The 211,166-nt window shown below is 32.4% G+C and overlaps 5 protein-coding genes and 1 long non-coding RNA gene across 10 annotated transcripts; 2 read left to right on the forward strand and 4 right to left on the reverse strand.

Annotated features, from left to right (window-relative positions):
• Positions 1-1,500: 1,500 nt before the first annotated feature.
• Positions 1,501-46,627, reverse strand: LOC127710442 (heat shock 70 kDa protein 12B-like). 4 transcript variants are annotated; one of them, XM_052216281.1, is made up of 6 exons: positions 46,416-46,627; positions 11,032-11,138; positions 5,956-6,361; positions 5,229-5,447; positions 4,553-4,709; positions 1,501-2,685 (listed from the first exon to the last, which is right to left on the reverse strand). In XM_052216281.1, exons 2-6 carry the CDS (start codon positions 11,133-11,135, stop codon positions 1,583-1,585), a joined length of 1,989 nt encoding a protein of 662 aa, XP_052072241.1. In that variant the 5' UTR covers positions 11,136-11,138; positions 46,416-46,627; the 3' UTR covers positions 1,501-1,582. The 4 variants fall into 4 exon arrangements, with proteins under 4 accessions (XP_052072241.1, XP_052072240.1, XP_052072242.1 ...); XM_052216280.1 differs by lacking the exon at positions 11,032-11,138 and adding an exon at positions 40,152-40,258; XM_052216282.1 differs by lacking the exon at positions 46,416-46,627 and adding an exon at positions 17,577-17,716.
• A 10,620-nt stretch (positions 46,628-57,247) lies between these two features.
• Positions 57,248-72,962, reverse strand: LOC127712710 (2-(3-amino-3-carboxypropyl)histidine synthase subunit 1-like). Its single transcript, XM_052219312.1, has 12 exons — positions 72,668-72,962; positions 69,711-69,790; positions 68,446-68,515; positions 67,323-67,386; positions 66,816-66,937; positions 63,261-63,415; positions 62,471-62,592; positions 61,834-61,902; positions 61,064-61,220; positions 60,085-60,185; positions 59,439-59,517; positions 57,248-57,537 (listed from the first exon to the last, which is right to left on the reverse strand). The coding sequence occupies exons 1-12, from the start codon at positions 72,732-72,734 to the stop codon at positions 57,256-57,258; spliced, it is 1,368 nt and encodes a 455-aa protein (XP_052075272.1). The 5' UTR covers positions 72,735-72,962; the 3' UTR covers positions 57,248-57,255.
• On the forward strand, positions 72,902-108,822 carry LOC127712711 (protein rogdi-like). Of its 2 annotated transcripts, XM_052219313.1 has the most exons (12): positions 72,902-73,020; positions 78,331-78,402; positions 83,359-83,395; positions 95,445-95,496; positions 96,820-96,897; positions 100,516-100,573; positions 101,189-101,275; positions 103,202-103,297; positions 104,455-104,553; positions 105,133-105,264; positions 106,413-106,496; positions 108,023-108,822. In XM_052219313.1, exons 1-12 carry the CDS (start codon positions 72,997-72,999, stop codon positions 108,056-108,058), a joined length of 855 nt encoding a protein of 284 aa, XP_052075273.1. In that variant the 5' UTR covers positions 72,902-72,996; the 3' UTR covers positions 108,059-108,822. The 2 variants fall into 2 exon arrangements, with proteins under 2 accessions (XP_052075273.1, XP_052075274.1); XM_052219314.1 differs by lacking the exon at positions 96,820-96,897.
• Positions 108,823-116,566: 7,744 nt separating this feature from the next.
• LOC127710782 (mitochondrial import inner membrane translocase subunit Tim22-like) lies at positions 116,567-128,572 on the reverse strand. The gene is made up of 4 exons (XM_052216744.1): positions 128,335-128,572; positions 123,779-123,963; positions 121,196-121,268; positions 116,567-116,959 (listed from the first exon to the last, which is right to left on the reverse strand). Exons 1-4 carry the CDS (start codon positions 128,567-128,569, stop codon positions 116,877-116,879), a joined length of 576 nt encoding a protein of 191 aa, XP_052072704.1. The 5' UTR covers positions 128,570-128,572; the 3' UTR covers positions 116,567-116,876.
• On the forward strand, positions 121,388-122,061 carry LOC127710786 (uncharacterized). Its single transcript, XR_007986329.1, has 3 exons — positions 121,388-121,537; positions 121,594-121,621; positions 121,734-122,061. It is a non-coding gene; the product is annotated as an uncharacterized LOC127710786 (long non-coding RNA).
• Positions 128,573-154,460: 25,888 nt separating the features above from the next.
• Positions 154,461-157,691, reverse strand: LOC127710777 (uncharacterized). Its single transcript, XM_052216738.1, has 2 exons — positions 157,610-157,691; positions 154,461-156,846 (listed from the first exon to the last, which is right to left on the reverse strand). The coding sequence occupies exons 1-2, from the start codon at positions 157,689-157,691 to the stop codon at positions 155,297-155,299; spliced, it is 1,632 nt and encodes a 543-aa protein (XP_052072698.1). The 3' UTR covers positions 154,461-155,296.
• Positions 157,692-211,166: the final 53,475 nt, after the last annotated feature.

The following is a 211,166-nucleotide window of genomic DNA, read 5'->3' on the forward strand; positions in this document are numbered from 1 at the left end:
CTAAATACACATGGAATAGATTTATAAAAATCGGTGTCTTAAATGCTCTTTTTGTTAACGTTAATTCACCAACTAATGTTTTTTTTTCAAATGGTATTATTTTGTCTCAAAGCAAATTTTAAGCAATATTATATATTATATATTATATTGCTGTTTTCAATAAAATATATTGAAAAAATTCCACCATGAAAAATGTTTTACGCCAAATATATTATTAATAAATATTAATAAAATCAGATGTGGATTGTGTGCCAATGAGACAACAACCCAAAATACAAAATTCCTAAAGACATTTATAATCCAGGTCTATAAAATATGTCAGGCTCGAAAATGCCTTGCGTTCTTCTTAACAGCTAAATGAATGTATACAAAAAAATCAGCGATTTGGCATTTATACCATACTTTTTAATTCACAAACTGTTCTTTAACAATGTTTCTGTTGTATGTAAAATAAAACATTAGGTTTTCACACTGCTAGTTGATTAAAATCGATCAAAGATTTTAGTTGTATTTCATTCTATTCGTTTCCGTATTGCATTTATATCTCTTTCTAAAAATGTTCTTCCGCTTATGTATAATGACGGAGGGTATGATGAAAGGGGGATTTGTAAATAACTTTCAGGTTATTACATTTAAACATAGAGTTGGTTTTACTTATGCCGGTTGAAAGAGCACAAATAGTCATATCTAAATTAACGGTTTACAAAAATTTGAGTTTTTCGAAATGATAAGTATGTTCTTCCCCAGAATTATATATATTACCTTAGCTGTATTTGACAAAACCTTTCAGAATTTGGATCCTCCGTGCTCTTCAATTTCGTTCTTTGTTTAGCCTTTTTAACTTTTGTTTTATTTGAGCTTCACTGATGAGTCTTTTTTAGACGAAACACGCGTCTGTCGTAAAACTTCTAAGTCTGGTATCTATGATGAATTTATTGAACAAAACATTCCTTTCTGTCTTCCTTCGACCAATGTTGTTTTTTACTCATTGGTATGTTCTTTTTTTTAATATAAAACCCATGTAGAATGATAGCGATTTCGTGTTCACAATCTTGTCACATGATGTTTAGCAACATTTCCTGAAACGGAGCTCAGCTGTAAATAAAGTTTTCCGATATTAAATGCTTGCATTTAAATTTAAACTTAAGCATATATAAAACGTCCTTGTATATCAAATTGTTGGATTTTAGTGTTCTCGATGAAGGTAAATTCAGAAAGTTGATGCAAGCGCAAACATTTATAAATATCATGAATTTAGCCATAGAACAAACTAACATTCAGAATACAAAAATGCCCTTCCCATAAACGATCGGGGTTTAAGAAATGATTTAAATCGCTGGTTTTACCTTTAAATGCAATTAAAAACTGAGCTCATTGAATCAAAACTGAATTGTTGTAAAGCGTTTGCTTTGTGAAAATCTAAAAAACATAAAATTTCATTATTATTATTTTTATTATTATTATTATTATTATTATTATTATTATTATGCTTGGTAAATAGCTAACAACTGTGTGTAAATCTAAATAGCAAAATAACAGTTTTTAATGTCTATTTTTCATATTGTAACAAATTTTATTTATTTCATGTCTTTGTAGAATTAACTTTGTGTTCATCTTCCCCTAGCAGGTCCAACAGCTTTTCGCTAGTTTCCATAGACCCATCTTGTCGACACAAAACCTTAACTTCGGTTTCACCAAATTTTAGACTAAAATAAAGTTTTCGCCGAACACTTTGCTTGTCTCCTTTTAACCGAGTTACAAAATATCCAATTTTTCTACAGCCTTCATCCGTTATATATCTCGGATTCTCATCTATAGTTGACACATACATTGCAATTTCGGCTCTTTCAAGGTGGGGTTGGTCCACAAGGAGATATCGCTCTTTCGATGCGAAGCTTCGTCCTATTGATTGACCCATTTTAGCAATTATACCGAAGACATTACGACACTTTACAATACCTAATTGATTAGTGTACATCTTCGATTTATCGTGAACTCCTTCAATGAAATCATTGGAACACTCGATACCATAAGAACATTTTAATACTCGACTTGAGACAATTCTGCTGTCATGACCAAATATAACAGCCCCTTTAAGCACACTGAGTGAGGCATCATCTGGAATTATAATACGTTTTGATTTAAAATGCGTTTTGATTCTATTCTGTAAAAAAACAGAATCTGCAAAACCACCAATCAATAGTATAGAGTCTATGTTTTCATTTACTTTTAAAAGACCATCAACGTGACGAACTATTTTATCAACGGTTGGAATAAAGAATTTAAAGAATAGGTCTCCTTTTAAAATCATTTTATCCTTTTTTATTTCCACTTGATTTTCATATTTTTCTAATGACTGAATACGCGAAGAGACATCGCTATATTTGTCCTTATTGTGCATCTTAAAGATATCGGTAAGGCCTATAGGAACTCTAATAACTGCATTAGAATCGTCCATTTTCATGGTCTGCTTTTTGGTTTCGAATTCTCTCATAATATCAATGCAGTCATCAACACATTTGCGCTGGAACTCCTCAAAAGTCTTCGCACCAAATAGTTCCTTGAGGAAATCGATAAGTGCTTTGTTGATGTTATTTCCACCCCATGGTCCGCCATTCGCAGCATATATTTCTCGAATATTTTGTTCATCAACTACTTCATGAATTGTTATATCGACTGTTCCCCCTGAAATGCACAAGAAATTTACCAAATAAAATATTTCTACATATTAAACGTCAAAATGGTCGTAAAGATATATTAGTTGCATTATTAAATACACCTTAACAGACCGATCGTCTTTTTTCAATAACATTTTAATATAGTCAAGCATTTTGAAAAGATCATCATGAAAATTGAGAGCTAAATCCTGATATCAATAATTAAATATAGATTCTACCACTGCATCGAGCGTGATAAGATATTTCTCCACTCGAGACAGTTAGATTTTAAATGTTTGAAATTTAACTGTCAAGAGTGGCAAATATCGTATTGCACGATATTTGGTGGTGTAATCTGTTTCTCTAATGATTTTTTGACTATATGCAGACAAATTTAATCCTTCAATTCCAATGATCTGTAAAAAGATGTTATTTTTCTGTGTGAATTCATTGAGCATGGTCTCCTTTTTTTTAGAAAACACAATAGGAAATTCAGAGGAAAGCAAGAACATTTGACGTCATAATTGAATGATGACCAATGAAAAACTGAGATCAAATGAACAACACGTTGATTAAATAAAAATAACCAACAGCTCAGGAAAAGGATAAATCGGCTAAGAATAAGAGAAAAACGTACTACTGGTTCGGGACTATTAGCCAAAGAAGGGTACCATCCTACCTTTAGCCAGCGCTTCGGTATTTGTATTTTTCTAATGATGCATTTCGTTTGTAAATTTTCACTTTATAAAAATGTAATTGCGCTAAACTTTAGGTTTCAACACCCTCAGACATATAGACCTTTTCGCTGTATCATTTCGGCCTTTTTCGTTTTCATGCGTTTACCCTTCTGATATTCCCATAGTTTTGGTTACGACAACCCCTGGCGACAGTTCTTCAAGTAAAAAACAGGTAATGCGCACAAAAATCATATCATTTCTATTTTAAGAATACATTATACTATATTTCACAATTTTCTACATTTTTCTTCTTAACTAACACAAAATGAATTTGCCAAATCGACCATCTGGTATAAAAAATAGGCCTTTGGTTTAATCTTTTGAATTGTTTTACATTTTGTCATGCTATGGCCTTTTATAACTTACTATACGGAATGAGTTTTGTTCATTGTTGAAGACCGTAGGGTGACCTATAGTTTGTATAAGTTGTTTTGTCCTGTGGATAGTTGTCTCATTAGATATCATACCACATCCCCTTATTTTTAAAAAGTTTGTCTGAGCTCAAAGTTACTAGCGCATAAATTATGTGTACTTTGTCTCTCCATTGACCACATTTAACTTGATAATCTACATTAATATACAAATAAGGAGATGTGGTATGATTACCAATGAGACAAAAGTTCAAAAGAAGGGAACTGTTTTATGTACAATCTACATTCAAACAGTTTTTATGTACCAATATACTGTCATTTAGAATGATTTAAAACTTAACAATATATATGTATAAAAACTTATTTCTATTTGTCAGATCTATACAATTCGAAAAACACTACTGTTAATACTTGTGCTCATTTCAAAAATACCTTCATCAAAAAAATTTACAAATACCTCAGATGTGTCAATTGGGATATGTACTCTTGTCACCTCCCTGATAGTATGAAATGTAATGAATTGCTCAATGTCCAACTGTATGTGTTTTGACAAATTGTTGAAACTACTGCCTTTTTGTATTTGTATTCAGCCAAGATTACACTATTGTTGGTGTTCATAGAGGGGTGAAACCTAATTTAGTGTCTGTACCAGTTTATTCTGCTTAATATCATGTTGTTGTCTTTTGTTAAATTTTGGGAAATGAATTGTTCCCATCGACCAAGTGGTTCTTAAAACTCAAGTTAACTTGTATCTTTTTTATAAATTTCTGAAAATAAATATTTCTACCTCCAGCATCTATGACCATGTACCGACAACCTGTTCGAAAACCTTCCACTACATCCTTGTCATCGAATCTTCTGACTTCTACAGGTATGTGTTTACAAAAAATAGCACCAGCTTCAGGTTCCAAAGCAAGAAGAAGTTGTGACCTATGAATGCCTGCCTATAAGTATTCAAAGATGAATAAATAATTATTTAGAAACAATGTATTCAGATTGTCAAAACAAATTTCTGTGATAAACATATTTGGCACCAAGAATAAAATTATACAATGAACCCGTCTTCTATCAAGACAATTTTACTTTTAAACCCACAACAATCCTTATGTCATAGACGTTAAGAAGCAGCTTATTCAGTTATTGAATTGTGGCTGTAGTGTATGCAAGTATAATCACTCAGGAAATCTTTTACTTCTAATGTAATTAAGCACCTTACCACTATACAAAGCAAAGAGTCTTATTGTTTTCGTCTAATTTCTTAATTTCATTATCATTATTTTCTGTCTGAACTCCTGAACTTGTTCATCCATTTTTGGGAGCAATTAAGGATAGACACCTCTAATTTGAAATGATGCTGTGCAAGTTTCTCTAGGTATGCATTGAATATTTTTTATTTAAATCAGGGGTACAAATGGAATTATGTATTGATCCCCACAAATATAACTCAAGTAGACATGTTTTACCATTTCTGCAGCCCTTCTCATGAACAATTTAGCCTTGTCGTTCCATATAGCAGGTACAGTCAACGTCCACAAAATATCTTCATCTTTTAGACCAAAGGTCATGTTCAAACATCTATTCATTAGATGATTCTTAAGGTATTTTATAGACTCGGAAAATACGGTGATAGCTGGTAGTGGTTTGCAATTTGTATCTTTTATTTCGGTATGGAATGTTAAATCCTACAAATACAGGTCCATCATCATTGATTAGAAAGCAGAATTGATTAGGTGATGATGCACATGAGGCACAAATTTCGTAAAACAATGATATAACAAACAGTTGTTTACTTGTCGTCCTTCTATACACTACAACTATTTTTTTTAATCGTATTTAAAAGAAGATATTTTTTTTTAATTATATCACAGTAAATCTGCTATTTAATTTTACTTTAAATAGAAAGTATTGAAATGTGAAATAAAATAATGATGGACATCAGTAAAACACACTGCGACAAATTTTATTGGGTGCATAAAGAATAGAATATAAAATATATGTTTTTTTTAGAAAATCACGTAAAACTACGTATGATTTTTAAGCAATTGCGGATGTGTTCGTGCGTATGTGTGTATGTGTTCCAATGAACTTTCAACGTCCTTTAACCTTTGTACAATATAATCAAACATCTCTAATGTTTCACCTAAACTTGATGAATTTAAGAAATAAGATTTTGAGAAAGAGTTTTAGTACCTTGCATTCATAAAGCGACATCTTAAAGTTCTCAAAATAATACCAATCCTCAACATTTTCCTCGTCTGTAATCAAAGATGAGAACTTGTTCTGAGCTTCATATCCAAAAGCTTCAAAGCGGCCTTCTGGGTTGAATAGTATACATGTTGGAGTCTTTGCCGATCTTAGAACTGTAGTTGCAGCAGTCCATATGTGAGTTGATATTTGTAATGGATTGGCTTTAAAATCGTTTCGGAAAGAGAATGCATATCCAGATGCAGCTGTTCCCAAGTCTATTGCTGCAACAAGTAAATAATTTGATCCCATGGAGGATTCAAGGGGTTCATTTTCTTCGGGTTTTACAGACTCTGCATTTTGGCTGAATTCTACATAGTCATATCGACTTTCGTCTTCTACTTCGTACAAGCTTAAATTTATAAACACATTTAATTAATGTAAGACTCAAAATAGAAAGCAGGCATATTCATTCCCATTTTTCTGAGAGAAAAAAATTAAGACTTTCAAGTAAAAAAATATTTTTTCCTGAAGTCTAATGGCAATGTAATAATATTGTTTAAAAAAGAATGTGATATGGGTTTTTTGGTTTTGTTAATCATCTATTTTTTTTTTTTGGTATTTGTTAAGAATCAATAATTTCTCTGAAAGGCCAAACAATCTCATCAAAGATATCCGGCTACTAGTTATGTACGTCAGACCCGTGTATCGTCTACAAAAGAATCATTAATGACGATTAAAACAAAAAGTTAAAAGGCTAAATAAAGTACGAAGTTGAAGTGTATTGTGGACCCCAAAAACGGAAGGTTTGGCCAATTACAGCTAAGGTAATATTTGCGTGGGTGAAGAAAATCTTTAGCGTTTCGAACAATTTTATTAACAGTAAATTTATACAAATAACAGTATCAAAGATAATTCATGTCAACTAGGATAGTTTTAGAAATAGCTGTTATGATTCAAAATGCTTGCTCTTTAGAAAAGGGAGAATATCTGGCTTTTATACATGGTGTTTAGAATAGTTTTGCATTTAGTTTTCAGATTTGAGATATGTGTTTATATTTTTATTTAAGAAATGATTCCTGGTTATCAGGAGGTATCAATATGATTCAAGGATGGCCATTTAATAAAAGAACGCCATTTTAGGATCAAGATATTCCAAAATAAAAAGTAACAAAAACATTCAAGACTATTATATCTTTCCAGTGATGTAGTGGACTGTTTGTAGCGAAACTTTATTAACACAAAAATAACCAAACACTCAAAATATGGATTAAAATGATCAGACAGCTGTTGCAGCCTAAAACTAATTGTATATAATGATAATCAAATATATTGCAATATTTAATAAAGAAAATGTTCGGGGAAGTGTCAATTAATGAATGTAAGACTCAAAATAGAAAGCAGGCATATTAAAAAATGCAAACATTAAAAAAATCTTTCAACACATCAACAATGCAAAAATGAAGACGGTTCTTCAGAGTCATATTAAGATGAAAGTTAGGTTAGAATAGTTTGTTACGTTGATTTGTCTCTTCCTAATCAATTAATGAGATTTGAACATCGGTTAACTGTTGTCGCCTTAATTTAGTTATGAAAAATATAATATCAATAAAGTGCAACATATTTTCATTACCTGCATCTCTTTTTCGGCCAAAACAAAAGCCTTTAGCAATGGTTGTCGGAATTTTGGTTCCTCAATACACTTCATCTTTGTACTTTATTTGGCCTTTTAAATTTTCATCGTAAGATAGAATATCACAAGGAAACTTTCGTGTTTAAGTGTATGAAGTGTAATATTGTTTTGGTACAGTATACAAAAGCACGCTTAAATGTACCCTAAATAGTTATTAAGAAAAAATAAATATTCTAAATTTATTCAACAGATTATTGGAGCGTTAAAAAGTTGACCGAACCACATTTTGCACGAAGCGCGAAAGGCTTCATATAACAATTTTGCAAACGATCAACGCTTTTACAACCCATTAAAATTACAAAAAGAAGCATTAGATTCGTATGATTACAATAATATATTACAACCGGAATATTATATGAAGTTATATCAAGATTTTAGTTTGTTTTCATATGCATTGTTATGTTTATGTCATTGGAGTCACGTGCAGTCATGAATGTAGCATTTGAGAAATAAAATATAACTTTGGAATGCCTCGAGATTACTGTAAGGTAATCAGAAGCATGGATTCTTTTGAAAAATATATATATGTAATATAATTATTATGAAGTATTTTAAAGGAACTATTGTCTCAGTTAGTGATTTTCATTTTCTTTATAAACAAACATTACGGTTAAATCGTTTATAATTAAACATACAAAGGAAAATATAACAGAAGAATATATAATCAGGTGTAGCCATATAACTAATATAAATTGTCTATTACGTTTGTAGACATTTACAAGCTTATATGCTCGGAAATAAATAATATGCATAAAATTGAGAATGGAAATGGGGAATGTGTCAAAGAGACAACAACCCGACCATAGAACAGACAACAGCAGAAGGTCACCAACAGGTCTTCAATGCAGCGAGAAATTCCCGCACCCGGAGGCGTCCTTCAGCTGGCCCCTAAACAAATATATATACTAGTTCAGTGATAATGAACGCCATACTAAACTCCAAATTGTACACAAGAAACTAAAATTAAAAATAATACAAGACTGACAAAGGCTAGAGGCTCCTGACTTGGGACAGGCGCAAAATTGCGGCGGGGTTAAACATGTTTATGAGATCTCAACCCTCCCCCTACACCTCTAGCCAATGTAGAAAAGTAAACGCACAACATTACGCACATTAAAACTCAGTTCAAGAGAAGTCCGAGTCTGATGTCAGAAGATGTGATGTAACCAAAGAAAATAAACAAAATGACAATACTACATAAATAACAACAGACTACTAGCAGTTAACTGACATGCCAGCTCCAGACTTCAATTAAACTGATTGAAAGATTATGTCTTCATCATATGAATATCAGGCACAATCCTTCCCGTTAGGGGTTTAGTATCATACCATCATAACATATATGAGAAGAACATAACCCGTGTCATGCCAACAACTGGTTTTTAAATACATGTGTTTAGTGCCGATGCAAAGACCCTATTAGTGAATCAATATTAACGCCAAAATATGCAATCTTTAATGAACTGACAACAGTATCGTAACTATATCCCTTCTTAATAAGTCTATTTAAAGGTTTTGTTAGCTTCAGAGGTGAATACTGACATTTTTGTGCTTTATAAAGAATATTTCCATAAAAAATTGGATGTGAAATACCTGAACGTATAAGAAGTCTGCATGTTGAGCTATATTTACGAATGATGTCCTTATACCGATGATAAAATTTAGTAAATGTTTTGACTAGTTTGTGATATCGAAAACCCTGGTGTAATAATTTTTCAGTAATACATAAATTTCTCTCGTTAAAATCTAAAACATTGTTACATACACGAGCGAATCGTACAAGTTGAGATATATAAACACCGTAAGATGGTGACAAGGGAACGTCACCATCTAAAAATGCATAATTAACGATAGGAAATGAAAAATCATCTCTTTTATCATATATTTTAGTATTAAGCTTTATGACAATATCTATCATATAAAATTCTTCATAATGCAAATTTGAAACATCCAGACTTCTGAAAGTAAAGTATTCTTTAACTTTTTTTAGAATTAAATTTTATTTACATTTCTAGAAGGAATTTCAATCTAACTGTTTCTTGCGTTTATTATACAGTTAAGATGCTGGTTGCATTAATATTTTGAACGGATGTAATAACATAAAAAAGTAAAATACCAAAAATACCAAACTCCAAGAAAAATCAAAATATAAAGTCCCTTATCAAACACATCAAACGAATTGAAAACAACTGTCATATTCTTGACTTGGTACAGGCATTTCCATATGTAGAAAATGGTGGATCAAACCTGGTTTTATAGATAGCTAAATTGTTCTAATGTTACTGTAAATTTAGTATGGACTTAAAAATATCACCATCAGATTTGTTATAAGTTGTTATAAAATTCAAAATAAAATATTTCCCTATGAAGGAAGTTACGTCAAATGTACCTACGATCATATCTTAAATATTGATTGCTTTACAAACTAATTGATTTGCCGAAAAACGGTGCTAATTATGTGTTATTTCTAAGAAGCAATATTTATTGATAATGATTTACAAATATTTACTTTTATCCACCTTTTGTAAAATTAATGGGTCGAATAAGCTTTGAACGCTACATGGCTTAGATGTACCGAAATTGTGCTTGAATTAAAAAGAAAAACTATTTATTTATTAAATCGTCCTAACGTGAAAGATCCATTAATCAAAATAAGTCAAACCAATGTCGTTTTTATTTGAAAGTCGAGAAATACAACGTTAATGATTGTTTTAAAGGGACATTTATCGAAAAAAGGTCATTAAAGGTACTGAAAAGGTCTCAGTGTATGAAACAACAAGTACTGATAAGAGATCATATTTAAAGGAAAATTTAGTCAACACTGTTCAAATCTCATAATCGGAACAAGATACACATCAACGTAACAAATAAAAAATGAGGTAATCGAAGTACAATTTTTATGTGGCTTTTGTGCAGGTTTTTTCCCAAAACTACGAAATCCAATATTCACGTTAATGCAGGTTTTCCTCAATTCACGAAAATCGGTAATCACGAAAATAATTGAATTTACAGTATATGGACAAAGTGTGATGACTGCGTTCGTTGCAGGTCATATAAATGTGCAGCAATTGTCATTTGAATTGTTGATTTAATAGTATGCTAATTTTCTTATTGATGAAATTTGACTCTTCAGTATATAAATAAATAAATTGATTAATAATAGACAACAACAATTGTAACACACGACCTGTACTGCAGATGCAAAGGTAACACAGAACTAAATCTGCTGAACACCATTGAAAAATTCATAGTTTTGAATGTCAAGCAGCAAAACAGATCATAGTGTATATGGCATAGTCACTGACAGTCGGTAAAAGAGTATGTAAAAACGAATAGGTAAATTATACTTGTTTTCAAAGAGACAATCTGTACACATAAGTAGAACATACTGTAATTGTTCGTAGTCGTCTGATAAATCATTAGCAACTGGTGTGTCTTCAGTTTTCTTCTTTGATTTTTTCTTTCTGAGAACCTTTCGAATATATTTTGCCATTATCTAAAATTATATTTGAAACAGAAGGTTTAGTTTCTTCTAAAATACACTTAATTCAAAGTTATATTTGATGACATCAACAGTAACAGTATTACTGCACCATATGCCCATTTCGACAGTTAATGTCTCCCGGTTGATATTCATAGCCATAGTATTGGAAAAACAAAAACAAATAAAACGTCGAAGAGCTGCTGAAAAGGACCAAACGTATTGCCAAACACAATCAAAGAATCAGAGCTGTGCATGAGGGATATACACTCCTTAATTTCAAATTTCACATTTTCAATGAACAGAATTTTTCTTTAAAATCCTTTACATAATTTTCTTCCATTAAACACAGGTACATCTTATTGTCTATTTTAAAAAATGCTGAAATAAGAATGATAATAACAACACAAAACAAAACAAGGAAAAACCAGAAAAAGGCCAAATTCACCCATTATATCAGCTTTTTGTAGTTTTTATTGAAAATTAAAAAAAAAAGCTTTTAACAGCATAATAGCTAAGGGTCTATGAATACCCAATAAAACCCATGCTACATCAATTTTTAAAGAAACAAGTGTTGCAAAACACCTGTCTAACCTCCATAACAAATATGTTGTTATCCCTGCAGATAAAGCCCCAGACAATATTGTTTTTGTGTGAAAATCACATTATATACACTACTTGATAAATGAATTATGTATTGACAATTCACTTAGAAACTCAACATATACCCCTACCACCCTTCCCAAGGGGGAAATCTTGAATAATCATAGGTCTGTTCTATGTTCCTTTGGAATTTCAACCAAAGATGAAGAACTGGATCTTCCTTCACTGTATTGGATGCCTAAAGTACATAAGTGCCCTTACAAACAACGTTATATTGCTGGATCTTTCAAGTGACCCACAAAACCTCTTTCTAAATTATTAACATCAGTTTTATTAGCAATCAAAGCCGGGCTTCAAAGTTATTGTGAAACTACACATTCAAGAGGTGTCGTTAATCATATGTGGATACTAAAAAATTCCAAAGATCTTTTAGATCTGTACCGTCAGGAATATGACAGTTGTTTTCCATTCGTTTGATGTGTTTGAGCTTTTGATTTTACCATTTGCTAAAGGAATTTCCGTTTTGAATTTTCCTAGGAGTTCGGTATTTTTGTTATTTTACTTTTTAGAGTACATACAATCTAAGACTCTTTCATCTTGCAATAGTATTAAAACATTTGACTATTCTACACTTTACACAAGTACTCCCCATTCCAAGCTTAAATACAAGTTGAAAGAGTTGGTCCTGCTTTGTTTCATAAAACAGAATGGCCAACGTAGATACAAGTATCTTGTCTTAGGTAGGGATAAATCGTACTTTGTAAAAAATCACTCTGATTCATACAAACAATTCTCTGAAACTGACATTATCAAGATGCTTGATTTCTTGATTGACAAAATATTTGTTACGTTTGGAAGACGTTTTTTTTTCAACAAACAATCGGCATTCCAAAGGAAACCAACTGTGCTCCTCTTCTTGCCGAATTATTACTTTATTCACACGAGGCTGACTTCATACAGGAGCTTCTTAGGAAGAAAGAAAATAAGTTATCAGTATCCTTTAACTTCCCTTTCCACTATATAGATGATGTTCTTTCACTAGATAATTCAAAATTTGGTGACTATGTTGAACGCATCTGTCCTATCGAACTTGAGATAAAGGGTACAAGAGATACAGTCAAGTCTGCCTTGACTTACATCTAGAAATTGACAATGAGGGTCGGTTAAAAACTTTACGACAAAAGAGATGGTTTCAGCTTCCCAATTTTGAATTTTCCTTTTCTATGTAGCAACATTCCAGCAGCGCCTGCATATGGAGTATATATCTCCCAGTTGATACGATATTCCAGGTCTTGTTTTTCCTATCATGACTTCCTTGATAGATGGTTGCTGCTCACAAGGAAGCTATTAAACCAGGAGTTCCAAGGGTGAAGTTGAAATCACCCCTTGTAAATTTTACGGACTCTTCACGAGGTGATTGACCGTTATGGAATATCTGTTTCACAGATGATGAAATATGTTCCAATTGTCGTAACTACAATCCCATCCCCTTTTCCCCGAATGTGACCTACCGAATTAGACTTATCACCGGGTTTGCACTTACATGAGCAACACCAGTTTTGGTGGGGTTCATGTTGCTCAGTCTTTATTTTTCTATGTTGTGTTTGTGTACTGTGGTTTGTCTGTTTGTCTTTTTTAGCCATGACATTGTCAGTTTATTTTCGACTTTTGACATTGAATGCCCCTTTGGTATCTTTCACCTCTCTTTTAACTCTTTTGTGATGTTACTGCATGTTTCCTGAAGATGAAATCTGTATTGTTTATGTATTTACATTAATCAAAAGCTTTGGTGATTAGGGTATTATTATTAAAAAAAAGGACTAGAAAACTGAACGTCAGGACAATCAGTATTTGTAGAATTGATTGATTGGTGTTTAACGCCACTTTCAGCGCTATAGTTCTATAATATGGCGGGCAGTTTTTATTGGATATAGTAAGCCAGAGTGTCCGGAAAGAACCACCATCCTTCGGTAGGAAAACTGGCAATCCTAGTCAATTAAGATTTGAGTCAAGGGCACCTGCTACGTGCGGGATTCGAACTCACAACCGCATTGTTGACAGGCTAGTGATATAGTAGTTGGACTACTTAGATCACTCGGCAACCGAGGCCCCCGTATTTCTAGGAAGATTACATGGTAATAACATAATGTTTATTACAAAATGAGACAACAATACTACTTTTTACTGTTTGAAATGTAGTAAAAGCAGTAAAAACACAGTGGGGAAGGTATGATCAAACCAGTTTGAACTCCTGAATTCGAAAATCGAAATGTGTTATAAATCTATATGATAACTTCCTTCAGTTTTCCATATGACATCTTATTCATTATGACTTGAAACTCTATGTTTGGTTGGATAACGTCACTCTGTTTTTTTTGTTGCCGGCAAAACTGCATTTGCGACCGTCAAATTCCAAATTGACGGTGGAAATGTTTCGAATACATTATTGCTATTCTATAATAAGTACGTCAATATAAATAATTTTACCTATATTTTATAGTGCCTTACCAAGAAATATATTTTGCTGCATGTTGTTTCATATAGAGATGTTTATTCAAGTAAAAAATAGTTTCACGGAAAAGCTATCTATAATTGCCAAACACAATGAGTAAGATGGTAATTTTAGGTTAATTGATTTAACTTCCATGCGTTTAATGTTAATGTATCACATCATATTGGTTTTGTCATATATACACTAAAGGTTTTCTTTCTCCAGGTATAGATTACCTAAGACTTATTTGGTAAAACTTTTTGAAATTATTGGTTTGTAATGCTATTCAACTTCGTATTTGATTTGGTCATGCAACTGTTTTGAATCGAGCGTCACTGGTGAGTCTTGTGTCGACAAAAACACATGTCTGGCGTAAGAAAATGTCTGTGTAGTTTATACCGACGACAGTCTATCCTTTCTCCTGAAAACGTTTCAATTTCAAACTTTCACACTCAGTTTCAGGGTTAGAAAATTTACATGACCGATGCGTTACGAACTTGATACGGATTCAGGGTTAGACAAGAGTCGATAATCAATCCGCTATTGTGTGTTGCCTTATCACTTTAGTTCACTTATCAACGTATTTCATAGGAGTAACATGACAGCTGTCAAATTTGGAGCAGAATCTTCTAACCATTCCGAAGCAGCTGAGATCATCCCGGATTTAGTGGGGTTCGCATTAGAAAATTATAAAGCACAAAGAACAACACTTAAGGTTGCAATTCTGTAAATACAGACAATGCAATTTCCCATAGGAACTCCCTTTGCGGCTAAAACTGTGACACTTTTACTATGAAGTTTCGTGAAAAATAATATCCCAGAACGGAAAGTTTATATGCACTACTATTTTATTCAAAGGTCAAAATATAGGGCTGTGCGGCATATTTTCAACATTTATATGCCCTGAACTTCTAAGAGTTTAAACTTATACTAAAATTCTATACTACCCTTACCTCCATTTTTGGACCTCCTAAGAATTAAAATTTAGCCGCTACCATGTTTATCTATACTGGTTACATTCCCAAGTGATGTCTCTATGAGATGAAACACAGAGATCATCAATGGGAACCAGTACGTTAACAAATTAACATACCTATGAATATTAAATATCTCCCCAAAAGAGGCGTGGTTTGAGAAATAGCTGTATTTACAAAGTGCAACCTATACAAACATTTATTCAAATAGAAAACTCTCTAAAAACACTTTTTCTCACAACAATACTTACTTATCAGAATTATAGCCTTAAAGAAATCACTGCATATACTCTAAGTCTCCTTTTACAGTACATTTTATACCCCTACCCCTGTTTCAATTTTTTAAAGATTTTGAAAACAAGACTCTAATTATTGCCAGCTTACCCTATGTGCATGTTTTCTGACATGAACTGTCTAAAACCTGTTTGAAACTATTCTGATAACAAATTGAAAGCATTTTAGAATACTATAAATGTTTTGTTTAGTAGTTAAGCATTCCAACATTCAAGATTATACAAAGTATCCAATCCTGCCTGTGTCTCCAGTCCACATCTTACTGTATGCCTATTTGTCAATGAAAGTTCACAATTTCTGCCTCAAATGGTCAGTTTAGAATTCTTGTCACAACAGTATCATCCCTAACCATATATCTAACATAAGTTATTTAATATATGTCCTAGAAGTGTTTAAACAAAGGCATATTTGCAAAAGTTGTATTTATGAAGATATCAGTCTGGTGCATAAATTCACTAAAAGTTTGATTGAAATGACTGCTTACATCTGATTTTTGCATAACTTCCTAGCACAGTTATTGTTTACTTTATAAAAGACCTTTAAAATAAAAAAATCATTGCATTTACAAGTTAAATTATCTGTTTTATGACTCAGGGGTAGGCATTTTCCTCTGTTTTTTGCCCCTGGGGCCTCACATTTCCTAATTTTTTTCCCTGTTTCTAGCAATGTGAAATATTTACTACATATTTAGGATAGAACACACTATTGTAAGTTTTACTGAGGTCTTTTTGTAATTCTAGCTTGTACTTTTTTATGCCGCAGTCACAAAAAAGCACATTTAGGCGTTACGGCTTACTTTTGGGTTATCGACAGGACAAAAACACCCCACCAGAAATATTTAGGAAGGATCAATGAGTTGCAATTACTGTGAAGAGTAAATATAAGCACTTCTAAACAATTTAAATTACAAATAGGCATATATTATGAATTTATTTTGAATTCAGGGCTTTAAGTAAACCATGCATACTGTAAACTGTGAATTTATGCTGAGTCATCATAGTTAAGGCCCAGGATTTTCTCAATCTTCATGAAATATTTATAAAACTTCATATTTGAGTTAAATTCTTTAAAATCTCTGAGATAAACCAGATTTTGTGAAATTCTGTATGTTCTATTTTTTAACCCTATATAGGTTGCAATTCTGTAAATACAGACAATGCAATTTCCCATAGGAACTCCCTTTGCGGCTAAAACTGTGACACTTTTACTATGAAGTTTCGTGAAAAATAATATCCCAGAACGGAAAGTTTATATGCACTACTATTTTATTCAAAGGTCAAAATATAGGGCTGTGCGGCATATTTTCAACATTTATATGCCCTGAACTTCTAAGAGTTTAAACTTATACTAAAATTCTATACTACCCTTACCTCCATTTTTGGACCTCCTAAGAATTAAAATTTAGCCGCTACCATGTTTATCTATACTGGTTACATTCCCAAGTGATGTCTCTATGAGATGAAACACAGAGATCATCAATGGGAACCAGTACGTTAACAAATTAACATACCTATGAATATTAAATATCTCCCCAAAAGAGGCGTGGTTTGAGAAACAGCTGTATTTATAAAGTGCAACCTATAAGCTATTCAAGAGAAATATTCCATAACGGTCAACCAACTCGTGATGGCGTCCGTAAAATTTTCGAAGTGATGATTTTGATTTCACCACTTGGAATTTGGCTTGATAGCTTCCTTGAAAGCAGCAATTAAACCTCTATTAAGGAAATTATTGGGAAATATATACTCCGTATGCATGCGCTGCTGGAATGTTGCTACATAAAAATAGAAAAATCACATTAGGGAAACTGAAGTAATCTCTTTTGTCGTAATGTTTTGTTCTCAGCTGAACCTTATTGTCAATTTCTAGATGCAAGTCAAGATATGAGGCTGACTTAAATGTATCTTTTGTATCCTTTATTTCAAGTTCGATGAGATAAATGCATTCAACAAAAGTTGTTCCCTAATTGATGATTGAATCCGAATTAAATTAAAATCTGGTGCATAAAACAAACATTTAATCAATGCGCCACAATATCTATTTTTTTGAAGTATTTGGTTTTTTTATATGAACATGTTACAATTTACTTACTTACTGGTATACTTCCTGAAGTTTAATTTTGTATTCTTCAAACTAATATTCAAGGTCCATGTGTTAGGTAATCTAGAACAAATACCTTCCTTCTAAACGTGATAAAGTATATCGATCAACAGTTACGGGTCAATAATTTAATATTTAGAAATGGTTGTGTTATCTATTATACAAACCAGGAAGAATATTTCACGTTTTGTTACTTATAATACTAAATCCAATTTAACTAAATAGTCATGTAGTATGCCAAAAAAGTCCAGACCTTCATTTGATTTATCTTAACCTTTGGTTAGAAGATATTTAAGTTGAAGGCTATTAAAGAAACATGTAAATGCACACTAAAAAAATTATAAAACGTTTATTGACTGTTTTCAGTACTAATTTTTACTGCACTAGTCTGAAAACCCTGAATGGTACTATATTTTAGTGTAACATTGTTCCAGGTGTTTTGTTTTACATCACATCATTCATCAGATCAACATTCGATTCACGTCTCAGTCATTACAGCTGAACGGACGTGCTGGATCAGCTACTGATTATCTGTTAGCTACAACGGCAGGTGCGGAATGAATGGCTCAGCGACTAACTAATATGTTAACAGTAAACAACTCAACGCCGTACAATTAGCATAACAGTACGCGTCAGCATACACTCCAAAACCCATTGTGGATCGGGGAGTGCTATGCCGTCTGACGTCCGAGGGACCTGTACCCGTGGTGTTGGGTAATGGACTGTCATTTCACCGTCTCACGACAGTGGTCTTGATAAAGCTTGCTGAAACAATCAATTGCAATATTATGTTGACGACTCATCGACCAGTACTACTCAACGTGGTCAGCGTGCTGCCCAGTCAGTTGATCAACCTGGCCCTGGAAACAGCCGTTGTGAAGACAGTATACTTCTTTACGTCAAACCAAACTAAAATAGTCAATAAACCAAATCGATACACGTAAAACAAAATGATCGCCTTTTTCCGACTTGACGACAACAACAAAAACATTGCTCACCAAACGCCTCAGCGAACCAAGCCGACCGTACGAGGGTTTAACAGCTAGTAAAGGTCGTTAGTTTAAACATATTTTATTGTACAAAACAAATGGATTAGACACAAGTTTTTCAACTTAGTTCCGTCTTCTCCATAATATACATGAATATACATTATATTTATATTGCACATTACATAAATTTGTAATTTTCTAATTAGCATGAAGGCATGAAAAATAATTAAATAAATAACATTAATTGTTATTACAATATTTATAAACAAGAAAATAATAGAAACGGCTCAATGGATATCAAACGTTTTAATTTTGAATAATCAAACACACCCAAGGTGTATACAAAACGATCGGTCCAAAGGGAAAACACCTACTGATATGCGTATGCAGGATATAATTAGTAGTATTTGATACATACGGAGGAACCAATGGTTGTAAATAATCCGGTGTTTGGTTATTTACAATTTTATAAAACATGGTCAATTTTTTAACTTCCCTTCTTCCACTTAATTTCTCCCATCCCGTCTCTCTATAAATAGAGTTAATATTAGCATAACATGGTAAACCGGTAACTATACGTGCTGTTTCAATCTGAATCTTTTCTAACCGTTCGGAATTAATTTGCCCACAGTTGTCCCAAACTTCAGATGAATATTCCAAAGGTCGTTGTAAACCACCAAGTAGTAGTGTTTTTTTTTTTTATTCCAGAAACATGTGTCGTTTGTAATGGAAAAGTGAGATGAAAGATACCAAAGGAGTATTCAAACTCATAAGTCGAAAACAAACTGACAACGACATGGCAAAAAAACGAAAAGAGACGAAAAGACGAACAGAAAACACAACAAAGTAAACTGAAAATTGTGCAAAACGAACCCTAACTAAACCCGGTGGTAATCGTATGTGCTCTGGATGGGTAATCAGATCTTGTTCCACATGTGTTGCTAATGTGAGTACAAACCCAAATACCACTTGTCTTAACCACAATCCGTACTCTTTTCCGCGAATGTGACATACCAAATTAGACTTATCACCGGTTTTGAACTTATGTGGGCAATACGACGGGTGCCACATGTGAAGTAAGATATTCTAACCCTTCCAGAACACCTGAGATCACCCCCGGTTTTTATTGGGGTTCACGTTGCTCCGTCTTTGGTTTGCTAGATCTATGTTGTGTTTTTTATACTGTCAGTTACTTTTCGACTTATGAGGTTGATTATCCCTATGGTATCCTTTGATATGCATACGATTATATTGATATCGTGACTATATCGTGTCTTGGACATTATTGGTTGGAAAAGGTACAGAAAATACCAAGGGGTCAATATAAAAACACAAGTCGACGAAAAACAGACATTATGAAAAATACCAAAAAAGATATACGACGAAAAGAAAAAAAAACAACATTATACAAATCACTACACAGACACTAAAGACTGTGCAATACGACTACCCCTCTCTCCAAAAAATCAAAAACGGGTGTGAACTCAGTTCTACAGGAAGCTTATTAAGCAGATCCTGTTCCACTAGTATCCCCCGTCATGTGGCTCAAATCGTATGTACAAATAATGTGATACGTCGCATTCGGTGATTTCATAATAAAACAAAGTGAACAAGATTGTGGCTACGACAGTTGGAACATATACATAGTCATCTGTGACATCGATATTTGATAACGTTTATGGCGTCCATAAAATATGTGAAGGAAAAACATTATCGATAGGAATACTGGGTTCAACATCTTCATTGTGAGCAGCAGCCCTCAAGATAATCGTTTATAGAAAACATATCCGTTCGCAACTGGAATGTTGCTACATAGAAGTGAAAAATTCAAATATGTTTTGTCGTAAAGTTTTGTTTTGAACATACCCTCATTGTCAAATTCTGGAGTCAATAAAGATATGAAACATACTTAACTGTATTTATGGTATCCTTTATTTTAGTTCATTGTGATAGAAGCAGCAAAGAAGTCACCAGCTTCGAATTATTTGATTAAAGGAAATCATCAATATAGCTACACATTGTACCCGAAGAACTATCAGATCACTTGAAGGAGTATTGAATTTCCATATCAAACAGACAATCCTGTCAAATTAGTTTGAAATTAGAAAAATATTGAGATTTATTATTATCAAAAACAAATTTGTAACGACAACAACGGGTAAACTTAAATTTGGTTATATCCAGATTAATCGATAAATCATTTCAACATGCAGGAAAATGTATTTATGCTACGATGATGAAGTAATGTCATTTCCTGCTCCACATGTAGAGTATCTTTATGCTTCATGGCTAGATAAATTCATTTACCTAGGTCAATTTGTATAACGTTAACGTTTAGCACAATAAAGTTTCGTACATTTCTATTGAATCTGGTAGGAATTTTTCTGAATCAATATTTCAGAATTACTGATGACTTCGTGAAATTATTTCTAATTTACTGTATATGTAGTCTACAGTTTTATGTGATGATACATTTTTTGTATGATTGACATTAAATACGATAAAATATAACAATTTGTCCGATGATTGGAGAGAGAAACAGGTACATTTTTACGTCTATTTTTATTGATATTTCTATGAAACAAAAAGTAGTAATATTGCTGTGTAAACACTGTAGTAAAATATTTTCATTCTTAAGATAACATATCAGGTGTTCATCTGTCATATCGTTAAAAATTACAAAATTTATCACAAGGTATTTGTCATTTTGGATTCTCTTTTATCATTTTTCGACATCATGTTTAAGCAGTCTTGAAAAATTATGTGTATGTACTCTGATACAAATGTTGCTAGTTTAAATAAAACAGTTATTATCTTATAAACCTAGACAATATATCAGACAATTGTAGTTTAACAATGCTGAACTCGTAAATCAATTGTGAATATATAACCAAATGAAAAAAAAAAATCAAAGCGCGAATGCGCTGTAAAGACAGTTACCTACAGATCTTGTGATTTTACAGTCCAGATTGATTATAATCATGTTTAAACATGTACATCTTACAGTTATTCCATACATCAAATATAGTTGACCTATTGCTGACGGTAATCGAGAAAAAAAGAACAAAACACAAAAAATTGACATTGACAAATGAACCATTGGCAAAATCAAAAGCTCAAAGACATCAAACGAAAAAAACTTCAATGTTCAAGCCAAATTACAGACATGTAATTTTGGTGGATTAAATAAAATTACACAATTTCATTTAAATTTTTACTTATTCATTCTTATTGTAATCATTCAATTTGTTACATGATAAATGAAATAAAGTGAATTTTACTTACAACATGTACAAATTAGAATTATAGTAAATTATTTTAACATGGTCATTATTGATTTGTCTTTACCTTTGTACGAATCGCAACATGTCGACTTGTGAAAATAACTTCAAGAAATATCTAAAGGAATTTTTAAACAAGAAGTCAATTGCTTAACTCACAGAAACTTTGGTCATTGAAAACCGTTTTCTTTTTTAAAAATTCACTTCGGTGTTTTTATTGAATCAAAATTCCTTAAACATTTCAAATTGTTTTATTTTATTTAATGTGTATCTTACACTAACAGAAAAATCGTATGAAAAAGAGCACAATATTTGAAGAAAATAAGTTGAGATTAAACGAAATTTTGTTTCTGAAATAATAATTTGAACACTAAGAAAATCAAAGAATCGTTGATGTTGTGATCCAGCCATATTTATAGCTAGTCTGATATTCTTTCTGACCATACTTTTTTCAATATTTTTTTCTCTTTTCATTTCCAATCTTACTGTAAAATGTCTATGTTATTGTCCAAAGGTAGAGAATTTCCCAATATTAATGCAAATATTGATATGTATAAATATATATATATATATAGATATTTCAATTTTAGACTCTGTCAGATTTTTTTTTTAACAAGAATGGAAAGGGAATTCTTCAAATAAGTAATATTTTTTTTTATATGCCATTAATAATAACTGGCTTAATAATTTCCAGAAAGAGGCCTTAGAAATGCACTTTCTCAACAACAAAAATTAAAAAAAAATAATAATTACTTTTTTATCTAAATTGGTGTTCATTCTTCATTAAGAAAAAATGCATTTCCTGTATTCAAATTTAAATGTACAAATACCAAATGATGAGATATTCCTAATTACTGTTAAATAGCAATATAATCGGATATAAATGTAGAACATTTTTAACAAATAAATTTTGTTGCAGAAAATGCTCAGGTAAGAGTTATGCAATTTTGTATATTATTTCAATTAAATTTCTGATAGTTGTAACTAATTAATTAGAACTTGATTATTGACTTATGTCAGATGATAATTACACTGATTTTATAAGTGAAATAAAATTTGCTTGCATTTTTTATACATATTTTTTAATTTTTTTTGTCTTTTCTTTGAAAAAAAAACCCACATCTGATTAATCATTCAGCTAGCTAGCAAAATTAACAGAATATTTTAGTGTAGTGTAGATTAAAATAAATAATACATTTGTAGGTTTACTATTGAGGTCAAGATTTTGTGTATATGGTTAGGTGTGTAATAAATTGTTTCTATTTAATTATGTAACCGGTTTTGAGATATTAACTGTGGTGAATTAAGCCTGGGGTCGTTTCCATTTAATACTTACACCTTTGATTGTAATTATTTGAAAATCATGACAGTTGATAATCATACTGACTCTTACTTGCCTAGGGAAAGAAATGGAGTAATATCATTTCAAACAAGTGTGGGAATCAACTTAGATATGTTAATACACATAATGTCATGTTGACTTACATTTCATTGAACAACAACTTACACAAGCATTAGATACTAATATAATACTTTCAAAATTCTTATCAACTGATTCAATTGATGTACAAATACTTTTTCAAATTAATTCATATATAGCAAATCATTATAAATTTTAATTTACAAAGGAACTAAACATGTACAAATTGATAGATGAAATGAAACCAAACTTAATCTTTGTTATTTTGATTATACAAAAATAAGCTCATCAAAAAGCGCAAAACAACTAACAAAAGCACTAAAAACCCAAATTGAGTACTGACCTTAGACTTCTCACTGTTAAAGATAGTTCAAATTAAAACAAAATAACTAATATATATCATGTATCCAAAACAAAATATAAGTAAACATCCAATGAATTCAGTGTAAAGACGTGATAAACTGTTTAGGGAAACATAACCGTGTTAGTTTGTTTAAGAAGGTTGAAAATAAAACCAATCCATGTCCTCATTTTGGAACAGTATTACATGTCACCATTAAAAGCTTATGTGGACTGAGTTGTTTGTTTCTTGCGTATGTATGCATTATTTGTCAGGTCGAAAGTGTCAGTCTATTTCACGAATATTTACGTCATCCCTGGTATGAACTTGTTTAAGAAGGTACTCATGAGCGTTGTTTTCGATTGGTCTATTAGCTTATTAACTCAGACTGGTGAATTGGAAAGTGTAAAACTGTAAAATAAGCAGCACGGATTGATTTATAGGTAACGTCACAGTACCCAAATTGCATCTATTCAACAAAAATAGCTGCGAAAATTTTCTTTGAGACTTAATAATTTGTATTTTTATGATTTGAAATTATAGACGTCTTTTAACATAGGTAACTATATTCAAATATACAAAAAACGTTCTCAGTATATATTTCAACAGATGAAGCACACTGGAGACAGTAAAATCTACTGAACGTCGCCATGCGACGTTCACAAAAAGTCATCTTTTAAAAATAAGCAAAAAAAATATGTTACAAGCATCTATTTCTTTAAAAATGAATACTAAGCATGGACTAATGTCAAATTGTTCTAAATATTTGAAGAAATAAAACAAAACAACTGTTATTCGATTTTTAAGGATGTGAATTAAAGCATGGTTGCAATCTGGGTACTCTTCATTACAGAATCATGGATCGTTTGGAGGTCGGTTCAAACCAATTTTTCTATGATTCACTATCGATTCAAAATTAAACTGGTGTAACAATACAGTAAAAAATGATACATGTACAAAATAAACACAGAAAGGTAACTTTTGTCTGGATCGTTAAAAAATGTAGGAGAAAAAACTGTCAAAATAGGTGCAATATTGGTACCCTCACGTTAGATACATTGAGGTTTTTTTTTTATTCGTCCTGAAATTTCTGTACGATACAATCTTTTAATATAAAAATAAGAAGATGTGGTATGATTGCCAATTAGACAACTCTCCACAAGAGACCAAATGACACATACATTAACAACTATAGGTCATCGTATGGCCTTCAACAATGAGTAAAACCCGTGCCGCATAGTCAGCTATAAAAGGCCCCGAAATGACAATTGTCAAACAATTCAAACTAGTAAAATAGCGGCCTGATTTATGTACAAAATAATAAACGTAAAACAAATATGATATACAGCAACAAAAATCCATTTAAAATGTATTGCCATCGTAAGCAATACATTAATACCATGTTCTAACTTTTTTGTATTCTATCATTCTTTACTTAGCAATGTATTAATTACCAACATAATTCTATATGTTAAGGTTTCTTATATAGACATAAAATTTAAAACAATTTATTCCAATGATTAGAATGAACGCAATGAATTATAATTACTTTTAATTGGTCAAAATGCTATTTTCAGAACAACAAAGATAATAATACAATGTAATAGAAGGAAACCATTCTATTTCAATTGTAAACAAATTAATGTAATCTTTATTAAGTATTGTGATAATGTTTCAGATTTTAAAGATCAGTAGTAGATAAAGTTAGGAACACTCAAATTAACACCTGAAAGGTCCAAGATGTATAATTTAATGGGAAAGGGGGGAGGGGTGTTCAAGAAAGTCTTAGATAGAATTTGACTAAGGAAATGGAAAATCATTTTTGTCCTTAAATACAGACTTTTTGAACTGAAAAGTGATCACAGACGATCTACTGGGTGGCTTGATAAACTAATTGATGCATGTGTAACATCCAGTGGCAAATATCAAGGACGAGTGAAAGCAAATTGACTACAGTCCACTAGAGTGCATTACTGGTTCTTCGCAGGTTAACATATTCGATTTCACCTAATGTTCTTTTCTTGGAAACCATCACCATTGATTTTAAAGTCTAATTCTTTCTTCCTTTCACCGAAAGATATCACGCTAGCAGACCAAAATCACAACATAGAAATTCAATTTTTGTATTCTTGTCTTTCATCTTTGCCTTGTGCTTTGTCTATAGAGTGTCTATATGCCATTTTGTATTTCTTTGTTGACATAGTTGTTTGTTTTTATTGTGATTAAGATTATAACACAATGTTGACTGCTGTACCCCAATTTTTGACATTTTTGTTTTGTTCACACATTGTTGTCTATTTAATGGAATTCTATGCAACTGTCATACAAATGAGAGTTTTTGTGAGCTATAAAACCAGGTTTAATCCACATTTTTCTACAAAAGGAAATGCCTGTACCAATTCAGGAATATGACAGTTGTTTTCCATTCGTTTGTGTGTTTGAGCTTTTCATTTTGCCATTTGTGAAGAGACTTTCCGTTTTGAATTTTGCTTGCAGTTCGGTATTTTTGTTATTTTATTCTTTCCTTGTGATGAACTATACTACTTTTCATGTTTCACTGTTATTTATTTCATTAACCATTATCCAGAATTTAGTTTTATACAGTAAAGTCATTAAATATATTTTTTTTTTATCGTTCAACTCTTTATTTATCTGTTGACATCCTTCAAATTATCGGTAACTGAAAGTCAACCATATCGTATATTTTGCTTTGGGGCTACTTCTATGGATGTATCGTTTTCAAAACCCCAAATCAAAGGATGGTAGATTTTTAAATGTATTATACGGACACATTTGCTTAAGATTGTAAATATAAATAAGAAGATGTGGTATGAGTGCCAATGAGACAACTATCCATCCAAGTCACAATGTGTAAAAAGTAAACAATTATATATCAAAGTACGGCCTTCAATACGGAGCCTTGGCTCACATCAAACAGCAAGCTATAAAGGGCCCCCAAAAGACTAGGTAAAACAATTCAAACAGGAAAACCAACGGTCTAATCTACATAAAAAAACGAGAAACGAGAAACACTTATGAACAACACCAACAAACGACAACCACTGAAAAACAGGCTCCTGACTTAGGACAGGTGCATAAAAATGCAGCGGGTTTAAACGTTTTAACAGGCGCCAACCTGCACCCTAACCTGCAACAGTGGTATAACATTACAACATAAAAAGACACACAATAAAATATCAATTGAAATAGCTTAACTTGATTAAAAAGACAATACACAAAAACAAGTAAATATACACTGAACGAATAAGTTTGATTTATGACACAATATAAATAAAAAAGATGTTTCAATGTCAAAAAGACATCTTCAACCTAGGTCAAAATGGCGTTAAATAAGTAACGTACACAGGTAAACTTTAATATAAGCCTGTAAACAATACAACAATATCGCGTTATAAGCTAAAGCATTTTATTTCTTATTAAATACAGTTAATTTTTTGTTAAAAAAAACACACAATTTCAGCAAACCGTTTACCAGCAACAGCTTCGACAACATAAATATACAAGGTCTAGTACAGTATGAATATGTATACAAAGCTATAGTTTAATAGATAATGTTCAAATATTTAATAAAAACAACAATGGTCCTAAAATAAAACTATATGTACCACCAATACAACTCTGCATAATCTATACTACTATAATAACGAGGTCCAATTAGTTTGCTGGCATGACGTAAAAACGACGAATAAAAGAATTCAACTTTAAATATAACTATTATAGGACAATGATGTTGTTCAAAAAATACACCATTCCAGGCCCTTTAGTTTTCCACACAATTAATATTACCAATAAATAACAAGTTCCGGGTCGAATCTGATACCGATACCAATAGTATATGAGACATGTAGTTTCCTGTTACCTCCTGTAAATTACTCCTCTATTAGGGGAACCTGGAATTCTTCCAGTAGTTATTTTATATCTATGTTACACTATAATACAGTATTTAAGTCTGTTTTCTTCCACCTCAATACCACTATTAGTTTGGTTGATTAGTTAAAAAAATAATTTTGTTTATAGAATTGACAATGGAATGGAAACGGGGAATGTGTCAAAGAGACAACAACCCGACCAAAGTGTGTAGTAAGTTTATTGTAGTAAGAAAACAAGGACGTGTTCAAACAGAAAGATTTTGAAAGCAGGGAAAACTGTGCAACTTCCAATCAGCATGACTTTATCAGATGACAATACGAATACAAAAAATCCAGGCTAACAATAAGGCATAGGTACTTTAACTCAGTCACGGACCCGCGGGTGTGTTCTAGTATTTATGAAATTTACTAAGGGAAACTAGGTAAAATGAATTGACAGCTAAACCACGGAACTATACTTGATTTTAATATGATGCTCTTCTTTGGCTTGGTAAACAAAGCCATGATGTTTTGATTCCAATTAAACATGTATGACTTCTCAATTAAAGATGCAACGTCAGTTGTTATTTGAACTACGCTGAGATTCAAAAAGAACATTTCTTTTAGTTTTGGTGAAAAAAGAAATGAAGTGAAATCATTCATAAAATAAGTCTTTGTATGTCTGTACACTTCTAGATCTGTTGTTTTTCGTGCTAACGCTTGGTTTTATGTCAATAACGAATATAAAACCTAACCATGTCAAAATGAGCAAAAGTATGCTAAAAAATTTATTTCTTGAAAAAAACTCCGATAGAAAGGGAGATTTGGTGAATAAAGAATGTGGTGGGCTTAGATATATTTAGGATCGTTCAACCCTCCCCTAATCTGGGACGGTGGTGTAACAGCACATCATAAGAACAAACTATCAAAATCAATTGGAAAGGTATAACTCAGTACGGTTACGAAGTACACAAAAACAACTAGCATAATAAAGCACCAACCTAAGATAACTTGCAATTACAGAATGTTAGTATAAAGTATATAAAAACTAATAAGTATATCATGTGTTCTAAGGTTAATATATCATCTAACGGATTTTTGTCAAGATTTCGTAAATATTGTGAAAAGCATGACCTTGAGCAATGTCAAAATATGCTTCATTAAAGTATCACGTTCATAATATTTTATTTGTCACTCACATAAGTTTAAATCCATGATATGTTGTTTGTCATTGACATGAGTTCATTTCCATCATATTTCATTTGTCATTGACATGAGTTCAAGTCCATAATATGTTATTTGTCATGACATGATTTCGAATTCATCATATTTCATTTGTCATTGACATGAGTTCAAATCCTTAATATTCAATTTTCATTGGCATAAGTTCAAATTCATCATATTTTATTTGTCATTAACATGAGATCAGATCTTTAATATTCTATTTGTCATTGACACGAGTTCAAATCCATAATATTTTATTTGTAATTGACATGAGTTCAAGTCCTTCATATTTTATTTGTCATTGACATGAGTTCAAATCCATAATATTTTATTGGTCATTGACATGAGTTCAAATCCATAATATTTTATTTGTCATTGTTCTGAGTTCCAAAAACTACTTAACCCTATTTTTCATTGACCTGAGTTCTTATTTGTTTATACATTGATAATTATAAAAGAACAAATATTTGATGTTTAAGATATACATTCCGGTATGTGAATCCATATCAATTACGAGGTATTCAGGTGGCTAAAACTCATTCTTATTATCAACTAATGTACAAATTATCTTAAATGTGTTTCACAGATACATTATTTGTTATTCGTTTACAGTTACAAAAAACTAAAATAATTGATTTCTCTTACATTGATGATATTGTCATTTAACATTTAAATCCTATCTTAATGTGTATGTGTTGACATGAATTATCATTGAAATATTCTTTTTTTTTTACAATCAATGTTAATAAAATATTGATTTATTTGAAGTACTTAAGTTTTTTTCTTCCCCTTAACCATAGATTGGCCAAGCCGTTATTTGTACAAACATTTTGGAAGTGCTTTTCAATTTCGTAATTGATTGCAGCGCCACTGATGAGTCTAGCTTACGTAAACGAAATGCGCGTTCCGCCTCTGGCGTACAAAATGTCAAGCCTGGTATGTTTAATGAGTAATTGAAATTCCCCGTTTCATATATACATCTTGAAAATACTTCGAATGAATTGAAATTGCTAAAGATTTAAACGAATAGTTTCATTTAAAGAAATAAACTTTGGAACGATTCACGAACAGGTTTTGTCCATCTGCTGCATCAGTTTTAGAAATTGTGATTTTTCTTCACTTAAAACGTTGTACTAAATACACTTGGAATAGATTTATAAAAACCGGTGTCTTAAATGCTCTTTTTGTTAACGCTAATTCACCAACTAATGTTTTTTTTCAAATGGTATTATTTTGTCTCAATGCAAATTTTAAGCAATATTATATATTATATATTATATTGCTGCTTTCAATAAAATAAATTGAAAAATTTCCTCCATGAAAAATGTTTTACGCCAAATATATTATTAATAAATATTAATAAAATCAGATGTGGATTGTGTGCCAATGAGAAAACAACCCAAAATACAAAATACCTAAAGACATTTATAATCAAGGTCTATAAAATATGTCAGGCTCGAAAATGTCCCGCGTTCTACTTAACAGCTAAATGCGTGTATACAAACAAATCAGCGATCTGGCATTAATACCATACTTTTTAATTCACAAACTGTTCTTAAACAATGTTTCTGTTGTATGTAAAATAAAACATTAGGTTTTCACACTGTTAGTTGATTAAAATCGATCATAGATTTTAGTTGTATTTCATTTTATTCGTTACCGTATTGCATTTATATCTCTTTCTAAAAATGTGGTTCCACTTATGTAAAATGACGGAGGGTATGATGAAAAGGGGATTTGTAAATACGTTTCAGGTTATTACATTTAAACATAGAGTTGGTTTTCTTATGTAGATTGAAAGAGCACAAATCGTCATATATAAATTAACGGTTAACAAAACTTTGAACTTTTCGAAATGATAAGGATGTTCTTCCCCAGAAATATATATATTACCTTAGCTGTATTTGACAAAACCTTTCGGAATTTGGATCCCCAGTGCTCTTCAACTTCGTTCTTTGTTTGGCCTTTTTAACTTTTGTTTTATTTGAGCTTCCCTGATGAGTCTTTTGTAGACGAAACACGCGTCTGTCGTAAAACTTCTAAGTCTGGTATCTATGATGAGTTTATTGAACAAAACATTCCTTTCTGTCTTCCTTTTTTTAATATAAAACCCATTTAGAATGAAAGCGATTTCGTGTTCACAATCTTGTCACATGATGTTTAGCAACTTTTCCTGAAACAGAGCTCAGCTGTAAATAAAGTTTTCCGATATTAAATGCTTGCATTAAAATCTAAACCTAATAGATATAAGAAGATGTGGTTTGAGTGCCAATGAGACAACTCTCCATCCAAGTCAAAATTTATAAAAGTAAACCATTATAGGTCAAAGTACGGTCTTCAACACGGAACCTTGGCTCAAACCGAACAGCAAGCTATAAAAGGACCCCAAAAATTACTAGTGTAAAACCATTCAAACGGGAAAATCAACGGTCTAATCTATATAAAAAACGAGAAACACTTATGAACCACATCAATAAACGACAACTACTGAACATCAGATTCCTGAATTAGGACAGGTGCAAACAATTGCAGCGTGTTTAGACGTTTTAATGGTACCAAACCTTCACCCTTATCTGAAACAATAGTGTACCATCACAACATAGAATGACACACTATAAAATATCAATTGAAATGGCTTAACTCAATCAAAAGACATATTAACACTAGTGAATATACACTGAACAAATAAATTTGATCTATGATACAATGTAGATATAAAATGAATAAACTAAGAGAAGAATAATTAAAGTAACATGTTATACCGCTGTGAAATGTTAAACAATTTAAGAAAAACAATATGCTTGAACAAAAACAGCAGCCATTTGCAATTACTTTAAACACAGGTAAATGAAATTAATTTTGTTGTTAGGTATACGTATACAGTTCAAATGGAGAAAGGGAATATTTTTACAAAATAAATAATTTTGATGTTCATAGTACAAAGAAGTGAAAATTTATAGTAATACCACACACTTATCAAAGCTGGTATATAAAACGTCCTTGGATATCAAACTGTTGGCTTTTAGTGTTCTAGATGAAGGTAAATTCAAAAAGTTGACGCGGGCGCAAAAAATTATAAAGTTATTTTCATTTACAAATATCATGAATTTAGCCATAGAACAAACTAACATTAGGAATACAAAAGTGTCCTTTCCATAAATGATTGGGATAAAGAACATCCTCAAACATAATATGAAAAGGTGAATCAAAGAAAATTTCATTAGTATTATCATTATTATTATTAAACTGTGAGTTAATCTTCCCCTAGCAGGTCCAACAGCTTTTCGCTAGTTTCCATAGAACCATCTTGTCGACACAAAACTTTAACTTCGGTTTCTCCAAATTTTAGACTAAAGTAAAGTTTTCGCCGAAGACTATCCTTGTCCCCTTTTAACCGAGTAACAAAATATCCAATTTTCCTACACCCTTCATCCGTTATATATCTCGGATTCTCATCTATAGTTGACTCATATATTGCAATTTCGGCTCTTTCGATGTGTGGTTCGTCCACAAGGAGATATCGCTCTTTAGATGCACAGCTTCGTCCTATTGATTGGCCCATTTTAGCTATGATACCGAAGACATTGCGACACTTTACAATACCTAATTGATTAGTGTAAATCTTCGATTTATCGTGAACTCCTTCAATGAAATCATTGGAACACTCGATACCATAAGAACATTTTAATACTCGACTTGAGACAATTCTGCTGTCATGTCCAAATATAACAGCCCCTTTAAGCACACTTAGTGAGGCATCATCTGGAATTATAATACGTTTTGATTTAAAATGGGTTTTGATTCTATTCTGTAAATAAACAGAATCTGCAAAACCACCAATCAATAGTATAGAGTCTATGTTTTCATTTACTTTTAAAAGACCATCAACGTGACGAACTATTTTATCAACGGTTGGAATAAAGAATTTAAAGAATAGATCTCCTTTTAAAATCATTTTATCTTTTTTTATTTCCACTTGATTTTCATATTTTGCTAATGACTGAATACGCGAAGAGACATTGCTATATTTGTCCTTATTGTGCATCTTAAAGATCTCGGTAAGACCAATAGGAACTCTAACAACTGCAGTAGAATCGTCCATTTTCATGGTCTGCTTTTTTGTTTCGAATTCTCTAATAATATCAATGCAGTCATCAGCACATTTGCGCTGGAACTCCTCAAAAGTCGTCGCACCAAATAGTTCTTTTAGGAAATCGATAAATGCTTTGTTGATGTTATTTCCACCCCATGGTCCGCCATTCGCAGCATATATTTCTTGAATATTTTGTTCATCGACTACTTCATGAATTGTTATGTCGACTGTGCCCCCTAAAATGCACAGAAAAATTGATCAAAGCAGTTATTTCTACATATTAAATGTCAAAATGGTTGCAATGATATAGTAGTTTCATCTTAAAGTACGCCTTGAGAGTCCGGTCGTCTTTTTTCAATAACATTTTAATATAGTCAAGCATTTTGAAAAGATCATCTCGAAAATTGAGATCTAAATCCTGAGATCAATAATTAAAGATAGATTCTACCACTGCATCGAGCGTGATACGATACTTCTCCTCTAGAAACAATTAGGTTTTAAATGTTTGAAATTTAACTGTCAAGAGTGGAAAAATATCGTATTGCATGATATTTGGTGGTGTAATCTGTTTCTCTAAGGATTTTTATACGATATGCAGACAAACTTAATCCTTAATTCCCTATGATCATCAAAACGACATGTTTTTTTCTAGTGACGTCAACGGGCATGGTCTTCTTTTTTTCGGAAGTCACAATAAAAAATTCAGAGTAAAGCAAGAACATTTGATGTCATAATTGAATTTTGACCAATAAAGAACTGAGATCAAACGAACCACACGTTGATTAAATAAAAACAACCAACAACTCAGGAAAAGGATACATCGGCTACGAATAAGAGAAAACGTTGTACCTGCCACTTGGTAGGTACTACTGGTTAGGGACTATCAGTCAAAGAAGGGTATCATCCTTCCTTTAGCCAGCGCTTTGGTATTTGTATTATTTCAATGATGCATTTCGTTTGTAAATGCTCACTCTATAAAAATGTAATTGTGCTAAACTTAAGGTTTCAACACCCTCAGACATATGTATCTTTTCGCTATTTAATTTCGGCATTTTTGGTTTTCATTCGTTTGCCCTTTTGATATCCCCAAATTTTGGTTACGACAATCCCTGACGAAGGCCATATTGTGACCTACAGTTTGTATCAAACTGTTTTTTTGTCCTGTGGATAGTTGTCTCATTGGCTATCATACCACATCCCCTTATTTTCAAAAAGTTTGCCTCAGCTCAAAGTGACTAGCGAATAAATTATGTGTAGTTTGTCTCGCCATTGACCACATTTAACTTGATAATCTACATTAAAACTGTTTTATGTACAATCTATACGAAACCAGTTTTAGATCTATATGATTCGAATAACAGAACTGTTAATAGTCGTGCTCATTTAAAAAAAATAAAAATACCTTAGATGTGTCAATTCTAATCTGTACTCTTGTTATCTCCCTTAGATAAAATTTATGTGTTTTGAGCAGTTGTTGAAACTACTGCCTTTTCGTATCTGTATTCAGCCAGGATTACACTGTTGTTGGTGTTCATAAAAGTGTTTAACCTAATTTAGTGTATGTACCAGTTTATTCTGTTTAAAATCATGTTGTTGTCTTTTGTTTAATTTAGGGCAATGATTTGTTTTAATTTTCCCATCGACCAAAAAGTATACTAACAAAAATACCGAACTCTGAAGAAAATTCAAAATGGAAAGTCCCTAATCAAATGGCAAAATCAAAAGCTCAAACACATCATACAAATGGATAACAACTCTCATATTCCTGACTTGGTACAGGCATTTTCTTATGTACAAAATGGTGGATTAAACCTGGTTTTATAGCTAGCTAAACCTCTCACTTGTATGACAGTCGCATAAAATTCCGTTATATTGACAACGATGTGCGAACAAAACAAACAGGCATAATAGGTAAAAATGTCAAAAAAAGGGGTACAGCGGTCAACATTGTGTTATAATCCTAATCACTATAAAAACAAACAAATATGTCAACAAATAAACACAAAAAGGCATATAGACAAAGCACATATGCAAAAATAAAAGAAAACATTACAAAAATTTACCATAGCACAATAACTCAATGACGGGATGTATAAGTACCGAGCCACGTCAAATGGATATTACCAAAAATAAGACTAAACAGTAAAAGTAACATTCACAAAGACAAATAAAAGAATACTGTAACACGTAATTAAGATGACAAACAACGTCAGTACCTAGAGTCTATACTTCAAGACCATCGTGTATTATTTGTGAAGTTGATACGGAATATTTATCAACAAGGTCTTGGTATCTCCCGATGAACTTTTTTAGAAAAAGGACGAGACGTTCTTTGACATGTCCCTGGTTCATCAATTTTCTGCTCAGACACTGGTGACGTTTTAGAAAGTCTGCGTAGCAGCTGCAAGCTCTTGAATACCGAATAAGTCGGGAAATGTATATTCCATATGCAGGGGAAGTTGGTATATTGCTACTAAGGTCGGGTAAATTGATAATTTCAAAATTCAAAACGTCTCGTTTGTCATAGATTCTGGTACTGAGATGACCGCTTATGTCAAATTCGATGTATAAGTCTAAAAATAAGGCAGAGGAATCCGTGTCTGTTGTTTCTTTAATTTCTAGTTCTGGAGGATATATTAATGGAACCTAATCAGAAAAGTTCGGATTGTTAATGGAAAGAACATCATCAATATATCTTAATGTGAAATTAAATGATCTGGCTTCTTTGATCTTCTTGTTTTTGACAAGTGTCTGAAGGAACTCCAAGATGTTCTTAAAACTCATGTTAACTTGTATCTTTTTTTTTTTGGTAAATTTCTGAAAATAAATATTCCCCTACCTCCAGCATCTATGACCATGTATCGAGAACCTGTTCGAAAACCTTCCACTACATCCTTGTCATCGAATCTTCTAACTTCTACAGGTATGTGTTTACAAAAAATAGCACCAGCTTCAGGTTCCAAAGCTAGAAGAAGTTGTGATCTAGGAATGCCTGCCTGTAAGTATTTAAGGATGAATAAATAATTATTTAGATACAATTTATTTAGATTGTCGAAAACACTTTTCTGAGATAAACATATTTGGCACCAAGAAGAAAATTATAAAATGAACCCGTCTTCTATCAAGACCATTTTACTTTTAAACCCACAACAATCCTTATGTCATAGACGTTAAGAAGCAGCTTATTTAGTTATTGTATTGTGGCTGTAGTGTATGCAAGTTTAACTAATCAGGAAATCTTTAACTTCTAATGTAATTAAACACCTTACCACTATACAAAACAAATAGTCTTATTGTGTTTGTCTAATTTCTTATTTCCATTATCATTATTTTCTGTCTGAACTCCTGAACTTGTTCAACCATTTTTGGGAGCAATTAAGGATGGACACTTCTTATTTGATTTAATGTTGTGCCAGTTTCTCTTTTTTTACATTCACTATTTTGTCTTAAAATCATGGGTCCAAATGGAAGTATGTATTGATCCCCACAAATACAACTCAAGTAGACATGTTTTACCATTTCTGCAGCCCTTCTCATGAATAATTTAGCCTTGTCGTTCCATATAGCAGGTACAGTCAACGTCCACAAAATATCTTCATCTTTTAGACCAAAGGTCATGTTCAAACATCTATTCATTAGATGATTCTTAAGGTATTTTATAGACTCGGAAAATACGGTGATAGCTGGTAGTGGTTTGCAATTTGTGGCTTTTATTTCGGTACGTAATGTTAAATCCTACAAATACAGTTCCATCATCATTGATTAGAAAGTAGAATTGATTCGGTGTGAATGTACATGAGACACAAATTTCGTGAAATAATGATATCACAAACAGTTATTTACTTGTCGTCCTTCTATACATTACAATTAATTATCTTTGTAAATCATATTTAAAACAAGACCAATTTTTGAAATTATTTCACAGTAAATCTGCTACTTAATATTACTTTAAATAGAAAGTTTTGAAATGTCAATAAAATAATAATGAACATAAGTGAAACACACTGCGACAAATTGTATTGGGTGCATAAAAAATATATTATAAAATATATGTTTTTTTTCTCAGAAAAACAATTAAATCTACGTAGGTTTTGCAAGCAATTGTTGATGTGTTTGTGCGTATGTGTGTCTGTGTTTCAATGAACTTTCCACGTCCTTTAACTGTTGTACAATATAATCAAACATATCTTATTTTTTTCCTAAAGTTGATGAATTTAAGAAATAAGATTTTGAGAAAGAGTTTCAGTACCTTGCATTCATAAAGCGACATCTTAAAGTTCTCAAAATAATACCAATCCTCAACATTTTCCTCGTCTGTAATCAAAGAAGAGAACTTGTTCTGAGCTTCATATCCAAAAGCTTCAAAGCGGCCTTCTGGGTTAAATAGTATACATGTTGGAGTCTTTGCCGATCTTAGAACTGTAGTTGCAGCAGTCCATATGTGAGTTGATATTTGTAATGGGTTGGCTTTAAAATCGTTTCGAAAAGAGAATGCATATCCAGATGCAGCTGTTCCCAAGTCTATTGCTGCAACAAGCAAAAAATTTGATCCAACGGAGGATTCAAGTGGTTGATCCTCTTCGGGTTTTACAGACTCTCCATTTTGGCTAAACTCTACATGTTCATATAGACTTTCTTCTTCTGCTTCGTACAAGCTTAAATTTATAAACACATTTACTGAATGAAAAATCAAAATAGAAAGCAGGCATATTCATTCCCATTTTCTGAGAGAATGAATTAAGACTTTCAAGTAAACAAATATGTTTTCTAACGTCTAATATTCAGCAATATGTCAATTTAATAATATTTTTCAAAAACGAATGTGCTATAGGTTTGTGGTTTTGTTAATCATCTGGTTTTTTTTGTCACCTGTTCCGTTGATTGATAGCGTTTGATTTTGTCTTTATCTAAATCAAAAGGTACACAGTAGAAAAAAACTTTATCTTTTTATTCACACTATACATATTTGTTCAACTAAAAGAGGTTTATGTACACTCATTGGAGAATGTTGAACAAAGTATAATATTGTTCATGCTTGTTAGGGCAACTTATATAAACTCCTACCATATCAATTTTTATGGACTTCTCCTTTTTTAATTTGCCTTGGAGTTCGGTACTTTTGTTTGTTTGTTTGTTTTTTTAATGAATTTGCTTGATTGTAACAAATAGACTATCATAACATGTATGAACAAAGGTATACAGAATAGCATATTCACAGCAAGGAAGTTTTAAATAAAAAACAACAATTGGATATATAATGTTATAACATTAGTTTACACATCAATAATTATCTAATAACGAGTGAAACATTATTTCCTTCTTGATACATATTTGCAGTGTTTAAAATCAAATAAACGGTACTTTATTATACTTTTTTAAAACATCCAGATTTCTGAATTTCATTAGTATTCCATCCTCCGCCATTTCACTTTGATACCCATTTGGATTGGTTGATTGAATGATTGATTGATTGATTGATTGATCGATTGATTGAAGTTTAATTTCACTTTTAAAGCTTTATTGCTTTATTTCCTGGCGGTCAGTTTGGTTTTTGTTTGGTGGAGGAAGCTGGAATGCCTGGAGAGAACTACCGACCTTTGGTAGGAAAACTGAGTGATACAACAGATGGACTCCTTAGAGCACTTGGCCATCAAGGCCCCCCATTTAGATTGGAAAAACGTACAAATTTATAAGTTGGTATATGCTTTTTGTTTTAGAAATAAATTTGATTTACATTTTAAGAAAGAATTTAATCTAACTGTTTCTTTTGTTTGTTATACACTTAAAATGTTTGTTGTATTAACTTTTTGAACTGACGTGATAACATAAACAGTTCCAATGTTAATGTAAATTTAGTATGGGCTAATAATTTTACTTTCAGAGTTGTTATAAGTTGAAATAAATATATAAAATTCAAATTAACATGTTTCCTAATTTAGAAAGTTACGTCAAATGTTATTTACTTACGACCATATATTATATATTGATTACTTAGTCCACTAAAGTGAATTGCCGAAAAACGGTGCTAATTGTGTGTTATTTCTAAGAAACAATATTTATTGTTAACGATTAACAAATATTTACTTTTATCCACGTTTTGTAAAATTAATGGATTGAATAAGCTTTGAATGCTAAATGGCTTAGATGTACCGAAATTGTGCTTGAATCAAAAAGGGAAACTGTTTATTTATCAAAGCGTATAAACGTGAAAGATCCATTAATCAAAATATGTCAAACCAATGTCGTTTTTATTTGAAAGTTGAGAAATACAACTTTAATGATTGTTTTAAGGGACATTGTTTGAAAAAAATCATTAAAGATACTGAAAACCTCTCGGTTTGTGAAATCACAAGTACTGATAAAAGTTTGTATCTAATAGAAAATTTTGGCAACACTTTACGATGTTCAAATCTCATAATCTGAAGAAGATACACATCAACGTTACTAAGAAAAACTTAGTGAATCACACTTTCTGTGGATTTCGTGGGAATAAGTTAACCACGAAATTAAACGTTCTGTGGCTTGTATGCAGGCTTTTGCAAAACTATGAAATACGATATTCAGGTCAATACAGGTTTTCCTCAATCCACGAAAATCGGTACTAACGACAATAGATGAATTTACAGAATATGGATCAAGTTTCATGACTGCATTTCTTTCAGACCATAGAAAGGTGCAATAATTGTCGTTTGAATTGCTGATCTAATAGGATGCTAATTTTCTTAACGATGTAATTTGAGGCTTCAGAATACGAATGAAAATATTAATTAACAATAAACTACAACAATTCTAGCACGAGCTCTGTATTGCAGATGCAATAGACTTAAATCTGATGTATATCATTGAAAAAAAGTCATTGTTTTGAATGGCAAGCAGGAACACAGATCCTATTGGATTTGCCCTAATGACAGCCGATATTAGGGAATAGGTAAATTATACTTTTTTTAAAGAGACTATAGATTCGAACACTGCAACAAGTGTGTTACGATATTTTTCCACTCGAGACAGTTAAATTCTATTATTTTTTATATAATTAATATTTAATTGTTTAAAATGGAAAAATATCATAATACACGAGTTATAGTGGTGGAATCCTTCCTTTTCATAGATTTGCAGAAAGTTGTGTCCTTTATATGTGACGTCATCAGGCATGGTCGCCTTTTTTCATGACGTCACATTATGAAATTCAGAAGAAACCAAGAAAATTTGATGTCATAATTAAATTTCGACCAATCATTATCCGAGAATAGTTATTTCACTAGTGAGGAGAACAATTTTTTCCCAATCGGATGGGAAATGTTTAAAAAGTGAAAAAATTAGAGAAAATATTTATACATAGGTAGAACATACTGTAATTGTTCGTAGTCGTCTGATATATCTACAGCGACTGGTGTGTCTTCAGTTTTCTTCTTTGATTTTTTCTTTCTGAATACCTTCCGAATATATTTTGCCATTATCTGAAATTATATTTGAAACACAAGGTTTAGTTTCTTCTAAAATAAACTTAATTTGAAGTTACATTTAATGACAACAACTGTAATAGTATTACTGCACCATGCCCATTTTGACAGTGAATGTCTCGCGGTTGATACTCATGGCCAAAGAATTTGAAAAACAAACAAAAAAATAAAACGTTAAAGAGCTGCTATAATCGAAAAGGATCTAAAGTATTGCCAAACCCAATTGAGGAATCAGCGCTGTGCATAATTATTCCTTAATTTAAAATTTCCAATGAAACAAAAAAAAATGGGTCTTTGAAAAATCTTCTACATTGTTTTCTTCCTTTTTACGCAGATACAGCTTATTGTTTACCTTTAAAAAAATGATGAATGAAGAATGATAATAAGAGCACAAACCAAACCAAGGAAAACCAGAAAAGGTTCAAATTCTACCATAAGAACAGCTATTTGTATTTGTCATTGAAAATCAACAAAGCTCTTATCAGTATATTAACACCTTTGTGATATTATTGCATGTTTCTCTAAGATGAAATCAGTATTGTTGAAGTATTTCAATTTATCAAAAGCTTTGGTGATTAAGGTGTTATTAAAAAAAAATAGGACTAAAAAACGAAACGTCAAGAAAATCAGTATTTTGAGGAAGTTAACAAGGTAATAACATAAATTTTATAATAAAATGAGAAAACAATACAGTAACTACTTTTAACGGTTTGGGATGTAGTGAAAGCAGTAAAAACACAAAAGGGAAGGTATGGCAAAAACTTTTTTTGTGCTCTTGAATTCAAAATCAAAACGTAATATAAATTTATGTTATAACTTCCTTCAGTTGTCCATATGATATCTTATGCTATATGACTAAAAACTCCACATTTGACTAAATGGTCGACGTCATTTTGCTCTTCTTCGCCAGTAAAAAACCTGCATTTGTGATCGTCAAATTCCAAATTGACGGTGGCATTTTTTGATAACATGATTGTTATTCCTAAATAAGATGTCAGTATCAATATTTTGTATAATTATACCTATAATTTATATTGCCTTATACGGAAACAGTATATCGCTGACTGTTTCATATAGAGAAGTTAATTGAAGCAAAAATATTTTATGGCAAGCCTTGGTTCATATCTATCATTGCCAGACATTATGAGTAAGATGGCCATTTCAGGTCAAATGATTTAGTTTCCACATGATTAATGTATGACATCATATTTGTTTGAATATATACACCAAGTGTTTTTTACCTCTAGGTATATATTTCCTTAGCCTTATTTGGGATAACTTATTGGAATTTTTGAATTTAAATGCTTTTCTACTTCGTATTTGATTTGGCCATCCACCTTTTTTGATTCAAGCGTCAGTCACTAATGAGTTTTAGGTAGTGAAAAGTGCGTCTTGCGTACAAAATTCTAAATCTTGTACCTCTGATGAGTTTTTTTGTGTAGACATTGAAAGGAACATTTCTACAAAAATGTCCATGTTACATTATTAAATATGTTTCGTATCTTATCTTCACCTATGAAATTGTTATAGGTGCATATAAAAATTAATCCTATTGTCGTATTTGTCATATTAATGTATTAGTTTTCAGCATATGCCAAAGTGGAATTAAAGAATTTAGAAATTATAGACACGCTTAAATTCGGTCTAGCCCCTTTTTGGAGTTCGTGCGATTTCCTCCATTTTTGTGTGTTACATTAATTTGTATCATCTTAATATTGCAAGTCACAGACTTGTCAAATCAAATCGAATTGGAAAAGATAAAAAAGAGAAAAGATCCTTTCTTAAACTTTCCTTTGCCAACAAAGGTCTTGATGCCATCAACTTAAGCAATATTCTTCGTCATAAATTAGTTCACTCGAAAATACCTCCCTATTTTAAAGATCAGTCTGTATCTATCATTTCTTACACCTATACCAAACCAATTGCAACTAAAATTTTCAATTACAAACACGTGTTGCAGGATCTCAATATTGACGACTTCAAGTCTAAACCTCCTGATTCCACCTGTGCTAGTTTCCTATTCATATATAATCCGGCTGGTCACGTTATTCCTGGTGACCTAAACATTATCAATAACACTTCTCTGCGAAATGTGTTAATCAATGGCCCGAAATATCGTGAGCCTAAATCCATCAATTGGAAACACAACTTCAAAATACTGATGGATTCAGTCGGGGATTATGCCATGCAATGGGTTAAACGCAAGAAAGAAGACGTAGATATTCTTTCCGAATGGCTCTGAGGTCGTTGATACAAATCAGAATTAAGAAACTGAATGGGTCTATTAATACCCATGCTACATCAATCTTTAAAGACCCAAATGTTGCTAAACACTTGTCCTACCTCCATGACAAATATGTTGTTGTCCCCGCAGATAAAGCCCGAAACAACATCGTTTTTGTGTGTAAATCACATTACATAAACTGCTTGATAAATGAATTAGGTACTGACAATTCACTTGTAAACTTAACATATAACCCCACGACACTTACTAAAGAGGAAATCCTGAATAATCATAGGTCTATTCTATGTTCCTTTGGAATTTCAACCAACGATGAAGAACTGGATCTTCCATCACTGTATTGGATACCTAAACTACATAAGTGTCCTTACAAACAATGGTATATTGCTGGGTCTTCCAAGTGCTCCACGGAACCTCTTTCTAAACTATTAACATCAATTTCATCAGCAATCAAAGCCGGGATTCAAAGTTATTGTGAAACTACCTATTCTAGAGGTGGCGTGAATCAGATGTGGATACTAAAAAATTCCAAAGATCTTTTAGAGTACATACAATCTAAGACTCTTTCATCTTGCAATAGTATTAAAACATATGACTTTTCTACAGTTTACACAAGTATTCCCCATTCCAAACTAAAAGACAAATTAAAAGAGTTGGTGCCGCTTTGTTTCATAAAAAAGAATGGCCAACGTGGATACAAGTATCTGGTCTTAGAAAGGGATAAATTCTTCTTAATTTGTAAAAAATCACTCTGATTCTGACAAAAAATTCTCTGAAACTGACATTATCAAGATGCCTGATTTTCTTGATCAACAACATATTTGTTACGTTTGGAGGACGTGTTTTTCGACAAACAATCGGCATTCCCATGGGAACCAACTGTGCTACTCTTCTTGCCGACTTGTTCTTTTATTTATATGAGGCTGAGTTCATACAGGAACTTCTCAGAAAGAAAGAAAGAAAAGAAGTTTGCAGTATCCTTTAACTTCACTTTCGGCTACATAAATGATGCTCTCTCACTAAATAATTCAAAATTTGGTGACTATGTTGAACGCATCTATCCCATCGAACTGGAGATAAAGGATACAACAGATACAGTTAAGTCTGTCTCATATCTTGACTTACATCTAGAAATTGACAATGAGGGTCGGTTGAAAACACAAAATTTTATAACAAAAGAGATGATTTCAGCTTCCCAATTGTGAACTTTCCATTTTTATGTAGCAACATTCCAGCAGCGCCTGCATACGGAGTATATATCTCCCAGTTGATACGATACTCCAGGGCTTGTATTTCCTATCATGATTTCCTTGATAGAGGGTTGCTGCTCACAATGAAGCTATCAAACTAAGAGTTTCAAGTGGTGAAGTTGAAATAATCCCTTCGTAAATTTTACGGACGCCATCACGAGTTGATTGACCGTTACGGAATATCCGTTTCACAAATGATAGCGGATATGTTCTTAATGTCGTAACTACAATCCCGTCCCCTTTTCCCGAATGTGACCTACCGAATTAGACTTATTACCGGGTTTGTACTAACATGAGCAACACGACGGGTGCCACATGTGGAGCAGGATTTGCTTACCCTTCCGGATCACCCCCAGTTTTTTTATGGGGCTCCTGTTGCTCAGTCTTCAGTTTTCTATGTTGTGTTTTGTGTACTATTGTTTGTCTGTTGGTCTTTTTCCTTTTTAGCCATTGCGTTGTCAGTTTATTTTCGACTTATGGGTTTGAATGTCCTTTTGGTATCTCTCGCCCCTCTTTTAATAGATTTACGAGATTTGAAAATAGGTTAAAAAGTATTATAAGAAAACAACCAAACTCCAAGGTATATTAAAAAAGGGGGAAGTCCACATAATCCGACAGAATAAAAACGCTCGACTATATCACAACTAAACTACTGTTGCATAAATTTACCTTTTACAATTACTAGTTCTAATGCAATTTTATTCATTGGTCAAAATTTACCTTCAAATCAACAATTGACATGTCAAAACTAAGGAGTGAACCGACATATTGAATTGCTTGGCTCAATAATTATTCGATTACTACAATATACAAGAAAACTGAACAACTCCGACCTCAAAAACGCCGATTTGATGTGATTTTATCCAAATTTGAATCGTAGAAGTAACGCAATAACCTTCAGTTTAGTATTTTCAATCTGTATGATGTCATGTCTTGCCATGACATTTAAGCGCCAAAATCGTTTCTGAAGTTTCGCGGAATTTTATTTTATTTCAACTTTATGATTTTTTTCAAGGTCTTCAGTATTTGTTTTCTTTTTGTAATGCAATAGTATCGGAATAACAGTACTGTAGTTGAATATATATTTAAGGAATAACTGTACTGAGTTGAAGAATTGCCGCCGTCAATTTGGATTTGATGGTCATAAATATCCGTTATACCGACACCGCTACGCATCGCCAGTACAACTGCATTTGTGACAATCAAATCGCCAATTGAAGGTGGCAATTCTTCAACTCAGTAAAATTATTCCTTAAATATATATTCATTGTCTATAAAAAAAAAAATGTAAATTTTTGTTGAGAACTTGCTTTGCATTTTTACCTGCATAATCTATAAAATGACTCATTCGAGAATTCAAATAGAGAAAAATATCGATTGAGTGACCATTCAATACATTATTTCACGAATGTCCGTAGCGTATGAGTTACTCTTAAGTGTTGATCGGTCACGAGTTGAATATTTTGATTTCTTAGTTCTGTTTTCTATATTCAAGTAAATTTTTGAGAAAACTGTCCATGTACTATGTTAAATTACTTTATAATGCAACGGACATCTTGACAAATGAAATCACATCTAGTAAAAAGTAAAACAGCAAAAATACCGCACTCCAATAAAACACACATACAATTTTTTCACAGTAATATTTTTACTAAGTAATAACAAATTCCTTAGTTTTTGATAGGTAGATAAAAGAATTACACAGAATAACTTATAATGCTAATAATTTACTTGAAACAGTGACACAGTTATAACGTGAAATTAAAATATATTTATAATTCAATTTGGTTAGAGTAGTTTACCTGTTGATCGTTTGTTTACACCTACACCCGAACATAAAGACAATAACGGCTCGCTCCTTTTGGGATTCATTCGATTCCCTCAGTACTTGTTACCTTGATTTGTATCTTTTAAATTGATTTATGAGATTACAACCTCGGTACACTACTGCTGTCTCTTATAAAGCATATCAAAATAACCTACATGATTGACCATTTGTTTTCTACTGCCCAGTACAGCGGAGCTGTTTAGTCTTACAAGCAAAATGCTAAACAGGCTCCGATGAAAACTCCGATGAAAAACAAAACTTATTACATATAAAAATAAGGGGATGTGGCATGATTGCCAATGCGACAACTCTCCACCAAAGACCAAATGGCATAGAAGCAACAACTATAGGTCATCGTTCGCCTTCAAAAATGAGCAAAACCCATATCGCACAGTAAGCTATAGAAGGTTATAGTTTATAAATAGCATATAGCGATATGTTTTGATGCTCTTACTGCGGATTTCGACAAAAAATGTCCTTTAAGTGGTGCTCCAATCCGAATTATGTGAGTAACTGATAACCTGCATGAATGATAAAACAATTTCTACTGTGCAATAGAGCTAAACTGTTTAGTCTTAAAACTAAAAATAATCATCAGGTTCTAATGAAAACCTTAACTGGTTTTCGTTTATGAATAACATAAAGCGATATATTGTTTGATGGACTTAATGTCAAAAAATGATCCTTAAGTGAAGTATGAATCATATTTAAGTTAAAATCGTATGTATAAAACTAACCTAGTAAATGTGTAAACTGGTGTAATCAATGTGGCATAATGTTTATATTCTTTACAAACAAGAAAATTCATATTTTTATCTCTTATAATTTACTTACTTGCTGGTATACTAGATGCTGCTTGATTTTGTATTCATTAAACTATTATTCAAGCGTTTTATTTTTAAACGTAATCTTGAACAATTACCTTCCTTCTAAACCATGTAAACGTGATAAAGTATATCGATCAACAGTTAAGGGTCAATACGTTGATATTCAGAAATGGTGTTGTTATCTATTATACAAACCAGGAAGAGTATTTTGCATTTTTCTTACTTACAATACTAAATTTAACTTAAATAGTCATGTATTGTGAAAAAAAAAGAGTTCCGAAATTTATTTGATTTGTAGTTACCTTTAAATTGTTAAAAGTAATTCAAGGTGAAGGTTATAAAAGAAACGTGTCAATATAAAAATAAGAAGATGTGGTATGATTGCCAATGTGAAACCTTTTCACCAGAGACCAAATGACATTGAAGTTTACAACTATATATCACCTTACGGCCTTCAAAAAATGAGTAAAACCCGAACCGCGTAGTCAGTTATAAAAGGCCCTGAAATGACAAATGTAAAACAATTTAAACGAGATAACTAACGGTTTATGTACCAAAACAATGAACGAAAAAAAATTATATACAGCAACACATGACACCCACTGAATTGTAGGCTCCTGACTTCGGACAGACACATACATAATGTGGCGGGGTTAAACATGTTTGAATGCGCCAACCCTCATGCACACTGAAAAAAATTTAAAACGTTTATTGACTGTTCTTCAGTACTAGTTTTACTGTGCTAGTCTGAAAACCCAGAATGGTACTAATATTGTAACATAATCATGATGTTGGTTAATCAGAAACATGTGTCGTTTGTAATGGAAAAAAGAGGCGGAAGATACCAAAGGGATACTCCAACTCATAATTCGAATACAAACTGACAATGCTATGGCAAAAAACGAAAAACGACGAAAAGACAAACAACAGTTCACAAAACACAACATAGTAAACTGAAGACTGTGCAACACAAACCCCAATTAAAACCGTGAGTGAATTATGGTGCTCCAGAAGGGTAAGCAGATCCTGCTCCACATGTGGCACTCGTCGTGTTACTCATGCAAGTACAAACCCGTGACAAATCTAATTCGGTAGGTAACATTCGAGGAAAAGAGAACGGGATTGTGGCTACGACAATGAGAACATATCCGCTATCATCTGTGAAACAGATATTCCATAACAGTCAAACAAATTTTAGAAGGGATGATTTCAACTTCACCACTTCCAGCAGCGCCTGCATATGGAATTTACATCTCCGAGTTGATGCGATATTCCACAGCTTGCATTTCATATCATGATTTCCTTGATAAAGGTTTGATTTCAAACCAAGAGTATTAAGTGCTGAAGTGGAAAGATGACGACGGAAATATACCAATAATCTTATCCGCAATCATTCTTTTTTTCAGGAAATGTGACTTACCAAATTAGACTATCACCAGTTTTGAACTTCCATGAACAACACGAAGGGTGTCACATGTGGAACAGAATCTGCTTACATCTGAGATCACCCCCTGGCTTTTGGTGGGGTTAGTGTTGCTCTTGTATTAGTTTTCTATGTTGTATTTTGTATACAGTTGTTTGATTATCCCTTTGGTAAACTTCGCTTATCTATTCATATCGATACAAAGATATCGATTATGTTGATATCGTGACTACATCGTTCCTTGGACATTATTGTTCGAAAAAGGGACAGAAAATCCCAAGGGGTCAATAAAATAATCATAAGTCGACGAAAACAGACTACATTATAAAAAATGCAAAAAGAAAGACGAAAACACTACACAGAAAACTAAAGACTGAGCAACACGACTATCCCACCCCTCCCCAAGAAAACAAAAACGGGTGTGAAATCAGTTCCTCCGGAAGCTTAAGCAGATCATAATTCATTAGTATCACCCGTCGTTTTGCTCATGGCATGTACAAATTAGTTGATACGTCGCATTTGGTGATTTCATAATCGAAATAACGGGAACAGGATTGTGGCTACGACTGTTGGAAAATAATTCATCAATAAAGCTAATAATGCTGGATCCTTTTCTTTCTCCCAGACAAGGTCCTGTAAAATGTCTGTCTCAAATGAATAAGGAACATGTCGTCAAGATGAGAAGCATAGTTGGTTTCCATTGGAATACCTACTGTCTGTAGAAAAAAACGTTTCCCAATAGTAGCAAATATTTTGTCAATAAACAAATCAAGTATCGGTCTAAGAGAACTTTTTGTTTGAATCAAGTTTTTTTTTCAAAGTATGATGTGTGTCTTCCTTAAACGAGATAACTGTATTTACATTGGTCATTTTTTTTTTTTATAAAAAAAATTATTATTTCAATCTATCTAAGTTTAGAATGATGATACTAGTGTAAAGGCAAGAGAACAATTGCACGAGGCAAGGAACTTTGATTTTCATCTAGTATAAATCTGCAGTTATTGTTGGAAATACCTTTCAAGTTGTGTTTTTTCTGCATCTAAGTGTGGTTAGGTAGATAAAAGAAGATGTGGTTTGAGTGTCAATGAGACAACTCTCAATCCAAGTCACAATTTGTAAAAGTAAACCATAATAGAACTAAACTAAATGTATATCAATAGACTAACATATCAACGATCAGTAGGCCACATCTAGTACCGGAAGAACTATCAAATCACTTGAAGGAGTACAGAGTTTCAATATCAAACAGACTACCATGTCAAATTTGTTTGAAATTAGAAAGAAATGGAGTATAATTAAAAACTAATTTGTAACGACAACCGGTAAACTAAAATTTGGTTATATCCAGATTTAACGATTAATCATTTCATTAGACATGAAAATTAATAAGTGATACGATGATGTGGCAATGTCAGATCCTGCTCCACATGTACAGCTATTTAACAAGGTCAATTTGTATAAAGTTAATGTTTAACACAATAAACATTCAGTTTCGTACATTCTAATTGAATCCGATTGGATTTTATCTGAATCAAGATTTTAGAATTACTGATGACTTCATGAAAATCTTTCCAGTTGACTGCATATATGTAGTCTACATTTTTATGTGATGATACATCTTTTTATGATTGTAATTAAATACGATAAGATATAACAAATTTTCCGACGATTGGAGAGACAAACAGGTGGGCGCAGGTACATTTTTGAGTCAATTTTTATTTATATTTTTATGACACAAACAGCATCAATATTGCTGTGTAAACATTGTAGTATAGTATTTTCATTCTTAAGATAACATATCAGGTGTTCGTCCGTCATATCGTTAAATATTAAGGTATTTGTCATTTGGATTTTCCTTCATCCTTTTTCGACATTATGTTTTAGTATTCTTAAAAATATATATTTGTGTACTTTAATACAAAGGCTGCTACCGGCACTTGTCTCTGAAAAAAATATTTCAAAGACAAGTGCCTGTGAAAGTCTGCTAGTTTTATTAAAACAGTTATTCTCAATTTTATTCTGTTATAAACCTAGACAATATATCAATATCTCATAGTATTAATAACTAAAAAGGCAATAGAAGTTTAGCAATACTGAACTCGTAAATCAATTGTGAATATATAACCAAACGAAAAAGAAAAACAGAGGGAGGCGCGTTGACTCAGAAAAGAGCTGAAACTGGTACGGCGTCAACATAGTAAGCGGCTCTTGATATGTATGCAAACCAAACAAAGCGAATATATACTCAGTACAAAAACCATATGAAAGTCTGAAAAATTCAAACACTATCAATCAACGGAACAAGTGAAAAACAACTGCCATATTCCTGACTTGGTACAGGTATTTTCCGAAGAAAATGATATAGAACATGGGACATGATTGGTAAATTCACAGGTTAAACTGTTAAACAACTTGTATTGTTGTCTTATGATTTAAGCCTGCCATAGTCACTTAATTCGTTTCGATCATCTATGGATCAACTAACTCGTGATGGTAACCGTAAGATTTTTCGACTTAATTCTTCTTATCATCCCGATGGGAGACTTTTGTTTACATTAGGAATCTACCCCTATGAATGCAAAATGTACAAATTGAACATGCACGTGTATAACGTATCAGTTGAAATGGACTTTGGTAAACCTCAATACGGCGGGGCAGATGGTATGTAAATTTCCGGAACAAAAAACAACGCAACCATTTTAGTTTCGGAATTATCCTCAGTTTTAGTTCACTAATTATATAAAGTTAAAATTCGCTAAACATCACAAATGTTATGAATCATATTTAGTGGGAAATAAGAATGGGAGGTATTCTACTATTTTTATTGTTATTTAATATGGATATGAGAAGGGGCACTTTAGATTAGTGAAATAATCTGAAATATTGGAGAATATTTACTAAGAAAATTTAAACACCCCCAAAAATAATCCTACATGCGCCTGTAAATTTAGAATGTATTTGAATTGTTTGAAATTAATCCAACCTCAATTTGTGAAAAATCCTCTGTCTCAAAAGTTTACCAACCTTACATGCATTTTTAAAAGATAGGAGAAAGAGGTAGCTTTTCAAATAGACTTTTTATCCTACAGCCCTCCGGAATTCTTTCAAATAGATTTCGGTTTAAACTGATATACAACCAGAAACAACAATAGCAGATCTTAAACAAGACAGAAGAACAGAGGTTGTTTAAGATTTTAATTAACTATATCCCACATACATAGCAATCATTTAAGTTCGTGCATGCTTAAAAGTCGATTGTTAACTTTTCCTGTTTATTCTCTTACGTGCTTTTTGTTTAAATGGGTTATTCTTGTTTTCTCCTAATCTTTATCTTTCTACTTTGAGAATTGAATTTGTTAACTTGTTTTTCTATTTGTAAAGGAAATTGGTGGGATTCAATAAGTAATCATTCTATCTAATCTGCTATCCAAGATTAAGGAAAAATCAAAAGAATAACAATTGCTCGAATCAAAGTTTAGAAGTAAACGTACTAGATAAACTTCACTTGGATGAAATCATTCTTAAACAGTTTCAGATTATCTACTTTTAATATTCTCATTTGAAATAAAGTCCTAAACAAATGTAGGAGGTTTATCCAGGGTACCTTCAGTTATAAGTTAATTAAATCTATTTAAGCTAAATTGAAATTTCAGAATGCAGGAGATTCATTAAACGTGCATATAACATTGAGTAATCCCGAGAATAACTTTCTCGTTCAATTCAAACACTTTAATATCTAACTCATGCAGAACATTGACACAATGACTGCTTATTGGATTGTAATCTCTTTTGGGACTGATAGTCATCAAGCAGAGATAGTGATCATTAATAGAAAAATGGGACGTCTGTAGTATTTTCTTCGATCCCGCAATAGGTTCTACACATTAATCAGATTCAAATTTAATTCAACAATAATACATATAACAAGAGGCTGTCGAGTGACAGTAAACCGGATTTTCCTGCAGAGGTCGAACCCTGAACAGTTGAGCAAGTATGGACACAACATTTAAGCTTAAAACAGCTCTGAATTTGGATTGTGAATGAATATTTAAAATAGATTATTATCTAATTAATAATGAAAATGATATTTGCAAATATGAACCCCCAAACAAGATCATGTAAAAATTAAACATTAAGACACACAACAAAAATAAAATACAACATAACAACTGTGACATCTACCTTCAAAACACACATGACTTAAAAAAAATATTTCTAAAGGAATTTTGACAACTAATGAACTTATGTTATCATTACTGGTTCATGGAATAAGTTTGAGTTATTTCCCTTTTAACAGAAATGGTTTAACTAATAAAGCAAACATAGTTCTCTAAAATTAGATATGATTAAACCACTAAAATTAGATATATCTATTTTCAAATTATAATCAAATATAATTAATAGTTCAAAATATTTTTTCTTTCATCTGTCACAAACTAATATAGATCTGCAACTTATCTATCAATGTCAACAACTTTGTCTATACAATGTAATGTAATGAAATATATCCTTTAATAAAAAGATTAATATCTAATTAAAGGAGTTCACTTCAACAAAAAAAATATGTATAGCATTCAGAAAATTAGTTTATACAGAATAACAAACAAACCTACCATAAAATTCTTCTAACAATTTACCAAAGAAAAGAAAAAAAAATCAAAAATGTCATTTATCATTCATACAATGTCTTTTAAAAACCTTTTAAAAAATGAGTTATTTCCCTTTGAACAGAAATGGAGTAATTAATAAGTATTACATCAAAAATTGAATTCTTGGGAAAGGACTATAAATCAACAACGAGAAAAGCTAAAATCGTGAATATTGAACTTGACCTTCATTTAGTCACAGGAAACAACATATCTAAATTTGAAAAAACTTCGTCAAAGCGCTTTCATGTTAATGAACGGACACTGTTTAGCAGCCGCCCGTCCGCCCGCCCGCCGTACATCCCCGAATAAATAACCGATTTTTCCTTCGAAAAATCGGTCAAAATATAAAAGATATAACAGGAATTACTAAAACTATGGGACAACTCAACAGACCCACCGTCATCTCCCCTACACAAACTCCTCCAAAATCAACCATTACGTACAATTTCAATAGAGAGTACCTAACCATACAGTTTAACAGATAAATAAGTGGTTTTACTGTGACTTGACTAAAAGTGTTTCTCTCCATCTATTGCAGTTCATTTAAACGTCTGGCCCAATTGCAATCAGACCTGCCAACTATCCCTATTTATGGGGGATATACCCCATGAGAGGTGTTAACCTGAATTTTGAAATTCTTTGTTATATAAACTGAAGACCTCAAAACAGGCATTCAAATGAGTTAAAAGGGTATTTAAGCACATATATACTCATTCAAACAAGATAGTAGTAGAATAAGAACATTTATGACAATAAAAGGGGAATTGTTGTAGAAAACAACATATCAAAGTGCAAAGTGATAAAATAAACCACACTTACAAGCATAAAATTTTGAAGAATAAATTTATTGTTATGTGTCATCTAAAAAGATAAGGTAGCAATTTTGGAATTGCTAAAACATGTCTGTGTTATTTATTTTTTAATGTTGTTACCAAGACATTTCTACTTAAGTTGTCATAAATTTAAAATCTAAAATACTCCATGAAATATACTTTTAGCTAAACTATGTTTTCATGAAGTTTAAAGGGAGATAAGACAGTGAGTTTTATCAATTTGAGGAATATAGAGTATTCCCCCTGGAAACTTATCAGTAACAACATATTGTAACTTTACATATATTTTACTGAATATTTCATTTAAAACTGGTGCCTAATTCTTATAAATATAGAAGACTTATTAAAAGAAAGATAGTATGAAAATTTGTTTGGACATTTTTATAGCAATTCAAAAATTACTACCTCTAACCTTTCAAATGGCTCTTTACAATAGCAATATATATAAAACAAATAAGCCATACCTTCATAAGGGGACGACCATTTGATATTCTGGGGGGGGGGGGGGGGGGGGGGGGGGGGGGGTTGGAGGGGGCAGGAGGATTTTGAAAATAAATAACTCAGCCTTGATAATAACAAAAATAAATAGTTTGTTCTGTGGTAGTTTGAAAATAAATAACCTGACTTACGATGTATTGAAAATAAATAACTCGGCAGGATTTTTAAGCCATTTTATAATACATGCTATTCTTAAGTATGAGATGGCACCAGATTCTTCCAAAACTCGTCTTTTTTCATATTTTTTCGGGAAAGACTTCCAAAATCTTTCAATAATACAATGTATAATTATTAATGTACTTGACATGTCTGAAAATGGGTTTCATTTAACTTGAGGTATATTGTCTCAGGAACATTTACCTCCCTTTTATTACAGGGCTGAAACTACATTAAGGCAAACACCTCATGTAGGAAATTTCAAAAACAAAAACTTGTCTTCATATCAAATTTTTTTAGCGGCGAGTGTCTTGCCAGAAGCAAGTTCTGTTCACCCTCTGACGTAGCCCCAGTTTTTCGGGATCCATGTTTCTCATTTATTTTTAGTTTTCAGTGTTATTTGTCTATTGTTTGTTGTTTTGTGTTTTATCTGTTCCTGGGTTTGTCTTTTGTTCATTGATTGCCCTTCTTTATTCTCTTAGTGTTGCATTCCATTTGTAATTTAGTAATTTAGTTTTAAACTTGAGTTTTATTTTATTTAAGGACTTTATATCTAATTTTACAAACTTCTTTAAATTGTATCCATCAGCCCCCTCTTAACTTAATTTGAAAAAGAAACAAATAATTGACAGGTATGAAAGATTTTCTGCAAGCCAAAACACCACTAAAAAAAAAAAAAAAACAGCAGCCACATACTTAGATATGTGAATTACATTTTTTGCTTTATCCTACATATTGGTCTTTTGATGTTGTCCCTAAAAACTATAAGTCTTACACTGAATCTATATATTTTGCTTTGAGACCAAAATATTGTTGAAAAAATAATTAAAACAGAACTTGTGTTTCAGATTAAGAAAGGGTCTGGGAAACACGCAGATTGCATGATTTTGCATCATTTTTCTATAGCTTCTTGGGGCCTTCAGCTGCATGACCCAAACCCTTCGCCGAAATTTTTTTCGCCTCACTCCGCTTGGCCATTTTCTTTGCCATTACTTTTAAAAGAGGCTAGTTACAGCCCACCTTTAATACCTTGTACGTATGCAATATATGCAGTTGGGAATTCAGAAGATTCACTTCCAGCATGTCCAGAGGAGAAGGATTAATTCTGATTTAATGGTACATAATGACTTGACTATACATGTATTATTTATTTAGGAATAAAAAAATGAATTTAAAAATTGTGTTTTCAAATATTATAAATATAATTGTGAAAATAAATAATCAGTCCCTTGTTTTAATGAAAATGAAAAATCATGCTTCAACAGTGCAGAAAATGACTGCATTTCTTTATAGAAGTTTGTTAAAATTTATGACCAGTTGAACACTTTGATTAGATAAAACAAGAAATTGCAATTCTGTCAGATTTTTGAATATTTTGCAATAGCTGGAGAGAAACACTTAATATCAAATTACAGTAAGAGATGTGTATCCATAGAAACAAAGTTAAATGTTATGCATATGATATGATACTGAAAACTCAGAAATTATTGTGAGGTTTTAATTAATTCAAGTAATGCGACTGGATGAGAATCACAATAATAAGAACTCGCATTCTGATATCTGATACATATATCTGTATGCAGATTTTCCAGAAATCGTAAAAATTAATCTCGCAATTTTCTCCATTCTTTAAAAATCACATTAATAAATGCATGCAATAATTTCTGAATTTACAGAAACACTTTCAGACATTATCGGATTTGTGTCTTTTATTCTTGATGCTCACAAATTCTTATGTATTTGGTGTTTCAAACTTTAACATAATCAAATGGTACCATTTTACCGCCACAAAATGCACATTTTGACAATATATGTATCTTCAGTTATGCTCGAGGCCACATATTTGAAAGTGGAAAAGCTAATGCAAATAAAGACAAGCTGATAAAACCAAAAATGGACAGCAAGAAAAGCCAAACCTAAAACAAGGAATCCTAGCTTTTCATGAGGTAGATTATTCTTATAATTCACAATGATTTTCTAAATTTTTTAGCAGCAAAATAGATCAATGATCTATGTATTTTAATTCTGGTACTGAATTACTGGCTACTGGGCTGGTGATATCCTAGGAGACTAAAAGTTTAGGGCAAACATAATGATGGTTTTTTTTTAGACCCACTCAGCTGAATGTTCCCTGCCAAACAATTTCATTTGGGATCAAATATACCTACTGTGTTACATTGGCAGATGTATCTTATTAGCCTACTTGGCTGTATATTTTTTTGTTTTAAAATATGTCATTAGCAAGTACTTTGGATATCTTATGGAGGCATATATTTAATTCAAAAACGTTCCATCAGAGAAAAATATCCTTCTTCTGAATAGTGATGTTTTTATGTTGTGCTGTAACATCACTGTCCCAGGTTAGGGGGAAGGTTGATCACTCACAAACATGTTTACTCCCGCCACATTCTTTATGTGTCTGTCCCAAGTCAGGAGCCTGTAGTTCCGTCATATTTGTTTTTCGTAAATTGCTTTGTTATAAATTAGGCTGTTAGTTTTCTCAATTGAATTGTTTCATATTTTTCATGTCAGGGCCTTTTATAGTTGACTATACTGTATGGGTTTTTCTCATTGTTGAAGGTCGTACAGTTGTCTATAATTGCTTACATCCACTTCATTTGTACTTTGGTGAATAGTTGTCTCTTTGGCAATCATACGACATCTCCTTATTTTTATATTGAAAGACTTAACACCGATTTCATACTTACTGAGAGAAACACAATGGATGACACTAGTGGAGCAGGATATGTGTACCCTTCTAGAATAACTGTTATCAACCGCAGGTTTTGTTTTATATGTAGGATTTTGTGTGTTGTCTTAGCATTGTAATAATATGATATAAAGGTTTCAAGCTTGAAAACTGTAGGAAGAGTCAGCTTGACAAACCACCTATCCTATGTGGGACAGAAAAACATACGACAGAAGGATTGACAGGCTGAAGGAGGGACAGACAGGGGTATATCAATATGCTCCGTAATTCCAGTTCCAATTCTTTCAATACTAGTTATTTGGCCTAAATATGACATCTGTCTATTGTTAAAGACTGTATGTTGCCTCCTTGATGTCTTTTGATTATTTTTGTTGTTGGACTACAGACTCATTGAAATATACCTAACATCTCTTTTTATATATTTTTTGCCATACATTGCTGAAAGTTTTCCAAATAACTTTTTATGTAGGATTGAAGTGAATAAAAATTAATATTAGGACATTTATGAAACAGTATGACTCAATATGTAATAAAACTTTTTCGGTAAATTCCTTCATATATTTCCATACAAATATTTGTTAGCTTTTATTTTCAGAAACATTTTTATCACAATTTGAAGTTGTAGAGCTATCTAACTTTCCTTTGTTGTTACTATGGCAACATTCAGAATTCTGTGAGCAACAAGATGTTTGTCCTTCAGTTTTTTCTTTCAGCTCCTTTTTGATAATAGTTCTTGGTTTTCTTTGTCTCTGTGGTCTATGGACCTCATTATTAACAGTCCAAGGCCCTAAACTATCATTTGCATAAAAGTCCATAGGGTATCTTGATTGCCACTGAACATGTTCCAATGCCACTGAAAGCTGAAACAAACAGAAACATTACTTATATAGAGATTAAAAAATGGCCTTTTTCATATCGACCCGGGTATCATCCCTGTCCCCCTTACCAGCCTGAGACGTTAGTCCTGGGCTGATATTTGTCAAGGGATGATACCCGGGCCAAACTGGAAAGACTATCTATTAATCTTGAGCAGAGTACAAATAAAATTTATATTTCGAGCCAATGTATGTTTATTCTTTATATACTGCAACTCTTACAACTGTTCAAAATGAAATATTTGGGGTAAAAACGTAAAACCCATCATTTTTTAATTTGAAGCCGACAATGTAAATATTCCAGGAACCTGTATTCTGTATTGATGTTATAAATAAAACTCTACTGAAACGCATTGTCAATGTCACAAACTATAAGTTATATGGTTCGCTACTGACCCCCTACGGATCCATAGAGGGTTAGTAAAATCCATAGGGGGTGAGGCAGAAGGCCGAATCTCCTATGAATTTTATTCACCCTCTATGGTTCGTAGGGGGTCAGTAGTGAACCGTATAACGAATTTATCACACGTGAGACTTTTTCGGCTGCGTTTTGTAGAAAAATAAACCAAATGAAACACAACAACATTAATAGATGACGTCGCCATTAACAGTAGACGTGACGTCATGAACCCCTATGAAATTTACTAACCCCCTACGGATCCATAGAGGGTCACCACGTGACGGCGTTAATCCAATCACAACGTGATAATTTACCCACGGTGCGATAAAAGGCGATATACAGTCAGTGACTGTTAATCACATATAAATATAGGGTCAATGCAATTTGACTGCTCAAATAGCGCAATTGCAAAATTAATAAACCAATCACCCATTGTCACGTCTTTTTGTGTCAGATATTATTTGTAAACAGACGACACCAGAAATACCAGAGGTATTTCGCGAAAGATGTACTGTAAAAGGTTATTTGCACAAAAGGCCCCTGATGTGGGTTATCAGCCTGGGTGCGAGTTTATAATGGCTAGTTTACTTCCACTAGTAACACATATGCAAAAACTATCATATTAACGCTAAGTACATGATAAATATATATATATAAACTATTTCTAAATTTCCTATTTTTACATGACCTTTTTTGAAGTTTTGGTAACTTTTTAAGGTAATATTGCTAATTTGAAGAATGCATGTTAACCTTGGACATTTCCTGGTACTATTGTGATGCTAGTTTGGGGTCTCATTTACTATATACCCAACCATCTTTTATTCACATCTTTATATGCAGTGTATCTTTTATCTTACTCAATGCAAAGTAATTTTCCTAGACAATATAATTAACAATAAAGAGCTGCGCCATGAGCGCATGATACGACTGTCGCTTTTTCAACGAATAAAGTTTCATAACTCCTCAATGTCATATCAGAAATTTATAAAAAAACGAAAGGGAGATATTTTAATAGATATAAACCAGTCACCAAAGTTTCATAAAAACTGCTCAAAGCATTTTTGAGTTATTTGCCTGAAAACTGGATAATCTCACTTTTTTAATGAATAAAACCCCACAACTTGGAAATGTAAAATCTAAAATTTATAAAAATTGAAAGGGAGCTTACTTCAATAGATACATGTATAAACAATTTACCAAAGTTTCATGCAAATTGGTTAAAGCGTTTTTTATTGTCCAACATGTTGACGACAGACAGACAGACTGATGGACAGACAGACGGAAGGACAACAGTATACCATTATACGTCCTGTAAACAGGCGTATAAGGACGGACAATGGTATACCATAATAAGTACTGTAAAGGGGCAAATTAAAATCCAGAGAAAGCCTGGAATTTTTTTTTTCAATTGTCTCAACTGTAGTTATCTTATATATCATATGTATGTATATTTAATGCAAGGCAATATAAACTTTGGCATATTTACCTCATAGGGACTTAACAGTGGCTTCTCAAAAGCCATTCCCCAGTCAATGGAGAGTCTGGGACAAGCTACCTGAACCCACCTGAAATCATGGTTAAAACAGTCATCTATTATACAAAATTTACAGTGTGCCACATTATAAAATATAACTATGAGTTCCTTAATTGGATTGACTTTAACCAGTTTTTATGACAAAATACTTAAATATTTAATGGATAAAACAAGCTTCAAATCAACACAAAAAAAAATCCCTAATACAGCCAATTCAAACAAAACCCTGCAAAAAGTTTTAAGCATTAAGTTAATTAACAACAAAGAATTGAGAGATATAGCTATTGGATACCTTACCAATACCTCCTGTATGCCAAAACAAAAACAATTTATAGTATACCAGAATTCTCTTATTGATTCAATTTTAAATTTTGTATCTGAATAAAAAAAGTCCATTTTGCCTGGATAGTAAAAATCGATTTTATAATAAAATACAGAAATAACTTGATTTTAAAATTTCACTTGGAATGCTGATTTATTAATGAATAGAGTATATATCGTTCTTAAATTACTAAGAGAGCCATCTGGACTTTTGTTGAAATATGAGCATGCAGGATTTAGTTTTTAATAAGTTCAAATAATCTACAAATATACATACGCATCTACATCAGTAAAAAGTTTCAATTTGTCTGGGAAAATTTCAGATAACATCACTAAAACATATTCTCTTCCAGAATCTGTTATTTTCTGTTGTAAATGCTGTAATTAAAAAAAAAAACACACATATATATATATATGCTATATATATATATATATCTAGTCAAATTTGTTTGAAGTCAAAACAAAATAAAAAACTTTTGATATATAATTTTCATAACAATCCTACTAGAAATGTAGGTATGAGAGTGCATACAATGCAATTTTCTATATAATTCAAATTTTCAAGGGGCATAACTCTTTTAAAAATATTTGATGGGTACTTATTTTCAAACTTTCTGATACAAACCTTTTTGCAAGAATTGTACATTTGAAAGCATTTACATCGCAATTTTCTATAGAATTTTCATAACAATCCTACAAGAAATGTTGGTGTGAGAGAGCTTACAATGAAATTTTTCATATAATTTATATTTCCAAGGAGCATGATCAACTCCTTTATACATAGTCGTTTATGATTTTTTAACTTGTCTAAGACATTGATGATATAAACTTTTGATGTAATTTTTATAAGAAATCTTGCAAGAATTGTACATGTGAGAGCCCATACAAGACCGAAAAAACAGATTGTGCAGGGGACAAAAAAAAATAATAATTAATTAAATTAGGATATAGTTCATACTTAACCATTTTGGTGGTCTCCTGAGTGTGGTATATTTATCATGGGTTTGATCCCTACTTGGGTGGGAAAAAAACTTGAAAACTTGTATTTGCTGATTCTCCTATAAGCATTGACTTTTAAGCTTGAGAGCATAGACTGCTAGCCTCCATCAGAATAATATGTCTAGGAAGTTGACATGTCTTTCTGGGGACTGTTACCATGTGAACTAATACTAATATGTTAATTCATATTCTCGTCCTCATAAGCATGTAATATTTGCCACTGTATGTTAAAACACCAATCCATGCCTCATACTTACTTCAAACACTTTAGGAGATCCTTGTCTACCAAGTGTCCCCAAAATGATACCAAACTTTTTAGCTTTAGAAGCTGTCTGTATTGCCTGCTGTCTTATTTGGTGCATTTTGTCAATCTCATAGTACTCATGTGAGAAAACTTTACTGTAAGGATCATATCTGTAATACATTAAATAATTACACTCCTCACATTTCCTAAAGAAAATCATATAACTTTTAATTATACCAGGCTTGTACTTTGGTATGGCAGACGTGTGTTTCCTCTACGTAAATATTATTAAAGGTGTATGAAAGAAAACAGTTGGAAGGTCAAATCATTAACAAAATTGAAGAGCCATAAAAACCAAATATTTCAAAATGTTTTTCATATTCTAGCTTATGCAATCTATCCCTTATTTTAGTAAGACCTTTTTTTCTAACAATTTAAACATTTTATGAGCAGTAGGAAATGAATGCAACAATAATATTTTAAGTCAGCACAGGAGAGTGGACTACAAGGCTTATGTTACCTTTAAAGACAAAATGTCCACCTGGCTGGTATTGACCAAGTCGTTTGTTTTTACATGATCATTCCAAGTTCAAATGGTTAATAATTCAAGATGAACAAATAAGGTAATCTCAATAAAAATTTTAAAACTTCTTCCATTACTATTCACTGCTGTAATCTAGCTAATGATTCAAAAGTGATTGCAGTCATTTACCATTAAAATAAGGTCAGAAACAATCTGAGCTGTTGATATAAGATAAACTGTTTATGTATTTGTAACTGTACCTGTATGCTGGAATTTCCGGATTACCAATCATTATAGATTCTAAGTGGAATCTTCCATCGCCAAGGTAACTACAAATACAACATCCTTATAACAATATATAACTACAATTAAAGTCTTTTGAATATAGTCTGTCACTAGGTTAAACAATTTAACAGAATGATTCATAACAGCAAAATATACTTTATAAAAGTAACATAAATATAACTCGGTGAGTAGTATAAACTGAAGTGCTTAACTGTTTGGAACCCATGGTGCAAAACTTCCTTGTTAACAGCAAGCCTCTTTCTAGGAAATCAGGATAGGAAGCACAAGCCCTGGATTATTGTACCAATTGGACAATCTACATGTATTCTCCATATTCAAGTGATCCTGGGATGTTGATACACAGAAATAGAAAATTCACAATTGGAAAACTGAAATCAACTTTTTTGGTTCTCAACCATGTCAACTGGGAAATATTTGAAGTAATTAATTTTCTCTTTTCTTGTGCATAAACTTAATCCAAACACTTTGTTTACATTAACAAAATGTGCAATTTGTGTTCTTTAATGGTATATATCAGTTTTGGTTTTAGTATCTGATGAAAGATAAAGAGATGTACTAAATAGTTTTCTTTTATAGCTATATCTTACTTACATGATGGCTGTGGTATCTGGTGAAAGTTTAGGGGATGTACAACCTAGAATTTCTCCTGGTGACAAAGGTTTGGACTGAGGTATAGTAATGGTAAAATCTTCTCTCAAAACACCAGCTGAAGACTACAGAAAATAAGTATTTCAAAAAATAACTAAAGTCAGAAGCATGTAATGCAGTGGTTGTCATTGGTTGCTGTCTATCATATTTGTTTTTGTTTTGTTTTGTGCACATAAAAGGCCATTGTTTTTCTCATTTAAATTGTTTAACATTTTATCATCGTGGTTTTTTTTATAGCTTACTATTAGGTATGGGATTGGTCATTGTTGAAGGCCGTATGGTTACATATATAGTTGCTTACATCTACATTATTTGATCTCTAGTGGATAGTTGTACAAGTCTTATTGGCAATCATACCACATATTCTTATTTTCATATAAAACTCAAATCAGTAAGTATCTCTCACTTATTACTTGTGTCATTGAATTGCTGTCTCATTGACATAATCCCACTTCTTTTTCATGTCTTTTATCCACATAGATTTTAAAAGTATATCTAAAATGTATGTGCAAGATATCAATTTATTCACATACTGCTTATTATCAATACTCCAAAAAATTAATGATGCTTTTTGTATTATAAAATACATGCTCCACCAATAAAAAACCTAACTTCTTTTACAAGGTAAAGAAAAGTAATATTACTTTCTTGAAAGATAAATATATGATTTAACCATACCATGCATACAAATGATATTCCTTACAATGCCAAACCTTATCTGATAGAACAGTACCTGTAGGGCAGCAACAAACTGGATAGTGCTGACAAGTGCTAGATGGTCCCCTGGTTTAAAATTATGTTTCAGTGTGTCCATAAAATGCATCATGTCGATAGCAATATCAACAAATACATATAGCATCTGTATACCTTCTGTTCTGTCTATAGGAACTACAAATATAAGTAAAGAACAAATACATATAGCATCTGTATACATTTTGTTCTGTCTATAGGGACTACAGATATAAGTTAAGAACAAATACATATAACATCTGTATACCTTCTGTTCTGTCTATAGGAACTACAAATATAAGTTAAGAACAAATACATATAACATCTGTATACCTTCTGTTCTGTCTATAGGAACTACAAATATAAGTTAAGAACAAATACATATAACATCTGTATACCTTCTGTTCTGTCTATAGGAACTACAAATATAAGTTAAGAACAAATACATATAACATCTGTATACCTTCTGTTCTGTCTATAGGAACTACAAATATAAGTTAAGAACAAATACATATAACATCTGTATACCTTCTGTTCTGTCTATAGGAACTACAAATATAAGTTAAGAACAAATACATATAACATCTGTATACCTTCTGTTCTGTCTATAGGAACTACAAATATAAGTTAAGAACAAATACATATAACATCTGTATACCTTCTGTTCTGTCTATAGGAACTACAAATATAAGTTAAGAACAAATACATATAACATCTGTATACCTTCTGTTCTGTCTATAGGAACTACAAATATAAGTTAAGAACAAATACATATAACATCTGTATACCTTCTGTTCTGTCTATAGGAACTACAAATATAAGTTAAGAACAAATACATATAACATCTGTATACCTTCTGTTCTGTCTATAGGAACTACAAATATAAGTTAAGAACAAATACATATAACATCTGTATACCTTCTGTTCTGTCTATAGGAACTACAAATATAAGTTAAGAACAAATACATATAACATCTGTATACCTTCTGTTCTGTCTATAGGAACTACAAATATAAGTTAAGAACAAATACATATAACATCTGTATACCTTCTGTTCTGTCTATAGGAACTACAAATATAAGTTAAGAACAAATACATATAACATCTGTATACCTTCTGTTCTGTCTATAGGAACTACAGATATAAGTTAAGAACAAATACATATAACATCTGTATACCTTCTGTTCTGTCTATAGGGACTACAGATATAAGTTAAGAACAAATACATATAACATCTGTATACCTTCTGTTCTGTCTATAGGAACTACAAATATAAGTTAAGAACAAATACATATAACATCTGTATACCTTCTGTTCTGTCTATAGGGACTACAGATATAAGTTAAGAACAAATACATATAACATCTGTATACCTTCTGTTCTGTCTATAGGAACTACAAATATAAGTTAAGAACAAATACATATAACATCTGTATACCTTCTGTTCTGTCTATAGGAACTACAAATATAAGTTAAGAACAAATACATATAACATCTGTATACCTTCTGTTCTGTCTATAGGAACTACAAATATAAGTTAAGAACAAATACATATAACATCTGTATACCTTCTGTTCTGTCTATAGGGACTACAGATATAAGTTAAGAACAAATACATATAACATCTGTATACCTTCTGTTCTGTCTATAGGAACTACAAATATAAGTTAAGAACAAATACATATAACATCTGTATACCTTCTGTTCTGTCTATAGGAACTACAAATATAAGTTAAGAACAAATACATATAACAACTGTATACCTTCTGTTCTGTCTATAGGGACTACAGATATAAGTTAAGAACAAATACATATAACATCTGTATACCTTCTGTTCTGTCTATAGGAACTACAAATATAAGTTAAGAACAAATACATATAACATCTGTATACCTTCTGTTCTGTCTATAGGAACTACAAATATAAGTTAAGAACAAATACATATAACATCTGTATACCTTCTGTTCTGTCTATAGGAACTACAAATATAAGTTAAGAACAAATACATATAACATCTGTATACCTTCTGTTCCTTCTATAGGGACTACAGATATAAGTTAAGAACAAATACATATAACATCTGTATACCTTCTGTTCTGTCTATAGGAACTACAAATATAAGTTAAGAACAAATACATATAACATCTGTATACCTTCTGTTCTGTCTATAGGAACTACAAATATAAGTTAAGAACAAATACATATAACAACTGTATACCTTCTGTTCTGTCTATAGGGACTACAGATATAAGTTAAGAACAAATACATATAACATCTGTATACCTTCTGTTCTGTCTATAGGAACTACAAATATAAGTTAAGAACAAATACATATAACATCTGTATACCTTCTGTTCTGTCTATAGGAACTACAAATATAAGTTAAGAACAAATACATATAACATCTGTATACCTTCTGTTCTGTCTATAGGAACTACAAATATAAGTTAAGAACAAATACATATAACATCTGTATACCTTCTGTTCCTTCTATAGGGACTACAGATATAAGTTAAGAACAAATACATATAACATCTGTATACCTTCTGTTCTGTCTATAGGAACTACAAATGTAAGTTAAAAACAAATACATATAACATCTGTATACATTCTGTTCTGTCTATAGGGACTACAGATATAAGTAAAAGTTTTCTTTTTATTTGTTGATTCCAAGTTTCCTGGTTTGTAAGAATTTTCACTTATTTCAGACTTTACACATATCAAACAATCAATAGAATATATGCATTTTAGAAAAGGTGTACATATGGAACATCTTGCAAAGAGTTAAATTTAGAACAATCTATGGGGTCTTCTTGAACTTCTGTAAGGTGCCAATTTTTACTTGCATGTTGAAGGTCTCAATGTCATTTTAAGATGAAAAACGCCAATAGAATCTAAGATTAATGCATGAAGCAATTTTGTGTCATGAATATATACACACTACACTCTCTATTCAAAGATTTTGTTTGAGTATTACAATTAGTCATATTTACTTAAAATGAATTGTTTGATTGAGAAAAGTTCAGTAGTGCTAACCATGAAGCCCAAGATAATAAATATCCCATTAATAAAAGTACATTCATGGTACAATACGTTAAATTACTAAATACAAGTAATAAAATGATACATCATGCTGAGGTTAACAGTTTGTGTTGCTCAATCTTTTGTTTCTGAATAATCATTTGTGGACTGTTTGTTTATGCTTTGTACTTACCTTTCCAGAACACCTGAGATCACCCTCAGTTTTTGGTGGGGTTCATGTTGCTCAGTCTTTAGTTTTCTATATAGTGTTTTGTGTACTGTTGTTTGTCTGTTTGTCTTTTTCATTTTTAGCCATGGCGTTGTCAGTTTTCTTTCAAATTATGTGTTTGAATGACCCTTTGGTATCCTTTGCCTCTCTTGTACTTTTTATTGTTTTGGTTGTGATGTTTCCACTGACTTATAGTTATTATCCTGAGAAGGATCTCTTCCTCCATTCTGTGGAAATCTAACCACGATAACACATCAATCTAAGCATTACCATTTTTTCATTTTTTAGTTATGCTTTTAGACAACTTACTTAAACAACTGTGACCGTAATGTACCATCAGATCACAACCAAGAGCTTTGGCAGTGTAGTCATCAACACAGCATGCTCCATAGGTAACATCACCCATGATCAATGTATCTGCATCTGTAAATCTGAAGATAGCCAAATTATTACGTGAACTATAACTACACTGTTTTATCCCACAGGTACTGGGGACATTTAATACATTAAAAACACCTAATCATAAATTGTTTACTATTTGCCGTAGTTCTACAAATATCTACATTAAAAACTTATTGGTAATAATCAAATATTCCAATGACAAATCCTCTTTATTTAAAAAAAGATTATTAAGTAAAAAAAATTTGCATTTCAGTATTTATCATTTAACACTTGTAAATAGACTTGCTACATGTCCCTTCCTAATTTTCAGACACATATAAATATACCTACAGCTAAATATGTGAAATAATTACACCCTTAAAGGAGTACATTTACAGTAATAAACATATAACTGACTGAAACAAATAAACTTACTCTTCTATGATATCTGCTATAACACAAGCAAATACTAGCAAACCTTCTGGAAACTGTAAGGCAACTGGAAAAAGAATAATATATATAACAGCTTACTATACAGTATAGGGTTTTCTCATTGTTGAAGGCTGTATTTTGACCTGTAATTATTCACATCTTTGTCTTTTGGACTTTATGGATAATTGTCTCACTGGCAATACTGCCTCATCTCCTTATCTTTATAATGTATGCAGTAAACAGGAAGTAGCTGAATGACTGATCAGAAAATGTGTCTTACAGTAAAGCTTACTAATATGAAGCTTGGTACGAATGATGAAAAAAAGGTCTGATTTGTAATTGTTGAGAATAAAGTGACAGAAAAGTGTTTGGGATAGAGCAATGGAAGGATAGGGTCAGTGGTAAACCAGTATCCACCTGCTGTAGTTCAGGGCTATTAAAATGAAAGACGAGTACTATCATTTAGGAGTCAACTCTCCAGATATCTGGATATATTATTTTTATTCTAATCTCCTTCAATGTATTTTTATATTATAATCTGGAACACTGTATCAGAAACATTTGAATCAGGTTCAATTATCTCCCTTAGAACACTGTAGCTTCGACCTTAATATCTTCAAACAAACTATGAAAATGTACTTAAGTGGGTCTCATTGGGGTCTAAGTGTGACCTGGGATTGCCGATTTTTTGTAAGCGTGACACGTGAAAGTCAAATTATTGTGGCGTGAAAACGGGAAATGAAGTCTAGCGGGACACGGGAAATTACAAAAAAATGAGAATTGCTTATGTACATAGTGTAATCGGGATAAGGGAATCTGACAAAACAGTAAGTGGGATCCGGGATCAGAACCCCCCAATGAGACCCCCATATAACATTTGGCAATTGTGTTATACCTTATTGAAAGGATTTATCAAGATTTTCCAAACCATTCTGAACAATAACCTTACGTTTTAACGGTAGAATGTTCTGAAATAAAGTACCAGAAAATAATTAGAATTAATGCTTTTTCTTAAATTTCACTATAGATTACAATAGTGTCTTAATACCCTATGTGATGTAAAAGCTGTTGCTACAAACATTGGCAAAAATGTGAAGAATGTTCCCATTCCATTCAGTATCTTTACCTCTTTTTGCTTCTATCATCCTGATTTTCCATATTGTCTTGTAGATTTCAAAGTTATAATTATCTGGAAGCTGCAATGTTAAAAATTAGTAAAAAAAATATTTATTTATAGCTGTACTTGATACTGGAAAAGCCAAAGAACGTATTGTCTTATTGACCTTGCAAGTTAATAATTAAAATATTCTGAAATGTATAAGACGATGTAATATTAGCCACTGGACATTCAGTAAACAAAAAATAATTATGTATAAGAATGTTGTTAAATAATATATTTAAGAAATGAATAGAGATAACCAAAATGTTGGGCATCACATTTGATTAAACCACAAATCAGAAACCAGCTCATTTACATGTAAGTAATCAATTGGTATCACAGTTGATTGAACCACAAATCATAAACCAACTCTAATAGTAATCAATTGGTATTTCTTAAATTTCTTGTACAAGTCTATAACTTGTAGATATTGCTTTCAATATGTGTTGAAGGCAGGCCTCACTGTAACTCTGAGAAGAACAGCAATAAATGTGTTGATGGTGTTTAATCAGTTCTCTTAGTACTTAAAACTCTACTTAATCTATTCAAACTGCATGTGGTCATTAAAGCACTATGCATGCTTTGATGCTATCAGCCAATTTAACTTGTTGACAAAAACCATAAAACAAGTATATAACAGCATTTCAACATCTGTTTACAAATGTTTTACTTAAAACAGTTTTTGGAAGCTCTCATTTCAAGTATTGAAAGGGAAATACTTGTGATTTGATTTAGAAAATCTTATCCTAGCAGAATATTGTTACTTAACTTAAGCATAATCAAATGTAAAGTAAATTTTGGATAACTGAGATTGAATTGTCTCCCTTTGTAAGCACAGTAAAGTTATTTTTTGAAAAAAAGTGTCGGAAAACAAGCATCATACCACATCTCCCTATTTTATATTTAATATCAAAACACATCTTGTGGTGTTTGAACTGAATTGTATTTAATTACTTCAACAAGCATGAGATACTGTCAAAATACTATTAACATTTTTTCAACTATCAGGTACAGGTAAAAAATATATTTTTCATTTCTGAGAAAATTGCATGTGGATAGCTAATTAACATGTTGTTTTAGACTGTCTGCTAGCCATTTGCACATCTATGATTTGATTTATATATATCTTTTCCAAGTCAAATTCTGGGGTAATGACAGAGAGTCAGATTGGCCGTCACAAAATTAAAACAGTAGAGGTAAAAGTACAGTTTAATCCTAAAGAATAAGTATACCTTTCCTACAGCTTGCTTTAGTTTGGGATCATTTAATATTTCATCTGGAATCTGATTCAGAACTCTCTTTGGTCCTCCGCCTGAAAATAAATCTTGTCATTATATGGTTACATTTCCATACATAAAGTTCAAATATAAACAATGATTAATATGCAGCAATGTAACGATACTGACAAATTTTCAACTATTAAACAAATGTCTTCCATGATTTAAGTGTAAAGTTAATTGGTTTTGAACACTTTTGCATTTGTAGTTTCAATGTAAAACATTGTGAATTGTATATATAGTATGAATAGCCATCCAGATCTTGTTATAATGGTGATATAACAGATGCCTTTGGAGGGATAACACCACTTTCTTTAAACCTTAAAGAACCATAAATGCAACAACTCTTTGAGTGGGATATACAGTTCAGGTGGCCAAATTTCTGCCTTCCCTTATCCAGCATACATGTACCCCAATTTTTCATAAGTTGTTGAAATTCCAGCCCTTCATTCTGATCAGCTCTCTTTGCAATACCTACCTTTCAGATTCTATGGTTAATTTGCTTGCGATTTTATCATGATTTGGATAGGGATTAGTCTTTAGTCCACTACATAACCATATAGAGTTATTACAGCAATTTGTTGACAATTGTTATTGAAGACAAAATTCCTGAGTTATCTCCTCTTACTATCTTAATTTGATTTCAGCTGCAATAACTTTTTATCAGTTAGAGCAAAAAATTGTCACTTGTAATGCTCTTTATTATTCTAGTAACTTGTTTATGAAAATTACTAATTTCTGTCAAATCTAGAATTTTTTTGTTTCAAGAATTAGCTTATCACGTTGTTCAGTGAGTGCACTTCATTTTCACTAAGACAAATCCTTGTCTGGTTGTTTTTAATACAACTTTAATGTGTATTTAGTAGTTAAAATAAATTTTATGGATTTTTCAACTATAAATTTTGAAATGTACCAACTATTTCAGAAAGGATCTGTCTTTGCTGGAAAGATTCCTTGGATATTAAGAAATGTACTTGTCAAAACATTTTTGAGCAAAAGCTTAAATTTTCAAAGCATGGCTTTTGAAATGCTGTGGGGTCAAATAATGAAAAAAACAATCTATAGTTAAAACTTATTACACTGAAAAAATTATCTGTAATATCACAGTTGTGTTATATTAACAGAATATTCATTCTAAACTTGCAAAGATTTGTCACTTGATCCTACATCCTTTCATAACATTTTAAAACAAACTTTCCTTATAAGTTTTTGATTAAAGATGATACTTTATGAGGAAGCAAGTTAACTCGTACCATTGTAAACTCGTACCAGGTAAACTCGTACCAAAAAAGTTAACTCGTACCAACGTAAACTCGTACCACTGGGAAGTCGTACCAATCAGAACTCGTACCACTGCAAACTCGTACAATTAAAAATATATTCAAAAATACGAATGATTATGTTTTATGATTTTTTTTGGTAAACTTAATAAAATAATTGAATTACTTGAAATTTATACTAGATTTCAATGAAAACTTAGACAAAAATACGAATGTTTTATGATTTTTTTTTTAAGCTTTATACAAAAAATTAAAATATCTTCTTTGTTATTTACGCCTACTGGTCATTCACAATACCATTAGTCACATCATTAAAAAAAGAGGGGCGAAAGATACCAGAGGGACAGTCAAACTCATAAAAAAGACAAACAGACAAATAATAGTATACAAAACACAACATAGAAAAGGAAAGACTAAGCAACACGAACCCACTTAAAACCGAGGGTGATCTCAGGTGCCATTTCATTTTCAAGAACGAGCATGCATATCTTTCACTACAGGTGATACATATAAATGAGAAGAATTATCACGCCAGATAATGACCTATCATGTATAGGCATGGTCTTATTCTGCTACAATGTGCTGAATATTGTATAAAAATAAATTTCATACTTTCTAACTGTTGGTCATAAACAATTTTAAACCTTTAAAACACAATAAATAAATTCTTTCATTAAATAAAATTCCTTTTAGAAACAATAGAAAAATACCCAAATCTATTCAATGTTACTGATTTGGAATGATTGAAAATTAAATCAAATAGTTGTCAGTAAAAGTTTAAAAAAAAGTCTATTCAAGGGAGACAACAAAACCAATCTGCCACGGTTTTCTCTATCCAATTAGACAAGGAAAATTAGCTACACATTGGTCATTTTAATTTCAAATTATATACATTTCACAAACTTAAGAGGTATTGAGTGAAATTAAAGTATATATTCATCATTAAACACCATTTGAATGCATTTAAATAAGTTGGTACGAGTTTACAATGGTATTAATTTACAGTGGTACGAGTTAGCAGTGGTACGAGTTTTCATTGGTACGAGTTTTTTTTAAGTGGTACGAATTTACAATGGTACGAGATAACTATAATTCCTTTATGAAGGTTACATAAATGACATCTGTTATTGTAGGTTGACAAAACCTAGATCGCTATAGAAACTTGAAGAAGAAAAAAAAACAACTTCTATTATCTATACAACTGTCAGATAAAATTATTTTGTAAACTTTATAGGGTTGTGCACTTGACTGGTCACAATTTGTACAAATGAACCATGATTTTGCACTCCTGATTTGTTAGCTGACATTTTGCATGTGAAATGTTATCAGTTTCAAATTATTTATAAATCATGATGTTAATTTGGTACCCTAGTCCAAATAATAATGTCGTCTTGAAAGGCTATTTTATTTTTTTGCTTTAAGGCGTCAAAGCAAAAATAAAATAATTATTTGGACTATTTGGCACCCATGGTTTTTGACTGTAATTATGCAGGAACATTATATAAATATATTGACATTAGATATACTGTTCCCAGAATTATGGTAATTATATAGGATGAACTGCGTTGCTATTGATCAGATGGGTTGCATCTTAGCAGAGGACAAACATAAATTATCTAAAATTATTTTTACCAGAGAAAACTTTCCTCTCTTGCTTTGCAACAACTATATTGGCTGTTGTCTGGGTTTTAGTTTCCATCAAGGGGAGACAATTTCCAAACTCTAAGAGCGAAAGAACGGGAACAGAAACCGTTTCTGATAATACGATATTTTGTGTACAGCTTGTAACTGAAAATCATCAGTTATTCAACGAAAAAGTAAAAGCACAAGTAGAATTCCTTTAAACCAGAAACCTATTGTGTAATTATCGATGTAAACTCTGAAAAGTCGGAAAACAGGTTCGTGTTGCAACAGAGAGAGGTAAATCAAGGGAAGTAACAAGTTAATCACACCTATCAAGAATGGAGGAAGAAGCAGAAGTGCTGGTGAGATCTTTATTATTTATTAGATTGTTGATGTTGTGAATAATGTCACAAAATATAGATTTTCACACAAACACAAAATATCACTAAAACGCATTGAAGAATATTTAAAAAAAATCTGCACTCATGTTTGAAGTTGAACAACTGATCAGCTGATGAACTTTTAAAAAATTCAACAGGACATGCATCATCGGACACATATCATCGGTATAAGGACATCATTCGTAAATATAGCTCAACATGCAGACTTCTTATACGTTCAGGTATATCACATCCAATTTTTTATGGAAATATTCTTTATAAAGCACAAAAATGTCAGTATTCACCTCTGAAACTAACAAAACCTTTAAATAGACTTATCAAGAAGGGATATAGTTACGATACTGTTGTCAGGTCATTAAAGATTGCATATTTTGGCGTTAATATTGATTCACTTATAGGGTCTTTGCATCGGCACTAAACACATTTATTTAAAAACCAGTTGTTGGCATGACACGGGTTATGTTCTTCTCATATATGTTATGATGGTATGATACTAAACCCCTAACGGGAAGGATTGTGCCTGATATTCATATGATGAAGACATAATCTTTCAATCAGTTTAATTGAAGTCTGGAGCTGGCATGTCAGTTAACTGCTAGTAGTCTGTTGTTATTTATGTATTATTGTCATTTTGTTTATTTTCTTTGGTTACATCTTCTGACATCAGACTCGGACTTCTCTTGAACTGAATTTTAATGTGCGTATTGTTATGCGTTTACTTTTCTACATTGGCTAGAGGTATAGGGGGAGGGTTGAGATCTCATAAACATGTTTAACCCCGCCGCATTTTTGCGCCTGTCCCAAGTCAGGAGCCTCTAGCCTTTGTTAGTCTTGTATTATTTTTAATTTTAGTTTCTTGTGTACAATTTGGAGTTTAGTATGGCGTTCATTATCACTGAACTAGTATATATATTTGTTTAGGGGCCAGCTGAAGGACGCCTCCGGGTGCGGGAATTTCTCGCTGCATTGAAGACCTGTTGGTGACCTTCTGCTGTTGTCTGTTCTATGGTCGGGTTGTTGTCTCTTTGACACATTCCCCATTTCCATTCTCAATTTTAGGTATGGGAACACACTCAGATTAGGGATACCCCTCAATTGAGTGAGCATCCCTCGTTTGAGAGGTAAATTCCAAGCATTGAAAATATATATACTACAAAATTACATTTATTATGAGTTTTAACTATTTAAACTGCATTTTTTATTTATTTTTTGCAGTATGTACTTAAGCTTAAGAAATAAATAAAATGTTGCTGGGTTGTAATTTCATTTGTCCTGTATGTCTGTTCAGTTAACATCATGTAAAAAAAATTATCAGACCTAACGGACGAAAGAAATTTCCGGAATATTAATAGTACATATATGTAATATATGCAAAATTTGTTATCTGGCACTTGTTTCTATCAATGGGAATGTAGACTAACCATATATAACAGAAGCTTCTATATGGATAGTCAACCTTCCCATTGATAGAAACAAGTGCCTGTGTTAACTAGAGACATATAATACAATTACCCAGTATACAATTTACACATAACTTACTCTTATTTCATGATTTCGTATTAATTGTCAGATGAGATACATATTATATTTCATGATAAAGATGTATGTCATATCAAAAACATCCTTTGTTATATAAACAAATAATTGAACACTTGAAATTATACTTCTAGTGAAAGGGATTAATGGATATCCAGGTTTATGCACACGATGCTGACTAGAACTTTTTTTATTTTTTTTTTGATTTACACTTATGATGTTCGGCATGTGGATGTATCACTTTAACTGGATGTGTATTGATAATATTCATGATGATATTTCATGTACATGTATTTTTAATACTTTGCCTTTTATTTGGTACAATTTGATGCAACTCATTTCTTTACCGAAAAGTACTTATATATACATTTTTTATAATTGGAAAAAATCTTTGCTTAACCCATTCTCATGAAATCTAAATTTTATAAAACACATAGATATTTTTGACCTTTTAACATGTTTAATGGTAATTTTCATGGTTTTCCGTATACATGTTATTAAATGTTGTAGTTTTGAAGATTTCATGATACTTACTTGATCATTGATGTGATTTTTTTTTAACATCACATCAGAGAATATCATATGGCTTTCTCAATATATCACATTCATATCAACCCGAGACACCAATGTTATCCTAAGAGCTCAGCTTGAGGGATTATATTGATGAAGGGTTGATGTGCTGTGTGATATTGAAAAAGCCATATATCATATACACTTTATTATATACTTCAAGTACACATGTTGATGTTTTTTCACGTATCATAATGTTAGGGGTTTGCTTAAAGCCTTTGCAACCATGACTGATATTGATGACATAAAAAACTGCAAATACAGTTTTGATTATTAGTATAAGAAATGAAAATTTTTATGAAAATTGGATAAGAAATGAGCTTAAAATATTTGTTTTTAAATTTATTGATTTATTGGGAATGAGAGAAATCCATTGCGCCAAAAATTAGTCCTTTGGGCCACAACTCAGTCATGTCAGTTGAGCCAATGCTATGTTTGCACTACTAGTTTTCAGAATACAAAGTATCATTTGCACCAAAAAAAAAGTAAATTTATGATTGACACAATTTGTGTAATGCATTTCTGTTATTACAATGTATTAATGTTTACTTATTTTGTGTTATATCTCATCTTACTATTTTTAATATGTACCACCTTTGATAAGTATTTAGTATGACAAAAAAAAATTTCACTTCTGTACTCATACAGTCCAGTCAGGGATATAACTCTATAGGGTTATTACAGAAAAATAACATACATTTGTTATTGTGGACTAAAACAATCAAAGAACTGTGATAACATATGTATGTTACATGTTTTAAAGGGACAATATACATCATTAGTTTAGTTAAAATGTATACAAGTTCTATTGATATTACTATTGTCTTTATGTATACTTAACTATAGAAAGATATTTATAACAGTTCATAGTTTGCCAATCTTGCATAGTACACCTATGTTATTACAGAAAAAATTCGCCTGGAATAACTAAAGTGTGTTATCACAGCTTCTCTATATCACTCCAAAGCATTTGCTCAGACATAAATCATGCTTAATTACAATGTATTTTAATTTATTGTAAGAAATAATGACCAGAGCATGTAATGAGGTTCTGCGCAAGCTTCCCAGTAATTCCCAAGTGTCTCATATAATAAGTTACATTCCTTTAATAACTAAGCCTTGTGATTACAGCTTAGTTTATCCCTTAAAAGCCTCGTCTCATTGATTTACCATGGTTAATCAAAAATGTATTAATTTAATTAAAAAATTAGTTATCAAGGCTATGCATTTAGTTTCTGCGCAAAGTCTCTAGAGTTCCCTATATAGAGCCCACTATAAATTAAAATATTTTTGATTTATTTTACAAATAACAAACATATGTTATTACAGATTTAGAAAATTTAAGGAATAAAGAGTAGACAACTCATGAAAGTATCTATAATAACACACGCAAGTTATTTTCTGTAATAACCCTATGTCATACTACATGTACTATGAATGACAAATTTATTTTGTAAATGTTTCTGTACTAACAACAAAATGATTATATTTAACAAATTTACCTGTGTACGTTACTTATTTAACGCCATATTGTCCCTAGGTTACAGTTGTCTTTTTGACATTGAAACATCTTTTTTATTTATATTATGTCATAGATCAAACTTATTCGTTCAGTGTATATTTACTTGTTTTTGTGTATTGTCTTTTTGATCGAGTTAAGCCATTTCAATTATAATAATAATAATAATAATAAATTCTTTATTTAAAGAGGGTAAACTCAGTTAGTTACAATAAACTAATCTTCCCTGAGGCCCTCACATACAAATTACAATACAATCAAAAAACAGATATTTACGCATAGTTAATTTACAGTCAATTAGTAAATTAGCAATTGATATTTTATTGTGTGTCTTTTTATGTTGTAATGTTATACCATGTTTCAGGTTAGGGTGAAGGTTGGTCCTTGTTAAAATGTTTAAACCCTCTGCATTTTTATGCACCTGTCCTAAGTCAGGAGCCTGTTGTTCAGTGGTTGTCGTTTGTTGGTGTGGTTCATAAGTGTTTCTCGTTTCTTGTTTTTTATAAAGATTAGACCGTTGGTTTTCCTGTTTGAATTGTTTTTCACCAGTTTATTTGGGGCCCTTTATAGCTTGCTGTTCGGTGTGAGCCAAGGCTCCGTGTTGAAGGCCGTACTTTGACCTATCATTGTTTACTTTTTACACATTGTGACTTGGATGGATAGTTGTCTCATTGGCTCTCATACCACATCTTCTTATTTATATTTAGAATAAAAAATTACTTCCCTCCTCTTTTATCTGGGCTAGCTTGGACCTTTAGTTTACCGTGGAAGTAGTTTCAACCCATACAGATGGTACAAACAGCAAAGACTTTTCTCAGATAATATTTTTATTTATCTTCAGTGAACACTTTTTATGTCATGATATTAAGTGTTCATCGTTTAGTCTATGTGCATACTTTTAGTTAGTGTAAATCGATAAATTATTTATTCATCATGTTCATGTTCAATATATATTTTCGCAATACATATCATGCATCACTTAACGCTTAATAGACTTGTAGTTATATCAGTTCAGGAAAATATCTAATGTGAATTTTTGTATGTATACATGTAGCTTTGTGAAAATAAATAGAGTCAAAGGTTGATGACAAAGTGCCACACTCAAAGGGGAGTGCACTTTGTCTTTAACTGAGGCTACTGCTATTTGGATTGTCAATGATAAACACAACATTATTCTTATTATCATATATACTGACTGTCAATTTTTGATGAAACCAGTAAAAACTAATCTCAAAATATCCATTACTTCATTATTTGAAAGATTTCATGAAACCAAGGAGGTTTTTTTTTACATTTAAAAGGCTTAGTTCATGTCTGTCATATTTCTTTTTTGTAAAAATTTTTGTTATAAGTTAGACCCTTAGTTTTCTCAATGTAATTGTTTCACATTTTTCATGTCTGGGTTTTCATGGGGTTTTATAGCTGATTATGTGGTATGGGTTTTCTAATTGTTGAAGGCCGTACAGTTGCCTATAATTGCGTACATCCACTTCATTTGAACTTTGGTGGATAGTTGTCTCATTGGCAATCATACTACATCTCCTGCCATTATTTTCATATTTATATGAAATATTCACTCCAAGCAAAAAACAAGAGTTATTCTTTACTTTAAATTGTACTACATTTGTGTATTTATTTATTTATAGAGGAAAGAGCTGAAATGGATACTAGAAGATCAGGTTCATAAAGTTTTGCAAGAGGTTCAACATACTTTACAGGTTTGTAAATTATGTAACAGAAAATCTAAATACTCATATACAGTCATGTGACAGTGGTGAGTTGTTATCTTTATCACCTAGAGGAGGAGTAAAATCTCAGTTAGGACTAAACAAGATGGAACAGTATACTGTGGATGATTAGTTTCTAAATTAAGACTGATTGATTGATTGTTGGTGTTTAATTCCACTTTCAGCACTGTCAGCTATTTTGTGGAGGTCAATTTTTATTGGTGGAGGAAGCCAGATTGCCTGGACAGAACCATTGACCTTGACAGGAAAACTGACAATCCTAGTCAATTCAGATTGGAGTTGAATGCACCTGCCATGTGAGGGGTTCAAACTCACAACCTCAGTGTCAGTCTAGATTAGGAGGTGGTACAAGTACATTATAAGTGTAATATTATGCTTCTGAAAAAGAAATAGATTTGGTTACTATCTGACAAATTTTGATGTAAAAAGATGTTATCTTTCAATCCAACTATTGCATTGTATTGTTCAAATAACAGTTAAGACAAATTAATATTTGCTTTATTTGTATACTATGTTTGGACACCCCTCCACATTTCTGAAAACACACAAAATTCCTATTAATATTTAAAAGTTGAGATTCAAATTAAAGTTTGACTATGTAAGTCAGAACTACATGATCTCAAATAACCCCCCTCAGCGAGATCCTGTCTAGGGGCCTAGTTGACAACTGTCATGACTGTTGAGAATTTAAAAAATTAGCTTGTACAATTAATCAATAATAAAATAATATTTTTTTCCTATTAACATTTGAATTGACATATATATATTAAATGTAACAAAAATTTTAAGCTCTTGTTAGGGATTAAACTGTTGTAATTCAAAACTGGACATTTTTCACTTAGTAATGTTATGACTCTGTTGATAATAAGCACATTAAAAGAAAGAAGAGCAATAATCAATAGATGAAATATATCATTTGTTTGTATGATAATCTTATTATACCATGTTATATTTTTTTTCTTTTGTGTTGGAACATCTTGCTGAAACTTCTGAAGTCAAACAATAAAAATGTAGCTATTCTTTGTATATTGATTCAGCCTTCTGATGGGTTTACTACTGACACCACATTGGTACAGCAAATTATTTGATCTTTAAATTCTTTCTTTACTGTATAACATGCAATGAGTTAAACATGTATGAGGAATAGCTATATACATCAACCATGATCAGCTATTGTTATAATGTTAATGTCAAATTTCTGTAAATTTAACATAAAATTGAAGAATAAAAATTGGAAAAAATACTAATAATGAGACTGTAATCCAACAACTCAAGAAGACAAAACTAAACAAGTTGATTAATACAGAAAATCTAATCAAGACATTCTAACATGTTTATTCAAAATAAAAATGAATAGGTCATTTTTATGCCCCACCTATGATAGAAGAGGGGCATTATGTTTTTCGGTCTGTGCGTCTGTTCCTTCGTTCGTTCGTCCGTCTGTCCCGCTTCAGGTTAAAGTTTTTGGTCAAGGTAGTTTTTGATGAAGTTGAAGTCCAATCAACTTGAAACTTAGTACACATGTTCCCTATGATATGATCTTTCTAATTTTAATGCCAAATTAGAGTTTTGACCCCAATTTCACGGTCCACTGAACACAGAAAATGCTAGTGCGAGTGGTGCATCCGTGTACCATGGACACATTCTTGTTTATACATCAGATATTTATAGATTATAACACAGCAATTTTCAATATTGTCCCCTATATCATCCTGAGACTTCCTTATTTGACCATGAGCTTCAGCAATTAGCCAATGTTCAATATTGGTCAAGGGATGATACATATGAGGGCTGTTAGGCAAAATGCTTTGTTATGATCTTTCATCATATATATATTATTTGATCATGAATTGGTAAAGAAAAATAAAATAATACAACTAAAGATATTTGATTTATTCACTATTTGTTCTTATAAAAATAACATGAATAAAGAGATGTGGTATGATTGCCAATGAGACAACCATCCACCAAAGCTCAAATGAAGTGGATGTTAGCAATTATAGGCAACTGTTTACAATAGTAAATACTTATAGATTACTTTTGGGGTTTATTTGTATTGTTTGTTCGTTGATGTATACCCCAAATCTTTAGTTGTCTCATTGGCAATCATACCGCATCGTCTGAAGAATCATTTGTTAGAAATTGTATCTCAGGTTATTTTACCTTTAAATTCTCTGAATTATTATGAACAGTAGGAGGCTTGTCGTAAATTTGTTGATTTGATACACAGTTATCTGCATATTTATACATTGCATACATGACAAATCTGTTATTTTTTTACACCATCTTATTTTCTAAGAATGAGGTTCATTTACTTTTACATTTCTTTGGGTTGCTGCAGGCTGAATGATGTATACTCGAACATCTTTTTATTCATAAATTAGATACTGTTCGTACATTTTGTATTAATTTGTATATAAAAAAAAAGTTGATTTGTTTTTTGTCATGTGAGAACAGTAAAATCAGGAACGTTTTGTTCATAAATCTTTGAAATTATTACAATGGCCTAAATGTGAGATTAAATTTTGCAAAACCTATCTAGTTGCAATTTTCTCAGTAATAAAAATATTGCAAAAATTTCTGAAATTACAGTTTTAATTTCCTAGGCCAAAATGTTCCCAATACAGTCTGTAAAAATAAGATGGCTGTGAATGAATATGATGTTTACCCCCCAAAAAAAACAGATTACATGACACTTTAAAAAACAGGTTTTAAGTCTTTTAGCCATTTTTAGGTGTGCCACACATTGACAGAATAAAGTCCAATGTTCTCTGTTTAGGACAGTAAGGATACTTCTTTACTTGACCATATGTCCAGTAACTTGGTTCACTACAAAATAAAAACTTCAAAAGACAATCAATCCAATAACTGTGACTTAGCTATAAGAGCTTCACTCTTCCTATTGTAAAAGCTATAACGTTCCAGTTTTATATGTGTTATAGCAGATCAAAAATAACTTCCTGAATTTATTACTATAAGTAAATAAAATTTAGCAATGATAGTGATGTTGGCAATGGATACAAAATCTGATAGGATTGTTAGAATGGCTTTTTCTTGCATTTGTACTATTAGCACTAGGTCGATACCATTACTGGTGGATCTGTTAGTCCCGAGAGTATCATCAGCTCAGTAATCAATGCTTTCCTACTGACATTATTTATACATGTAACATAAAATTTGCTGTTGATAAATTCAGAAATTATTAAGAAGCTAAGGTTCCAACTCCCTCAGGTAAAGTTGACTGTATCTGAATTTGGCTATTCTTTTTAGGTCATTTTAGGCATATAGCTCTTCAGGTGTCTACACATTTACACATCTTTGGCTTTCAAATGTTTAGTTTTGAGCGTTCCTGATGATGGTAATTCAGAAAAGCTTTTTGGATGCACAAAATTTTTTAAGTGTCATTTTCCTTGTGAAACGTATATGTTTTGACTGTTGGCAGTTGTTTGTTTCTGACTATTTGACAATACATGTTAATGAAAAAACTGCAATGGAGTCAAGATATTTTACTGGACTTTAATAACAAGAGATAAATGATATTGTCAAGTCACAGAAAAAATGTTTGATATTTTTATAAGTACATTATGAAGGAATTGTAAAAATGATAAAACCTGCAAAACCAATTGGTTCTAAGAAATGGTGGTAACTAAAGATAATTAAAGAATCATATTTCTGTTCATACAAAAATGTGAAATATAAATATTAAAAGATTTTTTATGGTTGATATTGTATTGAAATTCGATTTTAATTATTGAAAATAAGGACTAAATATTCAGTTTGGTGAGTAAATAAATGTGTTGACAAATTGAAGAGTCTTTAAACATGGTGTGTATACAGAAGTTTCTTCCTTTCACTTCATAATGGGTATTGATAAATTGATTAATTTGTTTAAATTATATCAGTGGTTAATTATAATTCTTTAAACACATTTAATTAGATTTAGTTGGAATAAAAGTACACAGGGAATGATTAGCTGAGAAATTGAGAGTCTATTAGTGTTATGTTAAGTAACCATTAGATAAAGACTTGTATTATTCAATTACTAGTTTTGTAAGGTCATTTAATTATGGAATCTTTCTGGAAATCAGTAGTTTAAGCAAAATTTTGCCTAGAAAAGTGAATTTGGAAAATTCTAAACTAAAATTTATAGATATGAACAATGCTGCTGATAGAATGTGTTAGAAATATTGAATTTTAAGTGTTCTCAAGGATTTTTTATTTCTAAGGCACAAAAGTGCTGTGTGAGCTGTTGCCACTTCTTGGCATCAGTCATCCTGTTAGTAATTTTTTTTAAAAAATCTCTTCCAAAAGTGCCCTTTAGAATATGAACATGCTAAATTGATCAAGTTTCAAAATGTTCTCAAAGATCTACCAATAACATGAACTAGACAGTAAACGTAAATGATAGAACATGGGGTGAACCATGTAATTTGAATGGTTTCAGGGGTTTCTCTGTAATTGTTCATGTGATATGTAGGCTTTAGTTGTGTAATGAGTACATGAAGTTGTTGCAGTTTCATTGTAAAACAATGTACTTTCCAGAGTCCAGTAATTAAAGATAAGTAAACTGAATGTATATTTAAGTACTGCATGGAAGAAGCTATACAAAAATGCCACAGGTTTGTTAAGGAAAAAACAACTAATATACTGTAAATTAAAGAATTTTTGAAGTGTTTTTTTTTATTGCAAAAATATATTAGATTTTGCAAAAATAGAGCTCACACTTTAGATTTTATGCTGCATTTCAGACAGAGTTTTATGAATTAACAGTACAATACATGTACATGTATACTATAATTAGTATTGTAAGAATATGTGGTATGAAATAGTATACAAACTCTGACTCACGAATTCAAAATATACACAAGACAAAGTCTCAGGAGAGAATATACTGTGATATACCAGTATTTGTTTTATATTTTTCAGGAATGTAGTCGAAGGTTCCCAATACGATGTGGTTTAGGTAAGGTTATGAATTATTTATAAATAAACTATCTCTTTCTATTGATTCTAGGTTTTGATGTAACACCTTTTAAGATTGAATGTCAATCACGAATGAGCTCTCAGATTTCTGGTGAATCTCATTAGCACAATTTATCATGTAATAGATTTTTTATAGCTGCTATATTCTGTCAAATTGATAACATTGCTTATTATATGATTTGACACCCAGTCAACCTTGCTACAAGTCATCTTTTATACTTAGATAAATGGGAAGATATTGTGATCACAGCTATTGGAAAATAATGATGGATGATAAATTACCTCATTAATATTTGCTGATAGACTATTTACCTGTCACTGGAGGGGGCATTAAGTGTTACCCATGTCTGTCCGTACCTACATCCCGAAATTGGTTTCCATTCTCTAACTTTAGTTTGTCTCAACCAAATGTTCTGAAACTTACGCTTAATGCTTATTACCACAAAACACAGATCAAGTTCGAATTTGGGTGGCATCACTTTTACCGTTCTCGAGTTATGCCCCTTTGTAACGTTATATGCAAGCGGGGCATCATCTGTGTCCCATGGCCACATTTCCATTTGTTTAATATAAACAGTACCTCGAATGCTATTATAGATTGTACTTTTGTGACAGTGTAAATATGTTTTATTTTCACATTTCAACAAATCTGTGGATTCTTGAACATTTAATTCATGATGTATTATATATCATTCATTTTATATAACGATTCTGCGACAGGCAAGCATGTATAAATGCCATATTTCATAATTACAAATTGAATTGAATTAATTCATAGCATGCATATTGATGGATTAGTGGCTGTTATTTATAATTCCATCTGGGATACTCCCTGTTTAAGATACCAATACATTCTGGATTTTATTTTCAAAATTAAGTCAATACCACAACAATGTGATTTGTTAATAGCATCTAAGATTACCCATAATCCTTCAGATTCTGAAAACAGCTAATTCTGACAGACTATTCAAGTTATATTGAAATTCTTAGATAATGTTCTATTTGTCATGAATAAATATTTATCATAAGTCATGAAATTTAATTAGAGCAAAACAAAATTATTGAGATAAGATAGAAATTAGAAAAAAAAGCTAATTAAGCCGTAGGGTTTAGCATTATAGAGCTATTGTAATACTGAGAAACTCAGATTTAAGCCACAAGTTTTGATTTATGATTGTTTTAAAGGTAATCAAATTGAAGTACATATATATCATGTACATATAAAGCGAAACATAAGATGAAGAAAATCTTTGGCCTGCTCATTGACATTCAAAACATGCTGATTATATATAAAATGTAGATGAGATAGTGACCAGTTCTTTTCTCTTCCAATGGTAGAACTAGTTTTCCAAAACACATGTTTTATTTCAATTCTCTCAAGAAGTTCAAAGCTTATTGGTTATATGGCCGTTACTTTGACATACTGGAGTACTCATTAAACTTTTGAAAATATGTTACAAAATCTAATTTATACTTGTGAAAAAGTTTTATACCAGGGTTTGTTGATGAATTGACTGGCAACTTCAACAGAGTAGTAAAATATTTACCCTATATTAAGATGCAGTAACAGTTTGTCTTCTATTGGTGAATTAATTTCTTAGGCAATTGACTAATATATACGTTTTTTTCCTACCAAGGGAGGTAATTCAATAGATAATTTTTCTTTAGATGACAGAGATGAAGAAGAAACTCCATGCTATCGTGTATGGGGTCGTTGCTATGGTATTTTGTGGTTATGGTTATATGCATGACATTACTGTAGTATTTACAGAGCCTGTAGCATAGCCACTAATACTTATACCTAAATTATTTATCCTTTTGTGATAAAGTAAGCATTTTATTTGTCCAATGTAATTTTTCCCATTTTTCACCGGAACTACAAACCAGTCTCCTGAAATTTGGTATCAAGCTTTATGTAACTAAAGCATTATAAACATTGTTATATGCTTCCACATTCATTGCCCATTACTCATCAACTTCCTATTTACCTCTTAGACATAATGTCCATGTATAAAATTTCATCGCATTTTTCTCAGAAACTAGGAATCAAAACTTCCTGAAATTTGTTATAAAGTTTCATATGAGTGTATACTGTATGAAGGGTTTTCACATCCATAGCTCATCATCAACCTGTTAATTGAATACTTATAGTGAGGAATCATTAGTAGTCAGTAGCTCATTGTCCAACTTTTTACTTTTGCTTAACATTTTAAAATCAAAGCATCTACTTGTACAAACCAAACAAATAGTTTGTTAAGTTGAGCCTCATAAAAAGTAAAGTTACAATTTTTGTTTTGCCAGTCGCAGTATGCGAGACATAGGTATTACAATCAGGCGGCAGCAGTGTAAACTATTTGTATAAAGCTTTATATTTCAGGATGTGAAGACCTGGATGCTTTGTATGCAGATACCTTATGATATGAAGTTTCCATCTGTCATATGTCTATTGTCTATTGTCTTTTTTGTCATGTGAATTTTTCACTTATTATAAGTAATAGCATAACTATATTTGGTACATGGGTTCCTTGCAACATGTTTGTCAGACATAGTTCAACTGACCTGAACCTCATTTTATGGACGAGTGATCAAGGTTAATGATGCCCTATTTGGTCCGTTTCTCAGATACAATAAGCAGTACTGAGTAGGTCAACTCTATGTGGTTATGGAATGATTATATGGTACATGTTAGTCTGGCAGGTTTCATCTGGTCTTGACCTCATTTTCATGGTTCACTGGTCAATGTTAAGTTTTGTGTTTTGGTCTTTTTTCATGTACTATAAGCAATAGGTCAACAATGCAATAGGTCAACTGAATTTGGTGTATGGAATGATTGTAAGGTGTACATGTCTATCTGGCAGGTATCATATGACCATGACCTCATTTTCATGGTTCATTGGTCAATTTTAAGATGTTTGTTTTTTGGTGTGTTTCAAATACTATAAGCATTAGGTCAACTATATTTGGTGTATGGAATGATTGTAAGGTGTACATGTCTGCTTGGCAGGTATAATCTTACCTTGACCTCATTTTCATGGTTCATTGGTTAATGTTAAGTTTTTGTGTTTTGTTCTTTTTCAGTTACCATAAGCAATAGGTCAACTATATTTGGTGTATGGAATAATTTTAAGGTGAGCATGTCTGTTTGACAGGATTTATCTGACCTTAACCTCATTGTCGTGGATATTTAAAAATGTTAAGTTTATGTGATACTTGTAAGACTAAGAAAACCCTTAAGACTTTCAACATAAAATAAAAATGGTCAGTAAAGCAGGCGAGACATTTCAGTGTGTGCACTCTTATTTTTTACATGCATGTCTTTTATTCAAGGCAGTAGTAAACCAAAAATGAATAATATATGAACAGTACTCACATCTTGTAAAATAAAAAAGTGCATGGAAGAATTAAATCTCTACACTTTTATGTTACCCATAAGTGACTCAGGAGTTTAATAGATAAGGTCCAGTTCTATTAGGAACTTCAAAACTTAAAATATTTTTTTCAATAAGGTATAGATTTAAGCAACCAAAAGTCAAAGTAATTGACAATATATTGTAAATGGACACATTGTGAATTATTAAGTAAGATAGAAAAACTTGAATGATGATATTCCATAAAAAGATGATAGGATCCTTACCCAATAAGATCCAATAAAGGATATATTTTTTGGTGGATCTTTGAGATTAAAAATCCAAATCACTGCAAAATTAGTAGTAGATATTCCACGCCTTGCCATTTTTGTCGAGCCTGCGACTTTTGTCGCAGAAATCTCGACATAGGGATAGTGATCCGGCGGCGGCGTTAGCTAACTTCTTAAAAGCTTTATATTTTAGAAGCTAGAAGACCTGGATGCTTCATACTTTGTATATAGATGCCTTATGTTACGAAGTTTCCGTCTGTCATATGTCCATTGTCCTTGACCTCATTTTCATGGTTCAGTGACTACTTGAAAAAAAAGTCAACATTTTTTGTAATGTTAATTTCTTTCTTATTATGGGTAATAGGATAACTATATTTAGTATGTGCGTACCTTGCAAGGTCCTCATGCCCGTCAGACAATTTTCATTTGACCTCGACCTCATTTCATGGATCAGTGAACAAGGTTAAGTTTTCGTGGTCAAGTCCATATATCAGATACTATAAGCAGTAGGTCTACTATATTTGGTATATGGAATGATTGTAAGGTGTACATGTCCAACTGGTAGATGTCATCTGACCTTGACCTCATTTTCATGGTTCAGTGGTCAAAGTTAAGTTTTTGAGTTTTGGTCTTTTTTTATAATATTGTATGCAATAGGTCTACTATAAATGGTGTATGGAAATATTTTATGATGTACATGTCAGTCTCACAGGTTTTATTTGACCTTGACCTCATTTTCACGGTTCATTTCTCAGTGTTAAGTTTTTCTTCAACTATAAGCAATAGATCAACTATATTTGATGTATGGAAGGATTGTAAGGTGTATATGTCTGTCTGGCAGGTATCATCTGACCTTGACCTCATTTTCATGGTTCATTGGTCAATGTTAAGTTTTCATGGTTAAGTTTGTTTCTTAGATACTATAAGCAATAGGTCAACTATATTTAATGCCTAAATTGATTGTAAGGTGGCCATGTCTGTCTGGCATGGTTCATCTGACCTTGACCTCATTTTCATGGTTCATTGGTCAATGTTATGTTTTCTTGTTTAAGACTGTTTCTTAGAAACAATAAGCAATAGGTCAACTATGTTTGGTTTATTGAATGATTGTAAGGTGTACATGTATTTCTCATTTAGTTTATCTGATCTTGACCTCATTTTCTTGGATCATGTTAAGTTTATGTGTTACTTGTAGTAAAGCTTTGTATTTAGAACTCTCAACATAAAATCAATGGTTAGTAAAGAAGGCGAGACATTTCAGCGTGTGCACTCTTGTTTTGCTAAAAGCAAAGAAAGGAAGTTCTACTAATCCCTTGTTTAAAAGGCAGAATTGTGTGTAATTTTGCTCTCACCAAACTGTCTATCACATTTCAGTTTTTCTACATTTATTTTCAATATTTTTATCTTGTCACGAAGTCAGAAAAGCGAGACTTACGCTTTCTGTGTCCGGCTGCAGCAGTGTCGACAATATATTAGTTTGTGATTAGGTCAATTTATGGTAACAACTAGTGGTAGGTCAGTGATATTTGGTATGCAGTTGTATAGTCATGGCACATCTCATTTCCTTGGAGATTATTTGGCCCCACCCCCTCAGTCATGGCCTAATGACTTTGAATGATTTGCAGAGTTTACATAATAAAGTTTGTGATTAGATCAGTTTAAGATGAACCACTAATATGAAGTCAATGATATTTGGTGTGCAGATGTATTTGCATTTGCAAATCTCATTTCCATGGAGATTATATGGCCCCACCCCTCATCATTGTTCATTGTCTTTGAAATTTTATATTGTGTACAAGTTTAAAGTTAGCGTTTAGGTTAGTTTAAAGGGAACCACTTATGATAAGTGAATGGTATTTGGTATGCAGTTTAATAAGCATTAGCATTTTTCATTTTCATGAAGGTTATTTAGCTCTGCTCCTTCAGTCGTCGTCGTTAACTTTTTACATTTTGAACTTCTTCTAGAGAACCACTGAATGGAATGGAACCAAACATGGCATGAATGTTCCTTATGAGGTGCTGACCAAGTGTTGTTACTTTGAAGCCGATCCATCATCCAGGATGGCCGCCAGCGGGGGACTTAGTTTAACATAGGACCTATGGGAAATACATACAAATGTCTTCTTTTAAAGAACCACTGAATGGAATGAAATCAAACATAGCATGAATGTTTCTTACGAGGTGCTGACTAAGTGTTGTTACTTTGAAGCAGATCCATCATCCAAGATGGCCGCCAGCAGGGGACTTAGTTTAACATAGGACCCTAAGGGAAATACATACAAATGTCTTCTTTTAGAGAACCACTGATTGGAATGGAACCAAACATGGCATGAATGTTCCTTATGAGGTGCTGACCAAGTGTTGTTACTTTGACGCCAATCCATCATCCAAGATGGCTGTCAGCGGGGGACTTCGTTTAACATAGCACCCAATTGACAATACATTTAAATGTCTTCTTTTAGAGAACCACTGAATGGAATGGAACCAAACATGGCATGAATGTTCCTTATGAGGTGCTGACCAAGTGTTGTTACTTTGAAGCCGATCCATCATCCAAGATGGCCGCCAGCGGGGGACTTAGTTTAACATAGGACCTATGGGAAATACATACAAATGTCTTCTTTTAAAGAACCACTGAATGGAATGAAATCAAACATAGCATGAATGTTCCTTACGAGGTGCTGATGAAGTGTTGCTACTTTTTTTGCCGATTTGCTGTTCAAAATGGCAACCAGGATTTTTTATTAAACTATGGGGCCAATATTAAACCAAATATGGCCTCAATCATTATTTGGGTATCTGTTATGATTTTTATCTGTTTTTACCTGAGTAGAGTCAGGTGAGAGACACAGACTCTTGAGAGCCTCTAGTTTAGTTTTTTTTTTTTAATTTTCAAGATTGAATGCTAATCTTCAAATATTGTAGCGATAGGCATATATGATAGGGACAAGTATTGTAATAGCAATACTCTCAGAATGACTTTTCAGCCTCTATGATCTGAACTTTTGTATAATCCTAGACATTTGATTGAAAGTTCCATTTCCATATGATCTTCATTCCTATCAAACTTTCATGTAATCCTAACAAAATAAATCAAATTTGTATTCCAGAATTATATAGTAATTAAGAAATACCATTTGAATCCAGTTTCCATTTTCTTGACAGAAATTCACATTTTATGGGACGTTTTAACAGAAAGAAAAACCAGATAACAAAAAGTTATCACTGTCATGACTGTATCTGATTGTGATTGATTATTAATCCGGCATGTTTTACTAGTTGGGTTAATTAACGGCATTAGAAAATGATTGTCTGTGACTACTGATGTGTATAGATGTTGATAACAGTATTTAGATTTAATTAGTGTACTGGTTTATTGGGGCTTTTCATGTTTAATTTCAGATCACGATCTTTGTCATTGTTATTTCCAGCTGAAAACAATAAAAATAGTTAACATCATGAAACACATGCACTTAGTCAGGAATTCTTAGTCACAATTGCCATGATTGCATGGAGCTATTTCCGATAAATTCTTTTTGTTTGAAAAACAAATTTGTTTAATATATATATATATTACATATATAAATCTATAAGAATGTGCTGTCCCTTCATTAATTATTGTTGGTACCATTTTGTGGTTTTAGGTAATTAGTTTCCTTTCTGGGAATTTTTTTATCACAGCAACTGAAAACTATTTTCAATGTAATACATTAATTCTTGTTTTGCCTTTACCATGAACACTTTTAGAAATCAACCATTATACTTCATACCCATAAAAGTGAATAATTTGGAATAAAATTGGAAATTTAATGTCTTTTGCTATCTGGAAAACTTAGATAAGTAAAAACTATGGACAGTTTAAATCAAACTTTTGTCACTTAATGTTACATGATACAGCAGCAAGTGTTACTCATAAAATTATGGATTATTAAATAAGTTATTTATTGATACAAAGATATTAACATTAGCTGTTTAGCTAGACAGTATATTTGTTAAAAGCCTCATGTAAAAAAGTCTGAATTTTGCAATAAATGTTGTAAGCAAATTTTAGTCTCTGTCTGTACTTTACTTCGACATATAGATTTGCACTATTTTTATACCAAATTCTTGTAGAATATGGCATCAGCCCTGTTTGTGTCCTTTTTGGAAATATTATAGCATGTCGGTTTGATTTCATCACACAGTTTTGTATTGTATCTGAAGTATGGACTCTAGATTCCTAAAGGAAGATCAAGACATAATATTCTTCTGTTAATTATCTATACAGCCATTAGAAATTTATAGAACTAAGTGCTTCATCTCTGCTCTGGGATTTTCCTGTGTTTAAATTTTATGAACAATAACTTAATAAAAATGTCTAAATCCATTCGAGTCTGATCTGTTAAGTAATGCTTAGCTTTTATTGACAACATTGGTTCTGACAAGATTATGGTATCTCATGTCATATATGGTTTGCTTCTGATGTTAAGCCTAGTGATAGGACATGACTGTTCTTATTGAATATTATAGAAAGTAATTATTGCATTTTGGGTCGATTTTTTTATTATGAGTTTTCCCATTTCTGATGCAATTTGTGGATGAAAGAAAATAGAAAGTTGAGAAATTTTTTGTCTAGGTGACAAGACTCAACTCTAGTATGGAAGGACACTTGAAATAAACAACTGCAAAACATGAATTTAAATATTAAGAAAAGTCAGAGTAAATGGTAGACATTTCTGAAGTATGCTAAAAAAGGAAGAGATATTTTATTTGTTTGATAGAACATTGGTGTTTTATGCCCCGGGAGCAAATAAAAGCTATATCAGGCACCGAAAGTAAAATGGAGGATACAAGATATTAAAAAAAAAGGCAGTTACGATAGAACACAATAGGCAAAAGCTTTTGGAATGCTACAAGAAGTTTATGGATAGTTACAGAATTTATACAAACCTAAATTCTTTTGGTTATAAAGAATGTACTAGATTGATATCCTTCCCTCTTTTATGCCTTTCAGAGTTACCTCTAACTATAAAACCGGTACATGGAAATTATAACTCCTAAAATATTGATATTGTTTTAAACTTTTTCTCCATGAAATTATTGTTTTCCATCAAAACCAAATACTTGTAAACCCTGAGCTAATCTAAATGTGTAAATATTGTAGGTTGGTACTACATGTACTATTTTAATGTAGAAGAAACCTGTTATAAAAGTGTATGCTTTTTATACGACCGCAAAAATTAAAAATTTTTTGTTATACGACCGCAAAAATTAAAAATTTTTTGGTCGTATATTGGTATGACGTTGGCGTCGTCGTCGTCGTCGTCCGGCGTCGTCCGAAGACACATAGGTTTTCGCACTCTAACTTTAGTTTAAGTGAATGGATCTCCATGAAATTTCACCATAAGGTTCAATACCACAAAAGGAAGGTTGGGATTGATTTTGGGGGTTATGGTACCAACAGTTAAGGAATTAGGGGCCAAAAAGGGGCCAAAAATAAGCATTTTTGTAACTTTCAGACAATAACTTGTGTGTAAGTGTATGGATCTCTCTGACATTGTACCACAAGGTTCCATATCACAAAGGGAAGGCTGTAATTGATTTTGGGGGTAATTGCCTCAAAATTTTAGGAATTAGGGGCCAAAAAAGGGGCAAAAAACAAGCATTTTTCTAGTTTCATGACAATAACTTGTGTGTAAGTGTTTGGATATTTCTGAAATTGTACAACAAGGTTCCATATCACAAAGGGAAAGCTGGAATTGAGTTTGGGGGTAATTGCCCGAAACGTTTAGGAATTGGGGGCCAAAAAGGGGCCAAAAATAAGCATTTTTCTAGTTTCCAGACAATAACTTGTGTTCAAGTGTATGGATCTCTCTGAAATTGTACTGCAAGGTACCATACCACAAAGGGAAGGCTGGGATTGAGTTTGGGGGTGATGAATCATAAGGGGGTTCAAAAAATTGGGGGAGGGGATTTTTTTTTTTTTTTTTTTCTTTTTTTCCTTTTTTTTTTCTTTTAAAATTTTCCATTTTAAGTTGGTTATTTCTGATTTATATTTAAAAGCAAATAATAATGATATGGTAGGAGATACACACCAAACAGGATGTGTAAATTATTATATAATAAGTATTGTGCAATAGCAAGAAATTTTCAATTGCACAGTATTGCACAATAGCAAGAAATCTTCAATTGCACAGTATTGCGCAATAGCAAGAAATCTTCAATTTAACAGTATTGCGCAATAGCAAGAAATATCCAATAGCACAATATTGCGCAATAGCAAGAAATTGTCAATTGTACAGTATTGCGCAATAGCAAGAAATATTCAATTGCACAGTATTGTGCAAAAGAAGATACTTCGTATAAATTGCTTATTTCTTGATCATTTTCAATGGGGTTTTATTCTTGAATTCTTGGGGTTCTTTAATATGCTGAATCTAACCGTGTATTAAGTTTTTGGATTTTGGGCCCCGTTTTTAAATTGGTCCACATTGAGGTCCAAAGGGTCCAAAATTAAACTTTGTTTGATTTCATCAAAAATTGAATTATTGGGGTTCTTTGATATGCCGAATCTAACCGTGTATTTAGATTTTTAATTTTGGGTCCCGTTTTTTAAATTTGTCTACATTAAGGTCCAAAGGGTCCAAAATTAAACTTAGTTTGATTTTAACAAAAATTGAATTCTTAGGGTTCTTTGATATGCTGAATCTAAACATGAGTTTAGATTTTTGATTATGGGCCCAGTTTTCAAGTTGGTCCAAGTTGGGGTCCAAAATTAAACTTTGTTTGATTTCGACAAAAATTGAATATATGGGGTTCTTTGATATGCTGAATCTAAACATGTATTTAGATTTTAGATTTTTGGCCCAGTTTTCAAGTTGGTCCAAATTGGGGTCCAAAATTAAACTTTGTTTGATTTCAACAAAAATTGAATATATGGGGTTCTTTGATATGCTGAATCTTACCATGTATTTAGATTTTTTATTTGTGGGCCCGCTATCAAATTGGTTCATATTGAGGTCAAAAGGGTCCAAAATTAAACTTTGTTTGATTTCATCAAAAATTGAATTATTGGGGTTCTTTGATATGCCAAATCTAACCGTGTATTTAGATTTTTAATTTTGGGTCCTGTTTTTTAAATTGGTCTACATTAAGGTCCAAAGGGTCCAAAATTAAACTTAGTTTGATTTTAACAAAAATTGAATTTTTGGGGTTCTTTGATATGCTGAATCTAAACATGTGTTTAGATTTTTGATTATGGGACCAGTTTTCAAGTTGGTCCAAGTTGGGGTCCAAAATTAAACTTTGTTTGATTTCAACAAAAATTGAATATATGGGGTTCTTTGATATGCTGAATCTAAACATGTATTTAGATTTTAGATTTTTGGCCCAGTTTTCAAGATGGTCCAAATTGGGGTCCAAAATTAAACTTTGTTACATTTCAACAAAAATTGAATATATGGGGTTCTTTGATATGCTGAATCTTACCATGTATTTAGATTTTTTATTTGTGGGCCTGCTATCAAATTGGTTCATATTGAGGTCAAAAGGGTCCAAAATTAAACTTTGTTTGATTTCATCAAAAATTGAATTATTGGGGTTCTTTGATATGCCAAATCTAACTGTGTTTTTAGATTTTTAATTTAGGGTCCCGTTTTTTAAATTTGTCTACATTAAGGTCCAAAGGGTCCAAAATTAAACTTAGTTTGATTTTAACAAAAATTGAATTCTTCGGGTACTTTGATATGCTGAATCTAAACATGTGTTTAGATTTTTGATTATGGGCCAAGTTTTCAGGTTTGTCCAAGTTGGGGTCCAAAATTAAACTTTGTTTGATTTTAACAAAAATTGAATATATGGGGTTCTTTGATATGCTGATTCTAACCATGTATTTTGATTTTGGACATTGGACCATAATAGGTAAATTAAAAAAATTGAAGTTCTTAGACCACATTCTTTCTGTGTCAGAAACCTATGCTGTGTCAAATATTTAATAACAATCCAAATTCAGAGCTGTATCAAGCTTGAATGTTGTGTCCATACTTGCCCCAACTGTTCAGGGTTCGACCTCTGCGGTCGTATCAAGCTGCGCCCAGCGAAGCATTTTATTAACCTTAGTTTTGCTTTATGAAGCTGGTTCTGAATGAAATACATGTATATATGTAAATGTATTTGTAAATTTAGAAATTATTGCGATGTTTTAATAATTGTGAAAAATGAGACGACATGACTTTATCACATTAATGAAAACTCATTTTTGGGTTGTCATTGATAATGGTATTTATGAACATGATTTTAAATTAGAATTAGAAATGCTCGCAGTAGTTTCAAAATTTGCCGTATGATATAATTTTATACCAGTTTTTATTAGGTACCGTGAACTACTATTGATTGATTGTATCCTATATTTCAGATGAAAATAAAAGTTTAGTTGTGCCTCACAGAATTCTTCTTTCTAGTCCCAAGTGAGTATATCATACAAATACTGAGGATTTATTGGTTTTCATGGATTGAGTAAAAATTGTATTTTTGTGGATATTTGATTTCATTTACAAGACTATAGACAATTTATAATTCATAACATTTAAATTTGTGGTTTCCCTATACCCACGAAATCAAAGAAAGCTTGTAACCCATGAATGACAATGAATCCACAGTATGACCTTATGACCTTATGACATTGTAAGAGAAAAATATTCTGTTTCTCAGGCTACCATTAATCTCTTTAAGGGTTTCAACATCAACTGTTATTTAAATATTAATATTTTTATGCTCCTCAAGGAAAATTTCCCAAACATATAGTTATGTCTTTGTCCGTCAGTCTGTTTTTTCCTTCTGTTCATGGTTCAAAAACAATTGCTATCCAGATTTTGACTTGAAAATCCTTTGATGGATTGGAATGAAACTTAAACAGATGGAGGAAGCTAAGGGGAAGAGGAAGAAGCCTTCTGATTTTGAAATCGGTCGGTCAAAGGTCAAGGTTGCTGTTACTAAAAATTAAACAAAAGTGGGAAAACTAGTAACTGGATGATAACTTTGATTTTCCTTTGTTGAATTTACACGAGGTTATGTAGAATGATGATATAGGAATATGGAAGATTTTCAGGTCTATAAGGTAAAAAAAATTAAAGTCACAGAGGCTAAATATAGACTCAGTGCAAATATATAACTATGAGATGCAATTTGTTGTTTCTGGTTGATTTCTTGAGGTACACTTTTTGGATATTTAGCTAACTCATACAGTAGTCATGGTAGTAGATAATACAAAAGGGGAAAAGCCTATTGATTTTGAGGTCAATTACCAAAGGTCAATATAACAGTTACAAAAATAGACAGATAAATAAATGGGATGAAATTTGTGCCAATCTTGTTTCTGGATAAATTATGATCATTTCTATGGCTTCATATTTTTCAGAATTTTCATATACTGTGCATGTACCTACAAGACAGGGTCAGGGGAACCCCTGGCCAATACTGGGGGCCTGAAAGGGGGTTTCCAAATATCAAGGCTCTTGAGCAAGCATTTGTAACACATAACAGCCATGTACGAATTCTAGTGTAACCTGAATCTTTGTTTCTAGATGAAATCATTTGAAATAGTTTTTTTTTCAGCAATATTATTTGGAATATGGCGTTCCGAACCTGGCTGGTTAGCCAGGGTAGAGGGAAATTCCTGTCCAAATTTTGAAAAGGTACCCAATAAAGTTTCCATGTATATAAGGGCTCTGGAGAAACTTTAGTAAAGTTTTGGTTTTTAGATTACTATGACTTTTGTTTTTATTTTTCAGCAATATTATAGGGTATGTTAGGGACCATCCAGTGTGCAGTTTTTGGAGCATTGGTTGGCCCTGCCAACACTTCCACTTGTTAGTTTTTTTTTTAAATCTTGCTGCATGAAATGGAAAAGAAAATTAAAAAAATGACAATACACAATCAAACACTTAAAAATGTTCTACACAAGTTGACAACAATAAAATAAACTACTGTCAATTTATGTTACAACTTTTTATACGACTGCGGTTGTATATTGGTATCACGTCGTCATTTTCGTCGTCCGAAGACACTAGGTTTACGGACAATAACTTTAGTATTAGTTAATAGAAATCTATGAAATTTAAACACAAGGTTTATAACTGCAAATGGAAGGTTGGGTTTGATTTTGGGGGTTATGGTCCTAACAGTTTAGGAATAAGGGGCCAAAAAAGGGGCCCAAATAAGCATTTTTCTAGTTTTCAGACAATAACTTGTGGAACAGTGTATGGATCTCTCTGAAATTGTACGTTTCCATACAACAAAGGGATGGTTAGAATTGTCTTTGGGGGGTAATGGCTCAAACTGTTTAGGAATTAGGGGCAAAAAAGGGGGGAAAAAACAAGGGTTTCCTTGTTAATGGACAATCACTTATAAGTACAATGTTAAATTTGGACTACCTCCCTTACACTGCTTTAAAATTATGTACATGTATAAAGAAATTTTGTATTGTTTTGAGGTGATTAGCTGTCAATTTATTTTTAGAAGTTACTAATAAAAATGCTGGTAAAAGATATATTATTTTTAGACATGATTATATATGTCATTTGCTATTTTAAGACTTTTATGATGTATTTAAATGGCTAATTATGATTGCAAACTCCATTGGAAAATTGAAATGAGATAATGACCCTATCTTGAGGGAAAGATTTTTTTTTTGGAAAAAGGGGAAAAGGGGGGGAGTTGAAAAATTGGGGAGGGGTTATAAAGAAATTGGGGGGAACAATTTTTTTTCTCATTACAGATTTCAGAAATTCAAAAGAAAATTTCTTCAAAAAATTCTTTTTTTTTGTAAAAAACAAAAGTTGGGGGGTGGGATTTTTTTTTTTTGGGGGGGGGGGGGGGGGGGGAGTCAATTCACAACAGCATAGTGTATTGCACAAAAGCAAAAAAAAAAGGGGGGATTTTTTTTTTTGGGGGGGGGGGGGGGGGGGCAATTCGCAACAGCATAGTGTATTGCACAATAGCAAAAAATTGAATATAAATTCAAAACATTTAACCAATTCTAAGTTCTTTGACTACAGTTATTCTGTGTCAGAAACCTATTATGTGTCAAACATTTAATTTCAATCCAAATTCAGACCTGTATCAAGCACGAATATTGTGTCCATTTTTGCCCCAACTGACAGGGTTGGACCTCTGCGGTCGTATCAGGCTGCGGTTGTATCCAGCTGCACTCAGCGAAGCAATTTATTTTTACATTATTTAGGTGCTTCTGATTTTAATAGCATGTGTGGGTTTTGAGTAAAGTCTTCTTTTTTTAAATCAATATTCTTGATTTTTGAATGATGAATTTAATATGGCTTAAACTTCATGGTTTTGGTTATAAATTTGTAAACTACATGTTAAAGTTGGTATTGACCTCTTGTCACAACATATACATGCAGTGAATATACAATTCTTCTTGAATTTCAATTTTCAAATGTCACCAGTAAAAGGTAAAGGACACAGACGCAATTGACTGAAATTAGGGCAACATTTTGGTTTCCAGTTTAAGTCTCTAGAACCATGTATTGAACCATAACCCAGCTTAGTTTAAAAATGCCCCATAAGGCTTGATTGCTTTAGTTTCTCTAATTTTCATGCTTTTTTCACAATTCTCGATCGGTGGGTGAAAAATATTTCTCATCTCTAGAGAAAACTTTTGTTCTCAGCAAATGATTGGTTGAAAATTAATTATGACGTCAAATTTTCTTGGTTTCTTCTGAATTTCCTATTGTGACGTCATGAAAAAAGGCGACCATGTCTGATGACGTCACATATAAAGAACACAACTTTCTGCAAATCTTTGAAAAAGAAGAGTAAACTTTGTTCTAAAAATCATTAGAGAAACAGCTTCCACCACTATATCTCGTGTATTACAATATTTCTCCACTCTCAACAGTTAAATTTTAGTTATTTAGAAAGCTTGGCAAGCCTTGAGCTTTAAATATTAAAATTTTACTGTCTCGAGTGGAGAAATATTGTAACACACTTGATGCAGTGGTGTAATCTATATTTCCAGACCTCATCTCTACCTTTGAGAACACAAAAATCATAGAGCAGTGAGGTGAACATTCTTTAGGTCCTTTCCATGTTCATGTCAAGTAATTTATAACTGATAAATATTAAGATTTTAAGATACAGTGTATATAATCATACTTTACAAGAAAACTCTTTTTTTGAAAATTACATTAGTTGTAAATGGTGTATGAATCTAACCCAAAGGGTGACTGGGGAATAGAAATATGGTCACTATTGGTCTCCTTCCGACTGGCAGTAAAAACCTTGCCAAAGTGGGGTGTTTGTTTAGTTAGTTATGTAAATATATATATATATGCAGCCACATCCCGTCAGAATGCAGGAAATTTGGAATGCCACTGAAAAATGAGTGTATATTGGATAGGGGCAAAAATTTAGCTTTGCAACAGGCCACTTATGGACCTTTCAAAGAGATGTTGCAAGGGTTCTTAACATGCAGAGTGTGTGGCACTCTCTCTACGTGAGGCATTAGATTTAACATTCCCTCTCATCCTGACTGACCCTGTATTACAAGACCTACCTATCATATTTAATGAAAATTTGTTTTTGTCCTGAACTGTTTGCCACTTGACATTAAGCATCCAACAATCAATCCCGTATTAAACTCTCTGTTATAAAAATAGGTTCAACTACAATTATGGTCAGAAAACATAACTCAAATTCAAAATATTGCCAAAGTCTTCCATTGCTCAATACAATGCAACATTTGATTTTAATTCACAATACTAAATGAAAGCAATCTTTACCTTTTAGTTCTTACAAGCACTTTGATTTAGTTATTTGGTCAAAGACGAAGGTGACAACCCTATGAATAGTTTAAAAAAAAACTATGGGAAAAGTTTTGTTTTCAGACAATATTTTTTTATCCAAAAATCAGATCTTTACTAATCTTTGGTTGATAATAGGCTTTTTTTATGGTAAGAACCCTACAAGGCCACTGGGTTGAAGGTCAGGGTTGCAGCAGCACTTTATAGACTGAAATTAGGGATATTTTTAGGCTTTTTAATATCTTATGAACCCAATACCAAATTAAGTTTAATGATGCTCCTTTAAAAGAAAACATTTTTGGTAAAAGTTTTGTTTTCAGACATTATCCTTTGAACATGAAATCAAATCAGGAGAGAAGAAGATAGCCATTGAATTTAAGGTCAATAAGTCTTAGGTCAAGTTTACAACATCTATAAATATACAAACATTTGGCTTAAATTTGGGTTTCTGGGAAAATAAGAAAATGTTTGTTCCTTGATATCGCATGTCCCTAAACTTCAATGGCAGCACTTACCATCAATTGACGTAATTTGTCACCAAAACATACAGTCAGAAGTTTTCAACACCAAAACGAACAAAAAATAGTATCTCACACAATTTTTTGATTTAATACTAATCTATAACAATCTGAACTGGCTTATTATGAATCCATTTTATATTTTCAGTGGTGGGAGTACTATAAAGTGTGTTGTCACCTTACTTGGAGATAGTATCTGTGATGCAGTAAGTCAAATTACTTGGTAGCTAAATTCAATAAATTTGAAAATACAAAAGGAAAAGTTCCTTAGCAAATGATACTCATTGCTGGTTTTATATCTCACCAATTACCTGTCAATTATAATGTATATTCCAAACTCAGAAATTTTTGCAATGTGTTTATTATTGCAAAAATTTTGGCATGATAGGTATGGCAAACAAAAAAATTTGTATTATGAATTTTTATATCACTTTTCTCAATTTACAGTAATTATATACAGTAAATCGTTCTCTCTCACAATTAACTATGTTTTACATATATGCCCATGTCTCAGAAAATATGATAATGAGGGATACATTTGTGCATTTACATTTAAAAGATAATCTCATATGATACAAAAAAAAACTAAAGAAGATAAGAGAGAAACGGATAAGCAAAACAAGTTCGACAAAAATGAGATTTTAGTCATGAATGCAACTAGACCAAGGTGAGAGACACAGGCTCCCTTTAGTTTAAAGATTGCTCATCCTTATCTACAGACTGTAAGTTATTCAATTCAGAGAAATGAAGTAATCTTTAGCCAAAGTACAATCAATAACTTTGTAACATGCATGATGCTATAAGTACCTTATCATTTACAGGACATCAACTTCAAGCACAAACAAGCCAAAGACCATCACAACTTTAAAACTACTATCAATCCTGAAGTCAGCTGGAAATTACAACAGGTATTTGTTTGTTTAATATTTTGATTTTTTTAATCTGGAAATTACAACAGGTATTTGTTTGTTAAACCTTTTGACAAAAAATCAGGAAGTATATTAAGAAATGGAAGGTTTTTATAATAAACAAATGCACACAGTTAATGACATGATAAGTTATTGTCCCCTGTGTGAACTGTTGTTGGGTACATAGAAATACCTGATGTCCATCTGTCAGGTCTTGCAAGTACTTGTACAGTTCTTGCCAGTTTTTTATGAAATTCATATCAAAGGTATATGGATCAGACCAGTTTAAAGAGGGTGGTAAAGGGTTATTTTCGTGCAACCTGTTTTGCCTTTTTTATTTCACGTGCAGCTGTGAAAAAGGTTTGTTATTCACCATGTTTCGTGAAATCGGTAAAAAGATCAACGTGCAAGAAATTTTTTATTGTTCGTTCATCGTGAAATGGCAATTTTATTTCATGTTTTTCCGTGCAGATACCCCCCCTTTACACCCTCTTCAAAAATCAGTGCATATCAAATATTTTTAAGAGTTATGTTCCTTATAAATATTAATTACATGGAAAATTGCATTGTTAGCACCCTCAAGCCTATATTTCTTGGTTTTTGTCTAGCCTGCGACTTTTGTCCCAGAAAGCTCGACATAGGGATAGTGATCCAGTGGCGGCTACAGCGGCGGCGGCATTAGCTAACTTTTTAAAAGCTTTAGATTTTAGAAGGTGGAAGACCTGGATGCTTCATACTTTGTATATAGATGCCTCATGTTACGAAGTTACCGTCAGTCACATGTCCAATATCCTTGACCTCATTTTCATGGTTCAGTGACTACTTGAAAAAAAAGTTAAGATTTTTTGTAATGTTAAATTCTCTCTTATTATAAGTAATAGGATAACTATATTTGGTATGTGCATACCTTACAAGGTCCTCATGCCCGTCAGATAGTTTTCACTTGACCTCGATCTCATTTCATGGATCAGTGAACAAGGTTAAGTTTTGGTGGTCAAGTCCATATCTCAGATACTATAAGCAATAGGTCTAGTATATTTAGTGTATGGAAGGACTTTAAGGTGTACATGTCCAACTGGCAGGTGTCATCTGACCTTGACCTCATTTTCATGGTTCAGTGATTATAGTTAAGTTTTTGTGTTTTGGTCTGTTTTTCTTATACTTTATGCAATAGATCTGCTATATTTGGTGTATGGAATGATTGTAAGGTGTACATGTCTAGCTGGCAGGTTTCATCTGACCTTGACCTCATTTTCATGGTTCAGTGGTCAAAGTTAAGTTTTTTAGTTTTGGTCTTTTTTTCTAATACTATATGCAATAAGTCAACTATATTTGGTATATGGAAATATTTTATGATCTATATGTCGGTCGCATAGGTTTTATTTGACCTTGACCTCATTTTCACGGTTCATTGCTCAGTGTTAAGTTTTTGTGTTATGGTCTGTTTTTCTTAAACTATAAGCAATAGGTCAACTATATTTGTTGTATGGAAGAATTGTTAGCTGTACATGTCTGCCTGGCATGGTTCATCTGACCTTGACCTCATTTTCATGGTTCATTGGTCAATGTTTAGTTTTTTGGTTAATGTTAAGTTTATGTGACAGTTGTAAAAAAGCTTTATATTTAGGACTATCAACATAATATCAATGATTAATAAAGAAGGCGAGACATTTCAGCATGTGCACTCTTGTTTAACAATGTTTTAGACGAGTTCGAAAATCAGCACTGATCAATAATTTTTACAGGAGTTATGTCCCTTAGAAATGGAAATTCTTTTAGAGAAAATTGCATTGTAAGTGCTCTGAAGTGTGTACAATTCTTGCCCAGATATTTCATGTATTTATGAAATTTATATCTTAGGTTTATATCAGCTATGTCTTATTTGATATATAAAGTTGTAATATTTCGTAACTGATGATCTTTCAGATCCAGGATGCTGGAAACTATTTAGTAAAAGCCATGTTTTCACTCAATCAAATAGACAAAGATCATGTGTTCCATTCTGCAAAAGAAGTTTTTCTGGTGAGTTGAATAGAACCATAACATTATAGTTTTTTTTCAAAATGTTTCCAGCTTGTTTTCTGTTTTATTTGGAAAGTTGCACCAAATTACACATAAATGAAGCATTTGTAATATCTTGATTGTTATGATTATCATGTTTTCCCTAAATGTAAAGTACTGACGATTCATTTATTTTCATGGGTACCAATTTTTTGTGGATTGTGGAAAAAAGTATTTTTGAGGATTTTTGATTTTGTGGATTGGGCAAAGTCTACATACAAACCTAGTCCAAGTAATTATGACGTCTTGAAAGGCTATTTTAATTTTTTTTTTCTGTGACGCCTTTCTTCATAATTATTTGGACAACATACAAGCCCCGATAAAAATTAACTTTGTTTAATATTTAAATTCATGGTTAACCTAGCTATACCCATTAAATCCATGAAATTAGTACCCCAGAGAGTATAGCAATAGTACTATCATATTTGACACGTGATATCTGATACCAGGAGTTGTAATTCATTAATCAATCAATTGAAGCAATAATAACCTGTATAACAATTAGGAGATGTGGTATGATTGCCATTGAGACAACTATCCACCCTAGACCCCATGACCATGACTTAGATGTACCGGTAAGCAACTTTAAGTCAATGAACAGACTTCAACAATAAGCAAAACCCATTTGTATGGTAAGTTATATAAAAGTCCTAGAAATGACAAAATGTAAAATAATTCCAACATGAAAACCAGTGATATGATCAATGTACAAAACAGTAAACAAAAAAATAGATAAGATATACAGTGACCAATAACTGAATGACAGACTCCTGACTTGGGACAGGCACATAAAGTATGAAGGGTTAAACATGTTTGTGAGCACTCATCCCTCCCCTAACCTGGGACAGTCTTGTAGCAACACAACATAAGAGCAAACTGTAAAAATCAGTTGAAAATGGCTTATCTCAATAGATTGGGAGAAAGCACAAAACAACAAACATAATAGAAAAAGACACCAGATCTAATAGTACTAGCATTTACTGGGGAAAAAATCATCATAGCTAGTTCAATGGCAATTACAACTAATAGATAAATCATGATCTCCCACAATAAAGCTTGAACTAAAAGACTAAATGCAATGTTATGTTTTATTTAATGTGTAATGATTATGTTGACAGCTTTTAGATGAGCTGATTAGCAGTTTAAATCAGGGTAGATCATGTCTGGCTTATCCTAAAAGAAAATCCATTGAAGATATTATATACAGTAGAAATATGGTTAGTACATTTACAGTCAAATATTTTAATGTTGTTTGATATCAGAGATTTACCTCGTCTGTAAGCTGTTGGTCTCCTGATGTCTGTTTTACAAATGTGGATTTCTTATTTTCATGCTTATTCGTTTTGGTGAATTAATGGGGAAAAAATGTATTTTCCTGTTTTTGTCATTTGGTTGTATTTACAAATTCTGCATAATAGCCTATAGGCCTAAAGTATTTGTATTTTGATGAAGATTAAAAATTGTAGTTCACCTATATTCATGAAATGCACAAAAATTAGGACCAAACAATTAATTATAAACACATAGTATTTTGCATTAACCTTTACCTTAAATCTGCACTGAAGTCGTTGACCAAATTGAAACAGAATTTTTCTTGTGAAACTGCCTTTGGAGCGACGAAATATTATCAGATTATTAAATTGTTGACGTATAGATTTCAATATGATGCACTCACTCTCCAAAAAGGTTCGTATTGTGGCTTGTGGTTTATATTTTGTGATATTAATGTGCAAAAAAACTTATAATCTATATTTATAACTTGGTACTGATATATGAGAATATTGTTTTCATTTCAGCAAATTTTAGTCCCACCGGTGCCAAATGATACAGCGTTAAGTTTTTACATCCATTCTTCCAAACTTATTATGTCTTTGTATAGTATCAACATGTCATCACAAGGGAGGACAGAAATTACTTCAAGGCAGCAGGTATTGTTTATAAAGTTATAATGACAGGTATTTATATCACTTGTCACCAGAGCTGATTACAAAATTGGTTTGGGCTTGTACTTCACGTGATAGAGACAGAAAAAAGATCTTCCTGAAGTTAAGACTGGATATTAAGATACAATCATTTGGGGCTAGCTGGTAAACATCATTAAAATAATCATTTTAAGGTTAGCTGTTGAATGTTGTTAATGAAATTCTTTTCTGTTGGATAAGTATATAATGATGAAGACATAATCTTTCAATCAGTTTAATTGAGGTCAGGAGCTGGCATGTCAGTAACTGCTAGTAGTCTGTTGTTATTTATGTATTAGTGTCATTTTGGTTTTTTTCTTTTGTTTCCTATTCTGACATCAGACTTGGACTTCTCTTATACTGAGTTTTACTGTGAGTACTGTTGTGCGTTTGTTTTTTCTACATTGGCTAGAGGTATAGGGGGAGGGTTGAGATCTCAAAAAACATGTTTAACCCCGCCACATTTTTGCACCTGTCCCAGGTCAGGAGCCTCTGGCCTTTGTTAGTCTTGTATCATTTTTAATTTTAGTTTCCTGTGTATAATTTGGAGTTTAGTATGACGTCCATTATCACTGAACTAGTATACTTATTTGTTTAGGGGCCAGCTGAAGGACGCCTCAGAGTGCGGGAGTTTCTCGCTGCATTGAAGACCCATTGGTGGCCTTCGGCTGTTGTCTGCTCTATGGTGGGGTTGTTGTCTCTTTAACACATTCCCCATTTCCATTCTCAATTTTAATGTCTTATATGGATATTTAATCATGTCAGACTATGAAGCTTTGAATAAACATGTTTCTATCTTAACTGTATATTTCTATTTACAAAGTGAACAGGATTTTTGGTACATAGAAGAAAAAGAAATCTGAATAAGTCTCAGGTTGATAACAGCGTTCTTTTATTACATTACAGAAATTTCTGATGAATCATCATAACATAATATCATATATAATTTATTTGACAAATATACACGGACGTGTAATGCATTTCTAATTATCTACCATGATTTTCAAAACAGAGTTATTTTCCTTTTACCAGAAAACTCCTAATAATAGTATATAATATGCATTAAGTAGTAAATTAAGAATTGACGTATTGTGTATTTTGTTTTTTATTTACAGATAGAGTGTACAGTTCAATGGTTAAATGAAGCAGTGATGTTATTTACACTTGCCTTACAACAATGTCAGCAGCTCAAAGATAAGGTAGGTCGGGAGTCATTCACTCACCTGGAAAGTACCTTACAATTTGGTATCAAATTAGTAATGCCAGACACAGTTTTGGTATAACTGTCTTCTTTTCTGCAGTTTAGCGTCATTGTGAGATCTTTTTATTAATATTAGGCATGAGATGAGCCACAGCATTTCCCAAATATATTTGGCTAAAAGATTAAAGATGTAAACGTGAATAACATACTAGTTTCTTTTTATACCCCCGCTTTAAAAAAGTGGGGGTATACTGTTTTACCTCTGTCTGTCCATCCGTCAGTCCATCCATCCATCAGTCCGTCAGTCCGTCAATCCGTCCCATGAATATTTTTCGTCACATTTTTCTCAGGAACTACAATACAAGGATTTCTGAAATTTGTTTTCAGGGTTTATATAAGTCTGCTATACGGGATGATGCGATTTCAGATTCATCACTCAACAACTTCCTGTTTACCTTATACTTTTAGCGGGTGGGGGTATCATTAGTGAGCAGTAGCTCACAGATTCACTTGTTGAGTCAGGCTGTTGCTTGTATCTAACTTTTTCCTTGAAAAATATGTAAAATGGCCATTTAAGGTCAAATATGATATGTTAAGATATAATAGTGACATCACAACTGACATATCTGGACTCAAGTCAACAGATGATATCATCCTATTCATTTGACAATAAAATTAGATCAGCAGTAGCTAGGATTTTCACTGAATAAGTTGAAAAAAATTAAATATGTTTTTTGTTTCAAACAATGACAAGAACAGAATAAATTATTACAGTTTGGTATAAGCTGTCAGGTTTCGATCAGTTTTGTCAAAATAAGTCCAAAAAAGACAGGCATACTGTTTCATCAATGTAATAGTTTGTGAAAATGTCAAGGGGAACCACTAGTGGTAGGTCAATGATATCTGGTATGCAGTTTTAGAAGTATTAGTACATCTCATTTCCATTGAAAGTATTTGGCCCTGCCCCATAGTCATGATCTATTGAATTTGAAATTTTGCTTAGTTTACATGTTATAGTGTGTGAAGTCAATGATTTTTGGTATGCTGGTGTATTAGTATCAGCAAGGAGATGATTTGGTCCCTCCCCCTCATCCATGGGCTATTGACCTTTAAACTTTTACTTCGTTTTCATGTTAAAGTTTGTGATTAGGTCAATATATGATGAACCACCAATGGTATATGCACGCCTCATTACCACAGAGATTATAAGGCCTTGTCCCTCAGTCAATGTCATTGACGGAGACTTTTTGGCCCTGACTTGGAATATTATACATTGTTAACATGTTTTAAAGCCATTTTAATTTCAAGATTTGCATTAAACTATCAAAATTACATACATGCAAGACATATCTCTGTGTCAAAAGTTTATTTATCAATTTTATGAAATCAAACAGAATGAGGAAAATCATGATGATGATATTTGTATTTATCTGTTGATATTTATCTATTAATATATCAACGAAACATGCCACTCAGCAATCAACAGAGGTCATCTATCTAATTGACATATTATATTTTTTACAGATCTCAATTTTAAAGCAGTATGAAGAAGTATCATGATAATATTCCAAGGGAGATAATTCTGCCATTATCTGTGATTTCTAAGCCTGTGATGACCTGATGTGTTTGCCTTATTTCATCAGTGTGCAGTTGTTATTACGTATACGTGTTGAGAATGGAAGTTTGTTCATCGTGTAGTCAACCCAGAACATACAGAATACTTATTTAATCAGACATTATAACCACAAAGTCCCATATCCAATACTTTGTCACATAGTACCATGGTTGTGTATAGATTTATGCTAAATTATTAACATTAGAAAGTATTTCCAGATGTGCTCCATTTAATGTAAAAGTACAAAAATTTTCAAGAATTGAGATCTGGTTCTGTAGTACCCTCATTACACCCTGTCTTCATAGAAAATTCTGTCTTATTAACAATATTTCACACACACAGAAATTTCATTACTTTCTTTACATTGTATAATGTCAGCAAAGACACTGATTTTACATTGATTATTCATACCAATTACTTTGATTATTCATACTGTGATTATTCATACCAATTACTTTGATTATTCATACTGTGATTATTCATACCAATTACTTTGATTATTCATACTGATTTAATAAGAACACTTCAATACTTTATAGAATAATCAAGAGTTATAATTCCAAACTTGTAGCTGGGAATAGTTAATATACATAGATCCTGGAGGGATTAAAAAAGGGTGTGTTCAGTTGTTGTAGATATCAAATTTGTTTTCTATGTTTGATTAAAAAATTATGTTATTTATGCAAATAATAAAAAAATATTCACAATATTTTTTCTTGTTTACTAGCCAATAACATACACAAAGGAGAAAGTATGATAAGGCCACTATTTTTATTTTTAAATAAAATATTGAATATACATCTATGAAAATCATTATTTATTTTGACAAGAGATGTGTCAATAAAATTTCAGTACATAAATATGTTTGATGAAGGTATATCCAGAAAAGCGTTTCGGAAGAATCAAATTTATATAGTGTTATTTTTATTTTTTGGTCATTTATGACATCACAGTGTCACCGCAAATGACATTTTGTAATGACTATTTCCTATGCATTTGTTATCAGTAAACATAAATTTGCAAGGGTTGAAGAATTTTATTTGGTGTATCAAAATTGGGGGCTAGATAATCACTCTTGCGATACTCCCTCCTTTTCCATGACATGAGCTTAACGCCATAGAATTTTTTTCCATTTGGCCTAATTAATGGCATGAAACTAAAAATGAATAATCTTTGACATTTTAAAAATCCTTCTTTTAATACACACAAGAAAAACCTATTTATATATTAATTCCTGCAATGGAAACTTAAAGGAAGGATGAATTGATCGCAGGGTGTTTTTGATTGAAGGGTGTTTATTTCAAATGGCAAATACATTTACTTACTCTGGAATGAAGATATGTGCATCACTTCTACTTCTCGTCTGCTAAAGGAAATGGGATATAAATAAAGATTGTAGTGTCATTAGTTTATTTCTCTGTCTTCTTTGTGTATTTACAGAGTAAAAAAAAAACACACAAAATTGATTGATTGTTGGTGTTTAACGCCACTTTCAGCACAATTGACTATATCATGGCAGCTAGGTTTTATTGTTCTAGGATGCCAGATTTCCTTGACAGGAAAACTGGAAAACCAACTCACCACACAATTGATACTTCCATAATAGCTACATGTCATTATTATGATGTATGGACTGCTCAACGGACAGCTATATAGACAGAAACATTGATAAAACTTAAGCCGCAGGAAAAGACATTACCAATATGGAAGTAAATATTACTGTACAAAGGACAATCTTTTTATCATGACAATGCACTCTTCAAAAAAACAATGTAACTAAGATGTTTCATTCATTGAAGAAACCAATAATAAAAATAAAAATATCCACCAGCATCAATAATCTAAGGGATCATAGATTTATTCTTACGAGGAAGCTCCGAGCATGCTCGGAGGATGCTCAGAGCTTTTTAAGTAGGCTCGTCTCAGCAGTTAATGTGACAATAATTATCATGATCCATTAAGATGTCAATCAAATCTACACCACTTCTATGATAAGGAAAGTAGAGCATTATAGAGGAAGCTCCATTAACACCTGTGTAAACATCTGGTCTATTCAAATACATTTTGCATGAAATTTTTTAAAACTATAAAATAGATTAGAAATTCTTCAACAGTGCTGTGTAATGCTTGGAAAGAAAGCTCAAGTCTCCACAAAAAGTAAAAGTCATTTAAATATTTTCTTATTATATTTAATAATCATTCCTTTTTTTATAATAAAAAAATTCTCAAATTTTATAATTAGATGATATGATTAAAAAAATATTTTAAATTATATAACATGCTACATAAAAATTATCAAGACACAAACAACAGTCAGGTGGTGATACTAAACAAGTAATTTTTTTTAGTCACTTTTATAAGTATTTTTTGTTTTTAAAAATTATTTAATAAAATTAACTCAATAGTTATTTTAAATGTCAAATAAAGCATGGACTAAATGTAGTTTTCAAGAATTTTTATATCATTTCATTAAATAAAATTAAGTATTTCTCCAATTTGAGATGAGTATAGAGAGGTTACTTTAAAAAATAATGACAAAAATATTACTTTAATAAATTATTTTATACAACTTCAAAAAACTTAGTACTTACAATTATTTAAGGAATATATGTAATTACTTTTGATTAAGATTCAAATTATAAATAACTTCAAGTCTTAATTAAAGGTTCCATATCTAGTTATAAGTGTCCATCTCTAAGATTTTAAGGGGAAATGATATTTTAATAGCCCCAAGAGGCCAATCTTTGACCAAGAAGTGTGGCATCAGAAAAGCAATTAGTGCTTGTTGAGGATTTAAATAGTTTTACCAGTATATTTCATACGGAAAATAACCAGATGTCTGTGAAAATTTGTTAAAGCTAGTAAAACCTGTATGAATGGACACCTATAAAAATAATATTAACATAAGTTACTTATTCATGATATAGAAGTAATATTTGAAACAACCTCGTTTTCAACATAACTTGTATAGGTAATTTTGAATATTACTTGTTTAAATAATGCCCCTAACTAAACAATGGTAATATGTTTTTTTTAAATAGCAAACTAAGTTCTTTTATAGAAAATTATGGCTACTTAAGAAAAGTTGTAATTTATTAGTGGAAGCCTAGTTTGAGGGGGTAATACCACCATTGTTTTCCCTCTTGTACGTCTCTCTTTACTTGGCACTTTTTTTTTAATTGTGGAGATTTAGCTTTGTTTTAAATAAAGAAATACTTGGCATGAGTATAATTATTTTCCCCCTATAAGTCTTTGTTTAATTGTCATGATTGTTATATTTCAAAAAAAATGTGCAGAATTTATCTATGTTTTAAATAAAGAAATACTTGACATAAATAAAGTTTTATCCTGTCCTGTACTACAGTGAAAATATAGCATAACTTTTTAATGCATATAAGAAAGTAAACATCACCAGAAGTTAACCAATCAAATTCTCTCCTCCTTTTTTCCTTGTAGAATATAGTATATTTTTATTGCTTTGAAACACCCAAGTTACATGTTTACGACTCAAAAAAACTTTTCTGCAATGAAATGGAGGGTTAATTTCAAACAACTGTCAAATTAAATGGAATATAAAAAAAGATCAACCCTTTTTCACATGAAACTGAATGTACTATGTTTTGGTAGTATGGTTATAAATCAATAACCATAGTTTGTGTCTTTGATGACTTTTATATTTCATTTTATATAGTATAAATTTAAAATATATTTATATTTTAAATATAAAATTTGAGTGTTTTTTTGTATCATGTGTATTGAAAAAGAATGATAATTATTAAGAAAATGTTTTAAAATCATTTTTTTCTGTGAAAACTTGATACCAAGCATTGTACAGTAATATTGAAGAATTTCTCATCTATTTTATAGTTTTGTCAAATTAATGCAAGATTTGTTTGAATAGATGTTTACACAGGTGTTAATGGAGCTTCCTCTATAATGCTCTACTTTCCTTATTATAAAAGTGCTATAGATTTGATTGACATCTTAATGGATCGTGATAATTATTGTCACATAAACTGCTGAGAAGACCCTACTTAAAAAGCTCCGAGCATCCTCCGAGCATGCTCGGAGCTTCCTCGTAAGAATAAATCTATGATCCCTAATAAATTCAACTTTTTCATTGGTGTAAATATGGTCATGTGTGTCTTTAAACAGTAGCAATTATAGTGCTTATTATGATTTATGAGTTACGTCCTTATTCAAAATCCAAAGATATTTCAGCAGTGCTTAATATAAACACCCCTGCGTGTTTGACTCCATGATGCAGAGAAGGTTGAACTAGAAAACTGATTATTATTTAAATGAAACAAGAGTGCACACTCTGAAATGTTTTGTCTGCTTTATTGATCATGATTGAATTTATGAATAAAGGTTTTACTACAAGTATCACATAAACTTAACATTATTGGTGATCCATTTAAATTAGGTCAAGGCCAAATAAACCCTGACATGTAGACTTTACAATCCTTCTAAAACTAAACCTTGACCAATGAACCATGAAAGTGAGGTCAAGGTCAGATCAACCCTGTCAGACAGACAGATACACCTAACAATCATTCCATATGCCAATTAAAGCTGACATATTGTTTATAGTATTTGAGGTTTGGATCTAACCTAGAAAACTAAATATTAAGCAATGAATCATGAAAATGAGCTCAAGGTCAGAGGAACCTTTTTAGACAGACATGTTCACCTGACAATATTTTCATTCAGCAATAATAGCTGACCAAAAAAAATTATATTGACCAATGAACCATGAAAACAAGGTCAAGGTCAGATGGAAATTTACCCCTTACGATCATTCCATACACCAAATATAGCTGACCTTTTGCGTATATTATCTGATAAACTGACCTAACCATATGGAAACTAAAAATCGAACATTGGACCATGAAATGAGGTCAAGGCCAGCTTGACATGTTCACCGCACGATTATTCCATACACTAAATACAATCAACCTTTACTTATAGTATCAGAGATATGGACTTCATGATGACCAATGAACCTAGAACACGAGATTAAATGAATCCTGCCAGACAAACATGTGTATCTTACATTCCTTCTGTGCACCAAATATAGTTCACCTATTTGCTTATAGTATCTGAGATATGGACTTAACCCCAAATATTTAACCTTGATTATTGATGCATAAGATGAGGTCAAGGTCAGGTGAACCCTGTAACAGTCATGTAGTGCTATTTTTAGTTAAGCCTTTTCCATGAGATTTTTATAGTTTGTTACTTACACAAGTTTTCAACATTAAGGCAGGGTTGAGTGCTCACAAACATGTTTAATCCCACCACACTCTGAATGTGCTTATCCCAAATCATGACCCTGTAGTTCTGTGGTAGTCTAGATTGTATTGGCCCTTATTTGTTTTATGATTTTAGCTAAATCAGGTCGTTGATTTTGTCTTTTGTATTGTTTTACATTTTGTCATGCCTGTGCCTTTTATAGCTTACTATTCAGTATGGTTTTTGCTCATTGATGAAGGTTGTACAATGTCCTATAGTTTATTGTCGAGCCTGCGACTTTTGTCGCAGAAAGCTCGACATAGGGATAGTGATCCGGCGGCGGCGGCGTTAGCTAAATTCTTTAAAGCTTTATATTTTAGAAGGTGGAAGATCTGGATGCTTCATACTTTGTATATGGATGCCTCATGTTACGAAGTTACTGTCAGTCACATGTCCAATGTCCTTGACCTCATTTTCATGGTTCAGTGACTACTTGAAAAAAAAGTTAAGATTTTTTGTAATGTTAAATTCTCTCTTATTATAAGTAATAGGATAACTATATTTGGTATGTGCGTACCTTGCAAGGTCCTCATGCCCGTCAGACAGTTTTCACTTGACCTCGACCTCATTTTATGGATCAGTGAACAAGGTTAAGTTTTGGTGGTCAAGTCCATAACTCAGATACTATAAGCAATAGGTCTAGTATATTCAGTGTATGGAAGGACTGTAAGGTGTACATGTCCAAATGGCAGGTGTCATCTGACCTTGACCTCATTTTCATGGTTCAGTGGTTATAGTTAAGTTTTTGTGTTTTGGTCTGTTTTTCTTATACTGTATGCAATAGGTCTACTATATTTGGTGTATGGAATGATTGTAAGGTGTACATGTCTAGCTGGCAGGTGTCATCTGACCTTGACCTCATTTTCATGGTTCACTGGTTATAGTTAAGTTTTTATGTTTTGGTCTGTTTTTCTTATACTGTATGCAATAGGTCTACTATATTTGATGTATGGAATGGTTGTAAGGTGTACATGTCTAGCTGGCAGGTGTCATCTGACCTTGACCTCATTTTCATGGTTCAGTGGTCAAAGTTAAGTTTTTGAGTTTTGATCTTTTTTTATAATATTGTATGCAATAGGTCTACTATATTTGGTGTATGGAATGATTGTAAGGTGTACATGTCTAGCTGGCAGGTGTCATCTGACCTTGACCTCATTTTCATGGTTCAGTGGTCAAAGTTAAGTTTTTGAGTTTTGGTCTTTTTTTCTAATACTATATGCAATAGTTCAACTATATTTGGTGTATGGAAATATTTTATGATCTATATGTCAGTCACGCAGGTTTTATTTGACCTTGACCTCATTTTCAAGGTTCATTGCTCAGTGTTAAGTTTTTGTGTTTTGGTTTTTTTTTCTTAAACTATAAGCAATAGGTCAACTATATTTGTTGTATGGAAGAATTGTTAGCTGTACATGCCTGCCTAGCATGGTTCATCTGACCTTGACCTCATTTTCATCGTTCATTGGTCAATGTTTAGTTTACTTGGTTAATGTTAAGTTTATGTGACAGTTGTAATAAAGCTTTATATTTAGGACTATCAACATAATATCAATGATTAGTAAAGAAGGCGAGACATTTCAGCATGTGCACTCTTGTTAACATACTAATCCTTTAATGGATAGTTATCTTATTGGCAATCATACCACATCTCCATATTTTATGTGTTGACCTTGCAAGAACCTATATACTAATTATAGTTATCCTATTACTCATAATAAGTGAGAAATTAACATGATTAAAACCTTAAAAGTTTTTTTAAGTCAGTCCTCACAAAAAACTTTTTAACTTACAAGCCCTAAAATCAGTCTGTCATCATATTTATAAATCTGTAGGGCTTGTAGTTAATTGTGAATCATGGAAATGCAGTCAACAATGGTCATATGACAGATGAAAACTTCAGGACATTTGGAATCTATATACAAGATATGAAATTTTCAGGTCTTCTACATTTAAATTATAGCTTTAGAGACTAAGACAAATATGTTATGCCATCACTGCTGTATGGTCAGTATCCCAATCATGTATGTCTTGTATTCTGCAACTTTCTTTGAGACAATAATACTACTTACAATGTTCCTGACTTAGCATAGACACATTTATAATGAGGGGAATTTAAGTGGTTAAAATTGACAATTCATAACCCATTCCTGCATTTTCAGAGCCTCCTTTTATTAATTCCAGAAACTGATCACAGAGGCTACTCTCCTGGAATTTCAGAACATACTGACCTTCACTTTCTAAAATATTAAAAAAAACAAGATGCACCTGTTATGGTGCTAAGAATCCGCACACATGTAATAGACCACTTTCGAGTTTGTCCTTCACTGGAAAAAACTCGTCAATTATGCGCGCCTTTATGACGTCATTTACCAGATAGAGGGGATCGCCTGTATCCCTGCACTATTAACGTTCATCAAGCGTCTTAGTGATCGTCATTGAGCAGGATAAACTAGAAATAATGTCTGTTCTGTAGGTACTTAATGACAATTCCCTAATGACAGCAGTGCTGATTGTCAATTATGAGAATTCAATTTACCGAATAATACGTGCAATACAGCATCATAGTTTTCCAACCACTCACTCAACATGGGAACGAAAGTGACGATGCTCCTAAACGCACGAATGATGTTCACTTAAACCAAAGTTTTTGACGGAAATGCATCGAACTCGAAAGTTGTCTATTCAAAGTATAAACAAGTGAAAACAGGAAGTAGATGTCTGGCAGAACTGAAAAATGCTTGCATGTTACAACTCACCACTGTTTAGCTGCTGACTAGATGCATGTATTTAGGAATTCTGTTCAGTAGTACTTGAGTGTGATGAAAAAATTAAGTTCAATCCAGGGCTTCCATAATAAAAATTTGAGCAAGCCAGACATTTTTCACCTTCCTATTTTTATCTGTTTTGCTTTACAGTAACCAAAGGCATTTAGGTTAGTCAAGCTAACTTCATTCAACATATTGAAAAATTCAAAGTTTCTGTAAACAAAACAGGAATTTGGTACCTGACAGATCCATATACCTGTATATATATCAGTCATAAAAAAGTTGCAATGATGCTCTCTTTGGATGCATTTTGATCATTTTTGGATCATTTTGGTTAGAATCCTACACAATTTACTTTTATTGCAGAGATATTACATAATAACAAAACTCAACTCTTCAAAAACATTTATTCATTTACAAATCAAAAACTTCACAAATATAATACACAATATCATCCTACAAGTCAAAAAGCTAATAGAGTAATACTCTTAACGTTAGGTAAAAATCTATAACTCTTTTTTAATCCCAGATTCTTAACACCAGCCAATAAACTTATACTACTATAAACTCTTCTGTGAAGCAGTTCCAAAAAGTACAATTTACAAAAGTAATGTGTTAACAGTCTGTCATCTGTATGTTAGTTGGGTTTAGTCTGTGTTTAATAAGAGCCCACCATGTGAATATTTGGTGGGTTTAGCCTGTGTTAATGGTGTCTCATGTAATAATCTATAGCTGTAGAAAACACTGCAAATCCTGCTGCACCAAGCATGCCAGCCTTTAGTCCAGCTGAAAATATAAAGAAAACTTAATGATAATTTCCTCTTTAACATAAACTGCTAGAACAAAAATATGTAGTACATTATTAAATTTTAACTGCATTCATATGAGCCATGAAATTAAAATGAATTTGTAGATCTATTAAGAATTCCATTTAGCTAGAAAACTGACATGTCAGCAAGGGCCCAGCTTCCACGTTTGTTGGGTGAAGCACAGAGTCTGATGCATACAAAGCAGTTAATGTCAATGAGGTGTCAATTTTCATATATTTAAAACCAGCAATAAAGTCAAGATGTGTTCTCATTAAATATAAATTTGGTTAAAATTCTAGCTAAATGTCTTTTGGTGGGCAAACAATAACTTTTGACACAGATAATCATTTTGGAATAGCAAATTATACCTATACATTGATTTGTTTGAAATGTCCTAGCAATAGCAAGAACAGATGTTTCTCAAAATTTCTAATTTTTTAACGAAAACCACAGGCAGTTGTTTCAGATTCTTTTACTTTAGTCTATATCTATTTATTTTAAGGAAGTCTAAATTGAAAACAACGTTCAAACCTATGATTGCGTTGGATAAAAATCGCAATTTTTATACGTGTGCAAAACAAATTTCTTGTTAGAGGTTTATTTTAAGGAATATACAGGTAAAATAAAATGCTCAGCAGGGCGCAGCTTGATACGACCGCAGAGGTCGAACCCTGACGGTTGGGGCAAGTATGGACACAACATTCAAGCTTGATACAGCTCTGAATTTGGATTGTGATTAAATATTTGACACAGCATAGGTTTCTGACACAGAATGAATGTGGTCTAAGAACTTAAAAATTTTAAATTGGACATTCACCTATTATGGTCCAATATCCAAAATCTAAATACATGGTTAGATTCAGCATATCAAAGAACCCCAAGAATTCAATTTTTGATGAAATCAAACAAACTTTAATTTTGGACCCTTTTGACCTCAATGTGGACAAAGTTGATAATGGGGCCCAAAAATCAAAAATCTAAATACATGGTTAGATTCAGCATATCAAAGAACCCCATATATTCAATTTTTGTTGAAATCAAACAAAGTTTAATTTTGGACCCCGATTTGGACCAACTTGAAAACTAGGCCCATAATCAAAAATCTAAATACATGTTTAGATTCAGCATATCAAAGAACCCTAAGAATTCAATTTTTGTTAAAATAAAACTAAGTTTAATTTTGGACCCTTTGGACCTTAATGTAGACCAATTTGAAAACGGAACCAAAAATTAAGAATCTAAATACACGGTTAGATTCGGCATATCAAAGAACCCCAATAATTCAATTTTTGATGAAATCAAACAAAGTTTAATTTTGGACCCTTTGGACCTCAATGTGGACCAATTTAAAAACGGGGCCCAAAATCCAAAAACTTAATACACGGTTAGAATCAGCATATTAAAGAACCCCAAGAATTCAAGAATAAAACCCCATTGAAATTGGTCAAGAAATAAGCAATTTATACGAAGTATCTTCTTTTGCACAATACTGTGCAATTGAATATTTCTTGCTATTGCGCAATACTGTACAATTGACAATTTCTTGCTATTGCACAATATTGTGCTATTGGATATTTCTTGCTATTGCACAATACTGTGCAATTGAAGATTTCTTGCTATTGCGCAATACTGTGCAATTGAAGATTTCTTGCTATTGTGCAATACTGTGCAATTGAAAATTTCTTGCTATTGCACAATACTTATTATATAATAATTTACACATCCTGTTTGGTGTGTATCTCCTACCATATCATTATTATTTGCTTTTAAATATAAAACAGAAATAACCAACTTAAAATGGAAAATTTTAAAAGAAAATAAAAAGAAAAAAAGAAAAAAAAGGAAAAAAAAAAAAATCCCCCCCCAAATTTTTTGAACCCCCTTATGATTCATCACCCCCAAACTCAATCCCAGCCTTCCCTTTGTGGTATGGTACCTTGCAGTACAATTTCAGAGAGATCCATACACTTGAACACAAGTTATTGTCTGGAAACTAGAAAAATGCTTATTTTTGGCCCCTTATTCCTAAACGTTTTGGGCAATTACCCCCAAACTCAATTCCAGCTTTCCCTTTGTGATATGGAACCTTGTAGTGCAATTTCAGAAAGATCCATACACTTACACACAAGTTATTATCATGAAACTAAAAAAATGCTTGTTTTTTGCCCCTTTTTTTGGCCCCTAATTCCTAACATTTTGAGGCAATTACCCCCAAAATCAATCCCAGCATTCCCTGTGTGATATGGAACCTTGTGGTACAATTTCAGAGAGATCCATACACTTGAACACAAGTTATTGTCTGGAAACTAGAAAAATGCTTATTTTTGGCCCCTTATTCCTAAACGTTTTGGACAATTACCCCCAAACTCAATTCCAGCTTTCCCTTTGTGATATGGAACCTTGTAGTACAATTTCAGAAAGATCCATACACTTACACACAAGTTATTGTCATGAAACTAGAAAAATGCTTGTTTTTTGCCCCTTTTTTGGCCCCTAATTCCTAATATTTTGAGGCAATTACCCCCAAAATCAATCCCAGCATTCCCCTGTGTGATATGGAACCTTGTGGTACAATGTCAGAGAGATCCATACACTAACACACAAGTTATGTCTGGAAGTTACAAAAATGCTTATTTTTGGCCCCTTTTTGGCCCCTAATTCCTTAACTGTTTGTACCATAACCCCCAAAATCAATCCCAACCTTCCTTTTGTGGTATTGAACCTTATGGTAAAATATCATAGAGATCCATTCACTTTAACTAAAGTTAGAGTGCGAAAACCAATGTGTCTTTGGACGACACCGGACGACGACGACAACGACGACGGCCCCAACGTCATACCAATATACGACCGCAAAAATTTTTTGCGGTCGTATAAAAAAATCTGAGACAAGGGCCTGTGCTTTGAACACCTTTTTTGACATCAGAATCAGTTTGAATTAGCACATTATAAAAATATAAATCAATTGTTGTAATCCTTGTATAAAAAGATATTTTTCAAAATTTGTGACCTTTAACAATAAACTGCTTCGCTGAGCGCAGCTAGATACGCCTGCAGAGGTCCAACCCTGAACAGTTGGGGCAAAAATGGACACAATATTCAAGCTTGATACGGGTCTGAATTTGGATTGTATTAAATATTTGACATATTATAGGTTTCTGAATAAATGTAGTCAAAGAACTTGAAATTGGTTATATGAATTGAATTTATATTCAATTAAAGATTTCTTGCTGTTGTGCAATACACTGTGCTGTTGCGCAATACTTAGTAAATCTGTTGTCAGACTATAAACAAATAAAGTTCAATTAATTCTCAATGTCATATTAGAAATTTATGAAAATGTAAAGGGAGCTTACATAAATAGATATAAACAATTCACCAAAGTTTCATGAGAATTGCTGACAGCATTTTTGAGTTATTGTCCGAAAACTGGAAAATCCCCCCTTTTTTAATGAATAAAACCCCATAACTCAGAAATGTAAAATGTAAAATTTATAAAATTCTAAACGGAGCTTAAATCAATAGATATAAACAATTCACCAAAGTTTCAAACGAACTGCTGAAAGCATTTTTGATTTTTTGTCCGAAAACTGGAAAATCCCCCCTTTTTTATGAATAAAACCCTGTAACTCGAAAACGTAAAATCTAAAATATATAAAAATGGAAAGGGAGCTCATGTCAATAGATATAAACAATTCACCACAATTTCTTGCAAGTTGGTGAAAGCATTCTTGAGTTATTGTCCGAAAACTGGAAAATCCCCCTTTTCTTAATGAATAAAACCCCATAACTCGGAAACGTAAAATCTAAAATTTATAAAAAACGAAAGGGAGCTCACGTCAATAGATATAAATAATTCACCAAAGCTTTATGCAAATTGGTTAAAGCGTTTTTGAGTTAATGTCTGACATGTTGACAACGGACAGACAGACAGACGGACAGAGGTATACCATAATACGTCCCGTAAACGGGCGTATAAAAACTAAGATTACACCACATCTATTTGGAAATTAAACTTCAAATCTGATACTGTACCAGCAATTTGAAAAAAGCATATTTTACCCACATCTTATTTTTTGTTGAAATTATAGCAAATGTATGTGAATTTTTAAAAATAAGTATGATTTTACACCAATCTCTTTCAATTTTTGAGACTGGGAAACAATACTGAATGGCATCACCATTCTTTCTATCACAAAGGTTTGATTCTTACCTCTTAGGCCTAAAACACCTCCTACAATGCCTCCAGATATTGTACCATTGATTAATTCTGTCTTTCCTCGGTACTGAAAACCAAATATATCACTTATATTACAGATATAAATTAGTCAAATAATTTCTTCCATGGGAAAATGTTTTTTTGTTATGTTGGGTTGATGTGTAATCAACGACGAATACCTCACATCTCATTTTATCCTTATTTGAAAATAGTAAATTTTTAAATGGAAAACAACTATACATTTGTATTTGTGATATATGGCATCACAACTAATATGCAGGTTTTACTTCTTATAATGTTATGTGCAGGTTTTACTTCTTATAATGTGATGTGCAGGTTTTACTTTTTATAATGTGATGTGCAGGTTTTACTTCTTATAATGTTATGTGCAGGTTTTACTTCTTATAATGTGATGTGCAGGTTTTACTTCTTCTAATGTTAGGTGCAGGTTTTACTTCTTATAATGTGATGTGCAGGTTTTACTTCTTATAATGTTATGTGCAGGTTTGACTTCTTATAATGTTATGTGCAGGTTTTACTTCTTATAATGTTATGTGCAGGTTTTACTTCTTATAATGTTATGTGCAGGTTTTACTTCTTATAATGTTATGTAGATATAAGAAGATGTGGTATGAGTGCCAATGAGACAACTCTCCATCCAAGTCAAAATTTATAAAAGTAAACCATTATAGGTCAAAGTACGGTCTTCAACACGGAACCTTGGCTCACACGGAACAGTAAGCTATAAAGGGCCCCAAAAAATTACTAGTGTAAAGCCATTCAAACGGGAAAACCAATGGTCTAATCTATATAAAAAACGAGAAACACTTATGAACCACATCGACAGTGCAGGTTTTACTTCTTATAATGTGATGGCCAAAGACACAATAAACAGAAGTTACATGTACATTTGTATGTTGTTGTACTTATGCAGTAAAGGAGTTGTGAGCTAAACATAAATCAGGCTGTTGGTTTTTCTTGTATTAATTGTTTTACATTTTTTCATGCTGGGTCCTTTTATAGCTTACTATACAGTATGGGTTTTGCTCATTATTGAAGGCTGTACAGTGACCTGTCATTGTTCACATCTTTGTCCATTTGTCTCTGGTTGATAGTTGTCTCATTGGCAATCACACATCTCCTTATTGTTAAAAACATCAAAATCTTTAATAACTTTTGAACTTGCTATTTTTTTGTGGGTATCATTTGGAAAACATAATAAATATTTCATTACGTAATTAACTTTGCACTTGGAGGGTACTATGATATCTGTAAAAATTATACTTTAAGCAAAATTATATATACAAAAATGTATGTGGGAAGCTTACTGGTTTGTCATTTTGAATTAATTAAAAATTCTGTGTATCAACATGACTAACAAAAAGTCAAGGATTGTGAAGTATATGTAAATTTACTGTACATGTAAAAATGTAAACTCTTGTTCTGTGATACACAACTTTTCAACAGTGTTAGTTCCTTTACATGATTATCTCCCTTTGTCTGGAATTTACATATTCATTATACATGTAATTTGAGGTGAACAACTTACATTGTATCTATACATATATATATCATAATAATTTTTTTTAATACAGGTTCATGTTTAATCAATAGAAATCATAAACATGATAAACATGATAAACATGAAAAAGTAGGTTTTTCGACCTTATACACAAACTGGAATACTGTGGATTCATTTATATTCGAGGATACCAATTTTCATGGATTGAGAAAAAACAGTATTTTTCAAGGATATTTGAATTCGTGGTTTAGCAAATTTAGTTTACAAGTCTATAGAAAAATTCAATAATAAACATTTCAATTTGTGGTTTCACTATGCCTAGAAAATAAACCAAAATTGGTACACCACGAATAATAATGAATCCACAGCAGCGATTAAATTTGAAGAAACTTTTATTCAATATTCTGTTTAGATAAGAGTTGTTGTTTGCATGAACCATTATCTGATCATTTTGGGTCTTTTCCTGTCCTGGTCTGTTTTCAGTAACCTTAGTCCAGTGTTAACCCTTTGGATTTTCAATATCTGATACCACTTAATCTATCTCCTTAGATATATTTTCTCTAATATAATATTTTCCCACTAACCTATGATAATTTTCTGTTGTACAAAATGTAAGTGTTGTGTATTGAGAATATTATAGTACAAAACTGTACATGTTGACCTTTAGAAACTAACATTTATACATGTATGTCATTTGGTCTCTGGTTGATAGTTGTCTCATGGGAATCATACCACATCTCCTTATATGAATTATTTTATTTGTTCCAATTTGATTGACTGGTCATTTTGGAGTTTCAAGGCTCCTTGGCTTATGAAAAAACATTATTTATTTTCCTGAATGAAATATTTTATAATTTTTTCTTTTCTTATTTTCAAGAATCATCATGATTATATAGAAATAAGAGTGGACTTAAAACTTCCTGTTCCATTTTTTATTTGTAATTAACATATACATGTACGCTTGTTTAAAACAAGTTTACAATTTGATCTTTAACATTACCTAAATGGACTGAAAAAAATATGACAATGGTACAGTATAATTATATCATACTCACTGACTCTAAGCAGCATTCTGTTCCGGCAAACATACAACCCACTAAGGCAAAGTTTTTACCATATGAAAAGAATCTTGATTTCATTTCTTTGAGTACCATCCTGGTGGTCGGTGTCTCTGTTGTCATTGTAGACATTGGATCAATACCTGCTGTAAACAGACCAAATGCTCCTCCTAATGCAAAACCTGTATTTATAAAACAAAATATAAGACTAATTACTTTGTATTAATTTAAGCCTGTTAAAATGTAAAAACAAATCATTTATATATCAAATTTTTATGCCCCATCTACGATATCAGAGGGGCATTATGTTTTTCGTTCTGTGCATCCGTTCGTCCTTCCGTCCGTCCGTCCATCCGTCTGTCCTGCTTCAGGTTAAATTTGGTCAAGGTAGTTTTTGCTGAAGTTGAAGTCCAATCAACTTGAAACTTAGTACACATGTTCCCTATGATATGATCTTTCTAATTTTAATGCCAAATTAGAGTTTTGACCCCAATTTCACGGTCCACTGAACATAGAAAATGATAGTGCGAGTGGGGCATCCGTGTACTATGGACACATTCTTGTTTATCCTCTTTTTGTCATTCAACTATATGTAGCAGAATGGGATGTTACAAAATGTAGCTCCCCCTGCTTCACTCCAAATTTCATATTTGTTAATAAATATGTCATATAATGCTAAATCATTACAAATTAGTCATTTTAATAGATTTTGGTATTTATAATTTGTCATAAAAGACATTTATTTATACACAGCAATTTATCATGTGTATCTTGCTTTGAAAAGTTTATAATTATTCTTGACCAAAATGTAGAACCTTTGAAAATTATATATATAGTATTTAGCTAACTTTATCAAATTGTCTGAGGACGGACTATCAGTCCACCTGAAGATTAGCTGTGCTAATCCAAATCTTTAAGGATAGTGCAATTGCCACATTCCTACCTTTTCATATTGCTTCATTTCCATAAATTTGGAAATTATATGCTAAAAGTTTTTATGATTAGATCGGCGTCGTCATAATTGTCCATTGTTCACATTGCTATAGGATACTCTATATCAAAATGTAATGTTGAACCGAAATTGAATCAGACATACATGTAGTACAATGCAAATGAAGTTACTAAATTTAGAGTTAATCTATAATTGTTCTAATTGTCTTTATCTTAAAAATGGTTGTAAACTATTCTAATGGTAATTATAAGTGTATAAATAAAATGTGTTTTTAAATAAATATATGTGTAACATGAATGTAAGTACAATGTCAGTGTACAGTTTGTATAAAGTTTCTTCCTAATTTGGACAACACTTTTAGGACACACCCCTACCACTTCGACTGGCTTCCCTTTGGCCAGAGGTACTACTTCCAATCGCTTCGGGAATGCCATACCAGCACAAAAATAGGAGGCGTTGGTTCAGCAGCTCTTTATTTATTTTTTGATATAATAGAAATACATTGTACTATGTTTGATTCATTTTCGGTTCAACATTACATTTTGATATAGAGTATCATATAGCAACGTCAACAATGGAAAATTATGACGTCACATACAAGATGCCGTTTTTTTGTACTTCAGGAGTTCTAATTTTGTATACTTTGTCTTGATGACACCGATCTAATCGGCGAAACATGTCGACAATAAAAGATGCAGTTTACTTAAGTGTTGTTGTCAATGTAGCGGTATTTTATTTTTTTATCTTGACAACCCTGCATAACATCTGGTATCCACTTAAGGGAACTCTACCAGCACAAAAATAGGAGGCGTTGGTTCAGCAGCTCTTTATTTACTTCTTTAAAAATTAAGTACATGTAGGAAACAAAAACTTTGTTTTGTTTGATCAGATCTAGATTAGATTAGGACAAGAAAATGCTAGTTTTACCACTTTTTTAACACATCGTGGGAAGATGCTCCTGCAGGGGCTTGATGTCATCACTTTATGACGTCCTCGATTTTAGAAAACGGACCATTTTTAAATAAAATTAAACCAAAGCTTCCTTTACAAAAATTGTTAATTTGAAAATTAGCATCTTTACTCCTATTAAATACAGTGTTACTTGTTAATTTCAAGTAACATAAAGTCATGATCAGTTAAGATTTAGTGAGGGGAAGAAAAGCTTTGGAATTTTGGATGAAAGGACTATATGTCTGCTTCATTTGACAATCAACCTTCTCTTAAGCTTCTTACCACAGATTATCAAAATATAAAACTTATATTCAGATAAAGCAAAATTTCTATTATTTAGAAGCAATATTCTGAAGTGACGGTGACTGGTCTTCAAACTCGTGTCAAATTTCACACAAAGATCGCCACAATAGCACCCCACTTCACATTAATTATAAGAGGATTTGAAGTCCGAGTCTATGGTGCTAGAACTAACTTTTGGTAACCTGTTACATATTACAAAAATGTCTAAACAGAATTCCTGTAAAAAAAAATTTGAGAAAAACTGTGAATTTCTGACGGTAGCTGGTTCTGAACCACTAGTGATTTTTTTTTTATATTTTACAATGTCATAATTTATAAGAAGCTGCTGAACCAATGCCTTTGTGGTGAAGTGAAGGTAGAGTCACTAAAGAGGATACCCGATGGTATGCAGGGTTGTCAATAAAAATATATAAATAAAATACTGCTGGATTGACAACAATACTTTAGTGAACTGCAAGTTATATTGTGTCGACTAGTTTCGCCGATTAGATCGGCGTCTTAAGGACAAATTATATAGAAATTACAATCCCTGAAGTATAAAAAAATGGTATCTTAATTTTAACGTCATAATGTGTTTACTCCATTGTCTTTCATACTTGCCAACCTCTGATAATGAGAAATCATGTCATGACATGACATGACATGTCAAAAAGCGTGTAAAAACGTGTGACGTAGATGCGGACTTTTTAATATGAACAATGTTCATAATTTCACATTATATGCAAATTTGTTAATATATAAAACAATATTCAACTGTAAACTTTTATTGTATTCAACAGTGGTCTGTTTTGCTGCTTTTAAAGCAACACCACTAGGCACATAGTCAAAACACCTGCTGGTTTGGATACATTTACATGTACTTGATAACAAGGCACACAATATATCATTGTCGAGTTCTGATCAGAATTCAGTGTAAATGTCTTTATAATTGAAAATGATCTGTCACAGTCAGAATTGATATTTGGCTGAACTAAAATAGCTTCATGAAGCTTTGAAAGAGTGTCATAATGTTTTTTTGCCATCTAAAATGTCATCTATGATCTCTGCCATTGCTCCCAACAAACTTTACAATATATGTTGCTATTGCCTGGTCAAAACTGGGTAGTTTATCAGAAGACAGCTAATACTATGAGAACTGATCCATAAGTTCCGTGATATTTCCATCCCCTATGGCCTGTGGAAATCTGTTGGCTACATTTGAAACTGAAAAAGAAAAATATTTTATAATTGTTGAATGCTTAATCAAATAGCTATGTATTTTAGTTCTCCTCTCATATGTATTGTTATGATTGCAACATAGAGTGCACAATGCGTTACTCATCCCTCGATGATTTAAACTCGAACTCCCAAATATAATTTATAAATCTAGAATTTATCTTGGTACGTACACATCGTTTTCGCTTAGAAATCGGCTCTTTAGACGACAGTACAGGTCCTGAAAGCTACCTCTTTCTGTGGACATTTCCCCTAAGTGAATTTGAAAGAAAGAAAGTCCCAAAATCATAAAAACTAATCACAAACTACTTACCGTAAGAGCTTTTGCTGTTCATCCATATAGAAAAATAAACAATGGCCACCAAACAATTACTTTGAAATTTCGGTATTTATCGTGTTATAATGAAAAAACCAGAGAATCGCGATATCACTAACAACCAAAAAATCAAAACAACGAAAAAGCGTGTAATTGCGTGTAAAGTGGTGAAAAGCGTGTACACGCCATGTGATAAAATCCTCGCGTGTAAACCGTTGAAAAAGCATGTATTACACGCGAATATCATGTCAGTTGGCAACTATGTTGTCTTTGTTGTTCCTGGTTACCAATGTATGAATGAAATGAAAAAAATTACATATGTATGTACATAAAGATAGTAAATTAAAAAATATGTATACAAACTGTACACTGACATTGTACTTGCAATCATGTTACACATATTTTTTAATTTACTATCTTTATGTACATACATTTGTATTTTTTTCATTTCATTCATACATTGGTAACCAGGAACAACAAAGACAATGGAGTAAACACATTATGACGTTAAAATTAAGATACCATTTTTTATACTTCAGGGATTGTAATTTCTATATAATTTGTCCTGAAGACGCCGATCTAATCGGCGAAACTAGTCGACACAATAAAACTTGCAGTTCACTAAAGTGTTGTTGTCAATCCAGCAGTATTTTTATTAAAGTCATAATTTGTAAAAATAAAGAAAAAAATTTGATAACCTTAGTACATTTTTTCTGTACTGAGTGTAGTTTTATTTGTACAGACTTTGTTCCCTTTACACAGGTAAGACCAGCCTTATATTTTGTTCAATCAATATCTACAGTACAATATCAATACCTGCAACACAACTTGCAGAGGCTCTGAATGAACAACTTTCAAAAAATGCAGTAATGAATACTTCTTCTTTTGATTTTGGCATCTGAGGAGCAGTACCAAACGGCATAAAGAAGTTTCTATGCTTCTTCTTTTCACCAATAACATTATCGACTATAAAACTAAAATTTTGAACGTCATTTGGAGTTAAAACTGGAATTTTATCAGTCCCAGTGTCCTTCGACATGGGCGCAGCCATGACAGTTATTACATAAACTCCAGATCAACTTGATTGTGGACATGACAATAATCCGAAATTATATATAATAACATCGGACTAATACATATTTAGGCATTTGTTTCAGAAAATGGCATACATGTATAATTATATCCTTCCAACTGAGATCTAGAGGTTAAAAATATTTTAGGTCCCGAAAAAAATTAAATTCGAAAAAAAAATGAAAAAGAGTATATATAAACGCAAATGAAATGTTCATAATGTCACACAATCAGTTTTGAAACGACTTTTAATATTAAAATAAGTAATGTTAGATACAAATGAAATAGTCCAATTGCAACAACAGTCACCATTATATATATCAGCAACAACTTTCAACAGATTAATCGGTGTAGAACCAAAAACAGTACTTAATGCACTCTGGAACTATACATTTTAGTCCGACCCGGCAATAAAAATTCATTACAGAGGGGGGCAAGGGGTTTAACTGTTATGCTGTTATGGGGCAATTTAATTCTTTGGTATCTGTTATTCTGAAATTTTATTTGCTGTTAGCTGTTATTGTCATATTCCTAGTTAGCTGTTATAGGACTATTATCTTTTTTGTTATCTGTTATCATGGTTATTGTGAGAATGTATTTGCTGTTAACTGTTATTGAAAATTGGAATGTTAGCTTTTTGACAGCCAATCTTCGGTAGAAAATGAAAATCATTGTACATTGGGGTCTTACAACTGATAATATGGTGGTCCTTTATTCTGAGAAGCATTCCAGTAATGTACACATCACAGACCATCACTTAAACATATTAAAATCAGTCGATCGTGTCCAGGACTATTCCAGTATATCTTATTATAATCCTTTGTGATAAATTCATTATCTTTAACTCAATGTATGATGATAATTTTATGTTATGGAATACTGTTTTCAGCATTTGTTGGTGAACATTTAAAAAAAACTCACACGGCGATCTTGTAATTTGAATAGTGTGCGTGTTCTTAAAAAAGAATCACAGAGCTGAGTCTGTGTTCTTTAAAAGGTGTTTCGGTTAAGATCGTATGAACCTAGGCCTATCCTCATCAGGTATCCCTGTTTTCCTTTTTGTAATATTAAGAATTGTTCGAATTTGATTTTTGTCGAGCCTACAACTTTTGTCGCAAAAGCGAGACATAGCGATCCTACATTCCGATGGCGGCGTCCACAAATACATGAAATATTCACTCTGTGGTTAAAGTTTTTGAAATTTTAATAACTTTCTTAAACTATCCTGGATTTCTACCAAACTTGGACAGAAGCTTGTTTATGATCATAAGATAGTACCTAGAAGGACATTTTGTAAAAAAAAATCTTGTTTATCCGTATTTTACCTATTAAATGACTTAGTTTTTCTGCCAGTTAACATTACTTTCACTCTGTGGTTAAAGTTTTAAATATTTTAATAACTTGGACAGAAGCTTGTTTATGATCATAAGATAGTATCCAGAAGTAAAATTTTGTAAAAAAAAAAATCCTGTTTATCCGTATTTTACTTATAAAATGACATATTTTTCTGCCAGTTAACATTACATTCACAGTGACACTCTGTGCTTAAAGTTTAAATATTTTTTAATTAATAACTTGGACAGAAGCTTGTATATAATCATAAGATAGTATCCAGAAGTAAAATTTTGTGAAAAAAAAATCCTGTTTATCCGTATTTTACTTATAAATGACTTAGTTTTTCTGCCAGTTAACATTACATTCACTCTGTGGTTAAATTTTTCATAATTTTTTCCCCATTTTCGTTGAGCCAGCTGCGGCTAACAGAAAAACCCTTTCGAATTTTTACATATGTCATGTATATGGGGATAATATTCCTTGTTTCCCTGTACGTAAATATTAGATTCAAACAATTCTTAATTCACTGTTATCTATTTTTATGCCCTTTCAATTCCTTGTTATCTGTTTTAAGCCAAATCAATATTTGCTGTTATTGGATCCCCTTGCCCCCCTCATTACAGATACCAAAGATTTGTACACTTATCAAATCCTTGCATATGCCATTGTTCAGATAATAGCACGAGAGACGCCGTTTTTTGACTTTACCTTGTCTGAAGTCTCATCCGAGGCGCCAGAGTATAATAAAACGGTATGCAATGCTCTGAATGTCCTTAGGATTTTATTTTGTGTTGTAATTTCAATATATGTAGTCTTTTCAACACATTCCTTACATCTGTGTTTATCAGGAACGTGTCAGCGAAACAATTTTATTGATGGATTCAGTGTAAACTGCTGTAACATTAAAGGGGAAAATTGACTGCTTATAATAGCTAAATATTATTTATGCATTCTTCTTTTATAAATGATTGAAGCACAAAATAATCATATATTTTATTTTATTTTTACGGTCTGATTCGTAGGTAATGTCCCTTTAAGAAAAAGGGACACTCAAAGAACAGTCAGAACCGACTTAGATCAATAAAGGGCGCACATAGGGAGTTGCTATCGTGATGGTTTATAAGCAAGGCAGAATGCATGATGAGCCATTTGTGTGTCCCCTTAAGCTTTGAACTCGAAAATGAAAAAAAAATGGAATCTATGAAATGACATCCCTTAGATGTTCATATGACATTCGTATCTCTGATATTTCAATATTTATGGATTTTATTTTTTCTTGCATATTTGGTATATGCTTTAATATTTTAAAAAATCGATACAAGAAAAACTGTAAACACTACCAAATATCGTCAAATAATCGAGATGTTGTAATTGATATTTCAATTACATTTTAAGAGACTCTTGAAAACAGTTATTTTGCTTAAAGATTTTGATATGAGTAAAAATATCTCTGTTGAATGCTTATATTTTATTTTCGACATCACGTTTAACAAATTACAATAAATGATGTTTAATTTTACACATTGTTATAAGTATTAAATAGCTATTTTAGGATATACACGTCAATTTCGATGATTAATATGAATTCACAGATATATTAGCAAGTGAATTTCGTACTAAATTGATCAGTTTTTAAACTGTTACATATACAGCAATTTACCATGAAGCCATTAATACAATTGTTTTGCACACGTTCCTGATAACAGAAGTAAGCATGCCAATGTTGTAATTAGATCTTTGAATATAGTTTACATTGGCACACATATCGATTTTGTCATCAGCAAATTAAAACATAACTAAATTTTTATTCTTTTCAAACGTTTTTTTGGGATGTATAAATACACATCCACGTGCATTTTCTATATAGAGATTACTCTATCCATATATTACATTATACATATTTATTAACAGGTTAACTCCTAGCTATCTTACTGCCTGTCGATACTTTTATTTTGGCATTGCACAAGTCATGTCTTCTTTGACTGTCCATGACGTTAAAACACTAAATCCCTGGAATGTGTTTTAGTTGATTTTAGTCTCTGATGCATGATTTTTTATTATTAATTATTTTTGGCTTTTAACTAGCTTTCAGTAACTGCGAGTACTCTCAAATCGTACTTTCGTGTTAATCTGACCTGTTGATACAATTTGTAATGTATTTTTGTTATTTAATGATTACTTATTCAGTGTTATATCTAGTCTCATTATTTTTGATATATGCCACATTTGATAAGTGTTTAGTATGACCACTTTTGTTCTCGTACTAGGAACAACAAAATTATTTATTTTGTAAAAATTATTTCGTACTCCGTGCATACCTTACAACAAAATTATTTTTATTTACCTGTGTACGTTATTTTATTTGGCGGCATTTTGTCCAAGATGTGGTTATCTTTCTGATATTGTTTTAAATCTAACCCCATTGTTTTATTAATTTTGTATTTACATTGTTTCATAGATCAAATTTATTCGTTCAGTGTATGTTCACTTGTTTTTGTTAATATGTCTTTTGATTGATTTAAGCCATTTCAATTGATATTTAATAGTGTGTCTTTCTATTTTTGTGATGTTGCACTGTTGTTTCGGGTGGGGTGAGGGTTGGCGCCTATTGAAGCGTTTAGACCCGCCGCATTTGTTTGCACCTGTCCTGGGTCAGGAACCTGGTGTTCGGTGGTTGTCGTTTGTTGATGTGGTTCATAAGTGTAATCTTTTCTCGTTTTTTATATAGATTAGACCGTTGGTTTTCCTGTTTGAATGGTTTTACCCTAGTCATTTTTGGGGCCCTTTATAGCTTGCTGTTCGGTGTGAGTCAAGGCTCCGTGTTGAGGGCCGTGCTTTGACCTATGGTGGTTTGCTTTTACAAATTGTGACTTGGATGGAGAGTTGTCTCATTGGCACTCATACCACATCTTCTTATATCTATGGTTATTAATTCCTGTGTCATTTGGTCTCTTGTGGAGAGTTGTCTCATTGGCAATCATACCACATCTTCTTAATTTATATTTATGGTAAGGTATGTATTGAAAAGACTGTTTTACGACACAAAATATAATCCAAAAGACATTCAGAGCGAGGGATACTATCATATTTAGGTTCGGGAGCTTCTTATAAGATTTGAGACAGGGAAGTCAGATATACCGCGTCGATCGTGCTATTCTCTTAAAGTTGGTATCTGTAATTACATTTTAGCGGTTATACTTTTTAAAATAATTGTACAGTTCCATCATGTATAACGGTTATAGTCTATATAAACAGATTGTTCAGGATAAAGTACGTGATCGACTTAAGATATAATTTTTAAAAATGCTGCTCATGAAAAATATTTCCCCAACATTTTTAAAGTACCGATGAATGGTCATAACACATGAAGTTTTACATGATTTATCCAAGAGCTTCAGTGGACCCCAGAACCCCTGCCGAAATCACACCTCTGCATGATGGGAAAAATCGCTTCGCGACCCTATTCTATGTTGTGTATCTGCTTTAAAATGAATATAACCAGGTATTTTTGGAAAAAGATGTAGTTCAGTATACCATATAAGGAAATGATTCTTCAATATGGGTTGCTATTTTGTAAAAGAAAAAGAAAAAGTCACCTTTGACATCTTCCGCCTTTCTTAAATATCCATCAAAAGACATCAGCATTTGTTTTAATCAAGGGACAGTTGCAAAAGTAGCATATTGTTCTAACAATAGATAATTCATTTTTGTGTGAAGTCTATAAAACCTAAATAAAGATTTTTTTTTTTTTATTTTTCCTATTAAGTCTTTGATTCTATTTCCTCAGCATATTTATATGTTTAGATGTACTTAAAATAGTAGGCATATTTTCCTTTTAAATGACTTTGTTGTTTTCTTCCAATATAACAGTCGCTTTCTATTCATTCCGTTGGTTGATATAGTCTAACGTTTGATTTTGTCATGTTTTATGGACTTCCTCCCCCCTTTTGAATTTAGCTTGGAGTTCATTATTTTGATAAAAAATATTTGTTGCAAATTTATGACATTGTATAGAAATAATTTGGGCAACGTGATCTGCTGGTACATTTAAAGTACACCAGAAAAAAGTATATTGTATTGAATCACTTAATTAGTATAATCGGATAGAACAATGTGATAATTTCTTGTTGGCTTATCAATCATGATCGCGCTTTTTACATTAATAATATTTTAAATTGTGCATATCATACACTTTCTTACTGTTATATGAGAGTAATCCGAATTCAAGTCTCCAAAAATCACAATATTTGTTTAGCAAAACTGATAACCAAACTCAATAGCATGATTAAATCATGTAATAGGAAGCGTTTCTATGGAAAGCCTCAGCTGTCATATATTAGAGATTTACAAAACGTTATGCTGAAGCTTAAAATGTAAAGTTAAGACAGCGTGATGTTGAATCGAGTCATCAAAATGCTAACTCTAAATTACAATATGCTAAGTTGAATCTGCGCAATGTTGACTTGCAATGACAAGTGCTTTAGTCGTGATAGTATAATGATAAGTCACGATGTTGTGATGATATGCCAAACACACGTAACGTTGGGTTTAAAGTACATGATGTGAAGTTGACGTTGCATGATGTTAGCTTGCAGATGGATACTGCTCAGTCATCTACATCGACAGCTGTGATAACAAATAAAATGAATAGCTAAAATGTATGGTGCTGACTTGTTATAAATTAATGTTGAGCTGAGATAGTACGATGTTATATCATTGTGATATTACGATTGGTCTATCATGCAATCTGCTGATTTAAAACACCATGATGCACAGTTGAAAGTACATGATGTTAAGTTAAGATAACACGATGCTACACCACTATATTGAAACGAAAGGCTTACCATACAATTTGTTGACTTAAAACAACACGATGCAACGTGTTAAGATAAGATGCTCACTTGAAACTACAGGACGTACAGTTGAAATTTTGTAATGTTAAGCTACGATAGCACGATGTTTTATCATTATAATGTCACAGTAGGCTTATTATACAATTTGCTCGTTTAAAACTACACACCGTACAGTTGAAAGTACGTGATATTAAGCTAAGATAGCACGTTGTTATATCATTAGAATGTCACGATAGGCTTACCACACGATATGCTCGTTTAAAACTACACGACCAGGCGCGTAGCTGCCTTTACGCAAAAAATCATTTGCTTGCACATTTTTTTCACCAAAAAAAAAAAATTCTGCAATTGAATTACGGATAGTCTTTAGTCTTTACAGATTATCGTGTCGGGCGGTGTTTAAAGCCCAAATATCTGATGTCGTCTGTAGCAGTGACTAATAAGGAACTAAATATCCTTCAATATTCGCAATCTTCTCAATTCTAGTTACAATGCCAGTAACTACACCAACTACTGAACGGTCATTTAGTGCATTAAGGCCACCGAAAACTTATCTCCGTTCAACCGTGGTACAGGACAGACTATCTTCGTTGGCGCTCATACAAAAAAATGGATATCAACACCGAGAGAGTTCTGCGATCATTTGCCTTGGCAAAAAATAGATATATGGACTTTCGATATTAATTATACTTTAAGTCTTGCATGCAGTATTAACATTTAATAATACAGGCTCAATACAATCACCTTGAAAACATCTTAGATTTATATCCCTTACTTATAAGTCAAGACTTAAAAGTGGCCGTTAGATTTCGTATTCCCATTGTTCGTTCGTCCAAAAGACAATATATTGATTCACCTGGGGTATCTGTGTCTCAAACGACCTTCTACCGTTGTCGTAGAAACCTCTCCTTTGATTTGAGAATGACCTTCGTGAGACACACTACGGGTGTCTTGCAAGAAGCAGGAACTGTTTACCCTTTTGGAGCACCGGAGGTCGCCACATTGTTTTCTGGGCCCGTGTTTTTCATCTGTATTTAGTTTTCAATGTTGAATGTTTTTGTTTCTCCTTTTGTGTCTTATCTGTTCCCGGGTTTGTCAATTGTCCATCGATTAACGTTTCGGTTGTCGACTCTTCCTGATATTTCCGTTTTATAATTTTTTTTTATATTTGAAAATAACCATGTTAATAATATAAGCAGCAAATTACACGGAACTCACTAGACTTTTACTATCGTTTCATGAAAATATGGTATAGTAAAAAAACAGATAGCTATAGGGTATTTTTCATGTTCAAAGCAGTCACTGTAATTACTCATATGCCCGGAGCTTCATTGGGATTCGCTTCCCTGGACCACCGTCTACGGTGCTGCCCTGGATCCCCGACTAGGGTGCTACCCTGGACCAGCTGGGGACTTTGAGCGGTCCATCGCCTCCTCCCTTGCCGAATCACTATAAAGTCCACAAGTATTCACAAAATAGGAGTTTGAGCGTGAATGTGATGTGAATTTCATAAGCATGGCATACCGGGAAAATGCCCGAAAAAAAGTTATCATATTCTGCATAAAATGGTCCAAAAAAATTTTCCCCTCGCTTTCGCTCGGCGATGGTTATGATTGCACTTTATGTAAGTCCAGCTACGCCCCTGACGACGTACAGTTGAAAGTACGTGATGTTGAGCTATGATAGCAATATCTTATATCATAATAATATCACGATAGGCTTGCCATACAATATGCTCATTTAAAACTAAACGACGTACAGTTAAAAGTACGTGTTGTTCAGCTAAGACAGCACGATGTTATATCATTATAATGTCACGATAGGCTTATTACACAATTTTCTCATTTAAAATTACACCACGTACAGCTGAAAGTACGTGATGTTAAGCTAAGATAGCACGTTGTTATATCATTAGAATGTTACGATAGGCTTACCACACGATATGCTCATTTAAAACTACATAATTTTCAGTTGAAACTAGATGATGTTAAGCTAAGATAGCATGTTGTTATATCATTTGAATGTCACGATAGGCTTACCATACAATATGCTCATTTAAAACTACACAACGTACAGTTGAAAGTATGTGATGTTGAGCTATGATAGCACGATGTTATATCATAATAATATCACAATAGGCTTGCCATACAATATGCTCAGTCAAAACTACACAACGTACAGTTGAAAGTACGTGTTGTTGAGCTCAGATAGCACGATGTTATATCACTGTGACGTCACGAGAGGCTTATCATACAATGTGTTGACTTGAAACTACACGATGTAAATTTGAAGAAGTTTGGTCTTGACTTGAAACAGTAAAATGTTAAGTTAAAAAAACAGAACGTAAAGTCAAAATAAAACAATGATAGGATGACGTGTACTTGTGCAAAATTGAAGATTTTTGGTGTTGACTTCGAATATAGTACAAATATTAAATCGTTTTATGTTAAATTGAAAGGCAATAACGATGCGTAAAACATTACAGAATTATGTGAATTGAAACTGCAATTCTATGGAAAAGAATGAGGGACAAATCCCCAGGATTTTTTCTTCTTCATTTGCAAGTTCGGAGGCAAAATGATATACAAAGAAAGTTTTCCATAAATTCATAAAGAAAAAGAATTACCCTTCGCTATATATTTGTACTTGAATACAGATTTGCCTATATTTTACATGTTTTGTTTGGATTTTTTTTATGATTAAAAACTAGACTTTTTTTTTATGAACAATATTTAAGAAAATATTTATCTATGTTGTGTGTAAATATATACAACATAATATTGCGCTTATAAGACTTCGGTTATGACTGTGAGGGTCAAATTTTACTCATATAAAATCACATCTATGTAAGAGTTAGCGGAGAATTTGTATTTACCACTCCCGTTTTCCACGAAATAAAACATAAGCATCTGGAGTCTTAATCTTAAAAAACAAAGATCAACTGATATGACAAATAATACGGTAAAGTGTTGGACTGAGAGGGTCAGAGCTATATGAGAATGTGACCCCCACCCCCGGCCTTGTTAGAGGTATCTGAAAATTTGAATTTTCTTTTCCACGAAATAAAACAAAAAGAATTGATAGGTGGAAGAATCCTACTGCTAGGGGGGGGCCAACCCAAATATAAAGTATGGTAGATTCTGTTGTATACTTTTCGCTTATACATGAAGTCTATATGAAACCTAATGAAATTTGACCTAGAGCCTCCAGTCTAAATCGTCAAATTTCAAAAAAAGAAATACATCATTTACAGCAGTGCCAACCATTTTTTCCAGCACCAAGTAAGATAGTGCCCAGGTTTATGTATATATCCACTCGGAGAATATTTTATTTTTTAAATTGGTAAAGTCATTGATGGACAATGACCCCTATAACTTATAATAAGAAGCCAATTAATGAATTCCGTCACTTATTTTCTTGTCCATAGTGATTTTCTTGGTTCTTTGCAGCTTCTCTCTATTTATATGTGTTTTCAAAGAAAAAGAAAAAAATCAAAAATCTTTAAAAATTGTTAAAGTCCATGAATTATTTTGGTATTGCTTTGATTAATTTGTAGATATGTTTTTTTGATGTCAACAGTTTCTCTCTCTCTCTCTCTCTCTCTCTCTCTCTCTCTCTCTCTCTCTCTCTCATAGTTTTCATGAGTGTGGTCTAAATTAAAATCGATAGATTTTTTTTTAATTATTTGCAAAAATGTAGTTTATTCTTTTTTGAAAAACATAATAAAAAGTTTGGGCCACAGAGCATTTTGCAAGCTACAGGTTATGCAGTATTGTCAGATTTTGTATAAACTATACATGGAAAACTCAATGTTAGAAAATAAGAATAAAAATTGGGATCACGAGACTCGTTTTCTGTCTACAAAACGAAATAGATAAAGTCCCTACACATTCCATCATTAGAGACGAAATATGCCAAAAGGATTTCAAACTCATAAGTCGAAAACAGACTGGGCTAATACGAAAAATTTTGTCCTGCCTTTTTTTTAGTTGTAATCTCTGTCCTGCCTTTTTATTTTTCACTCTATTGGTCCTGCATTTTTTTTTATTAGTTTATTCTGACTTTTTTTTACATAAATTGTCATCCTGCCTTTTTTTTTGCCAAGTTGCTCATCCTGCCTTTTTTTTTAACTCAAAACTCCTGTCCTGCCTTTTTCTCAAATTTCATTCTAGCCCCCCCAATAAAAATCAAATGGTAGCTCCCTAAGATGGCGGAAGACACCCGATCTACCCTAAGGACAATATATCTAATGAGGAAGAAAATTACAATTTCGGTCAAGTCAAGTTACTTGTAGATCTCCTTTTGTTGAAAAGGGTCATTTATCTATCTATTATACTGTTCAGGGGGAGGGGAGAATCGAAAAAAAAAATACACAAAAATGGATAAAAGAAGGCGAAAGATACAAAAGGGATAGTAAAAATCTTAACCAAACTGACAATGGCATGACAAAAACTTATCAGCCGAAATAAACGAGAGAAAAAAGATCAAAAGCCAAACAAAACTGAGCAGCACGAAACTCTCAAAAAAAGGGGTGATCTCAAGTACTCCAGAAGGGTAAGCAGATCCTGTTTCATATGTGGCACCCGTCACTTGGCGATTAAGGAATGTGTTATAATTTTAGAGGAACTCCCCACCCCACCCCCCCCCCCCCCCCCCCCCTCCCCCCCAAAAAAAAAACATGAACTACAGGGTGTCAAATCGATGAACATGCTTAAAATGGGCTCCTTCTCATAAAAAAGAATTGATGAAAATGTATTTGTATTTAGTGTACAGTGGCAAATATTACATGCATATAAGGACGAGAATATGTAAGTGTGATATGAATATGAATAAATCTTTGCTCTGTACAAGACATATTTTGCTTGCTTAGCCGAATTTCTAACAAACTAGTTGACAAACCGTCTCTGACAATCTATGGAAATCCAAATAGCATCGGTTTTGATTAAGTGCAGATTTTTTGGTTTTATTTCGGGGAAAAGGGGTGCGTTTTACGTACAGTGGCAAATATTACATGCATATCAGGACGAGAACATGTAAGTGTGATATGAATATGAATAAACCCTGCTTTGTTACAAGACATACTTTACTTGCCTAGCCGAATTATCAACGAACTAGTCGACAAACTGTCTCTGACATTCTATGGAAATCGTTATCGCATCGCTTTTGATTAAGTCCAGATTCTTTTGTTTTATTTCGTGGAAAAGAAAATACAAATTTTCAGATACCTCTAACAAAACCGGGGGGAGGGGGTCACATTCTGATATATCTCTCACCATCTCAGTCCAACGCTAATGGTATTATTTGTCATATCAGTTGATCTTTGTTTTTTAAGATTAAGACTCCAGATTCTTATGTTTTATTTCGTGGAAAACGGGAGTGGTAAATACAAATTCTCCGCTAACTCTTACATAGATGTGATTTTATATGAGTAAAATTTGACCCTCACAGTCATAAGCGAAGTCTTATAAGCGCAATATTATGTTGTATATATTAAAACACCACATAGATAAATATTTTCTTAAATATTGTTCATAAAAAAAAAGTCTGGTTTTTAATCATAAAAAAAAACCAAAACAAAACATGTAAAATATAGGCAAAACTGTATTCAAGTGTAATATATAGCGAAGGGTAATTCTTTTGCTTTATGAATTTATGGAAAACTTTCTTTGTATATCATTTTGACTCCAGATTTAAATTTCATTAATATTCATCAACTTGCAAATAAAGAGGAAAAAATCCTGGGGATTTGTCCCTCATTCTTTTCCATAGAATTGCAGTACTTCTACGCATCGTTATTGTCTTTCAATTTAACATAAAACGATTTAATATTTGTACTATATTCGAAGTCAACACCAAAAATCTTCAATTCTGCACAAGTACATGTCAACCTATCATTGTTTTATTTTGACTTTACGTTCTGTTTTTTTAACTTAACATTTTACTGTTTCAAGTCAAGACCAAACTTCTTCAAATTTACATCGTGTAGTTTCAAGTCAACACATTGTATGATAAGCCTCTCGTGACGTCATAATGATATAACATCGTGCTATCTGAGCTCAACAACACGTACTTTCAACTGTACGTCGTGTAGTTTTGAATGAGCATATTGTATGGCAAGCCTATCGTGATATTATTATGATATAACATCGTGCTATCATAGCTCAACATCACATACTTTCAACTGTACGTTGTGTAGTTTTAAATGATCATATTGTATGGTAAGCCTATCGTGACATTCAAATGATATAACAACATGCTATCTTAGCTTAACATCACCTAGTTTCAACTGAATATCATGTAGTTTTAAATGAGCATATCGTGTGGTAAGTCTATCGTGACATTTTAATGATATAACAACGTGCTATCTTAGCTTAACACCACGTTCTTTCAGCTGTACGTGGTGTAATTTTAGATGAGCAAATTGTATAATAAGCCTATCGTGATATTATAATGATATAACATCGTGCTATCTTAGCTGAACAACACGTACTTTCAACTGTACGTCGTGTAGTTTTAAATGAGCATATTGTATGGCAAGCCTATCGTGATATTATTATGATATAAGATATTGCTATCATAGCTCAACATCACGTACTTTCAACTGTACGTTGTGTAGTTTTAAACGAGTATATCGTGTGGTAAGCCTATCGTGACATTCTAATGATATAACAACGTGCTATCTTAGCTTAACATCACATACTTTCAACTGTACGTTGTGTAGTTTTAAATGAGCAAATTGTATAATAAGCCTATTGTGACATTATAATGGTATAACATCGTGCTATCGTAGCTAAACATTACAAAATTTCAACTGTACGTCCTATAGTTTCAAGTGAGCATCTTAGCTTAACACGTTGCTTCGTGTTGTTTTAAGTCAACAAATTGTATGGTAAACCTTTCGTTTCAATATAGTGGTGTAGCATCGTGTTATCTTAACTTAACATCATGTACTTTCAACTGTGCATCATGGTGTTTTAAATCAACAGATTGCATGATAGACCAATCGTAATAGCAGAATGATATAACATCGTACTATCTCAGATCATCATTTATTAATAACAAGTCAGCACCATACATTTTAGCTATTCATTTTATTTGTTATCATTGCTGTCGATGTGGATGACCGAGCAGTATCAATCTGCAAGCTAACATCATGCAACGTCAACTTCACATCATGTACTTTAAACCCAACGTTACGTGTGTTTGGCATATCATCACAACATCGTGACTTATCATTATACTATCACGACTAAAGCACTTGTCATTGCAAGTCAACATTGCGCAAATTCAACTTAGCATATTGTAATTTAGAGTTAGCATTTTGGTGACTAAATTCAACATCACGCTGTCTTAACTTTACATTTTAAGCTTCAGCATAACGTTTTGTAAATCTATAATATATGACAGCTGAGGCTTTCCATACGTTTCAATATCTTCTCATAAATCATATAGACAAACACGCATTACCGTTGAATATGATTTTACTACCAAAGAGTACCTATGGGTAGAAAAAAATCGAAACGATATTCTTGATACTTTTGGTTACCTAAATGACACTCTCGAGGTATAAAAATACCTAAATGACACTCTCGAGGTATAAAAATACCTAAATAACACTCTCGAGGTATAAAAATACCTAAATAACACTCTCAAGGTATAAAAATACCTAAATAACACTCTCGAGGTATAAAAATACCTAAATAACACTCTAAAGGTATAAAATTACCTAAATAACACTCTCGATGTATAAAAATACCTAAATAACACTCTCGAGGTATAAAAATACCTAAATGACACTCAGTCGAGGTATAAAAATACCTAAATGACACTCTCGAGGTATAACAAAGGATGTACTTTGAGAAAAACAAACCTGACTCAATAAACAGATACATGACAAATAAGTACAAACCCAACGGCTAGTGTCACAGAAATGACAGATGAACCTACAATAGAATTCAAACAACGAAAAAAGGAAAGCACACTAGTCATGTTTGATAAAATAGAGAATAATATGGTAGCGATATCTAAAGAAGGGCGACTCACACCACCAGTGCGAAAAGGGAGAAATATACATTCTAAAGCATACCAATTGCAAGTACCACACTCACGTATTGATACATATATATATATTAGATCTCATACTTACCACAGACTATAAGAGACTGGAACACCTTACCACCGGACATTCCAAAGGCAGATACACTAGGCGCCTTCAAGCCCCTAGTGTCGAACCTCTAGAGACTTTGAGGCTCATACTGTTTTTAAAGTTTAAATTTCACTTGCATATATTTATTTCCATCGGATTACAGCAAAAATGTTTCTTACATAAGGGCTTCCCTGCAAACGGAACTTGTCAGAAAACAAAAATTCTTAATATTTTGGGGTTTTTACAAGAATTTTATTTACCTACTGATAAATATAAGTTTAGTCTTAGATACATGACTTTTTTTATCAATTGTTGTTGGCTTTGAACTAGCTTTCAGTAACTGCGAGTACTCTCATTCCGAACTTGTTGCTGTAATATCATTTGTTTTTATTTCGTTTATTGTTTTGTACATATGGTACCATTCATTGTCTTAGGTGTATTTGTTATGTGTTCTTTTGCTTTGTATCGATCTGATGAGTTAAAAGACCTTTTCAACTGATTTTTATAGTTTGTTCTTTTTTTGTGCTGTTACACCACTGTCGAAGCTAGTTAGGGGCGGGACACCCACAAACATGTTTAACCTCGCCACATTCTATTTCTCTATATATATGCCTTTCCCAAGTCAAGAGTCTGCAATTCAGTGATAGTTATTTGTTGCTGCATAACATTTTTTTTCGTTTATTGTTTTATACATGAATCAGGATGTCAGCGTTCTGGTTAGAATGTTTTTACAATTGTCATTTCGGGATCTTTTATAGCTTGCTATGCGGTATGAGTTTTGCTCATTTTGAAGGCCGTAAGGTTACCTTTGGTTGTTAACCTTTACGTCATTTGGGTCTCTAGTGGAGAGTTGTCTAATTGGCAATCATCCACATCTTCTTATTTTATATTGAGTGGGTTTAACTGTTAATTCATTGTGATTTAGATATTTTCAAAAGCACTGTCAATTGATCTCAAGAAAAAAAACATTACAGCATTGGAATATTGTAATGAAAGACGTGTATTACTAATTACAAATCAAAATTTCTACTTGTTTTTAACGGCAAACTGATGTATAGAAATATGGCCACCCCTGGACATCTCTTGTCCGGCAATGTGGTGTCTGTTTTTCTGTGCAGGATATAAAATTTACGTTTCCACGTCCGGTCGGAATGAGTAAGTTAAATGACTCGTGTAGGATTGATGCCACGTACTCCTCAAGTTAACGAACTCTTGCAACAACTGTCTTAGATGTCCGTAGGTGGCATGTTTTAAATCCAACCATTCTGATGCATCGTTTCCAGTGGCAGTCTAAATGTCCAGTCCTTCATCCCGGACGACCTATCTTTCATAACCTACCTTGTTCAAAAAATCATTGTTAGTTTGTTCTCGTCCTAAATATGGACTTCTTGTCACGGGACAATCAAACAATCAATTATTCTGTTACATATTATCAACTCTAAAAATGTTGAAAAATTAAAGGAAAAAGAATTAATTTTATTATAAATATGCATTATTACCTCTAAAAAAGAATATGAATAAAAAAAAAATATTTTTCGTGTTCTATCCCCCCCCCCCCCCCCCCCCCCCTTCTTTTTAAAGATTGCTTCTCTGGAAAAGATAATTGATGTTTATCGGTCAGTGACTATAGTTCTATGAGTTCGAAAAATACTATCTGAGATTGCCATAGCCTTCAAAATAGCATTTGAGGTTTTTTACTATTACATAAACTAGTGGGAATTAAACATTCTACGCATCGACGTACTATATATGTTTTTATTCAAACTACGACGGCTGACATCTCCTTATTTATTTATTTTTTGGAGGGGTGGATAACAGTCGTTAGTGTTGCTAAATCAATACAGAATATTGTGGTAAAAGATGTTGATGTGAATAATTTCTCTTTCGAAAATACCATTGCTGAATATATCTAATTCTACCAAAACATGTTAATTTATGTAGTTAATTCATCATACTTTGGTCATTCATGATCAATTATTTATTTCTTTAACATAGTTCTTCTTTTCATTATTCCCTACTAATTGGAGGAGTGTCTGAGAAGATTGAGATTGAGATTTTCCTTATAGTTCAATAGTAATCTGTGCGGCATAATTGCCGTCAAGATTATGTCTGTCGCTCAATTAAACATCTCTGAAGGAACTCCGATCATCAATCTTTTAAAACTAAATTTGTTCGACCTTTATGTTTTCTAGTGGAGGAGAAACTTGTAAATCAACAATTTCAAAATACAGAACACCTTTTACAGAACAGCATGAAAAGAAACTTTGAAGTTTCTTTTAAATCAAAAATATAAGTAAATGTTTAAAAAGTAATCTCAAACAAGATGTTTTAAGGGTTTTTCTATGCCTTTTCATGGACAATGTATATAATTTTGCCAATTTTTAATACCTTTTGGACTGGCAGACATAGAACACATGCAAGTACCAACAAAATCATTTGCCTCGATATTTCGTTGGTAATTGCACCTGCTCAATATTTCCCGCTTTCAAATATTCATTAAGATAATAATCAGTAAAAATACACCATGTATCTTGTTTTAACATTAATTAAACCGAATGAAGGTATTATCTCTTGTTACTAAATTGATTCGATAGTTTGTTGATTGCCTAAAACGTATGATACGACATCTGTTTCATGAATGATTATATTGTTATTGCCCCCTCTAATTGAAAAAAACAAATCTAAAATAAAATGACATTATAAAATAAGTCATTTGTCATTTCCTATTGTTAATTATCCATTTTTAGATGGTGACGTTCCCTTGTCACCATCTTATGGTGTTTATATATCTCATCTTGTTCGATTCGCTCGTGTATGTAACAACGTATTTGATTTCAACGAAAGAAATCTCTGTATTACTGAAAAATTATTACACCAGGGTTTTCGATATCACAAACTAGTCAAAACATTTACTAAATTTTATCATCGGCACAAGACATCATTCGTAAATATAAATCAACATGCAGACATCTTATACGTTCAGGTATTTCACATCCAATATCTTATGGTAATATTCTTAACAAAGCACAAAAATGTCGGCATTTACCTCAAAAGCTAACCAAACCTTTAAACAGACTTGTTCGGAAAGGATATAGTTACGATACTGTTGTCTGGTCATTAAGGATTGCATATTTTGGTATTAATATTGATTCACTCATAGGGTCTTTGCATCGGAAATAAACACATTATTCTAAAACCAGTTGTTGGCATGATACGGGTTATGTTCTTCTCATATATCTTATGATGGGTTGATACTAAACCCCTAACGGGAGGGATTGTACTTGATTTTCATATGATGAAGACATAATCTTTCAATCAGTTTAATTGAGGTCTGGAGATGGCATGTCAGTAACTGCTAGTAGTCCTTTATTAATTTATGTATCATTGTCATTTTGCTTAGTTTCTTTTGTTACGTATTCTGACATCGGACTCGGACTTCTTTTAAACTGAGTTTTACTGTGCGTATTGCTATGTGTTTCTTTATTCTACATTGACTAGAGTTATAGGGGAGGGTTGAGATCTCACAAAACATGTTTAACCCCGCCACATTTTTGCGCCTGTCCCAAGTCAGGAGCCTCTGGCCTTTGTTAGTCTTTGTATGTTTTTTAATTTTAGTTCATTTATATGTTTTGGAGTTCAGTGTGACGTCCATTTTCACTGAACTAGTACACACTTTTATTTAGGGGCCAGCTGAGGACTACCTCCGGGTGCGGGATTTTCTCGCTGCGTTGAAGACCCATTGGTGGCCTTCGGCTGTTGTCTGCTCTTTGGTCGGGTTGTTGTCTCTTTGACATATTCCCCATTTCCATTCTCAATTTTATTAGTTTGTCAGGTATTAGTTATAAGTAACAACCTTACAAAGACCTCACTGTGATTTTGAGATGAAGAGCAGCAATAAAAGCTCCGTGCCTTTGCTTTTTGTATGATTTTCACTTTCAGATATATTGACGATCCCCTGTCACTAAATAACCGACATTTCAGTGAACGCTTGCATCTCATAAATCACAGTAAATTTAAGATTAAGGATACTATAACGAAGCTATATGATCTGCTTCATATTTGGAACTTTTCCTCGATATTGACACAGCTGAACGACTTCAAACTAGAATCTATAACAACGTGATATCAACTTTCTAATTGTCAATTTCCCATTTCCTAGCAGTAACATATCCTCTGCCTGATCGTATGGCGTTTGCCTGATATCCCTATTGAAACGTTACGCTCTTGCATGTTCACACTGTACGGATTCTTATGGTTGGTGATGCGTGCATATTAGGATACACCAGGTCTCACTCATTTTGGAGTTCCTGCGATTCCTTCAGATTTTGTTTGTTACCTTGATTTGTCGTCTTTATCTATCAATGAGATTTTAACAATGGTTAACTACTGTTGCCTTATTTTATACCGATTGATTGATTGATTGTTTGGTGTTAAACGCCACTTTCAACACTATTGTGCTATTTCGTGGCGGTCAGTTTTTATTGGTGGAGGAAGCCGTACTGCCCGGAGAGAACAACCCTCAGGTAGGAAAACTGACAATCCTAGTCAATTTAGATAGGAGTCGAGTGCACCTGCCCCGTGCGGGATTCGAACTCACAACCTCAGTGTTGACTGGCTAGTGATACAGTAGTTGGACTACTTAGACTACTCGGCCACCGAGGCCCTTATTTAATACCGAAAAGGGTTCACTGGTGTAAAGACATATCTCATCTCTGGACTCTGCAGGATTTTTTAAATACGTAGTCGGAATGGAAGCGTTAAAATCATATGACTCCTGTAGGGATATTGTTACGCTGTCTCTACGTTTAAGGACCCATACAACAGCTCTTTAAAAGTAAGATGGTCTGCTGCTGTCCATGTCAAACATATCATCATGATAGTCGGATTTCCCACATCCATCCATGGAGATCCAATTTGTAAAACCTACATATTGGGTTTATTATTATTAAAATAGTTCTTACGTTCATCCCAAAGAAAGTTAAGTTTAGATTAGTAAAGGAGTGTCTGAGTAAAATAGGGATTGGGATTCAATAGTAATCTGTACTTCATAATTGCCGCCATGTATCTCAATTAAACAGGAACGAAGTTGTTGTTTTCATTTTCTACATGACTGGGTCGATACCGCTGCTCAGTCCCCGAGGATTCCATTGCTTAGTAGTTAGAACCTCGATATTGACATGATTTATAGCAAACCTTTCTCGAATTGTCCGTTTATTATAAATTTATAAATCATTAAAACAAATAATGTTTCAACTCCCTCAGGCAAAGTTGACCATATATGTATATGGCTATTATTTTGGGATCCTTTTTGGTCATATAGCTCTTCAACCGTTTCGGTTCTAATACATCCTTGGCTTTCAAATATTCAGCTTCATTCCTGGTGAAGGTAAATCCAGAAAAATGCTTTGGAATCATGCAATTTATAACGTGCTGTTTTCATTATTTAGATAGAGGTAATCATACGGTTATCAAAATTAGACACGTATCAGTTCGATATGTAAATTTCCAAATCGACCAATTATAAAGAAAATGCGAATAAAAAAGGGGCAAAAGATACCAGAGGGACATTCAAACTCAAAAATCGAAAATAAACTGACAACGCCATGGCTGAAAAAGAAAAAGACAAACAGACAAACAATAGTACACAAAACACAACATAGAAAACTAAAGACTAAGCAACACGAACCCCACCAAAACCTGGGGGTGATATCAGGTGCTCCGGGAGGGTAAGCAGATCCTGCTCCACATTTGGCACCCGTCGTGTTGCTCATGTTAGTACACACTCGGTAAATAGTCTAATTCGGTAGGTCACATTCGTGAAAAGGGAACGGGATTGTAGTTACGACATTAGAAACATATCCGATATCATCTGTGAAACGGATATTTCATAACGGTCGACCAACTAGTGATCGATGGCATCCGTAAAATTTACGAAGGGATGATTTCAACTTCACCACTTGGAACTCTTGGTTTAATAGCTTCCTTGTGAGCAGCAACCCTCTGTCAAAGAAATCATGATAGGAAATACAAGCCCCGGAATATCGTATCAATTGGGAGATATATACTCCGTATGCAGGCGCTGCTGGAATGTTGCTACACAGAAATGGAAAGTTCACAATTGGGAAGCTGAAATCATCTCTTTTGTCGTAAAGTTTCGTTTTCAACCGACCCTCATTGTCAGTTTCTAGATGTAAGTCAAGATATGAGGCAGACTTAACTGTATCTTTGTATACTTTATCTCTAGTTCGATGGGATAGATGCGTTCAACGTTAGTCACCAAATTTTGAATTATCAATATAGCGGAAAGTAAAGTTAAAGGATACTGCTGACTTCTTTTCTTTCTTCCTTAGAAGTTCTTGTATGAAGTCAGCATCATAAGAATAAAGGAACAAGTCGGCAAGAAGAGGGGCAGAGTTGGTTCCCATGGGAATGCCGATAGTTTGTTGAAAAACACGTCCTCCAAATGTAACAAATATGTTGTCAATCAAGAAATCAACCATTTTGATAATGTCAGTTCCAAGGAATTTTTTGTTTGAATCAGAGTGATTTTTTTACAAAGTAGGATTTATCCCTCCCTAAGACAAAATACTTGTACCTACGTTGGCCATTTTTTTTTATGAAACAAATCAATACCAACTCTTTCAATTTGTCTTTTAGTTTGGAATGGGGAATACTTGTGTTAAGTGTAGAAAAGTCAAATGTTTTATTACTATTGCAAGATGAAAGAGTCTTAGATTGTATGTACTCTAAAAGATCTTTTGAATTTTTAGTATCCACATCTGATTCACGCCACCTCTGGAATAGTCAATTTCACAATAACTTTGAAGCCCGGCTTTGATTGCTGATACAATTGATGTTAATAATTTAGAAAGAGGTTTCGTGGAGCACTTGGAAGACCCAGCAATATACCGTTGTTTGTACTTATGTAGTTTAGGTATCCAATACAGTGATGAAAGATCCAGTTCTTCATCTTTGGTTGAAATTCCAAAGGAACATAGAACAGACCTATGATTATCCAGGATTTCCTCTTTAGTAAGTGTCGTGGGGGTATATATATGTTGAGTTTCCAAGTGAATTGTCAATACCTAATTCATTTATCAAGCAGTTTATGTAATGTGATTTACACACAAAAACGAAGTTGTTTGGGGCTTTATCTGCGGGGACAACAACATATTTGTCATGGAGGTAGGACAAGTGTTTTGCAACATTTGGGTCTTTAAAGATTGACGTAGAATTAACGACAGGGTATTATGAACAAGATTTCAATGTAAGTCTTTTTGAAGTTAAGGTAATACAAAATCCAAGACAAGTAGTAACAACATTAACGGTACCAATTTTTTCTGCACCAGATACGCATTTCGATAATGAATGTCTCTTTAGTAGTTTGCGATGAATTTAGTTGAGAAGTCAGGGAAAAGCCACTTCTACGCCTCTTCGTGTAAAATGGATAGATATTTGGTCAATTTTTAACACAGTTTTGGTTGGCCAATCTATAATACATGCAAGTATTTATATTATTATTTACCACGATGTTTGCTTATTTGAACAAGAACTCTTTTTATTATGCTGTTGGTACTTACATCAGTTCAATATTTCCCACTTACTAATATTTGATTAAATAATGATCTGTAAAAATACACCATAGTTATCATTATCATTGGAAAACGTATTAAATCTTGAGACTTGATGAATAAAACAATTTGGTTTTTGTAAAAAAAAAAACGTATGATGGCGAGTATAACAAGTGTTTCATCCAATAATTACCATAATTAGTCATGATGATTAGGAAGTTTGGAAAGCTAATAACTAATCAAGGATACAAGGCTTATAATTTGTACGCCTGACGCGCATTTCGTCTACATAAGTTGCTAACTTCGATGTCATTTGGTCTCTGGAGGAGAGTTGTCTCATCGGCATTCACGCCACATCTCATTATTTTTATAAGACTCATAAGTGGCGCTCGAATTAAAACAGTTGGTAAGCCAAATCAAATACGAAATTATAGAGCTTTAAATACAGAAAATTCCGAAAAGTTGTGCCAAATTCGGCTAACGCAATCTATACCTGCGGTGTAGAAACCCTTAGCGTTTCGAATAATTAAACATTTTATATAACATGTATAATACAACAAAAATTAGTGTTTTGAATACTGTTAGTGTCTTGTATATTAGTTAGGTTTTCAAACTTTTTGCATTGAAAGGAAAACTGCAAAAAATGCCAGAATTACATCATTTGAGATGGTGTCATTCTTGTTTAGATATGAGTAACAACCTTACCCGGTGATGTGTTAGACCGATAAAGGTTGACTGATGTTTATATGTTTTGTCATCCTTCGAAATCTGCTACCTGCCAGCAAAACCCATTTTTTGAGGGACGTCTGTTTATATACACGTCCACGTCCAGTGGACACGATAAATCTGAGGTCCTTTTTTCCTGAGGAGTTCGATCCTTGATATCCAAAATTTCTTAAGATATCAAAAGAGAATTTAAGAATATGTAGAAAGATGTTAATTATTTTGAAACAAATTTCATAGAGCAATTGCTGGGTTAATCTCCTTTTTATTTAAATTTGATATTTCATTATGAAAAGCCCCTTCTACGTCTAGTCATGAAAAATGAATAAATTTTGCCAATTTTCATCTGGCTTTTGGACTTGCAAACATGAAAAAAAATGCCGGTACCAACACAATTACTTACCACGATCTCTGTCTATTTGAGCAACACATTTCTTGAGAATATGTTGTTGTTACTTGCATCTACTTGAACATGAACTTACAAATATTCAATTTTTGTAGTAGAAAAATTCAATTTATGCCATATTTCTACCATAAAATATCGGAGATTATTCAAAATATCTTAAAGACCTGTCGATCTTTTCAAATTACATCGCCAATTATCTTCAATGATAATACAATGTATTGATAAAGTGATCTCTTATAGGAAACGATCGATGATCTGTAACCAAATCAACATAAAACCCCACCAAATAAAAAATCTAAAAAAATGAGAGATAATAAAAGACAACCACTACAAGTTTTCAAGCACTAACATGATTTCTGGCTTTCGACAGGCACATAACCATGTGGAGGGATAAAAAAGAATAAAAAGCACTGACAAGTTTTTTTTTGCTTTGTACAGGCACATGACCATGTGACGGGGTTAAACAAAAACACGGCACTGACAAGTTTTCGGTTAAACAAAAGACTAGTACTGCCAAGTTTACTTGCTTTGGACAGGCACATGACATGTGGCGGGGCTAAACAAAAGACAACGACTGTCAAGTTTTGTCTTTTGACAAGCACATGACCATGTGACGGGTTTAAACAAAATAACAAGCACTGATAATTTTTCTTGCTTTGGACAGGCACATGACCATGTGGCGCGGTTAAACAAAAGAAAATAACGTACAAGTTTTTTTGCTTTGGACAGACACATAACCATGTGAAAGGGTTAACCAAAGGACAAGCACTGATAAGTTTTCTGGCTTTGGACAGGCACATGACCATGTGGCGCGGTTAAACAAAAGACAAGCACTAACCAGTTTTCTTGCTTTGGACATGCACATGACCATGTGGCGGGGTTAAACAAAAGACAAGCACTGACAAGGTTTCTGTCTTTGGACAGGCACATGACCATGTGGTGGGGTTAAACAACAGACAAGCACTGACAAGTTTTCTGGCTTTAGACAGGCACATGACCATGTGGAGGGATTTAACGAAAGACAAGCACTGACAAGTTTTCTGGAATTCACAGATACATGAACATGTTGGTGTGTTAATCAAGAGAAAACCACAAACAACCTTTTTGTCTTAGGACAAGCACATGACCATGTGGTAGGACTACACAAGCGATAACCATTAAACTGTTTCCTGAATTTAGACAAACACTTTAACATGTAGCGGGATTAATGAAAAGACAGCTACAGACCAATTTTCTGTCTTTGGACAAGCACTTGAACATTTGGCGGGTTAAACAAAAGAGAATCACTGGCACGTTTTATGTCTTTATAGATGCACATGAGCATGAGGCGGGATTAAAAAAAGGAACATCTTAGACCAAATTTTAATCTAAGTCAAACAGCTAGTTAAAGTCATTAATCTCATGTTAATGTTTTTGAAGAAATTTCGCAGAGCAATTGTTGGGTTAATCTCCTTTTATCAAAAAATATGTCAATACCTAATTTCCTTGTCATACAATTTATGTAATATGATTTATACACAAACGAAATTGATTTGAGGTTTGTCTTCAAAATGTGGCTGTGATTTGCAAATCGTTTGAATTTCTACAGACCTATAACGACCTCAGTGTTTTCAATGCCTTTGAAACAATTATCCGTATTAATACACCTTAGATTTTGTTTAATTATATATTCTAGGGATAAAAGTATTTACCTTGAACCGAAAAGAATTCAATAGCACTGTATGTCGATTGCATAAAACGTCTGATACTGAATACCAAGGTGTCTGACAAAATGTCTGACAGAGGATTAACCTTCATTAGTCACGATGAAATCCCAAAGTTTGGAAAGCAAAAATATACAACCTTTAAGAACATCAAGAACAAAATGTGGAAAATTGCTTTAAAAGTATAGCCAAAACCTGAGGTACGTTTTGACCGAAGGAGTAAGTACCGTCATGGTTGATAGGTAAAGACAAACTGAATGATAAATCACTGTTCACCACTTTAGTTAAAAGAAAATCTAGAACATAACGATATTTTAAGATAGGTCATTAGTCTGTAAGATATAGTGAGTAGTGTCTTGTATCGATCTGATAAGTCAATTCCTTTTCAACTGATTTTTTTTATAGTATGTTTCTATGTTGTGCTGTTACAGCATTGTCCCAGGTAAGGGGAGGGTTGGTTGTACACAAACATTTTTAACCCTGCAAAATTCTGTAGGTGCCGAATCAGATGGCTGTAATTCAATAGTTATTGTTTGTTACTTTATATCATATTTGTTTTTCGTTTGTTGTTTTGTGCATAAATGAGGTCGTCGATGTTTTAAATTTTGTCATTTCAGGGACTTTCATAGCTTTCTATGGGTTTTTGTTCATTGAAGGTCGTACGTTGACTGACCTATAGTTGCTGACATCTACGTCAGTTGGTCTCTTGTGGATTGTTCTCTCATTGGCAATCATACAACATATTCATATTTTGTTTTGAATTAGCTTTTAGTAACTGCGAGACACTTATATCGGTACTTTGTGTCTTTTGTCGTTTTTGTTAGTTTGTTTTATTCATCGTGCGTATCTATCTGATGAGTCGAGCCGATTCCAACTAGTTTACGGCTTGTTGCTAGGGTGTGCTGTTACACTGTACTGTGACCCTATTATAGTTGTTTCCATCTTCGCCAATTGGTCTCCAATTGGCAATCGTAACACATTTCCTTATTCTTATATTGAGAAAAAAACTTGAATTTCAGACCAAATACCTTTGTGTAATCACCAATGAGAAAGCAATCTACCTCAGCAAATTTCGCAAAAATAAGACATTTAAAAGTCAGCATAAGGCATTCAAAAATAAGAGAAACGTTCAAATCAAATGGCAAGCTATATGTGTCAGAACATTTAGACAAGTATTGACGAAGTAAAAAGAGACAGCAGAGATCATAAATTTTCTTCAAGATAGACTGCAGAACAAGAGATTTAGTGACAGCTATTAAATATCGTAGTACAAACACATTAAATTTTTACCATAATAAATTTCTCTTGTATAGGGTTTTACATATCATGACGATCAAAAAAAGAAACAAATGATAAAGAGAAAGTCTGCAAAAATCATTGTCCCAAACTGAATGCAGTTTTTTTCCGGTTTATTAAATATTAAAATATACTGATATGGAGATAAGAAAAAACACGCTAGTGGTGTCAGAAACTGCATGAAGTTGAAGAAATGTAGTATAAGTAAAACTATGAGTGTATTCCTTTTTTCACTATAATATCGACAACAAAATTCTACAACGATTGCATACAGAAAATATTCAAACAAGTCAAAAAATCGGACAATTCAAAAGTCCACGTATGCACCTAGCACATGAATATTAGCTACACTTAAAACAAACTAAACTATATGTACAGATTAATATTTACAAGCATAATTATAAAAATTAATTTCTTTAAATATAAAATAACAATACTATTACAAGGAAATCATTACAAGTACACAAAGAGGAGATAAGGCGTATCTATTGATTGTGCTTGGACTGAAAATGCCAAATATAAGTATTAATCTCCACAACGAAGTCTCATTGTCGTTGTTGCATCGTTGGACTATGCAAAAGACAACAAATGTAAGTTTTCATCAAAGAAACAATATGTTCTCTCTTTTTAAACCAGCAATATATAATTGAATGATTTCGTAAATTAAGAAATTACTATCCAAATTTATACCCGATTCGACGTCCGCTTAGGACAAACGGTCTTTTTCCAATTCTTGATTTATAGTTGCCACTGGTCGTGAATGGTCGCTTTATGGGTTGAAAGGATAAACTGTCGTCGGGACTATTCGAAATAAATGATTTTTCAGGACGCATTTGTTGGTCATACGGTAGCTTTCTAAAATCAGACTTTGCTTCATTTCGTATTTTACCAAAGTGATAACCATACCGAAAAGAAAATGATCGCTTTGGTATGTCCGGAAATATTTTTCCTGGGGTTTTTGCAAAAGGTTCTTTCGGTATAATTTCAAGAGGAAACGATTGACTTTCTCCTTGAAATAGCATAGCATGTTGTCGCTTTTTATTCCGATTCTCTGGATGTGGTGTATCTCGTTGTTTTAATGAACTCCTAAAAATAAGTGGTCGTTTTATATTACTGTGATAGCCACCATATATAACAAATGGTATTTTATCTACCGGATAACTATTGTCTAAAACTAATGGGGATTTCTGTATATTTTCTTCAATTCCCGAAAGACTAGCTTGATAATTAGGCCTTAATAATTGTATGCCATTGCCAGGTAACCCATCTTCTTGTCCTTCCCAATGTCCTCGCTTTCCAAAACGGAAACCACTTCCTATAAACAGTGGATGCCTTCCAATAAAATTTTGATGTATGACTGATGGTTGTTTCCCATTTCTTCTATAACCACCCATTACAAAAGGTCTTTTCACAATGTGACTGTTTTCTTCATACCTTCCTTTAGGTGATATGGTATTTAAAGATTGGTCATGCAATATGCCATTTTTTTGTAACTTATATCTTCCACTAAAGACAAATGGTCTTTTGTTTTCCTCAAGAAAAACGTCATTTTCTTGTTGCCGTTTTCCAAAATTATATCCACTAGTGAATACAAATGGTCTTTTTAAGTCATTGGATAAGATTCCAGTATTAGCTCTCGGCTTTACAAAATCAAATCCATGTAAGACAAATGGTTGTCTGCTATTGATTATTAAGCGTTTATTTTTCTTATCAAAACCCCCTTTAAATACAAAAGGCCTTTTTTCTTCAGTGTTGTAGTCTGATTCGCCGAAATACATAGCATCATCATTTTCCTGGTGTATTTGAGATGATGACCGCTTCCCAAATTTGAAATTTCCTAATACAAATGGTCGCTTTACATCCTGAATGATTTGAAAATCATTATAACTGTCGTCTGCAAATTGGTATTCATCACGTGGAATATTTTTTTCAAATGAATTAACTTCTGACAAAAGTGATTTTATGCTCTTATCTTGTTTATTTTCGTCATAAAGTTGATTTTTTCGTTTTCCCAGTTTGTATCCTCTTGTCGTGCCTCCTCCTACGAATGGTCTTTTCTGATCTTCTATCGTATCGTTCTCCTGCATATCTGTCTCATCATCGTCTAAGCCATCAAGTTTATCAGACTCATGTTGAATGTACAATTCCAGGCTATGTAACGCCTTAAGGAATTCTTTGGAATATTGATAAGTTTCTGTATCCGAGTTCATAGACATATCAATATCTGAAAAAAAGTTATAATAACAGTTTTTGAGTAAGGGACTTATTTGCCTTACAATCGAGATTCAATTTTATTGCAACAATATTTAATAAAAGACATGTTGTACAATTGCCGTTGATACCTCTATCATCAAGATCAGGGGACGAAGATGGTGACAATTTTATGTTATTGCATGGTCTTCAACAATGATCAAAACCCATACCGTGTAGTTAGCTTCAACATTTCAGTTTCATTTAAAGTGTATTTACACCACTTTCTATAAATTCCTTACATCTTACGACAATCAGTTGAAGAAATGATAGGAATAAACCTACCCCGGATAACTGATATACTGTAAAGCGAATGTATTTATCATCTTGCAATTTACCAGGGTAATTTTGAACCATATTGTAGCGTTAAGACGATAAACAAGCATGGTTCAAGTGAATGACTGTGATGATTGAAAAAATGGGTACGTCTAGTGCAAGCCAAACATTGCAATTCTTATTGCAGGAATTTTCCTTGGATCGCAAATAATCATGTATTTGCTTATTTCAACAATAACATCAATTGCCACACTAAATCGTGAATCAAATGGATGTCTTTTATAACGGTTTACCCCATATTTTGCCTTCTTTCACGATTAAGTAATTGGATCGTAGGACAAAGCTTGAAGGGCATTCGTTAAGTCGACTAGTTAGGTGGTATCTTTTGATTAAATGTTGTAATATAAAACACGATTATGATAGGTTTTTGAAATTACATAGATCAAATGACTTATATATACCTGTAACTCTATTTGAACTGCAAACTATTTGAATGTTAACCGCGACAATCAACATCAGTAGATTCCTCACTTTCACAGCCATTTTCTATTTCTGGAATATAAATTATTCACAATCTTGTAAAATAGATATGTATGTTGAATTAACAAGGAATTTCAGAAATTGACATTGCTTAATGAACTAGGATGGAGATGCCGAGATCGTATCCGAGGGATTAATTTTGGGTTTAGGTAAGTTCCCGATTCTTACATGTCTTAAGAGTTAATTCGCATGGCGGGTGACGCTTATCCTGCTCGTTCCTTTTTATGTTGATGCGATTCCCTTAGTTTTTGTTTTTTTGGTGTTAATGCGATTTTTCTAGTTTTTGTTTTTACCTTTATTTGTGTCTTCTTAAAGACTTTATCAGATATGAACGTCGATAAATTACTGTTGCCTCTAATTTGTGTCATTCTGAACATTTTTTGAAATGGAAAAAAAACTAATTAATTTATTATCCCTTCTGGATTACCAACTACATAGACATTTTGGTACCATTTGAATGTTATAAATACATAACACGAATAGTCTCGATAAAAGTGAATATTAATATCTTTTTCTTAACGAATGCATAGGTTGTCACGTTACACCTGTTGGTATAGCATGTGCACTTTTAAAAAGACATTACACTTTTAACCCATTTGCGCTTGAATATTGATCTTTTCAATTTTTTTTAAGGATTTGCGTTTTAGTATTTTTAATATACATTGACATTTTGTGACATTTTCATGGCGTCATGACTACACTCCTTACTGGCTTACGTTAGACATGGTAAAGATAAAAGTCACATTGCTTTACACCTGTTAAATGTGTAATACTAGCTTAGCACGACGAATCTAAGTAGGCGATTCTCGAAATGAATAAATTTATAAATGCTTCACTTCTAAAACTGTACTTTTAAATTAGAAATATGTATTAAAAAAGCAAAATTGTGTTATTATACAGTACATGTAAATTTTAAACTATTATTGATGATGCTATATATGATTTATTTTAACTTTGTCCTTGAATTTGCAATCTTACATAGGGAAAGAAATCATTTGTATTTATAGTGGCTGTACCATTAAGACGAGACTTTATTTACATATAAATTTGCTTTCATTTCGATTTCGATCTGGATAGATTACACAACTTCCCCTGTTAACCAAATGATGCATCAACCATTTGTAAGACAGAAATTAGATTGACACGTTAACTTGATAAAATCTACCATGAAATGCCAAAGATACAAAACTGTTTTAGGTAACACAACAGTCTCTTTTTTTTACAAAACGCAACATTTTATGTTTGAAATGCTATATACATTTAAAATGATGTATATGTTTTAAATAATGCATCATTAGTATATGTTGAGATGTAAAGACGAATGGGGTACTAAAAGAAAGAAGAGTTAATGAGATACTGCTTAAACACACTGTTATTCATATCAAATGGGAATATTACCTACGATTTAAGTATTAAGTATTGAGTGTAAATAAACCAGCTATTATAATATACTGGTAATATAATATAGAGATGTCAAGTGTTAATAGGGAAAACACATAATCTTGAAATTGGATAACATTTAACATTTGAATTAGATCATTGTTAAGCATTTTTACTTCCCCCGATAAGAGTACATCAATGATTTATTGATATCACTGGTATTTGTACAAATTATTTGTCGTTTTTGAAAAGATTTTTTTTCCTGTAAATCATTATTTTTATGAAATAAAGAGATCATGATATAAACGTCGACCAGGTTTCAAACAAACAAATTAAGTTTATACCAGGTAAGACAATACAATAACTGTTAATTTCAAAGATAATTGCTGTTAGCGTGCACATTTAAGAAAAAAGTTGAATATAAATATGATAGTCAATGGCAATCTTAACTAAAGGCAACAGTAGTATCCCGCTGGTTTAGCGCTATAAAACCAGGTTCAATCCACCATTTTCTACATTTGAAAATGCCTGTACCAAGTCAGGAATATGACAGTTGTTGTCCATTCGTTTGATGTGTTTTGTCATTTGATTTTGCCATGTGATTAGGGACTTTCCGATTGAATTTTCCTCGGAGTTCAGTATTTTTGTGATTTTACTTTTTATAGTCATAATTCGATTAAGCAAAAACAAATCCGGGTCACAAACTAAATCTCAGGGAAACACATCAACTATAAGAGAAAAACGACGGAACAACAGAAACACTGAACTACAACTGAAAAGCAAACGCCAACATTCATAGAAACCGTATATCAAAATAGGACACGTATGCAACACTACCAAAGGAAAACAAGCAAGCAAACCTAAATTCATTATTACTTTGTACTCACTCAACTAGTCCAATTGAAAGAATGATAGATCTATAGTACAATTGTAAGAATGATAAACAAATAATCCAATTTTAAGAATGATAGACATATAGCCCAATTGTAAGAATGATAGACCTATAGTTTAATTGTTAGCATAATAGACCTATACACTTGTAAATGAAAGGAGTAATGGTCTTTTTGCATTCGAATACTGTAAAAGTCTTATATTTTTGTAATCTATTTCGATTTCTTGAAAATATAGGTTTGAAACACTACTGAAAGCTTCGGTGTTTTCTGGCTTTTTATAATTGGAAAGGAGATTGTAGGAAAAGGTAACTTTTTTATTTATTTACATTTAAATTTAAAAACCAAAAGTGTTATAATATATCAAATAAAACTTTCTATTGATCTCTAGACATTATTCTGTCAGGTGTTAGTATAACTATTCTGAATTGTGTCTTTTATACTTGCGTTAAGGCTTCAAACATTTTGCCTTCAATGTAAAAAGCTGAGCATGCCAATATAGATAGCAATGTTTTTGATTCCTGTCATTTCTACATATGAAAGCAACAGTATTACAATAAACAAGAATGTGTCCATAGTACAGGGATGCTCCACTCGCACTTTCATTTTCTATGTTCAGTGGACCGTGATATTGGTGTCAAAACTCTAATTTGGCATTAGAATTAGAAAGATCATATCATAGGGATCATGTGTACTAAGTTTTACTTCAACTTCATCAAAAACTACCTTGACCAAAACCTTAAACCTGAAGCGGGACAGACGGACGAACGGACGGACGAACGAACGAACGGACGAATAAACGAACGGACGGACGCACAGACCGAAAAACATAATGCCTCTCTACTATCGTAGGTGGGGCATAAAAATCCACAGGATATATAAAGGTGTTAATCTGGGTATAAGGTTATGGTAAACACCGTTAGAAAAATGTAATTTGTCATAGATCAAGAACCTCTAGTTCATATGTTTAATGTTTTTTCTTTATTTAAAAAAGCTTCGACCTTGATTAAATTCGGTCAGAACTAGCTGTTTTTTTATTTATTTTTTCGTTAGCTTGAAATGTCACTGAAGTTTGTCCTTCACCTTTTTTGTTACCTTTTAAACGACATTTGTGTGATCGATATCGTATAACTGTATGGACAGTTAATATAGAAAATCGAAATTAATGAATATATTATTTTGCGGGAACAAGCACAAATATAAATTGTCAATTTATAAATGTTTTTCACACTACAACCAATTTCTCATATGTTATGGTTAAAGTGTCATATCTAAGCCCAAATAAAGTTTACAGCTTTGTGTAATCATTTATTATATTCACAGGGAGTGATGTATTCATGTTTTAAGTGGAGACTCTCCACAAAAACGTCAGATCGCCGCGATATAGCCATTTAGCACTGGTGTGGCATAAAGCGACATGAGATTACTTTCATTACAGAATTTGAGTATACAGTTTTCCGGTGTCTACGGTAGTTATCTTTACTCTGTCAAGTATCCCATTGGGTTTGACTTTGATATTGTATGTCGGACCATTACTGAACGACATGAGATGTTTATCCTGTCTAAGCACTTGGTTTATCTAATGATAATTAGACTAGTATGTATACGTATGTGAGTTTATATTTTCCATTACGATTTGTAACTCACATAAAATACTTTTCGTTTTGAAATTTCATTTGAATTGAATTTATTTATATTATTATGTTTTAGTTTATTTTTCATTTTATTATTGTCTCCATCGAACAATTATGACGATTTACACTGGAATTGAAACTTTCTTTCAATGCTTTCATTCAGGTATTATATTGTCTTTATATTTTGCTAACTTCTGACACAATTAAAAAGACTAGAAAGAACGTTTGTATGCGTTTGGTTGGGTACTTTTGCCCAGCATGATACCCGATTTAAAAAATGCAAATTCAAATCAAAAACTAAGACTTTGAACAACTCCTTCAGTGAAATTTGACTTAACCAGTTTGGTTATCACGGTCTTTCTGATATAGTGTATAGCTGAAAAAACCAAAACTTACAATAGAGTCATTAATTTATACACTCCGGAAAGGCTAGACAAAATATAATGCCTAGAATGCAGATGGTATTGGAAAATTTGATTGGATGCTGAAAAGTCAACGAACATGACCCTTTATGATAAGTCTTCAGATCTTTACGCCGCGTCAACCTAACTTAAGGGCATACGATACAGTTACAGGGGAGGTAATGACGTTGCTAACGTAAATTGTTATTTTCGCGACGTCAAACTGTGACTTATCGGGAAAAGATGCAGTTTTCGACTGATCTTTATCATTCAAACTGATTTAACTTGAAAACGAGTTCATGGACCCCTCTTTTTAAAAATGACATTTGGTTTGATTACGTATGAAGATTATGTTTACCAATTTTCATGAAAAAGTCAATAGTGCAATTTTTTTAAATTTGATAAATATACAGCAAAAAATGACGTTTTTTTTCTACAATCATGATCATTTGATTAATATGAGTTATTTGTAAAAATGAAATGTACAAATTTATAGAACATTTATATAAAACAGAAATTACAAATAATTTAACAAAAAACAGCTTGTGTTTATCTTTTAAAACAAAAAAGTTATGTATTTCTATCGAAATGGCGTGCTGTTAGTTTCATCTTGGACTGTGTACAATAAAATTACCCATAGTTTGTTATATTGTGGAATGATGAATTTCCACCACTAATGCACAGAGATCTCTGACATAGTCGAAAGAAAATTATAATGTTTACAATTATATAGCGTACTTCAAAAATTTTTTTTTAGTTTTCAAGCTGAGAGTTTTTCAGTAATTATGTCGACATTTGGAAACTGGTGATGCTGCATTTTAAAAAAATAAAATAGAATTATAAAATTAAAAGAAGAAAACAAAATATTTCATCCCAAATAGTAAACAAAATGGTTCTGAAAATATTGTTTTCTATTTTGACAAAAGCTTTTCTATTTACTGTCAGATAAATACAGTACACAGGATATTAGGAATGCCTTACCTTAATGTCACCACCCAGTAATTCTACAATAATCCTAACAAGTTCACTGTTTATATATATCCGGAATATCTGCGTAGGAAATAGAATCGCTAATGAGTGAACCAATCATAAATCATTCTTTTTTATATGCTGTCGTTACCAGCTTTGACGAACATTTGACAAACAAAGAAAACAAAAGTAGAATAAGAATTCACGAGTAATAAGAGCTTGCTGACAAATCATGACTAATAATGGACTATACAGACATATGCATTAAGCGATGACAACGGTGTTATAAAATACTATTGTACTACCATATAAGTACTTTACTATGTTGTTCACAGTTTATACGGAGAATAATTTTCATAAAGGAAAATAAAGATGAACTGAAAATGCAAATTTCTCTATTATTCTCTGACAAATTAAAGCTTACAATCTAATATCGTCAGTTGATTAAATAATCATTAACTTCATATTCCAACAGATGTACCGTATATCTATCTTTGTTGGTATATACTAATGATAAGTCTTTAATTGAGTGATTTCGGGTTTTTTTCTATTCACGTTTTAATAATTTATACTCTAATTTCTATTTAACCACTTACGTTATCGTATTCTTTTTAATCAAAACAAAAACAAAAACATACCAAATCCCCGAGGTTATTATCAGTTCAGTAGTCAGTACTTTGGTATTGACATGATTTATGACAAGCCTTTCTTAATATGTCCGTTTATTAATTTGGTAATTATTAAAAAATTAAAGGGCTAGTTCACTTTGACCTAAACTCAGTGTGGTGTTCCTCAACACCGAAACTGAACTCGACTACGTTTCCATTGATTTAAATCAATGTGCACATGTAATTTGATGCCAATTTAGGTCTTGTGCGGGTTCTGAACATTTTGATAATTGTGGAAAGGGAAAATTTAAAATTCATCCTTTTTTTGAAGTTGTGGAGTGAATATCAAATTCCGCGTGAAGCAAATGAACACTACTTATTCAACAATCCATCCTTGAATAGGAAGCGAACTTCTGTCTGTATATATAAATTCAGTATTTTATATGATGACTACCGCAAGACGTTACTATTAAGTAACGTCACAAGTCGTTACTATCAGCGACGTCAGGAGATGCGGCGAAAGCAGTACCAGAAACAATATTCGATTAACAATGTGATGTTTTGTGTTTTTTTATTCTTAAATTATATTTTCTGTACCAAGGACATTTTATATATATATATTTATATGTGTATGTGTGTCCACGCGCGTTGGTAATTTTCGTCCGGTTTTGAAAACGTTTCCATTGTGTATGATTTAACATACTTTATGCATATTGTATTTTCAAAAGATGACAAATAACAATGGGTGTGTCACAGTCTTATGAATTCTTTCTTTTTTTAAGATTATTAGAACGAGTGTACGTATAAGTGGGGGTTTATTTTTGTTTGTTGCTGGTTTTTATACATAAATTCATTTAATGTTAAGTTTTCTGAAAACAAACTTCATTCACTGAATAGTCAGTAAATACCAAGTAACCTGTTTGAGTCGAGTCGATTATTCCTAAATTTAATGAACAAATGTTGGCAAATTAATGGCAACCCTACCCTTGTAACACCAGCTCTTCATACAATCTAAAACGACGGCTTTGTGGTGTAGCTTGGCAATGGGTTTCATCTGTCCTTAATTATATTTACTTATTACATTGAATGCAATGAGATATCGTGATTTTTCAGTCAAATAGTAACACATAATTTCGTTCCTCTGACGTCATACAACAGACATTTTAATTCTCAGATTAGTAATTCTATAATTATCAGTTATGTAATAATTCTTTAACGTTTATAAAAAAAAAGGAGATGCAGTATGATTTCCAGTAAAACAACTATTCTCCAAAAGCCAAAGGAGACAAGAATGTCAATAACTACAGTTCGCCGTATGGCCTTAAATAATGAGCAAAACCCTGCAATTAAAAAATGTGAAACAATGCAAAAGACAAAACCATCAACCTGCAATATGCTTTTAATATTTATGACAGACAGCAAACGACGACAACCATACACTTGATAATAATATTTCAGTCTAGGACCGGCACATAAATAAAGCTGTTTTACGGTCTTAACAATAAAAATTGACGGTGTACAAAACTTTTTTTTTCGGAATACTAAGGATTTTCTACCACAGGAATAGATTACAGTAGCTGTAATTGTGAAAACATTTCGGAATTTTTATTCCTAAATGCTTTTCAATTTCGTACTTTATTTGGCCTTTTTAACTCTTTTTATTCGAGCGTCACTGATAAGTCTTTTGTAGACGAAACGCGCGTCTGTCGTTCACAATTTTACTCCTGGTTTCTATGATGAGTTTATTAACACCAATGATCCAAGGTTGAGAAGTCACAAAATTGTTTAACGGCCATTATCTTCATATGCCTGTCCCAAAATCCTGTTAATCAGTTGTTGTCAATGGCCTATGTCTGTCGCATTTGTTTTTTCGTTATTTGTTTTTTAATAAATCATGCACTCTAGTCGATAGTTGGTTATTGGTAATCATACCACAACTCCTTATTTTTACATAAGGAATGTTATAAGCTAAAACACCATGTTTGTGCATGGTAGTCCTCTTTCGTTTATTATTTTTTTTTATTTACTAATTTTTATGTGCGTAAAATGAAAAAAAAAATTGTTACGAAACCAAACTGCATAAACTCGATTACACGATTTTTTATTTTGATATCGTTAAATATCAGCTGATAGAAATGTTTAACACACTATGAAGCTTCTTAACTCGTTAATTACAACAATAATTGTGAACTGCAAAAGATATATGTTTCTCAAGTAAAAGAGACGAGGAAGATACCAAAGGGCTATTCAAACTCATAAGTCGAAAACAAACTGAAAATGCCATGGCAAAAAACAAACTGAAAATGCCATGGCAAAAAACGAGAAACGACTAAATGACATACAACAGTACACAAAACTCCATTTAGAAAACTAAAGACTAAGCAACACGAGCCCCACTCATGTGCTCCGGAAGGGTAAGCATGACTTGCTCCACATGTGACACCCGTCGTGTTGCTCATGTAAGTACACACCCAAAGTATAATTCGGTAGGTCGCAATCGAGAACAAATTTCTTTGAAACATATATTCCATAACAGTCAACCAACTCCTGGCATCCGTAAAATTTTCGAAGGGATGATTTCAACTTCACCACTTGGAACTCTTATTTCAATAGCTTCCTTTAATGATGGTAGTGATGCCATGTGGATGAATATATCGGTTTTCAAGAGCTAAATTGCCAACATGTCATCCCTACAAAAGCTTTCATTTTCACAATTGAAAAAACTATGTGGCGTATTTAAGAAATAATGTTGATGAAGTAGAATCCTTTATTTCAAGTTCGATGGGATAGATGTGTTCAACACAGCAAACTTTAAATTATTTATTGAGAGGACATCATATATATAGCGGAACATAAAGTTAGAAGATAATGCTTGCTTCTTTTCGTTCTTCTTATGAAGCTTCTGTACAGTTTCAGCTACATATGAATAAAGGAACAAGTCGGCTAGAAGAGGAACATAGTAGGTTCCCATGTGAATGCTGATTGTTTGTGGAAAAACACGTCCTGAAAACGTAACAAATATGTCTTCAATAAAGAAATTAAGCATCATGATGATGTCAGTTTCAGAGAATTTCTTGTTTGAATCAGAGTGATTTTTTACAAAGTACTATTTATTCCTCCCTGAGATAAGATACTTGTATCTAAGTTGGTCATTCTTTTTTATGATGAACTTTTTTAATAACTGGCTGTTTCTGTTATTGATTTGAGGTTAGCTGTATTTGCACTGAGAGTCGAAGAGACCGTGAACCATGTACTGGAATTCATATTTCGCAGTCACACTGATTTCTTGTCCAATTTCTTAATCTTTGCTAATTCTGATCATTTTATCTAGCAAATATAAATTAGATGGGAAGAATAAATCAGACATTTTAACTACTCTTACTCTTTAATCGTCTATGTTCTGACTGATGATTGATTGACGGAAATTAAACAGTAATAATAATGGAAAGTTTGACTCGGAAAAGCTGCGGACTGTTGTCGTTTCAAATCGTTACAAAACACGAAGCATGATTTAAACTCTTTTTTATGTTATTTCATGTTACAAAATATGATAAAAATGTATCTAATGAATAAAGATGCATAAAAAATTTGGCAAAGCGTAAACAAATTGCAACCGGAAGTGAATGTCCTGTATTATAGAAAAACAAAGGATATAGGGTATCCATCCCTGACACAAAATCAGTACATGCACAGCAAAAAAAAGAAGACAATAAGCAAAAGAACAGCGCCTTTATTGTTGTTCTTCATCTAAAAGTCACAATGAGGCCTTCAACACGGAGCATAAAAACTCTCACCTCACTGCAAGTTTACGACGGTCCCTAGCACCGGCTTGAGCGGAATTCTTTGCAAAAATAAATTTGAATAGACTTTGTAAGATGTAACGCCTCCTAATCGTGCCCGGTCAGCCTATTTTCTGTATTGGACCTGGTCAAAAAGCTGTATTAATATCAACAGGGCGACGTCATCAGTATTGCACATACTGATTTGTCCGTATTAGGGCAGATTTTATCATATCATTCAATTAACAATATTAGTAAGCAAGGAACATCAGTGATACTTGTTACCTATTACATTTCTGCTGTTACCTTGTTAACGAATCCAAAATAACCAATATATCATAAAACTAGAGGCTCTAAATAGCCTGTGTCGCTCACCTTGGTATATGTGCATATTAAACAAAGGACAAAGATGGATTCATGACAAAATTGTGTTTTGGTGATGGTGATGTGTTTGTAGATCTTACTTTACTGAACATTCTTGCTGCTTACAACTATCTCTATCTATAATGAACTTGGCCCAGTAGTTACAGTGGAAAATATTTTGTAAAAATTTACAAAAATTTACAAAATTTATGAAAAAATTGTAAAAAATTGACTATAAAGGGCAATAACTCCTTAAGGGGTCAATTGACAATTTTGGTCATGTTGACTTATTTGTAGATCTTACTTTGCTGTACATTATTGCTGTTTACAGTTTATCTCTATCTATAATAATATTCAAGATAATAACCAAAAGCTGCAAAATTTTCTTAAAATTACCAATTCAGGGGCAGCAACCCAACAACGTGTTGCCTGATTGGTCTGAAAATTTCAGGGCAGATAGATCTTGACCTGATAATCAGTTTTACCCTATGTCAGATTTACTCTAAATGCTTTGGTTTCAGAGATATAAGCCAAAATCTACATTTTACCCCTATGTTCTATTTTTAGCCGTGTCGGCCATCTTGGTTCGCGGGCGGGGTCATCGGACACATTTTTAAAACTATATACCCTAATGATGATTGTGTAAAAGTTTGGTTAAATTTGTCTTAGTAGTTTCAGAGGAGAAGATTTTTGTAAAAGATTACAAAAATTTACGAAAAATGGTTAAAAATTGACTATAAAGGGCAATAACTCCTTAAGGGGTCAACCGACCATTTTGGTCAAGTTAACTTAATTGTAGATCTTACTTTGCTGAACATTATTGCTGTTTACAGTTTATCTCTATCTATAATAATATTCAAGATAATAACCAAAAACGACAAAATTTCATTAAAATTACCAATTCAGGGGCAGCAACCAAACAACGATTTGCTTGATTGGTCTGAAAATTTCAGGGCAGATAGATCTTGACTTGATAAACAATTTTACCCCATGTCAGATTTGCTCTAAATGCTTTGGTTTCAGAGATATGAGCCAAAAACTGCATTTTACCCTATGTACTATTTTTTAGCCATGTCGGCCATCTTGGTTCGCGGGCGGGGTCATCGGACACATTTTTTAAACTATATACCCTAATGATGATTGTGGACAAGTTTGGTTAAATTTGTCTTAGTAGTTTCAGAGGAGAAGATTTTTGTAAAAGATTACAAAAATTTACGAAAAATGGTTAAAAATTGATTATAAAGGGCAATAACTCCTTAAGGGGTCAACTGACCATTTTGGTCAAGTTGACTTAATTGTAGATCTTACTCTGCTGAACATTATTGCTGGTTACAGTTTATCTCTATCTATAATAATATTCAAGATAATAACCAAAAACGGCAAAATTTCCTTAAAATTACCAATTCAGGGGCAGCAACCCAACAACGGGTTGTCAGATTCATCTGAAAATTTCAGGGCAGATAGATCTTGACCTGATAAACAATTTTACCCCCATGTCAGATTTGCTCTAAATGCTTTGGTTTCAGAGATATAAGCCAAAATCTACATTTTACCCCTATGTTCTATTTTTAGCAATGGCGGCCATCTTGGTTGGTTGACCGGATCACCGGACACATTTTTCAAACTAGATACCCCAATGATGATTGTGATTAAGTTTGGTTAAATTTGACCCAGTAGTTTCAGATAAGAAGTTTTTTGTAAAAGTTAACAGACGACGCCGGACGACGACGACGACGACGACGACGGACGCAAAGTGATGAGAAAAGCTCACTTGGCCCTTCGGGCCAGGTGAGCTAAAAAGGACATGACATCAAAGCAATACAAAAGTATAACAAAAATACCGAACTTCAAAGCAAATTCAAAAAGGGGAAAACCATAAAAACTGACAAAATCAAGCTCTATCAATCAACGAAACAAGTGAAAAACAACTGTCATATTCCTGACTTAGTACAGGCATTTCCCGAAGACAGTTAAACATGGTTTTATAGCTAACTTAACCTCCTACTTGTATGACAGTTGTTCCGTTATAATGACAAAATTGTTTAAGCAACCAAAACAAACATTGGCTGTTTTCTGCTATTTGGTCGGGTTGTTGTCTCTTTGACACATTCCCCATTTCCATTCTCATTTTATAATAGGTTAATGTGACAATAATTAGGATCCAGGAGTCAAAACTGTGTAAACATACAACGCAACTGACTACAAAATTCAAACAAACAAATTAATCTAACAGAGACGCCAACAAAAAATGTGTTGTAAATAGTAATAACTCATCATAGACGCCAATCGTGTACGCCAGCCGCGCGTTTCGTCTACAAAAGACTCATCAATGACGCAATATTTTCGATAGGTAATCCAATCTTTTATCCTTCTTGATATACAAAACAAATTATTTTTTTTTATGACTACTGAAAATATTCATTCTGATTGTTGCGAAAACTTCAGATGGTATATTTGCAAAACTTCGTTTTCTATTCAATAAACACAATAGTTCATGCATATATGATATATCGATTGAAAGTCTCCATAAGCCAATGAATTCTGATGCTTTAATTGAGAAGTACCGAGTTTTTCATTTGCTTATTTGTGTAATATTTGTATGCAAAATTATGTTTGATATTGGGATGTAACACTAAAATAAAGAATTATGATTCTTAGTTAATAATATATGAATAACATCATTAATATGATAATTAATACTGAAATATGATGTGTCTGTAATTTATCTAAATAAAACTAGTTTTTTATTATATTTTAATAAAACAAACAATTGGAACATAAAAAAGATATACTATCCTTGTAAAGTGTAATACTTTAATTCCAGTACAATTGAAACAATCTCTTCAGTGGCTGTCTTCTGTCATATTCTACATGTTTTTTTTTTTCAATTTGTTATTTAGAAAATAGTTTGTTGAATGCGGATCTTTAACCGTTTCTGTTTAATGTATTCACATTTTTATAGAATCGGGATGATGACCATATATCATATAGACATCTTTATATTGTTGAAGACTGTATGTTGCCCTCAATATATGTCTTTTGACTATATGTCGCTGTTTTGATGTCTCATTCACTTTGCAAAAGAGAGGCGAAAGAAACCAAAGGGATATTCAAACTCATAAGTAGAAAACAAACTGACAATGTCATGGCAAAAAACACACTGACAATGCCATGGCAAAAAACAAACCGACAATGCCATGGCAAAAAACAAACTGACAATGTCATGGCAAAAAACACACTGACAATGCCATGGCAAAAAACAAACTGACAATCTCATGGCAAAAAACAAACTGACAATGCCTTGGCAAAAAACAAACTGACAATGCCATGGCAAAAAACAAACCGACAATGTCATGGCAAAAAACAAACCGACAATGCCATGGCAAAAACAAACCGACAATGCCATGGCAAAAAACAAACTGACAATGCCTTGGCAAAAAACAAACTGACAATGCCATGGCAAAAAACAAACCGACAATGCCATGGCAAAAAACAAACAGACAATGCCTTGGCAAAAAACAAACTGACAATGCCTTGGCAAAAAACAAACTGACAATGCCATGGCAAAAAACAAACTGACAATGCCATGGCAAAAAACAAACAGACAATGCCATGGCAAAAAACGAAAACGACGAATAGACAAACTGTACAAAAAACACAACAAAGAAAACTAAAGACTGAGCAACACGAACCCCACCAAAAACCGTGGGTAATCTCAGGTGCTCCAGAAGTGAAATATCGCTTTTATTCAATTGCTTAAAATTTATTCAGATGGATAGCACTTAATCTTAAAAATACGTCTTCATCTGTATTAGCTAGCATTCATTTAAATCGTTTTTGAAAAGCATTTTTATATGCATCAGTTATTTTGCGTCTGCCTACACAAAGCAATAATAAAAAATCGAAGTTTTGACCTGAATAGGACTTTGAGAAATTGCATGCTTATGATATAGTAAAAAGTACATAATTTAAAGAAAAACTAGAAAACAAAAATAATTGGTATAGTACAGGATCATTGTAATGTATTTTTTTAGATTAAAACTAAGCATTACTTTCCATTTGTTCATTAGTGTCATGGTGAAAAGCGAGAAATGAATTTCAAAATAAAACTGATTTAAAACTTATTTTTACCTGCCCACGTGTATTGATTCTTTCTCTTATGTCAGGACTTCTGACACATCTGACGTCACAAATCTGTGAAATAAGATTTTACGAAGAGCTCAGCAGGGTATAAAGTCGTAGAGAAGACCCATGATATCTAACACGTTCAGATTTGTTCGATCTGCTAAAAGGTACTAATATACATAAAGACCATGGATAACGTTTTTCGGACTAAACGGGGGTGGTATTTATGAACAAACAGCAGTAACAAAACACCATTTGTAGAAATAAAGAACATACATGCATACTCCGCCACATTCGTTATGTGCCTGTCCGAAGCCTGTAGTTCAGTGGTTGCCATTTGTTTATATCTGTTGTATTTGTTTTTCGTAAATTGTTTTGTTATATATTAGACCGTTAGTTTTCTCAATTGAATTGTTTCATATTTTTCATGTCGGTGCCTTTTATAGCCAACTATATGGTATGGGTTTTTCTCATTGTTTAAGGCCGTACAGTTGCCTATAACTGCTTACATCCTCTTCATTTAAATTTCAGTGGACAGTTCTCTCATTGGCAATCATACCACATCTCCTTATTTTTATTTTCATGCATATAAATAAATTTACTGCCTTTTAGAGTATTTTTTTGGTAATATATTTAAGTGACCAAGGAAATGCCAAAAGGACAATCATGAGTTGATACGAACAGTCAACACTATGTTTAAAATAAGAAAAGGCAAACAAAATATACAAAAAACATCAAACGATTTAGCAGCACATATCCCATCAAAATGTGGGGATGAAATCTTTTATTCTGGAAAGACCAAATATTATAATTTTTTATTTTTTTCATTGCCGTAGTCGGATTTGGTACAGCTTTTTGGAATTGTTTGGTTTCAATGAACTTTTGATTTGAACGTCACTGATGATTCCTATGACGACGAAATGCGAAAATTGACAAATCATCTCTGATGACTCTTATTTCTTTTTCATATAATTCTAAATCCAAAAAACAAGACAAAATAAATGTTTTGATGAGAACCTTTACATTGTAAATCACATCGTTTGATTTCAAGACAGCAGCTCTTTATTATGTTATATTATTCCAAAAATCGTGTAATGCACTTAGTGTAGTAATGGATTGTAATGTTCATCAAATTTTGTCTTCGTGTAACGACATCAAGATACGTACAGCAGTATGTTTATGTTCATCATTATACCTAAAGCCCAAGTTTTGTTTTTCAAACTTTTTAAGATTTCCGAAATTGATTCTTCCTTATTATTTAGTTATTGGGTATCCGTCTGCAAAACCTATTTGTCTAAGATAAGTTTTCAAACACTATATTGATCAGATTAATCACATTCAGGAAGGACAACTTTTAAAAATACCAATCGAGGGACGGAAAAATTCCATTAGCCGGCAGTCGAAGAAAAGTTAAGACTGGTATTTTCTACATAAACCCTCCGTTGATATCACAAAACCGTTAACAAATATCGGCTATTAAATAGAGATAACTAAATTAAACATTCGAAATGTAACTTCATGATTCTTCCACCTAGCATACAGGTTTAACACTATCTTTGGTCGATAAAGTCGTATATAACAAAGCGCACAAAAGATCATATATGCATTCGTCAAGGGTAAAAGCAAATACATTTTGGAAATACCATGCCTTTAAGGGTAAAAAAAAAGATTACCTTGTAAAAAACCCATTACGAAGGTCAAATATGAACAATTGTATTTGTTATAAGAAAATATATGAAAAATACACCAGCTTTCAACCCCTCAAAATCCATGATACTCATGTATTGAGTAGTAATTTATAAAGTTAATGCCGGAAATATCGTTAAAATGATATGGTTTTAGTGTTTTCATAAATAACTTCGACTTTATAAAATATCTGAAATTGAGATTTTCCTCAAGTCTTCGAAGTTGCATTGGCCAGTTTTATAGTCGAAAATACGATTGAGTGAATCATCAGTTTGATGTTTGAATGGAACAGAAACATTGTAGGGAAAACTTTGGGACTACAAAACATTAAGTTTCTTTGTGTAATCTTTCAAAATCAACGTATGTAAAAGGTTATTTTCAGATTGTTAACCTTTTCAGACATAAAAGCATGAAATTTTCCCACATAGATACGTCAATAAACTCAATATGTATACCATATTTAAAATTAAGTACGTCAGACGCGCGTTTCGTCTATAAAAGACTCATCAGTGACCTTCAAATAAAAAAAGGCAAGTTACGTCAGGCACGGTATTTGCTCTTTTTAAACACTCTCGAAAAAGAAGGATAGGTACACTGTAACATTTTTCTATTGAAATAACAGTAGTCGTAAGCTTTCTAATAAAGATGATATTATATCCTTCATGAATAATAATAATAATAAGTATGATTATAATAATTTTACTACTACTACTACTACTACTACTACAACTACTACTACTACTACTAATAATAATAATAATCATTATATACAATTATAGATTTTTTTCGTGGTCGATAAGAGTTTTTTGTCTATCAAATCACATATCGACCGGTACAAAAATGTCTTAGTTTTATTTCATGATAATTCTTTTAAGATTTGCATATACAAAGACTTGTATGTGATTAGTCCATCAGAATGATTGGTTTGAACCTCCGTAGACCATGCATAAATTACGGAATATATCTCTCTCATGCAAAGCTTTTAATCCTTGTCCGGATTGCTTATACTTTAGGTCCTTTTTGGTTTATCATATCTTCTATAATAAGAAGATGTGATATGAGTGCCAATGAGACAAGGCACAATTTGTAAAAGTAAACCATTTTAGGTCAAAGTACGGTCCTCAACACGGAGCCTTGGCTCATACCGAACAGCAAGCTATAAAGGGCTCCAAAAATGACTAGTGTAAAACCATTCAAACAGGAAAACCAACGGTCCAATCTATATAAAAAACGAGAAACGAGAAACACTTATGAACCACATTAACAAACGACATACGCATTAAGGATGTTCGCTACTATGTTTCAAAATAGCAAGCTTTTAAAAGGGTGTTATAAATTGATAGTATATAAATGAAGGAACTAAAAAAGCAGAAAAAAATGAAGGGTCCGTGTGCTTGTTTTCAAGATATAAGCCATTGAAAATTTGGCGGGAAATGATTCTCTCTAGATTTTTCATACATTTGACATTGGCACCTTTTTTCTTTCAAAAACAATAAAATAACAAGGATTTTACAAGATTTTTTTTTCAAATATGGCTTTTTAAATATATGTAATAAAATTATGAAAGAAAAGTAGGGGTTAGCGGGCTAAATGTTTAATGGCACTACATGGATAAATCCAGAAGATTCCGAATATCTGGCAAAAAGTCAAAAAAAAAAAAGGAGGAGCGAACATCCTTAACGTACAATCAACAGATACAATAAATTGGCGTTATAACATACCAGACAACTTAAATTAATCGAAGATAAGGAAAAGTCAATGATCATTTGGATCCACAAACTTCTTTTAGCATGGGGTAATGGGAACTGATCAGATTTGTGTTTACAATAATTTGGGAAAAGGGAAAGAATTAAACTCAAATGCAGAACGGGATTTTACTTAGAATCTAAAACAAGTAGGTTTTGCAGATGGATACCTAATATCTAAATAAAAAGGAGGAATCAATTGCGGAAATCTTAAAATGTTTTAAAATCAAAATTATGGCTTTAGGTGCAATGATGAACATAAACATACTGCTGTACGTATCTTGATGTCGTCAAACGAAGACAAAATTTGATGAACATTACAATCCATTACTACACTAAGTGCATTACACGGAATTTTGGGATAAAATTACAAAATAAAGAGCTGCTGTCTTGAAATCAAACGATGTGATGTACAATGTAAAGATTCTCATCAAAACATTAATTTTGTCTTGTTTTTTGGATTTAGAATTATATGAAAAAGAAATAAGAATCATCAAAGATTATTTTGCAATTTTCGCATTTCGTCGTCATAGGAATCATCAGTGACATTCAAATCAAAAGTTCATTGAAACCAAACAATTCCAAAAAGTTATACCAAATCTGACTACGGCACTAAAAAAATCAAAATAATATTTGGTCTTTCTAGAATACCAGATTTCATCCCCACATTTTGGTGGGATATATGCTGCTCAATCGTTTGATGTTTTTTGTAGAGTTTGTTTGCCTTTTCTTATTCTGACCATAGTGTTGACTGTCCGTACCAATTCATGATTGTCCTCTTGATATTTCCTTGGTCACTTAAATATATTACTAAAAAATGCTTAAGGCAGTAAATGTATTGATGTAGTTTAAATACATATATATATAAAGATTGCGTATTGTCTCGGTGAAATATCTGAAGAGAGCAGAATATAGACAAATGAATAGCAACATACAAGTTAACTTGCAAACAAATTACAAAAACAAATTTCAGTATAAATCTTAAAAATACCAACGTATCTGATAAAGACCACATTAATAAGCAAAATCTTGCGTTAGCATTACAGTTCTACTTAACACGGTATAACTCAAACCAAAGAACTTTGAATAATTTAACAAATTTTTACAAAACACAGACAAATTTTGCTCACATGAATTTCACTTCAATCTCACGTGAAATCCATGTGAAATTCACCTCAAACGAGCTTATAAGCGAATATCACTTGTAGATTTCACGTGAATTTCATGTGAATTGAGATTCACATGTCTCGTAAACATTACAAAAACATAATTGGTATTTTTCATGCAATATGTAATAACATTAACGGTACCTGTTTTAATGCATCAGATGAATATTTCGACAATTCATTTCTCTTAATTGATGTTCAAAGCCGAATATTATTAGAAAATCTAAAACCTCATACAAACATAAGTCAGGAACCTGATGTTCAATGGTTATCGTTATTTATTTATTTTGCTGTGTTACTGTCATCTAGAAATTGTGTCAAAAAATTCGATTCATAATTTTTTTTACCACTATATTGAACATATTAATCACATTCAGAAAGGACAACTTTTAAAAATACCAATCGAGGGATAGAAAAATTCCTTTAGCTGCCAGTCGAAGATAAGTTAAGACTGGTATTTTCTACATAAACCCTCCGTTGATATCACAAAACTGTTAACAAATACCGGCTATCAAATAGAGATGATTAAATTAAACATTCGAAATGTTACTTCATTACTGTCCCATCCATCATACAGGTCTAATAATATCTTTGGTCAATAAAGTCGTATATAACAAAGCTCTCTAAAGGTCAAGTGCATTCGTCAAGGGTAAAAGCAAAAACATTTTGGAAACACCATACCATTAAGAGTAAAAAAAAAATACCTTGTAAAAAACCCATTACGAAGGTTAAATATAAACAATTGTTTATGTTATAAGAAAATATAAGAAAAATACACCAGCTTTCAACCACTCAAAATCCATGATACTCATGTATTGAGTAGTATTTTATAAAGTTAATACCGGAAATATCGTTTAAATGATATGGTTTTAGCGTTTTCATCAATGACTTCGATTTTGGTCCAACATTATATAAAAATCTAAAATTGAGATTTTCCTCAAGTCTTCGAAGTTGCATTGGCCAGTTTTATAGTCGACAATACGATTGAGTGAATCATCAGTTTGATGTTTGAATGGAACAGAGACATTGTAGGGAAAACTTTGGGACTACAAAACATTAACTTTCTTTGTGTAGTCAATCAACGTATGTAAAAGGTTATTTTCAGATTGTTAACCTTTTCAGACATAAAAGCATGAAATTTTCCCACATAGATACGTCAATAAACTCATCATGTATACCAGATTTAAAATTAAGTACGTCAGACGCGCGTTTCGTCTATAAAAGAATCATCAGTGACCTTCAAATAAAAAAAGGCAAGTTACGTCAGGCGCGGTATTTGCTCTTTTTAAACACTCTCGAAAAAGAAGGATAGGTACAATGTTTTTTCTATTGAAATAACAGTTGTTGTAAGCTTTCTAATAAAGATGATATTATATCCTTCATGAATAATAATAATAATAATTATGATTATAATGATTCTATTACTACTACTTCTACTACTACTACTACTACTTCTACTACTAATGCTACTACTACTACTAATAATAATCATTATATACAATTATAGATTTTTTTCGTGGTCGATAAGAGTTTTTTGTCTATCAAATCACATATCGACCGGTACAAAAATGTCTTAGTTTTATTTCATAATAATTCTTTTAAGATTTGCATATATACAAAGACTTGTATGTGATTAGTCCATCAGAATGTCTTTGATTGGTTAGAACCTCCATATACCATGCTGCCGAAATTACTTTCATAACCAACGTAAACACTGCGTCAGTGTGATATTTGAATACGCGATAATACGAATGCTATGCATGGGTTTCATAGAAAAGAGTAATTTAAAATTAAAAAAAACAAATGTTTGAGTTGAAAATTATGTAACACATTTTTCTCTCACACTTATTGAGATGTTAACTGCGCTGATACACTCACAAACTTAAAATAGATATACATTGAAGATTTATGTCACCAGCCCAGTCGCCAGTATTTCGGTACTGGTATGAAAATACAAATATTGTTTGATTGAAATTTGTTGTTATTAAAATTGAAATCATTTTAAATTACGGAATATATCTCTCATGCAAAGCTTTGAATCCTTGTCCGGATTGCTTATACTTTAGGTCCTTTTTGGTTTATCATATCTTCTATAGATATAAGAAGATGTGATATGAGTGCCAATGAGACAAGGCACAATTTGTAAAAGTAAACCATTTTAGGTCAAAGTACGGTCTTCAACATGGAGCCTTGGCTCACACCGAACAGCAAGCAATAAAGGGCACCAAATGACTAGTGTAAAACCATTCAAACAGGAAAACCAACGGTTCAATCTATATAAAAAACGAGAAACGAGAAACACTTATGAACCACATTAACAAACGATAATCATTCAACATCAGGTTCCTGACTTATGTTTGTATGAGGTTTAAGATTTTCTAATAATTCGGCTTTGAACATCAATGAAGAGAAATGAATTGTCGAAATATTCATCTGATGCATTAAAACTGGTACCGTTAATGTTATTACATATTGTATAATGTATGAGAATATATACTTACACCATAAATGAATATACGCCATTTTCCCTATACTCCGATTGAAAATATATTTAGTGCTGCATATTATTACTCCACAAAATGATACAGATTTGTAGTTTGATCACTGACTTTAATCATATTATATGTAATCAATATTATAGGCGCTTTGTTTCAGGATTTCGATATTTTTCATTGTTTGCACTGAAATTTCAATTTTCAACTTTTTTTTTATAATTTTTACATAATTAACACTATTGTTGTTGTGTCTATACTTAGGTTTACGTGAATTAATCAATTCTTTGGTGCTACATTTTTGTATTCATTTCAAATTGTACACATTGAAATATTACACAAGTAGATAGTGACCAGAAAGACAAAAATAAAAACAATATATTGGTGAGAACACTTTTACTTTCAAGATGTTTTACCATCCCAGTGCTCTTTTCTACATATCTACCTTCTAAATACGAGTGTCACATTTGAAGATTTGTAACTGCTAACTAAGCATTGTTCATAATTATATTTTTTTTCAAATTGTCTGCCTTCACTCTATTTCTCTTGAATTTTCTGAACGAAGCTAACCAAAGTCAATGGAAGCTCGATTTTGATTGGCAGAATATCATAATGAATCTGCAATAAAAAAAAGTATAACACAAGTACTCCAAGGTAAATACAAAAAGGGGAAGTCCTTAAAAACTGACAAAATCAAACATTATCAATCAACGGAAAGAGTGAAAAATAAATATCATATTCGTGACTTGGAACATGCATTTCCCGGAAGAAAATGGTGAGTTAGACCAGGTTTTAAAGCTAGCCGAACCTCCCACTTGCATGACAGTTGTTTATGGTTCCGTTATATTTTCTAAAAATGGCATTTTAGGTTTATGTGACAATAAATGGGATCCAGCAAATACTAGCTGTTCAAAACGAAAAGGAAAGTAAAAATCGAAAGTGACCAGAGTTAATATGATTTTTAATCATTAATGGATTATCAGCTAACAGCATTTATACCAAAAAGTAAAATCACAAAAATACTGAACTCCGAGGAAAATTCAAAAAGGAAAGTCCCCAATCAAATGGCAAAATCAAAAAAACAAAACAAACACATCAAACGAATGGATAACAACTGTCATATTCCTGACTTGGTACAGACATTTTCTTATGTAGAAAATGGTGGATTGAACCTGGTTTTATAGCTAGCTAAACCTCTCACTTGTATGACAGTCGCATCAAATTCCATTATATTGACAACGATGCGTGAACCAAGATTATTTAAATAAAACATTTATATAATAAGTAAAGTTATACAAGTAGACGTGTTACGAAAAGGTATATACTCGACGCTGAGGTATCTATCATACACACTTCTTGGTTCATTTAAAATTATATTAATTTAGAAGAAACATTTTCTGATATCATTGCTTGATAAGACGGGAAAAGTATGGTATGCACTTCTAGATTTGAAAAAAAATTAATATAAGCCAGTTTGATTATTTTATATTAATTACTGTTCTTCGACGAACAAATTAATCTGTCACTCCATTACTAAACTTCGTCCTGAAAATGCCTGAACTATTTGTCACTGGACGAAAAAAAAAGCAATCAATCAATTTTTACTAAACCTGCACAAAACTCTACAGTCTGGTTGATTTTTTGTTCTGAAGTCACCATAGGCTTCTACTGACTTTGAAAGTTTATAAGCGCATAAAAGCGTGTTCAACATATAACCGACACCCGACTGATAAGCGCAAGTACATTTTTTACATTAAGTTATTTCCGCTCTTGGTCTACAGGTAGCTCGAAGTTTATGATGCCTATATATATAGGGTTACGAGAGGAGAACGACAGGCGGTGTATTCTATTACCTAAAAGGACAAAATCCTGGGGGAAATCTAACTTTATACCTGGCCAATTGAAGGCAAAAATTAAACTGTTGAGTATCATCTTGTTGTCCTAGGAAAATACTGCGTGTGAATCTTATATGATTCCTATTGTCCACAAAAACCTGCGTATGTATATGCAATGCCGTTTTCTGGAGTAAATTTATTCCCGGGGGTCCGTGTGTGGTCTGTAAATGGCATGAAAATTGCTGTCAATTGGCGCTAACACTGTGGGCATTTAATGTCACCTGCCACGTAGTTGTCGCCTATTTTCTACGGTCGACTAAGAAGTCTTTCGTGCATAAATTTCACACAAAGAATCGGTATCTAAGCATATATTTTATGCACTCGCAGCATGAACAGAAACCTCAAAGAGAAATATGCAGGAATATGTATTTAGGATGTCAAACGAGTCACATTTTACATAGAACCCTTATAAGAGAAATCTCAACTTGTTTTTCATATTTTTAAAGACTTTGTTAAAGTTAAAGTTAAAGAAATAAACAAAGAAAATACATACATTAGAGGGTATATGACAGGGATATTTTTCTGACTCTTTGGTCAAACGGATAAGACAATTTCAGACCTCAGAAATTACAATGCGAAATGTTTTAAAACTTTGCATATATATGTCCTCATTTCGTTGGGTCGAACCAGTTATATTTTACATGAAAATAGTATAAAGGAAATTAAGCTTTTCTTGAGTAGGTATTAACAGATTATTATGAATAAAATTATTTACAAGGTATAGTAAGGGCTAGCGAGGCCATAGAGGTGTCATGTTGGTCGTTTGTACAATTACCAAAAGTTCACGAAGTTTCAACCTCCGAAAACAAAAACGGCAAACTATATCCAAAATTATTCCATAAAAGAAGTTGCACTTTTTCTATGTATATAAATACATTGAGCAAAATTTAAAATCTCCTAGGTTAGGAAAAAAGTTCTGACCTCGGTAAAACACAATTTAAGTCAAGTGGTCCGTCGCTATTGAATTCGAAAACGCAAAAATTCAAAATAGCAAGTACATATTGCTTTAATTTATAAGGCGGGAATGTGTTTCTCTTATCCATCACTCCTTTTTCTCGGCTTCCCTTCTCTCCTCTAAATTTTATATCCTTTCTGCAATACCCTTGCCTCCTGTCAAAGGTCCAAAAGGAAGAAATATTATGGGATTTATAGTTTTTATTCCTCACAGAATAATTGTTATGGAATATTTGTTCCATAAGGAATGGTTATAATGAAATTGCCTATGTATAATATAGTTTTACAAAATGAGCCATTACTTTTGGTCATATATCTTCTAACATTTCTACGTTTTTATATACCCCTTGCTTTTTAATGTTTGAGTTTGAGCCTTTATAGTGAAAGTAAAATCCCGAAAAGCGCTCGGACGTACGAACGTGTTATTTTCACTTAAAATTTTTGAACCAAGAAATCATATTTCCGTTTTTGAGTTAAATTGTAACTTTAATAAACTTACAATGATAACAATCAGTTTTAGATAGCAGTCAACATGTAAGATGGAGATGTAAAACAGTCTCATATTTTGAATTTGGATGTTTCAAACAACTGTCTTTGTTTGCACATATTGGAAATATTATCCATCCAACCATTATAAAATAAAGCAAACAAAGTCAACACACCGAAGTTGCTGATTTCGAAGCTCTTTTTTGTAAATCAAAAGTTTTTAATGCAACCATTAACATGGTTTGCATGGGAAAAAAATGTTGAAATATTCCGCTGTCGTGCTTTTATTCATGCTGTTCGGCTATTAGTAGAGTTCAACGGTTGAGAAATAAAGGGTGTCTCTATATTAGAGTTGGACTTGGAGTAAGATATCATTATTTAAAGGTTCTCTTGTTTCTATCTTTAGTACATCGAGTTCAAAAATCTAAAACCAATCTATATTATATTCTATTAGTTAACTTTCATTGTAAATAATCCTATTGGAAAAATAATAACAAATATTTTAGCATTTGTTTTTTTAAAGCATATAATCAAATGTATAGAGACAGATATATAATCTCTTTGTGACAAATAATAGATAGACAAAATAACAAGTTGTAGCTTGCAACAATCACCAATTTATATGCAATGAAGTTCATGCGTATATCTATATCAATCTAGCATACGAATAATCCAACGGGTGAAACAAATGTCGTTATTATTCAACCAGTATAAGTCCTCCTCTTCGATTAATGAATCTATAACGACATTCCGTAAAACAAATCAAAATAAATAACAATGTTACAATGATTGTCAATGTTATTCAAGGTTATAAGTTTATATTTTCTTCAATAAAAATAAAACAGTTTGTCCAACATTTGGAAACAGAAACTGTCAATTACCGCGAAAACGATCAAGACCATTGCCGAAAATTGAAAAGAAATAAATATCAATAAGACAAGGACCAGATACATGTTTGTTGTCTATGAGCAGTATTTTGACTTCAAGATTCTTAACGGTTTATCGTATTTTGCAGTCTAGTTGACGGGTACCTCACAATGTTAATTAACCGCATCACTGGTACAGTCCCCCCCCCCCCCTTTTGCAACTTACTTCAATGTGTGTTCAATCTTCGACCGGATCCTATAATAGACTTCAGATAATCAAATTAGAGTGCACAACACGCATCTGAATGTCGATCTAGAACAACATTAGGCTGCAGTAGTGCACAATACCCATCTGAATGTCGATCTAGAACAACATTAAGCTGCAGTAGTGCACAATACCCATCTGAATGTCGATCTAGAACAAAATTAGGCTGCAGTAGTTAACCGATATGTTCGAATAAAAAACATCATTAAAGAGGATACAAATCATGGTAACAAACAGATGACTGTTCTAAAGATCTAGGATCACAAAAACATTTCGCTAGTGAATTTAGAGACAGGCACATCGTATGTTTGGATTCTTTAGGAGGTTGGTGCATGCATAGAAAGGGGAACAGCTTGAGTTGAAGAGATTCCTCAGTTTTTCTCATTCATTTAATATGATTTTTCAAGATGGATTTTCTAAATTTGTTTATTGGTCAACAATTTTGCATCTAATATAAAATATCTTATTCAATATATTTTGTATTTTCTATATAATCCATTGATTAAAATCTTAATACTAAATATTAAATGTTTGGTTTACGTCAAAGAGCCATAGATCCGACAACACACAAAAAAAAACTGATCTTGAGTTCAACATACAGTCATTAACTCATTAAAGAAGAAAGAAGGTACCGAAGTATGTCTTGGCTGAAAAAAAAAAACAAGCGCACTCAATTATCGAAAACACCAAATTTTGAATAGTCAAAAAGGCTCTCTAAAGGGGAGTCAATTGTTTGAAAGAGGTAACTGTCAACTCGATAATCAATGTACAATGTAGCGTTGTTTCCAATTTCCATATAATGACTCGTAGTAATTGAATCAAAACACATGATTACAACATTACGCAAATTACTCATAGAAAGAGTAACAAAATAAATGTGTTGTCGTTTTCAAAGATAACAGAAGACACATATTGTAATTTTCAAGTGTTGTAGCCTTTCGAATCAGAGGAGAGACTCGTTAAACTTTTGTTATTGCCAACAATATCATCAAGAGGAAATCATATCAAATTTTTATAACATCTAATTTTGAGTACCAATTTTCTCACCAAAACAGACGATTACCTATGTTTTCTTTTTTGAATTTTCCATAATCTAATATCGCCTTACAGCATTTTCAAAATCACAATTCAGTGCGCTTAAGTAATCTTTGGAGATGAAATTTGTTACTTTTTCATTTTCCGATGTTCATTCAAATCTTAAAGGTTGTTGCAAAGATGGGCATACCGGTGAACGAATTCAGAAGCTTTGGCCTGGGAAGAAACGTTACCACAAAGAAAGCACTAGCAATAGGACATTGAAATTGTCTTTTTTTGTATCATAAGTATCAATGTGATCGAATTTTAGAAAGAAAAAAAAACAGACCTTAGAGGACCGTATATATTTCTTTTATTTTAAAAAATCCTTAATAAAGGACTGAACTAACTTCCCTTTAAATTATAATAAGAAAAACGTTAACAAAAAATCGAATTGTTATTTCTAATTCATCATGCTTGTTTGATTGTCGGGTTTAATTTAAAAAGAGATGTGGTATGATTCCAAGGATACAACTTTCCACAAGAGACCAAATGACAACGGCCTTCAACGCAACATGCAGCAATCTTAGCTTAGTCGGGGCGGTCTTTTTAATTGGCAGAAGAAGCCGGTGTTCCAGCAAAGGACCACCGACCTTTTCCTTTTGCAATCGAATGCTACATCATGAAATACGACTATCAATTTTATTAAAATATGCGTCATTCAATATATAACATGTTAAGTAATTGATATACATTATTTTAACAAGTATGACAAATAATTTTTTTAACACAATTAAATAACTTTAATACACTATTTCTGTGTAATAATTTACTTAATCTACATCATCTACATCATTGTGCTATGTATCCGTGTTGGTTTGTTATTAGATACACAGGGATAATATCTAATAAAGATATATTAACTATGTATAATTACTAGAACACGCCCGCGACATAGTGCGTACGTGACTGAATTCAAGTACCTACGCCTTATTTTAGTCTGGATTTTTAGGATTCGAATTGTCATCTGATAAAGTCATGCTGATTATAAGGTGCTCAGTTTTCACTCCTTTAAAAATCTTTCTATTTGAACCCGTCCTGGTTGTCTTACTACAAGCTTATCCCTTATTTTGTATATAATTGTTTTTATATTTTGCATTTATTATATTTTGAAGATGAGCGAATAAGGTGAGTGTATGTTCGTATGTTTTATTGCATGGTACTTATTGTTTTTTGGGAAGGTTAACTAAGGTAAGAACCGTCACGGCCAGGCTGGGAAACTGGGTAAGCAAATGCTCACATTAAATCTGTACCGATTCAGTGTGTTAAATGTCCTCCTTTACCCCATACCTCATGGTGGTGCTCCTATTACAGGAGGAACTTACATACAACCGGAAACTACATGCGACATATACTATTGGTATCGGCATCGAATTCGACCCGGAACTTCTTAATTATTGGAAATATTAAATATGTGGACAACAAAAGGGCCTGGAATGGTGTAATTTTTAATCAACACCATTGTCCTATATTAGTTATATATAAAGTTTAATTCTTTGATTGGTCGTTTTTACGTCATGCCGGCATAAAATTGGACCTTGTTATTTAAGTAGTATAGTAATCGACAAAATACATGATTTTAGCTTCCTAATTGTGAACTTTCCATCTCTATGTAGCAATATTCCAGCATCGTCTTCATATGGTGTATATATACGACATTCAGAGATATATATAGAGCTTGCATTTCCTATCCTGATTTCCTTGATTGAAGGTTGCTGCTTACAAGGGTGCTGTTTATCCAAGAGTTCCAAGTGGTGAAGTTGAAATAATTCCTTCAAAAACCTTACGGACGCTATCCCGAGTTCGGTGACCGTTATGGCGCATCTAGATCTGTTACACCAATGACGATGGATATGTTCCAAATGACGTTAACAATCCTGTCTTCTATTCCATCGAATGTGACATACCGAGTTAGACTTGTCACTTGGTTTCTGCTTACTTGAGCAACACAACGGGTGCCACATGTGGAGCATGATAATCGTACCATGAGCACATGAGATCACCCTCGGTTTTTGGTATGGTTTTTGTTGCTCAGTCTTTAGTTTTCGATGTTGTGCTTTGTATACTGTTGTTTGTCTTTTAAAGGGGCACTAGCTACGAGATATATAAAAAATATAAAATATGATTTTTTTTGTTCAATCATTAATGAAAGTGAAATAGTGATATAATATATCGCTTTTAGCAGCCAGTATGGTTCAATTTAGTCAAATAAGATAAGAAACATTGATGATGAATTATTCACTTGCAAGTGAATAATTCGACCACATTGAATCCGTATTCATGTGAACTTCAATTTAACCCCTTAGCTAGAGATGGATACCGCATGCATTGTGCGTGTTTAATTATTTAAAGGAAAAGAATGTCAACATTGAAAGTGAAACAAAGGTAAATCATTTGATCGACTGGTTCGATCCACAAACAATCATTCTTATACAGGTAAAAACGATGATTAACGTATATTTTTAATCTATAATATGAAATTAAACAGACCTAGAAAAATCCAAATGCACGAGTCTGCTATCTATTTATATCTTTATTTATGTTTATATCGCTTATGTGGCAATCGGAGTTTTTCGGAGGTCAACTCGACAGTTATTTAGATGGCGTCTAGACTAAATACACACGAAACGAAGCTACATATTATCGAGGCCATGCCCGGTATATTATTTATTTTAGGCTTTTTAAAATTTGAATAAATGTTTGACATTGTTATAAATCAAATATTAGAATTTGAGTCAAATCGGTGAACATGAATTTGACAGCTTGTGCCCCTTTAATCGTTTTTCGTTTTTTGAATGGCATTGTCAATATAAAAATAAAGATGTGGTATGATTGCCAATGAGACAACTCTCCACAATAGACCAGATGAGACAGAAATTAACAACTATAGGTGACCGTACGGCCTTCAACAATGAGCAAAACCCATACCGCATAGTCAGCTATAAAAGGCCCCGAAATAACAAATGTAAAACAATTCAAACGAGAAAACTAACGGACTAATTTATGTACAAAATAATGAACGAAAAATAAATATGTAACACAGCAACAAACGACAACCACTGAATTACAGGCTCCTGACTTGGGACAGGCACATACAGAATGTGGTGGGGTTGAACATGTAAGCGGGCGCCCAAACCTCCCCCTAACCTTGAGTCAGTTGGTTTTCGACTTATGAGTTTGAATATCCCTTTGCAGTGGCAAAACTGATGAACGAGATCAATAGACAATTCACTCTCTTCTGATGAAAAAGTCAAGAAAGTCAACAGTAAAATAATGCTGGTGACGATACTGATCTTAAGTTATTTCTGAACAACAATCGTACATTTTAAAGAATTTTTTAGTTGAACTGTGTTATTAGAAATATGCCTGCAATACATGATTTTTATGTTCATTATTTATCGAGGTAATTGCATTAGCAACTTGTCAAAATGAAGTTTAAAAAATGTTAATCTTTACTGCAAATTGATAAAAAGAAAAATGAAAAAAATCGTGTACCTACAAAATCTAAAGATCTTTCAGGTCACCAATTTTCGGAGTGTTCCACATAGTCCTAAGCATGTTACAATTTCCCAAAATATACATATTGTTCACATCTTAAGTTTTCGAGTATACCGGTCTGCTCTTGTCATGTGAACTTGCAGCTTAGAAATATTGTCTTTTCGTGAATATAACAATTTAAAAGTCGTGTATGTGTATATTAAAAAATTAAAGATAAATATTTTTATAACTTATGTTATCCATTACAAGATTTTACTATTTTTTAATACAATTCTAAGAAAAGATCGTCTCGATTTCTGTGCATGTATTTTCTGTCTTCTCGATCTATTCACATTCAATGTTTACATCTGGATAAGGTCCGTTTGAATTTGCATAGTAACTTAATTTCAATAGTGTTAATCTTTACTGCTTATCAATCGATTCATTTGAAATTTTCCTCTGAACTTCTCTGATCTAGCTGCATACATATACAGATAGATGGCATGTTCCATAGAGGTATACAGCCAGTAGCAAAATAAATTGATGTTGGCACTCCAGGAATTTATTCGCATAGCAACATTTTAAACCAATTTTACACAAAGCTTATATAGCCTGCTGTTCTCGTCGTTTTCTATTTTAGGAGGGAATTGAGAACATTATATAGGAGTTTTGCTTACATTTCAATTCATTTTTTCACTCTTTACCAAAACGTTTTCTTGTGTTTTTATTATTAATAACATCCTTACTAACGAAACAAACATTGAAAAGATCCAGTTTCAGTGTTTACAGGAGTGGTAATATTTTGTCATTACATTTCCCACTGTTTGGTATCTTTTCCCCCTTTTTCAATGTTAAAATTACACATTGTGATATCATATATATATAGATAGATATAAAAGTAATTTAGTATAAACACTCATTATTACCGGATGTATATCAGATATGTTTTTTTTTATTTGTAGTTAACTCGAACAATTGTGCTTTTGGTATTTTCGGTTTATATTACTTGGTCGGATTGAACTTTTCACATCACTTTCATTAACATTCTGTCAATTGCCGTTTATCGTTCGCCACATTCTTTTCCATTTCAATGAACCGATGTAAACTATAGCTATAATGATCATTGTATTTGCACATTGTTACTAAGATAGAGTATAATAGTTAATTAATAAAAACTAGAGGCTCTAAAGAGCATGTGTCTGTCGCTCACCTTGGTCTATGTGCATATTCTACAAAGGACACTCTCAACATTGTAGGCAAGAATATATATAATATATGACAAAAATCTCTGTTTTGTTGCCCTTGTATTGCTGACCATTTAGTCTGTTTAGTTTCTTTCTATCTTCTTTAGTTTTTGCTCAAAACACAAAAGAGGGTAAAATAAATGCTCATTTAAGGGCAATCACTCCTATATAAAAGACTGATTGTCTGCTAACTATATACGGTAGGCTAAATTTAACTTGTTGATAGATCTTGTCTTGCTGATCATTTTTGTTTATTTATGTTTCTATCTATCTATTATCATTTTTTAAGATATGAGGCAAAAACGCAAAACGATGGTAAAATTCGTCATCAAAGGGCAATAACTCTTAAAAGGAGTCGTCGACTGACGATTTCGACCATTGGATTTATTTGCAGAACTTGTCTTGCTGATCACCTTTGCAAATTAAAGTTTCTCTCTATCTATTATAGTTTTCAAGATAAAGGCAAAAATGAAAAAAAATGGTAAAATTTGTCATTTAAGGGCAATAACTCCTATAAGAAGTCGTCTGACAGTTTAGTCGTATATGGACAATTGGTAGGGCTCAACATTCTGAACATTTTTGCCCTGTCAGATTTTCTCTATTCATAACAGTCTTCAAAATTATATTTTTATCCTGTTCTATTTTTAGCCATGGCGGCCATGTTGGCTGGCAGGCGAGGTCATCGAACACATTTTTTTAAACTAGATACCTCAATAATGATTGTGGGCAAGTTTGGTTAAATTTGGCCCAGTAGTTTCAGAGGAAAAGATTTTTGTAAAAGTAAACGGACGACGACGGACGACGACGGACGCCAAGTGATGAGAAAAGCTCACTTGTCCCATTGGGCCAGGTGAGCTAAAAAATCTAAAATCATTAAAAGGTTATATATTATCTCCAGACTTTTAAAAGCTGATGCATTGATGATCACCAACCAACCGCAATCGTATATTTGAGAGAACATTTACTGAAAATTTTTATTAAAAATTATTGGAGAAAAAAATCTGGTTAAAGGCTACCAAACTGGAATACGTTTTTACCCCCTGTAAGAATTGTTGTTGGTGATTCTGACCGCCATCAAACTTGAATGCAACTGCTACAATATAATAGAACATCTGACTAGAATTTTGATTCGAGTTTTATAAAGAATGGCCTTCATTCTGCTGACAGAGTTACCATAGGTTAGGAAGGAATATATACCTGCTGTTTATTTTGATTACGATTAAAATAAAATAAAGGGAAGATACAAAAGAGAAATTCAAATCTCATTATTCATAGACAAAACGGAGAACGCCATGGCGACAAAACGGAGAACGCCATGGCAAAACACGAAAACGACCAAAAGTCCACAAAGTACTTCATAGAAAATTAAAGATTAAGCAACACAAACTCTACCAAAAATCGGGGTGAGCTCTGGTGCTCCGGAAGGATAAGCAGTTCCCACTGCACATGTGGTACCCGTCATGTTGCTTATGCAAGTACATGCGGTCACGTTTCGTGCTGTAATAATCGAGGAAAAGAGGACAGGATTGTGGTTACGACAATTTGAACACATCAGTGGTCATTTGTGACACAGATATTTCATAACCGTTAATCAACTCGTGATGGTGTCTGTTAAACTTTCGAATGGATGACTTCAACTTTACTTGGAACCCCTTGGTCAATATCTTCCTTGAAAGCAGCAATCCTCTATCATCAAAATCATGGTAGGAAATGCAAGGTCTGGAATATCGTATCATTTAGGAGATATATATTCAATATGCAGGCGCTTTTTGAATGTTGTACTCTCAGATCTGTACTTTGCGTCTTTCTGGTGGTTATGGATGTATAAATTCCCTGCTACGTCCAGTCTGTGTTTTTGTTAGATGTTTTTTCTGCTTTGTATCGATCTAATGTGTTAAGCCCTTTTCAACTGATTTTTATAGATTGTTCTTGTGCTGTAAAACCACTGTCCCACGTTCAGGGAAGGGTTGAGCACTCACAAACATGATTAACCCCGCTATATTCTACATGCCTATCCCCAGCCAGGAGCCTGTAGTTCAGTGGTTGTCGTTGGTTCATGTCTGTCTTATTTTTTCCTAAATTGTTTGTTATAGATTAGACCGTTTTTTTTTTAATTGAATGGTTTCATTTTTTTCATGTCGCAGCCTTGTATAGCCTTCTATACGGTATGAAGGCCGTAGGGTTTCCTATAATTTATCACATCCACTTCATTTGAATTTTGGTTGATAGTTGTCGCATTGGCAAACATACCACATCTCCTTATTTTTATAATAACTGTATCTGTGGTATCCTTTATTTCAAGTTCGATTGCATAAATACGTTCAACATAGCCACCAAACTTTGGATTATGTAGTGAGATAACATCATCTATATAGTGTTATGTGAAGTTGAGAGATAAGGCTAAATTATTTTCATTTTTCTGCTCCTGTAAGAAGTCCGTATCATATAAACAAAGGAAAAACTTGGCAAGAAGAGGAGCACAATTAGTTCTGTTTGGAGCAATCTAATGATTTTTAAGTCAAGCTAACACTCTGTAAAGCGCTTTATTTGATTAGCATAAATCAAGTGTTAAGACAAATAAATTGCTCTGGAATGTTTAAATAAAAAAAACTAATGAAAAGTTGAAAGTAACATTGTGCAAACAGGAATAAGCTATTTTGTGGTCAATAACATGAACATTTGCGTATACAGAATATGAAAATACAATGAAAAATAAATATAAGTAATTTGAAGACCCTGATGATACCGTTCTTATGTGAGAGGTATATTGAACTTGCTCTAAATTACAACTGAACATAATTAAGAGAAGCATTGATTCACTGTATTAAAGGGTAGTGGTTACAATATCATTATTCCTATGTCCGATTCCCTCCTAGATTGGCATTTACTTTTTGTTTGATGAACTGGGGGTATTACCTTGTCAGCGCTCCAGATCTCGCTCCATTTGAATTCATGTGGTTCCCTCAGTTTTGTTTGTAACATTTATTTGTCTTTGTTGTCGTTTGATCAAATTTGAACATTAGAAAGCTACTTTTGCCTCAATTTACATGATTTATATGTACCAGTTGTAATGTACCAGATACGCATTTCGACGATTAATGTCTCCTTAGTGTTATGCGAGGCTAAAATGATTGAAAATCCAAAACATAATTCAAATCTTTATAAAACCAAAAAGGACTATACATATTCCCAATACGCTGCAAGCAATCATCGCTTGGAATGATGGTGATACATTTCTTAATTCTAAATGATTTACTAGGATGTATAATAGCAGATTTTGGTAAACAATATCCCTGGGTTTCTTTACAATACTTAAATACTAAAATAGTGGCTGATTATATCCAGAATGTGACTATCTCTATTAAAGGAATGTATATTGCTAAGTAATTAGATCAACTCATCATAGACACCAGGATTAAAATTGTGTACTTCAGGCGCGCGTTTTGTCTCAAAAAGATTCATCAGTGACGCTCGAAAAATTAATACTGTGATGTCATACCTGATATTTTCATTCCTATTGAAGGAATGTATATTGCCAAGTAATTAAAATGAATACTGTGATGTCATACTTGATATGCTCATCCCTATTGAAGAAATATATATTGCTAAGTAATTAAAAAGAAAGCTGTGAAGTTATTCCCGATATTTTCTATGTAAAGTTAATTATTAATAAATGTCATCATGTTTTTGTTCTTTAACTGTGTCACTGTATCTACGTCATAATAAGTAATAGATTAAAATACAAATACTTCTCGAAAGTAAAACATCTTAAATGACGTGAAATACGCACTCCTTTTTGTTTTTTTTTAAATTTTATATATCGGTTTGTACATATTTAGATCATGTGTTTTATTATAAACGCATGCTGGGTACTTGTGTACTGAATACTGTATAATGTGTGTGTTATAATATGTAGAGTTTTTCCTAATAATTTCACAATACAACCAAATCGTGCCTCGGGCTCAATATCCAGTTTTAAACAATAGACATGTGTTTATACAATAAGACAATTTAAAAATTTTCGGAGCCAACAGAGGTTGTAAAGAAGCAGACAAAAGCAAATGTTTACCGTAAAAACCAAGCTCACATTATAAGTAAAAACATCAAGATATGAAATTAGACAAACCATTGGAGAAATATTTGATTTGAAACAGAGACACGAACATTATGCAGAGTTGAAGATAGTGTTGTGCTATACTTCAACCCTTATTGTTTATATCGACCAACAAAATTTGCATATTAAATAAACTCATGAAAGCTTGCAGGCTTTTAATTTTGTACACCAGACGCGCGTTTCGTCAACAAAAGATTCATCAGTGACATTCGAATAAAAGAATTTAAAGGGCCAAATAAAGTTCGAAGTTAAAAAACATTGAGGACCCAACATTCGAAAATGTTTTACCAAATACAGATGAGGTAGTATATTCTTTGGGTAACTGCGAGTACTCTTTGATTAGAACGTTGTGGTTTTTTGTTTTTTTTGTTTTTTGTTTTGTTTGTTATTATTTGTTTTTATGCTTTTCGATATGATGAATTCATATAAAACAAGAAGATGTGATATGAGTGTCAATGAAACAACTACCCGCAAAAATGAGGATGATTTAAAAAGTATTGGTCACTGTACAGGCTTTAACAATAAACTCATTATAGATACCAGGCTTAAAATTTTGAACACCATACGCGCGTTTTGTCTACAGAAGACTAATCAGTGACGCTCGAATAAAAAAAGTTCATACCAAATAAAGTACGAAGTTGAAGAGCATTGAAGACCTAAAATTCTGAAATGTTTAACCAAATACAGCTAAGGTAATCTATTCCTGGGGTAAAAAATCGTAAGTATTTCGAAAAACTTAAAGGTTTTTAAACAGTTAATTTATGATTTTGACCATATCAATGCCAATTCATGTCAACACAAAAGTGTTGAATGTATGTGCATGAAATATGTTACTTAGCGCTCAACCGTTCATGATAATAACATTAGTTTGTTTTGTTCGACCACCAAACTGGAAGTTTCACCTTTGAGGGTTTGCTTTTTCCCACTCAGAATTAATTTGAACTTACCAGTTTTTATAAAGTGCAAACGACGGCAAAGAGCGGAAAATGTAACAACAACTAGGCGTATATCAAGAGTAGAAATACAAGTGGAATGGGCCATTCGTAGACTTACTATATCAATATGATGAAAATCTTATAATAGTTCTTCTTTGCTTCACCAGGAAACTAATCAATGTCGGTTCAACCATAAAGACGTTTGTGATAAGTCCGATGCCATGTAATATTTTGCTATGGAAAATTGTCCGCGTCAATGGAAAATTGTCCGCGTCAATGGAAAATTGATTTTATTCCTGATCCTTTTTTTGGTTGACTGTTATGAAACGTTGTGTCATAGATATCCACGTTGTTTCAATTCTCGAAGTCATTACCCCGTTCTCTTTTCCTCGACTGTGACATCACAAATGAGACTTAAAACCGAATTTATAATTACAATGAGTAGCACAACAGATGCATATGTGGAGCCAGATACATTTACCCTTCCGAAGTACCTGATACCACCCTCGGTTTTTGTGGGGTTCGTGTTTTTCATTATTCAATTTCATACGTAGTTTTCTGTAGACTGTTGTTTGGTTTTTCGTCGTTCTTTGTTTTTTGTCATAATTTACAAAAATAAGAAGATGTGGCATCTGTGCCAATTTAGACAACCCACCATGAGAGACCAAATGACGTAGAAGATATTAACTATATATCTAAAGAAAAACATGATCTTGTGCAATGCCAAAATATAGATCCCGATAGAATGGAGGACCGTGAATGTTAAAAGGCGTAAAGCAAAAATATTTCTAATCAATATTTATACCGATTAAAAATAATTTTCAAAGATCTAATAACATTGTTAAATTGGTAACCTTTTAGAATAAGTTTATTTAGAGAATCAGTAAGATTACCCGTATCGTATCTAAATTTATGGACGACATCACCTTAACAATTACCTTGATTAGGAGAAAGTGTTATGATATCTCCTCCAATATATGTTGTTTTTATTATATTCTAGATACTTTTAAGAGCCCTTATAACTTGAAAAAATGTTTAAAAAATAAGATCAATTGAAATTCTGACATAGAAAAAAGGGAGTCAATTGTCCTTGGTAGAGGGGTCAAAATACGAAGGCTTAGAAACACTTTTATAGAATATTTTCTACATATGGTTTTATTCTAAATATCTATTGGAGAATTAACAGTAAATGTAAGTAGTTGATGTAAGACTAATAGTTTGCAATTTCTATATCAAATTTCCTATGAAAGCATGGTCTAAGTACTATGGTTCTGAAAAAAATGGGATATTTCCTCCACAAATACGTTTATTCCAGAGACTATTTGGAACATCAAAACGAGATCATGTAGTTAAAAGGTTTTGATAGTTTGAAATTCTGAAATCTAAGGCGATTAATTTTTCCTGGTAGGAGGTCAACATACAATGGCAAGAGAAAAAGAAAACACTTAAAAAGTGGTAATATGTCTATTCCAAAATATGATTTAGTTTTGCTACTTTTAAGAAAATTGTATCACTAGGCAAGTCGTCAATATTTTTTGTGTTGACGTAAAACTATCATTGATATGTTAATTATCTGTAGATTTACTGTTTATCAAATCTAAATTATTCGAAACACTAAGATTTTTCTACCCCAGCCATAAATTACTTGTTTCTGTTTATTTTGAGTTTTTCTACCGATAATTGTAGAATTTACTGGTGTCGGTGTTTCCAGTCGGCTCAATATCGTGGAATACAACACAGAACTATCTCGCAATAATCCTGAGGTGTTGTACAAAGATATTAAAACTGAACACACTTGGTTGAAACCCTATCAATATGATTAGTTTGTTTTAGTGCTACCTGAACTGATAATAAAGTTACTTACTAATGAACATGTAGGTGCTGTAACGGTATTTCTAGTGTTGGTATAGACTAGTAGTACATGAATATACTGCATCATTGCCGGTAGCTCCAAGATTTTCGTGTTGCTCGATTTTTTAGTTTTCTATGTAATGTTTGTAGACTATCTGTATTTTTGTCGTTTTGGGTTTCGTTTTCATGGTTTTGTTGGTTCATCTTCGACATTGTTGTCAATATAATGGAATTGTATGCGCCTGTCATACAAGAGAGGGGTTTAGCTAGCTATAAAACCAGGTTTAATCCACCATTTTCTACATATGGAAATGCATGTACCAAGTCAGGAATATGACAGTTGTTTTCCATTCCTTTGATGTGTTTGAGCTTTTGATTTTGCCATTTGATAAGGGACTTTCCGTTTTGAATTTTCCTTAGAGTTCGGTATTTTTTTTTTATTATTTTACTTTATTCGAATTGAATTTTGATTTCCCCTTTGATGTCTTCCGCCTCTTATTTTTTACATGTATCTCTAATGACAATTGATGACGGCCTGACTTTATAGGTCTATAATTCAACTAATTATGATTGGTGCATTTTATGTTTCAGTGAGGTTTTGAAGCTTTTGGTTCACAAGAACAAACGGGTTCAATTGGTTGTACTAGCGATTTCATAATTCAGTACCCGAATTCAAAATATCATTTCAAAAGAGAGGACAGTTGAAAGGAACATTTGGAGGGTGCTTTGTCGTAAGACTTATATAAATATAATGAAGCCATTCTGAGCCGTTGAATTGACGGATGTGAGAAAAAGAAATTGAATATTGAATATTGAACCAACTTGACATCCGTTCTGAATTGTGGCATTTACAGCATCCTCGTAACACAGCGGACAGGTGAACACATGAAGACCTTACATAACATTTATGTCTTTTTTATATATTATATATGAATATATATATAGGTCTTTATTATTGTTAACTAGATTACATAGTGCTAGAGATATCATAGACAGTATAAGCATCTGTGGAGCTGGACAACTGGTCAGTAAAGCTTTACATTTATTTGTAATATCAAAATTATGATGCGAAAAGTCTGATTGACAATGTTGAATTATAAAGGTTCATTGTGAATTTAAAATTCTTTTTGTAATATCGTTCATTTTAATATTTTAAATCGTTTGAATGGTTTGATTTACTGATGAGTCATTTTGATATGTATTGTTTGCAGTAGTATACAAGTATAAAAATAAGAAGATGTGGTATGATTGCCAATGAGACAACTCTCCATAAGAGACAAAATGATACAGAAATTAACAACTATAGGTCACTGTACGGCCTTCAACAATGAGTAAAATCCATACCGCATAGTAAGCCATAAAAGGACCCGAACTGGCAAATGTAAAACAATTCAAACGAGAAAACTAACGGCCTGATTTATGTACAAAATAATGAACGAAAAAAATATGATATACATCAACAAACGACAACCACTGAATTACAGGCTCCTGACTTGGGACAACAGGCACATACAGAAAGTGGCGGGGTTAAATGTGGTGGCCTTTAAACTAGTTTGAAGGCACACCAACCCCCAACTTCCCTAACCTGGGACAGTGTTGTAACAGTACAACATACTAAGAACAAACTATAAAAATCAGTTGAAAAAGGCTTAACTCATCAGATCGATACAAGCAGAAATACATCTAACAAAAACACATAGTGGACGTGGCAGGGTACTTCCACACAACAAAAAGACACTAAGTACAGATCTGTTACAGTTCTTAAGTGGTTTCTGAATATTCATATATAGTATATAATTAGGATCATCAATCGTGGACAAATTGCATGAAAATATAAAGTAACATAATTTGGACCATATGGAAATTGATTTAGGTATCAGCACTGCTCTTGTTTCATAATCGTGTTTTGAAATTTCTTGTACAACTTGTTTGTACATTTTATAACATGCTTATATTTACAAAGCAGCACCTTGATGTGATAACATGCTTATATTTAAAAATCAGCACCTTGATGTGATAACATGCTTACATTTACAAATCAGCACAGTGATGTGATAACATGCTTATATTTACAAATCAGCACCTTGATGTGATAACATGCTTATATTTACAAAGCAGCACCTTGATGTGATAACATGCTTATATTTACAAAGCAGCACCTTGATGTGATAAGTGTACTGCAGTTAATGATGTGATAAGTGCACTGCAGTTTATAGTTTTCACACTTAATGATGTTTTGATTGAAATCCTTCAGTTTGACAAATAGGTCTTATCAATTTAACCTTTTGATTATGGAACTAACGAATAGTCCTTTTAAAGCGAATTTCTCAGAATTTCATAAAATAATCAACTTGGATATTCTGGGAAAAGATGGATCCTTTTTAATTTGAAATTGGTCTTCAAATAAGCTTAAGCTAACTGCTCTTACTCTTAGATCGTACTTTGTGTCTATTGCTGTTGATATTTTGTTTGATGTTTGTGCTTAGTACAGACATGATGAGTTAAGCCCTTTCCATCTGAGTTTTACAGTTTGTTATTATGTTGTGCGGCTACATCATTGTCCGATGTGAGGTTTTTTTTCATGTGCCTGTCCCGAGATAGGGGCCTGTATTTCAATGGTTGTCGTTGGTTGCTGTCTGCCAAAAATTGATCCGTTTATTGTTTTATGAATCAGATCTTTGGTTATCTCTCTTGAAATGTTTCACATTTTGTCATTCCAATGCCTTTTGTTAGCTAAGCAATGGGTAAAGCTCATTGCTGAAGGTCATAAGGTGTTATATAGTTGTTCACAACCTTGTTGGATAGTTGTCCTATAAGCAATCATACCAAACCTCCATATTTTTATATGTTTATGCTTACAATAATTATATATAAAACATATAGCTTCTATATTATTTATAATAACTGATAAAATGAGGTCAAGCCGTCACTGAACCTTGAAAATGAAATCAAGGATAATGAACACATGCAAGACAGACTTCATTCATTAAGGCATCTACATACAAGATAAGAAATAAAAAAGTTTTGATGCTCACAGACTTTTAAGTCTTTTGCTTCCCAAAATTGTGGTCTATGCGTCATACATTTTTATAACTATCAATAGGCAAATAACTTTTTTGACGGGGTCAAAGTTCCCATTGTTCGATTGGTAGAGTAGCCTGTGCTTAAAGCCTTTGGTTTTGGCAAATTTCATTTCACAAATTATATAATAGTACTTGTACTAAATCTACCCTCTAACCTGACCGTAGCAAGTTTTAGATCAAAACGTTTCAGCCGATTTCCGTTTGATGCTCACAAAACTATATGTATTTGGCAGTATAAATTTGTTGTATTGAACTTACCATATGAAGGTTATTTCAAAACTAGTGTCTTCCTTACTGAAAAAAAGTAAAATAACAAAAATGCCGAACTCCAAAGAAAATTCAAAACGGAAAGTCCCTAATCAAATTGCAAAATCAAAAGCTGAAACAAATCAAACATATGCAAAACAACTGTCATATTCCTGACTTATTTCCTTATCCAGAAAACGGTGTGTTACACTTTCATTACTACCACTATGTCAATACAACAGCAGGTAGACTATTAGTCCCAAAAGCTGCTCTCTGTCAAGTTGCCAGTACTTTGTATTGTCATGACTGAGATGATTTATTTAGCTATTTTCATTTCATCAATCATGAAGTGGTACAGAAATTGAACTGGTACCTCCTCCAGGAATGTTTATTTTGCGGATATCAACCACTCTGTAAAGATCTGTTTAATTTGGATACTCACCTAACTTTCAATAAGTATATGCTAAAATTCTGTCATATTCCCTAATTTGTTTTCAATTTCAATGAGTGTGTCTTCACATTGCGGGTAATCCAGGCATGGCAGTAGAGGGCACCAAGTCTAGTTATGTTTGATGCAATTCTATAGGTCTATCTTTTGTTTCTTTATTGATTTGTGTAGTCTAAAAACTCATCAACGATACCAGGCTTATAATTTGGTACACAAATGATTACTTTCTGCTTCCTCTAACTTTTTTTACGAAAAATGCGTTTTCATTTTCAACGTTATTCGGTCTTGTTAAAGGGTAATATAATTTACATATTTAGATGGTTTATCAATTTCGGATATTAAAGAATTGGACAGGGGACATTCACCAATTCGTTAATGTTTTATGTATTAACTCCTGATTCGACTTATAAAAGTTTATGTTCTTCTCAAATATTTTATGATGGTATGATACTAAACCCCTAACGGGAGGGATTGTGCTTGATTTTCATATGATGAAGACATAATCTTTCAATCAGTTTAATTGAGGTCTGGAGCTGGCATGTCAGTAACTGCTAGTAGTCCTTTGTTAATTTATGAATCATTGTCATGTTGCTTAGTTTCTTCTGTTACCTATTCTGACATCGGACTCGGACTTCTCTTAAATTGAGTTTTACTGTGCGTATTGCTGTGTGTTTGTTTATTCTACATTGGCTAGAGGTATAGGGGAGGGTTGAGATCTCACAAAACATTTTTAACCCCGCCGAATTTTTGCGCCTGTCCATAGTCAGGAGACTCTGGCCTTCGTTAGTCTTGTATGTCTGTTTTATTTTTAGTTCATTTATATGTTTCGGAGTTTAGTGTGACGTCCATTTTCACTGAACTAGTACACATTTTTGTTTAGGGGCCAGCTGAAGCCCGCCTCCGGGTGCAAGATTTTCTCGCTGTGTTGAAGACCCATTGGTGGCCTTCGGCTGTTTTCTGATCTTTAGTTCGGGTTGTTGTCTCTTTGACACATTCCCCATTTCCATTCTCAATTTATTACAACGTGTATAAACATTGTTTATTCAAGAGATGATCATGAGATAATCATGTGAAGAGGTTTTTCTTGTCTTCAGTCACTTGTGTATCTGTCCTATTTGGTTAGAAGATAAGCTATGGTCCTACTCTTCTCATATTTCCCTAGGTTGTTGGGGAACTCCATCAGTTTAAGTTTAGCTGTTGATAACAAAGTTCAAAGTTGTGTATTGCTATTTCTGAAACTTTTAATTTATAGTGTTAACAAACTTTTGCATAAGCAATATTTCTTTGAATTTTATTTATTATTATTTTATGAATTATCTGATTTGAATTCAGAATACAATTACCAGTGTATAGTAAGTGAAAAGTAAAATAATAAAATTACCGAACTCCAAGGACAATTCAAAACGGAAAGTCCTTTATCAAATGGCATAATCAAAAGCTCAAACGCATTAAAAGAATTGAAAGCAACTGTCATATTCCTGACTTGGTACAGGCATTTCCGTATGTACAAAATGGGGATTTTCATTTTAGTGTGGGTGATAAACTGGACTCCAGATTACATAAGCATCTTTCAATTCAGGAATTAATTTAAGATATTGGTAAATTCAAAAGAATACTGTGCTCAGTGTACCTAGATCGTCGTGATGAATTAGATTCATATGAGAATGATATAATATCTATTCACAATTTTTATTGTTCAAAATTTAATGATTACCATAAAATATTCTCTGCAAAAGCAGCAGTTCTTATGAGGGGAAAAGTCAAAAACGACAGGAACTTGTGTAACCGTGATCTATTATCTTCAGTAGTGGGGGGTGAGAACCTATCAACACGTGTTGTAGTATGCAATTCTGTCGATCATGTCACTCAGTTTTGTTCATTACAAGCTACAAATCAAGATCAATGTTTATCAATAGTGTCTGGAAAAGTTTCGAACAAATCCATTGATGAGCAAGGTCGTGAAAAAATATATGTGGAAAAAAGGGGAGTGTGCAAGAACTTCAATAATCCGAGGGGCTGTTTCAGAAGTGCATGTAATTAATTACATGCGTTTTTGAAATGCAAGTCATCTGGCCATGCAGCTATGTCATGTCGCAAACAACCGGCGTTATCATCATCAGCAAAGACTCTCCAATTCTTCAGGGGATAATTCTAAGAGAGAGAAATCTACATGACTAGATATCAACAATCTCAAGATTTCTGCTTTAACCCCTGTAATGTTGACAGACTATAATATGAGTTAGAATCAAATCCAAATAAGAAATGTATCTCTTATTTATGTAACGGTTTAAGATCAGGATTGGATTGTATGATAAGTGAAGAAATTGTTGTATACAAAATACTGTTCTTGGACCTGTACAGGAAGTTTTATCTAGCACTAATTGTAAAGTTTTATTGTTGATATTCACCCCATATGTACCAAGTGTTAGATTAGTTTTATTGATATTAAAGAAATTTCTTGGTATTCCTAAACGGAAGATTTTATACACACAGAAGAAGAAGTATACTTAACAACAACATTATTTTCATTTACCTGTGTATAATATGACGCAGGTTTCTTCAAAAGTGATGATTTTCTAAAAATTGTTTGACATTTCACAGTGATATCATACTTTAACTTTGTTTAAACCTGTTTATTCACTTTTGACTTTAATTATTTATCCCTTGTAATTTTTTATTAACTGTGAATGTATTTGCATTCAGGTGTCACAGATCAAATTTATTCGTTCATTGTGTGTTAATTTACGTTTGTTGATTGAGTCAAGCCTTCCAATTGATATTTTATAGTGTGTTTTTCTATGTTGTGATGTTATACTATTGTTTCAGAAAAGGGAGAAGGTTTGGTACCATTAAAACGTTTAATCCCGCTGCAAATGTTTGCACCTGTCCTAAGTCAGGAATCTGATTACAGTAGTTGTCGTCTGTTTATGTAGTTCATATGTGTTTCTCGTTTCTCGTTTTTATATAGATTAGACTGTTGGTTTTTCCGTTTGAATGCTTTTACACTAGTAATTTGTTTGGGGCCCTTTATCATGTTTATAGCTTGCTGTTCGGTGTGAGTCAATGCTCCGTGTTGAAGGCCGTACCTTGACCTATAATGGTTTACTTTTATAAATTGTAACTTGGATGGAGAGTTGTCTCATTGGCACTCATACCACATCTTCCTATATCTAAAGAATGTACAAAACACTTCTGCAAACCTGATATTGTTTCTGATTGAATCGAAAAAGAATGCGAAAAAAAGGTTTTGTGTGTGGACCATTTAAGACCTTACCTTCCCAAACTTGTAGGGTATGCCCTTCGGATTAATCTTAGCTTTTACATGCTTATCAGTTATGTGTTTTTTTTTGTTTTTTTTTCTTCTTTCTATCATTCACTCATGTTTCTCTTTTTATCATTTATTAGCTTGTTGATGTGTTTGTACTAAGTCAAAAATCAGGGCCACCTGTTCATATTTTTAATATTGGTTTTATCTCTAAGTGAAGAAAAAAAACATGTGTTTTTTTTTTGTTTAGTCTGACATATTTTTTTTTTGTTTAGTCTGACATATTATATATATTTATGTACTTTGCATTTTATCATTTGTTTTGTCTGAAATACAGGAAATATTGTAAATAACTATTGTTTATTTTGATAGTTTCTTCTCATACATACGATGAAAGAGAAGTCCTCCTTATAAATTAAGAATACTGCAAGCACTTGGCATCAATCACGTCATAAATTCAATGGAATAGCAGAAATGGAGTTACCCTGCCACCATGGCCACATTATGTATGTGCCTGTACCAAGTCAGGAGCATGTAATTCACATGATTCAGTGGTTGTCGTTTGTTGCTGTATATCATATTTGTTTTTCGTTCATTGGTTTTTTACATAAATCAGGCCGTTAGTTTTCTCGTTTGAATTGTTTTACATTTGTCATTTCGGGGCCTTTTATTGCTGACTATGCAGTATGGGTTTTGCTCTTTGTTGAAGGCCGTACAGTGACCTATAGTTGTTGATTTCTATGTCATCTGGTCTCTTTGTGAGAGTTGTCTCATTGGCAATCATACTTAATCTTCTTATTTTATATTTAGGATAATAAGAAATTATCAAGCCACAAGGATCATATTTCAATGCTAATATTTCATTGGTTTTGTAATCACTAGCATCCTACTTTGAAATAAAACGAACACATTCTCATTTTTATAAGAGTAACACGACGGTTGTTACTAATGGAGCACGAACTGCTGACCTATCTAGGGCACGTAAGTTAAATTAAACCCCAATTTCTGATTGAGTAAGTTTTGCCCAATCTTTGGTTTTCTGTGCAGCGTTTCGTACACTGTTGTTTGTCTTTAGTAATTTTTTTTTCTTTTTGGTCATGTTGTTGTCTATTTTTATTGACTTAGAGGACGACTATTTAGTACTTGATTTTCTGGTGGCCATTATGATTTTGAAAATGAATAGTTTGGCTTGGTAAGAACTGAAAATAAATGACTTTGCACAAGACTTGGGGAAAATGAATATTCTGCAACATTAAATTGCAGGATACAAATGTGTACAAAAGTGAAAATAACAATAAGCATGCGTAGCAACAGATGAAAATAGATTATTTATCCGGAAAATATCCTCCCCCATCCCCAGAATATCAAGTGAACGTGACTTTATGACTTTGTTCGTCCCTTAAATTGTTTCTTGTCCCTCTTTTTGGTTTCTATCATAACTACGTTGACCGATACATCAGTCTTGTCAACGTATTTTTTCCACCAAACAGAAGTTCACCTGGAAACTTTGTTATAAACAATGCCATAATATCTATTCCTGTTGGGATATATATTCCATCACCTTTATTCCGTTAGGAACAAATACTATAATATTTATTCCAGTGGAAATAAAAGTCCATAATGAGGTACTTATATTTCATGACAGTCTGTGTCTCAAATCGCGAAAGACAGGTGTTTGCGATCTAAAATCTTTTGACACAGAATATAGTCGTCTGATCTGAAAATTTACAAGTTTAGTCTTAGTCCATATAATAATTTTCTCTGAGCTGGATTCACAAGGTGTCTGATGCATGTAGAAGGAGATGCTAACCAGGTCGAGTCATCCTATCCAGCTTCATTTTACAGTTTTGTAAATCCATCTTTCTTGCTCCAAATGCATGATTGACAAGTTGATTACATTGGAAAACTAGTGTTGTCTCTAATTTATCAATTACAATTCAAATGATAATAATTTGAATATGTTGAAAAAAGTTTTTATTTTAAAGCACTAGAAAACCCTGAACATATTAACACACAATCAATAATACTGGAAGCTAGAGCATGGACTAAAGCACTTCCAATATAAGTAAAAGTGTTGTTATTTTTCAAGCTAATTAAACTGGAACCTAATATTGCCATAAGAAGGCGTATTGATTTGCACCTAATATGATGTCTTCCTGGTTCTCCACCTACGTAGTTATACACATTTTCTATAGTATAGAATGGTGTATGAAAACTGTATCTATAACATTATATAGTAAGTGTGAGTGACAATAGGCATGAGATGGCAACTGGTGGATTTGGCAATTATTTTGTGTTCCTTTTGATCAAACATCTCTTAACGTAAATCCTTGGCTTTCAAATTTAGATTTTTGAGCGTTTCTGATGAAGGTAAATCCGGAAAAGCGCTTCGGACGAACCACACTTATAAAAAGTTTAATTCTCAGTTGGCAGATGTTTTTAGTTTTGTTATTCCTGACCAACAATTACACAAGGCATATAAATACACCTACTGATTTCTACTCAAACTAGCTGTATAGTGGCTAGTAAGATTATGTTAATAAATGTTAAACTTGCATTTGAATATGAAGGTATTTAAAATCCACTTGGAATTGAAAATTAAAGCCTATATCATATACTTTAAATATTTTTCAAAAAGTTTGCATACTTTCAGAAAACGAAACAATGATGTTGTTGGTGAAGGCGTTTTAGTACAAAATTTCAAATTTTGCATGTTTATGCCAAATTTTGCTTCACTTCATCAAAACAAGTAAAATAACAAAAATACTGAACTCCAAGGAAAATTCAAAACGGCAAGTCCCTTAACAGAGTACGATGTACTTCTCGTTAATAGCTTCTCATATCGATTTTTGTAGTAAATATTAAAAAGAATTGCCAAAATCTGTCAAATTGTGGGTTTTGGCTATCGTCTGGTGTTTATAATAAAGTGATCTATTTACAAATAAGCCATTATATTGTTAAAACCTTAAAGTATTGGGCTGTTACACTGTATTTTTAAGTAAAGATTGAAAGACTTTTTGATAATTGGCCTGGTGTGAAACAAATTTATGGGAAATTGGCCCTTCTCCTTGTACATAACAAAATATATCTGCATTTTCATTTTGGATTTTGTTAGAGTACTGCTCATGCTTTCTAATCGCATTTTGGAATTACTTGTATAACTTGTTTGTATTTTGTATTATTATTTGTACAGGAAGAATTCAAAAATAAGATATGTTTACACTTACAATCAAACACCTTGGTGCAGTTTTTACAGTTTTCACACTACGTGATATTAACAGTTTGACAAAATGATAATTGATTTAACCTTTGTATCATGCAACTAATAAATGCTGTTCGTTGACATTGGATAACATATGTACCAGTAAGGAGTCGAAGCTTGATAGGGAGACATCGAATGTCTTTGGCAGAAGTCTGGACGCTTGCCAGAGCACTGTGTAATTGACCAGTTTTGTGATACGATACGTCTCCACGACAAAATAATCATTCATGAACAAATTTCCTGAAATTTCTTGAATTCACAATTCTGGGAAAGCTAGGTTTATCTATTAGTTGAAATTGAGCTTAAATCTAGCTTTCAATACACTGCCAGTACTCTAAAATCATACTTTGTGTCTTTTGTTGTTTTTTTTTTTGTTAGATTTAAGTACAGATCTGATGATTCAAGCCCTTTCCAACTGATGTTTTGTTTATTCTCATGTTGTGTTGATACACCCGTCCCAGATTAGAGGAGGTATGAGCGCTCACAAACATTTATAATCTTACTACATTCGGTGTAATCGTAGGTTGATGTCTGCCATAATTATACGACCGCAAAACAATTTTGCGGTCGTATATTGGTATGACGTTGGCGTCGTCGTCGTCGTCCGAAGACACATTGGTTTTCGCACTCTAACTTTAGTTTAAGTGAATGGATCTCTATGAAATTTTACCATAAGGTTCAATACCACAAAAGGAAGGTTGGGATTGATTTTGGGGCTTATGGTACCAACAGTTAAGGAATTAGGGGCCAAAAAATAAGCATTTTTGTAACTTCCAGACATAACTTGTGTGTTAGTGTATGGATCTCTCTATCATTGTACCACAATGGTTCCATATCACAAAGGGGATGCTGGGATTGATTTTGGGGGTAATTGCCTCCAAATTTTAGGAATTAGGGGCCAAAAAAGGGAAAAAAAACAAGCATTTTTCTAGTTTCATGACAATAACTTGTGTGTAAGTGTATGGATCTTTCTGAAATTGTACTACAAGGTTCCATATCATAAAGGGAAAGCTGGAATTGAGTGTGGGGGTTATTGCCTCCAAATTTTAGGAATTAGGGGCCAAAAAGGGACAAAAAACAAGCATTTTTTTCTAGTTTCATGACAATAACTTGTGTGTAAGTGTATGGATCTTTATGAAATTGTACTACAAGGTTCCATATCACAAAGGGAAAGCTGGAATTGAGTTTGGGGGTAATTGCCCAAAACGTTTAGGAAAAACGGGCCAAAAAGGGGCAAAAAATAAGCATTTTTCTAGTTTCCAGACAATAACTTGTGTTCAAGTGTATGGATCTCTCTGAAATTGTACTGCAAAGTACCATACCACAAAGGGAAGGCTGGGATTGAGTTTGGAGGTGATGAATCATAAGGGGGTTCAAAAAATTTGGGGGGGGGGGGGGGGGCGGGGATTTTTTTTTCTTTAAAATTTTCCATTTTAAATTGGTTATTTCTGATTTATATATAAAAGCAAATAATAATGATATGGTTTGAATAGGTAAATTAAAAATTTAAGTTCTTCGACCACATTCATTCTGTGTCAGAAACCTATGCTGTGTCAAATATTTAATCACAATCCAAATTCAGTGCTGTATCAAGCTTGAATGTTGTGTCCATACTTGCCCCAACTGTTCAGGGTTCGACCTCTGCGGTCGTATCAAGCTGCGCCCAGCGGAGCATTTTATTAAAATTGAAGTTATCTTCCTTTGTCCATGATTATAGTTGAATCAACTACAATCAATGCTTTATACAATGCAATGTTTAATTTTGACTTCCACTGATAAAACACAGATCAAGTTGAATTTGAGTAGTGTCACTTTAACCATTATTGAGTTATGCCCCTTTATTGTTTATTGTTCTAGTATAAATCACATCATTGGTTTTTTCTCTTGAAATGTTTCACAATTTTTCATCCTATGACCTTTTATATCCTACTCTAAGGTATATTTTTTTCTCTCAGTGTTTAGGGTAATACGGTGACATCCTTGTCCTAAGATCTTTGGTGGACAGTTGTCCCATTGACAATCACACCAAGCCTCCTTATTTGCATATGCATACCTTGTAATGATTAAAAATACCAAATATAGTTGTTCTGTTACTCATAATAACTGAGAGAAAAAATAGTTAAGGACTACGATATAAAACTAAGGAAATGTGGTATGATTGCCAATGAGACAACTATCCACAAAGGTTCAAATGAAGTGGATGTAAGCAATCATAGGCAACCGTACGGCCTTCAATAATGAGAAAAACCCGTACAGTATATTTTATATTTTAGAAGGTAGGAGAGCTAGGTAATTCATATCTTGTATCTTGTATATAAAAGATGCCTTATGATCAGATGCATTCGTCTGTCATATGTCCGTTGTTCTTGACACCCTTTTCAAGTTTCAGCGACTGCTTGACATAATTGCGTGGAGACATATCTTATTACAAAACTGGTTAATTACACAGTGAGGATATTTGTGTTTCGTCTGCGACTGCTGTTGTTTTTGTAAGAGTAGAGTGTAATGTTGACTGCCAAAAACTAAGCATATAGCAATACAATACGGAATTATTATTTTTTAAATTGATTTTCTTCAGATGCTATTTCTTGATCTTTTAGAAGCATCTGTCCAACATTCCATCTGGGAACAATATATATGTTCCTGATTCCATGTAGGTTTAACAAAATTATTGATGTTTATAAATCCAAGATTGTATGTAAAGGTTAACTGCAAAAAAAAGTGTAATCCCAGACTGATGCAAATGTTTATTGAAAAATAACTATGTCCATACTAAAAGATGAAAACAAAATTCTCTATTTTTTTCTTCTATCCATAAAAATTATTTAACCCCAGACTGTATATTAACGTTAGGCTGTTTGTTGACATTGGAGAACATACCGTACTTTGACCTATAATGGTATACTTTTATAAAGTTTGACTTGGATGGAGAGTTGTCTCATTGGCACTCATACCACATCTTCATATATCTATATATGTACCAGTAAGGAGTCGAAGCTTGATAGGGACACATCGAATGTCTTTGGCAGAACGCTGGACGCTTGCCAGAGCACTGTGTAATTAACTAGTTTTGTGATAAGATATGTCTCCACGACAAAATGTTGCAGGCTCAGCAACAATTATGTCAAGCAGTCGCTGAAACTTAAAAATAGTATCAAGAACAAAAGACATATGCCAGACGAAAACATCTGATCATAAGGCATCTATTATATACAAGATAAGAATTACCTAGCTCTCCTACCTTCTAAAATATAAAGCTTTACACAAAACCTGACATATGCATTGCTTTCATTGTGCCCGAATCATCTACTTTCTGCATTCTGTGATTTTCCTCATAGGAAAGACAAAGAACCTTTTTATGACATTCTTTACATTTATAGATAGATTTGTCATTCTATACATTAATGGATCAATTTTACAAAATTTTAATTGATTGTACCTCTGGAATATAAATGCTACATATATCATTTCTTATGAAAATATATGAATGGGTAGGGATCCCCGCTTTCTTTTTTGCATGTCTCATTTATATTGATATGTTAATGTTTTTATTGCTTGTGAATATGCTGATCTGCTCTTTATATTGCAATTGCTTTGTCTGTATTGATATGTTATGCTTTCAATAACTGTGTGTGTTTTATATGTATATGTTGCATTGCTTCATATGCTGCATGTGCTTTTTATTTATTGATATGTAATGCTTGTATTGATTGTATGTGCTGTCTATATGTATATATGTTGTTATTCAATGATTGATCCTGTTATGTTATTATACAGTCAATGAGCTCAAAAGACCGCATGTTCTATGTTGAATGTATATGTATATATGAAAACACAACTTTAAATAAAAATTATTTGACTTTACCTGTACCTTATGACTCTTTACAGGAGTTGTATGTCCATAAATAATAACTTGTGCCCAATTTATTTTGTTAATGAAAATTATTTGTTTTTTTAAATATAATTAATAGATGCAAAATCAGTAAATCTCTACATGAAAGAAAGTATACTGTTATAATACATGAAAAACCTGGTTGTTTTTGGTTACTGTGTTGTTGGTTCCTATCTGATTGATGAATAACCCACATTTTTACATTCATATTTCATTTAATCATATGACATGAGCTCCATTCTCCTTATAAAATTGTGATTCTATTGTCAGTTAGATTCTTTCAGACACTTTATCTAATATTTTTGTCTTAAATTTTGAGCTTACAAAATGGGTAAATGCACTCAAACTGTGGTTGAAACTCCTTCAGGAAAAGTTGAAATCAACCAGTTTTGGTGTGTCTGGTTGTGAAGCTCACAAACATTTATGTCTTTGACTTCCTGAAATCTCCACTTTTGACTGAGTGACAGTTCCCAAGCTACCATTGACAGAGTACCTAGTGGTTTGGCATTGACAATTTTCAGTACACAAATAGTGTAAGTGTACTAAAACTAAGGTTGCCACCCACTTTAGCAAAGTTGATGAAAGTAAATTTTCTACCAAAAAAGTATAGGTCAATATGCTTTATATACTCACTATATCTTATGTAATTGGCTGACCATATTTCTTATCTGGAACTTGTCAGATGAAGTCTATTTCCAAAACATGTTTCTTACATTATATACTGAAAATGGTATGATATGCTTTCTTTAAAACCACTGAGCTGATAAAACTGTGAGTGAACTGTCAGTCCCCAAATTTACCCTCCACCAAATTACCAGTACTCTGCTATTGTCAGGATCATTATGATTACAATAATATATTATGACTTCTTTCAGTTAATTAA

This window comes from Mytilus californianus, unplaced genomic scaffold, assembly GCF_021869535.1.
Source record: "Mytilus californianus isolate M0D057914Y unplaced genomic scaffold, xbMytCali1.0.p SCAF_8, whole genome shotgun sequence".
Lineage (NCBI taxonomy): Eukaryota > Metazoa > Mollusca > Bivalvia > Mytilida > Mytilidae > Mytilus > Mytilus californianus.

What these genes read in the sequence shown, in the direction of transcription:
- LOC127710442 (XM_052216281.1), bottom strand. Translation starts at nt 11,135, where the DNA reads ATGGCAAAATATATTCGAAAGGTTCTCAGAAAGAAAAAATCAAAGAAG. An exon ending in TGTCGCTTTATGAATGCAAG is followed by an intron (nt 5,448 to 5,955) that starts GTACTAAAACTC and finishes CTGTATTTGTAG; the next exon opens with GATTTAACATTCCATACCGA. An exon ending in TGAGAAGGGCTGCAGAAATG is followed by an intron (nt 4,710 to 5,228) that starts GTAAAACATGTC and finishes GAATACTTATAG; the next exon opens with GCAGGCATTCATAGGTCACA.
- LOC127712710 (XM_052219312.1), bottom strand. Translation starts at nt 72,734, where the DNA reads ATGGAAACTAAAACCCAGACAACAGCCAATATAGTTGTTGCAAAGCAA. An exon ending in ATAGCAGATATCATAGAAGA is followed by an intron (nt 66,938 to 67,322) that starts GTAAGTTTATTT and finishes GGCTATCTTCAG; the next exon opens with ATTTACAGATGCAGATACAT. An exon ending in CCGGAAATTCCAGCATACAG is followed by an intron (nt 61,221 to 61,833) that starts GTACAGTTACAA and finishes AATGTATTACAG; the next exon opens with ATATGATCCTTACAGTAAAG.
- LOC127712711 (XM_052219313.1), top strand. Translation starts at nt 72,997, where the DNA reads ATGGAGGAAGAAGCAGAAGTGCTG. An exon ending in AGGAAGAAGCAGAAGTGCTG is followed by an intron (nt 73,021 to 78,330) that starts GTGAGATCTTTA and finishes ATTTATTTATAG; the next exon opens with AGGAAAGAGCTGAAATGGAT. An exon ending in CTGCAAAAGAAGTTTTTCTG is followed by an intron (nt 103,298 to 104,454) that starts GTGAGTTGAATA and finishes TTATGTTGACAG; the next exon opens with CTTTTAGATGAGCTGATTAG.
- LOC127710782 (XM_052216744.1), bottom strand. Translation starts at nt 128,569, where the DNA reads ATGGCTGCGCCCATGTCGAAGGACACTGGGACTGATAAAATTCCAGTT. An exon ending in CTCTGCAAGTTGTGTTGCAG is followed by an intron (nt 123,964 to 128,334) that starts GTATTGATATTG and finishes TTATAAATACAG; the next exon opens with GTTTTGCATTAGGAGGAGCA. An exon ending in AGGTGTTTTAGGCCTAAGAG is followed by an intron (nt 116,960 to 121,195) that starts GTAAGAATCAAA and finishes TTATATTTTCAG; the next exon opens with CTGGACTAAAGGCTGGCATG.
- LOC127710777 (XM_052216738.1), bottom strand. Translation starts at nt 157,691, where the DNA reads ATGGCTGTGAAAGTGAGGAATCTACTGATGTTGATTGTCGCGGTTAAC. An exon ending in CAGTTCAAATAGAGTTACAG is followed by an intron (nt 156,847 to 157,609) that starts GTATATATAAGT and finishes ACTTTTTTTCAG; the next exon opens with ATATTGATATGTCTATGAAC.